Below are 237,150 nucleotides of genomic sequence, written 5' to 3' on the forward strand. Positions count from 1 at the left end.
AGCCACCAACATTTTGGAGCTGTTTGTCGTGGCAGTTAATCTACCCTCCTAATACATCCTGCAAACATTGGCTGCCTCCTGGCCTGTGTGTTGGTTCCCCTGGACGGCAGAGTCAATTATGCTGCTTGTTCGGCCAAACTCGACCAAGGTTACTCACAGGAAGGAGCATTCAATCACAAAACAGTTATGAGTGAGTAAAAAGCCTGTGATCAGCACCTATTCTACATACCACGGGAGCGCAGAAGCAAGAGCATCCAGCTCAGCCGAGATGGGAGGATGACAGGCAATGTGACATGAAAGGAGCAAAGATGGACCACTGACAGATGTGCAACCCACAGAGCACCAAACCGAACTTTGCCGGCCGCTGCCTAGCATGGTACTTGAGGAAGTATCAGGCTGGCATCCAAGAGCGACTCAGAAGCTGTTCAAATCTATATTGCAGGCAGTCCCTTAGATACCACATCACAATGCAAAGCAAAACTTCTTAACATTCTTTTTTCCCCATCTCTCCGTGATATAGTTCAAACACGCACAGCGGCTGCTTCCCAAGTCTATCTCTTTGCCTATGCCGAACTCATTTCCTTAAAATCTCTCTCTAAACCCATCCCAAGCTGTCCCTCGCATGTTCCCCGACTCCCTCTCTCTTTTCAGAGCTACTCCTTTGTTTCCAGAAGCAACTCCACTTCCCCCTCTCTAAATTGAGCCAGGTTTTCTGTCATTCTCGGCCTCAGCATTTCCTGTTACAGCTCATAGGCTCAATTGATGGGTTGATCATAGATGCAGAAAGGTCCATAAATGAAAACAGAATTCTTAGGGTCAGCCTTGGGTGTGTGGCTATGAATATTCATGAATAACAATTATTATTATTATTGTTACAAACAGATTGATTGTCAGCTCCACTGCTTATGAGTTAGGTGACCTTGAATAAATTCTTTACTATTCCGTAGCCTCAATTTCCTCCCCTGTAAAATGGGGTCTACAGAACCTCACAGGAAGCTTGTAGGGAGGGAATGAGACGCAGTATGTGAAAGCGGTTAGCGCACAGCTGGCGATAAGTAAGCAATGTTTTCCCCATCCTTTCTGAACTTGCCGCTCCTTTGCTCTATGTAAAGAGAATCAGAGGTGCAAATCCAACCCAAAGGCACAGAGGAGGGTAAACTGAGGCCCCAGAAATCCGCAGCACCTGGTCTTGATGCCCGCTGCTCTGGATCTCACTCCTAAGTTTCCTGGTCAACTTTCAAGTGACCTTGAAGGAAGAACTGCTTTCCCTGTGCCTCCAGCTGAGTGTCCCCACCACAGGGGGAAACGTGCCCACCCCGGGTCCCCCAGGGTGGGTTGTGAAGGTTAATGAATTGGTATTTGTGAAGTGCTTTGAGATCTGTGGATGAAAGGCCCTATGAAGTCAAAAGCGTCGGGATGATTATTAAATTGCCTTGCCTGAGGTCAGACAGCGCAGGACTAGGGAGCTGGGAAGGGAAGACACGTTCCCTTTCTTCCATTCCCCTGCTAGAACAGCGAAGACCGTAACCTGTTCTTGTTAAGATGGGCCTGTCCCTCTGTGGGTGGATGTCCTCAGGCCTTCGCATCCTGTCTCCTTTATTCCCAGCACCCTGGTTAGGACCAGACTTCGGCTCCTTGTCAGCCCTGCTCATCGAATGCCGAGCAGCTCCCTGCTCACGGGGAGAGCACTGGCTTGCAGGGTTTTTTAAAAGCTCAGGGTTGCTGTCGTGTGAGGGACAGAGAATCACACTTGACCTCAAAACCCTTCTTGCGAAGGAACGGATAGTCTCTCCTGTGCCGGCGGAACACCAAAACTCCAGAAGGACTCTGCCCTGGCTAAATCGGAGGCTTGTCTTTCACACCACCAGCCATTTCCTGTACGCCATTTTCTTCTCTCCTTTATTCTTCTGCCCCATTCAACCGGCCTAACAGTTGCAGTATTTGTTTCACAAACATCTCCTCCTCCACACCTTTGTCTTTCCCTCCCCCCACCTTGGTGGTTGGATAGACACCTCATTGCAATTCAGACACCTGTCACTTTTGGATGTCAGCGTGGCTGTTGCCACACTGATTAGTTAAGATGAAGAAAAAAAAATACAGTGCCGTATAAATAAAAAATTAGAGACTGTCACATTGTGTAAGAAGGGCCCACCTTCCAACGCCAGATCTCAGCAAAGCGGCGTTCCTTCGGTTCCACGATATCCCAGCTAAGGGGAATGCTTCTAATGTCTTGTTTTTAGTGATTAAGTGGTTAATGATTTAATGAACTAAAAAAAAAAAAAAATCTCATTTGTTGCTTCCCTTGGACTTGGAAAAAACCTCAAAGAGCTGCTTTTCTGTGTACCTCAGTCCAATATTGCTACCTGCTGGGATCCGAACACAGTCTCTAAATAAATTGCTAGTGGCCTTAGGCGGGTGGAAGAGTCTCCCTTTGATCCTGCTCGAGCGGATGAAGTCAAATGTTCAATCAATCAATCACATTCATAACTCGGAGCTACAATCGGGCTGACAACAGCTTATTATTTATTTTTAAAATCATATATTTCATTATTGCAAAACACACAGGCTCTCACGAGGGGGAAGAGACTAAATTATTGATAAGCCGTATAGATGACAGAGTTTGTTGTTTCTGACATGCTTGTCACTAACTATTGTCAGGAAGAATTTACTAAGATGTAGAGTCAGGGAAGTTGGCCAGGGATGTATGTCGTGCCAAAGCAGAGACGGGGGAGAGGAAACTCTAATGGCCTCTCTCTCGCTTATTGAATTCTTGTAGGTAAAAGGCAGCTGAAGGCAGAACAGGTTTCTATTGTAAAGCAGGACTTGAAAAGTCCCCAATTTGATTGCTACAGAGCAGGAGATTTGGTTCTCAAAATAGCCATGCGTCTGGGAAATGAATTTCTGCTGGTGTCTCTGCGTTCCTGGGAATAACAATCGTAACTCTCCAGAATTCCCACAAGGACCAGGGCCAGGCATATTTATTCGGCATTGTGTGTCGGGGACTGGGGGTGGGAGGTGATGTGCACATTCAGCCTGAAGAAGAAGGCATGAAGGAGGCTCTCTATGGGCTCCCCTAGTGAGAGAAGAGAGGCCGCTCTCTCCACTGCGTCCCTTGTCCTGCTCCCTGAGCTCCCACGGCATTAAAAATGGAGGTGCCCTCCCTAAGGACCTGCAATTGAGCTTCTCTGATGAGCTTAGGAGAAGGAAGGGCAGTCAGGAAAATGCCGACCACTCCTTTCTGTGTGCGTCTTTCATTTCTCTTTTCCGGGTCACTAGCCGGGGAGGCTGCGGCAAGATGTGAGCCCTGGTGATGTTTAAAGTCACCACCGACACCCTCATCGGAAGAGTGAGGGGTTGGACTGGAAGATCTCTCAGCATTGTCGTGTGGATATCACCTCCACCATAAAGAGGATGATGCTCCTGGATTCACTGGAAGAAAAAGCTCCCTGGACTGGGGGAAGGGAAGATGCCTTATTAAGGGAACATACAGATCAAATCCTACGAGCACAAATACCATTATATTTGAAGGAAAATAGCTGTGAGACTAAAACCTTCTCATACCCCCTATAAGTAAATGTAAGTTTAATTTACTTACACGATGTAAGTAAAGTGTAAGCTCCTTTGGAGGTCCAATTGAGATTTGTCTTGTACTTCACAAATATTTGCTAATTCAGAGATGATCTCCAAGTGGCAGGGTTGGGGAGAGATAGTCCAACGTGTGTACCTTAAAGTCACAGTATTCTCAAGGCCGAAGGGACCTTCCAGATCTATCCATCCAATCTCTTCCCTCCCCATTTCATACATGAGAAAACTGAGTGTCAGACAAATTGGTTTCAGATAGCCAGTTAGTGGCAGATGCGGGGACCAGACCCCAGGCCTCCCCTAAAGCAACCTGAGGAACTAGTAACAGAACTTGAGTCAGAAAAGAGGTGCTTTGATCCCAAGTCAAGTGCTGAATCTACTGCATTATGCTGCCGTCTAATGTAGCATCCTGATCTGTGATCATTTGGTTTTAAGGCTGTAAGTTCCACTTAGAACCCAAACGACCAGAAAGCCCATTTAATTACACTGGTTTTCACAATGCTTTCCCCTGACAAGGCATAGACAAGGTTTTATAAGAGCAGGATTTGGAAGGAACTTCTGGGTCCATCGGAAGGCATTAGATCAATCTTCTGGCTTTGGACTGTCACTTTCTTTGTGGGTCTCTCTTGGCTGGCATGGTCCCCTCTGGGGCACAAGTTCTGTCCATGACGTGAGAGGTGGGGTGCACGTGTGCTTCAAGTCAACTGCCAGCTCCAAAATTTTATATAAAATTCTAGTCAGTGGCATTTTCCTTTTAATTTATTTTTCAAACATTTTACAGCCTAGGTTGGTACATATGGAAACTAAGTTGACCAAAGCAATCAATGCACCATTCCTTATCTTCATGATGCAGTAGAAATAACACTTTTCTGGGAACAAGGAAACCTGGCTTTGCTGAACTTGGGTGAGTCTTGGAACCTCAGTGAGAGGAGAGAAAAAAGAAGCTTAAATAAAGTGCACCACAGATGGAGCTTAGTAGTAGTATTCGGTGATGGGAATTTACCGTAGATGAGAGAGAGCTTGCTGCAAATACATGATTACATTTTAATTACTTTCAGATGCTGACCTATGTAAATATGCCTATTTTGCTTCTTTGAGAGGGAGTAGGAGAAAAGGTTGGGGTAGAATTCATCCACTTCCTGGCGTTTTTGCAGCAGGTTCAAGTAAAACCCTTAGGAGGAGCAAAACAGCTGTTTCTCGGCACATTGCAATGGGAGAGCAATGAAGAGCTGGCACCTTTCCCTTTCTTCATCCTTTTTTTGTTTCCTGGGGTGCGAGGTACATTCGTCTACCAACAGCACACTGGCAACTTCCCTTTGACAACGTCCGTGAGCATTCCAGTCATCTCCTGTTTGTGGCTTTTTGCTTCAGAAGCCTGTTTGCCGCACGCTCTGGTGGGAGCCGTCACGGTAAGGAGTGCTACATGCTCAGCGTTGGGCTGTAGGCTACCAGACAGATGGCTGTTTTTCCCTGGCAAGATAAGACTATGTTAAGTACGACTTTGGGAATAGCCTCTCTCCCAGTCCTGGTCCCTGTGGGGCTCTCCCGTGATTGGTCAGTCCTATGATTACAAGGGGCATTAATTGTCCCTGGAAGCTAAGGAATAGCAGGCGTCACTTACAAAGCTCTTGGTGACAAAGGTTTGGGTAACCACAGTGACATAAAAACAACATCCTTCCAAAAGGACAAAGGAACTACTTCCTGAGAAATGAGTGGTTTAGGAAAACTGTTAAACAGAAGGACAGAAATAAAACAGAAATGCTTCCAGCTTTCACCAGTTAGGGGAGCACAGGCAAAAGTGGATTAACCCTGGATGGACTACAGTGGAGTCAGCAGAGGCCAGTCATCAACTGGTCCTGAAGGGGTGGTGGGAACAATTGGATTTTATGGAAACTCCCCCAGTGAAGGGAGTTCTCAAGCATGGAAGCCAAATGGGGTCCTCTTTCTAGACCCCAAATATGTACATTTAAGCCAAGAAACAGCTGGACAACCTATACCCTGATGCAAACACTCCTTAAAAGGCTTCCTTTTCTAATTCCAAATAATTCATCATCAGTGGTAGCCCAGACTGCAAACTCATCTTAAGCCTACGGCTCTTCCCATAGAATTTGTTAACCAGAGTGCTCAACGAAGTCAGAGAGCTGTGTAATGACAAGCATAAGAGGCAGCTTGGGCACAGAGAGGCAACACAAAGCTCAGGAGGAACTTTTGGAAGGAGGATAATAGAGTGCATAGGAAAGACACGCAGGTGAGGGAGGATCGCTTGCTTTGGGAGGATGGCTGGCTCCGGTGTCTGGCACATGAGACTAGACTTTTCATGTGTTTCCTCCCTAAAGACTGGCTCTTTTTCTTTAGGTCATGCGGCCACACTGAACAGCTCACACCCAGCCCAAGGTGTTTCAGTCCGGGGGGCTAATGGTTTTGCAGTAGATCAGCTCATTTAGTCTGATTGCTGAACCGGTGAGTCTGAGCCCAGTTCACTGTCCTTAGACTTTTCTACCAGGCCCTATATGGTTTGGCCCCTGCTGCTTCTCAGCCGTCTTCTCCTATTATCTACCACTTGTTCACTCTGATCCAGCCACATCACCTTCCTGCTGTTCTTCAAATAGGTCTAGTTCTTGCCCGAAGACCTTCCCACTCATTCTTCCCTCTGCCTGGAACAGTCCTTTCTCAGATGTCATCATAAGCCTCACTCACTTCCATCAGGTCTCTGCTCAGAGACACCTTCTCTGCTCCCTCTTCATGTAGTTACTGCCGCAAATTACATCTTTGTGCATCCTGCGCCCATCAAGGTAGATTTATAATTATTGTTGTATGCAGCTGTCTGTTTTTTAAATCATAGAGGAAAAAAGAGGACTTACAAACAGAAAATAGATTAACACTATATTTCATACTTGCCCATGTAAATATAACCTTTAACAATGACCTTCATTTCTTTGGACAAATCTAAGTTACTGTCTGAAAGATATTTCAGCCCGAAAGACTCCCTGTAGCATTTCTCACGAGAAACATCTACTACGTATTTTCATTTTTTATTTATCTGGGAATGTCTTGATTTCTCATTCCTATTTGAAGGATAGTTTTGGCATATATAGAATTCTTGATTGGACTTTTTTCTTTCGACATTTCCAAAACATTATCCCACTGCTTTATGTCTCTGTGGTTTCTGAAAAGATCAGCCGTTGACGATACTGAGGCTCACTTGTACATGACAAATCACTTCTCTCACAGCTTTCAAGACTCCCTCTTCGTCTTTGATTATGTACAGTTTGATTATACTTTATCTCTGTGTGGATCTGTTTGAATTTATTCTATTTGGAGTTTGTCAAGCTTCTTGGACGTGTAGATTAATGTTTCGGTCAAAACTGGGAAATTTTTAGCCATTATTTCTTTAACTATTCCTTCTTTCTCCCTTTCTTCCTCTTCTTTCCTGAAACTCCCATAATGCATGTATTGTATTCTCGATGGTTTCCTATAGGTTTCTTAGGTCATTCATTTTCCTTCTTTCTGTTTCTTCTCTGCACCTCGGACTGGATAATCTCAATTGATTTAATTTCAAATTTCCCAATTCTTTTTCCTGTCTGCTCAGATTTGCTATCGAGCCCAACTAGTAAATATTTCATTTGTTATTGTAATATTTCAACTCCAGACTTCCCATTTAGCTCGTTTTAATCATTTCTGTCTCTTTACTGATATCCTCTATTTGGTGATACATTATTTTCATAGTTTCCTTTAGCTTTTTGAGCATATTTAAAATAGTTGACGTGAAGTCTCGGGCTAATAAGTCCAACATCTAGGTTTTCTCAGAAACGGTTTCTATTGATTGTTTCTCTTCCTGTGCATGGACCATACTTTTTTTCTTTTCATGCTCCACAATGTTTTGTTGTTCTTGAAAACTAGACATTTCGAATATTACAATGTAGCCATTCTGAAAATTAAATTTTTCTCCTTACCAAAGTTTGTAGATGCTATGTGTTGTAGTAGTTGTTTGTTTAATAACTTTCTGAACTAATTTTGTAAAGCCTGTACTCTTTGACATTTGAGACTACTGAAGTCTCTCTTCCATTAGCTTAGTAATCAGCTAGAAGTTGGACAGAAATTTCTTTAAATGTCTGGAACAACAACAACAACAACAATAAGCTTCCCCAGTGCAGAGAGTTTTGAATTCAGCAAGATCAAGTTCATCTCTCGAACATCTTTCTTCCTTCCTTCTTTTCTTCCTTCTTCCCTTCCTTCTTTCCTTTCTTTTTTCCACAAATATAAGATGGGCCAGCACTACCTTCATGCTAAAAATAAAGCACTAACCCCTCCTCCCACACACACACACACACGCACTTTGTTTCTGTCCTCATGGAATCTACAACCTGGTGGTTAAGTCAGAAATTAAAAAGACAATCACAAATGATTAATTACCATTGAATCTAGGTAACGACAGAGGCTGCGGCCTAATCCCAGGGGTCATGAATTGCATCCCCAAAGAAAGGACATTGAATGTGGAATGATGAGGGGGAAATAAGTGTGATCCAAGAGAAGAAGTAAGGAAAGTATTCAAGAGAAAGGACCGGGAGGTGTGCAAAGGCCCTGAGGCAGGAGGAAATCTGAGAGTGGGGAATGTGAACGAGGACAGTGTGCTGGGCATGGGGAGAGAGAAGAGACGAAGGTACTGGATGAGACTGAAAAAGAGGGAGAGTAGGGGCCAGGTCATGCAGGGTCTTATGATACATATTTTGACCTTATCCTGAAAGCAATAGAAGCTATCATAATCATAAAGCTGGGGGATGGCGGGGAGAGGGTATCTGCACTTACACTTGAAAACACAACTGTGTCCCCAGAATGTAACGTTTCCTCAGTAACTAATGTCAACCTAATCTTGCACCCTTACCACAGAGAAATAACAAATCTCATACTTGACATTCTTAATATCTGTTGCTTCCAAATTAAAAAAAAAAAAATCTAAGGTGAACTCTTTGGAATAATTTGGTCTTTCCAGAATGTGATCTCAACCCTCCTTCAGCCCTTCTCCCTGAGGCACCCCACAATTCATCATTGTTGTTGTTTGTTTGTTTGTGGGAGTGGCAGGGTTAGTGATCTTCAGTTCCATCCTGGCATTATGGAAGAGATGTGTCCTGTGGGTTTCTACTTCTTGTGCCATGCCTGGGTCCTTACCAAGCTCTCTAGAACTGAGTCTCATTCCATGGTCCCTGGTGGTTGGTACTTGCTGGGATGAGGCTGGGCCTCCTGGTCCCTGCATGACCCATAGCATCTCTCTGCCAAAGTCCTCACCTCAGTAGCTTCCTTCCCCTCTTTTCCCCCAGTTGTGTGACCACACGGTACGTGCACCTCTTCAGAACTGAAGATGGCCCGTGTGCTATAATCCAGTACCTGAGATAGGATACTTTGAGACACCCCATTCTCTTACCATGCTAGAGTCACCACTTGGTCCCAGCTGGCCCAGGACTTTTCCAGTTTTAAAACTGAACGTTCCATGCCTGGGAAACACTTTAGTCTCAGACTAGGAGAGTCCATGGGCCACCCTACATCCATTCTTCCTCATGGCCAGTTGGCTAGAAGTCAGGAGACCAACACTAGGAGTACAGAGAAGAACCTACATTGATTCAGAGAAGTAAGTAAATTGTCCTGTCCCCTAGAAAGCCATCAGGCTTCAATACAGTTTCATTCCACCTTCGTGAGAATACTAAACAACCTCCTTACTAATGTATTTGTCAAGGAAGAGATTATTCACTGCAGAAGTGGATTTGATGAAATAAATAAATAGAACACATGCTTTAAAGTGTAGGAATTAAGTAGCTAAGCCTTATGCCGAAGTCAGAAGAGAAACAAGAATCTTAGGGTCATGTTTCTTAAGTTTATGCAAACATCATCGAATTCTTATTTATTTGGTTAACACTTTGGAGTGGGAGGGAAAAAAATGTTATAGTTTCAGCATCAAAAACATATGTAAAGCAGCTTGTACACGCCCACGCAGTCGATGGAAAGTGCCCCCTTCAGAAGGGATGCGGAAGAATGCCTTTGTGTTGCTGAGCTTTTACGTTCTTGACTTGCCAGATCAAGGACAGATGTGAAAGTATTTTTCGAGTTCATAACCAACGGGGAGCATTGCGACTTTTAAACAGGTGGGGGAGAAAGCTAGGCATAGCACAACTGTTCTTTCTAGGAACTGACTTCTGTTAATGGGCAAACTGGGAGGCATTGGGGTGGATCTTCCTATTCGCTGAGAGAAATATGATTTGAGGGTATAAGAGAGATCCCCATGTTTCTCCTCGTGTTATGGGGAGTCCTTTTTTCTCCCTCAGAGAAAATGTTCCTCTTCAAAACAATGTCCCAAACCTGGCAGGAATGCCATTTGAAGGTTTGTAGAGAATTGTTTACGGGGTGATAAATCTTATACTAAGTGTTTTACAGGTGTTATCTCATTCGATTTTCAGAATAATATTTTGAGGAAGGTATTGGAGGTCCTTGGTTCCTTATCCAAAGCCTGATGTGTTTCAAAATTAAGCAACTCCCCCTCCCCCCATCAGATTTTAGTAAAGGAATAACATGGGCTTAGACTCTATAATACAAAACTCTCCTGGAGGAGCTGTGGGAGCAGCCTTTGGTTAAACACACTAATATTTTCACATTTGGTGGAACAAGTAAAAGTTATAAATAACATCACATCGAATCAGGTCAGACCTCACCAGCAAATGAGTCTTAGCACCAAACAGTTGAGAGCAAAGGAGCCGCTTTCTGTTTTCAGGGGTTTTTGGATCTGTGTATGACAGGAAGGAAATTTGGGCCCGTGTTTTCACACCCAGGTAGCAGATCAGGAAACTGAGGCGAAACACATGTGTTCTCTGCATCTTGGTCTCTTCAGCTTTGAAACAATGGTTTCAAGATGAACTCCGTCTCGTTTGGGTCAATACCTGGTCTTTCTAGAATGTGAGTTTGGCCAGTGTGACTTTCTTCCCCACCGGCCCGCAAGTAGGCTGCTGTGACTGTCCCCTGGGCCACGCTGGGCTCCTCAAAGCATGGTCACTTGACACTCAGCCTCCCTTTATCTAAACCTGGGTCTCTCTCCTGGTCTGCTCAGGAAGGAAGATTGGTGGGCAAACAAAAAGCAGAAATATGGCTCATTGTTCCAGAAATGAAGCACCAAAAATAGACTCCCTTGTCTGAGACCCGCATGGCTTGGGAGCTGTGATTTGTGGCTCTAGGACATTCCATGTGTCCTGAACAGTAAGTGCGTGCAGGGCAGCAGGGAAAGGCCTCTGTCCGTCCACACGCAGGAACCTCAGCTCACGTGCAGGTGGTTCGATGAGAAAGTAACCAAAGGCGCCACAGAGGGGCGCAGGCGTCTTCCCGGCTTGGAGGTGCCCTCGGGTACACACAGGAGGGAAGGGCTTGTGGGCGAACCCCGGGTGAACCCTGCCAGCAAAGGGAAGGTGGTGAGGCTATGCGCTGAGTCCTCCACCCGTGGGAGTCAGTGTGCATTTGTTTCGAGCCCCTTTTCAAAAGCGGAAGTGTCCTTGATGGTTCCTGCCCTCTCCCAAGGTGTCCAGAGCAGGGAGGCCAAGCCGTGAAGGTGAATGTGTGCGGTGCACTGGGGGCGATGGCCCTCCCTGTCCCTGCCACACCATTCTGCCAGCTGATGGGTGACCACTGGCTCCTGGAGAAATCACAGTTACAGGGAGGCGGGCTCGCGGGCCCTGGCTTGTTGCTTTGCAGGGCTGCAGTGAGTTGGACAGCCACTGAGTTTGACTTCTGCCTCCTCAGGCAGATTACGAATGGTTTTCGAGAAGGTGAAAAAGCCTCCCTCTTCAGTGGTCCAGAGCTGGGGATGGAATCGATGAAATCTCAGCATAGAGAAAAGGTTTTTCCCAAGAGCAGAAGTTCTGTAGTGAGCGTGCCTGGCTCCCAACCAGTCTTCTCTCGCTTTCAAAGAGCCAGGTAGGAGTCTGATGAGCCGACTGGATAGAGAGAGAAAAAGAAACCTTCCCCGAGAACTTTTGAAGCCACTTTCTTCTCTCCATTTCTGAAGGGACTTGGCCCACGCTCTCGCCTGAGAGGGACTGCTCCTAAGAGCTGAGAGAGCCAGGAGAGAGGGGGTGACAAGAGGCGAGAAGATGGGCTGTCACTCTGGGGAACTTGAGAAGATGTACCCAAGGGCAGAGAGTCCTGGTGGGGACTCTGTAAACATGAGACGATATGAAAAATGTAGCCTCACGTGGCTCCCACTGACAGGGCGATGACTCTGGGGGATGTATGTGGGGCCACCGCCCTGTTGTCATCAATTCTAAAGCAGACAGACGCCCGTTACGTAGTTGAACACCACCACAATTTGCATGTGTCTGACTGTTCGTGGGATCCTAGCAAAAAGTCAGAGTTTAGTCGGCGGCATTTTTTAAAAATCATTTTTCAGTGGTACATAGAATAACAGTGCTGTCTATAACTGGTGGCATCTTAGGTATGTATAAGTCAGGTATTAGCCCATCTCACAGAAGAGGAGATGAGGCCCAGATTGGCTAGGAGACCTGCCTAAGGCTGCCTAAGGTCTGTCTGGCTCTTGGTCTCTGGCTTCCGGGGGAAGTCCCATCCTGGAAGGAGGGAGATCTCAGCTCCTCGGGCAGCCTGAGGAGGGAAAGGGGGCATTGCAGGACCTGACTTAGCCTGCTCAGCTCCAGGGTAGGGAGGGGAGGGAAGACGGGAAAGTGGGGCGCTGGCCTCCAGGTCTGTGGGGCACCTCCCCCAGGCCATTTCTCACTGAGGGTTCTATTTTTGTCACTGCTCATCCCTTAAGCATCAGCTGGTTTTTGAAACCTGCCTCCCAGTTAGATTCGTTTAAACTCACAGTAACCAGATTGTTGACGAAAATCGTAATGTGATCTTCGGCCCTGGGATCTGGAGGGACTAACCCTTTCGGAGAGGCAGTGGGGAAATGGAGAGGCCAAACTGTGACATTAGATGCGTCAGGATTTGAATCTCGGCTTTTGCTGCTTTTTAGCAAGTTGATAAGTCCTTTAGACTCTCGGAACCTCAGCATCTTCACCTATAAAACGGGAACAATAATGATGCCCGCCTGAAAGTACTGTCGTGAAGATTTTGTGAACAGAAAATGCCTGAAGTGTCATGGGCACTCGGTAAACTACAGTTAGTATTTTATGGTGACGACGATGATTATGATGACGATGATGATTATGATGACGATGACGATGTGATGAGCAGCTGTCGTGGTATCAGCTTTTACCCTCTCCCCAGGCTCTGTCGCTCTGTCCCCTTGGCTCCCCAGTTGCTGGGCTGATGCCCCCACTTTGGGCCACGCGTGCAGCCCTGACACTGATTGGCGTGATCCCTCCTCCCTACTTCCCCAGTCCTACCCGCTCTTGGGCTTCCTCTTGAGAATCAGCCGCTCTGCGGGGAGATGGCTGAGAGGGGGGTCACCACACCTTCTTCCCAGCACCCCCAAGGGTTGGCTCCCATGTCACACTCTCTCCTTCACTCATTTCAGCTTCCCTTAGCTCCCAGCTTCCCTGGGCTAAGGAACAGCGCTGGAAGAGACCCTAAGAATGACACCCCCTCCCCCAAATAGTTTCAAAGTGTCATTTTTTTCATTAGGGTTCCTCAGTCTGAGGAAGGGAGGGCACCCAACTTCCCCTTTTGGCTCCTGGGCCAGTTAAACTAAGGTCTTTGCCCAGGTCCTCCTGACACCCCGATACGATGGGCCACTGCCCCCCAGATGCTCAGGCATGTTGGGGTCCACAGCCCAGGCCTTCGCCTGGGACCCCAATTCTCAGACCGTTACTTCTGCTACTCCTCATCACAAGCTTGAGAGGAAGAGACTATGACGCCCATTTCCCACATGAGCAAGGGGAGGCCCGGGGAGGTCAGGAGTCAAATCCAAGCTCACACGGCCAAGACGCGGACATGGCCTAGGTTTGAGCTCAGGGTCGACCACAATGACCTGGTGACCTCCTGCCCCTACCTTACACCCCGAGGTTCAGAGCAACTGCCAGAGCAGCTGTTTGCCACAGAGTCGGAAAAGCCCTAAAGCAGGACAAAGGGGGGAAGGGCCGTGTGCAAAAAGAGCTCAGGGAGAAAGGGCAGGGCTGGAAACCCAGCCACTGGGAACTTCTGCTCGTTTTCCAGAGTTGAGAGCTGAGCCCTCAGCTTGCCTCCAGCCGGGCAGTGGAGGGGGGGGGGGTGCGCTTCCAGGGGTCCCCGCCTGGTATTGTCCATTCGTGTTTGTCCTGAAGGAAGATCCATGCTGCCCTTGCTGGGAACTCCCATGAAATCTGCTCAGGAAGAATATGATCACAAGAACTCTCTAGAAAAGATGGCTCCCACTTCTCTTTCTTATCCAGAGCTCTACTGCTATAGTTGGCCATAAACCTGTCCAAAACAGATGGAAGAATTTCAAGAATCTTCATGTGAAGATAGCCATCAAATTCCAGCCCCCGGCAAGCAGTAAAAAAGCTCACCTCCACTCCAGTGACCCCTGTGGTGGTCATTCCCCTGGGATGGCCTCTCCCCAGCCTTCTCTCTGTGGTGAACTCCCAGACCTTCTTTCTCCAAGGCCCAGCTCAAACGTCACCTCCTCTGAGATGCCATCCTGGACTTTCCCAAGAACATGGCTAGTGCCTCCTCTGAGGTTGCGGATACCTTTTAGAATCCTGTACTAGGTTGTCAGTTTACTCATTGGCCATCCTTAGCAGATAGTACAGTGCTCAGAATACAGTAGGTGCTCAATAAATGCCGATGGAACAAATACATTCATGAATAAAAGCCCGTTTAGCTTAGCTTATGCTGGAAATTGCAAGGAAGCCACGGATTAGGTCCTTGCATTAGGCTATTGTGGTACTTTTCATCTGAAGATTTATGATAGTGACCATAATAAAAGACATGACAATTGCTGCCAAGGTCTCCACTTGCTTCAGAGGCCTGGATGGAGTCTGATGGGATTAGGTCTTGGTAGCCTTGTCTTTACTGCCCTCTTGTGGCCAAATGTTGCTGCTGCAGCTGAAAAAGGAAGAGATTTCATTGAGGCCACTGAGAGGAAGATATTTTTGTCTCCTGGAGTGAGTATTTTAGGATCCCTGAGTCACTTTGAGCCCAGTCTCACATGCCCTGTATGTATCTGCAACTCTTCCAGTGCCTTGAAAATATGTTAAAAGAATATCAGATAGCTAACTAATAGGACCTGACCAGCCTCAAGATGTACATCAGACACTTTCGAGTGTCTGTCACCTCTGGCTTGGGACTGTGTCGGGTTCTTTGTGTGGAAGGAAAGAATATGACAAAGTCTGGCAGATTTCTGATCTCAAAGACTTAACAGTCTAATCGCAACACCTCACCAAGAGTGACTAGTTCAAGATGACTCTGAGTGACACTGTCTGCTAACAAAGAATCATAAAATACTTGTTGACCTAATGACCAAGGTTTGGAATTAGCTAGCCATGGATGTATATCCTGGTCCCCCCACTTACTGTCTATGCAGCTCAGAACAAATCACCTTTTTATTCTGAACGTTTTCTCATCTGCACAGTGGGTCTAGTAAGAATTCTTCCTTTGCAGAGTCATGGCGATTAAATGAGATGATGCACATCAAGACCTCAGCGTGGTGCCTAGCTCAGAGTAATTCCCATTATTAGCCATTATTGTTATAAGTAAGGTTTTTAATTGTCTGGTGCAGGTAGAGAACAGGGTGGGATGTACTAAAGAGCTGGGTGAATGTATTCCTAATCATGGCCTTCTCAAGGAGACCTCATTTAAAAAATTTTCAGAGCCCATTGCAATAAGGTGTTTATTAATGTAATAGTGAATCCTGGGCAGGAGGGCACGCAGTGTTACCTTGTCTCAAAGATCCATGGAAGAAGTCAGCTGTCACCTGTCTCTAGCCAGAGTCCACTTGCTTCAATGTCTCCCTCCTTTACCCACAGCAGACATCACTAATCAATCATGTCTCCCTCATAGACCCATGGCAGACATCACTAATCAATCATGGCTCTTTTTCCACAAAGATCGTACATGTAATCTCAGAGTTCTCATTATAGAGCTCTAGGCAGTTACGACAATTAAGCAGAGTGGGAAAATGACATACGATCTGATTTACCTTTCCAGCTCTTGACACACGGGCAGACGAAAGATGTACAGAGGAAAGGGGAGGGCATTTTAGCCAGAGGGAGTACAGTTAGCTGAGTTGTGAGTGACAAGACAGGTCTGATAGGAAGGGGAAGTTAGAGAGGGGCTACTTTGTGAAATCCCTGGACTCTTGGATGACTCATCGCCATAGACAAAGGGAACCACGGAAGATTGTTGAGCAGGTGAGTATACGATAGTAGTCCTTGGGAGCAAGATCTCTCTGGAGCCAGTGCCAGACAGATTGGAACCCTCCTGAGCCCTAGGAGAGGTGAGGACAGATGCTGAGGGAGACGAACGCCAGGGATGCTGGGAAGGAGGCTGTTGTGGGCCTGGCAGCTCGTGGCACATGAGGAAGGCAGGAAGCGGTGCCATCAAAGCTGCTTCTCTGAGCCTGAGCTCTGCAGGCTGGGAGAATAATGGCACCTCCAACAGGAAGGGGCTCTGGGGCACAGAAGAGAGGCTGTGCTCTGTCAGATGTGTAGATGGCCATAGTTTGGGGACATCCAGTGACGATTTCCTGTGGGCAGCTGGAAATGAGATTAGAATCAGAGCTAGAGCTACAGATATTAGAGACATGAAAAGGTTAGTGCTTTCCAGGTCCAGACTCACTTTTACTCAAAGCGGTTTGGGTGGGAGAAGAGAGAGTGCATTCAGAAAAAAAAAGATGAATTGGGTGAAGGTCATGGCTTAATTAAGAGGTAGTCACTACAATCCAGTTATTCCAAAATATACTGCATATCTGGGTCAAGTGTCCTTTTCACAATATCACCTAAAATGAGTAGGGAAAAATGTGGGTTTTTTTTTTTTTTGTAATAGGGAAGAGTAAGGCTCGTGCACAGGACCCCTAATGTCCCTAATGCTAAAAAAGAAAGTGTATATTTAACTGTAATACCCACACGACAAGAAAGGAGGTCAGAGGGATGATTCCTTTATTAGGATATTCCATTTCCTAATGCCTAACAAAGTCACTTGGGCTCGAAGCTCAAACAGACCTGGATTTGAACCTTAGCTCCACCACTTCCTAGCTATGTGACCTTGGACAAGATACTTAACCTCTCTGAACCTTGGGTCCCTCATCCGTAAATGGAAATAATAGAGTACCTAATTCATAGGGCTGTGGTAGTAATCAAATGAAAGAATGTATATAAAGGTTTAGTCCAGTACTTGACACATAATGAGGGTTGAATGTATGAGTTATCTTTTTATCCTATCACCTAACTTTTTTTTAGGAACAGATTTTAAACAACCAGTGGCCGACATGATTCCCGGGAAGCCATCGGAGGGAGACAGAGAAATCATACCTGGTACGAACCAGCAGTTCACATTTCTTTTGCCTAAGTCCGTTGTGAGGGACAAAGAAAGAGAGGCTTTAGGAATTCCCGGGGAGATTGACAGCCCACTGGCTGCCTTTAGCAGGCTCGTGCCCCAGGGAGGATCTGAAGGGCTCTGCTGTCTGCTCTCCAGTGTCCTTTCCCATTTCCACCAATGTTTACGTGACGCAGGATTTCCTGACGAGTCATAAGTACCTGTGCTGTGGCCCCCTTGATGAATGCAGTGGGATCCCCCCACCAACCCAAAGAAAATGTCTTTGAGTATTTTTTTTTTTTTAAACGCCTACAGCACCTGGTCTTCCTAGGTGGTCTCCCATCCAATTACTAACCAGTTCTGACCCTGCTTAGCTTTTGAGATCAGATGGGATCAGGCATGTTCAGGGTAGCCTATAAGAAGATATCTTTGAGCCAAGGAGAGTGAGCAGAAAAAGTTGTCTTTACTTGACCTTGAGCCTGTCCTTGAGGAAATCTTTGAAGAATGTCTACCCAATGGCCAGCAGCAGATTAAAAATCTAGAAGTTTCTAGAAGGTTCTGGTTCACAGGTTAGAGTGTAGGGTAGAAAGACAGTTTGTCGTAGACGGGTTACAGTAGCACTATAGTGAAAACGCTAACATTTGCTGAGCAATTACTGCGTGCCAGGAACTGTCTTAAGTACGTCCTCACCCACTCCATTCTCACCGTGACCCATGAGGGAATTATCCTCCCCATTTACAGGTGGGTCGCTGAGGCCCGGAGATGCTAACAAACTTCCCTAGGGTCTCACAGCTACTAAGTGGCAGAAGAAACATTTGAACCCAGGAGGTCTGACTATAGAGCCTGCACTCTTAACCACTGTGCTACAGCTGTGTCCCAAGGCTGGGGTCCACACTCGAGGGATGGGCTGGCCGCAGCGTAAGGCCCGACCTTCTGAGGAAAGGCTCTGCTGGCAAAGGAAACACTCGAAGGTGCTGTGTTTCCTGCCCCGAGCCCACCTTGGTGACATATCGTGCCTGGGACCAGGTGTCCAGATCAAAAGCCTGTCTCTCAGGTGTCCCCAATGATGAGTCACTCTTCTCAGGGCCTTTTATCTCCCTTTTCCTTTCCTGGGGATAAATAGGCCACTGAGAGAATTTCTCCAATTCCTATATTAACTCGTATGTTCTTCTCATCCCCAATTTTTGATAGGAAAAGAAGAACTTCCCTCTTATACCATCTTGCTCCCAACTAATGAGGGGACGGAGGAGATGGCCCAGGGGACTTAGCTGCATGGCTCTCCATGCTGAAAGCGTCACCCAGGGGCTTGCTGACCTTTCTCACCTCTGCGTCTGCTCTAACGAGGCTGTCGAGAAGGGGAGGGCAAGCATGGGGGAGAAGGGGGAGGGAATGGTGGCCTCATGCCCCCAGCTTCAGGAGAAGGGGCTAAAGGACTCCTTCCTGGCAAGGGGACCCCAAAAATTGTTTTTGTACAATATTCTCTTGCAGACCTTGGCTTAAAGTTATGAGGGCGAATCCTAAAGTCTTAGGACAAACCTAAGGTAGTTATGGCAGAGACAGGAATACAAGGAGATGTCTCAGGTCACAGGGGAGTTTGGAGAATAGGTCCACAGACCTCCTCATGCTGTCCTATCCCTGGGTCCATACGGAGCCCAAATCAGGCACAGGGATGCCGTGGAATGAAAGACCACAGTCCACTCATTCGAAGGGCCACTCATTTATTCTGCGGACATTCACAGGGCCCTTTCTACGTGCCGGGAATGCAGCTGCGCTCTGGGGATGCAAAGCCAGAATGGATGTATCCTCCAAGGAGCCTGCGTTCTGGAAGAGAGCAGGCCTCAGGCCCCCGGCTGCAGGCCCACGCCGCCCCAGATCGCTGTCAAAGCTCAGAGACCCCTAGGGCCCTTCACCGCTGACCCCACCGGGAAGGCGCATTGATAAGGAGAACCCAATGAGGGCTCGAGAGGAGGAGGGGGCAGCAGGCATCACTCAGGCTTCCCCACTGAGTGGGCGGCCCGCTGACTCTGAACCCCGAGCTCAGCCGGCACCCGCTTCTCATCCTCAGGAAGCTCTGGGGCAGGTGTCCTTGGTGGGACTTGCCCAGGTCGACAGGGTAGACTCATTCCTTCCTCTCTGCTCCTTTTCACCATCCCCCAACCTATTCAGGCAACAGCAGGGCGCAGGAAGGGAGGGGACACAGGGGGCCGTAGCGCTCCTGCTCTGAGGGGCAGACAGGATCTCGCCGAAGTCACACGCAAAGAGCAGGAGGCAGAGCCGCTTCAATGTGAATCCCAGCTTCGCCCCTGGGAGCAAGTGTGTTCATCTCTCTGGGTTTCGGCTCCCTCGGCTGCAAAGAGGAAGGGTGATAAGAAGATCCTCTCACAGGGCTGCGGTGACCATGAAATGTGACAGCGTCCGCAAAGCCCTTAGCATAGCGCCTGGCACACTGTAGCCTGCTACGATCACGGTAGCGTGGAGTGTGTTCTCGCCATACTCTGATTCCTTGAAAACTGGAGTGAATTTAGGGTCCACAGACCTGGGTCCGAGTCTGTGTCCTGCCGCTTCGTCAGTTTCGTCCCCTCGGTGCCTCTGAGCCTCTCTCTCCTCACCGAGGGGAAGCGCATCTGCTCTGCTGTGTTCTGAGGATCAAACGAGCCGACGGCGGGAAGGAGTTCTGTAAATCGAGTGCGGCGTAAAGGAGGTGGGTCTGGGCGAGGCGCACCCCCGGCTTCCATCCCACCTCCACGGTGAGCACCACCCGGTACCCGGAGCCTCGGCCTCTCCTCCGTGGCCGTCCAGCCCCGCTCGGCCATGGAGTATTTCCGCCTGGCTCCGCATTTGGCTTCTTCCCAGTCTCTAAGAAAACGGTGAGTCCCTTGAGGACCAGCCCCGTGTTTCTGTAGCACCAAGAGCAGCCATTCACCGCATTCAGGACGTGCCAAGCACTCTGGAAGCGTCGCCCCAACATCCAGGCCAGGAAGGGACTGCTGGCACCCCCATTGTCCAGATGAGGAAACTGAAGAGTCTAGAGGACTTAAGTAATTTTCCAAAGGTCCAATAGTCAGTGTGTGACTTTTTCACCAGGACCCTCAGCAGATGTTTGAACGTGGATCAGTCTGACCCCAAGCCAAGCTCTTAGCTCCATGCAGAGGTGGGCCCAGGCGGATATCGGTACATGCATTTTGCTTGGTTACTTCTGGTTTGTATTTTATTAGGAACTCACACCTGTAAGCAGGGATGTCATACAAGAATTCATTAATCATAACTGAACAGCCCTCTCTAACATTATGTGGCAACCGAGTTCACATTGGTGACTAACACAGGCAGAGTCTTGGTCCTAAATCAATCAAAAGGTTTCTGTGCACCGATGACGGCCACCGCCTGTAGGAGGAGCTACGGTTATAACTGACATGGCAGACAAGGCTGTGTGCTCAGGGCCATGAGTTCTGATGAGGAAGATGGGCAGTGGATACCGAATGTCCCTCAATGCATGGAGCTATCGGGGAGACAAGTCGGAATTAGGAAGGGCTTAGAGTGTGACAGGAGTGGGTACCCCTCAAGGAGAACGGTCAGGGCACGGCGTCTCTAGGTAAGTGATGTGTGAGCTGGGCCTGAATAAGTGAGGAAGTGGTGGATCCTGGGGAGGCGGGCAGTGCGAAGGGCCTTCCCAGCAGAGGTGACTACGCACACCCCAACGAGGGAGCATGCTGGGTGCGCGTGAGGAACAGCGAGCAGGCCAAGGCGGCTGGTGTGGGGTGAGCAAGGGGCAGAAAGCCTGGCTCGGTAGATGAAGAAGAAGCTGAAGGTTCTTGGCGGACTTTGAGTGAGACCAGAAGCCACTGGTTTCTAGTAGTCTAAAAGAGACACAGAATCTTTCTTTGTCTTCCCTGATATAGACCAGTGGCTCTGGACTGGGGGTAGTTTTGCCCCACCCTGGGGACATTGTCTAGAGATAATGGCTAGAGACGATTTTGGTCATCACGAAGAGGTGTTGCTGGCATCTAGCGGGTAGGGGCCAGGGATAGTGCTGAACATCTTAATGTGCACAGGAGAACCCTCTCCACTCCCAACGAAGACATATCTGGCCTAAAATGTCATAGTGCCGAGGCCGAAACCCCCAGGTGTAGACCCGAGGAGGGCAGTGTGCTCTTAGAAAGATGGTGGGGGCTCACGAAGGCAGCGTCCAAGTCCCTTGGGCCCCAATCCCCCAGCAGGAAATACCCTTTACGTTATTATTCTTATTTCTTTCTCTGCTCCAAGAACCACTTCATGGGGACACATTCCAGGCCACTTCCTGCTGCTTGGCGCCTGCTGTGTGTCTAACCTGAGGATGATGAATGTTCTGTGCCCGCAGCCATCCGTGTGTGTACGCAGGCCTGACGTCTTATGTGCATCTCGCATCTCGAAGTGTAATTTATTAGGCTTAATCCCCGTCTGGGGTAACGATAAGTCTCCCCTGTGGAAATTGTGGGGCGGGGAGGATATGCCCCATTATTATTTCATTAGGACACCACTGGGTTTTTCAGGAGTCCCTGAGGAGACATCATATGCTCCTTGGATGATTTAGACAAGGCAGCATCCCACCCCCCACCCCCACCCCCCCACTCTCCCCCCCGCCCAAGCCGGGAGCCTCGTTTCTTCCAGAACTCAGGAAAAGGGGAAAGCATCCACAAATCTCCATATGGGCCTCTGAGGTTTACTTCTTAGTACTAAATTCCCTTTTTCTCTGCTTAATGCCAGTTTTGTCCTTCCACATCAGGAGAATATACAAACGTTTAAAAAAAAAAAAAAAAAAAAAAAAAAAAAGCAACCAGGCGTTTTCCTCCTGTCTCAGCAACACGTGTAGTAGATTGAAAAACTGATGTCAGCAGCAGCTTTCCGTTTTCTTCTGAAATCAGCATTGGTGGAGGCTGCTGAGGCAAGTTAGCATTTCAAAAATTCTCTCCTCCTCCAGCTTGGCCTGTCTAAACATGCGGGGTAAGGGGAAAGGCGTGGAATTATCAAGGGACTCCCAGCCTCTGCTCCCTCTAGGAGGGTCAGCACCCCCTCAGTCATCCGGCTGTGCCTTGCGCCCTCCACCCACTTTCCCACATGCAGAAGCAGCTCTGACATCCCCTAGGGAGTGGGTTTTAAGGGCACTGGATTCTAATGCCCCAACTCACCGAGATAAATTATACTTCGCACGTTCATTTCAGCTCAGGGATACCTTAAGTCTGTGTCCTTCTTTCTCATCCTATTGCATGAAATTGCCACTTGATTTGACTTGCAAACGATTCGCAGACCCTTCTTTTCCTAATACCACAAAGGGTTCACACCTCGCGCAAGGTCACCGATCCGCACCCATCTTGCCAACCTCGCTCATCACTAGGGGAAGCAGCTGGACCAGGAATGGGCTACGGGAGGACTGTGGAGTCTGCACCTTGAATTCAGTCCTAGCACGAAGCCTTAGTCATCAAGATCCCTTGGGGAGGGCACTTTGCCCTCTCTGAGTCTCGGTCTCCTGATCTGGCAAACCAGGACCACTTTTAGTCATGTTCTGCTTAACAACATCCTTAGAACGCATCGTTAGGTGATCTCGTCATTATGCAAACATCACAGAGTGCACTTATACACACCTAGATGGCAATGCCCACTCCCCACCCAGGCTACAAGGTCTAGCTCATTGCTCCTAGGCTACCAAACCTGCACGGCATGTCACTGTGTTGCATACCGCAGGTAATTGTAACATGATTATAAGTATTTGTGTATCTCAACATAGAAAAAGTATAGTAAACACAGTATAAAAAGGTTTTTTTAAATGGTACACCTGCGCAGGGCACTTGCCATGAATGGAGCTTGCGGGACTGGAAGCTCCACTGGGCGAGTCAGCGAGTGAGCGGTGAGTGAATGCAAAGGCCTGGGACGTGACCGTACGCCCCCGCAGACTTTATAAACAGAGCACACTTAGGCGACGCTAAATTCATAAAACCACGTGAGATTAAATCGAGCTCAGGAGAAAATGAAGCAATCAAGAGACACAGCTAACACAAGACGTCCGAGGCTGCTGCGCGCGTGACAGGGCACACGGATTCACGGCAAACTTTTTTCACGAGTAGAAAGAGCATCCTATAAAATAATGGGAAAAAGATAGCATAGTAGATACATAAACCAATAACGTAGGCGTTTCTTATCCTTAGCAAGCAGTACGCACTGCACACAGTTGTATGTGCTGCACTTTTCACGACGGGCAGCACGGCAGGTCTGCTTACACCGGCATCGCCGCAAACACGTGAGTGACGCCTTACGCTACGACCTTCCTAAGGCTATGACGTCACTAGGCGATGGGAGCTAGTCAGCTCCATTGGAATCTTACGGGGCCACCGTTGTATCGGTGGCCTGTTGTTGACTAAAATGCGGCGAACGATCTACCTCATTGTGTCGCGGTGAGCAGCAAACGCGAGAATAATGCGCGTGAAAGCAGTTTTCGAACTGCGGCTTAAACGTTAAGATTCCTTTCTGTCGTTTTGCTGTTCGTCGACGGAATGAGAAACAGCAGGATGGTGTGACAAGGAACCCACTCGTCCCTCTTTATCGGCGGCTTCGCCTTTCGGAGTTTTAGTCCCCCGTGGCCAACCCCTGTCTGAAAATATTAAATGGAAAACTCCAGAAGTAAACGATTTGGAAATCTTCGCTTGCGCACCGTTCTGAGCAGGACGACGGCATCTCGCGCCGGCCTGCTGTCCCGCGCAGGACGCGAATCACCTCTTTGTCCAGCATCTCCACGCCGTATGTGCCCCCTGCTCGCGAGTCACTCAGTAGCCGTCTCAGTTACCAGATCGGCCGTTGTGGTATCGCAGTGCGTGTGTTCAAGTCGCCCTTACTTTACTTAATAACGCCACATTCGCGAAACTTCTATTACAGTATATTGTTACAATTGTTCTCTTTTATAGGTAGTAGCTGTTCATCTCTTACTGTGCCTCGGTTATCCATTAAACTTGACCGCTGGTAATGTATGCGTAGGGGAAAAAACCACAGCACATGCAGGGTTTGGTACTGTCTTCAGGTTCAGGCATCCACTGGGGGTCTGGGACCATATCCCCTCGAGCATAAGGAGGGACTCCTGTGTCTCTGCCTCTCAGGTGTGGTCAGAGGGGCCAGGGTTTGGTCCGCGCTGGGGCGAGGCTGTCATGCTGATTGATCGTCACCATCTTGTCAGATGAGCGAGTGAAGGAAGGCCGAGGGCTACTCTGCATCGCTGCCTCTCAGGCGGGTCTGAGTTCTCTTACTGGAACATCCTGATGGGCAGCCTTTCCCCGGGAAGGAAGCATCCAATGGTGAAAGACAGCAGGAGGACCCTCTTCGCTCGACGCCCGGCGATGCAGTCACGGAGGAAAGTTCACACACCGAGCTTCGAAGCCATTTCGTCGAGCTCATCGATAGTTGCCTTACAGGAATGATTCCATGCCTAAGAAGCATTTTAAGCCCTTTTAAGCTCCAAAGATTAGGGTGAGACAGGGAGGCGGGGTGGGAGGAGGACAGATAAACAACACACTGGAGCCTGTTGTCGAGAAGTAGATTCCGTACTTCGGTTAGATTAATCCTCAAATTGAAAACAGCCCTTTCTCCGGTCTAAGAAAGGAGAGCCGAGATAAGAGAAAGCCCTCAGCAAAGCCCCGGCATTGAGCTGTTTGTGGAAGTGCGTGCCACAGCCTTTCCCTACAGAGGAAGGACAGAAGAGGAGCCCGCAGAGGACGAATAGAGGGTGAGAGCTTTGTGGGACAGTCAGAGGAGGTGAGAGGAGGAAGAGGCGACGCACGCCCCGTTCTGTCAAACCGCCCAGGCGTCTTGCCCTCTCAGCCTGAGGACCGGTGACCTGCCTGTTTTCACACCATTAAAAGCTTGAGCATCAGGTTCTGCTAAGACTGAGGGACAGAACAGGCTGGCTTGGCTTCGGATCCAGACAGGACACTCACAGAGGACCTTAACACCTACCCGCGGAAGCCAGCCCCTCTCTGTGGCACGCCTGGCTTCCAGCCCCAAGACAAGGCCTGCTTGGATCCCAAAGGACTCCGAGGCTGAAGAGTGCCATTAGAGGAAAATAACAGTCTCACACGGGTTCATAGTCACACCTAGAAAGACGTAACTGCAACATCAGTGGGTAGGACTCTGTAAGCCTCAGCTGTCAGGAGCAGGGATGTGACAAAAATCTAGCATACAGCAAAAGCTTCTGCAGAGTGGGGCCGCCACGGGTGACCTGGGCCACTTTTGTTAAAAATCAAGGAAGAAATCTATAGCCAAGCTACCCTGAACAAGCCCTATCCTGTCTGATCTCAGAAGCTAAGCAGGGTTGATCCTTGTTAGTGCTTGGATGGGAGAACACCTAGGAAGGCCAGGTGCTGTAGGCTTAAAAAATAAAAAAAATAAGGGGTCGTAAACTGACAAGATCCTTGCAATCTGTGAGGTCAGCCAACGGTTGCCTTGCCTTAAAAAAAAAAATTAATTTAAATAAATAAATAAATAAATAAATAAAAATAAATTTAAAAAAATAAAGAGTCAAGGAAGATGAGGAGCAGAGTCATAGTCAGGAAGGAGGAAGATGGCTCCTTACTGAAAGGAGGCTTTTGGTTTCCCTTCCCTGTCTAAGGTTTGGGCAATGCCAGAAGAAGCCAGGCCAATCCAGGAGCCCAGCATGGATGCCAGGCAGGTCTTGGTGGATCTATAAGAAGATGGGACCAGGAGCCTACTTTAACGACTACACGGGAAAGTGCCCAAGAAGACTCTGAGCTCCCCATCCCTGCTCCTCCAGGCTCTGTGAGCATGAGGAAGGACACCTTGCTGATGAGGACTTGGGGACCTCAGGAACATTTCAGATTTCACGCGCTGCTTACTGACTCAGACTCAGCTCAGGGCCGTGCTCCTCGGTAATTAATTTCCTCCACCTGCAATTTTGGGGTGAGGAAGGACATTGGACATGATGCCTGTCCAGGATCTGAGATAGTCCCAGGAGCACAGGCTGGGGACAGGACAGGGGGAACATTCCAGAAAAAGGCAACAGTCCATGCAACTAGCCTGGGGAACCTGGGGAGAGGCACGCAGATGGATAGTTACTCAGTCTTAACTTGTTCTCTAGATTTTTAAGTTGCCTCCAGCACGTTCCTTCTAATCTATTCCCTTTTCCCTGCTGTATTTTTACCTGTCTTCATCTTTTGGGGAAAAAAAAAATCGATGTATGAATGTTTTAGAAAGTAGAAAATATTTTAAGCATTTATTAAAACCACTGAAATATACCTTTTTAAAATAATTTTAAGAAAATTGTGTCATAGTGATAAAAACATAGGATTAAAAAATAATAGCATGAAATGGCTTATAAGAAACAACTGTCCCCTCTCAAGGCTAGAAGCAACTACTTTTTAATTTTTTAAATTGTTTCCGTTTTTAGCTCGACCGATCACCTCCGTATCTCCACATATGGTGCTTCTGTTACCACTTCTTGCTTTATTGATGATTTACTTTATCGACGACCTTCGGTTTGGACGGATGAGAGTTTGGTCCACTCAGGCATGCTCGCCCACCTCTCCTTCTTTCTTCTTCCCAACAGAACTGTATCACGGTCTGTAACTTCTCTATTGGCCACCTTTGTTTAAATAATGCACACGCTTATTTTAAAATATGTACTATTTACATACACACACACCGGCATATGTATGTACCGCGGTGTCTCGCTTTCCTGTCTTTTGTCATTCCTCTTATCACCTCTTTATCTACATGGTTTCAAAATAGTTGAGAAAGTGCGGTGGGTTGGTTAGAATTACTCACAGCTTTGCTGCCCATGAATAAGCAAAATGAAGGGGAGAGTGAAATGCAAGAGAAGCTGGTGTCCACAGCCCTGGAAAGTGGCCCGGACAAAGCGAAGGGATCGAGGTCCACCACACTTTGGGCCACACACACGTCCACCAGTGGACAGTCGGAGGCGAAGAGAAAGGCCTGTGCGAACCCCCTTTCATAACCTTCCCTCTTTGCCAGCCACCTCCTCGGTGTTGACTCTGCACCGCCACCCCCTCCAGGAACAGTCACCCACGGGACAATCGTCAGTTCCCTTCCTCCAGCCTCGGTTCCAGCTCTGCTTCTCTGCTCCCCGCCCTCCTTCAGCCGGTCACGGAGTCAACAACAGTCACGGAGCAACCCCCCTGTGCTTACATGCTGAGAACACAGGCAAGAACACGACAAGACAAGGGAGAGGGGCTTGAGGCCCTTGAAAGAGACAACCGATGAGTAAATTCACTGGATGTTATGGAAGTGCCACAAAGGATGTTGAGATAGGAAATAATAAACCTTCCGTTCTCCGAAAAGAAGTGCAGCCGGGCGTTTAGGCTGAGACCAGAGAGTGCGAGGAAGCCAAGTTTACGCAGAGCAGCCCGAAGGAGGTTCGGGAAGAGAACAGTGAGCGTGCAAAGGGCCCGTGGCCGCGATGGGGAGCAGGGTGCGTTTGATGCACTGAGGGGAGGCCCTTCACCCAGAGTGTGGCACACAAAGGGAGAATGGTCCAAGGTGAGGTCACCAGAAGGCAAGCTCCAGGCCACACAGGGCCTGGCTAGCCAGGTGAGGAGTATGGATTTTATCCTAAGCACAGTAGGAAGGCATTGAAGGGATTCAACAGAAAAGAAACATGACCACATTTTTTTTTTTTTTTTTTTTTTTTTTTTTTTTTTGCCTTAAGGTGCCCTGTCTGGAGATGGAGGGGAGGCATCGATGGGTTTCCTCTTTCTTAATTAGACGCAAGGACACCTTATCTTTCTTGGAGGAAAGGATCTATTTCCTTTCCAGATGTTATCATCTGTGGCTACCCAGTGGTTCAAGGACCTGAGAGAGAGGAAGATGCTTAATAGATGCCTGTTTGGCTGAAATTAATATAGAGTCTCGCACATCACAAACCAACACAAAGGGCCCTGGCGCTGTGCATCGTCACCCAGGGTGAGCGGAGTCAGCCTGGGGCGGGAAGGCTGCCGCCTGACAGTATCCTCTTCCCAGGATTTCAAACCGGGCCTCGGAAGACTGGAGCCACAGTCGGGTGCATTGCAGACCCTATTAACATTTTTTTTTTTTTTTATCACCTGAACTCTCTCCTCAGTCTCCCTAGATCCACAGCAGGAGTTGCCACGTGATTCTGCTGGGATCCACCCCCACTTTCAGCGACGGAGTTTGAGGTGCTGTCCCTCCACTTTTCAAAGCCTTTCCCCTGGTCGTCGGAGAGTGCTGGCTGGGGCTGGGCTCTGTGAAATAGGGGACTTTCTCCTCCCACCTCCTCTACCTTCCTCATCCCTCCCTCCACCCCTCCACTTTTCCTGGCCTTTATATTATCTGTTCAGAGCAAAGCCATCTTCCGGAACTGCTTGGATGGGATCTTGCCTCCCATCAAAGCCACAGAAACTTTCTCAGGCCCAGTTAGCGATGTCTGTCAAAACTTTAACTGCTGCAGCTTTTGGAGGCAGCTCTTCCCTTCCTGGGGCTGTAGGGGGACGTGTCACTGGTGAAGGCCCAGCATGAGCTGGTGTCAGGATTGTGGATTTGCTGATTAAAGTGAGGCTTGAGCCAGTCCTCAGCTCTGCAAGGCACACACCTTGGTGGGCACAGTACCTTCGAGTCAGACCGCCTTAGGTCACGATCCGGCTACACCAGTGACTAACAGTGAGGAGGACAGCAGGCAAGTTTAACTTTTCTGAGACTCAGTTTTCTCATCTGTAAAATAGGGCTGATGATGGTAGCGCCCTCTTCATGAGGTCATTGAGAGAGTTAAATACCATGTAAAGCATTTAACACATGGCAATATTTGAAGAGTTCCCCTGTCATTTTAGCTAGTGAAATTCCACCCGGTTCTGTGGGTCATAGACAAAGGACAGAAGTTTCCAGAGACACTGCCGGAATCAAAGAAAGGGGAAGGATAGTCTGGCTTCTCCCTTCCTTGTCTGCTAGTCTTTCACCAGCGCCCAAGTGGCCAAACCCACCCAGAAGCCAGGGGTCTGGAGGGCCGGATAGAGGTAGTTTCTTCCTGTGCAGAAGAAGGCAAGGGAATGGATCTGAGAACAAACAGGCATCCCCATGCGGGGTACACACATGTCCATATTTCCATGCGTGGTCTAGGTTGCATGTTCATAAATATGACACATCAAGAAATAATGGCAAAGCAGTTTACATAACCTACCCCATTCACCCCCCCCCCCCCGCCACCACCCCCAGGCGGACTGTAAGGTAAGGAAACTGAGGCTCAGAGAGGACGATTTATCCAAGCTCATGGCAAGTCATAAGCAGTGATGCAAAATGCAGCCCAGCCAGCCTTCGCTAGAGCCTGTGTGCCCAGCCACCTCGCCACCCAGCCCACGGGTTGGCACGGGCCAGACTGATCAGGACGAGGGTCCTGGCTCCCTGTGAAGTGGCCAGAGGCACCGCCCTCCATCAGGAACGCGGAGCCTGCTTCTTCGGGAAATGTCCCCGGGGCACCCTCTTCTCCTGCTTCCAGTTTTTCATGTGTATGAGCTTTGCCACTTAAAATCGCTTCCTCAGCAACGCTCGCTCGGGTAGAATAGAAAAGTAACAAGGATTAATTACCCATCACCCCCCCACCCCCCAATAAATAAATAAATAGCAGCTTTGGGGAAGAAAAATATTGAATTCTGTTCACATGGATGCAGCATAAATTACATAGTTTCTGACAAGAAATCTAAATAATTTCCCTCCCTTCCACCCCTCCTTCCCCCACAAGGCTCCAGGTAAGTCTGATGGGTCCTGGAGAAAATGGGGGTGGGAGGGGGGCAGGAAGGAGTGCAGGCCGTGGCTGGTCATCGCCTATCTTCTTGTCTGCTCAACAAGCAAGAGCCCCAGTGGACCTGTTACCTCTCAAAATCCAAGACCAGCGGCTGATGTGAAGTCAGCAGGTATTTAGCAAGCAGGAAAGCAAGCCAGCAAAATTTGTTCTCTTGTTTTGTTTTGTTTTTTGGGGGAGAGTGGAAGGATGGGAAGAGGAGGCATGATCTCATGTCTTATTTTTATAATTAATCACTTGGGCTTGTGCTAGCAGGAAGGCCAGACTCTGCCCCCTTGAGACCTCCCACTACCAAATTGTGTAATCGCCCCTGAGGCTTGCTCAGTCCACAGGAGGAGTCAGCACAGAATCCAGGAGGAGAGAGAGCTGGGAGCAGAAAACAAAGGTTGAACTCTGGCCCGTGGGTGTACTTAATGTGACACAAACAAGGTGGCCCAACGTTTAGAAATGGAAAGAGTTCAAGATTTCCAGCTTCTCTTGGAAAAAGCCAATTCTCTGGCCACTGAAGGCCCACAATCCTGCAGGGCAAGAATGCTGGATACGGCCAGCCCACCTCAGTGCCCACCCTCCCCCCTTTGCTCCCCACCCTGAAGCTAAGTGTTAATTGCCATTCGTCACCATCCTCAGGCTGTTTTCCTTACATCTTTTCATTCCACTCATTTTAAATTACCTGGCTGGCTATGGTAGGCATCTCTACCTTGTAGCCCGAGTCTCAACAGCCTGTTATGGTCATTACTTCTGTCCTTGCCACTTGCCACCAGTTTCTCTGGGACCACACAGAGACCCATCCGCCTTCCCAAAGTTACTCTCCACTCTGCTTCCTGTTGAGATCTCCCTGCAGACAAGTAGTTACTCTCAGTTCCTTGAAAATGCCCCCTCCTGCCTCTGAGCCTTTGCTCTTGACATTCCCCCTGCAGTCATGCGTCCCCTATTTTTCTCTTAACAACTAAATTGTAGCCTATTTATTGGTTTTCTATTGCTGCCATAACAATTCGCCATACTTAGTGGCTTAAGCAACACAAACTTATTCTTTCATAGTTCTGTAGGTCAGACATCAGACATGGGTTTGGTGGGCTAAAAGCAAGGTGTTAGCTGAGCTGTATTTTTATGGATCCCATTTTTGTGCTGGCCGCCAGCCTAGGGCCATTTCTCAGCTTCTAGAGACCACCCACAATTCTGGCTCTCGGCCCTCTTTCCCCATCTTCAAAGTCTAGTCTTTCTGACATTTTGAATCTCTCCTTTTCCTCTGTCTCATTCCTCTGACCCACCCAGCAAAGATTATCTGCTGTTAAGGATTCATGTCTTTAAGAATTGGGTACACTTGGATAATCCAAGACGATCTTTCCATCTCAAGGTCCAAATCCTAAATGGCGTCTGCAAAGTCTCTTTTGCCATATAAAGTAACATATTAATACATTTGGGGTACTAGGACATTAGCACATTTGATGGCCATTATTCTATCTATCTGTCTGTCCGTCTGTCCGTCCATCCATCCATCCATCCATCTTGCTATTCTATCACACTCCTTTAGAAGACTAATTCAAGCCTTACATCTTCTAAAAAGTCCTGCTTAACTATTTCCCTTCCAAACTACTGTGCCATGTGACGTTGACAGAGTCACTTGCTCTCTGTTTTCATTTCTACTGGGTACAGTGGTATGCTGGCTCTCCATGGCAGGGGAGAAGCCCTGATGCACAGGGTTTGCCAATTTCCATGATATAAATATTCCCACATGGCCGATTTCAATCTACCAGTGTAGAGATGGGAAGAGGTGTGTACAGTTAGCTCTTTCAATCTGGTATGAGCCAGCTCTAACACTCTACTCCTGGCATGTAAAATGAGGAATTAACTAGTCGTTCCAAATGTCGTTGGAGAATCAATGATTTCTCAAAAACCAGAAACTTTGATTGCTGTCTGTGTAGGTGCGTCCCTCTCTGAGGCTGGTGCCATCTCCAGTGTAAATGTTTCAAAGATACCTCTGTGAAGAATCTATCAGAAGACTGGTTTCATGAGATAGGGCTGGAAGAAACTCTACCCAGAAAGAGACGTGGACACCTCTGGAGTATGTTGACCTTCGTGTGATCACAAAGTCCTAAATCCAACCACAAAATGAGCTTGGCTTTCTGAAAATACATGATTTTCCACGAGAAACTAATTTGGATATGTAATGGTTTTTTATTTAGATTTCCTTGGGTCCACGTAATCAAGTGGAGGAATCAAATGAAGAAAGCCAGCTCATAAAGGAAACATCAGGATGTCATATAAAGTACTTTAATAATTTTCTCCTGCAATATGTATTTTCATTTGTGGTTGTTGAATTTCTCACTTTCAGGCAGCCCAGGAAAATAACAGCTGTATTTATGGAGTGCTTATTACATACAAAGATTGACCCATCCTATCTAATTTAATTGGCTTTATTGGTACCAGTTAGTTGGATAACCAACTAGTTAGAAAATAGGGACACTTGGATCCAAACCTCGAACTCTCAGTCCCACTGTTCCTGCATTTGAACACCAGTCCTCCAGACGGGGTTCACGGCAAAGCTGTGTGTGGGAGCCAGTGGGAGGGGTCAGAACTGGTAGGAACATGAGTACTGATGGGGAAAGGCCGCCTGTTTCTGAAAGATCCGATTCCCATGGGCCCATTGACTAATGCTGCCTTTATATATTTGATGCTTATTTACTTAGCTCCAAAGATAACATCTCAATAGCCTCAGACCAGATTGAGAGACTTGTCGTCTCAAGAGGGCACCACTGTTTATTTCTATATCCTCCTTCCCAGATCCCTATTTTCGCATACCCTCCTAAGGTAACATTTACACACCCATTTTATTCAGCAAACAATTATTGAGCACCTGCTGTGTGCCACGTACAGGAGATACAAAGATGAGAGGATCACAATCTCAGCCCCAAATTATCCTCAGGTGGGACATGGTCTTTAGGTCATATCCACAAGATGCCACAGGAATCCTCAGTGTAGAGAGCAGACTCCAAGTTCCAGAAGAAGAAAGCTTCATCTGGAGGACACTCAAGCTGAGATTTCAAAGAGTGAAATTTTCTAAGCACCAGAGGTGGCGGATGACTTTACTAGCAGGGGAACCATGAGTGTAAATAAACGAAGGCATCGTAGGCCCTGTGACTGGAGCATAGCGTGGGAATAAAACCAGTAGGGAGAGGAGAAAGCAACGTCACCGGGGGCCAGCTTAGCAGGGCTTCCTAGAATCAGCCTGGACTTTGTCCTGTAGGCAATAAGGCACTGATGAGGAGTTTTAAGCGGAGGAGTAACGCAACCCAATTGGCATTTTACAGGTGTCTCATCTGGTATGGTGAAGTCTGGAGGCGAGGGCAGAGCAGAGACAAGAAACTGAAGGCAGGGACGTGAGGGCCTAAGCCACAGGCCTGGCAGCGAGGGTGGGGCTCGGAGGACAGATGTGAAGGATGGGCGCACGCACAGCCTGACACACTCACACGCATCCTTTGCAAGGACCACCACCCGAAGGCGAGCCATGCCTAGGAGCTAGAAGAGCACATTCCGCAGACCCCAGCAGGTCAGAGGAGCAAATGGACTCTGGTGAAGGGGCTATTCAGATAGAATCACTCGTTCCCAGGTCAAGTGATAAGCAGAGATTGTACAAACAATTGCACAAATGGCTGCTGGGTGCAAGGCACGGTGACAGCACACCAATCAATAGTCAACAGTCCAGGAAGAGTGAGATCAGCAAGGGCAAGAAAACAGTCAATCCTTCCATTTAGGTGAGGGGGCATTGTGTTCATGAAGCATTCTGTCCTTCAACAATGCATGGGCAAAGTTGGTAAAATGAACTACATTTTACGGTTGAAAAGGGAAGTTGTTGATATGCCCAGGGGTACCAAGCTGGTATGAGAAGGAGCTAGAAATAAACCTTGCTCTCCAGAGACCGAGTTTAGCTTCTGGACACACTGTCCTGACTTCCTCTTCTCAAATTCTGCAACTCAGGTCGCCTGTTCCACATGATCTAACACTTGACTAGTCTTTAATTATGTCATAGGGTAGTAATGGCTTAACATTTGAGGTCTACGCCACGTAGCAGGAGCTGTTCAAAACATTTTATATGCTGTGAACGGACCTAAGCCAATTTGTCCATTCAACAGCTGCCAGGCTCTTTGGGAAATAATAGGGCTTTCTGCTAATTAGAGGACGGGAGTACATGGCTTCACCTCTCAACCTGCTACCTGATGGCATTACAATAAAAGTAGTTCTGCCACATGTACAAAGAGGCATAAAATCACCCACGTGTTAGTCTCTGTAAGTCCCCACTCCCTGCCTTTTTAGCCATTCTGACACCACTTGCAGAGAAGGGTCATTTTGTAATCATAGCTCAATGGCGGAGTCAGCTGGCCTTCTGGTGGGACCATGAGCCAGAGGCAAGACCAAAAGGGAATCTAGACCTAGAATTCTTCTCTGAAGGTGTTAGGCAGGCAGCAACATCACGAGATTTTTAAATTTTATTTCTACCAGGGCGAAAGTGCCCGTGCAGTCAACCATCCATCTTGAATACTGCTCATTTCATCCACACAAAAAAATTACTTCTTCACATTGCTTATGCTAATTAACGGGGCCCCTGGTGCTACTTTACATTGTAATATTTGTAGCCCCCCTACCATGGACACTCTGGACGGTGGGTCGTTTAAAAAATGCTCTTGGAAAAGTCACTATGTGCTGGCATGGTTCCAAGTACTTAGAACTTTACACATGATAACCCGTCTAACTGTTGTAGCAACTCCATGAAGTACATACTAATACTGTCCTCTTGTCCCCAGTGAGGGAACTGAGTCATAGAGGAGTTAAGGGCCGCTTCTCCAGACGGGGTGTGGGAGCCTTGAAAGCAGAGACTGTGGATGTGGTCTCTTCTCCCATCTCCATGCACAGAGCCGAGCCCAGCGCTGGGCACATGATAAATAGGTGCTGGGAATAAATGATAATCAGAGAACTAGGGCAGTCGGTTTTACTGAATGGCCTGAGGCTGGGGAGTGTGGTTTACTATGAGCATTAGCTGAGAGCTATCCTATAGTCTCTGCTTAAACCCATTCTGCACCTGCCATTCTTCAAACGTGCCTTCCTCCGGGTCCCACGAATTCTGCGTGGCTCAGAGTTGGCCTTGGCAAGGACCCATTTTCATAGATTGTAGATTTGCTTACTTGGTCTTCCCTTGTCAGATACAGAGGTCCCTCGTGCATCTCGGGATGCCATATTACCCAACACTCAATGAGTGCTCCTAAAATGAGTGGAAGAATGCGTGATTCAGGGAAAGAAATTACACAGCTGTGTGTGGTGTCCTTTGTGCTCTTGTCTAACCCCTTTTATAAACACTGGCTCCATTGGTTATCATGCCGGTTTGGAGAGGATGTAGTTTCCATAATAAATTAAAAATAAATGAAGAAATGAAATGAAAAAAAAAAAGGAGAAAGATAACACAAATCAGGGACGTTCAGTGTGCCTAACACTTTTACGTATATCTTCTCATTTAATCAGCACGAAATTTATTTAAGACAGGCTCAGAGAGGCTAAGAAACTTGCCCGAGATCACACAGCAATTAAGTGGCTTTGCTACTCGCTCCATCCGATGCCAACCCAGGCTCTTGCCACCACACTCCGGAGATAGCATGCAAATGAGCTTAGGAGAGGTATCAATGTCAGGCAGTGTCTAGAAGAAGTACGTTTTGAAGGGATGCTCAGAGGTCTGCCTTCTCCAAAGAGAAAAGGCTTTGAAAATATCACAGCACACTCTATTCAGAAAGCTGACAAATCTAGACAGAGAGAGACACCCAAATCTCAAAATCCCTCCTCTCTTTCAGGTTTCCTATTACAGCGAAGGGAGGGGGAAAAACTTGCCAACATGCAAAGCGTATGCGGAATTTTACTCAAAAATGTTTAATAAATCAAAGATGCACTTAGAACAGGAAACATCACATAGCCCAGGTGATAGTTCTTTGTGAGGCTGAAGATCCAAGGAGGCGGCCTTGTATTTCTGCAGAACTGATTGATGGAATGGGAGAGATCAGGAGGAGAAAAATACACTCTCCGCCATAGACAGCCACCAAACAGAAGAAATTTGAAATGTAAGAGGGAAGGTTGAAGCTCACTGAAAGATTAAAGAAAGAAAAGAAGTACAAATGAATAGACGAATTATCGTATGAAGTTCCTGAGGTGTTCAATTCACATTGGGTTGTGTTGCATTTGGAGGTTATACAGTTGTACAGCCTTGGTGATTCTTATGTCTTTTTAAACCTCATAGATCACAAGAGCCAGAACCACCAACGACCAAAGACCAGGATTCACTTGGGCAAGAGGGAGGCACCTCTAAATTTTGAGTTTATGGTCTGGCTGTGAGCCCTTGCCAAGAGAGACTGTCATCTGATCAAAAGTGGTCCACTGTCGCTTCGTCCTCCCATCTATCCATCCGTCCACCCAATAAATACTTACTGGCATTTCATACGAGGCCCTGAGCTAGGACATGGTCATGAGCCTAACAGACAAGGTCCTTGGTCTTATGGAAATTACTGCACACAGTGAAGTTGAAAAAGTAAGCAGAGGCCAGAGCAGCAGGGTCTTGATAAGAATTTAGGATTTTATTCTAAATGCAAAAGGAAGATATCGGAGAGTTGTAAGTAGGGTGTGACATGATCTGATTAGGTTTTTATTCCATAGATGCTCCTGGGTGGTAGAAAATGGATTTAACAGGAGGCAGGGGTGAATACAGGCAGAGCAGCGAGGGAGCTATTGCAGGAGATGGTGTGGGCTTGAATTAGGGTGGAGGCGGCAGAGGTAGACGGTACTGGAAGGATGTGAGGTATATTCTGGAGGTAGAAAACATGGTGATGATTTAGGTTTGGGGAGGGAGAGGAAAGGGAGAGCTCAATGGTGATTTCCAGATTTCTAGCTCGAAGTTGTTCTCTAAGATGGTGCAATTATCTAAGATGGAAAGGGTCAGAAGAGACTATTCATCCCTCCCATCCTCCAGCTGGCATTTCTTAAGTACCTACTATGTGCTGGAGACTCTACAATAGCTTCTGAGAAAAAGGAGAGAAGCTGTATCATGGGTTCATCCTGACTTGGGGCTCAGCCTGATAGACGGGCATCTTCTTTCTGGCCACATGGAATTCAGGATTACCAGTGTATCATTGGGGTTCCCCATTCTGTTCACCCAACTCCAACCTGGGCTCATCAGATCATAAGGTTTTATAAAAATCAAATTTTACCTGGAACTGACCATAGGGGAAAAAAACTTTGATTTTCCCGTAAAATTGAGTTAAGTGTGATAAAAACTATGCCAAGTGATTAGGGTTTTCTTTCTCCCTTGGACAACAGGGAGCCGAGCTACAAATGAGCTGAGCTACACATTTGTAGCTCAGCTGATAACCACGTAGAGTTTATGGTTTCCATGATGGCATCCTGGCTTTCTCTTCGATATTGATTACCCCAAAGAAACATCTGTTGCCGTCTGCCCGTAGACCTGGATCCGCCTGGCCATGTTTGTCACTCAGCCGTCTCTGATTAGACCAAGGATAGACTGCGGATACTCATTGAAAACTTGGCTGAGCCATTCAGGTTTCCTGAATCGGATATTTCTACTAAGGGATGCAAAGTAAATTTCCAGTTAACGGTAGTGAATGCGATGGAGTGACGCCAGATACCCTCTTTCTCTCATCTGCCAGGTGTTGGCTGCTGAAGACTCTCAGCTGAGTTCCTCTCTGAAAATTAAGCCTTGACCAGAGTTGCCTTCCTCAAACTTACATCAATGGGGATAGCCCATATCCAAAGACAGGATGATCCTAGCACATAGGCCCCGCCCCTGTGGCTCATGGTGGGGCGGGGAGTGTAATTTTTTGGTAAACCCTATGAGGGGAGCAGCATCCCACCAGCCCGGGCCCCCTCCCATGGTTTTCGACGTGTCTCCATTGTTTGTCAGGCCCCCGTCAAATAGTGCAATGCCTTGGCTGCGTCTGTATCACCTTCTTCTAGAGCAGAGATGTGCAAACTATGTATTTCTTTTTGTAAATATAGTTTCATTGGAACATAGCCAATATGTAACAATATATATAAGGACATATTTTACAATACATTCAATAGCCCCTTGGCGTAAGTATTACCCGTGTCTCCTTTTGTGTTACAATGGCAAGACTGAGCAGTCACAACAGAGACTGGTTGGCCAGAAAATAACTAAAATTTTTATTATCTGGTCCTTTCAGCAAAAGTGTACCGACCCCTGTCCTAGAAAGAACAAACGATATAAGGGTTCCGCCCACTGCCACTAAGAAAGTGGTCATTCCTTCCCTGGGTTGGCGATCAGACTCACTGAGCATGAGGCCCTTTCCTTTCTGAGCCTCTGTGGAGCTCAGCAAGCGCCATCCCATAAGAAGGCTTTGCCGATGTCAAGGCCCAGGTGTTCGCAACGCATGTCCTCTGCCAGTGACTGCACTTAGTACCTTGCCTTTCCGCTCCTATATATGCCTCTAGGTAACATCACGAAGAGGGACCTATGTTGTCCTTATTTTGCAAATGAGGAAACTGAAGGAGAGGGAATGACTGGCCCATGCCACAAAGCAGGGATGTGGCAGAGCTGGCGCTCACCCCAGGTGTGTTTCGAGCCCAAGCTGTTATTTTGGGGTGTCCCTCTCTGCCGCCTCTCCGTCCTAAAGGCCTAGAAGGCAGAAGACTGTTATCTCTCAAGGAATACAAATGAAACAGGCAGTTGCTGCACAGAAACACTGGCTACCCCAATACAGCAGAGTGTGGGGCTCTGGCGGGGTACAGTGAGGAAGCCTTTACCTTAGGGCGGAAGAATCGGCCCCTGGAGGACCAGAGTCCCAGGGCCACCTGAGGCAGGACAGAGGCTCTATCCAGAGGCATGTAACCCAACACATGAGACAATGTCACCCAGACGGAGAGAATAGACTGACTTGATACCATCTGAAACCCCTATGGGGATGGAGGCTAAAGGTTCCGTGTTTGAATTTAAAAATCAGAAATCGCAGGTAGGTTTGTTCCAACTCCCCAGATAAAGACATAGTACATGATAAACTAGCCTCTTTGTCCTTCTAAATTGAAAGGATTAAGTATCTTTTAGAGAATTCGCTCCTTTAGGGCTACATGCAGAAATCTATTCAATTCACACTGTAGCGATAACAAAACTTTAGGGAAATAAGGGACAATATGTGGGAAGCCTGTGGTTATTATACAAAGAGCAAAATTGTTCACTTTTTGTTTGTAATAAAGGGAAGATTATATGTCAGGGAAAGTAATCCGGATTAAAAAGATGAACGACCAGCTCACCCGAGTCACTTCCTGTTGACACAGGAAGAAAAGCTTCAGGTTTGTTTCCTGGGAATCTCTTCACTAAGTCAGAGGGTCACTAGTTCACACAGGGCCATAGATGAGGAAAGAGATGTATAAGTCACATGAGTAATTCAGTGATTTGATTTGCCTGAAATTTCCATTTGTATTTTTTTACCATCTGCGCAGATGCTTCGAAGGCATCGGCTTTGAATCTGAAAAACAGCAAACTCCTCACGCACGTGACCGTTTTTGGCTCTTGCTCTGTGATCAGATAAGTATCAATAGTGTCAGCGATCACCAACGACCCGCTTAGCCACCCACCATAAGCGCGGTTGCACACCTATTAGTCTACGGAAACCTCCTCCCCGCAAGGACGCCTGTCCCATCTCCTTGCTTCATTCTTTTTCGCACTTGTCACTAACTAAAAAGTAATCTTTTTTACATTTTCATTGTCCACCTATCTCTCCCCAGCCAGAATGCGTGCTCTTTAAAGGCGAATTCCTGTCTGCTCCCTCTGACCCTGCATCGTCAACCCTTGGCTCACAGCACGTCCCTGGTGAATATTTGATGACTAGTAATGCAGTGTTCATAAATAAATGGAAGATGTTCAAAATTTCATGAATACTTTAATTTTTTACATCCAGTATCTCTTTCCACAGGAGCTGGCTATGCTATCTTAGGTTTCCTGGTTATAAAGTATCCAATTGCCACTTAAAAAAAAAAAAAGAGTTATTCATTTAAGACATATTTATTGAGCACTTACTATGGGCCAGGCAAGTGCCAAGCTTCCATACCAGGAATTCAACGGTGAGCAAAACAGAGTGCCTGCCCTCATGAGCTTTCAGTCTACTAGGGGTAGTGGGGGAACAAATATTAATGAAATAGCAGTACGAGTGTGCAATTATGACCTTGGAAAGTGCTCTGAAGGAAAGACACATGCGAGGCTTCTGAGGAAGTAATGTTTGGGCTGAGATTCGAAAGATGCTTTAACTAGGTGAATTAACTAGATGAACTTGCTAAAGAGTGATTAGGGTTAGAGTTAAGAACAGAGTTATGTTTAGAGTAAGGATTTAGGGGAAGGATAAGATAGGAGGTCAGAGAAGAACTTTCCAGAAAAAGAGACTGGCACGTATATATGCATATGCTATAGGAGTCAGGCAAATGTTGATCGGGAGTGAGTTGATGGCCGCCTAAAATAGGGTGGAGACAAAGATAAGTGGAGAAAAGAAGACGGATTGGGAGTTATTTAAGAGGTAAAATGTCCAGACTTCATGTGTCCTTCAGGGGCCATCTGGTGGCTGGAGCATTGACTTTGGCCTTCTCCTGGGGGGGTACTCGTGGGGCCCTCTATGACTATAAACTTGGCTTCCCAAGGTGGAAGCAGCCACTGAGCATCCAAGTGTGAGTGCCACACAGGGAGGGCAGATGGGCGAGCAGGAGGCCAACGTGAGCACCTGCCTCAGTCGGCAGCAGCGTTTTAGAACCTGGATTGAAGACTCAGGCAGGAGGATTTCTGGAGCCCTGACATAGATTACTGTGGGCAGTCAGGTGTTTACAGGAGCTCAAGTCTGTGTTTATTAAAGAGATCAATTGTGTCCATGAGAACCTATGCTTAATGGGTAACTGTTGTATTATATAGCCCTACCCACAACGTATAGCTAAATAAAGAACATAGAAAACAATAGGCCCCAAACATGAGAATCATGGGATTTTTTTTACCCTTCTTGATCAAAGAAAGACTCCAGTGAAAAGAAAAAAAAAATAATTAAAAAGTAAAAACCTTATGTAATGAAATGTAAAAGAAAACTTTTGAAGCCAACATGCAACCAAGGGCAACGCTTCAAAGGGCCCAGAATCAATGTTTGTCAATAGCAGTTTTGCAACCTTTAATTCATCTTTCATGAATATAAAGCGTGATGTTATTAGGAGCTCATCCATGCCTTAATTCTGTTTGAGATTTGATGAATCAGAACTCTATTAACATTCTGTCCAAATCAGCAATGTCTGAGGCCTGTGGCAGAAGCCTCACCTGGTCCGGAGCTTTTATCCTGCAGCTGGGATGCTAGTTAACCATTGGGCCTTCTGCACCAAGCACTCGGCCGCCCTCCAGCTTCAGCTGGGAGCCAAAGCTGGAGGCTTTTTATCTCTGTCACTTTCTTTAGAGACTTTCTCGCAGAAAAGAAACCACCCCATGACTCAGCCCGGCCCAAAGTTATCATTTGTTTAATCAAGATAGTTGGTTTGCAAAACATTAAACATTAAACAGTATTTGATGCCTAGTTAATAATTTGCATCCTCTTCATTTGTTCCTGAATCCTTGGAGACTGACATTCCCCACCCCCCCCCCCCGCCCCCAAAGGCACAGACAGCAAACGAAATTGCATCTAAAGCAAAACAAGAGTCCTTAAGCTGCAGAGATGTTCGCCAAAATGTCTGCTCCCCAGGTTCTGCTGCTAATGGTTCTAGCCGGAAAGACATCCTTCGGGGTAAGTGTTCTTTCCGAATACCTGTAGTTGAGAGACTTGGGTGGTCGGGAAGAACAAACCAACTGGGCCAGGAGCAAGGAAGAACTTTAGCTGTGAAAGGCTAGTGTTGTGTTGGATGCGTCGTGGTTACCAGAGCAAATGCGGGCCTGTAGTGGTGGTGGCCGCCGAGCTGCTAGTGCCATGAAGCCATGCAACTGGCTCGAGCTCTCTTGAAGCACAGTCTACATGAATGCCTTCCCACGAAGGGGATGGGGGTTAAGAAAATCTGCGAAGGCCATGGGTCCCAATCTGGCACGGATCTCAGAGACCCCTTTGAGAAGCCACTGAAAGCTACCAACTCTCTCCCTCTGCACATGCCGACACATGCACACAGGTTTCCAGCCATTTCGGGTGGCAGTAGAGTCAGAATGCTTGTGCTTCGGCCCTAGAGGAGAATCGTGCTGTCACTGGAGTGATCCTGGCAACAGCTTTCCTTGGTGGATTAGATTGGAGAGAAGCTCTGTGGGCAATGTTTCTGCTCCCCTTATCCTGTGACCATGACCGTGGCAGATGTTGCTGTGAGCGGGGGCCTGACGAAGTGACATCAGAGGGTCTCTCATAGGGAACGCAAGACGTTTGGGAGCAGCTGAGTTGTAGAGAGGCCAGCTCCAGCTGTGTGTCATCGTGGCCCAAGACTGTAGGCTGGGTCTCTGAGTGGGGAGCCTCCCGAATTTCCTCACTGGGTGTGGTGAGTGGCATGAGTGTGTGTTATGGAGCCAGGGTTTGAACTTCAGCTTTGATGCATTCCAGCTGTAGACTGTTGGGCAAGTGATAGACTCTCTCTGAGCCTCAGTTTCCCCTACCGCAAACAAACTGATAAATCTCTCACAGGTTTGGGGAGTGTCAGGATTGATTAAACAAGGCAATGCATGTAGCTATCACTAAGGGTCAGCTCTTTTCCCTTAGAATTTCCGAAAGGAACACAGATTGTCTATAAAAATCAGAAAATGTGCCCCTTTGTTGGGGGAGGGGTAGAGAACAAGAAGTAGGGGCTGAGAACTGAAATGATAGCTATATCCTTTTTATCTCATTAAATACCTTTGCATTTTATTTTCCATTTTACTCCATAGGGCTTTTCCTGCAGGAAGTAGATTAAATTCCAGGTTTTCTGATTAACATGCTTTAAAAACAATAGCGTCTCCTTCCCTTTAGGCAAACTGTACTCAGAAGCCTACCTTAGCCTATATTAAGCTTCCGAGCGACTCGCCTCTGAAAGAATTATATTTTCCAATGCTGATTTGTGTATGTGTGGTGTGGCTGCAATGACAAATTGTTATCAAGTCCCCTACATCATTTGACTGCTTGTTGGAAGTCTGGGGCCAAAACCCAGCAGAAATATCACAGGTCTAGAGAAAAGCAGTGGAAATTATCAGAGGCCCACAGGGGGTCTAGAGAAAGTACCAGTCAGAAAGAATTAGATCCTAAAGTTTGCAGGCAAGGAGAGTTGATGCAGTCTGTTTGAAGTTCACAAAAAGATAATGGTCCCAAAAAAATCCTTTTTTTTTTTTTTTTTTGCAAGCCCCAGTGAATTTTTAGGGTTAGCAATGAAATTATAAGTCAATAATGGATAAAAGAGAAAATATGAGAGATAGCCTTCAGGCAATGAGCTTAGTTAATTCCGAGGAGAGGATTCAGGGCTTTGGAATGTTCTTACCCCAGATGTGCGCCAGACAGGTGGTTGGGAAGGCGGCTTGCATTTCACAGGCCAGTACACAGACATCCGGGGGAAAGTGGCCAAGTCTCTCAGATGCTTTGGAGAATTCGGGGCATCACAGTGGGGAAGGAGCCACATAGCCAGATGGGCCAGGTGGCCTCTCCTGTCCCATGTAGCTAAAATATTATAACCAACTCTTACCACTTAGTGAGAAATCCTGTGTGCTGGGCTCTGTGCTCCAGATAAATCAGTTCATCTCTAGAAGGGCCCTAAGAATCAGCTACTGTTATTGCTCCCAATTTAAGGGTAACTTGGCCTCAAGTCATACAGCTGGGAAGTGGTAGAGCTGAGTTCTAGACTATGGCTGGTGTCCATCTGTCTGGACGAAATCTCTTGCCTAGACCCTGGCTAGAGATGAGATCTTCCATCCACAGAGCTGCAGGGCATGGTCTTTCCTGTAGGGGAAGGAGGCTCTTAGACCAAGAGACTGTCTGCTGGGTGGAGTGTCATGGACTCCATGTCCCTCTGAAATGTAAAGAAAAAAAGTCACAGGGTCTGTGATCACTACCCATTGGAAAGAGGCCTGGATGCCCTCCCATGAACTCAAATCAGGCAGCTAGCCTTATGATGACGTCTCCGTGGGCTCATCTTTAAATTAGGCTCTTATTCAGATATCCACCATCCAAGGAGGTATGGGTCGCATGGCATTGCAGTGGACAGCAGGGATTCATTTAGAGTACCTTCCTGGTCTGGTCTAGATTTGGTTGTCCTTACCTACCACTTTTCAGCACCTGTCTCCAGCACAGCCTTGAATTGTTATCCCCATTTTACGGGTGAGAAGCAAGCCCAGAGATGGCAAACTAACTTCCCAGCCAGGATCGGGAACCAGGTCTGTCTGACTCTCGACACACACAGGAGGTCATTCAGCTGTATGAAGGACGGGCATCTGCCTCCAGGGCTCAGGAACCTTTCTTGCTACGGTTCCTAGGGTGACTTAGGGGCACTACTGGGCTCAGCCGTGATGGGATTTGACCTCTTCCGGGGTCAAAAGCCAGAAGACAAAGCTTGTTAGGCCAGCCCTGCTTATCTCGGCCCATCTCCGGAGAGGAAAGAAGACAATGGGTCCCCCTCACCCCGGCGAGGGGCCTTACAATTAAAATGCATGTTTGCTCCCATTTCTGGACTTGCTCAACTCTGGAGTTTAAACCCAAGAACTTTAGAATTCTAGAATCCCCCTCTGAACAGAGCTGCAAAAATGTTTGCATAGACCAGAGGTCAAAGATTGGCAGCTTGGGTACATCCTGCTCACAGCGAGAGTTTTGTTTGGCAGGTAGAAGGTCAGTCCGAAGAGTGTTTTTATTTCCTTTCAATTGCTTGGCGACATTTAAATATCAGATTGTTTCGCATAAAATACAAATCTCTGGCTTTTCTTGAAAACCAGACATTTCACTAAGACAAAGTTCACATTCTTGCAAGGAGAGGAGGAGCATAAGCTTTTATTATTAGAGGAAACTTAAGCCTCCCTGATTCCACCATTCTCTACTGTTGACACCCTTTCTGCTTGATTGATGTACATTATATACCTTGTTCTACCTTATAGAGAGAAGGAGAGAGAGAGACAGAGACAGACAGAGACAGACAGAGAGAGAGAGCGAGCGAGTGAGCGATCTTGTCTGGTTGTATCGAGAAACACCGTGAAGTGTTAGGGCCAATTTTTGATGGTCCAGTAACTGGGCTCAGCATCTGATTAACTCAAGCATCCAAATCCTCACAGCCCCCAGGAGGACCAAACAAGGCCTTTGACGAGAAGATAATAAGAGCCACTCTTCAAAACCTCGATGCTCCATAATGTCAGAGTCTCTCTTAGGCCTAGGAGACAGCCCTCCCTCTTGTTGTAATCCACACAGAGTATTATGGAAAAAAGAGGGACTGAATTTCACAGAACCTTCTTATAGATTTAAAAAAGATATATGATCCTAAGCACAAGTCCAACTGGCTAGCTTTGGCGTTGTACACTGGTATTTAGGGAAATCAGGTCACAGGAAATTGCACATGTATCTAGGCACAGATATAGTTATGTTTTAAATTCATTAGGGTTCCCTAAATGCAAAAGCAATTCTGCTGTCATAGAGAAACAGCATGGCAGAATATTTGGCAGCCGGGATTTTAAATAAAACATGCTTTTTCTTTATAATTAATATAACAAGGTTTCCTGGCTTAGGACTTGGCAAAGATCCCAGGAAAAGGAGGAGAGGGGGAATGAGTGTGTGACGTGACTGTGACCCAACCAACGAGTTCCAGGAAGAGTTTGTGCTGAGTGAGCTCTTCTTAATGGCTCCATGATTTGCAACAACAACAACAATAATAAAAATGTTTTGAATCAAAATCACTGGCAACAGTAGCTAAGAGTCATAATCACAAATCATAACAGCAACTGTTGATCAGCCATTGTGTGCTTTATGCTTATTATATCATTCGAGCTTCCCAACAGCCCTCTGAGGTAAGGACTACTGTCATCCTTATTTTGTAGAACAGAAACTAAGCTGTAGAGAAGTTAAATAATCTGCCCACAGTGGCAGCCCTGGGCACAAACAGAGCAGAGATTCAAATCCTGGTTTTCCCGATGCCAAGCTCTGTGCTCATAACCACTAGTAGAGGCCGCCATGCCAGGTGCTACCCAGAAACAAACGAGTCTGTTCAAAGTGATATCAAAGGCATCAGAAGGGGCAGTGGCCTCAGACCCCAGCGATAGGCAGGAGGTGAAGTTACTTCTACCTGGAGGCTCCTCTGACCAGCCCTGAAGCTTTTCTTTTCAACACCAGAAGGAGCACGCCTTGCCAGACAGTTAACCGATTAGTTTAGTGCTTTCGACACCGCGATCGTGAATGAACCCGGCTTCAAAAATGTTGCCGAAGCCCAAACCAGTTCCTTAATACCTTTGTTAAATAGACTCACCTTTTCTCAACCTAAACAGATTTATTTTTTTAGAGGAAACTGTCACTACTATAACTAGAAAATTTTTCTGGGGCGGGGGTGGAGGGGGGGAGAGGGGAGGGGAGGATTAAAAAAAAAAATGATGTCTTTGAATTCTGACTGGCTGCAGCTGTCACACCAAAGCTCAGAGCCTGAAGCCTGCTTTGTCCTTGTTGGAAGGGGAGATTAGAGAGAGGTAGAGCGTTGAGACTTGCCAACACCACCCGAGTCTTTCTTTGTGACGGGATTGGACGGGTTGACAGTGAAACTGAGGAGAGAATGACTTTCTCACGTTGTGTTTTGATGTTACGTCACTCGCTGGTCAGATGCCACCCAAATCGGTTTGGGTGTCACCGGCCATTCACCTCCCACACCATGGGAAATGCAGAAGTGAGGACAGCCTCAGGGGTGGAGTTGGTTTCCATCAGTGCAAAGCTACTCTTCTGAGTCCCTGGGCTATTTGCTGAGGTCGTCTGGCCAAGGATAACGTGGAGGCTTGTGCCCAAGGAGCAGGTCCCAGACTCGCCCACTCTTCCATTTTGTTTCTTCATTTGCTTTTACAAAGAGCTTCCAGGTGCATGATCACGTCTGGAAATGAGTGTTTGTTTTTATGCAATTTCCTTATCCTGAATGGTCTCACCCCTACACTTCAACATTCCCTCCCTCCACCCCCAGTCTACTAGACCCAAGTCCTGAGGCTGACCCATTCATACTGATATTTCTCACCAAGTGCTTACCCATAGGGTAATTCTTTGTCAATGCTACACTCCCTCCTGGGCAGCCAAATCCCCTCAAATAAAACACTGAGCTGGGTGAAAGAATTCTTACTTTTACAATGGGGGAAACTGAGGCACAGAGAGACTCAACAAGAGCAAAGATAGGCCCAGGAGCCTCCTCAGCCAGGAGAGGCGTAATCGAAGAGTGACTGAAGGCAGACTCGCCTAGGTGCTGGTTGAAAAGGCATCTTCTGGGACGACTTCAGACCCAAGAAGTACCACCTTTACAGGTGTTCAGGGATCCGAATCTTTATCAAGCTCTCCAGACAAAAATGGAATTTTTCTGGGTCTTCTGATGGGTCTCTTCTCTTTACCACCTACCCCGTCTCTGCTTGCCACATGAAACTGCAGTCCAGCCGCCAGTTAACTGGAAAGGTGTCTGAGTGGCCTCAAAAGCTCTGAGCTTTAGAACAGGGAAGGTGCACAGGGTTCCCGTGAGCCAGGCACGGGGGACTGGCCTCAGCGAGGAGACCTGGTCTCTAGTCCCTGCCCTACCCCAATCTGCTCATGTTTTGCAGGGCATGTCACCCTGTAGAGACTCAACTTTGTTCTCTGTATACGAAGGGTCTAGGCCACTTCTCTTCATGATGCCTTCTGGCTCATCACTGAGGTTCCAAATTATACCAGGTCTCCCAGGAAGGGAACCACGCATGGGGATCACTACCTGGTGCCTTTTCCCTTGACCTTCAGATTTCCTCATCGGAGCCTTTCATCCTTGTCCCCCAGCTTCAGGTTAGAGCAAAGCCACAGTGAACCCACCAATCCTAGGACAGCGTTACGCACTTGTGAGCTCAAGCAAGAAGGGCGAGATTCTTTGTGAGGAAGAAGGACTGAGTGGCACCGCTTCACACTTATTAGGATGGCTAGAATTTTTTAAAAATGGAAAATAAGTGTTAGCAAGGATGTGGAGAAATTGGAATTCTTATGCGTTGTTGGTAGGAACGTAAAATAGTGCAGCCACTATGGAAAAGAGCGTGGTGGTTCCTCAAAAAGTTAAACCTAGAATGATCATATGACCCAGCAATTCCACTCCTAGGTGTCTACCTAAAAGAATGGAAAGCAGAGACACAAACAGGTTTTTGTACACTAATGTTCACAGCAGCATTACTCACAATAGCCAAAAGATATAAACAACCCAAGTGTCCATCAACAGATGAATGGATAAACAAAATGTAATATATAATGAAACACTAGTCAGCCATCAAAAAGAATGAAATTTTGATATATGCTACAACATAAATAGACCTTGAAAACATTATGCCTAGAGAAATAAGCCCATCACAGAAAGACAAATATTATGACTCCATTCATATGAGGTACTTAGAATAGCCAAATTCACAGAGACGGAAAGTAGACTAGAGGTTACTAGGAGCTTGAAGGTGGGAGGAAGGGGGAGTTATCTTTTAATAGGTATAGAGTGAATGAGAAAATGGGGAGCCTGAAAAAGTTTTGGTGTAGACGGTAGTGATGGTTACAACAGCATTATGAATGTCATTGATGCCACTGGGTACTTAAAAATGGTTAAAGTGAAAAATAGTATGTTATATGTATTTTACAACAATATTTTAAAGAAAGAACTAAGCGGTTTTGCGCAAATGGTCGTCTCATGACAGAGCTTATGTCTGCATCCTGAGCCAGAGTGGGAGGATGGTCTGAGACAGCTGTTGGGCTAATGACTAGAACGCTGGCAACACCTGGGTTCTGTCCCCTCCGCACTTCAGCGTGACCTTGAGCTCTTTGTTCAGTAGTGGGGACTGGTCCTGCTGAGCTGCACACTCTTGTCCTTGGCCTGCCTTCCAGCCCAGCAGCTGCAGCTTCATTTGGCCATGGTGCAGAGTTCTCTCCTACCCATCTGCCCTTAGGAGTAATACGATCCTCTCCTGGTGGTCAGACACATCTGGTCGACCATCAAGTCATCCTAGAAAGAACATATGAGGAGGAAGGGATGGTTAGAATTAGAGGCCCAATCTTATACCTACTAGGTGAAAGATCTTGTGCTTTTATTTCATTCTAAGCCAAGCTTCTGGCCTCAAAAGACAGGACTAACCTCACCTCTCTCCCCCACTGCTTCCCAGTCCTCTGGGAACATTTTCTATCAGCTCAGACTTTTAGCCCCTGCCTTTTTGTTTTGTGTTCCTTTAGAATTCTGAAAGGTAAAGGAAGAATCTGAGTTGAAACAATCACACTAGATTAAAGATAAGACAAAATAGGTTAAACCTCAATGGTCTTCCCACCTAAAAAGATTACACTGTAAATCAGAAAGTCTCAGAGACACAGGATCCTTCTCTCTCTGCCCCTCCCCGCCTTCCCCACTAACCAACTTTAGACTGACTGTAAGACACCAGAAACGTGCCCTCTGGTGACTGGAGGACTTTAATATTGCCGCAGGCCTGCTCCTCACTGGGGAAGGCTGGAGCCCTTAGCCATGGAGAAAGCCCAAGAGTGGGATAGAAGGACAGGCAGTTGGACCTAGAGGGGTCTCTGAATCTATTACGAAGCATCTACCCTCCCATGTGTGAGAAGCAGCTGTTTCCAGCTCTCGAAGAGAATCCAGGGCAGCTGTGACCACAGGCTATTTTAGCTGATACCCGGAATGAATGTGGTGGAAGAAGCAGGCAGGGCTTGCCTGCCTTTCGATGGGCGGAGATGTTTGTTGAGATGTGTTTGCCGCAGGGGACTGGCTAAGGCTCCTCAGTTATCACTGGGGCCTAATGATCCTCCCTGTGTCCTGCCAGGACGGGGCTAGTCTAGACAGGTCTTTCATAAAGCTTTCCAAGAACAGGGGTCAAATCTTTGAATCTAGCTCAACGCCCTGCCTCTCTGAGGGTTAGTGAGCTCTTCTGCTTTCTTCTCCTCCATCCTTTCGTCACAACCTGTGCGCAGTGTGGTTCCCTCCTCCCTCATAGCAATGGCGACTAAGAGTGAGGGCTCTGATGTAAAACTGGCTCCATGTGATCTCGGCTCCAGCATCTATCTGCGGAGCTATTTTGGGCAACTTAATCTTTGCCAAACCTGTTTTCTCACTTTTAAATGGACATAACTATAGTCCCTCAATTATCAAGTATCGTGTGCAATAAATGAGACAAAAAAAAAACCACGTCAAACATTTAGCACTGTTTTTGGCACACTGTCAGCTCTTCACACGTGTGAACTGAGACCATAGCTGTCCCCTCCTCCTCCTCCTCCTTCCTTTGCATCCTTCTTCCTCTTTGGATTTGCAAGTCCCAGGAACAGGACTTCTATCAGTCCCCTGGCTCTGTGGAAAGACTGAATGGAATAATGGGATGGAAGGAGGTAAATACTGTGTCTCTCCACCCTTCGGTCCCCACGATCACCCACGTTAGTTTCAGGATGCAGAGGTATGGCATAAATAACCGACTATTGGCCTGGCCTTTCTCGTACAGTCCACGAAACATCCAGCTTGGCGTTCGAGCTGCCAGTTTCCACGTTTCACCACAGCCTCTCTCTGTGGTGGACCCAGCGGTTCACAGAATGAGTGGGCCTGCTTCAGATCCCTGGGACCCCCTGACACGCAGCTCAGGCTGCACAGCTGGGCGGCAGCTGCTTCAGACTCCCCGAGAGCCAGTGGGATCTGAAGCCCTCTCCCCACAGCCCAGGAAGGCCTGGCTTGCTTTTTGTTCGGTTTCCCTCTCAGCAACAGCTTCCAATTCCAGCTCCTGGGAAGGGCACTACTGCCACCTGCTGGCTGTGGGCAACACAGCGCCTAGCTGTCCCTCAGGCTGCAGGTCAGGACTAAGATGCCGGGCTTGGGCCCAGGCACAGGTCTTGGAGGCCCTTTTCCATACTGGGCCTTGAGGAAAATGTGCCCTGACGTCCTCCCTCCTGTCCTGCCCACATCTCAGAGCTGAAGGCAGCCAGGCTTGGTCCATGCTATTCAGCTCAAATAGGAGAATTCAGGGGGTATCTCCATCTCCTCCGGGCTGGGTGGAGATAGGTCAAAAGGGGCAGGCTCTGCCCTCCAGACAAGCTCAATGGGGAGAAGATGAGGCAGGGCAAAGGACCAGGACCAAGGCAGAGCCGACTGGCTATGACGAGGGTGAGATTGAAGGAGAGGTAACGTGCGTCTGATCTCAGGGTCCTCTCATGCCCCTTTTTTGGTGACGCCTTCAGATGTTCCCCATTTAAGCACCCCAGGCTCAGGAAAACCCTTGAGACCCGAACCTGCCTTTTCTCTGCCAGCCCCCCGCCCCCATTGCCACCCCTTGTCTCATTGCCTGCAGTGGCGGGGATGGGGGGCTCTGAGGCAATTAAACAGGCACAGTCCAGACAACAAACGGTCTCACTTCCTTTTTGTGCCTTCCTCTTCCCTCCCCGACTTTTTATTTTGTAATTTTTCAAACCTATAAAAAGGTGGAAAGACTAATACAATGAATATCCTTTGCCCAGTTCGATGCAACAGCGAACATTCTGCCACATTGCTTTCTCTCTGGCTTTTTCGTGCGTGTGTGTGTGTGTGTGTGTGTGTGTGTGTGAGAGAGAGAGAGAGAGAGAGAGAGAGAGAGAGAGAGAGAGAGAGAGAAAGAGAGAGAGAGAGAGAGAGAACCCTTGATTTAAGTGAAGAAAATTATCCTAGCTATCAAATGAGTAAAACTTTCTTTTCCTAGTATACACGGCATTCTAAGAGGAACTGTCGATATCATTATTTATTCAGCAAAAACTTTTTGAGGAACGCCATGTGCCAAGCGCTAGGCTTGTTATGAGGTAATTGCATCGGTGACTAAACAGACAAGATCCTTGCCTTCCTGGAGGACATGTCTGATGTGGGGAGACAGATAACATGCAAATAACGCAAGTACAAAACTACATGTTGTAAGGAGGACCATGGAGAAAAGGAACGGGGACAGTGACAAAACCAGGGGGAGGGTGTCATACTGGGGGGAGTCGGGGAAGACCTGCGGAGACGACATTTAAGCCCAGACCTAGAGATAACCGTGCGGGAGAGCTTTCCAGGCAGAGGGAGGGAACAGCAGCTACGTCATCACACGCCGAGGTGGGAGGAGCTCGGCCAGGGCCATTTTGACCCCGGATGTGGCTGGAGCTCAGTAGGGGGAAATGGGAGGGAAGAGTATAGGGGGAGGTTTATCAGTTGTGGTAGGTGTTTGTATCTTATTCCAAGAAGAATGAGAAGTCACCGGAGAGTTTTAAGCATCTCTCCATCCCCAACCCCAAGGCAATCACCTGGACTTGAGTGTGAATCCAAATCCTATCACAGTCGTGTGACCTCTTAGCCTTAATTTTCTCACCTGTAAACAGGCTACTATAAGCCTCTTTATAAGGTTGTTATAAGAATTAAATGCGGCAGAGAGGAAATGCTCAATACATGCCCATCGCCATACCTGGCCGCATGGTGAATACCTGTGTGGCCAGGTTCCCAGGTGAGAAAGGCCACACCGAGGAGAGAGGGCAGCGCTTCAGATGGGGTTCAGCCAGCACAGGAAATGGGGGAGCGTCTTCCAATAGGCCCCGCCCCTCCCTCCAATCCCGTCCCAACTGCAGCCCTCAGAAATCACCCGCGCTCCTGTGTCCTGGGCGTGACCCCAGGAAAGGCTCCAGGAAGGCACCCACCTGACTCGGCACACTCAACCTTGCTCTGTTCTGTGTCATTTTGTTTTTCAGTTCTCCCTGCTCCCTTTTCTCCTAGACTCCGACCCAGGTGAGTGTGCGGATCGGATCGCCCTGGGGCTCCCCACCCAGCAGGGCGGGTTCTGGGATGGAGGAAGGGGGACCCACGCATGTGAGTGTTGGTGTACGACCTCAGAGTTCAAACGGTTCAGAAGTGTCCCAGACCCCTCTGAGAATCCACCCAGAAAAATGTAGTCCTGGGCATTTGTAGTTCCTTGCACACACCATGCTTTACACGATTTCAAGTTGCTTGCGGACACCCCTGATACTCAGCCTTAGCCCCCCCCCCCCCGAGAAAAATTGCTGATGCAGTTAAACCCCTTCATTTTACAGAGGAGAAAACTGAGGCCCAGAGATGAGAAGCAACTTGCCCCAGGTCACACAGCCCATTAGTGGGGACAGGGCAAAGGCAAAGTGAGAGTGTCCGTGAACAGTGACCGGCTTCCAGGCAGGCCAGCTCCGGGCCACCCCTCTCACTTCACCCCCTTTGGTGGGGAGCCAGCACCTCTACGCTGAGAGGACTGCCATTGCCATGCAGGCAGCCCCAGACCGGCCGCCCCTTGTGGTGGCTGCCACCCATACCGCTATATGGCTTGTTTCCTCGGTATGTCCTCTCCGCAGTGAGCCTGGCTCTTTCACACAGGCTCTGCCTCTCGCAGACTCACTCCTCACTTTCTCATCTTCTCTCTTTTCTGTCTCCTCTGCCTGGTGCCCTGAGCCGTGCCCAGGTGGAGCAGGGCTGCTTCCTCCTGCCACATCATCCACTCTTGGTCTCTGCCCCTGGGTCTGACTCTCCCTCTGCTGCTCTGAAACCCAAGGAAGAGAAGTCTACTCGCTTCTCTATTGAGGCAGAGGCCAGCAGCGCCCACTAGCAGTGCCCTGGGCTGGCCTCCCACAGTGGACAAGAGCCAGGCAGGTAGTATGTGGAGATTTCAGTCACATCTAAACTTCGGAGTAAGGGTCTATTTAGAGCAAAGATGCAATTACCGGGCCAAATTCAGCTTGACAGTTAATATTCTTTTGCCATAAAGCCCCAGATAGACAGACAGACTTGTGCCAGCTCAAGCAATCGATACTTGGCCTTTGTCCCGCCCCGTGTGCTCAATGAATGTTTGTAGAATTGGATAGAAATATATGGGAACATAGCGTGTGGGTTTTTGAAAGGATCTGTATCTTTCCCCAAAGCAAAAAAGAATATTCAATCCAACAACATATAATTCAGTTTCTTGGAGAATCCTGTTTCAGAAGGCTCTCCGGGCTGGCCACATCTGCACGTGGACTCCGGAGAGGGTCCAAAGTCAAGAGCTGCCCCTGCCCCAGCCATTAGCGCCAGCTGCTGAGGCACCATTGAAGGGGCTGCTTTGGTCAGAGTGTCAGAGAGACAAAGCTGCAGAGCTGTGGGGTCACCCAGGGGAAGAAACAGGCGCATAGAAGACTCAGGAGCCTCACTCTCTTTAAGTATTTGAAAAGCAGTCCCTACCCCTCATCCACGGGATGGACTTTGTGGTAATTAAGAAGTGTCTTTACCTCAGACACGTTACTGTCATCTGCTAGGAAGTTATAAAAAAGACGTTTACAATGACTGGGAGTTTATGACACCTTGGAATTGTGCAGTGAACCACATGAGCAACCATAAGTGATAGCCTCATGAATCAGAGGTCACAGGCAAGGGAGTAGATTCATTCTGTGAGTCCATCAGGTTTGTAGCTTTAATTAAATAGATTGGAAACTATAAGGTCAGATTTGATCTGCATCAGGAAGAACTTTCTAATCATCAGAGTTGTCCAAAAATCTGAATGGGCCGTTGGGCTTCTGTGAGGTGGTGAGCTTCCCATCACTGGTGGTATTTAAGCGCAGTCTGAAAAATAACTTAGTAGAGAGTGGAGACTGTTGGATTTGACATCCTGAGAGTCTGGGCTCTGTAAAAACTCTGCCAATAGCTTCTAACGGTTTGGTGGTGGAGCACACCACCTCAAGATGTTCCATTAGTCTCTGGCTGTGGTGCAGGATGACAAGCAGCGGCTGGGCCTTTCTGCAAGGAGCAGGTTAGGTTTTAAAAACACCCCTGTTCGTGTCTGATTTAATTTCGCATGGGGGTTGCGCTTTGATGAAATTTGTCAGATCCCAGCAGGCTTTTGACAGCAGTGTAGCCAACGAAATGCTCTGCTCATGTCTACGGGCAAGGCCACTTCTGGAGTTGGTCTTGCTGGAGACAGTGCATGGTGAGGGTCTTGCTGGAGCAGAAGGTGCCCAAGCCACAGAGAGGTGGCCATCAAACAGCACAGACTCTGCCCATCTCCCACGGCAGGTGACGTGAGAGCTAACAGGCCTGCAGAAATGCCTCTTCGAAGCTGATGTGGCTCTGCCCAGCGACACAGGCTGAGCCTGTCCATCAGCTGTCCTGCTACCTGCCAGGGAGGGTCTCCACTGGGCTTGCCCTGTCAGCAGGATTGGAAGCGTCAAATGTAGGCTGACAGGGCTGGGGTTTGGGGGAGGCCCTCAGCGGGACCGTCTGTGCCACAGTGATGAATGATGCCAGCAGGGACGGCATTCCACGGATTTCTGTTCCGTTCCACACATCTGGTGAGCTCTTTAACCAGAGCAGCTGCAAAGCCTCCATCACAGGAAGTCCTGAGTTTTTCCAAAAGACCCCGGGTATAGACCACAATAACCTTGGTAGAAAGACCTGGAGCATGTGCTGAAGAAGATTTACCAATGCATGTTGCTTCCTGGAAACTAAAACCCATGGAGTTTCATGAAACATAAACCCATAAGAGGCTCCAGGGCTCATAAAAAAGCAAACCAGACTTGGAGTTAAGTAGGCTTGATTTCCGATGCCATGTCCTCTGCCTTAATTTTTCCTTTTCTATAAAAGAGAAATAATAAGACCTAGGCCATGGTGTTATTTTAAGGTTAAATTAGATTGTGCATAACACATTTATTTAGTGTAGTGTCTGATATATATAAAATACTCAATACATAATAACCTATTATTAGGATTATTTGGGTTAACTCAGGATATTCTCTCTATTCTTCCTGATAAATTCTAGAAACAGATTCTGATAAGTAGACAAATCCACAAGTATTTTTTAACATATCTAATACAATATGCTCCTCATAGCTGTCTCATTCTTCCCTCAAAGCTCTCCCCTCTCTATAACCCAAAGAAAGACTCAAGTAATCTATATTTGAACCTGGAGTGTTTCTTCTGCAATCTACCAATGGAACCAAATTTCATGTTAGGCTGCAATCCTTCTCTATGCAGGAAAGTACTTGAAAAAGTTTCTAGACTCCTACAGAGCTCACAGGCATTTTTCTTAACAAACACCTCACCCGAATCTCACATAGTTTCTCTCCTAAATCCCCTGTTTACTCTGCTCCAAGCAGATACCATCTGTGCTGGCAGAGCTGTGCACCCACTGTGTGCAGGCCAATCAGAAGGAAGGGAGGCTTGGCCACAGAGGGAAAAATGATCTGTCAGACACACACATTAACTGCATCTAGGGCTCTGTGCTGGGCTCTGTGGGGTAGAGAGAAGAATAGACATGGCCCTTGCTCTTAAGAAACTCTCTAGTTAAATACCAAGTTAAATATCAACCTCAAGAGATAGGTGCCATCTAGATCTGGCCATGAAACCTAAAACTCTACAGCCACCTGAGCCACTGAGGAATGTTTAAGAATCTAAAATTCTTAGATCACTAGCAACCAATATGAATCAATCCCTATGTGTCCATTTTTTATTATTCCATAATATACTACCCCAAACTTAGTGACTTTAAACCATTAACCATGTAGATCTTGATTCTTTGAGTTGGCCGTTTCAGCTGGGTCTAGCTATGCAGAGTTCTGGGGTGGACCAGGCTCAGCTCGTGGGTCAGCTGGGCTTTCTCATATATCTGAGGCCTCAGTGGGACCACTGAGTCTGTTGTTGACCTCCTATAGAGTAGGTCAGCCTGGTTCAGATGGAAGAGAGAGAGAGAGAGAGAGGAAGTACACAAGGTTTCCTGAGGCCTAGGCACATTGTCACCTGGCACACGGTCCTTTTACCACACCCTGTTGGCCAAAGCAAGTCCCAAGGGCAACCCGGGGTGGGGGGGAGAGATGGACTTTACTGTTTGGTGGGAAGAGCTGCCAAGTCACATGACAAAAGGTGCGGATACAGGAAGGGGTGGGGAATCAGGGCCATTTTTTCCATCAGATTGGCGTGGACCACACCAGAGGGCCAATGTGGAACTCAAGGCTTCCAGGCCTAGACTTGGCCACATCTAGCTCCCCGACCCTTTCATCTCTTTGTTTGGCTAGCTTTCTTCCCTGACCCTACCCACACTAGAGGCTCCTTTATGGAGGCCACATCCCACTCTTATTTGTGTAACTCTCCACTGTTTTTGATGTCTTTCTGCATCTGGCATAATGCTCATTTAGGAGTACGATACACATTTGTTACATAGACAATGGGATTAAGAGCCAACAGAATAGAAAAGACAAAATAAGCTTTAAGAGCGAAGGTGGAGAAACACTCCCATGCTCCTATAGAGCCCAGCCCAAATGAAGAGGATCTTAGTGCCCTCCACTGCGCAACCCTCTAGCTGGATGGCCTCTGGTCATCTGGGACCTCTGAGCCTCTGCTGCTCCTATCAACCTCCACCAAGAGCCCTGGGCTCTGGAGAGTAGCAGGGACTTTGCTTGGCAGGAGTATGTTTCAAAGCCTACATTTTTTATTCCCTCCTTAGTTTCCGTGAGAGATGAGCAGCTCTTGTTTGTAGAGCTGGCTTCAAGTCAAAATCCTCCAACCACCTTTTATCCACCCCCTGCCACCTGGAAAAGTTGCACCATCCCATCTATGCAAAACTCTTATCTCTAAACATCTGCAAAGGAGTTGATTGCTAATGGCCTGGCCAAGATTAGCCAGTCTGACCCTATATCTGTGTGAATGATGGGAGAAATTACGGGAGGAATCTGAAGGGGCTTATCTATAAACACCTGTTAGAAAAACAAAAATACATTCTCCAAAGCAAAGAGAAATAAATAAATGATGCAATCTTCTCATTACCGAACCCCATTGTCTTCCCAAATGTCAGTTTGAAATTTTTTATGTTGAACTCAGAGAAACATTTTCTTTTGTCACTTTCTCACTCTCTTTCTATGCTTTATCAAACTAGATGGAAAGAAACTTTATTTGCTCCAGGAAGACAATGGCCTTATCTTCAACCGAGATCCTTGTCCCTGGAAAGGTGGCCTCCTCTGGGAGCATTTTCATAGTGGGAAAAAGCAGCTCGGGAGAAATAATGAGCAAGCAAAGGGAGTCTTGACTTGACACTGTGATAAATGAGGTGAAACTCTGGCAAGGAACCAGAGTTAGCGGATTCAAAAAGGAAATAAAAAGATAGTTCCATTTTAATGGGAAATATAAAACAGCCATTGTGCAAAAGTCGATTTTTCAAAAGCCAAAGAGATAAAGACTATAAGGGAATGACTGAGAGACGAATAAGATAATGTGGTTGATAATCAGGCTTAGGTAAAGTGCCATCCTCGGAGCCATCAGCTGGCTCTGTGGGAGCGCCTTTTCAAGTCGGCTATCTGCATTTGCTCCTGCCTTATTAGCATATGTATCTCCGGATGGCTTCTTTATGGCTTCTGCTTGCCATATTCCCACCAGCTGCAGACAGCAGAGTCAACCCAACTTTCTGCAAATTCCAAACTTCTCTCTGTGAGCCACAAAGCTTCTAGCATCTTTCAAGGTCCCAGATAACAACAAGCTTGAGTCCAGCCTTACACACACCTGCTCTAGTGTGAGGTTTATAACTGTGAGCAACATTATACATTGCACTGTCTTTCAGTGGGCAAGATCCATGAACCTTCTCAAAATTGTCCTTAGGTGATTGCTAATTAGCAGGCAGACTATTCAACGGAGATGGCAGGACCCCATTTTCAAGGGCAAGTATGGATGTACCTGAGGCAGTGTAAGAGGCCAGTTGAAGCAGCCGAACTAATGCAATTTAGGCATTATATGAAGATAAACGGTCTTAGTACTTATCCTGTTGTTTATTAGCTATGTGACCTTGGGCAAGTTACTTAACCTCTTTCAACCTCAAGTTTCTCAATTTAAAGTAGAGATAATAACACATCTAGATTTTCATAAAGATAAATGAAATGGATAGTTCATGTAAAATGCTTAGCACAGGGCCTAGCACATAGTAAAGTTTTAATAAATATTAGTTGTTGTGACTCCTCTAAAGATATAACTGACGAATTTGATGCTGTGACCAGAGGACAGTGATGAGTTTCTTTAACTTCATTAAGCTAAAGTGCCTAATGAAGTTCCGTGAGAAATTTCATTTCATTTCACAGAACCATCCAACAAGGCACTCAAGTGCCACTGGATACGACCCTGGGCAGATCTCATACAGGAGACCCTCTAAGCCCCCAATCATCTTCATGCTGTTTACAGATGAGAAAACTGGGGCCCCGAGAATACTATTGGCTTGTCCAAGGTCACGGTTAGTGGGAAGCCAGAACTTGACTTCTCTCATTTCCAATCAGGTGCTCTTAACCCTGCCAAGTGCCATTGCTGCTTTGCTGGGTCATAACCCCTACCTCCAAATGCAAATTCACAAAGCCTGATGCCTCTGTCCACCCCATCAGTGTGAGGAGCTGGAAAGACACATGATTCCTTCTTCAGGACTTTGAAACCTTTGGAAAGAAAGGTATTCGGTGAAATAAAATGCCAATTTATTTGGGTCTAATGTTTAGGGTTTCTTTGGTCCTGTTTCCACTTCTATAGATTGGACTCCTGACACCTATGAGTACAGCTATGAGAATTACAACCAGAAAGAGGACACCAATAGTGAACTTGGCCACCCTGAGAATCCTGACTGGTACTATGCAGATGACGGTAGGTACCTAAGCCCTCCTGAGATGAAAGCAGCATACCTGGAGGGGAGTTTCTGTTGTTCTATGCATGGGCCTCCTTCTCCTCCTGCTCTCTGACCAGCATCATAAAATAGGTATCAAATACATGATTCAGGCTAGCTTTTTTTTTCCAGTTAGACTCATGCACTGTGAGGACTGAAGAGGTTATTAGAGACCATCTTTCTCATCTTCAAATGACATATGAAGCAAATGAGGCCAAGAGAGGAGTTGGCTTAGCCAAGGTGATACAGTGAGTTAGTGCATCATCATCCAGGTCTCCTGACACTATGAATAGGTGTCATATTCAAAATCATTCCCATACCGTTGATTAAAGGTAGGTCCTAATTATGAAGAAGAGTCTGAGTTAGCATGTGGCATCAAATTGTGACATTCACAAATTTGGCATTGGGGCTTTCCTTCCTTTCTACCTGGGCTGTGTTTTTCTTTCTCTTCTCAACTTTTCAGAAGCTTTGCACAATTGTTAGGATGTATATGTGCGTGTGTGTGTGTGTGTGTGTGTGTGTGTGTGAGAGAGAGAGAGTTTGTACTCATACATGTGTGCCTGTACTACATTTGTTTTTGTGTTTGTGGCTTCATAAACCAAGAAATAGGACAGAAAGAAAAATAAGAAACTGAGCCCAAGCAAAGCCATGTGACTAAATCAAGAGAAGAAATGGAAAGCACTTATCAGTTGGAATAAAAGCTGTTTAACTGTGCGAAGTGGCCTGGAAGGCAGGGCTAAGATATGGGGCATCAGGGGAACATCAGAAGGGACCATCAAAACAAGAGCTGGGCCCAGGGATCCTAGTTCCTGAACCAAAGAACAATGTGTGTGAACAGAAGGATAAAGAATTCCCCGAGGGAAGATCCATTCAGACAACCATGAAAAGCCAAAGGCACAGATGAAATATGACAAAATCTAACTGAACAAGTAGTTGAAGAAAGATGAAGGCCACTGGGTCATTTCCTCCTCGCCGTCAATTTTTCTGTCACCCTCTTGCCTTTGGTCTTCTTGCCTGATGTTCAGAAAGCTTGTGTTTCATTAGGGGTGGGTGTTCTTTCCCCAGTCCTGACCTCCACCCCTGGGCACTGGGAGTAGGGGAGGTCTTCAGGCTTGTGAAATGCCTTCAGCATCAGAGACAGACCCCGTGGCACTCCCAGTGAGACTGGGAGGAGAAAAACACTGATGATGGAAAAGGGGAGTTTCTCAATGAGAAAGGCCGAGGGGAGACAGTCACGGTTCCTTCTTGCCTGTCCTCCATCTAACCTGCAGCCCTCGCTCTGGTTGTGCGACTGCAGTCTTCCTTGCTTTAGAAGGGCAATGCTGATTTGCCCCTCTCAGTCACTTGCTATGCAGTTACTTCCTCATTTGGGCAGGAGACCGACAGTTGATGAGCAAGCAGGGGGCTTCTTGCCTGCCGCTCATTGCAAACATTGACTTCTGCCATGTCTTAGATCCATGCCTGTCCAACCCCTGTGAACATGGTGGGAACTGCCTTGTCCAGGGGGACACTTTCACGTGCAGCTGTCCAGCCCCTTTCTCCGGAAGCAAGTGTCAGAATGGTGAGTGTGCCTTCACTGGATTAACTCTTCCCTCTGAGATGAACAAGAGGCAGTTTCTCCTCCAATTCTAGAGGGTAAAGAAAGGTTGAGTGACCCCATGGAAAGGATTATAACCACAGGCAACGTATCATACATAACAGCTCACTCAGCATGGTCACAGGCAGCATCTCACTGGATCTTCACTCCCGTGTGATAAATAGGACTAGTATGTCCATTCTACAGATGAGCGCATTAAGGCTAAGAAGAGATAAGACCTGACTTGTACTGACAAAGATGTGTTCCAAACTCAGGACTTTAATTTGTTCATTTGTTTGTTTAGAGTGTTTAGACTAACTGCAATAGAGAAATGGGAAAACAGGAAGAATCTGAGGGCACATAATGCCCGGCTCAGTTAGAGAAAGGAGCCCAGAGAGGACAGAGGACATGCTCATGGTCACACAGCGAGTTAGGAGAAGAGCTGAAATTAGAGCTCCAGTGGTTAACTCCTGGCTCCATGCTCTCTCTTCCTGCCATCCTCACTCAAGGAGACACTGATAAAAGCTGTGTCTGCCTTGAGTAAGTTCTTATGTGCATAATACAAGGCTATCTGATAAAGCATGAAGAATAAAACTTCTATAGACTATTGCACCTCTAGAGAGACCCTTGTTTCTGTTCTACCTGGTAACCATCTAACTGAGACAGGAGAGGCAGTAAGAGTCTTACATATATAGAGGGTTTTATCATAGACTTTTCTCCTCTTTGTCCTCCTCATTTATTGATTCTATTTTCAATCCCACAAGTCCTTCAATAAATGTTGGTTTGGGATGTCAGCATAAGCATGGTATCTGGGTTCATCCCTCAACTTCTCAGAAGAATGGGAAAAACAGTAAATGGAATATAAAATCAACTACAAAATGGAGAAATTCAAATTGCAGCTCTATTTGTTTGTTGAAGCTGTAAAAATTGTCAAGATTTTTATTTAGATAGAACGATAAAGGCTGTGAACACTGGAAGCAATCATCCATGACCCAAGAATTAGAGAAAAGCCTTGTCTAGTGAGGAACATGGTGTTTCAGGACCATGGACAGGGGCGCACCATCAGCCGCCAGGCCCCCAAACATTGCAATTTACAGGTATCCCGCTAAGAGAGACGTTCCCCCAATAATGTCTTGTACTTTGGATCTCCTTCTTTATGGATCGCCTACAGTGAAAAACAAGTGCAAGGATAACCCATGTGGCCGGGGCGAATGTCTCATTATTCAGAGTCCCCCCTTCTACCGCTGCGCCTGTAAACACCCTTACAAGGGTCCAGAATGCTCCACAGGTAAGTGTTGGCGTCCCCTGTGATGCTAGGTTTTCTCTGCTCTGGCTTGTACCTGGGGCCTCTGCACCCTACCGCGTGGCAGTCCAGATACATTCGAAGTTTTAATAATATCCAATATGGCTATTATAACTAGGACTTTTTAAGATTCATCGTACCCAGGGAGTTATTGAGACTTGACTCATCTCTGCCCTTTTTCGAAAAGAATTATCTTGAAATTCACTTCCTCCTGGAAGTCAGCCCTGGTCTATGCCTGGAATGGCCCAGGGAGGGGAATAAATCTGTATCGATTCACATGCCATAAGTCAGGCATTGTCTAATGAGATTCACATTCTCTCTCACATTCTCCCAAAAACAATGCAAAGAAGAGTTTTACAGATGAAGGAACTGAAGTTCAGAGAGGATGATGAACGTACTTACAGCCACACAGCTGTCAAGGGGCAGAGCCAGGTGTCAACCTAGCTTGGACCGATCCCCAAATTCCTTCCCAGTCCATGTCTCTTGCTACTTTTTTACTGAGTGACCCAGAACCATCTACTTATGTGCACTTTTGTGTACATGGCCCCCATCACAGTGCTCCGTTCATGTCTGTATATGTTCTTAAAGTTAATATGTACGTATACTAGAGTGTCAGTGGGTCTGTCTTTCCCCCTTGGTTGGCCCATGTTTTGTGAAAGGATGGACACCAGAAGAGTGCTACCAGTGTCTCCTCATCATCTCAGATGTAGCAGCAATTCCTTCTGAAGAGCCTTCCTGGCCCCACTTCCTGTGTTCGCAGTGGTTCCCGTGTGCCAGCCAAACCCCTGCCAAAACGGCGGCACCTGCTCCCGGCATCGGCGGAGATCCAAGTTTACCTGCACCTGTCCCAACCAGTTCAAGGGGAAATTCTGTGAAATAGGTATGAGTCTCTGCCCCCACTTTCGCAGAAACTCTGGGCCACAAGTGAGGCCTTTGGAATCCTTTTCTGATTTGATTTTGTTCCCAGAATGAGATTCAAGTTAAGATTCCCAAACTCTGCTATTGCCTTAGCCTTCTTACCTGAGGGCCTAGGGTGTGTCTGGCTCAAGGAAAGTTGTAGTGAAGGCAAATCAGATACACCTGGGCATCCCCTGGGCTTCAACCCACCTGCCACCAAGTCCTGTGTGAACCAAAATTAAGGAAGTAAGTTCCTACCTTACCTCCCACAACAACTATATTCTGTGTTTTTATTTTTTTATTTTTTATTTATTATTATTTATGCTACAGCACCTGGTCTTCCTAGGTGGTCTCCCATCTAAGTACTAACCAGGCCTGACCCTGCTTAGCTTCTGAGATCAGACATCAGGCTTATTCAAGGTGGCATGGCCGGAGTCCATGGACTGTGGCTCCACTGGGGTGCAAACCTAGGACTTTCTGTGTGTAAAGCAGAGGTGCTAACTGCTACACTATGGAACCACATCCTATCCTTTTTAAACTGGATTAAATTTGGGACATTCAAGACACCTTCTTACTAGGACTTTGTGGTAAAATCTCAGGGTGATCAATATTCAGGCCTAATCCTCTGATATTCTCATCAGATTCTTCTTGGGAGCAGCAGGCCAGTTGCTCTCAGTTCTTACATCCCTGCCTGCTCTCTCTGAGGTGCCGATGACTGTTATGTTGGTGATGGCTACTCTTACCGAGGGAAAGCAAGTAAGACAATCAACCAGCACTCATGCCTTTACTGGAACTCCAATCTCCTCTTGCAGCAGCATTACAACATGTTTATGGAGGATGCTGAGGCCCATGGGATTGGGGAGCACAACTTCTGTAGGTAAAAATTACCTTCTTCCCTATCCTCAGTCTTGGCTGCTTGTCAGTGTAAGGGTTGGTTTGTCCCTTTCCCCTGCTCCTAGTTTTCCTGGATCAGTTTATGAATTTGGGGTTGGAACACAGAAATTCATCAGCTTTCTCTCTGGGAAGACTTTCATACTCGGGACAGGTTACGTTATGCTGCTGTAACAAGCAATCCCCAAATCTCAGTGGTTTGAATACATCAAAATTCATTTCTTACTAATGTTATGTGTGTTCTGTGGTTTGGTAGTGGGGTAGGGGCGTAGCTCCACAAAGTGACTCAAATACCCAGGAATGGCAAGAGGACACTAGAAAATGGAGCATGAGTTTTGTTTTGCTTTTAGTACTTCAACCAAGAAATGACACATCATCTCTGCACACATAATTTATTGGCCAGAAGTAGTCAGAGGGTCCCAAAAAACTTCAAGGGAGAAATGTAAAGGAGAAAGTGAAATGTCTGGTGAGCATCACAGTCTCTGCCACAAGGGTGTTCAGGTTTTCCCAAATAAATATAATGCTGTTGCTCTCCCTGGTGATAACAAGTTACCTTCTTCCCCTTCTGCTGCCTCCAGACCATTCTGTTGGCTTCCTTTTACTGTTCATTGTCTAACCAAAGCCAGGGGCATTCATGAACTGCACATAAAGGGCAGGAGTTCTTTGTGTGGCTCTAAACTTGTTCCATTAAACAAGAGGGTATCTCTTGTGCAAAGTACAAGTGACTTTCCACTGTCACTCACCCTGAGCTGGTCCCTTCATGGAGCTGTCTTTGGGGCGACCCCCTTGGCAGCCTTTCTCAGAGAATTTCCATGCATGGAATTGAGAGGTTTGGGCAGAGAAGCCCTACTTACACCATGTTTCTGTGGTTAGTTCACTTTTCTGACAAAAAAAAAGAATCTTCAACAAGACCTCATTTCTTTTCCTGCAAAATATTTGATATGTTCCATGGATCTAGAACAAGGCTTGTGAAGTGCTTCCTAATCATTGGGATTTTCCTCTGGAAGTTAAGGTTTTGCCAAAAAACTGTAACTGCCCTAATAAGCTAGGGTCTATATGTGGTCCCAGGGGTACACAAGAACTTGGTACTCTCTTATTCAAAGGTCCTTTAATGAGATCCAGTGGATTTACCAAGCCTTGACCCTGGGTATTATTTATCCTTTTTTTATTTCAGAAACCCAGATGGAGACAAAAAGCCCTGGTGTTTCATTAAAGTAAACAATGAAAAGGTGAAATGGGAGTACTGCGATGTCTCAGTCTGCTCAGCCCTAGGTAAGACCATGGCTGTCCAGAGACCCTGGTCGTGGGGAGGATGCAGACCCATAGACATACATTCCTGGCATTCCATCTTTCCCATCCCAACTGCTTTACCAATCCCCATCCAGTGGTAACCTAACTGCCTGAACCTCTCCTTCTTGTTTGGGATGCTAAGCAGGTCTTGATGCCTTTGTAAACTTGGGCCAGTGGTCTAACTGTAAACTCATATTTCCTGACTCCGAGTCAGTGCACTCGGCAAAATATTTATCAATTGCTTGCCGTGTGCCAGGAGCTATGCCAGGCTTTGGGTGTTCAACGGTGATCTGACATTGGCTGGGCCCCATAGCCTCTCGGAATGCAACACGATCTGAATTCTGGCCCCACAGCCTTCCTCCCAGGCTGTCCCACCCACCTCCCCACCCACATCTAGAATGATGCTCCCTCTCACCCTGATGAATTGGATCACTTCCCTGAACAGTCTCACTTCTGTGTCTTTGCTCTTATGGTCACCTCTGTCTATAATACTCTGTCCATATCTGCCCATGTCCACACTCAACTGTTCTTTGAGAACCAACTCGAGTAGCCCCTCCTCCAGGAAAGTCCTTTGTAATTTCCCCAGGGCAATATTACCTCTCCCTCCTTATAAACCCCAATGGAATGGAACCAGTCACCACCTTTACAATGCTTAATCGCTCTCTCCCTTGTATGACAGTTATCTGTGCAAATATCTTGTTTACCCCACTCTACTTCATCTGGGTATCTTTCCCTTTACAACAACAAAAAAAAAGCTCCCAAATATATGTGTATATTAATGAATAGCTAAGTACATACCCAGAGATGGATTTATATTTACACACACGTATCTTTGCGTGTGTATATATGTCAAAATAAGAATGAAAAAGCAACATCTTCATTCTTAATTCTGTAGACTTGCATTACATTTATCACGTATTCAACAAATATTAATTGTGTACCTACTGCATGCTCACCCTACGTGCACCAGTCTCTTAGCTCTGGACACTTGCTAAGCTAATGGACTTGGTGTCATACCTCTGACAAGGTCCTTCCGAGGACCTGGAGGGAGGGCGAGTGGCATGATTTGTCTTTCTTGTGTCCCACAGATATTATTGACCCAGAGAGAAGCCCCGTAGAGCCCCTGACCGAGCCTCTGGGGTTTGACTCATGTGGGAAGACTGAGATATCAGAGAGGAAAATCAAGAGAATCTACGGAGGCTTTAAGAGCACGGCGGGCAAGCACCCGTGGCAGGCGTCCCTGCAGACCTCGCTGCCGCTGAGCGTCTCCATGCCCCAGGGCCACTTCTGTGGGGGGGCGCTGATCCACCCCTGCTGGGTGCTTACTGCTGCCCACTGCACTGAGTAGGTGCCTGCTGGGGGCAGCGGTCAGGGTGACCTGAGTCTCTGGAGCTGTTTCCCCCTTCCCATCCGATCAGCATCTTGGCAGGTCTGGCAGGATTAGTGGCTCTGATCCAGCTCCAAGAGTGAAAAGGTGGATCTTTAAAACCAGGCGGAAAAGACCTATGATGTCTAGAATGCTCGCTTACCTTTGAATTATATGTATTATGACATTTAATCCACAAAACGATCTATCAGAAGACAAGCTGAGGGAGGACAGAGGTTTTTATCTTTTATTAATTATAGTGCCCCTAGTGCCAAGAACAGGTTTTGGTACAGAGCAAGTGCTCTGTAAATATTTGTGCAATGAAAGAATTGATTGCTACTCTCATTTCATGAAGGAGGGACCCTGAGTCTCAGGAAGGTTTAGCACCTTGCCTTAAGTCATGTGGAAAGCGGGCAAGTAGGATGTGAACCCAGATCTACCTGCTTCCTTAGCCTCTTCGGTCCTCCTGTGGACAGAGAAATAATATGGTCTCATCTGATGCCATCACCAGTGAGCCTCCCGGGTCAAGTGTCTTCAGTCATAACTCCTGCGTGCCTCAGAGTAGCCTTAAATCCACTGGGGAGCCTGAAGAATCACCACCTTCCCTGAGTTCCCCAAGTTCAAGGTCAGGGCTGGTCCCACGTAGCCCAGGTTTTGGTGGTAGCCTTAAAGGTCTTCTAGTCCACCCTGTTATTAAACAATTTCTTCAGGGATTCTAAGAGACGTTCCTCAAGAGAGGTCATGTATGCAATATCAGCACCCACCAAGAATATTTGTTCAAGATGTGAATTGTCTGCTTTTTAGAAAAATCCATGGGGAATGAGAGGTCTCCCAGGAAGCATGGGATATAAGTTATAGCTTACATTTAGAGACTGTTCCATTAGTACAGCAGTTTCCCCACGTTACTTCATTTGGACCACATAGCAGGGTTCTGTGAACAAGACAATGATTACAGATGAGGAAGCCAAGGCTGTAGAAAGTCAGGTCATTTGTCAAAGGTCACACAGCTCACCAGGAGCAGAGCCAGGGTTTGGCTCCAGTCCCTTAAGTGGCAGGGCTAGTCCCTGACCATCTTACTTTCCCTTGCAGCACGAAAGCCAAGAATCTAAAAGTGGTGCTAGGGGCCCAGGACCTGAAGAAGACAGAATTCCATGAGCAGACCTTTGGAGTGGAGAAGATATTCAAGTACAGCCACTATAATGAAAGAGACGAAATTCCCTACAATGACATTGGCAAGTCTCTTCTAGCGTGGATCTCCTGTGGGTCTTTTCCTGGGTGGATTTCTCTGCCGATGGAAAGCTGAGGTTGGGTTCTGTGTGGTCCCTCAAAGACTCCATAAGGTAGAGATTTCCCCCCCCCCCACCAGAGCTTTTTAGTTCTTAAATCCCAGTGTTGTGGGTAAATATGCACCAGCTCTCAAACTGAGAGGGAGAGATGCTGGCTAGGAACGTGTGGAGAGAGCCCAGCCTTGTCGAACTCCAGCTCCGCCACTCACTAGCCAGCTTCACCTCGCTTAGCTTCAGGTTGCTCTTTTATCAAATGGGAGCACTGGCATGTAACGTTCAGCTTCCTGTGTGTCGAGCGACATGACGTCCATATGAACACGATGTGTGCATGTCCCCATGCACGTCTCACCCCTGGTAGGCAGTGACATACCTAAGCTGCTTTCTGCTCTGTTCTGCACCCTATTTCTCCATTCACAGTACCTCTCGCTCTCTCTCCTTCCTTAATATCTTCCCCCCCCCCTTGAGGCTTATTTTTTTTAAAATGGATTAGAAATGATTTCAAACTCAGCTATTATTTCTTGATATTACTCTCGACCCGAAGTGTTACTCCTCCCCAGGTGGAAGTTAAAAGAATAAAATGGCAGAGGAAGAAGTTTTCCAGGCATTGGGGGTGGGGCTTTGCTCTGATCACCTTCTGATCAAGCTGAAGCTGATGCTTCTTTGATAAAGAGGGTACCATCACCCATTTCTCCTTTCTCTCTCTACTTAGCTTTGCTCAAGCTAAAACCAGTGAATGGGCACTGTGCCCTGGAATCCAAATATGTGAAGACCATATGTTTACCTGATGATCTCTTTCCCTCTGGGACTGAATGTTACATCTCTGGCTGGGGTGTTACAGAAACAGGTGAGTCTGGCCATGCATTCTCCTGAGACTCAGGTGAGTTACTTCAATGAGGAAAAAAGGATCAAACTCAAGTGCTCTCCTGAACTTGAAATTAGTGTTATACTCAAAGTGTGTTCTCGAAAGAGAGAGATTGCCTTATCTCTCAAGATCTAGTTACATCTCATCACCTCCAAGGAGTGTTCCTTGCTCTCCATCTGTTCCTGGCTCCTACCCCTGAATCCTTGGCTTTTGTCAAGCGTTGATCCTTTATCCACGAAGACCTTTCTCCTTCCCTAGGTAGGTTAGAAAGAGGATAAATTGGAAAAAAGATACATTTTGGGGTCAGATATGTTAGTTTCTTGGCTTCGTCTCTTGGACAGTTGAGTTTTAGTTTTCCAATAACCATACTTATCTCCTAGGTTTGGAATCATATCAGGTGACAGAATTCTGTAGAGATGTTCCTTACGTCAACCCCTGGAGGGCAGGGGTCTGGCCTCATTTACCTTTGCTTCTCCCACGGAGCTTTGATCGGGTTGCTCCTATAAAGTTTTGTTAAATTGAGCTATTGATTTGTCTCTAGGATTTGGTCTTATCTTCAAAAATAACCAAAGGGTTACTTTCCTCATAGTACTGATTAGATTATATCCTTTAATATATGAAACTCAGAAGTGTATTTTAAATCTTTCTCAAATATTCGAAATGGATTTCTCTTCGCCACAAATCTTGTCTTTAAGAATGGAAAGCAAGAATCACTTTAAAGTAGGCCTGTATTCAAAAAGAAAGTGAAATGCATTATAAAAATTTGTCACAGGGCTCGGAGGAAAGAAGTGTTTGGATTTAGGGTTAACCAGAACCCTTTCTGTAGCTATGTTCATTAAAGTCCATCTAAACTTTTTAATATCAGCATACGGACCAGAACAGATTAAGCAGAAGAGAAGTTCTTTAAGAGAGGAAATGTCTCCTCTTGAAAGCAGGTGATCTAGATCAGGGGTCCCCAACCCTTGGCCTGCAGACTAGTACTAGTCCTTAGCCTGTTAGGCACTGGGCCACACAGCAGGAGATGAGTGGGGAGCAAGGGAGTGAAGCTCATCTGTATCTGCAGCTGCTCCCCAGCACTAGCATCATGGCCTCAGCCCCACCTCAGATCATCAGGCATTAGATTCTCAGAGGAGCACCAGTCCCTGGTGCCAAAAAAGGTTGGGGACCGTTGATCTAGACGATCAGGCAGGGATATTCAGCTATCATTAAAAATCTCCTGTGTACCAGTGTGAGAAATTTAAAAATGTTCTAAGGCACCCTTCCTGCCCTCCCAACCTCATGGTCTAGTTGAGGAGACAGAGAAGGGAATAAATGATTCTGCCCCTTTGTGACAGCACAGCGTCAAAAGTTCAGAAAGCCATGGGCAAAGTCATGGGGAAGGCTGCGGGCAAAGAGCCAACGGCCTTGGAAAATGAGGCTTCCCTGCCCATCTCCTGGAAAAGCTCTTCCTTCCTGAGCTCAGAGCTCGTGGCCCTCTTCTTCCCTCTGCTGACTTCTGGTGGGGTGGGTGCCATCCTGGTCCCCACTGTGGTGACCTCTTTTCTCTGTCCCACAGGGGAAGGGTCCCGCCAGCTCCTAGATGCCAAAGTCAAGTTGATCTCCAACACCGTGTGCAACTCCCGCCGGCTCTACGACCACACGATCGATGAGAGCATGATCTGTGCGGGAAACCTTCAGAAGCCTGGACAAGACTCCTGCCAGGTCAGAGATGCCACTGGCACTTGGGGAAGGAGGGGCTGGCGGGACCTTACACTGGGCACAGAAGCCCCTAAGAGTCCTGGGCTGGGCAGCAGATTCAGAGGCCCCCCTGCCTTAAAGCACAGGCACAGGCAGGCGTAACTGTCCCCCGCCAGAGCTGAACCCACATCAATCCAGGATCACTCAGCATAGTCACCACAGTGGTCACTTTCCCTGCATTGCCAAATTTCATTCTCATGACACTCTAGTCAAGGGGGTGTCGATGTCATCTTTTGACAGACACATGATCAAGACTTGACATTATTTGTGGGTGTGCCATATTGGCCGATGGCACATGGGTGGTAAGTGGAAGAGCAGGAATTTGGACAACGGTGGTCTGTGGGACACCCCAGACTTTGCTCCACTGTTTTAAAGGTGAAGATGGTGCTTGTGGCCTCAGTGCTGGGCGGCAGGGAACTATCCAGAAGACCAGTGGCTCTAAGGGAAAAGTGAGAGGCCCAGAGAATTTACAATGTTAACTAACTGATCATTGGGATTTAGCCCTAGCAGTCTAAGGCTCTCTGAGTGAGTCCTCTGTGGCCACAGCCAACACAGGGCCAGTGTGACATTGTCCACAGTCTTGGACTTTAGGGAACCCCAAGCAGCTGAGGTCTGTGATGACTCAGAGGCTGCTGGAGAGGGAGGCAGTAGTGGCTTTATCTGTTGGTGCTGAAGTGACCTCAGGCCCTTGCCCCATGTCAAAACCCATTCCCCATAGTCTCTCTCCTTGTAGAGGTCACATTACACAGGAAATGTCCTCCTCCAACTCCAAGAAACACCTCGATTTAGAATTTCTTGCTTATTGTCCTCATAAACCGCCCAACTGGGAACCCCGGCACAGCCACATTCAAATTCTAACTTCTCCCTGCAAAGGGACCCAACAATAATGTGCTGGCCGTGAGCCCCCTTTGGGATAGGAAATCGCGGCCACTTCCTCCATGTCGTGGCTCTACTCTGACCCTCTGTCCCTTCCCGAGGGGCCACTAATACCCACCTACTCAAAGGAGAGGCATGGGCAGATGGGCGCAATGTGTCAGATGCCCTGGAAGATGCGTAAGAGAGCAGCTTCCTCAATCCCCCAGGGATTCGAGGGCTTCCCTTGCAGGCTTCGGAACGCAGTTGTGGGTGTGGAACCTGGTTCTGTCCTTCACTTTATGACCTTTGGCTTAGCCATCTCAGGCTGCTGCAATGAATTCCTGTGGACTGGGGGCTTAAATAATGGGAACGGATTTCTCCGAGTCCTGGAGGCTGGAAGTCTGAGATCAGTTCTGGCGAGAACCCCCTTTGGGCTGCAGACTGTCGTCTTCCTGTTGTGTCCTCATGGGGTGGAGAGAGGTAACCCTGGAAGGTCCCTTCCGTAAGGGCACTAATCCCACGCAGGAGGGCTCCACCTCCGGGGCTCAATCACCTCCCGAAGGCTCCACCTCCAATTACCATCACATTGGGGGTTAGGCTCCAAAGTACAAATGTTGTAGGGACACAGACATTCAGTCCGTTGCACCTGAATAATTCTCCACTCTCAGGGGCCTAATCTATAAAACGGAAATAACATGTCCGTAAGCTCAGAGGGGCAATGGCTGAGGTTAAAGAGAGAGCTCGTTCAAAATCCTGTCACCCGTAGAGCGTATGCAGTCGTGTGTGGTTGAGAGCTGCCTTCCTCACTGCTCTCCTCACGCCATCGTCCTCGCCATTTTAATTGGGGGCTGAGTGTGAACCGGGTACTGCCCTATGTGCTCTACAAACATCATCCTCACAAGAGCCCCGGGAGGAGGACGGCAGCTCTACTGCTATTCACGGTTCGCGATGTGAGAAACTGAGGCCCAGCTGGCTCGCAGGGCGTAGACCCGATGCGGAACCCAAAAGAACTAACCTCATAGACCATGCCGAATGTCTGAGCCACGCTGCCTCCAAGCCTCGCCCTCCCCACCCTGTGTGTGTTGTGTGGGTCCCCGAAGGACTGCATCCAACTAGGGTACCCCCCACCCCTACCCCAGGTTCCTGCAGGAATGAGCGGCCGAGGGCCCCTGAGAACTCCCAGGAGTAATGCCTGTGTTAGCAAGCGTCACGACAGAGTCGGGAAGGAGCCGTGTGACCGTGACACTAAGCTCTGACTCAGGGACCTAGGTCGGCATTTGCTTCTCTCCCTTCTGAGCCTTGCATCACACGAGTCACAGGGAGAGATCTTTCCAGAGCAGCCCACCCCGTCACCCTCCGGCGTCCCCTCGTAGGAGGTGGGGGTACCTCCGAATGTATTTTGATTCATAAAGCTGAACTCACACGTCCTTTTCCCTTAGGGTGACTCTGGAGGCCCTCTGACCTGCGAGAAGAATGGCACCTCCTACGTCTACGGGATAGTGAGCTGGGGCCTGGAATGTGGGAAGAAGCCAGGGGTCTACACCCAAGTTACCAAATTCCTGAATTGGATCAAAACCACCATCCAAAGGGAGTCTAGCTTCTAAGGTGTATTCCAAACTCTAGAGCCCATCTGCCTTAGCACCTGGATGAGGAGAGGCTTCATGGGCAGCAGTGGACTCCATTGGAGCCTCCAGGAGACCATGCAGCGAAGTGTCCGTGCTCTAAGAGCAGACAGCGGCTGCCCAGCCTGGGGAATCCTGGACCAGCATCTCTGCCATTTCATCAGGCTCCCTCCGGAGTCACCCAAGAAATGATATTATGTTTGCTTCCCTTCAAACAATTGTATCTTCTAGAAAAATAAGTATTCATTGACTGCCTCCAGCTCAGACATTTGCAAACGTGGGATTTCAGAATGCCCAGCGTTAATGAATATCTTTATTCCTCATCCCGGACACCCAAGGTACGCCACAGAACCAGTCATCCACTTCGAGGTATTAGATAGAAAACCAAAAATACAACATTCTCCATCTGCTTTCATGGAGCTGTTATTTAATAAAGGCAGATCGAGGGACAAGCCGGAGCTGGTGTGCCGTTTGTACAGCTCACCCAAGCCAAAGCTGTCCGAGCACGTCTCTGGTGTGCAAATTTCCTGTCCAGCTTTTCCCCCGGGAATCCTGGGTGGACACCGCTTGCTCACAACAGCAGAGCCTTCCTCCTTTTGACGTGCAGAATCTCAGTGGCATCTGGGTTCACATCCTCCCTCTGATTATCTCCAGTCTTCAGAATCGCTGGACCCCCCTGCAGAAATCAAACATTCCTCCCTGAGCCAAAACGAAGCCCCACCCTGCTCCCCCAAAGACGAGCTGTCTAAGATGCCCAGGAGCATTTATAAAGTGTTCACTCTCCCCTTCCTTGCCCCTCCTCCCCACCCTCCCCACCTAGAAAAAGGATCCTCAAGGAAAGAATGAGAAGGAAGCAAAGCCAATCTCTCATTTAGATGTGGCATCTTTCTCCCGAACAAAGTAGGGTTCAAAACGCAGACTGCTGTAGCCAGCAAGTCCCTGACCCTTTCTGAGAGTGTAATGAGCAGGCAGACAGCCCCGGAATTGATGCAGCCCTGGCAGGTTCGTTTCTGCCGAACTAATGGCTGTGACTTCAGAAAAAAACCCTGCAGGAAGTTTAACCTGGGTGCCATCTGCCTGGTCATCTCAGACCCAGGAAATTAGGTACCTTGCTCGAGTTGCCTTTCACACTTCTTTAAAGCCACCTGATCTTTGGCCAAAAAATAAAGTTTGCAAAGAAACAATGAGTTTGCCTCTCCTCGTGTCCCTGCAAGCCGCGGCAGGTTTGCAGCTTGCTACTTACGCAAGCGCCCTGGAGACCCCGGCTCCTTGCGTTGGCCAGTTCTGCAGCCCGCCGAGCCATTTCCACTTTGTAAGAGCCAGGAGGGGTCCAGCCAATACCTCTGGTCAGGTTCAAGTCTGATTTGTACTTGACCTTGGGGGATGGGGAGAAGCAAGATGGATGTGTCAGCGGGGTCGGGGGTACTTTGGCCACAGGATGCACAGGCTCAAAGGGGGCTGTGATATGGAGACTGTTGTTACAAAAGCCAGGAATTCACTTTAGCTAAGAGCCCCCTGACACTGAAGACCCAGTGTGCTGTGAGCTGGGCCAGCATGTTACCAACATGCATCTTTCCCTTCAAGTGATGGCAGCAGCAATGGGGGTGGTGGGTGGGGAGACCTGGTTCCAGTCTGAGCTCCTACCTTAACTCGCTCTGTGGCCTTGGTCATCCCCCTTCTTTGGGCTTCAGTTTCCTCCCAGAGAGAAAAGTCTAGGGCTGGGTGAAGTAACTACTAAGAGCATGGGCTCAGATCGGATGGGGTTCATATCCCAAGTCTGCCACTCATTAGCTGTGTGACCTTGAGAAAGTTACTTAACCTCTCTAAGCCTCATGTTCCTCATCTGTAAAATGGGGGCAATAATGGGGTTGTTGTGAGGGCCACATGGCAGGCACAATGCCTGGAAAGCATTTGGCACAGAGCCTGGCCCACGGCAAGAACTTGATAAATAGCAGGCATTGTTATTATTTCCTCTAAAACTGAAGTATTAGGTGTCCTGGATTCTCTCTCAGCCTGGCTCCTCCCAGAGGTGACATGAATGTGAGATGATGACCATCTCTTTTGAAGAGGCACCGAAGGGCCTCAGCCAGGCGGGTGAGGGCAGCTTACATCACTCTGCAGCTGGTGGGCCTTCTGAGCATGCTTCAGGCCCAGCTGCTCCGGGTCGCAGGTGGGCTGGGGCAGGGGTTGCCTGTAGCACACGTCGCTGGCCAGCTGCTGGCTCCTCTTGGCCTGGAGAAAGCCAGGCTGGTCTACTCGGCTGTGGAACTGGGACCGACTCTTAGCAAAGTCCTTCCTGTACTCATTGTCACTCTGGAGTTTGCCAACGCTGAGGAAATGTCTCATCCTTGGGTCATCATCGATGCTGCGGAACCCGATCTGCAGGCCCCGGTCCCGCAGGAAGGCCTCTTTGTACCGGAACTGCAGGTCAGAAGAGCAGAGATGGGTCAGGGCGCCCACTTCTCCCCCTGGAGCCAGCCCACAGATGCTCAGCAGGAAGTTCAACAATGGGTTTAAGGGCACAGCTTTGGATTCAAGTAGACCTGGCATCCGTATCTCCCCCTGCTACCTTCTAACAGTGTGGTCTTGGGCCAGTTACCAAGTCTCTCTAAGTCTCAGTTTCCCCACCTGATAAAATGGGATCATGAACCCCCACTCCACTGAGAAGATTCGGTGAGATGGGGGGTTAGCTTCATGGCCGGCGCTGAGTGGTGGCTGCTGGTATTATTGCTGCTGTAACTCATAATCCAACAGGAAGAGAAGTGCGGCCATTCTTTCAGCAGCCACTGTTCCCTTGATTCTTTTCAGCTTTCAGGAACCCAGTCCAGTGCACCTCAAACCATTGATAGTGAAGAAATGGATTCACTTTGTTTTGCTTTTTAAACTTCCGATCCATTAAAATCCAATATGTGACCTTACTGCATGAAACTGGTACATAGTAGTACCACGTGCATTTGAAAACACCCAGCTGGCTTCCCCACCGCTCAATGAGATAAATGCACCGGTCACACACTTGGATGTCACAATGTCCAACTGCTAAAAATGTTTCCAAGTGCTTGCTCTTGATTTCTGTGCTCAATTCATTGTGGACCAGTAGCGAGCCATTTGTGAATGCTCACAGAGCTAGTCAAAGATGCCTTCCGCTTCCATAATAACAGCTGCCATGTGCTGAACATCTGCTATGTGCACGACACGGAAAACCATTTTGTTTTCATTCCTACCTCAATCCTGGGATATAAGTATTAGATCCTTATTTCGTAGATGTAGACATTTGAGTTCAGAGAATTTAAGCAACTTGCCCAAGACCACAGAGCCAATTCCTAAGTTGACTGAGCTACAATCTGAACTCAAGTCAATCTAGGGGAAAAACTCAAACTATTTCTACCCTTTCCCACTGCAGTTCAGCTAAAAGAGTCCATTATTGAAGATCAACAAATCAACATGTTAATTGATTTCTAGGTACACATATACCAGTTTTTAAGAGTGACTCTTTTAAAAGAAAGGGAGCAGGAAATAGCGACCTTCCCTAATTCCATACTTCTGGCTGAGAATCTAGAAAAGAAAACCTATTTTTTTCTTTCATTTGAGACACTTGTTCAGTTTTGGTTCCTGGTGCTTTGCCTTTCAGCAGAAGTGGGGAAACCAGAGTCAAACCTATCAGCGATAGGAGGAGAGAGGGTGCACGATCTCTTACGTCACTGGCGATCTCCCTGGACGCCCGTGCAGTCTGGAATGGGATGGCATCCAACCGGAAGTCATAGCCACCAGCCCGGGTCTGTTCCCAAGAGTTTTTGTAGACTTTCTAGGTAAGAAAAACAAAGGAACGAGTGAGCAGGGGTTCGCCCCATGTCTGCCATGTCGTTGGATCTCAGTGGGAGCAGTTCCTAAACCCTCTGCTTGGTTGGTACCCAGAATGGCAGGACTCACGGCCCCATGTCCATCCTGGGGACCTCCCCAGCTCCGGGATCGGTGGGGCTGGCCACCAAGGGCTTCAGCACTAAGCCCAATCTGAGCGTTACGCCCTGCCCTTGTGGGTTTTGGGGTCTGTGGGTCTGGCCCGATTGCCACATCCCGTTGGTACCTGAGGCCCCCGTCCCGCCCCTTCCTGTGTTTGCGTTTACTTCCAGTGCCTCAGGTTGGCAGCTTCTAGATGCCAGAACTCAAAGTTCATAAGCTCTATTTCTTCCTACACACTTAAAATACTGTTCCTTGGGTCCTGGTCCCCATGTGTTCGTTAGCTCCACTGACTTCCTGGGGGCCTCCTGGCTACCGTCGGTGCCGTGTTACCCCATCGCTAGGAACCACACCGCCTCCCATATGCACCCCGGGTGCCTGCGCCGAGTGAGGGAAGAGCCTTCATCTAAGTTAAATTGAACGTCAAGAACCTGACCGAGTTCCTGACCCACGTATTTCACATCTTCCGCTTTCACTTTTTCCCTTTTCAAGTTGTTCTCGCACACCCTCCGGGAGTCTGTAATCACATCCTCTTAGACCTCAGGCAGACCCACATACCGACAGAGGCATCAAAATCTCCCATGCCTTTATGTAGCTAATTTTTTTTTTTTTCAAGATAATGGAATGGCTCCATGAAAGGAGTCATCTGGAGGTCCCACTGGAGGATCTGTCCTTTATTCAGCCACAGAGAAGGGAGACAGCAGGAGAGGCACATCGCCAGCAGATGACAAAGTGACAGCCCCAGGTCACGTCGGTTGCTCACGCTTTCAGTGAGCCATAGCAGGTCAGGGCGCCCTTAAGAACCTTACTTTTGTCACTTAGAAAGGGAGGTCAAGGCTAGGGCTCTGCTCTACAGAGGACTGGGGCGGGGGGGGGGGAGGATTAAGCAAAGTAGCAGTGGCAGATAAAAAGATAAAAGCCTCACCTACCCTACAACTAACTGGGCCTGGAACTAGAAGGGATCACAAAGCGCTTGGGCCAAGCACGGTAGATCTTGTCACTTTTGTGTCCTGCTGCCCCCCTCACCTGTATCATCACCTGTAACTCCAACATCCAACACCACGAACCAGAAGCCAAATATCTACTATGTTCAAGGACCTTAAAATACGGAACCAATAATCGTTGGAGTAATGACCTAATTGAGGAATCTTAAACAGGGCCCAAATGATTAGCTTTACTAGTCACTATTGAGATTAGATTTACTGGTCACTATTGAGAGCCACGTAGAAGGGGAGGAACATTCAGAAAACGAGAGATCGACCATCCCCTTTAGCCCCGTGCGTCCTGTTTTGGGGATCCACATACGCTAGAGCAGCAAACAGAGTCAATCCCTTATCGTTCATTCCCTGGAGATCAGGGACCGTCGTTGCCTTCCTAACAAGAGCCTCCACACCAGAGCTGGACGAGACGATGTCGCCAAACTTTACCCAGCACCAAACTCCAACGTCACCCCACTTCGGCGTCCAGTGTACCCCAGCTTCCAAGTTTCTTTAGCTGAGGTCAACTAGAGAGCGTGGCCCAAATTGGGGTTCTCACCACGGCACTGGCTCCCTTTGTCTTGGTCACTTCTCCCTGTATACTATTTGCGTGATTGTCATCACTTCCTCCCTGAGTTTTTTATTCTGTGGAGGTTTTTGCCTTGCCACTGGGAGCCTTTAGATTCTGCAGGCTCTTTGATTTGGAACCCTGGGCATTCCTCTTCTTTATCACAGTGGGCACAGTTTTGTCCTCATCCTCACACATTAGAGTCATTTGATTTTTAGTTATTTCGGCTGCCTTACACATCTCAATGGCTTTCTTTGCCCAGGAAGGTCACTTTCCCTCCACATCCTTCTCACGCAGCACTTGATCCAATCATGCCTCTTCTCCACGCCCCTGAAGAAGTGCTCTTTCAAAAGGGGTTCATGAGTTCTCCACGTCCGCATGCCCTGGTGGCTAATTTCAGCTCCGGGACTCTACAGACTGGTGTCCCTCGTGAGAGGAAAGATGCTTCTGTCACCAGCCCGGAATGGCTGTCTTGCTTAAGGTGGGCCCCACACGGGCTGGCAGTTTTATCCCAGTTTCCAGGGCTGTGTGGGCATCCAATAGTTTCTCACATGGAGGCCTGGCCTTCCCCCATGCTCGAAGCATTAATGAGACGGATGTTTTGTCCGAGTTCTGCCAAGGGGGAGGTCCCGCTTCCCCCAGATGGAGGTCAGCCCACCAGAGCTACTGTTCTAAAATTATCCATCGCTCGTCTCTCAAAAGCCTCAAATGGTCATAATAACTCATATTTACAAAGCACCATCGCATTCACCGCGTGGGATCCCACAGGGCTTTACAAACGCAACAAACTAATACACACGCTAACTAGAAGGCGCCTCTCGCCAACCCCTGCGAGGCAGCCACCTCTGGGGTGAACGGTAGCAGCTGTTGATCTGCATGGAGCCCCAGGACACAATGGCCGGGCCAGGGAGGGAAGAATGGCAGGCTCTGGGAGGCCCCACGCAGCCCCAGGCTGACACACTCAGCCTGTGTTATTCTGATCTGACGGTGTTTTTTGATCCCGCCGCCCGTGCTACCTGTTATCCCGGGATCACAGCTTTGCTGGCCGAGCTGCCGCCTATTCTATTACAACCAGGGGCCTCCAACCCCTGCTAACAACAAGCCTGGGTTTAGGAAACTGCATCTTGGTTATGCATGCAAAGGGCACACACCCAAGGGACACCGAAGTGTTGGAGGCTACAGCCCAAAGCACAAAGGAGCAAACTGTATTCGGACCCAATGGGCCACGAATGCAGTGTCTTTCCAAACTATGGGTGAGAGAGAGACACTCTGAATGGCTAAGGAGGGGTGTCCCAGAAACAAACAGAGCAGGCGTCTACACCTGCCAGGGCCGGGGCCACCCCTGTGAGTGTGACCCGGCGCCCCACTGAGCTCTCTGCAGCTTTGTCCACAAGCAGAAGGAAAAACGGGCATCGGCAGCCCAGCTCCACCCCCACTTCACAGCTGAGGAAACTGAGGCCCAGCAAGGAAAGCGACTCAAAATCCTACATGCAGCTTGCCCCACTCTTTCTCTCCAGTGTTCCTTCTGTTCCAAGTTCTACTTCCCAAGACTTTTTTTTTTTTATTAACAAATAACATCCAGTTTGGGCACAGATAATCTGACAGGAACAGGCACACCCCCAGGAACTGCGGTTCACTTACATCGCTCAGGTGCAGAGCATTGAGGCGGGCTCTGGCGAAATCGGGGTGGTCGGGGATCAGGGTGTATCTGTGCAGGGATTCCGCGTCCCCCGACCTGTACAGGCGCTGCGGGTAAGACAGACTCACGGTCAGCGGAGAACTACGCTTGCCGAAAGCACAGGTGTGGAGCAGGCTGATCCCTCTCCTGCCCCTCCCGCTCTAGTGCCCACCTGGCCCACAGGGGCAGAGCCCAGCCTGCATGTGGAGAGCACCCCTCCAGAGCCCACCATCTGACGGAGGGCCCACGTGGCCAGAGCCAGGCTGGGTGGCTGCTTCTAAACAGACCCTGTTTAAAATAGTCATCAAGATCTGCTCCACAAACCAAGCTCCTGATTGGCCATATTTGTGTGCTTTACAAACAGTATAAGGAGTGTGGATACTTCAGAGAATCTTTGCAACTGAGCAGTGTTCAAGCTTTTTACCAATAACGAGATGCCTCAGTGCCTTTGTTATTTAACATTAAGAAGACACAACAGCTAATTAATCTTTTTAAATAAAATAGCTTAATATGCGTTCAGAAAATTAAAGTTTTCGAAGTCCACCTGGGTCCCAGGAAGACACGATTTTAAAACTCGAGCTTTAACTTAGTTGCTTATTTTCAGAGCAGTGATCTAAGAATTGCAGACACTTTCAGTAAGTTTTTGAGTCTTATCTATTTTTAGAGAGGAAAGTTTAATATTTAATATTGCGATCCTTTCTCAAATTCAGTTTGGGCTCTCGAAATGTGAGCTGGTCGGCACAGCATTTGGACTCTGCATGAGGATGGTCAGCTTTGTCATTGTGTGTGTGCAGAGATAAACCCTTTGACAATTCCAGAGAAAAAAATATTTCACTTCCTATTCTTTGAAATAAATACAGGAGAGAGGAAATGGGGCTAAGTCATACAGAGAGTAAAGCAGAAAGAAGCTTTTAATATAGCTGTTCTTTTTTTTTTTTTTTCCTCTAACTGGGTTATGTTAAGCTTAAAATTCCATTACCATCTATCAACAATTAAGATGTATTTGATCCAGTGTCTGGGAAAGAGTTGTCAGTAATACTTGCTATTGTTATTATTATGAATCGAGCCATAATAAGAGGCATTTATTGAGTACTTACTATGTCCCAGATACATGCTAAAAGCAAGTGCTTTTATTTATTTAATCCTCACTTAATTCACTTAATCTTTTGAAATGGTTGCGATCCTTACCCTCCTTTCCAACAAGAGGACAGAGATTAGAAGCGATTAAGTTACTGGCTCAAGACCGCCCAGGTAGTAGACACAAGGTTTGCACTCACATCTATCCTAATTAGAGCCCAGGTTCTTAAGCACTGGCCACTGAGTAGCTCTACCTGCCACCGCGTGCCTGGGACGAGTGACGAGAAAACACCCACCTCATTGCAGTGCACGTAGCTGTTCTTGGCATGAATTAGGTCCGGAGAGTCGACCACCGAGGTGAACTTGATACTGTCTGGTTTTTTACGGTATTTGGTCTGGAAGAGGAAGACAAAGGTTCCCACAAAACAGTCGAACACGGTGTATTTTTTTGGGATGCAGCTGCACCCCACCTACTTAATACTAAACATGACAATGACATTGTTGGAAAACAAGTCTCTCCTCTTGGTGGGCACGTAACAAGAATACGGAAGAGACCCAAGCTGCCTCTGGGATAAGGAACATTCTATGTGTATTTACTCTCCTGAAAAAAAAAAAAAAAAGCGGGGGGCGGGGGGTGGGGGCTGCAAAATACCAGATCTTGTCACAAGGAATTCAGTAGTGGGCAGGATTCAGCATCAATGTGGCCCGGCCGGGACCCTGTCCAAGCAAGTTCTGTTTTTAAGAAATTGAAGAAGACAGTGCCGCCCTCGAGAGAATCCCAGGGCGAGAACCCCCCAGCTGCGGGAGTTCAGTTAATGTAAGTATCACTGTGCACTGTTCAACCCCATCTGGAGTCAGAGAACCCCTGGATGCCGGACATTCTGAGTACATTCAGTAGGTGGGTAGCAAAGACTGTGCCTCGCCCCCATGAAAATCATGGGTTTAGATCATAAATGTACATAATGTATCTATTGAGGATCTTCTAAAGCATCTTCTTCCATCTTTCACTGCCCATCTGGAACCTGTCTTTCACGTCTCAGCAAGTGAATTCATTTGAAGAGAAATCTTGTTCCATTTTGGGATTTGGTTAATGACCCCCAAAACACTGGGAATCCAGTGGCCATTGGGGCCCTCTTGGGACCTCCGCCCCCGAAGCAGATTCCCTCTTCAGAAGGCAGGGAGTGCTAGGTTGCATTAGTGGTCGAGTCGGTTTGAGGGTACCTCACTGATGAGTTCTCCAGCTTTCTTGGCACTCTCTATCTGCGGGGAACTCAGCGCCAGCCATCCTGCCCCTTTCATGCCCATCAGGTCTGACCTGTAGCGCAACTGCAGGAAGAAAAGCATTGGCTTTTATCAGGAGAGCATCTAACCCATTGGGGCATTCGTAATAACATTCCATCATGACATTTCATCGTCTTCATCGGGAGCGCATTCTGCGTTACGTCGAATTGTTTGGATTTGTGCATTCTGCCAGGAATTAAATAATGGAGCATAGGTAAGATACGAGAAGGCCACACCAGTGAACTGGCAGGACCGGAAGCGGAGGGGACTGGCCACTTACTTATAGGAGGAGCTGAGATGTGCCACAGCCCAAGCACATCCGGGTGGTGAGGTGACCAACCAGCGGCCGAAATCGAAACATTTACATGCTCAGTTGATAAATGTGCTCTGAGCTCTGGATCAGACCTGCTGTGACTCAGAGCAAATCACTGTACCAAAATATGACTCAGTTCCTCTCTGTGATGCCCGAAGGTCACAGCCACTATGTTCTTAAGAAAACACCTGAGGAGCCCTCGGGCAGAAACCACTCTGTGAATTCGATTTTTTTTCCCCTCGTGGCAGTGAGTGGGGGTGGGGAGGACAATTCTAGCAGGACTCTAAAAACTGGAATAAACTTAAATACAATCAGCTAATAAATAGTGTAAGCCATTTTAATCTTTCTGTGCCTCAGTTTACTCCCTCCCACTGTTACTCGTGATTTGCTTACATCGCAAAAATGGGCTAAGCCTTATCCATTTTTCTCATTTTAAGGACTCAGAAGATGAAAAACTACAACATCATTCACGGGAGAAAATCATAAGTGCTGCTTAAAGACAATGGTCTGATTAGGTGTTCTCCTGAAACCTCAGACCTTATCACTGTTCCTCCCTCTGCCCACCCTTACCTACAACAAGGCAGTTGCAAGAATGTTTTCCTTCTACTTTATGGAAATTAGGCATTTTTAAAGGTGGAAAAAGACTCTCTAAGGAAATCTAAAATCTGGATGTAAACGAAGTTGATAGCATTTCTCTAATTTAGATATAAGCTCCGCTGTAACGCCAAATATCACTCCAGAAATCAGCCTCTCAGCCTTTTTAGTTGTCTTTCATTTCAGGATTCACAGCGTTCCTCACAGCTGGCCTCAAAGAGGGCCCGTTTCTGATCTACTGTCTGCTGGTTAATGCCCTGTGCAAATTCGACTCTGCTTTCCAACTGGTGCAGGGAGACATCAGTCGGGTTCAGGAGCAGGTTTCAAAACCCCATGTCAGTAAGATGGCTTTTTAGACCGCGATCTTTCAGTCTACACCGGCAAAGCTTTTGCCTTCCACTCTGATAAAGAACAGAGAAAATTGGATAAATTTCTAAGTTAGAGAGAATAATCCTACAGGGCCTCTTCACAGCCGGGCCTTGCTCCTTTCATAATCGAGATGAAGTGGGGAACGCTCTTTCAACTCGTCTTTTGTTGAGCTGAGCAGTACAATCGCAGGTAAGTCAGAAAGCAAGATACGGGTTCCCCAAAGATCTGACTGCGCCTCAGACTCTCTTATAAATGGATTGTCTATTGATATTTCAGCTCCCAGCCCAGCTTTGACTATTCACGCAGACCCTAAAAACAACACGCCTGCCCCAGACTTCACGATAAAAGAGGGGGAGGGAGGAAGGGAGTTGAGAAGGAGCAGCTGCTGGAAGATGGTCTCCAAGACGGATTCTAAGATAATAAGAGACCTTCTCAAGCTGCCCCGCTGAATCTGGCATCCCCAGGGGGCAGCCTTACTGACTTCCCTTGTACATATATGAAGGCCTGGAAGTCACCTGCAGATTCACATTTGGGGTTTCCTGGCACCCCCATTTTGGAGCACGGCGTTACAAATGCACAAGCTGTGGGTCTCAGTCGCTGAGACCCACATGCAAACAATTGCACCCAGGAGGTGGCCAGGGGGAGGGTATAGTTGTCATAGTAATAAGAATCATTGTAATCATCACCTTGCATCAGATATATGCTGCTTTAGACTCATTAACTCATTCTGTTCACACACTGTCCTGCGAGGGAGGGGTTCTTATTCCCATCCACAGGATGATTTTGGTGCTCACATGATTGTTCAGATCCTCAGAAGAGCCACCAGGAGCTGTCCTCTGGACATGACACTCTGGTCTTAAAGACAGCCCTCAGGAGTCAGGGCACCCGGGTTCCTAATCCAGCCGCCTGGGAGAGCTGAGGAGCCACGGCCAGAATCCAGAGGCAAGAGCTCGGCTTTGCCTCTTCTTACGCTCTCATTGTATGGTCTTGAGCGAGTCATTTCCCTGCCAGCTTGTGACGCTGGGTAAAAGTCACTCAAGACTACAGGTGCATCCATTGCTGCATCTGTAAAAATGGGCCTAATACTAGTACCTATCTAGATATTAGAGATAGTTGGTGCAAAATATTTAAACAAATGCCTGGCCCGGAATAAGTGTTCCCCATATCGTGGGGTCTACCATTCACAGCATCTTTGTCCGGATCCCCAAATGAATAAGCACGAAGTTTAAATAACAATGCATGAAATATAAAATGTATCCCGTTTTGTAAAATGTTAGCCTAACATTGCCAACTACCATTTCTTGGGAAGGATTCTTCTTTTTAGACTGTTTTTTCCTACCCTTTTCTTTTAATGTTAAAATTATCTTTCTTTTCAGAAGTAACAGAGCAATAAATGGTACCTTGGGGTAGTGTTTAGTTTTGTTTTGTTTTTTCTTTTTCCTTACTTGGTAAAATAAAAACCTGACATTATGTTGATGCCACCATTTTACAAACATTTACAAACAATGAAGCCTGAAATTGGAAATTACCAATCAAACTGAAACTCTGTCCTTTTTCCGTGGAGAGATGGAGGCCTAGAAAGTACAGAGACTGCTGAAGGACACACAGCCAGGGAGCGGCAAAGCTGGGCTTCCAAAGCACATCTTCGGGCTCCCAGCTAGGGCCCTCTCACCTCTCCCAAGTGGCCTCCGTATCTTCATTAGGGGCCTGTCCTGTCTCAGAAGGATGCTCTCCTGCCCAGAACGAGCCACTGACAAGAGCTCCCACGCCATCCTACGAGCTCTTCCTGGGGGCTGCAGGATGGCCTTCTCTCCAGTGGAAGGCCTTTCTAAGATGAAGTTAGATGGAGCTTCAGTCCTCACGTCCCCCGTGTGAGCCCAATGAACTCACCCTGCTCCACGCTGGACCTGATATTGAATAATGCAGTACTGCAGTTCCAGCAAATCGTAACAATAATTAGGTGACAATCAAATTCATTCGATCATTCTGTCATACTTCCTCATCGATTGTGTGTTTATAAGCTCTGTCTCTGCCATAACTAAACCAAGAGCAATCACGGCTTGAGGGAGACCAGACCAGAAGGCTTGGTGTAGAGACCATAAGCAAAATAGCCAACACTTACTGGCATGTTTCTATGGACAGGCTCTGTGCTGAGTGCTTCATAGAGACCAGTTATCAACTGAGATTCTCAATCAGGCACGGTTTTTGTCCCCCAGGTACATTTGGCAATATTTTAAGACATTTTTGACTGTCGCTCTGGGGGAGAAGAGGTGTTCTTGGTATCTCGTGGGTAGAGGCCAGGATGGTGCAAGACATAAAAAAGGCCCCAGGACAAGGAATTATCCAGCCTCAAATGTCAACAGTGCCAGAGCTGAGAAACCCCGATGTGGACGAGGAGGGTCAATGTGACAACCATCCCATGGGTTATGTTCTAGAATGAGAGCGCCTTCCTCCTGGGCACGCTGTGGGGGCCCAGAGAGGTGATGTGCGCGAAGCCAGTAAGAGCTGACCACAGCCACGTGATCATTATCACCATGTCCCAGCTGAGCAAAAAAAGCCTTGGCGGGGACATGGGACTGACTCTGAAAACGCTGACTCCAGAGCCTTCCACGGTGACATGGGCCAGGCTGGTGCTACCCACCACCCTGTTTGGTGCCTTTGCTCTGCAAGAGGGGCGGGGACCTCCTCTTTCTGGGCCTCGCTGTCTACATCTGAGCGGCAGGAAGCGTGGAGCGCCTGCAGTGAGCTCCCTGAGGAACAGCAGCTTGGTTAAAAGTGTGGGTTCTGGAGCCAGAGCTGCCCCGGCACCTCCGACAAGGCCTCATCTTCAAAACTGGAGTAACAACTGTCCCCACCTCGCAGCGCTGCAGCGGGGGTGACCGCGATGGCAAGCAGCCCGGAAGGATCCGCTACAGTTAAAATTGCTCTTCTCCTGTCATCGCCATCACCCCTTCCATCCGCGGCCGAGCCCCCCTTCTCTCTCGGGCCCCGTCCCCTGCAACGTCCTCCTCGCTCACCCCCGTGCTTCCCTCTGGCCCCGAACACGCTGAAGCTGCCTCTGCTCTGGGCCTTGGCCTGTGCATTTGCTATTCTGCTTGCTGGACTGCTCTGTCCCCTTCCAGCATCTTCTTCAGTCTTTGCTCAGATGGTACCTTTTCAATGGGAACCACCCCGACCGCCCCTTTTAAATCGCACGTGTGCAGGTACGTACACACTCGCAGCCTCCTACCCCACGGCCCTGCTTCGTTTGTCTCCATAGCAGGTATCACTGTCCAACGCACTAAATATTTTACTTATAGTGTTTTATCTCCCTTTTCTATAATGCAAACTCCACGAGCACAGGAGTTTTCTGACCGTCTTGTTGACCACTGTACCCTCAGCATCTAGACTGATGCATGGTACCTGGTAGGTGATCAATAAGCTTCTGCCAAATGATTGATTGAATAAGTCCAACCTAGATAACACAGACTGAGCAAGTCATCCCAGCGTGGTGGGAGGAGGAAGGCTGGGGGCTGGCATGTGACCCACACAAGGCTCCACTCACCTCACTCTGCAGGGCGTGAGCTTTCTTGGCCCAGGCCATTTTCAGGTCCTCAGGTAGCGCCGTGAACTCGTGGCACTGTGTCCTGTAGTCATGGTCACTGGCCAGGGCCTGGGCCTTCCTGGCGTGGACCAGGTGCACCATGTCCAAGGGCAGGTGGCACTGGGCTTGGCTGTCCACTGCCGCCCTCCTGTACTGACGCTCGCTCTGCAGCTGGCCCATCCGCCGGCAGTGCCGGAGCCGGGGGTCATCGTCCACACCCTGGACTCCAATCAGCCTCCCTCGCTCCTTCACAAAGTCATGTCTGTAGAGAAACTGAAAGGGGAGGATCAGCCAGTCAGGAGCCGACATCGGTCCTGCTAAATCCTATTTGAGCATTTCCATTGTAGACCCTAGAAAAATCACCTGTTCTTATACTAGGAGGTGATGATTATAACAAAAAACAGTGAGGTCGGCATGCTTCCTCCCTGAGGGATGAACAATTAAAACATCCCCCATTCCTCCTTTCTAATTATAACCAGATCCTCAGAACCAAAGTAAGGGCCCTACTCCCCTTACATGTCCAGTGGCCAAAAGGAATTTATCAAAAACACGTAAAAGAGAAACGTGGGCTTTATCCATTCGCACATGGCAAAACATTCAGCCCAAAAGACAGGATCCATTTATTGGAAAGCCACATTTTCTGTGATTCGTTTGTGAGAAAGAGAAAGTCACCTTCATGTCCCAAAGCTATGGACATTATTGACGGAGTGGCTGAAACGCAGCCGGCAAATCCTAACGCCAACATGCGACACTACAGAGAGCCAGGAGGGGGGTGTGTCAGGGCTGTATTACAATTTCTACCGCGAGGCCTCTTTCTAATTCTGGGCGAAGTTAGAAAACAGGCTGTTCACAGGTTACAGGGGGTGGTTGCCTAGACATCGCAATTAGACAGAAACCGTAATCTCCTTTCTGCTGGAGACCCTCGCCTGAATTTAGCTTCTCATTAACAAAAGCTTTCTTTCCCTCCCTCCATCAAAGAATCTCATTCATAACTAATATATTCTGCAGGTGACATCCTGTCTCACATGGTGATAGATTTGCTTTAATTCGGAAAATCAGCCGTAGACATCGTTTTACATGAAGTTAACAGAAATTAGGCAAGATGGAAGGTCATATCATTCCACTCACATCGCTGGCTATATCTCCAGAGACCCGAGCAGCTCGGAAGGGGAGAGCGTCTATTGTCAGCTTGTAGCCTTGAGCACGGAGATTACGCCCAGATTCCTTGTATTTTGCCTACAGTAGGAACACATGTAGACCTTCTTTTTAAAAAAAAAAAATACATGAATCAACGAACAAAGGCTACTCCTTTCACTTGTACTACAATGTTCCAGAATCAATTTCTGACAAGCAAAAGCTTTTTATTTTGTGGAGAAAATCTCATTAGCACACATGCCGTACTGGGCTCTGACACGTATGTACACAACACATTTGTGAAAAGGTATATTTAATGTGAGCATCTAAATGACACATTTTTTTTTTTTTAAGTTTCTGTGAACGCCAGAAGGGTTACTGTTAGATCACATCACAGACACAGACACACGTGGCTTTGGAGCATGCATGAACTTTCGCCACAAGAAAGGCTTACATCACTCAAATTGGCCGCGTTTGTTTTCGCTCGGACAAACTCCGGCAGACCCAGAGTCATTGTGTATTGGTGTCTTGCATCTTCCCCGGCTGCTCTGTAGAGGCGCTGGGACAAAGAAAAAAGGAAGGAAGGAAGGAAGGAAGGAAGGAAGGAAGGAAGGAAGGAAGGAAGGAAGGAAGGAAGGAAGGAAGGAAGGAAGGAAGGAAGGAAGGAAAAGAAAAAGAAGATAAGAGCTGTGCACTTCTGCAGAGCTAGAGGTCCCTCGTTTGCCATTGGGGAACGCGTCTGTAAAAGGCCATTTGTTGTGTCTCGGTCATACCTTCGGCCCTGGAGAAGATATTTCTTTCAAAGAAGACAGTCTTTCATGAGTCCAATCAAGTGATATAAAAAGAATACGTAAGAAGTTGCAAGTGGCTTTTGATAGGGTTCAGGACATGTTTCTCTAAAACGCGGCACCTTGGCATATTGAATATTTTAAGCTGAAGGAACGTGAGACATGCAGGTGCTAGAAGGACTCTCTCTGACCTTCTCCCCTGAAGCAAGTCGCGAGACCCTCCAGCGAGGGGTGCCCTCCCTGCACCCGAGGAGAAGAGCATCTTCACCTCTGAAGACGGAGGGGTGCAGAGAGGAATGTGAGCGAGCAGACCTTGCTAAGTGTCCCCCCGGTGCCTACACTCAGCTTACACCCTTCCGTCCTGTCACATTTTCCCAGAACTCCGCACTCTTCATCAAAACTAGTATAAACGCGCTCGGGTTTAACCGTTTCTTTGGGTCTTCATTTCCTTATGAAGACTCCCATAACACGTAAAGCTTATAGTAAATATCCTTTTTACTTGTTATACTTTTTTTTTCTTGTTAATCTGTCTTTTTTTTTTTTTTTTTTTTTTTTACATAGCCCCAGCCCCAGAACCTAAGATGGGTAAAGAAAAAGATATTTTTTCTTCCCCTACACTTTGCTCAATCATAGAATGAAGAAAGAAAAACATGCTCTCAAGGTTCCCTCCATTGCAGACCTGGGGAATTTAGGAGAAACTCTGCAATGCATAAGGGAGGTTGGCAGACCCCGGTCTGCATCCTTCACTAAAGTCTTGGATGCTTCTGTGGGTGAAATGACGTCCATGCTGCCCCAGGTGGCCGCATCCAATACAAAAATGTCTGCTCTCATGATTAAAAATAGGTCTGTGGTTGTTGAGTCCTCCAAGCCCAAAGGCCATCATAAGAGGCATTGTTACTCCACAGTACCCAGCTCGCAAAGCAGGCAGAAAAGGTGAAATAGCAATTTAAAATTGGTAACAGCACTATACAAGCCTGTCAGACGTTCTTACCCCAAGCTGTCATTTCTTCCTTTTTGACTTGAGGTGAGAGTGGGAACTAATAATATAAATAGCCAAAACTCAACTGATTTCTAAAAGTTAGAGTCAGAAGGAGAATCTTAAAAAGTAAAGATGATGTAAAATTTAATTCTCTGCCAAGTTCACTTTCTATTTCCAACTCGTAAGAGAGCCACTAAGAGGAAGTAGGACCGGAACGATGGTGTTATATAATGAGATTCCTTCCCCTTGGCCCCCCTCCCCATTAGAGATATTAAAGTGCGACTTGGGTAAACAGTGAATGAGAAGAAGATGAGGGAGGAATTTGAAAAGCCCGACAAACACCATACTGGAGAACTGTCCTTGACTAACCACAAATCCTCCTTATAATTATCATCAGAATGATGACGTATAAGTGCTTAGCCAATATTTGCCTTAATGGACAGACTGGTACTTCTCAAACTTTAATGCACAAAGGAAACAGGTGAGGACCTTGTTAAAGGGCCAGGTGGATTCAGCGGGTCGGGGATGGGGCCTGAGGCTCAGCATTTCTAATGAGCTCCCAGGACACGATGATGCTGCTGGTCTGTTACTGCCCTTGGGTAGCAAGACTACAGACTTAACCAGATTTCCAGCTGGGCCTTCTTTCCTGCTGGAAAACATTTAGGCTCTGTGAAATGGCGTTTCTTTTCTTCTAAACCTCCATACGAACACCCATGCTTTCTACCACTAACCTCCTCCGACCCACAAATATTCACACATATTTTTCACAATCTAGCAGTTTTGTAAAAGTCCATTCCCAAGGCATCAGGAGATGTTTACCTCATTCGCGAGCTGGTTGCTGAGTTTCGCATGAAGGAGGCTGGGAGTGTCTGTCACAGCTGTGTACTTGAACGACTGCGGATGCTGACGATATTTACTCTGGATTCACACATGAGAAGGAATAAGGAGATTCGGTAAGGTATAAAACCAGAACTTACTGAGATGAAGAAGCAGAAAGGACAGGATGGACTAACTCGGATACTTGACAGCAGGAAAGGGAGATCTAGTCTTTTGCCATGAATGTGAACATGACTATTGAAACTCGAGTTTTGCTCTCAACCTTTGCCTGCTAGAAATCCAGGGAGTGTACTAAAGATAACTGCAGCTTAAAATATACACAAGCCTGCACCCACCCCGGGAGACCAGGATTCAGTAACTTGTTGGAGGACCCAGGCCTCTGTATTTTTTTTTTTTAAGTTTCTTCAAGGGATTCTGATACACCACAAGGTTTAGAACCATTCGCTTTAGAGATTTCACTGGAAAAGCAAAACACAGAGTTATAGCTAAATTTCCACAGTGAAGACAATTCCGCTTGCCCAGAGTTCCTAGTCAATGTGTGAACAAACCGTAGCCCATCTGATGCCCCCAGGCTGGCCACTGACCACCTTTTACTTTCAGTGCCCACCTGTCCTTGCATCTACCATGAATGGCAGTCCCAAAGTTCCCTCAGGGGTGAGCAAGATTCCTCAGGATTCAAAGAGCTGAGAATTCTAGACTTCTGTATTTTTACCAAGAAATTATAGCCAAGCTTATAGCAACTATTTCATATCCAGCCACCAGAGAAAGCACAATGCTTAAATGAGCGCTAATCCTCACAAAAACTACACAGAGGAGGTGCGAGTGTCCCCATTTGACTGATTAAAAAGGTGAGGCTCAGAGAGGGCAGGTGGCTGGTTAGAGGTCACACAGCGAATGAGTGCTGGCCCAGAATCTTAATCTCCCTCTGTTGGTCTCCGCCGCCTGCCCACTTCACATCATACTACAGGGCCAGTCTCCAAGGGACACGAGGAAAGTGCCTCCTCGTGTTATTCACATATAAGAGTCAGTGAATCATTCTTATATGTTAATAGAGGAACCGACTCCATATCTGCAAAGCTGCCTTGAACGACACTCAGTCTGAATGAAGAATCCAGGAAGAAAGGCCGGGGAACAAGTTCCGCAGTGAGTCCTCAGGGCAAAGGGTGTAACATGTAACTCGTTTTCGCAGTCAGGAGGAAAGCGATTGCTCCTCTGCTAGGAAAACATACTTGACACCCGCCCCTCACCCACTCCGGTCCCCAGTTACCTCACTGATGAGCTCAGACGCTCTCTTTCTCCCTTCGATCTCTAACGTGCCTGGAATGACGCAGGCGACACCCCGCATAAAGTTCAGGTCCGACCGGTATGCGTTCTACAAGGAACAACACAGAAACGCCAAATTCTCAGAACTGGGACGCACGGAGAAACCAGAGGACCCGCGACCGGATGGAGTCCTAACTAGAACTCAGGGCCAAGCCGGTCTCTGCAGATAGCTCACACTCAGCAGATGCACAAATGCCTCTTAGTAATCACTCATTAGGAAAACAAAAATGTAGGTCAGAAGAAAATAACCCCGCTGTCACTCGTCTCAGTGGCTGTTAGAGGAACGGTCGGCTGATTGTTATTTTAATGTGGGCAATCAAAAATAAACGCTAGAGAGGACCGTGGTTAGAAAATCAGTTGTCTTGGGGCAAGTGTGGCAATGGTTTAATAGGTCTGCTACAACAAAACCCAGCGGCAGAGGGTGGCATTAATTAATCATGGGTTAAGAAAGGACTAATAAATGAATCCTGGATTATCTATCTGGCAAAGGCCTGTCTGAGCCTGTGTGAGTGGGGGCAAGCGTGGGTACCTGAGTGACTTGGCTGACAGTTTAAAGGGTCCCCGGATTCACTTCCCTTCAGCCACCGAGGCACCCCTGGGTGTGCTGCCTTCCAATCGCCATCACAACAAGAGGTGCTCAGGTGACATCAGGCCCCTGAGCTGAGCGTGGCAGCTCCCCATCCCTACAGCTGCTCTCAGGTTCCTGACAGTTTATGTCATTCCATAAACGCTGTACACACACACACAGAATTTGAACAGTTGACAGATACCCAGATCTGAGCGCCGCTCAGCGCGCAGGCACTGCCAAACCGGGAAGCGGGTTTGGTGCATTGTTTTCTTTTCTGACACAGGCCCCATTACTTGCAAAGCTCACAGCGTGAAAACCCAGCGAGCTGGGAAGTAAGGTGAGTACCAGACAGGATGCTGCTGCCAGTTAGGACGAGACATCCTGTATCTCTTTGGGAGTGGGGAACTCCTTGGTGCTCCTGACTCTCCTGGGCCTGCCAGCCCCACGAAACGGGTGGGGCGGGCCCAGAATGCGCATCCAGAATCAGCGCCCCTTTCTCATTTATGGCAAGAAAGGGCGAGCTACTGAACTTCTTCGAGTCTCACTATAATTCCTCTGTAAAATGGGGACAGAGACGTTGGATAGAGGGTAGCTTTGAGGTTTAAATGAGATAATGCATGAAAACGAGGCTTGGAACTCAGCAGAAATACTCAATTAATGGTTGTTATTGTTTTTAGACCTGTGCAATTGTGCTTATTAAGAGGTAGGCAGGAACGCCGGGGTGGGGTGGTATTTCAAAAGGAACCCCAGATTTAGGATTCCTCATCTCTGGAGCTTCCTGCAGAGCCTGCTAGAGCTGGTAGGTCACAGTCTCACAGTCGAATGGGACAAGAAAGAGCCCCCGAGAGAGAGGTCAGGTCTTCTCACCTCACTCTGCAACTTGTGAGCTTTCTTGGCACAGCTGAGCCTCAGGTCTTCCTCCAAAGACGTGTACTGCGGGAGCGGGTGTCTGTAGTCCTGGTCGCTGGCCAGGCTCTGAGCCTTCCTGGCATGCACCAGGGTTATCATGTCCAACGGCAGATGGAACTGCGCCTTTGAGTGTTCGAAGCCTTTCTTGTAATTCACCTAGAGGGGCAGACAGATCAACAGAGGCGATTTCAAAGCCACTATTTGCATCAGGACCATCAGGGAGAATAACTGCAATGCCACTGTCCCGGGTAGGCCCAGGAGATATTCTTGGCAGGGCCAGGGCTCCTTTCCTGTGGGGACTGGCTTGGTAAGCAGGACGCGTCTCCACGTCCTGATGCTCACCGGCCCCAGCTCCTGAAGATCATCGATTGGAATGACAAAGCCCATGGTTCCCCCAGTTGGCGAAAATACAGAAGTTCGAGGGACAGATAAAACGTCGATGCTTTCCTTGCTCCTGACTTCGGCTCATTCCATTTTCCAGAGGTAAGAAGACACATGCCCTGCCACCACTGTTTCTTCCTTTCACCTTCTCAGGTGACACCAGAGAGCTTCCTCTCAAGCCAGCTTACAAAGCATCAGATAACCCCCCACTAGGAAACCTGGGAGCAGTGGATGGATGCTTGAAAAGCCAGTTCTGAGGGGTGGGTATTCCCAAGAGCCCAGCATCATGGGAGAGGAAGGGAGAGGCCCATTTCCAGACCATGAGCTCCGCTACGGTCCTTGGAGGAGCTGTGTACAGGCGCGTGAAGCTCACTCAGTGCCGCTGAGGAGTCAGATGCGTAATGGCCAGCTCTTCCTTCTCCATCCTTCCCATTGCATTCCTGAAGCTCCGGCCACCGCTGCCTAACCTCTCGCTCCCACCTCTGCTAATCCTCCTCTCACCCCGGGATAATTCATGCCCAACCCTATACGCTAAGGTCGGCATCACAGAACAGAAAAGAAATAACGTGAGAAGAGGGGCCACTGAGGCGGAGAACGTGCGAAGCTGTGGAAAGGGAGCAATGCGGAGCCGGTTCTGCGGCCTGGCTCTGCCCGCTTCTAGCTGATCTTAGACCATGGGCTGAGTCTTCATCAGTAGACTCGGGACGAATAACAAGATGAAGTTCCTAGAGATTGTTTGGTGGTGAATGACACATGGCGTGTAAAAGCGTTAGGTCCTCTAGAACAGCGGTCCCCACCCTTTTTGGAACCAGGGACTGGTGCTCCCATGAGAACCTAATGCCTGATGATCTGAGGTGGCGCTGAGGTGGCGATGCTAGCGCTGGGGAGCGGCTGCAAATACAGGTGATGCTTCACTCGCTCACCTGCTGCTCGCCTTCTGTTATGCATGTGCCAGCATCCAGAGGGACAAAGTCGAGGGTTGCAAATGCAGAGGCCTCTGGGAGGCAGACAGGTGGCGTAAATGAGTGAAGGAGGAAGTGGGGGCTGCATAACCCCCACTTAGGAGCTCTTAGGAATGGACTTCAACTGCAGCCAGGAGGACTCTACGTCCGGCTTCTGGCCAGAAGTCCAAAACTTTTATACGAAACTTTCCATCTTTAAGGTTTGCAATTAAATTACTTTGCAGACCAAACAAAACAACTCCACAGTCTAACTCTAGCCCGCAGGCTCTCCATTTGTGGCCACTGGTCACAAAATCATAGAATGCCCAGCCCAGAGGGGAGCTAAGGCGTCAGCTAACCCAACTCTTCACTTGACCGAGGAAGAAGCTAAAACCCAGAGGAACCAACGGACCTGATCACCTGATCATACCACAGAGCTAGTTAGGACAGAGCCGGTACCCACAACCAGCACAAATGGCATCAGCTGGCTGTGCATTCTGGGGGGCGGCGAGCGCAGCTCTGTTGCATTCTCTCGCACTTACTTCACTCTGCAGCGAGCTCGCGTACACTGAATGTGCAAGGCTGATATCGTCTTCCAAGCTCCGGGAGCCAAGCATCTGCCCTTTCATTTTCTCAAATGCCTCTTTGTATTTGTACTAAAGGGAAAGAGAACAGGAGAGAGTAACAGCTCAGGGACAAGGGACACGGAATGGAAGAGGTGGGTATTGGACGAAAATGTTTTGTTCTTTTGACAGTAACTGGGTGAGTTAAAAGAAACGCGTGGGAGTCGTCAGAAGGCCTATTCTTTCATATGCAAGACTCCCAATGACTAAAGGGCTGGGATATGAAATGGCAGACGAGTTAGCACTTGGGCCGCCCACGCTGGAAGAAGGTGGGTGCATTGTTAACAGTCTCTTCACGTGGACTTGCTTTAGGAAAACGCTTGGCGGAGGGTGCATTTCATCTGCCCAGGGTCCATATTTACCATCCAGCATCTGGCTTTATACCCCAGCAAGGGAATTTTTTGTTATAGGGTATGTTCTTTCTCACTGGTCGTTATCTGACAGCCCTAACACAGTCAGTTGGGGGAGGAGAGGATATTATCCACAGGCAAAAGAAAGCAGGGGTTAGGGGCCAAAGGGAATAAAAATTGGTTAGGATTAAACATTATCACAGTAATGGAGGTGGATGCTCACATCACTTATGATTTCACCAGAAGCCTTTGCTGCCTGGAACGGAATGGCATCCAATCTCAGTTTATAACCACCGTCTCGAAGTTTGCTCCAGGATTCCTTATATCGTGTCTGTTGGGAAGATATGCACGAATAAAGACCGTCATGTGACCTGGTGGTTTACCAAACTCCCATTTCCAACGTGGGAATTGAATCTGTTGTGGGTTTTTTTTTTTTTTTTTTTTCCCCACTCGGGAGTCAGAGATGACTGGGGCTTAGCAAAAATCAACAAAGAGCTGGATCCTGCCTTGTGCCTACCTTTGGAGGGGACAGCCATGGGAGGGGGAAGGGGATTTAAAAAGTAAGAGCTTTAAAGACAGATAGACCCATATTTCCCTGAGCAGCAAGTTGATTGGAAGAAAGAGGCATGAGCTGTATGCGTGTGGCTCTTTATGTACGATGAAGAGAACTCAGCTGTCTCTGTCAGAGAACAGGAAGTCTCTCTTTGGCACACCCCATGGATACACTCACCTATATTCTGACGCCCCCAAATTCCAGCCCCTCAAAACAAATGCCCTTCGAAATAACGCAGTTTTCCCAGTCTCATTCTTGTAAATGAGCTTGACTTTTCTCCAGGAGCAACTACCACCTATATAGTTTGCAGGGCCCAGTACAAATGAGAACATGGGGCCTCTTGTTCAAAAATGTCACATATTCCAAATGGTGACAGCAGAACATCAAACCAAGCACAGGGCCCTTCTGAGCACAAGATGCTGTGCAACTGCACAGGGCCCCCAGATCTCCTGTAATTAAAACCGGTGCCTTTCCATCATCCTCACCTCACTGATATTCATGGCATTCAGCTTGGCCAGCAGGACTTCCGGGAGGTCAGCAGTTTGTGTGTAATGATGCTTTATGCTTTCTCCTTGTTCCTTGTATAACCTCTGTGGGTAGAAGGAGGTTTTACATTAAACCCAGAAGCCTTCCCCATGCAGCCACCAGCCAAATTAAACTCCAGGAGACAAGGGCGCTGCAGCTGCCACCTCCCCAAAGAGACAGGATCATGGGCACCCTGCCTCCACCTAGATCTCACAGCTAGCGGGGTGACATGCATTTCATTCTCTCCCAAGTTCTACTTCCCACCTCAGAACATGACAGGCTGAAACTTTCTCTCAGTTAACGCTCTACCTGTAGCACATTGCTGATGGTTGTCAAACGAGCAATGAGATCTCGTTAACATCCGGTAATTTTGTTATAATCTATAAGCTATGAGAGGGCATCAAAATTCAGGAGGCATGAGAGAGAGTGGCTCTTCCATAGGTCAGGTTTTCCCTGGCCTTATTTCAATCCTTATGCCCTCTCCCATCTCAAGGATTCTTGTGCTAATAAATGTCTCCTGGGTGGGTTGGGGGTGCTATTCTCCCAGAACTCTGATTTGGGCTTATGATATTCTAGTCCTTAGCAATGACACATGGAGTTGGCAGCAGCCACCAGAGAAAGTTTCTGAACTGGACTTTTTTCCATCCCACATCTTATTAGATGTGTCCAGGTTTCTACGTATCACAGCAGTGCCCCCTAGAGTTGGTTAGGGTAAGGAAGAGGCAGATATTGTTTTTCTGAATACAAAAGTTCTTGTTTCTCTGAACTCAATTTGATTCCGATGCGCCGACTATCAAGAAATGATAAATTCCTAAACCTTCAAGTTTATAAATCATCCCCAAATATATCTCGTCTGATAGGCGCTCAGGCCATTTCAGAATGCCTGTCGAATAAGGCACAATCAGCATAATTTGCTCAAATGGGAAACAAAGGAGAAAATGTTGAAACCCTTCCAAGGTTTGTAAATTTTCATCATGGCAAGTTGACTGGTTTGGAGATTTAAAGAGCATATCTGCCCTGCACAGAGGGCTGTGGGCCTTTCTCAGTATAATCAGCCACACAGGGCTGATTCATGTCCGAAAGTGAATTTTTATAGGACTTCATCATTCAAATTAGTCTCCAAAGAACCCTGCGCTGAGAGGACAAAATGCCAGATCTTGGTTTCGCATTGAAAACAGAATATGGGTGATGGCTTGTAAATTTAGTCTAATGTACATGCATCAGACCCAAATCATTTTCAAAGTCTCGGGGAAATTCAGAGAAGAATTCCTGCCCTTAACTCCCAAGGAGCTCTGAGCATTGCTTCAGTGTTCCTATTATCAAAAATTTCACCCAGAAATTCCAGTTCTGAAAACAACACTTTAAAACATGAGGAGAGGAGAAAAGGCCCCATCAGAGACAAATCTTCCAGACATGCAAACAGGAAGGAATGAGAGCATCAGGGCCATGGGGTGGCGGAGCCCCAGTTGGCATCCTAAGAGTGGTAACACGCCATTTGCATCCTAATAAGGAAGCACCCCACTAAGGTGCACCTCCACAAAGGACAAGGAGTTCCTTCATCCTTAGAACAACAGAAGGAGCAAGCCAAGAACCCCTCGGCTTCAATCGCAGTGTCGAAAGAAGAGCCCACTCTTGGAGTTGTAATGTATATACATTATCACTTACATCCACTGCTTGGGTATAACTAATTCTGGCCTGGACCATCTCCGGAGTGTCTTTAATACTGGTAAACTTCAAAGCATCTGGATGCTGACGGTACTTCTTCTGTTGAGCAGAAAAAGATCAAAGCTGTGAATTTTGTGCTGCTCTTTCATGCCATTTGAAAGAGAAAATCATAGGTTGCTTGAGATTAGAGTGAATTTGTGAACATAATTATTATTCGGCTTCCTCCATCTTTATATCCTAGGTGGCTTCCGGTTAATATTTGTTTCGATTTAAGAATAACCTCATGTCAATTAACATTAAAGTATTTCTACCTGGTGCAAAGAAAACATCTCAAAATTAAAGGTTATACCAGTAAAATACTGTAGGATATGCATTTTAGGAAAGAGTTTTTTTGTTTTTTATATAGGCTTCAAATACTGTCACACAGTTGTTGACGTATCTTAGTTCACATCTCCCAAGGAAGAAAGACCATTCATAGTTACATTTATCAATTGAAGCTTTCTATTTTCTTTTCACTAAAAGACTTGGCAGAGAATATCACAGTCAAAACTCTCATGTTTAACAATCAGTGATCGTACACTATCCAATCGCTTTAGAACCTCGTTCACTTAATATCCACAATAATTCTTTAAAATGTTATTATTACAGGAAAAAAGTTGATAATATTGAAAGGAGTCATTATACAATTTGAAAGACACTTATTAAAATAAAAACAAATACCAAGAACTTCAAATGCTGGCAAAGACCTAGAAACCCAATTTTGATTCTAAAAATTATGCTTAAGTTAATTTCTAGGGCTTTTATTTTTTTCTTCAATCAAACTATATTTCCAGGGGACTACCTTAATGGAATTCTTCATTGTATCTTTTCTCAAATCAAACAATTATTTATAAACACTTCCTAATACGTAGGGTTGGATTTTTGCATACTGGGTTGTCTCAAGAAGACACAGCTCAATATCCAGCCAGATGGAGCCTATCACCTATTCTTGTAAATAAAGTTTTATTGGAACACAGCCATGCTCATTCATTTATGTACTGTGTATGTCTACTTTCACGCTACAATGGCAGAATTGAATAGTTGTGACAGAAACCCGGTGGCCCACAGAACCAAAAATATTTACTATCTGACCCTTTACAAAAAACGTTTACTGTCTCCTGCTTTAAATGATAGGGGTGTGTGTGTGTGTGTGTGTGTGTGTGTGTGTCCGCGCGCATGCGCCTTTGTGCTTCTTTCTACAGTGCCTCGCATTCCCTCTCAAAATTAAAAGGTCAACCCAACTTGACCAGAAACTAGAAGCATAGCAAACTAATATGAGATGGTTGGGGAAAGTTGTTAAAAGATGTCTTGACTTTCCAAAGTTTGAGGACTTGTATGAAGCATGGAAGGTAAGCAAATCGGTTGATATGAGTTTGCAAAATGAGGTGGAAAATTAAGACCACTGTGGGATTAATGGTTCCAGAAAGATTCCTTGGCTGTCAAACTCAGATGCATGAAAGAATCATCTTTAAGTCTAAATTGTTTTTACAATGGTCTTTATTCTTTGTGTCCATTTAGGAGTGGGCTCAATATTGAGAACTTAGGATCATGAATCCTCAAACCTAAATGTTTGCTCCTGTAAGTTTCCCATGTTCATCTTCCTAAGTGGTCTCTCCTTAATTTGACTGAACTACCCAGGGAAATACACTGAGCTCCCAGGGTCCTCTGAGCCTTGAATGTTAACTAACACTCCTAAAAATTAGGCCAATCACGGTGAGCCCAGCTTTGATATCATCTCTGTGTAGTGACGGGTAACTAGAATGCTCTCCTATGGGAAAATATCAGTGCAAAGTAGGTGTGTTTGAAAAACTAAAATACGTGTCTTTCTTTTTTCAACTATACATCTAGTCTCTTCCTGGGGCCAAAACAAGGTCCCAGGCGGCTGGTCACCAAGGCTGAAGCCTTCTGGGGTATGACATTATGGTCTGCTCCCCACGCTGAAAAGCTCAGAAGGACCAGGCTACTCTGAAGGCAACTAAACAAATGCTTACTTGCCTCTGGGCAAGTCCCTTTATAAACAGACGTGAACAGAGGTGAATTGGGGTGGCCGGAGGGTGTGAAGCCTCTCTGAGCCTGAGCCTAGGATAGCTTGCTGGTGTGTCTAGGCCAGTGGCTCTCCACCTTTCAGTAATGTCTGGAATTATTTTTGGCTGTCACCTTGGACAGAGGATGCTACTGGCATCTAGTGGGTAAAGGCTAGGAGTGCTGCCAAACAGCCTCCAAGGCTTGGGACAGTCCCCACTATAGAAATTATCAAAATTAAATAGCGCCGAGATTGAGGAACCCTGATTTGCTCAATGAGATTGTCCTAAATTGTGAGGAAATGGCTCTTTTTTATAATGCCTTAGGGTCCAGTTAGGATGGCTATGAGGAGACATGGGTGAGATTTAAATAGAAGTGAGACCACTTCCCCCCCCCACCACACACACACACTCCCCAAGAGAGGACCATGTCCCGCGTTTCATACCACGTGAATGTTCAAACACTGTTTACACTGTGGCAGAAAGAAAGAAAGAGGGAGAAAATGTGCATAAAGTCACAAAAGGGCTTTCCGGGAGCCATAAATGTGTCTTTTCATCATCCCTCCTGTGTCGCTTCATTAAAAAGCTAAGTTAGTGGGTAGCGATTGAGCGCCCGTTTGATTGCCATTATTATTCATAATATCATTTGTCGCCCACTTTGTTTTTGCCGAGGCTCTATGGGCTCCCCCTGGTGTGTGTTTGGTATGTGGTTTCTCTCTAATTACCAGCCCTGGTGTGGGTTTCGAGGCCTTTCATGTAGCTTCGCCTTTTTCTTTGCCTTTCGAGTGGAAATTATTTTAATTTTATACGGGAATGCCACACGCCTAATGCAGCCAGGCCTGTTGCATGCTGTTGGGGAATCTCACCTCGCTAATGAGTTCTCCTGCCTTCTTCGCCTGCTCCACATTTAATGACCCGGTGGCGACCCAGGCTGTGCCTTTCATCCACTTCACGTCTGCCCTGTATTGGTTCTGACAAAGGAGAAAGGAAGAAAAAAAAAAAAAAAAAAAAAGAAGAAGAAGAAGAAGAAGAGGAAGAAGAAGCAGGCCATTGTTGGTGCGCAGACATTTAAAGGGCTATTAACAACTCCCAATGTAGCCCTGGTGCCTGCTGGGTCGAATGAGATGCCACTTTTGTCTTATCCATTTCTGCACCGTCACAGGTAGGGCTCCAAAATGTAGATTAATTTCCTCTTTAATTGGAGCCATCCCGCTGGTGGCGGGGACCGTAGGCCCCACCCAACGCTGCTGGGGGTGCGTCGGGAGGGGCCGAACCAACCCCGCCCCTCATCACAGGCTCACGTCTACCTCGCAAGAAAAGGGCGTCCTCATTGTCTGCTTTTCCCATTTTCTTGCTTAAAATGCCATGCAGGGGAGAAGAAAATGAGAATTCACAACAGAACCCAAGTGGGGAGCTATTTGAGGGAATTTCACAAGACATCCGAGGCTTCCCACCGTGTCCGCTCCTTCGCGTGCTCAGGGCCTCGGTGCTGGGTGGGTTGCGGGAAGGATAGTTCTCATTTCCGTTACTTGCCATTGAAGGCGCAGATTTAATGGAAAGCCATTTAAATGGACACTTCTTTAAAACCAGCGTATCCTCTCTGTCTGAAACAACTCTACCTGGAAGGGTGTGTCTACACGGCCCCCACCCCGCCCCCTGTGTAACGGTCTGGCTACAGCTGACCTGCCTTTCCAGTTCACCCACTTTCTTGTACAAAGGCCAACCAAAGACAAAAGAAAAAAGAACCAGGCGGAGAATATAAGAAAAAAGGGAAAAGGGTTGTTAAAGATCAGCGAGCCAAGCTGATCATTCTAAAAATGGGATGTGAAGATTGGACCAAGTATCAGAGATGCTCTCTCATAGGAGGCCACAGTTAAGAATGTCACAAATAAATCCTCCGCCCCACATCTGGCAACGAAAAGAATAAAAGAAACAAAAAAATATAGAAAGCGGAATTCCAAGAAGAAAAAAATAGCTTATGATTTTTTGTTTGGTCATATAGAATTTGTAATGGGCCTGGTTTGAATAAGAGTTAAACCACTAGGAAGTTAAAATGTTTCCATTTAGAGATCCAGAAATAGGTATCCCGTAAGTATAAACGATTGTCTAGGAGGGTCTGGGAAAACCCTTGCACCAACAGTAGCACACACACACGTGCACGCACACAGATCTTACATCACTCTGTAAATCATAAGCCTTCTTGGCCCATTCCACCTTCATATCTGTGGGCAAAGCTGTAAAGTGATGCGATGCTGTTTTGTAGCCTATATCTGTGGCTAAATGCTGAGCTTTGCGGGCGTGCACAAGGTGGACCATGTCCATGGACACGTGGCACTGGGATTTGGTGTCCTCGAATCCCTTCTTGTACTCCAGTTCACTCTGCAGCTTGGACATTTGCAGCGAGTGGCTCATTTGTGAATCCCCCTGGGCACCGTTGGCCCCAATGAGCTTCCCTCTGGACCTCTCATAATCCTCCTTGTACTTCACCTAAAGGGGAGGAAGAGAGCAGGGCCACATGAGACTCTCCTAAAGGAACTATGAAGCTTCAAAGACAGGCGTGAAAGGTAAAACAAAGCCATACAGCAGGATCCTAGTAGAATCAGCGTCATAAAATGTTTGCCTCCTTTGAACAACTGATATATTTCCTTTTATCCAACAGTGAAATAAAAGATGACTGCTCAGTATTCCCTTTTCACCTCAGCAGCCAGAAAGCTCAGCACTAATCTGAATCTATGGAACAATCTTCTCCCAATTTCCTGGTGAAATTCCATCTTTTGTCTATATTATTTGTGATCGGTCTTTCTGGATTTATTTTTAAGTGGCCTCTTGCTTTTCTAAAAGCCACTTTAAAATCCTTTTTTGGTAAAAACGAGAACATCAGAAATAAGAAGTTGTCATGAAATAAAAAAAGACACTGATTATTCAAAATACAATGGCTGTTTGAGAAAGGAGCTCAAATGAAAAAATAACTGGGGCACGAAAATATTTAGGAATATGGGGAACAAAAGGGAGCTTATTGGTCTGGAAAAAAAAAAGTGCTAGGCCCAGAGTAATGAGAAGCAAAAAGGAATATGGAAATGTTTCAGCAGTGCACGAGGATATCAGTGTGCGGTGTGATTTTCAGCATTGTGGTTACTGTGGCCATCTGGGGATCGGGCTCTACTCTCATCACTGCCAGCAGCGACAACAGTATCGATATCTGCCACCATTTGTTGAACACTTACTATGAGCCAGACCTGGTATAAACCCATGCCACTCCAAGCGCATCTGTGGTCCAGGGCTGGTCTGTAGAACGTTACTGAGCTGACAAGGAGCTTATGTCGGAATGTAAATCAGCCACATCACCAAGACCCTCCTGCTTAGTCCAGCTGATAGCTCTATATATGTATATATATATAATATGTATACAATATAAATACATAATATATATGTTACACAATATATATTGTGTATGTATTATATATGTGTGTGTGTGTTTGTGTGTGCATGCATGTATGTATGTGTGTGTGTGTGTGTATATATATATATACACATACAGGCTCATGTCTACATCACAAAAAAAGGGCATCTATGTGTGTGTATATATATATATATATATATATTTTTTTTTTTTTATGTAAAAGGCAGAATTCATGGCATCTCGTGCAAGTTGGAGACTGACTCACCTCGCTGGCCAGGTCCCTCTTGGCTTTGGCTGCCAGGAACGCCAAGGAGTCGAGACGCAGCTCAAACCCTTTTGCCTTCTGGTTTTCCCAGCTGCTCTTGTACAGTTTCTGAGGGGATTGGGAGAAGAGAGATCATCCTCATGTGAGAGGGCTCGCCTAGACTCTGGAACGACCTCTCTAGACGGCAAAACACGGATTACATCTTTCCCAGAAACACTGTATCCTGAATACGACCAGGCCTTCTTGCTCCTGCCTTAGGCCTCTTGATGCATATGGCTTCAATCCAAAGAAGCTGAAATTGAACTCCCGAAGCCTTGAAAAACATTAGGGGTCTTCATGGAAGTCTCAAAGACATGCCAAAATGGAAAAACATTGCAAAACGCATAGCGACATTTCTGACAAGCGTTCTCCATCTCTGTCCACACACCCACCTAGCCCAGCAGCTGCCCTCTTTTCTCTTCCTGCCCCCGCAACCCCTGGTTCCCCTGGGTCTTCTCCTTACTTCTACTATTTCCTGTCCTGCCCCCACCTCCAGATTACAAATTCTTTCTTCTGGAAAGCTCCCCTCCCTTTCTGTATATGAATCAGTTTCGCTTCCATTGCTCCTTCGCATTCTCCCTCTACCCATTAATCGGATCATGACCCAAAGACCGGGGAGCTGAGTGGAAGAGCTAAGGCCCCTCAGAAGACGGAGATGGGAACGTCGAGACTGTGCGCACTTTTGTGTCTAAGAGTAAAGCTACCTTGTGCACAGTCCTCCGAGTGCTTTCTGTATATTAGCTCTGAAGCCTCACGACAACCCAGTAAGGAAGTATTACCCTCATTTTACCAACTGGACAATGGAAAGCAAAGAATTTGCCCAAAGTGACACATCTGGAGTGGCAGAGGATGAAACCCAGGCAGTTTGGCACTAACATCTGAGCTCTTACTTGCTCCCCTATGACGCTACTCTTATGCTCTTTCGTCTCTGACTCTGCAATAACCACTGCCTCCTGCGTCGTCTCATAGTCAGTGGCTCAAGTCCCCACCAGCTCACCCCTGTGAAAGGCTGCCCTCCGCGTGAACGCTGGTCAGGAACAAGTTCTGTTAGACAAGCTGTTTACAACAGCCACATGTGTGTAACCTCAGCCGACACCAACATGGCTGGTGGGGTTTGCTGACCAGGCGTCCACACGGGGAAGCAGAGCCTGCGGCTGCCCACGCCCTCCCACTGTACCTCGCTGAGGTTGGCAGCATTGGCTCGGGCCCGCAGGAACAGAGGCTCGTCTTTGCTGATGCTGTACTGATGGACGGACTGCTCGTTTCCGGCCTTGTAAGCCACCTGTTGGGAGAGAGAACTGCGTCAAGAGCAGGTGGCAGGGCCGGGTGAGTGGTATGGCAGCACTCACAGGTCTTCGTGTCTGCTTGTCTCTTCTGCGACCTGCCCGGGAAATCCATTACACAAGGGACCAGACCGGACACTGGCCAGCAGGATACCGTGAATGAGGATTAAGGCAGGAGAGGTGATGGGAGAAGGGCCAGGAGCAGTAGGGAGCTGAGAGAAGAGGCCGGAACTTAGCACCCTCGCTCTTTCTCTCTCCCTTCCCTTCTTCACCCCAACTGGAGTTTCCAAGTTGACTCTGAGTTATGGTGGCAGCATCCTCTCTGGCAGGTGTAGCTGGACCTTTAGGATGGAAAGCTGGGAAGGTCCTGGCCAGATTGTAGCAACCACGGCACCTGCTGGGTGTAGGTACGCAGCAAGTGCTAAACACATGCATAAAACACTAATGGGGTTTCATTGCTCTGCCTCCCATATTTGAGTTCAAGTTAGGCATGAAATACACACAGCCCACAAGCAAATAAATGTTCTCCTCCTCCAAGACGATTCTCTACTGGCTCCAGAATTATGGAGTCTCTGATGAGAGATAGAAGAAGGAAGAAAGAAAGAAGAAGAAAGAAGGAACTAGGCAATGCTGAAAGCTGAAAAAGAATAAGAACCAGGAGAGGAGCGTGGTGGGGGAGGCAGGGAGGCCTGGATCCCAGTTCCCAGAGCCAGCCTGGAGGCCTGCGGAAAGCCGGGTCCGGCCTATTTAAAGGCACGGTTCTTTGGCTCCTGGAGTGTGTCTGGGCAGCACCTGCTGTTGTCCCCAGAGGTTCCTGGGCCCATGACACAGCAGCTTGGTGGAGAAAGGGCAGCCCGGGACTCACCCCGCTCTGCAGCTCCTGGCTCTTCTTGGCATGCTCCATCTGGGAGCTGTCGGCCACGCTGGTGAACTTCAGCTCATCTGCCCTCTGCCTGTAGTGTTTCTGTTTCCGAAGAAAAGGGACCCGATAGTACTAGGATTAGACTGTCCCCACCACCACACACATGTGCACGTATACACACGCATGCTTTCCGTGACCCACGCATTTCCTGGGGGAGAATGTTCTAGCTTTGACAGGACCATGCAGACGTGAGATTGCCTGCTCTGATGGCATTGCTTTAGCTGCTACTACTGAATGGGGGCTTGAATTTTTTCCCCTATATTTTTTCCTATATTTCCTGTATTTCCTATATTTCCTATATTTCACCCTGGGATGTATCCTTTTTATAAATCTACATCTGACACAGGATGGTGAGGTGTAGGGAACGTGGACTTTACGACCGTAAAGACGAAGGTCCAAATCCCGCCTCCACCTTTTTCTAGCTCATGACCTTGGGCACGTTCGTCGCTTAACCTGAGCTACCTGTGCTTTGACTGTTGAGTGGGGGGAACCAATGGAAGCCACCTCACGCTGGGCTGGAGCAGAGGCTTCGACGCCATGCCGTCCGTGAGTTGGGGGCAGGGTAAGCGCTCCTACGTCAGCCGTCGCCATTATTCAGGGTGCTGTCATGATTATCGAGAAAGCAGCTGCTCTAAGGAAGGAAAATGCCCGGGGCCACAGACAGAAGGCTGGGGCTCGGGTGGGCGCACCCTCGCAGTTTCTTAGTGTTGCAGATCACTGAGGTCTTGTCCTCATAATGTCCCCATCACATGGCCACAGAGTAATTGGCAAAATTTCAAACGTGCTAATTCTGTCTCCCACCACGGGGACTTCTTGTCCTCCTCGGAGGTTAGTTCCTCTGGCTTTTCCGTTGGAGCCGCCAAAGTGGACGGGGAAGGTGGCTGCTGAGGATGGCCCGTTGCAGCAGAAGCCTCACGGGGTGGAGCAATCAGGGAGGAGAAAACCTCCACTGTTGTCGGCAAAAGGTTTTAGACATCAACCGAACCCCGAATAGGGAGTGGAATATTGCAAACTCCAGATTTCCTCCCTTCAGGGGAAAAAAAAAAAAAATTCTAGAGCAACTCTTTCAAAATAACTTGTAATTTCCTTTCTAGTTCCAGGAAAACTTCGCCACATAATTGAAGGAAGTCGCATTACCCTTCTGTGGCTGGGAACTCACGGTATTGCCAGGCTCTGCACTGGTCAAAATATTTATTGAACAGCCAAGAACTCACCCCGTACAGGGAACACTGGAATATTAAAAGGGCGAAGGAGATGATATCTTCCTGGCCCTTGAGGAGCTTAACAATTAGTAGGCACAGGAAGTGAGACAGAAACTGGTATTCCTCAGGCTGAATTCATTCCCCAGGCTGGCTGGGGCCTCTCACTGCGCCTGTGCCCAAGACTAACAGGCCCTGGCTGCTCCACTTGGATTTCAGCTGGTCTCAGAGAAGCTGAGTAACAGGAACTCTAAACGGTTATTCTCTTCTGTCTACCTCCCTTATTTATACATTCTCGCCAGAGTGCATCTGTATCGGGATGAGTGTCGTAGGAGAACAAGAATAAATTACAATGCGGGGCTTTGGGGATGCAATATTGCTTAGGAGTCAAGAACTGGAGCGTTGGATACAGATGCCAACTCTGTTACTTCCTATGAGTGTCACTTTAAGTCTCACTTTCCTCACATGTAAAATGGGATATTAATAGGATGTCACTCACATAGGACAGTCGTGAGCAATAATAAGCAACATGCATGTAACACACTCAGCGTGGCCAACAAATGACAGTGATGAGTATCTAATTACTATCAGTCCACAACTGGCAGCTATGACTGTCACTATTATGACCATTTGCAAGAGAGATGCCAACTCAGCCTCCCTGGCCCCGAAACAAAAATCCCCTTTGAAGATCCCCAAACAGAGCTCCTGAAATGGTCACATTTCCAAACAAAATGCCCTTTAAAAGTCTTCTGCCTGCTGCCAAAGGCAGCTTTACACGGTGCAAAGAGAAGCGTCGGCTTAGAGCCACAGGGACTTGGAAGGGTAGCCTGTCCAGCGTTTTCATTTTTATACAAGAGAAAGTGAATCAGAGTGGCTGAGTAACTTGCTCACAGTCTACAGTGAGTTTCAGGCATGAGCACAGTAAGAATGCTGACCTCCGAAGGTCAGACTCTGATCGAGAAGGAATCACAGACTTCTACACAACAGACACGTGCTTCTCATGTGGTAACTGATTTTGTATTACGACCCTTGTAAACTAGTCTCTGGATGCAACTGCTACTTAAAGTAAATTGGTAGGCTTCGGACAAATACCTGCCCAGAAGCTTAAGGGTGTGGAAGGTTAGTTCAGGGTGTGCTACAGATGCAAAACGAAGTAGTCCTGAGTAACACCCAGAATAAGCCTAGGGATTGAGGCAGGGGGAATCAGAAAAGGTCACTACTAGAAGTCAGGGGCCTGGGCTCAGGTTACCTCGCTGACCAGCTGACCAGCCTTCTTGGCCTGTTCCAAATTGAGACTGCCCTCCATCAGCCACCCCACGCCTTTCATCCACGCCAGGTCAGCCTTGTACTGCAGCTGCAAGAGAAAAACCCAGCTCTAGTCAGACACATGGATGCAGACTGGGCATCCAAGTGTCTGATTAGAGAGCGAGGAAGATCCTTGCTCCTGCATTTATCTTCCCGGGAGAAGTGCTTCCGACTCTTTTACAGTCAGGCAGAACTCTACTTGGGGGCTGCGGGGAGCCACTCTGTAACCAGAAGAGAAGGTTCTACTTCAGGGCTGAAGCATCATAAACTAAATAAAACGAGGGCTTCTCAGACTTTTTGATCAGGGGCCTGATCTGACAACCTGCTAAATTTCCAAAACTGACGTAACTGTTTTCGACACTTGATTCATCCTTTGCTCATGCACATGCCCAGCACATCTTGACTTTCACCATGGCTCTGAGCCCCAATCCTCCGTCCTCTAGTCTGCACTGTCTCAACCACCTCTGCATTCCCACCTCCCCACCCACCCTCCCTGGGCCCAGCACATCTCCAGCAGTTCTTCCTCCGTGTGATGTAATAGACTCATGTACGGGTTCGAAATCGCTCTGAAAGTATAGCTGTGCCCAATTGCAAGAGATGCATGGGGGGAATTGGCAGTGAGTAGGGCTCACCTCACTCTGCAGCCCATAGGCTTTCTTGGCCCACTGAGTCTTCATGTCTTCGGGCAGCACAGTGTATTCATGCAGTTTTTTCCTGTAATCCAGATCGCTGGCCAGAGCTTGGGCCTTCTTGGCATGCTTGATGTTCACCATATCCATGGGGAGGTGAAAGTGGGTCTTACTCTCTTCGAAGCCTTTCTTGTATTCAACCTCAAATGTACCGAAACAAGGCCATTACTTGAAGCAAAAGTGATTTGAAAACACAGGAAAAGAAGCTCAGGCTTTTATAAGAAATTGGCACTCTGATCAATGACTCTCATCTGTCAGAAAGGTGGGACCCAACTCCTGGCTCTGTAAGGTGCGGTGCCAGGGAGCTGAGGTTCTATACTACTTTGTCCCTGGGTTGAATGCCTCCTACCAGTCCTAAATTTTACCTGGGTACCCCAAGAGGCAAACACTCTACCCATAGTTTCCACAGAAGCTTTAAGAGGCAGAATAACAAAGCTTGGGCGCCAGAGCCACGGTAGCCTGAGTTAAAAGCCAATCTGCCCTTTGCCAGCTGGATGACCTCTGGGAAGTTCCATTACCTCTCTAAAGGCTCATTTTCCTCAGGGGACTATTGTGATAAGCAAACAAAATAGTAGATGACACCTGCTTGGTGCAGGCACTGGCATATAGAAAGTGCTTGATGAATGCTAGCAATGAGGTTGGCAATGACAATGGTAGTAATGGTGATGATGGTGATGATGGTGATGGTGGTGACGGTGATGATGGTGGTGGTGGGGAAGATAATGCGCTACAGTAAAAGGAGCATGGTGCCGGTAAGTTAGAGTCGTAGGGTCTAATTCTCTACCGTTCCCCATCTTCCACTGACTACTATATGACTTTGGGCAAGACACAATCTTTTTGGCCCTAGATACTCCCACTGCAAATATGAAATACCATTTTGTTCTCTGTCTAAACCGAAGCCGAATTCTCAATGTCTCTCTATGCTTCGTGACTATGCTGTTCACAGGGCTTGTTCTGTAGGCATCTCCAAAATGGCAACTCAGATGCCAACTCTCTTATTTCGTTCAAGCCACAGCTCCTTGATGGCTCATCAGGTAATTATCGCTGACCACACCGTCGAAGCATTACAAGCTGGCCTCACAGCTCCAAGCAGACAATTGTAAAGTAGAATCCTGACACTCATGTGTCCTTTGTAACTGTTCAGCATTGGCAGGGAAGACTTGATTAGAAACCAAGTCTGTCCCTTCTAGCAGAAAGCTCCTTCCCCAGGACTTTGGTAAGTGATATTTACCAAGATTAACCTCCAGCCATTACAGTTGTTTACAAGGATCATCCTTTTGATTGGTTGGAGCCTGGATGCTAAATATTTCAGGCATCATGTGTGTTTGTGACCACAGGATTCATCCAGGATATCACCACAATAAACAGGGTGCTTACTGTCTAACTCTCCCAGTAGAATTAAGCTCCATTAGGGAGGAAACTGTTATGTGGTGGTCACTCTTAGAACCCCAGAGTCTCACACAGGATCTCACCCATGGTAGTTGCTTGGTAAACATCTGTAGAATGAATTAATGTGGTCAAACATCTTTATACCTTTATCGGGAGATACTGCACACCACTAGGGGGAGCACTACTCATCTATTTCAAAAGAACAGTATGCCGCGGCTCAATAAAGATATGAGACAACCTTCTCACCTGAGCCAGGAAAGAAATCATAGGTGGAAGTCAATAAAACTATAACAGTTCCAGGTGAAGGAAGCCCAGGGAAAAAAACTTTAAATAACACAACTCTAAGTAAAGGGGCGGAGAGGGGGAGTGGGGTGGGTAGAAAAGAATTTACCTCGCTGCTCATCTTGGCAACCTGCAGGGAGTGCAGAAGCCTAGAGTCTGTCGTTCCCATGACTTTGCCTTTGGACTTTTCATATTCTTCTTTGTATTTAATCTTGGGAGAAAGCAAAAAAGTCAACTGTGAGTGAGAGAGAAACTTTGCCACCTCAGGGGCGCCGGTTTTAACAAGTCAAGGGGAACAATTCTGAAAAAATCACCTCCCAGTCTTTTGCCCCCAGATGAACGTATTACGATGTTTACAGCGTTAACAGTTATTATTTTTTTCTGCAGGGCCACTGACATTTTATGGAAACCATTTCTTATGCACTTCTGAGTTAATAGGAGAAAACATACATTGCTAGCGAGCTCTCCGGAGGCTTTGGCGGCCAGCAGAGGCATGGCATCCAGCTTCATCTCAAATCCTTTCCCCTTGGTCTTTTCCCAGCCTTCTTTGTACTTAACCTGACAAACAGAAGCACAGGTGAGTAGGAATCGCTATCCATATTCCTGCCCAAAGTTGAAGAAAAATGTTTTTAAAAAAGAAAAAAAGCCAAGTTGGTTTGTTTCTTCATCTGTCTATAGACTAGAACCTTAGTGTTATTATCAAATGACCAAACCAATTATTAAGATTGATTGTTGTGTCCATAGCTGTTGGGCCATGCAGGGTAGTGGTAATGGGATAGGACAAAAAGGAGGCCTGTGTGTTCTTCCGAGCTCCACTACTTCCTGATCACATGACCTTGGGCAAGTTACTTTATCTCTTCATGCCTTAGTTTATGATTTGCAATAAGAATATCATTAGCTGCCTCGAGGATGATATGCGAATAAATTGGATATAGTGTACAGAAATAGATCTTAAGCTGATAAAGTGCAACACAGATATAAGGTATTGATATTGCTATTGCCATGGTAACAGCACCTACTGTTCACTGGCCCTTTCCTAAGTGCCTCTTACTCATCAATTTGGTATTAGGCTACGAGGCTCAGAAACATTAAGACCTTGTGTAAGGTCATGGGCTGAAAATGGCAGTCCCAACATCTGACCCAGGTCTATCTGATACCAAAGCCCATGCCACTATGTCCCTATGACCAATTCTTCCTGGGGGTTATGACAAATGAATAACCATATGTAAACTTCCCACCTCGATGCCCAGCATGAAACAAGCTTTCAACAAGCATTTTTTTCCCCCTTTTTTCCCCCTCTCCTGCCCCTAAAATCCCATCTAGAATGAGAAGCCTAACCACAAGCCATTTGTGACTCCTGTAAGAGTCTGGTGATTAAGACTGATCTTCGTAAAAACTTAAATTTTCTCCACACAGCAAAGCTCCCACTAGAAGTCGCCAGGATGAAAATGATGATGATGATGATGATGATGATGATGATGATGATGATGCCTGTGTGTGCGTTCAGGCACACACTGTATATGTGCTCATACAATAAGAATGACATTGTCATGATCATCAACTTATTGCCAGTGAACTCCCACGTGCCATGAAACAGCAAAATTCAAAATTATAACAGCGTGGGTGCCTCGGATAAAGCTCTCTCATGAGCAGAACAGTCCTGCCTCAGTGGAGCTGGTATCTTCATCTTCACCTCTGTACAGAGCCCCACCACGCCCTCCCCATGCTGCCTGCTTACCTCACTAAAGAGTTCGGCGTTGGTTTTGGCCTTTAACATCTGAGGTACATCCTGGGGCAATGTGTAATTCAGCTTATTTTTCTCATAGTCAGCGCGGTAATTCACCTGTTGGATTTAAAATAAGCCCACAGGGTAAATGCAAGGTTTTTACAGGCAGAAGGAGAATTTTGGAGAGAACACTCTCTTTTTCACTTTTCCCTTAGACTTATAGCGGAGGAGGAGTTTCTGGAAAAGGCATTTTACAAGGAAGTCTGTAATTTTACAAATATTTTAAATGAACGGATTGAAGATACCAAATGAAAAGTAAAACAACTCGAAGGTATTTAAAGTTGTGAGTTCGCAAAGGATGTCCCTGTGGCCACCTCAGCATGCTCCTCTGAAGTACACGAGGGGATGAGCGTTGGTTTTTTTACTTGCCGCAGTGCTGAACATCTTGTTATATGAAGGGTGGACACTCGAAGAGTAATTATTGATCGCCTGCCCACATTGAAAAAAAGCCATCTTAAATCACGAGAAAAGATTCCACCAGGCGTGACGTGATTCCCAATGGAATACGGCATCATCGGAGAAGCAGCCTTGTGCAAAAATTAAACCCAACCCCGATTAAGCCTATAGACCCAACTACTATTTTACAGGACATTGGAGGCCGAAGGAACACGCGATGTCCACCTGGAATGTAGTCAGTAACGCTCAGACCGCGGGAAACATTACAAGAGAAACAATCCAGTTGCTTTAACAAACAACTTGAAAGGAAAGAGATAAAGAAGGGAACTTAAAGATAAAGAGTCTCAAAGACATATCAACCAATCACAAAGTGAGGATCTTATTTGGATTCTGATTCAAACAAACTGTAAAAAAAAAAAAAAAAAAAAAAAAAATTATAACCTTATGAGACGACTGGAATGTTGAATCCTAATCGCAATTTGGTGATATATTAAAATTATAGAAATATGTTTTTTTATCTTTTTAGAGATTCATAATTTAAAGAGGTTAAATTATATAATACCTGGGACTTTCTTCAAAATAATATGGGAGGGGAATGGAGAGGATGGGCATATAAATGAGGCAAGGCTGGCCATGAATTGATAATCGGTGAGGCTGAGTGATAGATTCATGGGGATTCGTTATACCATTCCTTCTACTTTGGAATGTATTTGACATTTTCTAAAATAAAAAGTTTAAATCTAGAAGAGTCATTTCATGTTGTAATAAGACATACGTCACCATTAATGAAAGTCAAATCCTTGGAGAGCTGGGGAGCCAGATATTCAGAGGCGACTAATCCCCCATGTTTGGCTGGACAGTTCAGGTCACTTACATGACTCAGTTGCTGGGCATTGATCTTGGCTTGAACAATCTGAGGGGTGTTGGTCACAGAGCTGTACTTCAGTTTGTCAATACTTTGCCTGTAATTGACCTGGGTAAAAAGAGACACAAAACGATGTCACTTGCGCTTGTCTCTAAGGCTTGCTTAGCTCTCTCCCCCTAAGCCCCAGAGAGCTGCAATTCTCAAATTACTAGAAAAGTAATCAAAGATTCCAATTGGAGACCAACAGACACTGCAAGACCGCAGATAGAGAACAGTGCACTGAAGAGAGAGTGACTTGAAAAAGCGGCTCATGAAAGAGGTCAGCTTGATGGCTTGTCCACCTTATTAGTCAGAGAAATAAAGATGAAAACCACGAGACACCCCTCCATGTTCACTTCGAGAGTGAAAACTCAAACAGAGGACAATACCAAGTGTCGACAAGGGTGCAGAGCTGTGGGGACTCAGAATACTGCAGACAGATGTGTGGACCAGCACGACCACTTTGGGAGGCTGTGGCATTTTGGCACACACACAGATTCTAAGTCCCAACGATTCTGTTCCTAGGCACCTTCCCACCGAAAACGCACACACAAGGTCACTTTATAATAAGTCAAGCTGTGTATCAATACTTAGTGTGCTTTTCTATGTATGTCTCATACTTCGAAAGAAAAGTATGTTTCGGGTTTTTTTTTTTTTTAAGGAAAAGAAAAATGGAGGGACAAAAAGTCCAACTAAAGCTATACGCACATCTAAGTGGGAGGCAGTGGAGCATCAGAGGCTCTGGGAAAGGATACCCTTGCCATGTCTTCACCCTGAACACCCATCCCCAGCCGGGCCCTCACTTCCACCTTGCCAGAGTCTCCCAGGAAACTGCCCTAAGCTTGGTATTATCATAAAAGATGTGGGCTCAGAAGAGGAGGAGGGGGAATCTGCAGAGCGGCCTAGTGCACTGACTCCACAGTGTCCCACTACTTTAAGATATGGAGGGTAGTGAATTTTCTTTTTCGAAAGTACAATTTTTCCTTCAGAGAGTTAAGAATCGTTAGTCATTTGCGCATGAGGATACAGTCATCCAATGATCTTATTTTCCTCCATACGTACCTCAGACCTGTTGCAGAGATAAAGGGAATCTGAACAGAGAGGTAAAGGGACATATTTGAGGCTTGAGGGTAGGTAATAAGGGGTGAGAGCTGAGGTGGGTGAACTGGGAGCCAGTATACAGACAGGCGAATGGTAAATGGCCTGTTCCACAATTTAACCAAGGTTGGCCCTATATCCAAGCAAAGGAGGAAAATATTAACTCATTCCTAATCCTGAACTTCCCCTTTTATGCCTGCCTGATCCCCTTTCATTCATCCATTTATCCATTCATTCATACCTTCAGCAAACAGTCACAGTGTCTACTCTGCAGAGCAAACAAACTCAGACACAGTCCTGCCTGTGCAGACATCTCAGCTGAGTGCTTGCTCCATGGACCCCGAACTGACCCAGTCCCTCTGGACGCGCGAGATTCTCCACCTACAGGCTCCAGGTTAGGCCCTGCCTTTGTTCACAGCAATCAGATGACCACTGAAAACCCCACTCATAGTCTTCGTGCCTCTGCTTTATTGCCCGAAGCCCAGTACCACATACGGTATCACAGCTTCTATCGGCCGAGGTTCTGCCTAAGACCCCCACACGCTTTGGCTGCATCGCTGCTCTCTGGTGCCACCTCTACCCTGACCTCTGCTCAGGCTCCTCTGGCGTCGGCTCCGCCCTTCACAGGGGTTCACACTCGTGCCCGACACTGCACTTTCCTGCCTTTCCTTATCTGCCTAAACTGGAGTCTGCTGTCTCTGCCATTCTCTCCGCCTGCTGTTACTGCCCACTGCCACCTCCCCTGGTGGTGACACAAAGGTCACGAAGTCTGTGAGAGCCAAATGGACCACTAGCCGGGTACAAGTGAAATACTAGTGCAGGCTCAGTGTCTGGCTTCACTGCTGGGGAAGTAGTAAGGAGCGGCGGGGACTGTGGCAAAGGGCAGCAACTGCTCCTCAGCTCTCGGAGACAGTAATTGTGTATCCCTGTAGGGCACAGTGGCCAGATTTTCCTCTTATTCCAAAGAAACCCGAAATCCATGACTATACAAAATCTTGCAATTTTTAAATGCTGGAAAACAGCTCAATGTTTTCAAACCAGAGACCCAAATGAAATAGACCTGCGGGCCAGCTTGAAGTCATCTCTTCCTCGTAGGCACTCCATTCTCGCCTGTCTCAACATTGGCTGATACTAATCACAGCTAAAAAATAGCAGTTACTGTGAGCCCGGCATGATCTCAAGGGCTTTACACATACTGATGTATTTAATCTTCCCAACTACCCTGCGGAGAGACACTGTTATTGCCTTTACCTTACAGCGTTGACAACTGGGGCACAGAGACCCGAAGCGACTTGCTCAAGGTCACTCAGAGACTGTCAGAGCTAGGGTTCAAATCCCAGCACCCTGCCTCCCAAAGTGGATCTCACTCTATATTTTACAAGCCTAGTTTGCCAAAGCTGGTGTGCATGAAACTATCACTTGCTATTTTATAGATGGAAAAGGAGTTTTCCACAGCCTTAAACAAGGAAAGGTACTCCAGGTGCAAACAAATGACTTGTGAATTAACTTCTAGAACAGGATCGAGGAAAAACAGTGTCTCTGACACTGGGCCACTAGGTATTTTGTTGAGTTTAGTGATAAAGGACAGTATCACTTTGGGTTTTTTAGTTAATAATTCAAGGAGAAAGTTTTTGCTTACTCTGAGTTTTGGACAATGGGGGTATGTAGGGAAAACTAGGAAATATAAAGTCATTTCAATGTCAACTATTAATGAGATTAAAGAACAGTGGCTTCCTAATGCATTAATTTAGAGGGGGAAATTATCATCTCATAATAAAGAGACCATTAGAATTCAGAATTATGCATGATAAAATGTCTCAAAAACTGTATTTTTTTTTAAATGGCATATTCCTCCCCGATAATTCTGCATTAAGTGTGTGGCGGAGCACAATTACTTTCCTCTGCAGGACATAATTAACCATCACCGTGATTAATCGCACTTTTGCAACATCACAGATATGGCCATTGCTTCAATCTACTTTCTGAAGGGTCTCTTTGCTGAGGACAGAGTCTCATTTTAATGCTATTAGTGTTTATAAAATCCATGTGAAGAGAACACTCCCTAATCAAGGACTCTTGTTTGTTTAAATTCATAGCTCTTTTACCACTTTTTAAGATTCCCAAACAGAAAGAGAAACCACAAATGTCCTTGGAATGGATTCCCCAAAGCCCCTGCGTTAGGGGTGGAGAACTCAAAATCGCATGGGAGCCAGGAAAGCAGAAGAGAAAAGCATGACAGAAAGTAGCCGCCACTCGGTCCCAGCCTCGTTTCTGCACGAGAACTCGGGCCACAGTCCCCAGCGTTCTCCTTTTTTTTTTTTTTTGTTCAAGAAAAAGTGGAAGTTTAATTTTTTATGTGAACTCTCACAATTTCTATATATTGGTCTTTTTAAAAAAAAAGAAAAAAACCACCATGTGGCCAAACGAAATACCTCTGCAGTCTGGATCTGGCTCATGGGCAGCCAGTGAAGAACTTAGCCTGATATTTCTAATCTGGTCTATTTGAATTCATTTCTCGGACTTCCCAAGATGAGCTGGTTATATTTCAGGCGCACGGTTTGAGCCACAGTGTTATAGAGGCAACTCTATTAGTAAGTCATGTTATAATGGGAGTACACAGTTGCAGAAATCTACCTTGCTTCGTGCAATTGGCATGATTTCTAGAACTCTACTGCAAGAGCACATGCACAAATTTTAATGAAATGCTCTTGATCCTCAAGTTTCCCAGGTAATGTATGCAACCAAAAAAAAAAAAGACAATAACTTTGGTAGTCAAGTTTAACCTTGTATTTCATTGAGTTGACACGAGTAAGTCAACCCAACAAAACCTCCCAAGAAGAAGAGAAGCAAAGTCTAGGCCCTTGATATTCCCCTATTCCCGTCCCTTACTGTATTACATGTTTGAAAAGCCTCCTTCACCCTTTAAATTATCATTTGCCAATGACTCTCCTTCATTGTACTGTAAACTATATTAGACAGTTGGATGCTGGAGATATCCAACTATATCCAACACAGCACCTACTCTGAGCAGAAGAGAGATGGGAAGACCTATCTACCAATAGCAAAATGCACCTTAACTACTGAAGTTGTGCTGATCTCAAAGGAATGTGCAGGAAAGTAGCGTTGGGAATTTCTTAAACACATGTTGAATTATTTGTTGAATTACCGATTGATTTAAGCTAACCTTCACTGACAACCATGATGCCAATTCAGTTCTAAACCACCTTAAGTACTTATTAAAATAGGACATGACTTTTATCTTTTTCTTTGTATTATTTCTGTATTTTCTAAATGTTCTGGAATTAACATGCAGTAAAATTCTTATAACTAGAAAACAATAAATTTCATTAATTAAGTATATTTCATTTGGGACAAGCCAAAATAGAAATGAATAAAATCACTGATGTAATAATTAAGGGTTACATGCTATTCCATACATATTTCCCAAGTACTCCTGAGAAAAAATATTGAGTCATTGTTACCACGTCCTCTCAACTTGTAGTCATTTCATTTTACTTTCTTCGGTCCTTAAACATACCACACTCCAAAACTTAAAAAAAAAAAAAAAAGCTCGTCATTGCTAAAGAACGATTACTTAACTATGCCCAATAGTGGACATAGTCCACTGGATTCTAATAGGAGAAACTGAACCTTGGATCATTTTCAAGATGAAACCAGAGTTGTCCCCACCTTGCAATGATAGTCTGAGAGTTTCCAAACATACACAAATAGACTTCCTAGTGGAAAATAGTGCCCCTTTCTCAGTCCCTTTCATCTGCTATGAACTGTTGTATCTTGTTTCTTTCCATCTTGCTGCCTAAGAATCACACCACAGGAGAGAAGGGATGAGGAACAAGCTATTGGAAGAGAACTTACATCTTTCAGAGGAACCAGTTTCACTGTCGTTTGATAGGAAGGAGTAAGAGTAGCTGGGTAGTTATAATCAACGATATCGTGTTTATAATCGGCTTTGTAGGCAATCTGAAACACATACACGCGAAACAAGAAAAAAGAAATTAGCCCCCACTTTCTTTTGACCTTGTTTGAATATTGCAGGTAATGCTTAAAAAATAACCAGAAACAAAATTAATTCAGTTTCATCACCTTCAAGGTGATTTAAATTATGTTCACACTTTTGCTTTCAATTATTTTGAATTCTTCTTAATCCAAAATTAGTTAAGTTCCACCTGCAGCACATTTACTTTATCTTTCTTAGTATGTAGTTTTTTTTTTTTTTTAAGAAACATTTGCACATGAGTATACAATGGAAGAGCTTCTAGGTTAACCCCCTCCCCTCAAATAAATGAAAAGTCAAAGTCTTCAGATGTTTTAAATTTTTTTTCTAAAGTTCAAATTTGACATTCTCAAAAAAGGAATTTTGACATTTATATGTTTTAATAATGAAATTGGGTTTTTTAAAGGTGTCCTTTACCTCTAAGATTTACAACATGGCATTTGAAAAACTATAAATTGAATTGACGAAGCCAAAGATGAATGAAGAGATTACAGGCTATTTGGAAACCAAGGACCTTTCTCAGTCCCTGATCTATTTTGTTATCCCACTGCATTAACAAGTGCCTTGACCTCAGGTCTTTTGATGAACACTATGATCAAACAAGTGAATGAACCAATCAACCCATGAACCAACCAACAAATTCTAAATAAACCACAAATGTTGACAAATTTCAGATAGGAATTATGCTCATCAATTTATCATTCTCTCTCAGAAATTGAAACTTTTTAGTACACTGCATCAACTGTAACAGATCTGATTGCTCTTCAGACTAGAAAAAGAGAAGATAAATAAATTGAAGCTATGAAAAAATTCCAAGGACTTTTACCTAGCCTTGGTTGTATTGGTTAACATTCAGAAACTCTCATGGATTAGTCTTTACACAATAGAAAACTGATTTTTAAAAAGGAAAAAAGAATTGACTGAATTTCTTATGCCCCACCTCTCTCTACTCCAACAGATCCCTAGGACCTCTATGCCCTTCACAAAAGGACTCACATTGCTTGCCAGACTTCCAACTTTCATAGCGTGGAGAGTCCGTCTGTCCATACCAACTCCTTCATAGTGCCCTCTCATGCGGTTCTGGTAGTCTTCTTTATATTTATTCTACATGGGAACACAAAACTTTCAACAAAAGCATTCTCTTTCCAGCTTGTCAAAGACTAAATACTCATCTTAATGCACTAAATAGCACTGAATAAAAAATAAGACAGACTTAAAAAAAAAAAAACTTAAATTTAAAACAAGCAGAAGTGAGACAAGCACAGAAGAACACAGGGGAAAAAATGAATCTGATGAGCGTAGAAAGCAGAAAACAGACCTGATTAAAAAAAAAAAAAGTTTTCAATTCTAAACACACCAGATTTTTTCAAGGTGAAAACCTACCACGAGAGCGTGGAGCTCTCCAATGGACAAGCATTGATTGTGCTGGCGTCGCGTGCAGAGCCCCATGCTCGGGGCTGTTACAAATCACTGCATGCTATCACCTGCATTTCTAAATTGATGAAGAATAAAACCTGAGTTTTGCCAAATTCTTCAAATTTAACATCACAGATTGGTCACTACTGCAATCATGTGAAATAATAATGTTATGTCCCAGATGCGGCAACCGAATAAAGGGAAAACCAAAATGAGATGACAAAAAGTCATAAATAGGAAAAAACGGGTAGCTTTCAATGAAGCTACATTAAAATCACCTACCCTGGGAGGCCACTGAGGTTCCGAGCACTGAGAGTACTTAAACAGAATACCATTACTATTTATCAGACATGATTCTATATATCTCAGTTTGTCATCACAAGCACTCTATGAGGAGTAGAGAATTGTTATCATACCCATTTTACAGGTAGGCAAAGGAGCTCAGAGAGCTTTAACAACTTGCCCAAAGTTGACAGTCAGCCCACCTGGCTAACTGTGGAACCAGGTCTGTGAGCTCTTAACCTCCACAGTTATGTAAAATAAATTTCTCGCAGAGCCTTACAAAGTCCCACAAGACTTTAAATTCTACTATGATGTGCAGCCAAGCAGAAGTAAAACCACATACTCTAGTACAAGTCCTTGATGTTCTCAAGGATATACATTCCCAGACCTTCCCCAAGAATTTCCAAATGCCACTCCAGCATACATCTGCTTATCTGTAAAATGGGGAAATAACAACTGACTCTCCGGGTGCCTGTGTGGGTTAAATGGGAGCGTGGACTAAGCAGCATTGGGAAGAGATGCTACAATGCTCAGCCAGGCCCGCTCACCAGCATTTGTCACTAGGAGCCGGATACTGCTGGATACTGCGATTCACAAAGGATGCAAGAGGACAGGTGCCACCCTGAGGGTCAGGTGTGTGGTGGGGGACGCGACAGAATTGACCACTGCATAGACCGGTTCCGGCAGACAATCTTAATCAAAACTCTTAGGTATTTGTGTCTAAAAGGCCATGCTTCATCTAAAGCCATGCTACCCTGAACAAGCTGGATCCCATCTGATCTTGGAAGCTAAGCAGGGTTGGACCTGGTTAGTAATTGTATGGGAGATCACCTAGGAAGACAAGGTACTGTAGGCATAAAAAATAAAAAAAAAAAAAAATGGATTGTGAGGTGACAAGGTCCTTGCAATCTGTGAGGTCAACCAAGGATTGCCTTGCCTAAAGAAAAATAAAATAAATAAAAATAAAAAATAAAAGGCCATGCTTCTCTAAGACACACAGATAGATTAACAAAGACTGTCTCTCAGGAGACCTAGATATTAATGTCAGAAAAGCCCAAACAAATACTTAGGCATTAAAAACTCACATCACTGGTGAATTTTGAGATCTTGCTGACGTTTCTGAATTGAGGTGTCTCACAGTAATTGATACTGTGACCTTTACTACTTTCCAGATCTTTCTTATACTCCACCTTAGAAACCAAAACACCACAGTAGAACCAAATGTGAAGTCACTCTTGAAAATGTCAACAGGACTTTACTAGGCTATTTTTAGAAAACTTACAAGCCGAGATTTAAAAATACCAGGCATTGGATACTGTAAGTTGACAGTACATGTTTTCTTTCCAAATAATAAATAAGTGATAATTGATTTGGTTAAAACTATATAGTCCCTTTCAAGAATAAATACTATAAGTGTAAGATACCACTCAAAAATGGCAAAACTGGTTTAAGAAATCAGGACAGTGGTTACTCTTGGGGACAAGTGCCTGGGGGGGATGGTGAGGAGGGTTTCTGGACTTCTGGTCATGTTCTGTTTCTTCATCTGGGTGCTGGTTACACAGATGTGTCCACTTACAGAAATCCTTTCTGTTATACTTATGATAGCATGTATGTATACTTCAATAAAGTTTAACCAAAAATGTTACTTTACAAAGGAGTATAAATGAGATCACTCATAGATGCAGAGAGTCTCTTCTAATTTTAAATGTGTTAGCTAGTTGAGCTTCCCTGGGTATCTGGATATAAAATGTGAGGCTATAGTTATTAAATAGATGCCAGGTCTTCCCAGGTAATTGGAGAAGGTGCTGAAGGCTGATTACCACCCATTAACAGAGGCATGGCTGGTTTGTCTCCCTGGATAAACAGAAGGGCAAAAAGAAGCTGAAGGTTCCCTTGGAAACTCTTAGCAAAAGAAATACAATTTGCTATCCTAACTTATAAAGCGTATGGTAGGAATATGCCTTCCAAAGTACGCAAGATGCGTTACAATGCTCACAATATGACATAAAACAAAATAGCACACAAAATTGTCTATATAGTTGAAGTCTAATCCTATATGTTTTTATATTCATTTATTTGTTTATAGTATATTCACATTAAAAAAAAAAAAAGAAAGAAAGAAAGGCCAAACGGTAGCAGCATGAGCCTGGTGGTGGAACTGCACTATCAGTGGTCTGGTTCCAGCTTTGTCCCTAAAAGTCACTCTGAACCAGATTAAGACACTAGTATTCCAGGCTTATGACAAAGTGGCGGCCAAAGACCGCAAAAGACCATCTGATCTAACGTCCTGTGAGTCAAGAGAAAGGTTCGGCAAACTTTTTCTATAAATGACCGTGTTGCGGGCCATGTAGTCTTTACATCAACTACTGGACTCTGTGCTTGTAGTCTGAAAGCAGCTGTAAACAATATGTAAACAAACAAGCTGTGGCTATGTGCCAATAAAACTTTATTTACAAAAACAGGCTGCGGGCCAGACTTGGCACTCAGTAGTTTATTGACTTCTGGCCTATAGCATCGGAATCATCTGGAATATTTATTTAAAATGCAGATTCCAAGGCCTTGGCACCCATTTACTACTAGAAAGTAGGTGAGACTCCTCATAATACCACTCCTAGTAATTCTGAGCAGCCCATAACTGGAGGACGAGGGCTAAACAACAGTTTTGGGTAAAGAACTGACCTTTAGAGGTTAGAGAAGGAAAATATTTTAGGATAGTTGCGTATTTGTTTCTGAGTTGCAAATAACTTGTTTTGTGAATACTTTTAATAGCTGTAATCATTCTTCCTCTTGTGAGAGGCCACCAACTCAAAGGGCTTCAGGGTTCGGGTAGGTAATACAAGTGAAAGCCTAGGGCAGGAAAAGGATATGGGGGACCAGCGAGGATATGTCCTTGTGAAAGAGTTCTAATGATTCTAAAAATCTCGATTGCTGAGTAGGCCAAACACAACACACCCTGTGGCACAGCCAGTTCTGCCTCTAAAGTAAGGTGGATTCACAGTTTTCAAATGACTCTTTCTGTTCTTTGATTTCCACCTTATAAGAATGATGTATTGTTATGAACTTTGGCTCATGCAGTATTCTGGCAACTAGAACTTGATCGCCTGGAACTTTTGAGCATCTCAGCCCTGTGAGACTTCAGGAAGAAACTTTTGAACCATTAGAAAAATTTAATTTGTTTAAATTTAATTTGATTCTGGGCTCTCCTGTGAATCGCTTTTTACTGCATATTTATTCTTTGAGAACTGCCAACCCATGCGTAGTTTATGTGGCATTACATAGAATTTTTGGGGGGCTGCCCTGTTCACTGCCTATAGGAGATAAAGGAGGTGACGGCACACAGGTGTGACTGTCCCCCATACGCACCTCACTCACAAGCTTGTTCACACTCTGAGCCCGCTTCAAAACCAAGTTGTCTTGGGCTGGGAGTGAGTGATAATGTGCAGCGCCTTTCATGTTATTGAAGTCCTGTCTGTATTTTATCTGAAAGAAACACACAAAGAAGGTCCAGAGTTTTTGTCTTCATGCTCCACAAGAGAAATTACTCCAAATTACCTCACACTTAATGACAACACTCAATTCATAGCATTTTATGGAGGGAAAAAAAAAATCATAGGGACATTTTTCCACGAAATACATAAACCACTCGGTCCCTTTTGTAGTAAACTTTTACTGGCCCTTTGCACACTTTTCACACTTTGTACTTTAATTCCACATGAGAGAACGTCTTAAAACAATCATAGCAAATGGTGTAACCCCAGAGCCAGTCTGCCCTTGGTTTAACACCGTTTCTCGTCTGGCCTGCTGAGGAGGGGGCAGAGAGAGCAGTGTGTGTTTTATTTCTCCTCTCACGAAAGTGCACTATTCTGGTTAAATGGATATAACTGAATAATAAAAGAACAAAGGAAAAGGGCAAAGGGGGTGTGAAACGAATGCTTGGCTTCTGATTATAGACCAAGTTCAAGTTGGTGTGTTAGCACATACGCTGCCAAAGCGAACACTCAAGTTGGCGTGTTAGTTCTACTGTGTGTGTGTGTGTGTGTGTGTGTGTGTGTGTGTGTGTGTGTGATTTTACCAAGTTTAATTATAGCCACTCTTTCAAGGACTGCCAGCTGGCCAACATTCTGCAAATAAAAATCATTTTATCAACTGAGTTACATCTTGTTTGAAAATCATATGACTTGTTTTAGTCAGTTATCCCCCTAAAGTGCTGGATTTCTCGACGGGCTCTTTTGTGAAGACTCTCCTAACCCCAGTTTATCTGGCTGGACCAGAATTTGTACTTGCTTCAGCTGATCTAAAGTGAGTTATACCATTTGTCCATGTCAATCTCCTTTAAAGAAGACAAATGTGACCAAACAGTCTGAACAAAAGAAGTAGATATCAGAAATTTGGATAGAAATCAAAGGCTGACATTCTGCTTTGACTCGGTTCTAATAAATTAATCCGTGTGTAGGTTTCAATAAGCACAGCCTTCAAAGTCTCATTTCTCCTCTGCTTCTGTGGCTCTGTAGGCCATCCTGATGTGGTACTTACATCGCTAGCGAGTTCGTTGGCTTTCTTGGCATTCTGATAAGCCGGGGTGATCATGGCAGGGAAGCTGCCTTTCCCTCTGTGTCCATCATATTCTTCCAAGTAACCCTGCTGGATGGATCAAAAATCTCAATCAGCAATGCTCCCCTCCCTACATGGGTGAGGGATTAGCAATGGTCTCTCCTACAGCCTGTTCCCACGGAGGTCCATCCACACTGGACGGTCCAGTGATCACGCTGGGAGTGGTACCTCGTGGTGGTTAAGATGGTAGGCTCTGAGTCAGGCCTACTTACGAGTGCCCAACACATGGCCAGCACTAAATAAGTGGTAACTGTTATCATTAGCATCATCATTTCCACCAGACACATCGAGAGACTCTACCAGTCTCCCAGGCCCACGTATTATGGAGTGTGCACTTCTTAGCTGACACCAGAGAAGCCCCTCTGTCTTCCAGCAGTCTCGAGTGCTGCCTTTCTCAGGTGCATTGACAGATTTATACAGAGAAACTAATTGACATCCCAAATACTTTAAATGTAGGCCATTTACCGAGAAGGAGAGCATTATATAACTATTTGAATTTTTGTAACTGGAAGGGGGAGATTTTCAAATTGGCATAAGACGCTTTGAAATGAGACTAAATGTGTATTTCAGACTAAAAATTATAATCTGAGTCTTAATTTCTTTCTTCTTTCTCCCCACACCAGCCACCCACGTTCACAAAAACCTTCTCTCTCATGGACCTATCATCATATCACTACTATAAACCTTCCCTGGCAATCGGATGTACTTCAAGAGCCCATCAGATGCTACCTTCTGTCTAGGGCACTCCTCCCTTCCTCCTAGTCCTGTCCTGGGCAGAATCAGCAGCTTCCTCATCAGTGTTCCTATAAATATGGAAGAACCCTCAGCCTGCTCCCTCTGGCTCAAGACTCCATTGCCCCCAGGCTTTATCCGGGGCCAGGGTCTGCCCTGCTCTAGCTCCAGGTTTGAGATCTAGCACACACACTTTCTTAAATGAAACAGTGGGTCAATTTAAACTGTTTGGGTTCCCTTTTTATCTGATAATGACAACTCTTTAGCCTGAGTGCTCCTTTATGTTCGGCTGCCAGAATATTCTGGGCCAAAAGTAATAAGTAAAAAATATTAAATTAAAAAAAAAATAATAAAGTCACTCAGATTCTTTGATAATCCCCTTTGCTCTATGGCTTAAGGATGGTCTGTATCGTATGTTAACTTCCTTGCTTATATGTATTCATATTTTGTACATCAGTTTGCAAGCCACCTAATCCTATTGGGGAATTGACTACTTACAAATACTAAATTGATTACATGGCATAGTCCATTAATCTAAAAAAAAGAGTTACTCATAAAAAAAAAAAAAGAATGGGTCGTTTGGCATTTGAGGCGCGATGGATATTTATAGTTTATCCGACTGCCACTTCTCCCTCACTCCCTTCCACTCACGCCCTGGCAAGTCCCACCAAATCACAGAGAAATGCCGCACGAGACTGAGCCTCTGACAGCTGCTCGCTGTGCTATCAAACGACACCCGCTCCGACTCTCACATTTGTTATCGCCACAACTGGAAACCTCAACAAAAATGTCCAAATAATTAAGAATTAACTATGCGCCTAGGAAGTTACATTTCACCAATGTGTACAGACACACCTAAATACACATATGAAATTATACGTCCGTGTTTTAACTATGGGCAGATAGTACTGTCCACATTTAGAACAATATAAGTTTTTTTTTTTTTTTTAGGACGATATAGTTTCTGCCAAATACAGAAACCAAATATTTTTTAATAAAACTGATTTTTAAAAGTTGTTCTGAGCCTTCTAAACAACATATTTAGAACATGAAACCAATAAAAATATTTTTCACTGAGTTTAAAGCATTAAGAGACTAACTAACATCATAGAATTTAATAAAATGGCCTTTTTAATTCAAAACCAAATATTTTTGCTCAGACAGACATTTGCAAAGGGATCATGAACTATCTTTACATACATCCTAAGTTTCATGTGATGTATCCTCATACAGGCAACCTTCTTTCTGAAGAGAAATAAGTTATTTGTTTTCTTTTATACATTATGTAAGTTGAATAAGTCATTTATGTTGTAGAATCAATCTACTGACAAAAGATTCAAACGACTGTCCAATTAAGAAAAAACTATCAACTAAGCCCACTGAATGGATTTTCTTAGTACACACACTTGCTTTTCCGATATTCTTTACTTATGACAGTGAAAGAAGAGTGTTTCTTTTCTCCCCTACAATATCTCTCTAGTACTAGAAAATAGACAAGGATGTGCAAATAAAAATTAGCTTGTCATTTCAACCGTTTCACACCCTGACAAGATGTAGTTTATTTAAGAAGTGAAATTCGAAAAAGCTCTGCATTCTCTGGCATACTACTTTACCTAGCAAACTAGATAAGCAATTCTACTTTCTCAGAAAATGAGTTCTGCTACTCCATGAATTGCTCAATATTTCTCAAGACATTTATTTTGATCCCCTTTGAGCTCACACAGTTGGTGGGCTAAACATAGCCAGTTTCAGTCCATGGGACCGTTCTTCAATGAATAGATGAGAATGTTTTATTCTTAGCAAACCCGCTATCTTGATATAGGTCCTTTACTTAAAAAAAAAAGAAAAAAAAACATTCTTGGAATCTGTTTTCCTAAGTGAGTGAAGTTGAGCCCTGTTTAATTGTTTGCGCACTACTTTCTTGCTTGGAAAAGCCAACTTTCATAAATAGAGCAGAGATAAGCCACAGCCCAACCTCTGATTAAACGGCCATGGGTTATATCACAGGCTAGAGGGTTGCAAAACAGAACTGACCACTAAAAAGAGCAGTGTCCCAGGAAGTCATTTCATCACACACCTGGCCATACTGATCCACATATTCCTTCGTCACTGTGCCCTCAGCTCCAGTGGCTGGACCAGCCATGCCCTTCATTTCTCTTTGATATTGTTGATGGTATCTCACCTGTTTGAAGAGAAAGGACAAACTCAGGGAATTTAGCCTCCTATGCACATAAGCCAGAAGAGTACAGATGAATGTCTTGTGGAATATTCTTTTTTTGCTTGGGTCCAGGGAGTGTGTCTTATACATAAAAGTGCCAGATCACGGTAAAATTGATAGAAAACTAAGAAGCAAAGCTACTTTCTGGATCCACAGTGCATGCAAAAGTAGACAGGAAGTTGGACATGCCAGGCCCAAGTAACTTCCTGCTTCCTCCCCTAATATGACAACATTGCCAGGAACACTTACATCACTTGCCAGCTCATTGGCTCTTTTAGCTATCTGATAAGCAGGTGTGATCATAGCAGGAAAACTGCCTTTCCCTCTCTGCCGTTCATAGTCCTCTGTGTACCTAACCTGGAAAATGAAGACAAATTTTGGAAACCAGGTCACCATCTTACCATTTACCAGGCAATCTGAGTGAGAAGCCTTGCTAAGAGCTCCTATAACACCCTGCGCATCCGCTGTCACAGCTCTTATGGCAATGTAATTGGCTTATAGCTTGATGAACTTGTGCATTTTATTTACTTTTTATGCTCAGTACTCAGCACAGTGCCTGACACATGGAAAAATTCAATGTAGTATTCAGCATGTATGGGCGAGGCACCTGGTGTGGGCCACGTGTCAGGGCTGGGCAGAAGAATAAGGCTGCTTGCTGCCCTTGAGAAGCCGCTGGTCCATTTGGGAGACAAGAGGCTTCTGACCCAAGGCAAGTAGAAGGCACCTGTTAACTTGAACCTGAATTGGAATTTAAGCTTCCCCTGGCTCAGAACAACATTCAGTTCTTGGTCTTATTGTGCTATGGAGTAACTGGGCTATGACAAGGCAAAGTGGTACAAATTCTTTAGAAATTATGACAAGGTGAGAATTAACCTAAAATTAATTCTTTCAGATTAATCAGATACATGTGGTTTGTCACTAATACTATCTAAAGTTTTCTCCCTAAAGAGGAGTTTTCACGAGTTCTGTGATGCCTGATGTTTCTGATCTGACTATCTTTGACCTTAGAAAGTTCTTCCTGATCCCCACACAGGACCGAGATGCCTCCTACATTCTCCCTTACTTCCCCACCAAGTAAGAAAAGACTGGAGAATCTTAAACAAGAATCACTGAGGTGTGACCTTCATCATTTCTTACGTCACTTTGAAGCTGTCCCCCTGCCTTGGCCCGCAGCAGCTCAGGGGTATCAGCCACCGTGGTGAACCTGGAGACGCGCTCGTCATGGCCTCTCTTGTATTCCACCTGATGAGGAGACAGCAGAGTCATGGTCACACCCACCAGCCTTTGTGAAGGCCTCTCCACCCTGAAACTACACCACCGGGCTAGCCTCGCCACCTGCCCGTGGCAGGTCTTTATGGCTTGCGTTATGGGCACCACCTCAAAAAGCATCGAAGCTAATGTGTAAAGTCCAAGAGAGTAACAAGCACTGCTAAACATGAACAAATATGAACTCACTTCATCTCCATAACAATTTCATGAGGCAGGACTGTGACTTTCCCCTGTTTACATATGAGCAGCTGCGGAGTAGAGAGGTTAAGTAATTTGCTCACAGTCACACACCTAGAGCTGGGATTCAAATCCCAGTGTTTTGGCTCCAAAATCTGAGCTCTTAATCAACAAGCTACGCTACTACTCTTCAAGAGGACCTGCCACTTAGTTAGAAGCAGTGTCCATAACACTAAAGCAACCTCAAGAATTTATTTGGTCCAGTCTTAGAGTGAGCTGCATAGTCTTCTCCCCATTTGGTGGATGATGCCCAGTCAAGGTACAGAGGGTAATTGATAGGGAAAGATAAAAACATGGTTTTCTCCATAACACCACACTAATGGTACCTTGCCCCAGAACACTCTCTTATTAGTTTTTATCTGAATCTCAGAAGTTCGTTAATGACCAAAATTAACATAATGAGTGGTGAAAAAGCATTAAGACGCTCACCTGGCTGGCCAGCTGGTTGGCTCTCTTGGCCCTTTGATAAGCAGGTGTGATCATGGCTGGAAAGCTCCCTTTGCCCCTCTGTTGCTCATAGTCTTCCGTATACTCCTGCTGGTCAGAACCAACACCATCATGAGAACCAATATGATATCGGATGAAAACTAATAAAAGTGCAATCTCAGGCATCATCAGAACCAATGCAACTAGGTTTTATAAGATACGTAAACAATTCAGTCACCCAGAATAAATTGGAAAATGTTATCCAACTGGCGGTTTGAATAACACCTTCAAATCGTATTTCCCAGGTCAAAGGGTTGCCCCTTCAATGCTTACATCAAATGATGTGGAACCTGGTACAAGCTAAGGGATGCCTTTTTGACTCAAAGGTTGTATGATAATGCAGCCATTAGCATGCAGGAGACTTTTCTGTAACTCGCCCATTAGAGATAGTTCCAACTGCATTAGGGGTAAAATGTCTGCTCGTTTTCCTCCTTACTTTTTGAGCATCTCTGACGATTAGCTTTCCTAATGAGACTTAGTAGCTTAGCATGTGTGTTGCTACTGTCTCCTTTTCCATTTGCTCCAGGAAAAGTCACTGAAGACCAACAATATTTTCCAAAGTAATTTCTTCAAAGGGCAGGTGTCCTGGGCACGTGCATGGAGAGGACTAGAGAGAACCCTGCAAATTGTTAAGGATTTCCACAGTCTGGGTTAAAAGTGCCTTTTCTACATGAAAACCTACCCAGGTCTCTTGCTATGTTGGAGGTCAGAAGTCCACAAACGGGCCATCAGGGCTGGTTCCTTCTGAAGGCTCTGGAGGAGAATCTAGTTCTTTGTCTTCTCCAGTCTTTAGAGGTTGCCAGCATTCTTTGGCTTGTGGCCCCAAATTGCTTTGACTTCTGTTTCTGTTGTCACATCACCTTTCTCTGACCCTGACCCTCATGCCTCCCTCCTTATAAGGACCCCTGTGATTGAATTGCTTCCACTCTAATAATCCTGGATAATCTTCATATCTCAGGATCCTCAACTTAAATCTGCAAAGTCCCTTTGGCCATGTAAGTGACATTTGCACAGGTGCCAAGGATTAGAATCTGGGAATCTTTGAAGGAGGGGCCGGTATTCTGTCTACCACAATCTTACAATAAAGGAACATTCAAATTAATTGCTAAAATAATGTCTAGGGCCCTTACCTCACCGAGAGACTTCCGAGCCTCAACCATCCTCACAATTTCAGGGTCTGGCAGCGCTCCTGGGTACCAAGCATTCCCTTCCCCATATCCAGTCCAATAGGGTCTCTACAAAAAAAAACCACACAAATGTATACAGACACACACCCCGCACAACTGGTTGGTAAGATTCCCCCTATCGACCCCACCCCCAGAAATGTTTACCCACACTGTTGATATCAGACAGCAATTCTCTAAAACCCATAAACTCCTATCGGTATACAGCAGCTCTCAGTTACCAAAATGTTCAGCTAGATAATAACCTAATATCCTAAATAACTGAACTTTCTGAAATTCATTTATCTCATATAAGAGTTCTAAATGTAACCAAACATTTCTTTGCCTGTCATTGAGCAGCAGGAAGTTATTGTGGACAGGCAATCTGAAATCAGTCAGCATCATTCAACCAAGCTTCAAAAACCTAATACCTGCTACCTAATACCTGGATTAAGCAATTAACACTGGAAAAAGAAAAGCCAGACAAGATTTTTTTTTTGAAAGTTCCTCTTTTAAGATAATTATGACCTATCTACAGAAATAAAACTAACATATGAAACAATTAGTGATTAGAAATGTTTGTGTGTTTAAGCATACTGTACTGAAGGTAAATATGACGAGAGTTAAAAAAAAAATGATGTATATGTTATGGGCCCTGTTTTGGACAGGAAGATGGAATTCGAGCTAGACCGCTAGGGCTGAGGTCAGTTAGCAGACACAAAGGGAGAAAAAAGGCATCTACCTTAGAAGGTCCAGTTTTGTGAAGGCAGGGATTTTTGCCTGTTTTGTTTACTAATATATGACAACAGCCTGGCACAATGCTTGAATATAATAGAATCAATAAGTACTTGTTTAATAAAGTCCAGGATAGGGAACCACCATGAACAAAAGCATGAAGGTAGAGATGTACTCCATGTGCAAGCCCATGAGGAGGCGGGTTTGACTGGAATAGAGAAGAAGAGACGGAGAACCAAGTGGGCTGGAGTGGGGGCAAGAGGCACAGGTGGGGTGGAGGCAGCCTTTGGAGATCTGGAAAGGCAAATAATTCCTACGCGGGAATATGCTCAAGTACGCTAGCAATCGGGGAAGTTTAACTTAAAAGAAAAAGATTGTCCAAATTTTTATCTAGTAATACCAAGTGTTGGTGAGAGTGTAGGGAAACAGGTAGTCTCATATTCTACCAGCAGGAGTACAAAAGGTACAGCCATTTTAGAGAGCAATTTAACTGTATCCACTAAAATTAAAAAGACATGCATCTTTTGACCTAGCAACTTCATTTTTCACTATCTATTCTAGAGAAACACTCATTTGTGTCCAAAAAAAAGCCATGCACAAAGGTGCTCATTGCAATCTATTAATAGAAAAAAAAATGGAAATAAGCTTGCCCATCAATGGGAGAGCATGACCCCTCCATTCTTAATGGTTACACCAAGATATCCATCTATGATAGCTTAAAAGGATGCTAAAATAGAAATACTTCCAAAATATCTGTTGACTAAAAAATACCAGTTGCAAAGCAATGCATATTTTTTCATGAGAAACCAAACTTACACATTTCAATAGAAATACATATAAACAATTTTCAACAAAAAATAATAGCTGATATTTATTATGCCTACCAATGTCCTAAGATCTTTACATTTATATACTCTTTTAATCTTCACAATAGTTCTGTGAATCAGAAACTATTTTAAGTTCAGTTTTCTTTGAGGAATCCAAAGAAAAGAATGGTTAAATAATCCAAACATAAGTACTAAAAAAAAAAAAATCATATAGATTTTGATCTGTAAATGACTAGAGGGACGTCCAGAAGGAGATCCAGCAGATTGATAACTATGGGGACCTCTACAGAGGAACCTGAGGTTGGAAATGGTGGACAAGGACTTAGCTTTGTAGTGTTTGGATTTTTTTTTTACAGTAATAAAAATGTAAGTATTATGTGTATAATTGAAACTGAATGGCTGAGGAATTTTGAAACGCTGAGGCTATTCATAGAGAGTGACCATAAATTCTCAGGTAGTGAGAGGAGTAAGCCTGGGACATCCAGGGAGCTATGTGTGACCAATGTCACCTGACAGAGGCAAATCCACAGGAGGGTACAGCATCTCGGGAGGCCCTCCCAGAAGTCCAGGCAGGACATAATGTGGATCAGAGCTGAGTTAGTGCAGAAAGGGACGGGGGAAGCTGAGCAAAGTATCAAAGGAAGGAAGGGCAGCCTTGGGTTCCAGCTGGTGGCTGTTCTCAGTGACAAAAACACAGTAGTTAGGAGGGAGAAGTAAATGACTTCGGACTGGAGCAGATATGGTTGAGGTGATGCTGGGACATGTTGATGAAGGTCTTCCATAGGCGGTTGGAATTACGAATGGGATAAAAGAAACCGTAACTGATGTCGTCTAGAAGCAGTAATGAGAATACATTTCGTTTGCACAGTATGTCATTCTTTCCTCCGTTACCAAACCCATTTACAATCCTCCTCTCACCTCATTCACCAGGGGTTGTGTGGCTGCCACATCATTGGATTTCATGTCCCAGTGAAAACCCGATTTAAACTGTTCACCATCGTCTTGCTCATCAATCTGCACAATGAAGGTGTTGTCAGTAATAGTTCCATCAAAAAAACATAAAGAAAATAAATCAGACATAACTAAATTGGAAGATTTTCCTAAGTCTCAGCTGCAAAAGCATCTTAACTGCACTACAACACACACTGCTGCCAGCCTCATGGTGACTTTATCTGTTCCCCCACACGGGCGGCATGTACGGAGCACCTGCTGTGTGCACAGCTCCATTCAGCAGTGCAATTAAAAAGACTGAAAAGTCTCCACAACATCAAGAATTCGGGTTAAGGTAACCTCAGAAAACACTAGACATTAGAGTAGTGATTCTTAATTTTAGTCTGTGCAACAATCACCTAGGGAGCTTGTTAAAACGCTAGATCCCCAAATTCAAGCAGGTGTTCTCTTATGTTTTATAATTTTACCTTTAACATCTTCATTCATAATACACCTTCAGTTAATTTTTGTGTATAAATGAGAGGCAGGTATCAAGGTTCATTTTTTTCCGAGTGTGAATATCCAGTCCTTCCAGCATGATTTATTTAAAGGTCATTCTTGCTACATTGAGTTGCTTGGTGACTTAGTCGTAATTCAACTGACCATATATGAGCAGCTCTATTTCTGGACGTTGTATAGTATTTCACTCATGTATTTGTCTACTCTTGTGCCAATACTACACTGAGTAAATTACTACTATGTTTGTAATAAGTCTTGAAATCTGTTAATTCCTTTAATTTTTTTCTTCAAGATTTCCTGGTTATTCAAGAATCTTTGTATGTTCATATCGATTTTAGAATCGGTTTGTCAATTTCTACAAAAAAAATACCAAGATTTTGACTGGGAGTGCATGGAATGTGTAGATTGATTTTAAGAGAACTAACATCTCAACATCCTCATGACCCTAGGATAGGCAGATCTTAAAGACAACATAAAAAGGACAAACCATAAAAAAAATCAGGTCTTAGGTCCAAACCCAGATATCATAATTTATGAGGTCTAAAACGGGTCCCCCAAACCTGCAATTTAAACAAGCTGAAATTTAAATCATTAATTTTATACGTGATAAAAGAATCTCAGGGGAAAGATGTGAACTTACTAAAATCTCTCAATGGGTTATCAGAGCCAGGCTTAGAACCCAGGAACTCCAGCTCCCTATCAAGGCACTTTCTGTCATTGACTTCCTAGGCTGGTTAATGCTTAATGCAGCTCTAATATGTATATTTTTAAATATATAAATTGAGAGATCTTTACATGCTTTTTCCCTTGGATTTTGAGAAACTACCACAAATATTACACAGCTAATGCAGGGTTTCTTGTTGGCAACACTACTGATATTTAGGGCCAGTTAAATTCTTTCTTGTGGGGGCCTGTCACATACATTGCAGGATGTTTATCAGCGTAGCTGCTCTCTATACACCAGATGCCAATAGTGTTCCTACCTTCCTCTCTCCAAGTTGTGACAACCAAAAAAATCCTCAGACATTACCAAATGTCCCCTAAGGGGTAAAATTGCCCTCCTGGAGAGCCATTGACTTAAAGAATCAGAATCACATGACCGAAATAGAGAGGAGGCCGTATTTGCAGTCCTTCTCCCACGGCATAAATCCAACACTGAGGAGTGTCTGCCTCCCCAGAGACCTTTCACAAGATTCGTGGTTATTCTGAGAGAGTAGGAAGAGACAAAAAAGCCACAAATGCTACTAGTGGATAAGGAAGCTATAACAGTTAATGTTCATTCTCCGAATAGAAGAAGACCTAGATGTTTTCTTCTTCTAAAAACCCCATTCACATCTACCAAACAGAAAATGCTCCCGTAGTAAATGTTTATTTTTTAAAAGAGAGACGTTTATAAAACAGAAACACATCAATCTGCTTCAATCGCCAGCTCCAGATCTTTACCCTACTCTTTTCCTTCACCACCATCACCGAAGCACCTTTTTCTTCCTTTTTTTAATTTTTGCACATGCACAGTAAATTTAGATTTTATTCATTTGGCGGTCTCTCTAAGATGCAAAGGGGTAAATTAATCCAGTATTCTCCCTAGGGTGGTTATAAGATCTGGGGCCTAGAAGGACATGATTGTCCAATTGAATTTTTCCCTGGTGGCAAAGGAGGAGAAAGTGATCTCAGCCGTCAATTGTGTCTCACACACACACATATACGCACACACACACACATACCATACACACACAGACACACACATACACATACCATACACCTGTACACATACATGTATACACATGTGTATGTATGCACATGTGTACACTGCAAGTACACACATATGTATACACATGCACACATATTCACACCTATACACACACACACATATACCCCTCCTATGCACACACACATATTTATACACATATACACATATTCACAGACATGCAAACAAATACACACACGCGGGCCTCCTGGGAAGCTCACATCACTCTCCGCGGCTGGAAACAGAACCAGCGATAATCCCGCTCCAGGTCGGGCCTGTCATACACAGTGAAAAGAAAGTGAATGCCCTACCACCTCAAAGAAAGGTACTATTTATTGTGTGACCTGTTGTATGATTGATTGTAAGGTAGGGACATGCCAGTTGAGGCTGAGCACAAGATGGAAAAATACAGACATCATGAATCTTTTTTGTAGAGAGGACGATACACACAAACGGCAATTTGATGCGTAAGTACATCTCCTTGTGTTTAATCTGTCAAGCTCCGGCTACACAACTCTGAGACATCTGGATGTTTGTAAACACAGACAAGCACTTTTCCTTCTGGAGAGTTTGCCACCCCCTAGGTACATGGAAGCAGGCCAATGGAACCATTCAGGATCTGGATTTTAAAGTCTGATAAATCTGAATCCGTACTCATTCCACTAACTGGGTAAAACTGAGCGAGTTACTTAACCTCTCGGAGCCTCAGCCTCCTCAACTAATATAATACTGTCACAGGGAGTTCCCGTGAAGAGTAAATGAGATGACAGATAAAGAGCCTGGCAGAGTATTTGTCACTCTGTTTAAGCATGAGCTAAATCCAGTATTTATCGTAATTTCAGGTAGCGACCCTTAGACATCAAGACATCGAAACAAAATCCTAAAAGAATTTGTGTCCTCAGTAGCCTGGGATTGCTTGTGAATCCTCAGAAAGCAATGATACACAAACGACGATCTGAGCCTCCATGTCCTCACTGGTAAAATGGGATAATGATAGTATTTACTTTATTGAATTGCAATTCGTATTAAATGAAGCAAGCGATAAGTGTACAGTAAATGCTATATAAACTTGTTAAAAAAATAATAAACCACAATTAGTGCAAAGCACTTAGCAAAATAAGCTATGTTGGCAGTCTGTGTAAACTCGATCTAATATACATTTTCTTAAGGAGGAGTATGGCCTGAGCAGGCAGGACGGTCAGTATAAAACGAAGTAATATCAAGAAGGCAGATTACTAGAGAGCCTTCACCTCATGTGCAATTTTCTAATTTTAGAAAGTCACCAGCTCCATCCCACTGGAATTCTCGTAGGACATGGAGAAAAGAAGTTAAATGATTCATCATTTTAATAAATGCAAGTGTTCAATCAGTAGCTAATCATTTGACAGAACTCCACTGTTAGTTTTCCAGAAGAGTCTGGTTTATCAACATGGCGCCTTGTCTACCTAAATATTAATTCCAAATCAAAATATCTTTGCCCTCTCCCTACCCCATGGGGAAAGAGAGGCTGCAAATAATCTTAAACACTACTGAATTCAGAGATTTCAGGGTATGAAACTAGGGGTTGGGGGGAAAGGAAGAAAAAGCTCTAGTAATATTTTCTAGCTACTTTGCTTTTCTAGTGTATACAGGGCCTATTGTATAAACTGTTGTTAATATGTCCAAGACTGGCAGACACAGAGAAATTACTTTGGATACCAGGACCTCAGATATTCAAGCTAGATTATCCTGTGTATTGGCCTCTATACTGTGGTAAGGACCAATAGCAATATTTATTATTTAAATGCACTTTGATGTGTAGGTGGAGAAAATGGGCAGGCTCACACCTAGACACAGATGCTTAAAAACCTAAAAGGTGCCTGGGCTAAAAAATTTTCTTTAAGCCTATTTTTAAGTTCATAATTAAACTTACCCCATGGACGTGTCCTGGAGACTTCTCCACATTTAGGTTTAATGGAGTATGGTAAACACTTGTGAAAGTGTTATTCTTGGGGTTATGGCTACAAAAAAAATAGATATAAGCCAAAATTAGAAATGTACTTTATCTAAGATGACTGAATGACTTATCTTAAAGGAACAGTCATTTTTTAAGTCAAATATAAAACAGCAATTAAGTTCATGATTTTCCAATTAGTCTTAAAGAAAAAGAAACCAAATAAATTCAATATATGTAACTTTATATGTATGTAATAGCCAAATTTAACTGGAAATAATTTCCTTAAGCTTTCTGAAAAAAATATAAAGGATTCTGAAATTATTTAAAAGAAAAAATGTTAAAGCTCTACATGCATACATCCATGGCAATTACAATGTTCTGCACAATATTTAATAATTTGACATGGGGTTATAGTCAATAGTCTTCATTTTATTTATAAGAAATTTGAAACTTTCAACCTTCTGTCCATTATATAAAATCCCACTTCCAATCTCATCAATGATTGTATGGAAGTAAAAACTTTTGAGAAAACATTTTTTGGATTTTACCCTGGAGTGTGTGATTTGAATTTCTGTTTAGGTACTTGTTATAAAATAAAATTCAAGAGATAGTGGGGAGGTCCATCAAACACTTACGCATGACAATACGGCTTTTTCTGGTGACTCACAAAGTTATTAACCGATAGCATCATCTTGCAAACTTCACAGTGAAAACACGCTTTATGCCATATCTAGAAATTGTATAGAACAGATTTAGCAAAATTTCCCTTTTTTCAGACTCAGGATTTTTATATATCTCAGGGTAAAAAATTGAGCTTTAGGGACAAAATGGTGATTTGAAAACATGTGGCTACAATATGTTAAATAAATGAGTAACTTTTTTTTGAGACAATATAGAAGACATAGCTAAAAATGGGTAGAACTGAAAAAAGGTGCGAAACATTTTTTTTTTTTGGAGGTTCAAAATAACCCACATGGCCATATGTGAGAAGATAATTTTTCCATGTTTGTTATTATTCCCGAAGGCCAAGAAAGGTCTACTGACCTGATCTAGACAGCTGATCTTCTCAGCAGGATAGACTCCGTACCCACACCTAGAGCAAGCCTGGACATTCATCTTGACTTCCAAGGAGAGGAAACAAAGATAGGTAACAGGCAAGAAATCCAAGAAGCAGCCCCAATCTAGTTGTCCAAGTCTCCAAAATCCTGAACCTTATTAAATCCTGGGCGCACTTTGATCATTCGAAGTCCAACTTCCACTTTCCTTTGCTGACCTTCTAGTCTGAAGTCGGCAGCTGGATGGTTTTTAAAGCTGCCACTTACTCCAGGGGCTATTTTGGCGACTCGCTCAGCACGCATGCGTCTGGGAAATGAGGTGGAGGTATTTCTAGCCGACATGCTTCTCTAAATAGAAAAGTGAACTCACGACAACATCATATTTATGTGGGATGACCAAATCCTGGTGTATGACCAGGCAGCATGGAGATTCACACTAGCTGTAATCATAACCCAAGAAAAGAACCCAGCAGAAAACGGCAGCACACCCTCATCTGACAATCAGCTTAGAAAAGCTTGCTCTGTGAACGAGATGACTAAAGCAGGAAGGCCAGCCACCCAAAGCACAGGAAATAAGACAGGACTGATTCACTCCACGGGAAGGGTAAATGCTGCATCTGAATTTTAGCTTTATCTCTTAAAAATGTTGACAGCAGTGAGACTGAAAACTGACCACGATATTAGCTTGTGTTTAGCTTCTGCTAGAATGCACAAAGAAGAAGAAATGAGACCTCTTGGTGCTTTGGCCTCAGTATGTTACGTTGCACTGTTCTAAGAAGGCCTGTTTATTCCTTCGCCTCTCAGGCATGGAGTGGGGCAGCTTGAAGACAAACCCTCTTGTCCTGGCTTTGAGAAGGCTCTCATTGCCTTCCGTGTCTACCTAAATGTCACCTTAACACAGACCTTCCAGAAACTCCTTACAAAAAAGATGGCGCCTCACCCATCCCTACCCCTTGGCTAACTACCTGCTATAACTCTTATCCTGTTTTATGTTCTTCACAGCAGTCACCACTACCTGATATCTTAAATACTAGTGTCTATATTTTTAAAAATTATCTAGCTCCTCCATGAAAATATAAGTTCTATCAAAACAGGATCTTTGGTCCTTGTTGTCATTTCTATGCCCTCAGTGCCTAGAACAAGGACTGGCATGGAAAAGGTGCTCGGTAAGTAGTCATTGAATCAATGAAATAAATTTAATATTCTCACCAAAATGCCTTCAGGGGCTAGAGGTAAAGTCATAGGTTATGGCAGGGACCTTCCCAAATGGGAGGGCACATACCCAAGCCAACTTGTCAAGAGGAAAACAATACCCAGTATTTTTAAAGTTCCGATTTTTCCACAGAAAGCAGATATTGGCAGTTACACATGAAATTCCCTGCTTTGTAAAACACTGGGAACAAAAGAATAAAACAAAGCCATGGGCAGCACTTGGTTGGCAGTGTACCAATTAGTGACCTTTGACCTAACTGCTGAGAACATTATGAAAATGTTGGGGGATTTCCAGGTCGAATGAAATCAGTAGCACTTGTGTGTTATGTTAGGTGAGCCAGGGGAGGAGGAGGAGGCTATAAAGCAAGTGAAAGAGAGTATTAGTCACGTACACTCAGGAGAAGGTACAGCTGGAGGATCCCACAGACAGATATTGGGGCTCAAGTGTTCTATCATCACCTGGAGGGAAGGGGACTCCAGGTAGGGACTCCAGGCTCAGGAAGGTACCCATACTGAAATGACAGGGAAACCTGAATGAATGGGAAGTTAAAGGCAAAGAACAAAGACCCAAAGGCTCCCTGAATGCTCCACTCTGTCTAGATTTCTCAAGCCATACCTGGGAAGTGGGCTGGAAATCCCAATAACCACCAAGAAAAAACTTCTTCCCATTTCAGGGGGGATGATAAACCACCGTCAGAGTTCATCTAAAGAAAAATCTACTTCTCTGCCTAAGGCTATGATCGATGGCATTCAATAGTTGCTGTAAATCCTTGGTTACCCTTGTAAAAATAAGCATTGCCACAACAAAAGATATGCAATTTGACCTGTTTCACCACTTCTGCTTTTAAAAGGCGCTTATTAGGTATCAGAAATCATGAGAACTGGAAATGGGATAGTTTAAAGAACTAAGGCGAACATTCATTGCTGGGGGAAGATACACACAGCCCTCACCTGCTTGACAGACATTGCGCGCGGTCCCCGCTGTGTCCATCCCATCCTGTCACATCCGGTCGAGCATCCCCCTGACCCTGTCCCTGTCCCAGTGGCTACGTCAGGACATGCCAGCCCTAGCCAAGAGCACACAGACTTCTCTGGCCTTCGGGATTGTTCAGACATTTGTCTTAGCCTAGATTCCCCAGAAAATAGAACCCAAGGCAAAGGCTTACGTGCAAGGACTTTATTCAGAAGTGTCCCAGGGGGCAGAAGCATGGAGGCAGGAAATGGAGGGGAAAGGGGCGATAGGAGGGTTTGTTCTCTAAGCAGCCACCACCTGACACAAAGTACACTGGATCGCTTGACTTCCATCTTCCAAGAGGCCATACAAAAAACTGCTACTCAGGAACATCTGCTGGCTCCTCAGGATTAATCTGTTGGCTCCTGTCTCCCCATTTGAGTGTTAACTCAAATTTTTGCCCCATTTGAGTGTTAACTCCCTTACGCATCCACACTATGTGCTTTGGGAGTCCCATAGCATCTTGCACCTCAAAAGCGAAGACTCCAAGACTCGGCCTCAGTGGTGATGAGCCAGAGGCAGATCACGTAGAACCTTGCTGGTCCTTGATCTGGAGGCTTTGGCCAACACCATCACACATTGCTTTGCCTTTGTTTGTTTGTTTTTTTTTTAAGTCTTGACTCATGGGGAGCTTGTGGTCAATGAAAAATATTCCACAGTCTTTTGTTTCACATTAATGACTATCATATTCAGCATGTGGGCAATTGATTTCCTTTTTGAACTTCGACGTAACATTCATTCATCTCTTTTAAATTTCATCCTAGTGGCCTCATCGCTTCAGCCAGTCAACATTATTTTGTACCTTGGTTCTGTCATCCAGACTATGAGGTAATTCTTCCTGACACTGAATCATTCCTAGCACCCTCCCGTAGATGCGAAATGGTTTTGAAATAACAGAGAGATGACAAATGAGAAGTGAGGAGAAAGCTACCAGCTCTTCACTCTGTCACCGCCACTCTGGTTAGACTGGGGTTGTTCTTCTCATGTTGAGTGTGTGTGTGTCTACCTTAGTTTAGGTTCTCCCAAAGGCAAAGCCTGAGGCAAGGAACTGAGTGCAGAGAATTTTGGGGGGAGTTCATACCACAAAGTAACAGTGAGGGTTTTAGGTGAGTGAGCCAGAGAAGGGAGAAGTCAGTAAAGGCATATTCTGAACTCTTTACCACTGTGAACAAGTGGGGTTCAATCTTACTGGAGACACTCTGAGGAACCTTGTAGAATGTGCCCCAGAACTGTCCCACTGAAGAACGGGAGGCTGGGATGCTTATCCATCCAACTTTCATCTCCCTTTGGTTGCAAGTTACTGTCGGGGGCATTAACTTCCGTACACCACTAGGGGACACCTGTCTGCATGAGCTGAACGCATTCTGCAGCTTCAGAGAAAGCCTAAGGCCCGGCAAGTAGAGGGACGTTGCTTCAGAAACTTAAGGAGGCCTTGGTGTTATGCATCAGTGAGCCTAGGGAATATGGCATAGGGTACTCCAAGGGTCAGTCACTCAAGGAAACTGGCCGTGGGCAGGGCAAAGGAAAGTATTTATAGGAGATGCCATGAACTCCCACTGCCTGCTCTTCAGGCTGAGGCTGTCACGTCTGTTCCATCCTTGTACTCCTCTGCAGTGTGCAACGCTGTGTCCAGATACTGGGGATGGAAATTCACGAAGCAGGGCGTTGTCTCGAGCTCTCATGCTTTCCCAGGTTGGAAATGTCACTCCGTCCTCATCCCTATCTGTTGGAGCTTACGGGTACCAAGGGGAAGAGGCTGGTTGTTGAGGGTGTTTGAGAGGAAATTTCCATGAGCACCTGATAATGCGGAGTTGGTGGCTTCAGAGCAAAGTTCCTTTGTGCAGTCAAGGGCCATTAGATGGTGGGGCCAAGTTAGGTAAATATCTTTCCTTGCCCTAGGGAAGCCTGAAGGTTGGTGAAGTTGCCTAACTGGTTAGGCTTCACGTTGAGTTTCAGCAAGCCATCTGTTTATGTAAATTTGTTCCACAGGAAGGACTGTGCCTAGGAAAATCAGAGAAATATTTTGCCTCCCCTCAAACCTAAATCTGGTTTGAGACCACTCTTTTGTTGAAATTACCATTTGCTTTGGAGATGGGATTGTGTCTTTTGGTCTAAGACAGAGTCTAAAAAGTTCTTCTGTAAAGAGTCAGATTGTAAATATTTTATGCTTTGTGGGCTACATAATTATCTCTGTTGCATCTTCATTCTCTTCTTTTTCTTCCTTTAACGAGCCTTTTAGAATGTGAAAACAATTCTTAACTTGTATGCTGTACAAAAACACGGCTCACGGGCCACCGTGCGCGAACCCCTGACCTAAAAGGTTGCTCACAGGTCATCGGGAGCGACCAGACTGGCATTCTCTTGGTTCAGTCCCATGTGGCTTGGGCTTTACTGTCTGCAGATGGAGTCTTATCCAAGTGTGAACAATAATATCCAACTGCTGTGGTTGTCTCCTGGGTCAGGGGACCACGACACACCCTGTGGGCGGCATGGAGATTTTCCTCTGAGTCAAGACATGGATATTCCCACTGCTGAAGACCATGAAATCAGAAGAGAGGCAACCCTTGGATTGGGGGAAACTCTGGTCTATCCATCTGGGTCTAGTCAGGAGAGAGAAACCACACGGTAATCTGAACAGGGAAAGTTAATATAACAAATTACTACCTATAACAGGGGATTGGAATATCAAGAGATGGTTTAGTAAGAAGTAAAGAGAACTGTAAAAACTACAGCAATTGTAGATATAATATACTTGCAGCTAACATATGTATTAGTTGCCCTAGCAACTAATTAGGGCTGCCACAACAAAGTACCACAGACTAGAATGCTAGTATCCACAGTTCTGAATGCTAGACGTCCAAGATCAAGGTGTTATCAGGGTTGATGTCTTCTTAGGCCTTTCTCCATGGCCTCCAGATGGCCATTTTCTCCCTATGTATTTATGCGGCCTTCCCTCTGTGTGTATCTGTGTCCTAATCTCTTCTTACAAGGACATACTGGATTAGGGCCTACCTTCATGATCTCATTTTTACCTCTAAAAATTCCATCTCCAAGTACAGCCATATTATGAGGTAGTGGTGGTTAGGACTTCAACATATGTATTTGAGTATGTGTGGGGTACAATCTAGCCCATATCAGCATAATGTAACGTAACGTAAACTAACATAACATAATATAACATAACAACATAACATGTCATTATCCCTAGAGCTCAAATAAGGGGCCTAAGGAAGAGCCCTCTTCCTGCCCCAGGGCTGAGGTCCAAACCTTTTTGGAGAGAGCATGGCCTAGATGGCACAGAAGTCACTATGGTGCCGTGCCAGTGAAACTTACTAGAAATCTGTCCTTTAAAGAACTTTCTGGAAATCTGCTTTCTAGGTGCCAAAGAGAGCTTTCCATGGGAAGTATTTCAGTGGCGGCACTCTGCTACGGAAGCATCTGAAGAGAGTGCTGGGGAATTTGCTGGCTGCTGAGAGCTGCTGGCCACCAGGCACAACGGAAGCTGAGCACTGGGAAGCCAGGTGTGCTACAAAATCCTGAGCAGGAGCCCGATTATGCCACAGCATGCCAAACACACTGAGAAGCAAACCTTTTCTTTCTAAGTTCCTGCCAGCGTCTCCTACTGACAAAGCTTAACACCAGGCTACAGGCAAAAGAAAAATACTTAAACGGCCTGTTATATTTTCACAGAACAAACAAAAAAGGTGCATTTGGATCTTGCAGGAGATTTGTCGATAACGATTGCAACATGAATTTCTCCATTCAGGGAAGAAAAGGATTCTGCATGGACCCTGAGCTTTTTATTCTTTCTGCTTGAAGAAGCCCGCTGTTGCCTCGGTCAAGGTTTGGGTTTGGGCCTATGGGTGTTAAAAGTGACATTTCTTTTAATTTTGGGATATCTTCCCATGGAGTCCTTTATATCAGGGGTCCCTAACCTTTTTAGCACCAGAGACAGGTGCTCCTATGAGAACCTAAGGCCTGATGATCTGAGGTGGAGCTGAGGCAGTGATGCTAGCCCTGGGGAGCAGCTGCAGATATAGATGAAGCTTCACACACTGGCCACTCACCTCCTGCTGTGTGCCCAGTTCCTAACAGGCCAGGGACCAGTACCGGTCTGTGGCCTGGGGTTTGGGGACCCCTGAGACCACAACCTGGACTGAACTGTGTTGCGGAGAACTGGAGAAACAATTGCTGGAGGCACCCCCTTAGGGATGCTGTGTCCAGCAGAATAAAGGTGGTCACGGGGAGCTCATCAATATTAGCGGCCTGCTGACCAAAAGGAGGTCCAGAGGGATTAGCTCAGGAGCACCCATGAGTCCAACCCTTAGGAAATCACCCGAATCGTGAATTTAGGGGTTCTTCTGAGGCGTGGAGTAAGACTCAAGCTCTAATCATGTGTATATGGAAAGGAAGCATAAAACAATGTCATACACCAAGGCTAGAGAGACACAGGAAATACAACTAGAATAGAATGTCATTTAGATCCAAAGTGCCAGTACAATTATTAGAGAGGGAAAAATTCAAAATTATTTCTTTCCTTCCATATTTCCACGATTCTATCTGTTAATACTACGAGAATGCAGCCTCTCAGTGATACCTTAGAGGTTCCTCACACCAGCCCACAATAAAGAGCTAATAAACAAGAACATCTCCCTTCAAACCATCTATGTGAGCCAGCAATGAATGCCTGTGTGTAATCATTTTAACATTTGCACGCTATATTTTACGGTAAAGCCTCCCTGTGGATGGAAAATATTATTTTTCTAGGTTGACCTGATCCTGGTTATGTCACTAGCAAGCTTGTGATGTGAGCAACTTCTCTGAGCCTCAGATTATTTATATAAAATGAGAATAGAGATTAGTTGTTAAATCTCCTTCCAGATCTAGCTTTGTGTTTTACTATATTTCAGGAATGATCTGCAAAAACTTCAATTTATAAATTACATAGAGAGTAACTTATTTGCTTTACTAATGGTATTTTTCACTTCTTAAATGATTCATAATTGAATTCCTTTAAAAAGTAAATTATCTTAGTTTCTACAATGATTTAGTTTATCCCCAACGGGAACATGGGTGTTAAATAAAGAGTCTTACAACCTATCCGAGTCTGTTCTAACTACTATAACAAAATACCACAGGCTGTGCAGCTTGTAAACAACAGAAATTTCTCACCGTTCTAAAGACAGGAAGTCCAAGATCAGGGTGCTGGCATGGTTGAGCTCTGAAGACCCTCTTCCAGCTTGCAGAGGGCAATTTCTTGCTGTGTCCTTACACGGTGGGAGGGACTAGAAAGCTCTGTCAAGCCTCTTTTATAAGGGCACTAATTTCATTTGCCAGGGCTCCACCCTTACGTATATGCACCTTCAAAGGCCCTACCTCCTAATACCATCACATTGGGCATTAGGTATTAATGAATGAATTAGGTGGGTATGAATATTCAGCCTATAAAACAGTCCTATTGGGAATGGTGTAACTACTTGTTAAAAATATTCAGGAATTTGGGATTTTCACATAGTGAATAAATTATAATTATCCCCTTATACTTGCCTGCAGCCAGCCTTTCTTAAACCAACACAGCATCCTTACCTGCTCCGGAAGAGTCTGGGCAAGAAAGACATTAGAGGCCACGTTTGGAGGCCCAGAGCTGAAGAAAGATGAGAGGGAGAGAGGGAGAGAGGGAGAGAGGGAGAGAGGGAGAGAGGGAGGGAGGGAGGGAGGGAGGGAGGGAGGAAGTGTGTGTTAGAGGGTCACATACTCCGAGGCTGACGCCTGAGGGCGCTCAACACAGACAAATTAGCTGAGTTAGCTTCCTACCGCCTACATACGAGCACAGGCGCACTCGCAAGCGGCCGCAAGTTCTGGAAGGCCAGAAGACCACCGCGGATCCCACCGGGGCTGGAGGGGCTCCTCCTTTGAACACGGTAATGCCTGCAGACGCCGGCGCCGAGCACCCAGAGGACGCGAAACGCAGAGGCTGGGATCGAGGCTATGGCTATGGGAACTGAGTCCCGGAACTGGCGTGGAGGCCCGAGTCGAGATGTAGACTGGGGGCTGCATCGGGAGGGGGAAGGAGGCGCGGAATGGGGGCTCTGAGCAGCACCCCATCCTCGAGCACCGGGAGTGTGCGGGGCGCGCGCTTCCGTTCGTGTGGCTCGGGACGCCGCGTGCGGCAGTTTTGCCGAGCGCGCTCTCCGAGTCACTGAGCCCTGCCAGTGCTGCAGAACGTGCCCGCCAGGGGACTGCGAGCGTGGCGGCGGGACCCCCGGAATCCCTGCAGACTGTTCTCCGCACGCTCTTTGGCGCGCGCGGCAACTTTGCCGCGGGAGTTCTCCGAGGAGCATGCGCGCGGCCGAATTCGCCAGGGCGCGTTTGCTCAGGGCGGTGGAAGCGGCCGACCTGGCGGAACGCGCGCCCCACTTTGCAGAGGGCGCCCGCCAACCCCGACGGCGCGCGCGACATCGCGAGCAGTCACCTGCGGCGCGGCCCACTCAGCGGAGCGCGCCCTCCGGAGCTGGGGGCGGTGCACGGAGCCCCACCCGGCTCCGCGTCTCGGGCCACTGACTCCTCCTCCACTAGCTCTGGGGCATTTACTTTCGTTTTGGTGATAGTGGCCCGGGACCCTGGCTGCTGAGAGACAGAGACGGCCGCAAGTCCTGGCCACCAGGCCGCGTGGGAAAGGTAACTCCGGCCCCCGCCTCCGCTGACGTTTCTCCCGCCAGTCGGCGGCGCGCCTCCTCCTCCTCCAGCCCTGCCTCCCACCCCGCCCGCCCGCGCGCCCCGAGTGAAGTCTGGGGGCAGCTGGGTCCCGCGGGGCTTGGGGGCCCGAAGACCCGCGCTGAAACTGGGGGGAGCGCTCTCCGCGCCCCTGGTGTCGCTTGCTTCGATCTGCTTCTCCTCCCTTCCGTCCTAGCCAGCGGGCTTGCATCATCACCCGGTACTATTCGAAATTTAGAACAGGGGAGGTGGATTTAGAAAGAAGGAGCGGTTCGTTATCACGCAGGGCTCACGGCGAGGGCTGCTGTGTCAGACAGCCCTGGGTTCTAGTCCCAGCGTCCCCGCTTGCCAGCTGTGGGGCCTTGGCCCTCTCTGAGCCTGGGTGTTCAATGGGAATCATGGTGAGTCTGGGCTGACGGTTGCAGCGACAACGGAAGGGGTTGACTGGTTCATAGCAGTGCCTCTCTGTCTAGGCTTCCTACGCCACACGTAGCTATTGTCATTGTCGGGGAACCCTTGTGTCGGGCTCTTGAACATCTCTTGAAGTGAAAAAAGTCACGACTCTCAGGCTGCTGGTGACTTTGTAACCTGTGACCGTATTAAAGTTTATCGTTAATGGGACAGTCAAATTACGTGTGATTCTGTGTGAGTCACTCCCAGGCCCTATACTTTGAACTCCTGGACGGGCTGTCTATTTGGCCCTCACTTTTCCTACAAGTGGTTTCCTCCTTCAGAGTATGTACAGCCTGACTTGCATCTTGATAGGAAGTTAACAGTTCACCTTTGCTTCCCCTTTGCTGTGTGGCTTTGGGCAGGTTACTTCTCTGAAGAAACCAGTTTCTTCTGCAATACAAGATAAAGACTCCAGTCTCCTAGCAATAAATAGTGTGAGCATCAAGTGACAGTGGAGTACCTGAGTGCCCAGCAGAGCCCCCTCATCCTTCCAAGTGTGAGAGGTGGAGGTCCTCAGAGATGCTGCTTTTTGAGCCTTTTAGGAATGGGGTGAAGTCATATTGTCTTTTTTGGGAGGGAGTGGCTGCAATGAGTTCATTCCTTCCATGAAAAAAAAGTTCAGGAAGTATTTTCCTGCTTGATGTGTGTCAGTCACCTATAAACACGTGTAGAAATAATCACTAGAAGATTTTTGTTTTCAGTCGCTACAAAAACTGCTTAAAATATAGATGTAATTTAAAAGTACGGGTGAAGATTGACAGTTGAATGTTTTCTTAGCCTTGAGTTCTGCAGGGAATATTTACTAAGCATTTAAAATGTTCTCCACGTGCTTAGCATTTTGCATGCATCATTCCATTCAGCCTCACAGCCACCTGTGACTGAGGCATCACTGTTTCCCATTTTACAGATGAGGAGATTAAAACTGGGGAGAAATCGAGTACTTTGTTCAAGGTGCTGTGGCTAATAGATGGAGGAGCCAATTTAAGCCCTGATCTGCTCTTTGCCATGACTCAGCTCTCCACCACCCTCCTGCGGTCCCTTTGGTTCTGTTGCATGTCCCATATCAACAGTTCATTCAGGACACTGAAGGATTCAAAATTTTTAAGTACATAAGCTCTCAATCTGCAAATAATAATAGTAATAATAACTGAGTGTCTGGTATTGGTAATGCTTTGTGTATATCCTGTATATTAATTCATTTAAAGAGAAGGTAGACATATTTAACAGTTGAATATGCAATATCCCTTGCATGACTGCTCTTTGAGCTTGAGGCATGAGAAGGGGACAAACACAGGAAAAGTAATGCCAGGCATGCCCTTTCCAGGCACAGGAGAGCTGAGATAGGTCTGGACTTTCTTGGCAGGCTGTGAAGATGCGTGGAGTAAGGGATCAACACTAAGCCTTGGCCTGAGTGAAATGATATGACTGAGATAGGCACTCCACTCAGTCACCACCCTTGCCTTGGGTGAACTTGATTTCACCCAGAATTCAAGCCCAGCTTCACAGGCATAAGAAAGTCACTAAATGTTCAGCCTTAGAGACCCAGAGCCAAGTCCTGCCACGCTAACTTGTTTTAGACATACACTCCAGCAGGCCGTTAGAAGGGATGCTTGCTGCCTCCCTAGACAAGCATTCAGCATCAACCCAGGAGACCCTTCTGGCCTAGTGTTTGATGGGAAAGCTCTGGAAAACCTCCCACCATTGAACCGTAGAAATCAGCCTGAACCTCACATCTCTGTAGCTAAGCCCAAAGCCCCCTCCAAATGGCTGGGAAGGAGTATAAGCTGCACCCTCTTTTGATGGAACATGTCAGATGTTTAATGAGTGTGCAATTCCTCCCTCTGCCTGCCTCGCCTCACCCCGCTCGCTCTACCTCCCCTTCTCAAATCCTCAGGTCAGACATTTCCTCTCCTGAGAACCCTGCCTAATTCCTCTGAGGCCCAGCTGGGCCCCCTGGTACTTGTGTCGCTCGCCACAGCAGCAGCCTGACATTTGTGGGGTCCTTTTATGGGGAACAATTTCGGTTCCCCGACAAGGCAAGACCAGATCAGTTTGCTCCAAAGTATATCCCCACCTCCTGGCACTCGGCCTAGTGCATTAGACTTTGATGATGAATGAATGAAGAAGAGTCTCCAGATATCTTCTCAGCAGTCCCAACAATATTAAAACAAATGTTTGCCTTTCTTAGGTGCCATCTCGCTCGGGGTCTTCCTTTACACACACACACACACACACACACACACACACACACACACAATGGTCACATTGTTTTATAATCACAAGTCCCAGATTCAGCTTCCAAGATTAGTGTTTCCAAAAGGCTCAAGGCTTACATACCACATGTTGAAGTTAGTGTCTTTTTCTGGTGGGTTTTGTATTAACTTTAACTTCTTAATTTTTAAAATACTTCAGTGCTTTGTGAAGTACCAGTCCACATTGAAAGGTAATGAAGTCTATATAAAGGAGATAAAATAAAAACTGTTGAGCGTTTCTGCATGGCTGGACTTACCCTTATCTCCTCTGGGGGTGGGGTTATCTCTGCTTTTGAGAAACATTTTGAATCCTAACCTGAAAAATCTTAACTTCCTCCCACCTGGAAACACCTGGGTGGCAATGGTGGGGGTGGGTGACGTGTGGAGAAACGAGGTGGCCACCTGACTTCTCACAAACATTGTAGAGATCCAGTATGGAAGTCTCCCTCTCAGTCCTCCTCTCACCACGCAGCTCAAGCCTAAGGTCAGCTGGAAGGTGACATGGTAATGCCACTGGGAACTCATCTTGGTTTGTCATCTTGGACACCTCCCTCCAAGCAGGCTTCCTTCTCTTCCCCATCTCCAAAAGTCATTACTTGCGCTCCAGGGCACAATATGTTCTGTCAAATAAAGGCTCTTTTGTTTTCCCATCAAGTGAAAAAGTCCCTGGGTGAGCCTAACAGGAAGGCGGATCTGCATCTGCCGACTGTGGGGTGCTCTATGCAGTGGCTTGGAGATTGAAACCAGTAGAAATGAGTCTGGAGGGTTTTCTCTTCCTTCTGGAGAGCCAGTTCCTTCAAGGGGAAGGAAAAGGGACTTGATTTAGGGGAAATGACTCTAGAACAGGGTCCCCATCTCCCAGGCTGCGGACCAGTACCGGGCCGATGGCCTGTTGGAACCGGGCCACACAGCAGGAGGTGAGCAACAGGCGAGCGAGCGAAGCTTCATCTGTACTTGAAGCTGCTCCCCAGTGCCAGCATCACCGCGTCAGCTCCGCCTCAGATCATCAGGCGTTAGATTCTCACAGGAGCACCGGCCCCTGGCGCCAAAGAGGTTGGGGACCTCTGATCTAGAATAGATTCTGCTTTTGACCAGCTGCATCACTTTTAGCTAATTTCCCAGTTTTCCGTTCAATTAATATTTAATAAGCAACGCTGTGTGCCAGGTGCCTGTGCCATGATGACCTCACACTGTTATGTTTGAGCCAAGAAATAAGCAAAGTGCAAATAAGACAAATACAGGGGCTAGGAAGGGAATGGGAGTTGACAGGGAGGGGGCATCGGTAAGACAGGAGTAATCAAGGAAGACCTCTCTGCGGAGGTGCTATTTAAGCTGAATTCTGAACATTGAGAATTAGCCAGCTGGGCAAAGATGGAATGTCCAGCAAATGTGTGGGTAGTGACTCCCGGACAGAGAGAACTATGAGCCCAGACAGAACCTGAAATGGGCGTAGCGTGCCCAAGTGAGCTAGGGAGCTGGGAGCTAAATGGCGTGGTGAGGAGGAGCAGCCTCTGGAGTGCTTGTTCCTGGTTCAGACCTGAGTCCTACTATTTACTAGTTTTGTGGCCTGGGACAAGTCATTAACCTTATTCAGCCTCAGCTTTCCTCATTTGTCAAAAGGGAGTGATCAAAGGGCTGATATAACAGTGTTATTGGTCACAGGGATAATCTAACAGCATTATTGGAAGTATTTAAATAAGATAATGCTATCAAAACAGTAACAAATAAGAGTTTCTGTTTTCATATTGTTATTTTTACTTTTTAAAGTAGAGGGAGAAATAGGCGTGCAGGGGTTCCTGTTGGCTGATACCCTAAATCAGGGGTCAGCACATGTTTTTTGTAAAGGGCCAAGTGGTAAATATTTTCAGCTTTGTGGGCCATGTTGTCCCTTGTCACAGTTACTCAACTCCAATTGTACTGGGAAAGCAGCCACAGACAGTTCATAAATGAATGGTTATGGCTGTGTTCCAGTAAAACTTTATTTACAGATTTACAAGAAATGGGTCATAGTTTGAAGGGCCTTAAAATCCAGTGAAACGGGGTTAGACTTGACCTTTTAGGTCATAGGGATTTCTTGAAGATTATCGAACATCAGATAGATTTGAGAAACTCTAAATGGTAGAACCGTGAGACAGAAACAGAGCTTTCCACTGCAGGTTGCTCTGTTTTTGAGCTGGGTTTGAGTGATGCTAGGCGAAGGATGAGCACCTTAGAACCTGTCAGGACTTTAGGGGAGCCCATCGTTGTTAAAAACCTCGATGGACCTTCCACAACTTCTTGTATACAGAGAGCAGTTAACAAAATCGTGCATGCTGGATTAGAAGCTCCCCGAGGGCAAGGACTTGGTTTTGTTCCCCACCCTACACCTGTCTCTGGAACTATGCCCGAAATAGATTTAGCCCTCAGGCATTTGAACGAATCGATGGGGCGGAACCCCTGGAGCCTCAGTGTGCAATGATGGCTGTTCATCTCTAGGCTTAAGTAAAGCCTGTGTTACCTAATGAGTGTTATTTAAAAATATCACACTGGATACCAATTTTCTGCTTTTTTTTTTTCTCTCTTCCCAGATGGCAGACAATGGAAGCTATGTTGGGGAACAGGGAGCTGGGGATTCAGCAAGCCAAGATGCAATTGATGCTAAGCCAGACCGGTCCTCTTTTGTCTCATCATTGGTCAAGTAGGTTTCCTTCCTGGCTGGGTTATTCAGGGGCCCTGGGCCACTTCGCCCGGCCACACCTCTGCTATCCCCACCCACCCATGGAGAGGGAGACCCTTCAGGGGAAGGGGTTTATGCTATGCACGAAAGGTTTGCACAGGATTCTGCTGTCTCTGTGTGACAACATTAGAGTCCCCTGTGTTTCTGGGACAACCCCGGATGTGAGAGAAGCCCACGCCATGGGGGTCCTCTGCTCAGTGGCTGTGCATCTGGATGGCAGCTAGCTGCCCAAGAATGAGGGGCTGTCCTTGTCAGAGGTGATTGGCAGCCACCCTCCTTTGAAGCAGAGCCTGGGCTCACACCCACCCTGTGCTATCAAAGGTGCTCCATTGAAGAGGGGAGCATCCGCTCTCCCAAGTTTCACTTTTTCCTTTCTTGAGTTCACTTTTAAAACTCTAAATTTTACATTTAATAGTAATAATAATCACTTCATTTATTAAACTCTCGTATGCCATCCCAATGTTCCATGTAGCCCTCATAGCACCAGGAGTTGGTTCTATTGTTACCACCATTTAATAGGTAGAGAAACTGAGGTGCTTAAAGGTTTCATAGCTTGCCTTCCTGATGACAGTTAATAAATGGTAGAGCTGAGATTGGAACCCAGATAGCACCGGATCCTCTCACTTAATGGTCCTGCTGTGCTTTCCATTTAGAAGTAGGGCTGCAGGGATGTGAGAAAGCCCCATAGCTCCCCTTAACCTTGGTCATGAGGAGCAGTGGGTGGGGGGCTTGCTGATAAGAGGCAGAAGTGGTCTGTGAGTTAGAAGCATCAGACTTCTTGATATCTCCTAAGCCAGGTCCCACCTGGGAGGGGGATTACAGTTGAGGTTAGAGAGTGCACCCAAGCAATGCCCAGGAGGTGAGGGCCAGCCTAGTCATCCCAGAGAGAGCCTCTGGTCATTCCAGGCTAGACTGAACTCAGAAAAGTAGAGAGACCCCAGCATCCTGGATCCAAATTCCATTGGCATTGTCTGCCATTTAGGGCCAAGAACACTGAACAAACTGACCAGAAAATACAGTTCCGATGCCTGAAAACTTTTGAAAGCCATGAGGTCAGTTGGTCTAGGCTAAACCACTCCCCACTGCAACCCTTCAGAGCAGTGGCCTTCAAATGTTTTTCCAAAATAATGTAAAACTGTACACCCCCTCGTACATTTTATGGTGATGTATAAATTTCTTGTTAAAATAGTTACAAAGGATGTAATATTTCAGTTCCCAATTTTTTGAGTATTTGGGATGAGCAAGTTGCCTCTAAGCGAAAGAGAAACAGGAATCATGTGATAATCATTTCGTAAGGCTTAGTAAAAACTTTTGATGTACTTCCCAGAAATTATGAAAATGAATGGTATATCACATATTGACATATAAAAATTATTTTTTAAATATATCTGGCAGATACAGTATAAATAAATCCATAATAATTTTATCACTACCTCTGTTCATTAAAAATGCATGTGAACAAGCTCTAACAGCTAGAATTTTTATGATGTTTATTTTTTCCCCTGAATTCATTTCTTTTATATTCTATTTCACACAACATTTTATTGCAAGGTAATAGATTGAGTTGCTTAAAAGTCTTTTCTTGATCACCTCACCATACAGCTGTGACATATGTATATATGCATATGTACATATGTGTAAATCGTAAGGCATTTCTCCAAGTATCATGAATATTAATAGAAGTTTTTCCTATACTGAGTTGCCGTTAATTTATTCTAGATTAAGTCATTGTTTAAGCTGTTCATCCCAGTTGATCTAAAGAAATAGATGTTGATAAGTCATTGGTATCATTGTCAATGTAAGAAACGTTCAAAACTGTTGAAAATTTTTTTAAGAGTTCATTTGAGCCAAACTGACAACATATGCCAGGGAGCAAGATCTCAGATGCGCTAGAGAGTAACAGTTTTGCACTTTCTTTTACGAATTTGAAATTAAGGAGGGAATATATATGGAGGTGGGAGAAAATGAGGAGATTGGATTACAGGATAGTTAACGAGCTCATGTAATGTCTTGAGGGTGAATGCTCTTTTTGAGGGGTATTACTCCTGGCATTTCAAAGGTACATTAACCTGAATGCACAAGGACAGTGGACAAGGCTGGCTTAAAACCTTTCACTGAAGAAGTTATCAGTTTGGAGACTTGTGGTCAAGATGACAGAATAGGTAAATGCTGTGCTCACCTCCTCCCATGACCACATCAAAGTTAAAACTAAACTATAGAACAACCATCTTTGAAAATCACCTGAAGTCTAGCTGAACAAAAGTCCTACAACTAAGGACATATGGAAGAAGCCACACTGAGACTGATAAGAGAGGTGGAGACAAAGACTGGGATGGTCCCACAACCACATATGGCAGTTAAAAATCAGGAGGTCTCTTTCTGTTGTGAAGGTTTCCCCTGAGGAGCGAGGGGTTCCAGCCCCACACCAGGCTTCCTAACCCAGAATACCAGTGCCAAGACGAAGAGTCTCCACAGCATCTGGCTGTAAAAATCAGTGTGGACTCTGGGTGCAACATAGGACAGCTGGAGTCCCAGGTGTTTCTCTTAAAGGGACCACACATGGACTTACTCACAAATACTTGCCCTAAGTTCCAGCAAATTTCCAGTTATAAAAACAGTTGTGGGGATGTAAAATACAACATAAGGAATATACTCAATAATAATATCGTAGCTGTCTGATGGCAGATGGGTACTAGACTTACTGGGATGATCATGTCATAAGTTATATAAAAAGTTATATAAATGTCTAATCACTATGTCATATACTTGAAATTAAAATAATGTTGTATATCAACTGTAATTAAAAAATTAAAAACTATTTTTTAAAAATAAAACAAGTTATAGGCCTGGGGCATGACTACTGACCATGACCTACCCAGTTAGGAAGTTATGATCAGATCACCGTGTGAGGTTACTTCCCATAGAACCCCTTTTCTTTATCCACATTATTAAATCGTTATTCTTCAAAGTAATTATTAAATGGAAATTGCATTGAAATGGCAACGTATAATGGAATGGATTGGCTTTTAAAGTTAGCTTATGAATAGGAGGACAAATAATACTAATTGCTAGAAAGAAAGTTTGGTATCACCTCTATTTCCTATTTTTCATGTTTAGAGATACAGGCTCAGAAACCATGATTATAAATACATGGAGTGGCAAGAGTTTTGTTATAATAATGTCAGTTAATTCTTTGAATTCCTTCCAAGTTATGTGCCAAAAATACAACTCCATTAGGTCCTTCTTCAATTGTATTGAAAACTAGGAACTGGAAATTATCTGACTTCCAAAGAATTGTTATTCCACCCTTAGAGACGTTTATTTTTTTCTGTTTCTGGGAAGTATACCAAAGAGTCTTTACCAAAACTTTTCAAACAACTGTTCATTAAACCTGTTCTTCTTTTACTTAGAAACAACTTGTTTAACCCAAAATATTCCAACAGAGATAAGATAATTAAACTAGCATTAACAAACATTAGTCAGTATCTTTTGTTTGTTTGTTTGTTTGGAAAATACTTTAGACTGTATGCTTTTAAAAATATTTTTTGTTGTTGTTAAAACCTTTGAGCCGCAAATATAGTTCATTCATTTATGGGAAATGTCTGCTGTGTAATCTAGTTGACAAAGCCAGTTCTTGTCAAACCAGTCAGCCACACTAGACTTTAAATCAGTAAAGGTCTGATACCATTTTTTTTTTTTTCTGTTCAGTAAACGGTATTAGGCATCCCTATGACAACCACCTTGTTTCTGAATTCTAATTCTTGGATAGATGGGACAGATGGATGGAAGAGGGGAGGGAAAGAATTCTGATTCTTGGATGAATGGACAACGGGAAGGAGAGAGGGAAGGAAAGACGGACGAGGGGGCATAAAGCCTGTGTTTACATCCTTGAATTATTGTTTGCTTTGCTCTCAGGGCTTTAGCTCAACAGTGATGTTGTCTTTGGGCATAATAATAAGGGGTCGAAAGAGACAGAGTTAGACAAGAGCCATATCACTCCCATTCCATTGAACTATATATATATATATTTTTTCCCAGTATATAATTGAATTTACAACAGCCCTATTTCTAATGCCATCTTTCACCCTTATCAGATATAAGTAGAAGTAGGAAGCCTCACCACACTGCCTGATTCAAGGAGACCGATGGACACTAATATTTGAGTTGTCCCTTTGTCAGATGACATGGAGGTTTCACCATCATCCAAGGTTCAGGGTGGGTGACGTCTGCCCTTTTTATACAGTGGGAGACTGGGGAAGGGGAGGTGGTGTCTCTCACCCAGACCAGTTTTAGGAAAAAATACAAGTGGAAGGTGAGGATCTGGTCATTCACCCCCTTAAAACAGCATTAGAGGTTGATTGTTTCCTGCAAATCAGGGAGGCATAACAGCCGCTCCCATTTTCCCCTCTTCGGTATGCGGGGCACTTTGTATTCCACATTGTCACATGTGTGGGTGCAACATGTGGGAGCCTCACTGGCTCCTCCGTGCTCCCTGCAGCTGGCGACAGGCACCTTCTCCCTCCCATCCCGTCCCCAGCTCCCTTCTCCAGGGTGTCAGAGTTACTGTCAGGTAGGGCAGAGAAGGAGGCAGTAGCACCCCTGACGTGTCTCTAAGGGAGGACAGCTGGCCACCCACCCTACCCTGGACACCTCAAGGATTCTGGGAAACGAGAAGCAGCCTCCTTTCCCCGCCAAAGCCTGGGCAGCACTCGCTGGCCTTGTCCTGTCTTTTTAATCTCTTGGCCACTAGATGGCATCACCGCATCGTTTTATTTCCATTCCATCAGGCCTTGAATAATCCAGACTGTTCTTCCCTTAAAAAACAAAAGCATATTGAAATGTTTTCTAATTTTCTGATTATTGAAGAACGTTTGGAAAATACAGAAAACCACAAAGGAAAACTATACAATATATTAATTTAAAATGAGCGAAGTTTTTGGGCTTTTAGAAAAATAACAGGAGAAACGAGTGTGTGCATAGTACGCATTCCTTATGAGCGCTAGTTTACGGAGCAAGGCCTGGTGTCACTGGTGAACTTGCCGAGGGACCCATCTTCATGTAAAAATACCCCTAGCCCAGGTGACCTACTATCCAGGTTAACGATGCGGTTCCTGCCTTGAATGTAAACTTGGGTTCTCATTGAATGTCTAGGCACAGGTATAGAAAAGAGCTAAAACAAAAAATAACTAATTGCCGAATTGTAGGGTGCAGACTTGGAGCTGTGGGAGGCTGGAGAGAGGAAGGAGGGAGGGCGGAGGAGGAGTTGAGACTTGAGTTGTCAGAAAAAAAGGCACTGGGATTATCGGGGAACTACAAGAGCTCATCTCCAAGTGTTGGGGCCCCCATGGGAACACACGGCCCCACTTCTAGGAAAGTGGGTGGAGGCCCTTGGACGGGGTGAGTTTTGTCCTGGTACTATCACTGGGAGCTGCTGTAGGTCCAAGCCCAAGCCCTGGTCTTGTATTTCAGCATCCCGGATGATGGCCTCGCCCAAGAACAGGTCAGCTGTGAAGTCAGTCTCATTTCTGAGTTCTGCTCGAGGACAATATTAAAGGAAATTAAAAAAACAAAGCAGCCGACAGATTTCCCATACTCTCAGATTTCCCCAGGGCCTATTTGGAGTCTGTTTGTCCCTGCCCAGGCGTTTGTTTATCCTTCCAGTTCCTGAATGCAGAGGGCAGGAGAAAGGCTGGTTTTCAGGACTCGATAAACTCCCGATTTTGAGGCAGTGGCTCAGACGATGTAGGCTTTCTCCTCTAAATCACCTTTGCGTTCCAACCTTCATCCTTTTGGAGTGGGTTTAATAAATGCTACTTGGTTGTGATTCCTCTTTCCCCTGGCAACTTGGGTTTCTCCACCAGTAAGTGTTATATGTAAACAGATCCCTATTAAAAAAATGGGCTATGTGTGTAATTATAAGAAAGATCCAGGTGGCTTGCCTTTTCCTTTGGAGAAGGAGGAAAAAAGTGTTTCATAAGAAGCAATGCTTTCGAATTGGAGGGGGAAAAAAAAGAAAGCGACCTTAACTCGCTCCAAAAAATATGTTCCAAATTAAGCGAAAGTCGTCCAGTCACACCTGCGATTGAAAGAGGCCAGGTCTGGGACCCCTGAAAGGAAAGGAACATTAAAAGTTATGGAAGGCGTTTACTTTTTAATAAAGGAAGCCTTTAAATCCAGACTCTAGAACACTGGATGCCTGTCTCCCAAATTTACGTATAGTGATAAGATTTAGCGCTACATTTAAGGCAGCGATGATACCACTTAAAAGGACAACAGTGGTGGAATGGAGTTGGACCGCCCAGGTTCAGATCCTGGTCCTGCCACCCATTCACCAGTTGGGGGACTATCGCAAGTCTTTTGACCTTTATGAGCCTCAGTTTCCCCATCCACATAATAGGGATATGAATACCCATCCAGTGGATGGATCACCCTGAGAATCAAAGTAATTGTCATTTTGCCGAACTATCCAATGAGAAAGAAATCATAGAATCAATCATAAGTTAAAATTGGAAGACCCTTTAAAAGGTAATTCATTCAGCCCCTTCTATAATGATCAAGGGAAGTTAAGACCAGAGAGGTAAAGTGTTTTACCCAGAGTCACCCAGCAGGACCAAGGACCAACACTCGGGCATCTAGTGCTCACCCCACTTATGTCAAGTGCCACCCACAACTGCAGAGGCATGAAACTGTTCAACTACATTAATCCTCCAGTAGAGCGGTTTTTCTTCTCCCCAAGTGGGTCGGCAAATTTACTTTTTTATTGAAAGTATTCCCTTTCTGCCTTACCTCATCTGAGAAATGGTATATGGACAGCCGTTCCAGCAGGGCTGGCTGTGGACGTTCTGATAAAGAAGGCCAAGCGCACATTTCGAGAACAGTGAGGCCCATCTCCAGGACATGGCCGCAAGATCGAGAAACTTTGACGCCGTATAAATGTTTAGCATACCTCCGTTTGTTATAGGTTCTAGCTCTTCCGGAGGGGAAAAAATAAGCTCTAAGGTTAAAAGAAAAAAGTGAGGAAGGGAAGTAGATGATAAGGTTTTTATAGTAACAAATTTTAAAACACTGTTAGTATAAACTTAAGTCGAGTAATAGAAAAGTACTGTGAAAATAAGACCTGTGGCTTCTCAAGGGAACACGTGGTCGCAAGTCATAAATATGCATATGGTCTTGCATGTCACAGCCTCGAGCTTGCTGACGCTTATGGCTTTCCGTGTGGCAGGCATCTGGTCTAGTGAGTGTGAGTGCTCCTCAGATGAAAGTGACAAAGGTAGACGAGGTAGTTTTGTAAGGATGAAGGCTGACGTACGTTAACTGCTCTAAATCCTGGAGCCTGCAGCCATCGTACAGACCTCACTGTACCTTTCACTGAGTTTTAGGCTATTTAAATAGAATTCGGCCCTTTATTTCTCCTGGAGGATTTTTTGTTAAATCCTTTGTCATTGTTATTGTCAGAGGTCTCTCTGCTCCTTCTTTCAGGAGCAGGAGGGCAATGTGAAGGGGGATACAAGTTCGAGGGAGTCTTGTCTTTTTCTCCTTAGCCTATTTTAAACTGTTTCCCAATATAAATGTATTTATGCAAACTGAGTTTCAGAGGAAAATGCACAGAGCCACTTTTCTCTCTCATTCACAGACGTAAGGGTGGGAAATGCTTAGATTTGCCCAGGGGAGCAGGTGTCGTAACCTCATTTCATCAGCTTCATACCTCTCGCTGACTGTGACCTTGAACCAGGAAAATGAGAAAAGCCCAGCTGAGTTGTTTGCTTAGATAAATGTTTGGTTTTCATGTGTTCACATTTTCCCCTTTGCATTTGGAGGTGTGAGATGGGAAACTGGAGTAACTCCTGGATCATTCACTTTACTCAAGACCTTTGAAAAACATTTATATTCCTCATGTGAAAATTAAGGTACCTGGGATGCCTTTCTGATCTTCTATTGTATTATTTACATTACTACTTTGAGTACCTCTATAAGGAAGTAACCTAATGAATCTGAACTATTTGATTCATCACAAACTCACTTCCTGTTTTTGTCCACATACTTATATATCATTTGACATGTATTACAATTTCTGCGTGTGGTGTGTGCCGCCTTTTGTAGAACAGGCCCTTTGGTGGGTCGCCCGCCTCTGCATGCTCATCACTTTCAACAGCTATGTAGGATTTCATTCTACTCATTTCTCCGTCTCCTGCTTAGCCATTCCCCTATGGTCTCCAGCTTTTTGTTCTTAAAGATGGTGCTATTGGGTGCATCTTGGTGGAGATCCGGGTCCTTTTGCCCTTGGACCTCATGCTCACAGAAAGTCTCTTTGTCTCTGGGAGCTGTCCTGGGGTGGGGAGGATGCTGCAGTGTGGAGCCTGGGCATTTCTGCCGGTCAGCAGAGAAGGGGGAGGCCAGTGTGACTTTCCCAGCCCCAGTGTGAATGGTCCTATGGAAAACTCCAGCGGGCAGCTCACTGCTGATTCAGTCACGGGCCTTCAGGGCCAGGCGGGCTGTGCCAGTCTCCTCTCTCCTGCTGAGCTCTGAGCATGTTGAGTTTTTATTATTACAGAGAAGAAGGAAACTCGCTGCCCGTCATCACAGGGCGAAGCCTCGTTCTGATGCAAAGGGGGGTGCTTGTGGATGGAGACACGAGGTACTGCCTTCTCTCTTTCCTTTCCTCTCAGCCTTGCTCTGTCCCTTGGCATGTGAAAACTGTTGGGGATGCCCTCTGTTGAAATGTTAAACCATGAATGAATCATCCCAAAAATATTTAGACAAAGCAACTAAGAAAACCAGAGCTCTGGTTCCGAATGTAACAGCCCTGGGGAAGTGTGTGCCTGGGGGTGTGTTTACTTTCATGCTGACGAATGTCTGCACACGGAGGGACCTACTGGGAACCCTATTCATGGAGACGCTTTAGAAGTAAATCAGGAGTGGGTTTGCAAGCTTATCGTCCTTCCAAATTTAGGAGGGCGTAATTCATGTTTTGAGCAGCCTCGGGGATCTGTAAGAGGATGAAACCTGTATTTATTCACTCCAGTGATGGGAGAAATTACACTTGCACCCAGAGTGGATTATACAAGTTCATTGTGCACTTTCTGAGATTTTTCACTTCTTTGTGAAGTGGGCAGGATACTTTTATTCTGTAATGCTTTCTGGTACGAGTTGCTGTAGACTATTCAAGGAAGTCTCTGCATAATAAATAAACCATCAGACCTTGGTTGTGATTTTTTGCCACTTGACGTTGTTGAAAGGACTGAGTTGTCCTCACAGTGTGAAATTTGAGACTCCAAAAGATGGCACTCTACCTAAGAAGTCAGGATAATCTAGTTCCTTCTTGATAATCGATGCCGGCATTATCTGTGTTCCTAGCAGAGATTTGAGCTTATTTGAACGCATCTGGAAAATGAAGACAATGGTACTCACCCAAATCGATGAAGAAATACAACACGCCAGAAAGAGTCAGGATGGTTAGGAAGCGTCACAATGAACCGACCTCCTTCTGTAAATTAACCGCCTGCTGTATTTTCTTTCATGCACTTAAATGCACTTACTAAGTCATTCTACCAGGCCATCGTAGTCGTTGTAATCTTGCTTATCTGGCCCTAAACAGTATTTGTGGTGAGATTTATTTTTTAAAATCTGTAGCCAATTGTGGAACACATGAGCCTTTAAGAGGATTTAGAACTTTTGATTCACTAGTCTGGTTTACCATGAGCCTTGCACTGAGCAGCAGGTTCCAAAACAAGAATCCTATATTTCCTCTCAGCACAGTATTCTTGGCCCAAGTCTTCCGCAGTGTGAAAAAGGTCAAGGTAAAGGCTAAGTTATCAGCAGAGAGTTAGCAAGAGAAGGAGGAAAAAAAGGGAGGGGACGTAGAACAGGAAGCGATAGAATCTGGCTTAAAAAATATCCAGGCCAGCTTTTATCTTATTTGCTATGTTTTTCCATGTTGCTCGTCTGGACTTTGTGGAATGAGGTAATGATTATTAACATTGATAATTAACAATGATCCTTATTCCTGGTGACTTAGGGAATATCTGAAGTCGTTCCTCTACCGTTTGTACCATTTATCTGATTTAGGGAGAAAAAATGGTCCTCACTGATCTCGATTTGAAAGGCTCTCAGCATGCCCACCTGTCGGGGTCTGTGTCACAGAAGTTCTCCTTTGTCCCAGCATCTTCTGCAGAAAGGCCCTGTGAAACTGGAACAAGAATAGCCACTTTTAGACCTGGGGATGATTGCCAGCTGAAGAAGCTTCTAATCTGGATCTTTGAAATCTTCTTATTACGCTCCCGGCCCCGCCCCTGGGAGAGCCTGCCCTCCTAAGCTGTGGACACTTGCCACCTTCCTGCCATTGGCTAATTAATTAGCACAATCTCTCTGGAGCCCTTGAGGCGCTTGCTCCTTCCCAAGAGCAGTTGTTTATCTGATGATCTGCTGAGCACTGGCACTTGGTTTCCAAACAGACAGTAACTCTTTATGAGCTGCTGGCACTGGGATCATGCAGCCTACCCCCTCCCCCTCCCCGCCTCCACCCCTCCCCCCCCCCACACCCACACACACACACAGGGAGAATAAGGCTGGCATTGCAGGCAGAGCGGCATTTCCTGGAAGCATTTTGGTTGTGTCGACAAAGGAATTTCAGTTTAATGTTCAACTCGACTGCCATCCCTGGGAGACCTTGCAGGTTTCATGGAGAGTCGTAGATCTCAGATGCATGGCCCTAAATGCACCCAGCTGCTGCCCAGGAGCACCTTCCACAAGGTCACACCTCCCAAGGCACATCGTATGTGTCCTTCTGGCCAAGAGCCAAGGGGCCCAGAGGCTGCGCCCGTTTGGACAGTGGCATTTGATAGGATTGGGTGAGCTGATGCTCTCCACCCTGCCCAGTAGTGGGAATAGCCAAGCAAGACTTCTGCTTCCATTGGCTTCAGCAATAGATGTGGGACTTAAAACAAGAGTAGAGATAGTAATGCAAGGTTAGAGCCAAGATGGCCCATGGCTAGTGCTGTTTCCCTCAAACTAGAGGACGTGAGCATCTGCAGGCAAATGCCCAGGCCTGGCCCAAGACACCAATTCTGTCTAAGGAGAGACCTGGGACTCTGAATTTTAACATGGGCAGGAAATGCTGGACTAAGGAGCTTGGTGTTAAGCATCAGAATAAACCTGAGCTCTACCTATGTCTAGCCTTGTGATCTTGGACAAGATTTAATATTTTTCTAGGAAACGGGGTTAGTGCCTCACAGAGTTGTAAAGATTCTATGAGGTATGAAAAGTGGTAAGTGATCAAAGATGGTACTTATCAAAACTATTTATTATTATCGTTATTATTGACACTATTAAGAAGTTTAAAAAGCTCGGGTGAGGAGTAAAACCACAGCGGAAAACAGAAAAACGGAATGTCTAGGGAGCCTTTTCAACAATTAATACAAAAGGCTGTGACTCTAGTAAGCTTTAAACTAGGCCAGATCTTGAAATCCATTTGCAGCAAATGAGTTTTAACCAATATTAATAATTTTAATTCAGTCTTCAGAATAATTATCTCAGTCACGTATACAAACAAAGGTGTGCAGTCAAAATTCTTTCTCTGACTCCTTCCTGCCGTCCTGCTCCCGGCCCCCCATAATAATACAGGTAGCCGTTTTTAAAGATATACAATAATAACATCGGTAATAACAATGACATTTACCTGCCGCTTACTACATGTCACACAGTGTTCTGTGTATATTAACTTGTTTGCAAGCTCTGAAGCAGATACTGTAATGTTGTCCTTTTTATGAACGGGGAAACTGAAGTACAGAGGGGTTAAGTACCTTGCCCATGATCATTCAGCTGTGTGGTGGAGCAGGGTTTTACACCCAGATGGTCCAGCCCTGGAATCTTTGGGTTTATCCATTCTATTCCTTCAAGAGTTTCCTTATGCAAATACAAGCAAATATAAAGATATTATATTTTCCCCTCATTTTTTTCCCAAAAGGTGAGTATATCGCTCTCATTGTTCTGACCTTTCGTTACATACTTAACACCTCCTACTTAACATATACACATGGGCAGAAAGAGCTTCCTCATTCTTTTTGACAGTACTGTGTGGTTTTGATTAAAGACCTTGCCCTTTATGGTCCAACCAGAAAGTGGAAGTGAAGCTGGATCTTCATACCTGTCCTGCTGGTCATTATGGGAGTGAGGATCTAATCTTGTTGCCAGCCGGGTCTTTTGATTGAAGGATGCTAGGCTCTTAAGGTTCAGAATTGGAAATAAGAAAGGCAGTGGGGGAAAAAAGGAAGAAAACTTGTGGGTCCAGAAGCATTTCCAAATGGTATTAGATGTCACACACAAAAGAAATACCTAAGCAAAGCAATTGTCCCCTGTTCCTGCAGAATCAGTAGCTGGAGGCTACCCTAGCATGGTCGCCTCTCAGAAGCCAGTTCCCTTCCTAAATAAGAGGTCGTACTTAATGCCTCTGCAGCAGCCTCGCAGCAAGAACTGGCAAAACGGCAGTAATGGCACTGCTCTCACGCGAGTCTCAAAGGGAGAAGGAAGTGAAAGACATAATCCCCAGAAGGAGCCCCAAAGCCTCACTGTTGGGCGGCAGGCTGATCCCTTGGACTCTGAATCACCTGCGTGAATGGACTTCAGTCCACTCGTTTTCTTCCCCGGGGTTTTTTTGTCCGATGCCTTCTTGATGGTCATTTCCTCCTTTCTTTTGTCTCTCCAGGTTCATGCTTTAAGTAATCATCGGGTTTGTTCCCCCAAAGTTAAGCCACAGGTGGGATTTTCCCAAGGCCAGTGCCTCTTACGAGGATGAATTCAATGGGAGCAAATTGATAATCCCTTTCTTGTAGACTTATGTGGTCTAGGAATACCAGATTTTAATGAAAAGCTATTTTGCTTAGAAATAAAAATATTGACTCACTCAAATCCAGAAAGAGGAAGCAATTCTTAAGTTCATTTTGAAAATTAAGAGTTCAAGTTAGGGGCACGATAAGTAAGGGAAATTTTTCTTACCTCCTTTTTGAGAGATATTTTCCAAGCACATTTAATATTCAATTTTAAGGTACTTTGATAACCATGGAAAGTATTTTCTTTAAGTGTATATATCTTTATTCCCCTATGATGTTCCTTTAAAAAAAAAAAAAGTTAATTTTCCAAATTCTTTTCTGATAGCAGAGTCCTTTTTTTTTTTTTTTTTTCATGTGACTTATATCCAATCCTGTTTTTCATATAAAGGATGCTTGCTCACTGGCTTCGTTTTGCTCATCATTGAGGATGGGCTAACAGCAGCTTGAAAACATCACAGTTTGTTTATTGCTCAGATATCGTTGTACAGGTTGTTATAAAATGGTCTTTACTGCAGAAGCTAGAGGTAGAATTTTATCTCTGAAGGGGCTGTAGTGCATGAACTGCCCTCATTAGGATCCCTAAATGGCGGCTTTAAATGACTTGAAGACCTGTCCAGAGTCAATGAGAGAATGCAGGTGAGAGTTTAACAAGATCCCAGCACACAGTAAGCACTAACAAATGTTAATTGCTGTTGTTATGATCTATAAAATGGGGACGATTATGCCCCCTCCGCCTACCTTAGAGGCGTCAATTGAAGACCAAAGATTCTGCATTTATCCGAAAGTCTGTGCACAGATATTTTAAAGTGAGCCAAGGACAATGTCAGTAGGCATCACCAACAGAGAAGCAATAAGGAAGTAAGTAAATCCTACTCCTTCCCACATGGCATGTCCCTGAACAGTGCAGAAACTCTCTCTGGTGGCATTCAACTCCTTGGAGCGTTAGCAGAGGCCTGGGAGGGGAGAAGGCTCCACGGGGGTACCTGCTCCTACCGAGTCCCCTCATCTAATTTTGTGACATTTACAGAGGCTCTATCTCCTAGGAGAGGAAGTCGATGCTCTGTGAAAGGCAGATACTCACTGACCTAGGTCACACAAGTGGATGAATACAGACCTCTGACCCCAAGTCCAGTGTTCTTTGTGCTGCGTCTCTGGAGGAAGTGGCACGAAGAGGAACTGGCATCGCCCCTGTCAACAGACAGCAAACAAAGAGGGAGAACTTAGGAGGCCAGATTCAGGGTATTTTTATTTTAAAAATATCGTGGAAGAAATCTGGCCGTATAAAAGTGGAGGCTAGAGTCCTGTCTGAAGTTGAAAAATAGCAATAAGGAATCTGAAATTTCATGATTCAGAGAAAATCTATAACCTGGACCAGGGTAGGAGGGGGGCAAAAGGAAGGCCATGTCCTTTCAGAGATTCTGAGAAACCCTAACAGATAAGGTTCAATGAAAACTCAGAGTGAAATACCTTTGGATCCACAGTTGTCAAGTAGCAAGCTGAGTTTTCGCTTTAACTTCACTTCCAACTTCTGATGAGAGCTTGGAGAGAATGGCGGATGAATCATTTTAACAACTCTTCAAGGGCATAGGGCTCTGGAACTCTGGCTCACGTGGAAGTCTGGGGTCTAGGTGATGGTCTCACTTTGCCAGTCACTAGCTAGGTGATCTTGGACAACCTTCTGCCTCTCTGTGGACCTCAATTTTCATATCTGAAAAATGAGGAAATAAGACTGCATTTACTCATTCATTCATTCATTCATCCAACGCATTTTTTAACCTAACTCCCCTGACTAGAACTCTTGTACAGCATTTAATAGAAGTGGCCAGAGTGGAAATATTTGGCTTATTCTTGATCTTAGAGGAAAAGCATTCATTCAGTCTTTCATCATCATATTAGCTGTGGGTTTTTCATAAATGCCCTTTACAGGTTGAGTTAGTTCCATTGTAATCCTAGTTTATGTAGCATATTTATTTCAACAGGGTATTGGATTTTGTCAAATGCTTTTTCCACATATATCAGGTTGTTCATATGGTTTTTTCCTTTATTAGTATGATGGATTACACTAATTGATTTTTGGCTATTAAACCAACCTTGTATTCTTTGGATCAGTCACACTTGGCCATGGTTTTTAATTTCGTTTTTAGATTGCTGAATTCGACTGCTGATATTCTCTTAAGGATTTCTGCATCTGTTTTCATGAGGAATATTGGTCTGTGCTTTACAGCAAATACTTACTGAGCAACTTCTGTGGCAGACATTGTTCTAGGTGCTGGGGATTCAACGATTTTTCAAAACAGCTTTTAGAAATCTCTTCTTCCACGGAATTTACATTCAAGTGCGTGACTAGCAAGGCTTCTCTGCACTCACGTTTGACATTTTTTTCCTCCGTTTTCTCAGTAATACCTCAGTGCTTACGTGCTAGACTTTTGGTAACCTGGACGTCAGTGTCTGGAGGTTGGAAGGGACCTGCTTTTCTTTTTTAAATTACTGTTCCTTTTTTCCCCTCTAAATGTTAATTCAATTATAACATCCACTGAGAAGAGGAGACACACTAATGACTCTTCATTAACTGACATACCCTCGTAACCAGCATCTGAGAAAGTCCCTAATGTCCCTCCCAGTCGCTCACCCTCCCACCATCAGGAAAGCCGCCGCCCAACTTCTAACACCAGGTATTTGTTTTCTTGATGTTTGTATATAATAAGTCAGTCTGACTATAGTTCCCTCTGTGCGAATTGGTTGTTTCACTCAGTACTGCACTTGTGAGAGATTCATTCGTGGGGCTTTGTGTTGTCATGGCTTGTTTATTCTCATGGTTACCTAGTGTTGCCTTATATAAATATTTAAAAATGTATCTTTTCTACTGCAACTGGCATTTGGACTTCTTTTTCCGGTTTGGGGCCACGCACGTGTGTGGAGCTGCCTTTCGGTAAAACACATTTGCTCACTTCGGGGTATATCCCCAAGCGTGGAATTGCTCTGTCATAAGATATGTGTAAGTTCAGTTTTAGTCGATTCTGCAGTTTTCCGCAATGGATGTACAAAGTAGGCTCTCACCAGCAATATGTGACAATTCCAGGTGCTGTGCATGGTCACCAACACATTGTAGCCATTCCGGTATCACATTAGGATTCTGATTTGCAGCCTTCCTGGGCACCCCTTTTATGCTAGTAGTAAATTCAAGAGGCCATTACTGTCCAAACGTCTTCCGCAGCCACTGACTGGCTTTATATCTCCCCAGCAAGATGAAGAAAAATGCCTCTGAGAAGCCAGTCAAGACCCCCCGAGACCAAGTGTCTACATATCAGTATAACATGAATTTTGAGAAGGTGGGCAAATGCATCATAATAAACAACAAGAACTTCGACAGATCAACAGGTAGGTATTTGGGACATTACCTGTTCCCTTCCAGTTTCTTCAGCTTGTGTTAAGACAGAGAGTGCTGTGCCCATTCACTGTGGCAGACGGCCTCTCCGTAGAGGGTATTCTCATGTCCAGGAGAAAAGGATGCAGAGAAATCGGGAGCTTTCAGTCTGAGGTCGCCCCGTGTGCATTAGCTGATATGGGACCTGGAGCAAAGGGCTGAGAATCGAGGGGAGCCGTTTGGCCTTGACTGGAGCTGAGAGGTAGCTCTTAGCTGCACTCGGGACCTGACCGGATGATACCAGCGCACGGTGCTCAGCCAGGAATTGCTCATCGTGGATGGTGCTTGATGCCCACAGGTATGGGCGTCCGGAACGGAACAGACAAAGATGCCGAGGCCCTTTTCAAGTGCTTCCAAAATCTGGGTTTCGACGTGGTCGTCCATAATGACTGTTCTTGTGCCAAGATGCAGAGTCTGCTGAAACAAGGTGGGTGCCCACCCTCTCTCTTTTTCCTGCACCCAAGAGGTGCAGGGTCCCAGCTGGTCTTGGGAGGACACTTTCTCAGGACACAGGGATTTCAGCATGGAAGCCTTTTCTTTGTCCAGCCCACTCCATACCTGTCTTTGGGGTAGGGGTTCTAGTTCAGGAAACTTAGATCTCTCTGTTGAAATAAGCTCACATGACAGCAAGAAAAATAGGTTCTATATCTACGGAATGGTCTCAATTTCAAAAAGCTAATTCCGAGGGAGGTTAAAAAAAAAAGAAAAATCTATGTTATTCTTCCCAGAATGGAGTTTAAGGGTAAACTTTTCCCTAGTGGCAGGTAGAGAAGAATAATCCCCATAAACCTCAGAATTGCTTCACTACCTCCCCCAGACCCTGGTGGCCACCACCCTGCTTTCCGCCTCTGTGAACTTGGCTCCTCTAGGTTCGTCATTGAGTAGCCATAGTCAAGTGTTTGTCTTTCAGTGACTGGCTCATTCCACTTAGCATGGTGTTTTATTTTCTTTAACAAGCACTTGCATGACACTTGCTACGTGGCCTGCCTTACAAATATTAACTCATTTAATAAGTATATGGTTTCCATTTTGCAGACAAGGAAATGACACCAAATGACAAAGGAATTTGCCCAGTGTCACAGACCCAACAAACAGCAGGGCCGCCCCCTCAGCACCCTAAAGGGCTGTTTCCCAGCAGCTTCTCGAACCGCTCCCACACGTGGAGCTCACTTCCTCATGAGGCAGCCCCATTCTGGCTTCAGACTTGAGTGAGAATTCTAGAATTCCTTTTCTCTAATCGCTCTCCACTGATCCTTCTCTCCAGAAGGGTCTGTCCTCTTTTAAGGACTCCTGAGGTTCCATGGGACTTACGTTTTAACTTTTCAGTGTTCAAACCCCTTACTTGCAGCCTCTGAAGAAGACCACAAAAATGCAGCCTGCTTCGCCTGCATCTTATTAAGCCACGGAGAAGAAAACTTAATTTATGGAACAGACGGTGTGACAGCAATAAAGGACTTGACGGTCCATTTTAGGGGGGACAGATGCAAGACGCTTTTAGAGAAACCCAAACTCTTCTTCATTCAGGTAATCCCCTTTCAAAGCCAGTACACGTGGAAAAGATCACAGAGTGACTTGGATTGCATCATTTTTACAAATCCATGTGCCGTTTCAGCTGGGCTGTGCAAATTTGGGTTTTGTTTTCTACCTCTAAATGCCCGGCGTCTGTATTTGCTTCGGATCGCAGATCATGAAGGTGTTTTTTTTTTTTTTTTAAGACATTACTGGCTTAGCTGACGAATTCAATTCAGCATTCATTCGTTTGGTCTATTCATCAGATTACCGTCAAGCCCCTAACATATGCCAAGCACAGTTCCAGGCACTGGGACACAGCAGTGAACAGCACATACATTTCTGTTCCCAACTCCATGGAGTGACGTCTGCTTTGACATTTAGGCATGCCGGGGGACAGAGCTTGATGACGGGATCCAGGCCGACTCAGGTCCTATCAATGACACAGATGCCAATCCCCGATACAAGATCCCAGTGGAGGCCGACTTTCTCTTCGCCTATTCCACAGTTCCAGGTATCAAATCTGTCATCTGCTAACTGGATCACGCCATTTCTACCATCAGAATGCAGCAGTGAGTGATAAATTACCGCAAACATAGTGGCTGACTGAACACACACAAGTGTGTGATTGTACGGGTCTGGGGGCCAGAATTCCAAATTGGGCTGGCAGGGCGGCATTCTTCCTGGACGCTCTAAGCATGAAAATCCACGTCCTTGCTTTTTCTGGCATGTTAGAGCCTCCTGCATTTCTTTGCTCATGGCCCCCTTCCTCCAGCTTCAGAGCCAGCAACCTCACGTCTCTCTGACCCTTCTCCATCTGCACATCTCACTCTCTGCTGGAAAAGGGTCTCCTCTTTTAAGGACTCCTGTGATTAGATCGGGCCCACCTAGGTAATTCAGGCTGGTCTCCTTATCTCTTTTCCGTAACCTCAATCACATCTGCAAAGTCCCTTTTGCCATGTCAGGTGACACAGTTTTCTAGGTTAGAGCATGGTCATCTCTGGGGGCCATCCAGGGATCTATTTACTTTTCTCTCCAAGAAGGTAGAATTCTCTCATTTATTATTACCAGTATCATTGGTAATTATAAGAACAAGCCTTTTTATATTTAAATTTACAGAATGTCTTTTACCTCTATATCATCCCTATAATAACTGTAGATAGTTAGGAAAAGGTGTTATTGCTGTCCTGATTTTACAGATGAAGGAAAAAAAAAAAAGAAAAAGCTTGGGTGAGCTTAGGTGTTGTGTTCAGGGTCATGTAGAGATTTTGGTATATAATAGAGCAATAGCTAAGACCAGATTCTTTTCCGCTGCAGGCTATAAACAGGTACCAGGAAGCGCCAGTAATGAGCGGGCCTGATCATTATTCATCAAGCTCTGTGCTTGCCTGAGTCAGTTCAATGAAAGGCCTTCCTTCGGGATAAAAACCATCACTCAAGTAGAATTCTCCCAGCTGTAGTAGCAGCCTGTCAAGTACTTGATACAAAGGTGTTGGTTGTAGTAAATAGGTTAGCATATTTGGAAAATCATCTCTGGCAGGATCTACAGATGGGATTTTGTGAGAGTGATTACTTCACAAGTTTTAAGGTGTAAGGAAATAATTTGGTCTTCCTGGTCTTCAGAGGGAGGTGGTATCATGGGGGGATCTATTTGAACAGACCCAGTGGTAGGGTATAGGGGCCCTGAGCAGGGTCTGGGGTAGGTAAGGAAGAAGGGTGGACTCTCAGGAGGCGGTCGAGAGAGGCTTTTCTAAAAATGAGCTGCTGTAACTCCAACAACAGTGGGAAGGGAGATGGCTTACCAGGCAGCATACCAAGAGGTCAGCTGCCCAGGGCACAGGCACAACTCACCAGGCTGGACTTGAGTTGGTGTGCTAGTCGGCTCCGGCTGCTATAAGAAAAGAAACACAGACTGGGGCGGGGCTTAAACACCAGAAAATTATTTCTCACAGTTCTGGAGGCTGAGAGGTTCCAGATCAAGGCACTGGCCAGCTTGGTTTCTGATGAGGGGCTTCTTCATGGTTTGTAGACGGCCGTGACCTCACTGTGTCCTCACATGGCAGAGAGAGAGGGATTACAGCGCAAGGTCGGACACAGCACTGGCACGGTTTAAACCTGGACGAGTAGGCAGGGAGCCCCATCGTGGTGGGCCCTGTGCGCTGTGCTAAGCAGCCTGAACTTCCCCTGGTGCAGAGCGCAAGGCAACTATTTTAGGGACGAGAGCCACAGGATGAGATTTGCCTGTTAGAATAGTTACCTCAGAGACCACATAGGACAGGGATTAGAGAACACAAACCCAGGGGAACTGATTGTTGTAAATGATAATATGATGCCCCAAATCTCATCAAACCATGTGACCAATTGGCAGTGGGAGGAAGAAGGATGCCTCATCGTGTAAACCAAATACAACTTTACGTTTCGCGTTGTCCTTTTAAACTGGGGCATGGGGACAGTAGGATCTTCCTTCCCCCTAGCTGAAAACACCAGCGGATCCTTAGCCATGCTGCTCGTGCTAAGATGTTAGACGATATCGTGGTCACTTTTAACGTCACGAACAGTCCCCATACTATAACCAGGTTGTCCAGTCTGAGATAGATACTAAAACCCCAAACCTGACTTGCTGTATGTTTCTCCCAGTTCCAGATCAGCCCTGCTGCCCGGCCAGGGCGCTGAGGGGCCAGGACTTGACCCTGCAGTTTCCTCACAGCCTCCCTCACTTGCCAGATCTCTTTTTAAATCCTCCCGAGGTCAAAGAGGAGAGGGAAGCAGAGAGGGAAGGAGGCAAATTAAGTGCCGTGGTCACCTAGGTCCCTGTGCGCTGGAATTGAGTTGGTTAAAACTGGTACTTTCCTCTTGGGCATTTTTATGAGTTCCCAGGTGACCAGGGTCCCACTCCTCCTTGGCCCTTGTTGTGCACTGTGATTTCTTCCTCCAGGGCTGGCCACCCTCCAGGGTGCTTGTCCAGCCTCTTCTTTGCTGAGGTCTCGTTGCCCCTTTAAGAAACCCTGTTGGCCAGGACCCAGGGCAAACCGAGAGCCAGCTTCCTCCACCGTGGACGATGTGTGGTCCGTGAGAAACACATCCCTCATGCCAGGGTGCTGGCCCTCCCAGGGCAGCGGGCTCTCCTGGCTCCGCCCCTAAGGCCAGTTTGTCAGCCAGCTCTTGCTTCTGTATTTTTCTCCAGCGGGAACCAGCCTCCAGTTCTTCCTTACCAGCAGCAATGCATCTCAAACTTCTTTGTGGTCCCCTGCAAACTTCCCTCTCAAAGCTTGGATTAGAAAGTAGCAGTCACCCCAAAGGGTGATGAGTCCCATAGTTATGGAGAGATTCCCCAGCGTTGCCTTTGGAAAGCTCCATGCGCCACCTTGTCTCACACTCACTTAGGTATCTGACATATATCCATGCTGAAACCCCAAAACATTTATTGAGCTCATTTTCATGCAACCCTGTGTAAATCTAAGATGTTTTCTCTCCGAGCACACCAGCATAATCCTCATTAGGGACTTGTGTGCTGAAGAGAGTGAAATAATTTCAGAAAAGCATGGGCGAAAGCCCCAAAAAGTTCATTCTTAGTATTGAGTGGAGCTGTGGCCGAGTCAGCTGATTTGATCTTCTCTTTCCTCCCCTGTTGAAGGCTATTACTCATGGAGGAACCCAGGAAGTGGCTCCTGGTTTGTGCAAGCCCTCTGCTCCATCCTGAACGAACACGGGAAGAGCCTGGAGATCTTGCAGATCCTCACCAGAGTGAACGGCAGGGTGGCCAGGCACTTCGAGTCTCAGTCCGATGACCCGCATTTCCACGAGAAGAAGCAGATCCCGTGTGTGGTCACCATGCTCACCAAGGAACTCTACTTCCGCAAATAACCGTTCCAGGGGGTGCATGGTAGCCGAAAAGCACTGGATTGTTTATCGATGAATCAGATTTTTTTTTTTTTTTTTTTAACGCTCTTGACATATCCAGAAATTCTAAAGGATTTTAATTTCAGGAAAATTTATCGATTCAAGGGGAAAGAAATTCCTGGTGCTGTCTTATGTTCTCTGAATCTTCAGAGACTTTTTTTTTTTTTTTTTTACAATGTTATCTCTTTGATGACTTCGTCATTTTCTCTTATGATTGTATTTTTTCCTCCTTGTCACAGTACATACAACAAAAATGACCTCTGCAGATGACTTGTGGCTGTGTCCACTGTGATTGGTGCTGATGCTGGTAGACAGAGTCACATTCGCACCTGGCAAAGAGAGTCCTAATGCTTGACAAAACACAAGCAAGGGGGCAGTCATTCTCCTCTATTGCAGAAAATGGGTATGAAGTGTGGTTTGAGGGATTTTTCAGTGGCTTAGGGCCGATTCTCAGGCCGTAATTCCCAGATAAGTTAGAGGGGAAAATAATTTAACAATGCTCATACGTATCAGTCAGGATCCAGTCAGGAAAACGGAAACTATTCTAAAGTGTTTCAATAGAGGGAATCTAATAGAGGAAATTGACTCACATAGGTAATAAGAGAGAAGCCAAAGCCAAATAAACGAAAACTTTAACACCTAGGGCTGTGAGGAGGGTGGTTCCCTGAGGTCCTCCACAGTCGTTGGGACCATGGTGGGGGCTAGGACCACGGAGGAGTTAGAAAAAATGGAGCCGTGGCAGGGACAAAGCCGCTGCCTGAGATGGGGTAACACCAGCCGACTCTGACATGGAGAAATACTCTGTCTTCACTTCTTCTTCCAGTGCCTTACTCTTCCAGCCCTACCTGGAAGCCCGCTGACAAGGACCCTGGGAATTACAAGAGTAAAGCGAGAGAGTGAGTTAGGGAGGAACAAGAAGATGATGTAAGCCTGCCCATAATGTGAATAGAAGTCATCATTCCCTGATGTTCAGCATTCCCTCCATTCAATCCCTTCTTCATTTAGTTGTCAGATAATCTACGTATTGCCCACTATGTGCAAAATAATCTGTTTTAGCTTTGAGGTATACCTGGAACGTTTTCAGATTCTAAGCCTTATTCCAAGCAAATTTTTTGTTAACTCTAATTCTCTAAGTGAGGGAAAGTTTATGGCAAAATTTTTTGCAATAAAAATGTTTTGTTATTTTTTGAATTCTTGATAAATGACTATTTTAGGCTGCCCGAAAACTGGTTAACAAACAACTGTTCATATTCGTTGATTAAAATTGGTTGCCTAATTCCTAATCTGTTTAATTTGCTTTCCTTTTGAAGTGTTTTATGGCAGTGGAAAATGAAAAAACAGGATAAGACTCGACCTCAACACAAAATGTAATTAACATTTCTTTTGAAGCTAGAACACTAGGGAAACAAAATGTAATCACATAGGAAGCTGAAACTTCACACAAAGGGTTAATCAACTTATAAAACTGTGATGGGCTGCCATTTGTCAGTTTGGCAACAAAACCGGATGGTATAAAAGTATCTTTCGAAAGGAAAACGAATTTAAGGCCAGTTTATTAGACTTGTCCTTGGTTTCTTGCCATCTAAAATATTCCAAATGTTCATAATTTAAGTGGCGATTACGAATCAAGAATCAACAAGCATCTCTAAGCAAGTTTCTGTAAACCATCAAGCCTATTAGGTTTATAAGTTGCCCAAAATAGGCCTCAAAATAAAATGCTAGGGTTCAGTGTGTTTGAGTGGTTTACAACGTTAAGGGAACCAGAGCCTCTCTGTGAGAAACAAAATGATGCCCACTAACAGGTCCCAGACACTGATTGGCAAGTCCTTTATTTTGTCCAGACTTGCAGTGTGTCCCCTGAAATCTTTTGTCCAGCTACTCTAGTCACGAAAGATTGCCTTTTGAGCTCCCAGGAGCACACCCTTCCATCTCACTTTGACCTTTCAGGCCCTTTGCAGCAGATATCTGGCCAGCAATTCACCTACATCACGAGGCAAGGGGAGACCCATAGCATTAGCCCGGGTATCACTAATTTCTGAAGGAATGTGATTCTTAATATTCGGATCGAAGATATGCAGATCGGAGGGCTCTTTCATGCTGTTTGCCTTGTAAACATTATCTTGCAACCCCAGGTGTGCACAGTGATAATGGCATCCCCTGGGAGCTAGGCAGAAATGCAGACTCTCAGGTTACCCCCCCCCCCCACCTTGCCAGGACCTACTCACGAATCTGCATGTTAACCAGATCCCCAGAGCGTCCATGTCCACATTACACTTCTCAGTCTGGAGGGTAAGAATCACTTGTTTATACATTTTTCTCTCCCTTCCACCCTGGACATAGAGCTGATCAAGTTGATGCCTAGAAAGAATTAGCGAAAGAACATACATAGTTTGGAGCTTTCACAGGAGACATATCTTGAAGCATCTCTTAACCTTGAGCAAATCCTCTTGTAAAACCAAGTGATGTCCTTCGTTTACATGGTATACTTACCATATCCTCCATTTTAAATGAGCCTTCTGCTGAGCGATATAATAGGATTGTTTTTATGTTCTCAAAGCGTCTGAGAATGTGAATTGCAGCCTTTAAAATGTCTTCATAAACAGAACAGGATTAAGCGAGCCATTCTTTTCATGTTTTCATTGGCGGCAGGAGTGGTTATGCATTGAAGCCACAAAGTTTGTCTCTTTTCACCTATCCCTTGAGCCCAGTGGACACACGATTATTTTCTCTCCCTGCCCGTGGGCCTTCAGTCTATAGATCACCCTTTTGATAGACCTCAGGACTTTGTTTTGGATCAAATGGCAAGTAACTCTTTTTGATTCATAAATCATTAACACAAACACACCAAGAACGCACTTGGAAGGCTCCAGCCACCACCACAGTACTGACGTGGCCAAGGAAACTCATTAGCTTGCGGCTTCAAGCATGAATAACCCACTAAAAGTACATGATCAACATTTGAAAACAAAAACCAAATATGATGAGTTGGCTTTGATGTCACTTTTGATTTTACATGGCACTATAAATATTTATGGTACTACAATTTTCTAATACATTTGTTTTAAGCATACGAAGCCAAACTATGCCAAAGGGTTTAAATTTGGAAGGCGCACGGGATTATGGTTTCAGATATACAAGCCTAGGCATTTCTTAAGCTTTGATGGTCTGAATCAAGTTGATGGCATGAGTTTGAGGAAAGATTTGGGAAAGAGAGGGAAGTATAAACAGTCTGATAGGTTTGGTCTAAACTGCTAGTTCCAGTTTAAGTTGTTTAAGGCATACCTCAGTCAGCAGAGCCTCAAACTTTTATTTCAGGATCTAGAGATAGCAGAGGTGTTTTAACCATTAGTACTTAGAACTTTGGGTCTGCCTTCCACTTGACCATTTAATACCATGTAAACCTTAGTTGATTCTTCAGTTTCCCCGTCAACATATGAGGTTAGCAACATTGTGAAGTTTAAGGAGATAACGTATGTGAAGTGCAGAGCACAATACCCAGCGTAAAATACTCAAGATGTAGGCATCAAAGATGATGATGATAATGACGATGATATTGATGATGATGATGATGATAACATGAAGCTTATGGAAAAGGCAAGAATAGAAGAAGCTTCACTGAACCCCTCCACTCACTTTTTCTGCTTCAAGGATGGTTTATAGTCTATGCCTTTCAAAGCAAGGCCTCTCAGAAATGCAGGGATAACACCAAGGGTGGATTTATGTACCTACTAAGTGCCAGGTGTTGTGTTGGGGTGGGGCTTTAAAGAGGGCCAAGAAATGTTGCTGTTCCCAGAGGAGGTAAACATATTACTCTAGTACAACAGTGGCTGTCATGCAGTTATGTGTACATTACTCTGGAACACAGATGAGTGGGGATCCCTCTGCCTGGAGTTTCAGAAAAGGGTTCCCAGAGAAAATATTGAGTCCTCTTTGATTTCAGCCTCCCAAGAGGAGGCAGCAAAGAAAAGGAAAGGAAGGTCAGTAGATAGAAGATGGTTCTTTTACTCTGGTAAAACTCAGGCTTGAGAGTGCCTGAGAATCCTGGAGGATCTATTGAAGCAGATTCCCGTGCCCCGCCTCACCCCGTTGTAATTCAGTATTTCTGGGGCAAAGGCCAGTAATCTACACATTTAACAAACCTACCTGAAGATTCCGATGTAGGTGGTCCTAGAACAACATGCTTTATACTGATATCATGGGGCTCCCTTGCACATCAGCATGAGTGTGAGCTAAGTGCGAATTAATTAAACAGCTGTAAAAGACTACCAAAGGGCCAGCAATGCATTGGCTACTCACAGACCCCAAGTCTTAATCAGTCTGGGCTGCTATAACAAATTACCACGGACTAGATGGCTTAAACAACAAATGTTTATTTCTCACAGTCCTGGAGGCTGAGAAGTCCAAGATCAAGGTGTTGGTAGATTTGGTGTCTGGCAAGAGTCTGTATCCTGAATCTTAGACTTCATCTTTTTGTTGTGTCCTCTCATGGCAGAAAGGATGAGGGAGCTCTCTGGGGTCCCTTTTATAAGGGCACTAATCCTATTCAGGAGGGTTCCACCCTCATGAACTAGTCATCTCCCAAAGGCCTCACTCCCTAATACCATTCCATTGGGGATTAGAATTTCAACATGAATTGTGTGGGGAACACAAACACTCGGTCCATAAGACTTGATTAGCCATCTTACCCCCAGTTTTAATGATGAAGGATGCAAGGCACAAATGTGCTCAGCACTAGAGAAATTTTGCTCAGAAACTTCCAGAGTCTGAATAGGAGTGTCAAGCCCAGGGCAACTTTCGAGGAAGTCTGTGAAGTATAAGGATGGAAAGGACCAGCAGGCAGCTTGCCACGAATGGGTCCAGATGCACTGGCTTCTTCAGATGCACCGGCTTCTTCAGATGCACCGGTTTCTTCAGATGCACGGGTTTCTTCAGCTGATGTCAGCAGGCACAGTACTTTCCTTTTCCTCTCTAATCACTAAGGCACTTGTTTCTAGACAAGAAGAGCCACTCATATTTCTCTTCTCCTCTAGTACCTTGTTGATAAAACAATGCAAAATGCTCCCTTTAACAACGTTGCCGACATTTTTAAAGGAACCTTTCTTTCTCTACAAACACCTTTCATAATTAATATTCACTAGATCGCTGTTATGTAGGGAAGGAAAAAAACATAATTCTCAAGTGAATGTTTTTTATACTCAAGTATAGGACCAACTCAAAAGCTTAGGAAAATCGGCTTTCACAAATTATCTTTCCTGAAGCTTCCAGCTGTACTAAGCGCTGACAGTTTTTTAAGCACTGAGATGAAAGAGACAAAGTCTTTTTCTTTTGTGTTACTAATTGCAGTTTTGCTTGGTATTAGAAGTCTGCTTTCCTCTTGAGACATTTGCCAGCACATATTAATTGCACAAATATTTACAGACTGCTAAAGCACAAGGGCAGCTTATACCAAAAAAGATATGGAACACTTGAAAAAAAACCTTCTTTGACACATTATATGTGTGACCGGTTCTCCAGAATCAACATAAACTATTTGCCCCTTAGCCTCAGCAAATGTATTTAAAGAACATTGTCCCTGGGTCGATTTGGTGTTTACTTGACTGGCAATGGCTGCTGAAGTCGTTCTTCAAGAGCCTTGTGGGTGGCACTTCTTTTTTTTTTTTTTTTCAGGGTTAAAAATAATGTTTCCAAAAATGCATATGCATCTTATGGATTGTTATATTGTCAACACTTTCAATCTTCCAGGCCACCTACAATGGCCATTCCAAATCCCAGGAGCTTCAGAAAGCTAACTCGAACAAGCTGGAGAACTTGAATAGCAAAGCCCCAAGGCTCTTAGCGCCATCTTGTTTCCCAGCATGCTAGTTAAGAGCAAAGGCTCTGTAGTCAGACAGCCCCATTCGAATCCCAGCTTTGGGGCTTCCAACTTGTAGGATCTCAGGAAATCTCTCAAGCTGTCTAAACCTCTGCTTCTCCATCTCACAATGGAAAGAATCCTATGTAGGTTCCTAGGATATGGTACCTACGCCCAAGGGGTCTTGTGAAAAATAAATGACATAATGAGTGCTGGCACACCGAAGGTACCGAACAAGTGTTTGACTGTGTTTTTCAACCAGCCTGATCTAATAAATAATCCATGCCACCAAGGAAGGGAGGAAAAAGGAAGTGCAAGAAGATTCTAATATACAGAAGAGGCTCTTTCTGAGGATAATGGCTACTCAGGTAATGGAGGGGAAGTACGTGGGCAGGAGCTGAAGCTGTCCCGTTACTGGGAGATCTTAGGACGGCAAGAGAATGACAGACACAAGTCTAAGTTTCGAAAGAGGCGTGGGCACCGAGTGTAGAGCTGTCGCATACAATACGTGGTGCCCAGTTAAATAGAAACTTCAGAAAGAACAATTTTCTTAATATAAGAAGGCCCCAAATATTGCTCAGTTTAAAGAGCATTCTGTTTTGGCAGAGTTATTTTCAGCTTTGATTGTTTTGTTTTGCTTTGCTTTGCTTTGTTTTTATCATTGTTTTGTTTCTGTTTGTTAGTTTGTTTTGCTCAATTTGGTCACTCCAGCCCTATCTGCAGACCACTGCTTCAGCTGTCACTGCCTCCTCTTGACCCTGAATGTCCACCCCAAAGGGATGTTGAGAAGCACCAGAAATAATGTGTGAAAAAAGGCTTTGCAAATTCTAAAGAGCTAGAAAACCAAGTCAAGAGACATTTCCTTGGGTAGGTGTTATTATAAAAACTCTTGAGTCATCAAGCAAAAGCCAGGCCTTTGTGAATTTAAGGAGATGTATAGAAAATTCCAAGGAGTCAGGGGAGTTTATCCAAAAGGGGGGTGGTACTAGAGACCCTAACGAGAGGAACTAGATGATTCCCAACTGCAGCTAAACCTTAGAATCACCTGGAGAGTTATTCCAGGCCCAGTGCCTAGGCATCACCCCAAACAGGCCAAGTCAGGATCTCTGAAGGCGAGACCAGGAGTCAGTGTTGTTAAACCTTTCCATCCAATTCCAGTGGTAGAATACAACCCAAAAGGAGTTGGTTGAACAGTTTAGGAGCTTTGGAGAGTCCTAAGCGATAGATTGATTCTGCAGTGAAACTGGGTGTAAGAAGAGGAGGAAGGGAGAAAAAAGAAAAGCAAGAGAGGAAGGAATTGTAAAGCTAGATATATTCCATCTGCTTAAAAAAAGAAAAAACGAACTTCTTAAATTTTATTGCATTTAAAAATAATATATTCGCCCAGGACAGATGAGTATGGCTATTTTTAAAACCAGGAGATTTGGATGTGTGCTAGCACTGGGCTAGATAAGAATGCCAAAAGAGAAAGTTCTACAATTAATCAACCAGCACCTAACAGCCGCATAGCCGGTGGAACAGCGCTCCCTCTCATTTGGGGGCAAAAGATCTGTTTGTGATTGAAAAGGGCTATGTTGGAGGATTTGTACTTTCAGTGAAATCACAGTTGGTTCACAATCTCTTTTCTAAGTTTTGACAGCACTTGTGGGAGCTGAAGACCAATTTCTCTTTCAGGCATGAAGATATAGGAGGTGTGGGTGGTTATGTAAAAATGCACTAATTAGTGTTCTGAGTAAACCACACCTACATGAGAAGCCATCACTTGTCTTTGACTAACCATAGTAGACGCCTAAAAGAAAATAACTAGATAGATAGATAGATGATAGATAGATAGATAGATAGATAGATAGAGAGAGAGAGAGATAGAGAGATAGATAGATAGATGATTGATGGATAGTACATGACAGATCGATAGATACGATAGATAGATATAGATATAGATGTAGATATGTAGATGTATAGAAATATAGAGATATAGAAAGCAGTCTTAGTCCTCATATTTTAGTGGAGGAGACAACTAATATAATTTTATATAGAAAGAAGTGTTATGAAGAACAACAAAGCAGGATAAGTAGCTCAGGAATGATGGGATGGGAGAGGGGCAAGTTAAGGTAAAACGGCTGGGAAGGGAAAGGCCTCTCCAAGGCCCGCATCTGAGTAGAGTGAGGGAGTGGGCCATGTGGATGTGTGAAGAAGGCGCAAGCAGTGAGTGCAAAGGCCCTGAGGCCGCTACCAGCTGGGCCTGTTTGAGAAACATCATGAAAGCCAGTGCTATATTTCAGGATACAAGGGTAAAAGGCAGGTGGAGGATCCGATCAAGTAGGGCTCCCAGCCATGGTGAAAACCCCCTTGGATTTCACTCAAATACGGTGGGAAGACATTAGAGGGATTTGAGCAGGGACGTGATAGGATCCAATGAATTACTGTAAAAAAAAAAAATACTCTGACAGATTAAAGCGAGGAAGAGTAGAAGCCAGAGCCCAGCTAGGAGACTGTGGCAGGAGTGGCCAGGAGCGGTGATGGCAAGTTGGAGTCATAGGAAGTGGTCAGATGTCGGCTTTATGTTGAAGGTAGAGCCAGCAGGATTTGCTGACGGGTTCGAAGTGGGATTGTGAGAAAGGGCTGGAAATCGAGATGACTCTTAGGTGTATGGCTAAGCAGGCAGATGAAATGGTGCTGTTTCCTGAGACAGTGAAGAGATTTGAGCGGGGAGAGGAGAAAATGGTAAAATGTAAGATTTCCGTCTCGTACAAGTTGTTTGACATCTATGGCAACCCCTTTACTTTAACCCATCCATCAGCCATTCTCTCTGTATTAGTTTCCACTCGCTGCTGTAACAGTTGCCACAAATTTCGTTGCTTAGCACTAATTTATTCTCTTAGAGTTCTGGAGGTCAGACATATAAAATCGAGGCACGGCTCGGCTATGTTCCTTTTGGAGGCTTCAGCCTCCAAATCTATTTCCTCGCTTTTTCCAACTCCTAGAGGCTCCCCGCATTTCTTCGGTCCTTCCTCCATCTTCACAGCTAGTAGCATATCATCTTCTCTCTCCTCTGACCTCCTGCCTTCTTCCTCTTATAAGGATCCCTGTGATTACATCAGGCCCACTCAGATGAGCCAGGATAATCTCCTCATTTTAATATCCTTAGTTTACTCACACCTGCAAAGTCCCTTTTGCTATGCAAGGTGACATATTCACAGGTTCCAAGGATTAGGACGTGGACATCTTTGGGGGGACCATTATTTAGCCTACATCCTTATGTCTCTACTTCCTGAATTCAAACACTGATCGAGGTGAAAATAACCATGTGCCCAACTAAAAAAATTACGTTTCACAGACCTATTTGCAGGTAAATATGACAAGAGCATCTGCCCAAAGGAAACTGTAGCAGATGCTGGTGGCGGCCACCCTTTCTCCCTGAAGCTAAGCACTTCAGTGCCCTGGCCTACTCACGAGTGCCAGTGCCCACAGGTACCTCTAGGTCCTTCTAGCCTCCTGAGTCCACTTTGCTGCATGCACAACAGGCCAGAAGTACCAGAATAGAATGTCCCTCTGATGATTGGCAGGAGCTGGTCTATGAACACCCCAGCTCCCTCGCCCCTGGTTGGAATAACAGGTTGGTGTTGTCCACTAGCTTCCAGAGCTTTCCAGTGAGCTTCAGCTCCCATTACCCTCAGTAATAACTTACCTCGTAACTTACCTAGGAACTTCGATCAGCTGACTTCTCTTCTTGGTTATAAAACAGGGGAAATAGTATCTGCTCTGCCTCCCTCACAAGGTTTCTGTGCAAGCGGAAAGAGATACTGTGCAAATACTTTGTAAAAGGGTAACTGCCAAATCGATTAAGATGGTCTTATTATGAGACTATTAAGCCAGGTGGGTACATGGAGGTCATCCAGTCACCCCCACCCCCTCAGAGGGAGAAAGAGGACAAATGTAAGGTCTGCCAGCAAGTTGAAGCAGACCACAAGCATGAACTTGGTGCCTGGCTCTAGATCTGGTGGGTTTCAACTCCATCATGATGTTTATTACAAGTTCTCCCTTAAATGATTTCTGAGCCTCTTGTGGCCTCTATTCCGGTATAACTTAGAAGGAATAAATAGACACCCACATTGTCATTATGTAAAGTACTTTGGAGAGTCTTCAGAGTCTTCTAATAAAATTAGAAGTGGACTTGTCACAAACACATTTGTAAATTACTGATAGAATGCCCTTGATTTATTTAACACTTATAAAGTGCTTACTATGTGCCAAGGCACTGTTCTAAGTTCTTTATAAATATCTACTCTTTCGATCCTCTTAATAATTCTGTCAAGTAGGTACTATTATCATTCCCATTTTAAAGCTGAGGAAACTGAGACATAGAGAGTTTCAGTGAGTTCAGTGAGTTCTCCAAGATCACAGAGCACAATAACAAACCCAGCAAGAATGATTCCATGCTTGAAAATACTATGCTGTGCTGAGTTCTATCCTTTCTTCCTTTTTTTTTTTTTTTTATTAATCTTTTCTCCTTTCTCTCCTTCCAAACTCCCCTTCCCTCCCTCTGCCCCCATCTCTATCGCTGGGCCAATTCCTAATGTTTAAATCACAGCATCTTTCAGTCAAAAGGATTCCCATCTGAACAAAACGAACAATTTAAATGGCCAAGATCATTTTGTTTCTCATAATGGGAAACTCCAGAAGAAGGATGGAACTCGAGCTTTCTCCTGGCTTTTCTCGGATTCCTTGTTCCAGAGAAGAGGTACCAAGGATGCCCCGCAGTGATGTAGTTGATGTCACTCCTTCCCTAATGACAATGGCAAAGGCTTATTCACTCTCCACATAAAATGAACCTACAACATGCAGTGAGACGGCCTGCATGTTGATAAGTCACTGGCTTTGCTTCAAGGGGATAATCATAATCAGAGTTGAATGGGTACTTTGAACTCTTTGACGAAGGGACAGCAATGAAATTAAAAGGCCCAGGGAGTTGGCAACCTATACTGTGTCACACAGGCCAAGAGTCCAAGCCAATGGGTCCCAGCCCGGGACTCAACACAGCATAGTGTATAGAAGAGCACAGGCAGGCTTTGGAGTCGAGACAAGCCAGAGTTTGATTTCTGTTGGTCACACACTAGCTGCGTGACTTTGAGCAAGTTATTTTTCTCTTTCTAAATTTCAGCTTCCTCTTTTTAAAATTAAGGAATCATAATTCTTATCCTGCAAAACCGTTGGAGTTAAATGAGATGTTCTATGTAAAAGAAAAAAATCCCAATAAATGTCAAGCATTGGCATGTGATATAAACAGTTCAGTCGTGTTTGGGTTAAGAGGCAGCAGAGCCAAAGAGCACTTTCATGATAGAAAACCACGATTAGCGGAGTCATGGAATAACTCACATGATATTTCAAATGAACAGCAGATTGATTGTTTACAACAGGTATTGTACTGGTATGTTGTTTATAGGCCTCTAGAGACAATAATGGAAACTTTGCTTGCATTTCATAGGTATGTTTACCTTTCACAAGCCTAATATTTGATGTCTATACCAATTTTGATTGCTTGCAAGTTTTTCTATTATAAATGGCATCTACAGCACAAATAGCTTTCCTAGGCACCTGTGGAATGTACTAATATTCTTTCTCAAAGAACTTTGTAATACTATTAGGAAAATATGACCAAAAAAATCCTAAAACAGGTGGGGTAAGAGGGTGGTTGGGTGAATGGACACATGGATGGATGGATGGATGGATGAAAAGATGGGAAGTCCATTTCTCTGTATTATTGATTTATAGAAATCCTTTCCAAAGAAACACAATTTTGAAGCAATTTTTCCTCTCTCCTTTTTTGGTTAGGTCATTGGATTATGACGATGGGCTCTCGGTAGCATTATAGTTCCCAGGTAAGGGGAGATTAGCACAATCATGTTATGAACTACTTAGAGCAATAACTAGTAATACCTGGTTAAAGACCAAATATAAAACTACTAAAGATTATTTCCAGAGTAGTCAAATGCTGACCCCCAAGAAACATCCAAGGAAATACATTCCAAGAAATTATTTTTCCCAAATCAGGCAAAACCTGTCCTGTTCAGGAAATGAATTATAAATTAATCATTTCTGCATGTCTAAAGTTCAGCTAGGCTTTTTAGGTAAAGGAATCAATAATATCTATACCCTCCATAGAGTGCAAAAGGGAAAAACAGAGAAATAACCTTTGTCGAATGTTTACCATATATCAAGCACTGTGCTACACGCTTTTTATATATAAAATCTTACTCAATTTTAAAAAGATCCTGTGAGGTCAACATTATCTATTCTATTTGGCAGATGAGGAAACACACTCAGAAAACTTAAGTAACTAGCCAAAACCTCTCAATGAATACCTGGCAGAGTAGGTTCAAACTCAATTATACTAATGAAAACAAAGATTAAAGTTATGTATTTTCACTTCTAAAGATGATCTAAGAAAATAAAATGCATTAGCCATTTCCTCTTTCCCTCTAAAAAAAATTTTTTTAATATAAATGAAAATATATCTAAAGTCCTTTGGTGGCCAGATAGCACTCAGCAAGCAGGTCTAAGAATGGCCATTCATAGCAGCCTACTTATTTTTAGGTGTTTTTGGGTGGCTGTGAAGAAGAGCCTACCTAACGCAATTTCATTATGGGTAAATAAGCATATCTTCCCGCAGCCCCTTGCCATGTACAAATGTGTTGGAGAAGCCCGGCTTTTGTTTCCTTATCTGGCATAAAGGAATCCTTCCTACTATCCTCAGGAGGGCATGGCGGGATGGATATGGATGGGAGGGAAGCGAGGGAATTGTTTCAATGGCAGTCACAGCAAGAGGTCAGGGAAGAGCTGGCACTGTTCTCAATAGGAGTCATTGTGACTATGGTCTAAAGTCTGAAGTTTTTTTAAAATTTATTTCCTTTTATTTTTTTTGTTGTTGTTGTTGCTACACAGCTAGAATGCCAAGAGAGGTTCTGTGCCAAGCCACAGGAAGAATAAAACCCAGGGACTTCCCCTGAGAGATCAGCTTTCTTTTCAACTTGGGGCAAGAATAAAATCTGTCCTAAGATAGAAGTCTAGGGACTTCCTGTTTGTTCACATTTCAAACAAAGCTTATGCATAAATCCTCACCTTGGCACTCAGAGCTCAGAGTGAGCAGGGGCGCACTCAGGAGACCCAGAGGCAGGGCACTTTGCTGAGAACTGAACCAGTAACCACCTGGCTTTCAGTAAGTACCATTTGGTGTGACTAGTTTGGGTTCTCAAAGCTGTGGCGATCTGGCAGCTTAACCAAGCAAAATTGCTGGTATGGGCTCTTTATTCATAATCTTCGTGGGCTATACGGTCAATGAGAAACAGGACCTCTTGGTATCACAATCATCAAATCTCAAATGACATTACAACGATCAGGTTAGGCAACAAGGATAGTGAGTAGATTCTCCTGAATGAGCACAAAGGGCTAAATCGGAAAGGCTTTTTTTTTTTTTTTGCTGTTGTTTGGGGACAATGACAAGAAATGCAAGCAAAACTATGGAAAGATTTAATTCTTCCTTCTTAGATAGGAGGAAGAGCAAAGTAGTTCAGACACCAGCTCTCAAGATAGGATTCTGACTCTGCTTCTTTTTAATTATATAATCAAAGACAAATTGCTTGATATCTCTGGTAAGTTTCCTCATCTGTAAAATGGATCATTATAAAAAGAGTGTAAGCTTTATAATATTGTTAGGTGATATATATATATTTAAATAAGAATAAGAATCTATATATATATAATATGTAAGTTTTCTTACATGATATAAGCAAACTTTATGTAATAGATTTCATACATGTGTATGTATATATTGGATTTCATATGTAATATAAAATTTATGTAGATGATATAAATATATATTATACATGAAATCTAGTTATGTACATATATACATGAAATCCATTATATACATATATGTGAAATCTATTTTACATGCTTTTAGAAGCGCCTGAAATGTAATAAGTACTCTAAATAAATGCTAGTTACTATTAAACGATTATAGAATCATGGAATAGCTGAGCTAGAAATGACCTAACAAACCATATTTATTAAGCACCTAATAGATACTAAATGCTCTCTACTAGATTATCCAAAGCAATGCTGACAGCAATCCTGTGAAGGTGGTAATTTTATCACTTGCATCTGTACTCAGGATCACATCTCGCACAACTGATGGAGGTGACACTTAAATCCAGATTCCAGAGTTAGCACTTCAAACCAGGTATCCCCAGCCTCTGGGCTGCGGCTGTTAGGAACCGGGCCATGCAGGAGGTGAGCGGCAGGCCAGCGAGCACAGCTTCATCGGTATCTGCAGCCGCTCCCCAGCACTAGCATCACCGCCTCAGCTCCACCTCAGATCATCAGGCAGCACCTTTTTGCTGCCAAAAAGGTTGGGGACCGCTGCTCCGAACTACCGCACCCTACTGCCACATCTGTCATCTCATTTTGTGGTGAGTGAGGAAAAGAGGAAAGAGTGGTCCCTACATGTGACTTCGGAGCCTTTCACAGACATTGGAAATGTCCTTTAAAGATCTTTGCCATCCACGATGTGCAGGTAGTGCAGATGTAGCTGGGAGTGTCCCGTGATCATCAGTGTGGTGCCGTGTGGGGCTCTGCCAGGGGACCTAGCACGTCACCTCACTGCACCTCTACCCAATGCAGCTTTTCACTTGTAAAACGACCTGCCTCATAGGACAGCTCGGAGATACCAAAGCAATAATCATTGCAGACATATTTGATAATCTGTAAAGGCTTTACAAAGAATTGTTTTATCTAGGGAAAAAAAAAAGAAGTTTGGCTTTTTAAACATAGAGCTTACTGTACACACACAGCTTTAAAATATCTCGCCCTCAGCTGATCTCTCCTGCACCCTTCTGAACTCCTCTGACCTTTGAGCACCATCACTCACCAGCCTAAATGCCCTTTGGGAAGGGGTGGCCACTTCCCACGTGGATGGATGGAGGGAAGGGCAATGGGCTGAAAACCACTGGTCCCAATTCTATTTCAGTCCGTGAAATCCTACAACTGGAAAGAACCTAATGGATTTGACACAAGACTTCAGGGGTAAATTGTTTTAAAAATGTCCATGTCATTTTGAGGGTGAATAAGTCTTAGGTAGGTTCTATTCCTCTTTCTTGTACAGAATTGCTCTTCCAGGGAAGAGGAGGTTTGACCCTGGTGGCCTGACACCTTTCCCACGCATTCCAGCTCACCTCACAGAACTAAGTGTGCCCCTTACACCAAGCAAGGGCTAAGGACACAAGTTCTTCAAGGTATGCCTTAAGACACCCCAGCAAGGTCTGATTTGCTATTTCATTTTTTATTGTTGTTATTCGTTCAAATAATCAGTATCATTAGTATATAGGGATATCTGAATAGAGAAAACCTTTCTCTGGTCAGGAAAGGTGTGAGTGAGTCAGGGTCCAGGAAAACCCCACTGGCCTTTAAATAGTTTCCACATGCTTCTGACAAATCACCAAAAGTAGAACCTGTGGTCTTAACCTTAAGATTTTCATCTGTTTTTAAAAAATAGATATATAAATATGTATGATTTAAAAATTGCTGTGAGTCATTTATGCCTTAAAAGGAGGGAATGAGTTTATCAGGAAGAAAAAGAGAAATCATACTAAGCCGATGAATGGCAAAAGTCCCTTGGTCTCCATCCATTTTCCGGGAACTGTCCTGGGGACTGCCCTGTTCAGTGCTTCCTTCTATTGTGAGAGTCTTATTAATTCAAGGTAAATATTGGTCACCAACACATGCCTATTCTAAAGACCTCACCTGCCCCAAGGCCCTTCACCCTGTGGGATTCCCCTTCTCTCAGCGCCCCGTAATGGGCATGGGTCACTGGCAGAGCTGCCCAGGAAAGGACTCTCCTTTCAGAGTTAGTTTCACTATGTCAGCCTCAGCCCCAGAGTCAGGCAGCCTTGGGGACGAGCCGCCCAGGTAGCTGAGGCCATTTAAATACAGGGTATGCCCTGGTCCTCGCTCTTAGATTTCCCTCTGGAGAAAGTGAGTTCCTGGCATGAAGATGGACTTATGTGGCTCTTCCTTTTGGCCAGAAATACTTTCTCAGTTACATTCGCTCCGTAGCCGACCTGCCCTCTGCCCTGTTCTTAACTCCTCCTTCTTGGTGTTGCTCCCCTAGGTGTTCTCTTATCAGAGTCAGTTCTGGACCAGACGCAGACAAAGTCCAGGGAAGACAGCTTCTTCTGTCATCCTGGCAACACCTCTAAAGAACTGCCGCTCGGTAAGCACTGCTTGGAAGAGTCCCTGTTGCTGAGTGGCGACCATCAGCCTGGGGCAGGGGGCGGGAGGAGGTAGATGACCCATCTCATCGACATGCATGATTTTCCTCCTGATACTTGATGATCAGCTGGCTAATCAGTGAAGCATGCTGTTGTTTGGGGACTAACGACACTTATTATTCTTTTTGACAGGTAAGGAAAGATAGCCACTATGGAACCGAAACCTCAGAAAATTCCAGGTATTCAAGGGGCATACTCTCAGAAGGAAAAAGCTTTTTTGTTGAAAATAATGGAAAATTCTCATCCAGCTAACCAGGATACATGTAGAAGATGGTTTTCGTGGGGATAACAGGTGGCATTCTGGGACAATGATTCTTGCTTTGAAGAATGTAGCAGAGGCTATTGGATTCAGCTAATGATTTCGTAAGAGCTCACCTATCTAGAAACTTGGCATTTTCTGATTTTCACGGTCCAAATGTTCCATTTTTTGCTTGGAGATGATACTCACAACAAACTATAGCCCAGAAAGGACAGTGGAGGGTTTCCTTAATTTCGTATGAAATTTCTCACTTGGAAAACCTTTCTAAATTGTCTTCAAAGCTTATTATGGGGGTAGCTCCAGGTGTAGTATTCAGATGTTCTTGCTCATGCTTACGTAGGCATTGCAAGTGAGTAGATAGAAGAGCTGAGTTTAAGATGAAGTAATTTAGAAATGAAATACTTCAATCCAATTCAATATTTGTTTAAATATTTATTTAAAGCATCCGTCACTAGTAAGTCACTGTGCTTCATACTACAGAAGACACAGATGAACTTATAAGAGCCACTGTTCTCCTAGAGTTAATAATTCATGGGGAAGTTAAGATAAGCACATGCAATCAGGCTGTGCTAGGAATCGTGACCTAGGTGCGCAGGGCTATGGGGATCTGAAGAAGAGAAAGCATATAAGTAGCTGTCATTGAGATTTCGAAAGGAGTTGTATTGAATCTGTAGATGTGGACCTAAGTTCATTATTTTTTGCATATGGATATCCAGTTGTTTCAATGTCATTTATTGAAATGGTTAACCTTTCTCTATCGCATTGCCTTTGCATCTTTGTCAAAAATCAGTTTTTCATACATGCATGGATTTATTTCTAGACTATCTATTTTGTTCCCATTGCTACATTTGCCCATCTTTTTCCATGTTGTTTTAGTTACTACGGCTTTATAGTAGTTCTTAAAATCAGGTACCGTTAGTGTTCTAATTTTTTTTTTCAGTTATTTTGACTATTCCAGGCACTTGGCATTTTCATACGAATTTTAGAATCTCCTTGTCAATTTTAAGATTCTGTTAATTGCATAGAATGTCATTAAAGTCTTCTAAGACCAAATTTTCACAAAATAGCGACATTTACTGACCCCTCTAAATTGAACGCCACCAAAGAGGGTCTCTATTACAGGCAGATTGAAGACTGGTTTATTCTGTAGATGACTAAGTCTAAAGTTTCCTCTATTTTTAAATCATTCTACCCTTCGGCGAGTCCCACTGTGTGCCGGGCCCAGTCCTGAGAGTGTCCCGTGCATTAACCCTTTCAGTCCTCACCACAAGTCTGCGAGGTCCGTGCCGCTGCCTCCATTTTAAGACGAAGATGCTGAGGCAAATTTAGTGATTCAAGGCGCTCTATACAGATTCGTTCAGTAAACAAATCTGTGAATTTGTCCAAGGCCACACCAACTACTAAAGGAGTTGAAACGTATTGCTATAAGGTTTCCTTCTGTTTTTCTTTTCTTTTTCTTTCTTTTTTTTTTTTTAGAGGGGTGGGGGCGGAGGGCCGAGGAGCAGGCAGAGATGCTGCAGGATGGGAGGAAGAGGAGGTGAGGACCTCTGCCTCGGAATTGTTGGGTACCAGCATAATGGCCCCATCAGCTGCCTTACCTAATCCTAATTCTGTTTTCACCGAATAAAAAAGTTCTAAATCTTTAGTAAACGCTGCCTTTTCCCAAATCAAGAACAAACTACAAGCATAGCCCGGATGTGAAAGCAAAACCAACCAAGCTCTTTAAAAAAAAAAAAAAAAAAAAAAAATTTTAAATAACATTAGTTGTGTTTTCTAAATAATGGATGTAGTTTATATTTCTTCTAGACATTTTGGAAAATGTAGGAAAAATATCAAAACTGCATATAATCGCAGCACTTGCAAGGAAGCATTTAACATTTCCGTAACCATTTCTGCTGCCTCATTTTCAACAGCAGGTGGTTTCGCTTTAGTTTGCTAAGCCAAAGGGCAAGACAGAATTATCATGCTCCTTGGCTGGCTCATCAACAGGAATGGAGACAAGCCTTAGCTCTCATCTAGAGAGCCAGCAAAGTGCTCCAGAAACAGAGAACCAAAAAGGTGTGCCCTGCATTAAGGTGCAGACAGATGTGAGCTGAATTAAGGTACTTCTAAATGTCGTCTGAATAAAGGTTCCTGCTGTGGATGAATAAGAATCACACACTTGGTCTTTGGGTCCTTTGTTTTCCTGGACTATTATAGATGTTCTTTTCCATAACTGAATAATCTGAAGACTTTTCCAGAGGTAAACAATGTTTTCCAATTGAAGCAGTTCTTTTCAGAAATTTACAGGGAACAAACTGAGTCCTGTTCACTTTCTTTTATTAGGCAAACAATTTACATATTATTATGAAAATGAAGTCTGCAAACAAGATTACTTTATTAAATCACCACCTCCTCAGCTTTTCACTTCTGTGGTAAGTATTCACTATGATTTAACAAGCCTCCCACCAGCCTTTCTCTTCCTCTGAGATTTAACTGAGATGCCGAATGTTTTAATTTTTCAGACCTCCTGGAAAAAGCGGTTTTTTATTTTGTCAAGGCATGGGGAAAAGGGATTTAGTCTTTCCTATTACAAAGACCATCATCGCCGAGGTTCCATTGAAATCGATCGGTGTGTATCCAATCAAGAAAAAGTTTATGACAATAAATATTAATAGGTTGCATGCAAATTGAAATTAATGTCATAGAAAGAAGCAAGGGCTTCACATTTATATTTGTTGCTAAAAAGAAGGTAAAATGGGGAACATTTAAGTAACAGATAGCTAAATAATTATTTCATATTGTATATTTTAGTTGATAAATCATTAATTAATAAGTGTTTCATTACAAAAGACTTTGATTTACTTAATGCATGGATAAGGGAAAGCAAACGAAGTTATCATTTCATAAAGCCAAATAGATTGTTAAAAAAAGATTTAGGTTGGCTATTTTTGTCTTCTCTTTAAGAAATTATGTACCAAAAAATTAGAAAACAGGATAATCGTGGAATTAAAAATCCAACTGAAATAGAAATTTTCAAATTAAGTTTCATGCTGGTCAAAGTATCTTCAATGATGAATGAGATTTAAACTTATTTTCTAAAATGATGAGCTAGTTTTCAAAACGTTGATCAAGCAGATCTAAAGTTTTATTCAATTTGAATCCTAACATAAAATGTTAGTCAGTTTTCTTCCTAAGTTTGTATTTGCATCTGTTTAATACTCTATGTTTGTAACTCACAGAACTTCCAGCGTAGAAGTTGGCATAAGCAGCCATGAAAAACTGCAGACTGTACAGAAGATGTTTAAATGCCACATGGATGAGGTGATGTCCATCAAAACGACTACCAGGGAATACTTCCTCATTGGCCATGACAGGCGAGTAGTAATATAACACAGTGTCTCCTGTGTGCAGAACAAAAAGCAAACAGGAACATTTTAAACCAATGAATAATAAACATGTTTGGAACAGAAAACCCTGGTTACAACCTTAAACACCATCTTGGCAGCCTTCGTTATTTGTCAAAATACCTTGAAAAGTCACAAGATTCATTCCCTAGGGCTTCCATAACAAGGTACCACTAAATGGGTGGCTTAAAACAATGGAAAGTTGTATTCTTACTGTTTCGGAGGCTGAGTCCAAAGTCAAGGTGCCAGGGCCATGCTCATGCTGAACCCGTAGGGAAGATCTGCTCCTGGCCTCCCTTCTAACTTCTGGAAGTCCTTGCCTCTCAGCAGCATAACTACAGTCTTCATATGGCCTTCTCCCTGTGTGCATGTCTCTGTGTGCAAATTTCCCCTTTTTATAAGGACACGAGTCCTATTGGATTAGGATTTCGCCCTCGTTCAGTATGACCCTGCCTTAACAAATCACGTCTGTAACCTGACCCAGTTTCCAAATTAGATCACATTCTGAGGTCCTGGGGATTGAGACTTCAATATATAAATTTTTGGTGGCACTCAATTCAGCCCACAACAGCCAACATCACCCCAGATGCATACACCATGCATACCAATACACGAACATCTGTAGGAACTACATGTATTGGTGGTGGTGGTGGGGGGGGGGGGTTATGCTCATCCTTGAAAAGGTCCTCAGTTTTAAAAAAGGGGCTCCTGGTGCTAACAAAGGTGCCTAGCGGATTCTGCCTAGGTGATTACCTGCTTGACAGAGAGGCTCCAGTGGAGGGGAAGCTGTGTGGAGGAGTGAGCGAGTACAGAAGCCAAAGTATGAAGAAACTCCATGTTTCCCATCGATCCAGAGCGGAAAAGCTTTCTTTTTAAATTGTCATAAGGGTCAACAGAAAAGAAGATGTGATTAATGCACATTTTCTAACACATTCTTCATAAACACATCCACTCCCTCAATTGAGGGAGGCACACCTGGATAGCTACTCAACACTGGCGCTGACAGGTTACCCGGCTCGCTTAAGCACACAAAAGAAATTGGTGTCAAAGCCAGAAGCTCCGAACTCTGCAATTACTACTGTTATTTTCTACTTTTCTTCCCATTTCTCTGAGCTTTCCTCACAGAGGTGTCATGAGGGTTAATTCTAGTGTGCAAGTGTGGAGGTGGCGAGGAGCCAGTGGGTCATTTAAGCGACTTAGAAAAAAATCTTTAATTTCCCAATACCTGTTCCCACTGCTTGTTCTAACCTTTATAAAAAGAATTCTTTTCTAGTTCAAAAGGAGCGCAGGCACTATTGTTGCCACATGCCAGCCAAACATTTATTCCTATCAACAGGGAGAAGATTAAAGACTGGGTCTCCTTCATGTCATCATTTTGCTCGGATATAAAAGCAGCACACCAGAATACAGAGGTGACTCTCCATCACTAATAAAATAACAGGGCACCTGAACACAGCCCTCTTTCATGAGGAAAACAATCATAGCTTTTTTTTTTTTTTTTTACCTCCTTAGCAACTGGCATTAATACAAGGAATAAATAAGTGAGAAATGTACATCCTTGTTATTTTTATGACTAACAACGGAGGAAAAAAATACTTTTGTGCTTTGTAGGAGAGCTAACCTACAGACACTTCAGATTTTCATTATTGGGGCAGGAGGAGTGAAAATTAACTATGGCATTTTTTTTGAAACAACAGCTGAAACTATAGTATTTTCCATCATTGTTATCCAAGGTACATAACAGCTACCTTTCAAATGACTAAGTCTAGGGTGGTCTCTATAAAAATGCTTTTCGTTTATCTTGCATTTTCAAAATAATATCTCTTTAATGTAAGAGCTAATAACTTTGTTTTTCATTTATTTCCTAAGAACCTTTGCTAATTTACGCAAGTCCTTTCTTAGGGCAGACCTTTATACATGAAATTTTGGTCTCCAGATATCGTTTTGACATGTTTTCTAGGTCGTTCTATGCATCCAGCGAAAGCAGAGGCCAGGGAGGAGGGGAAAGCAAGGCATGTCTACCAGTTGACTCGAATGATTAGAACAAAGGAGTGGGTGCAGAGGGCTACGGGGTTTAAAAGATAGGTTGAGGGAAGTTTGGGGCATCTCCGAAGGCCACAATGATAGTCCTCGAGGGTTTAGAAACAGAAGAGGGACACGGTACCTCATGTTACAGTGAGAGAATGCTGGCCGTCAGTATAAACGTTAGCGGTGAAAGGCAGGAGGCAGGGAGCTCAGTGACGAGGCTGTTGCTTCATTCCAGACATGAAATCAACTGTGCCTGATTCCAATATTCTTTTTTTTTTTTTATAAGCGGAAGATACTCTCATTGGTTGGTAAAAGACCCTCTTCAGACCCCAACCCTCTCCTTGGTCATTCCAGCATATCAGAGGCTGACTGCTTCCCAGCATCAAGAAATCATCCTCCAGACCTGGTAATCAGACTCTCCTCATTTTCTCTTAGGATGCCATGTCTAGGAGTCAGCTGATGGCTCAAAAGTCTTTCTAATGTATTTGACATCTTCCTCAAAATTAAACCCGCCATAAGAATGATTCTTAGCCCTAAGTGTTTATCCTGTATTGAGTCTGTTTACCATACCACAGATGAGCCTTACTGCTTGCCCTGCTCATTTCTAGATAGATTCATTCCTTTTGAATGCTCCTCAACATACATCTGGGCATGTTGGGAGGATTCCCCCCAGCTAAACAAAAGCCTGAGTGGCAACCTTTTTCTTCTTCTCACACACAAGGCACAGATCGCCCCTGTAAAAATGTTCCCCAAATACCGCTTGATTTCCTGCCATATCATCTCTACTCCTCAGGCAAAATCAGAGTTTTTATTCATTTCTTTCATTTTCCCAGATCAGTCTTGCTTCTCCTCACATGCATACATGTGTGTGGCTTCATCTTCATTCTAATGAACTCTATTTGAGGAAAAAAATACAACTGCCCTCTTGAAAGTGATGTGTAATTATATTCTCAGCACTCTCGGATTTGCGATCTTCCCAACTTGGGATATTATCAATAAATGGGTTGAGTCTTTTTTTCTTCTGCTATAAATACTTGTCTGTCCCTAGAGAGGTAACCACTGGTTCTCCCTTCTCTCTGGGGACCAGGCACGTCTTAATATGGCATAGCCACCTGTTTTATCTAGTTGGGAGCTCTCCAACTATTTTAAAAGCATTTTGTAGCTTATCGAAATCACCAGGCCAAACACCTCATTTGATATTTGTAAGAAAGGTGGCAGGAAACAGGGTTGGGAAAACTAACCCTTTTCAGTAAATGCCTCTTGCTTTTCACTCATGATACCCCTTCTTCCCAAAGATAATGTTACTGGTTGTCTTATTTTTTCAAACTATGTATTCCAATCCAGCAGTTTTTTAATCAGTTCCAGCTAAGAGTACCATCTGCCTTGTTTGGATCTGTTGTTGTTGTTATTGTTGAAATTAAGTTAGAATCCTTCTTTATTCCCAACTCAGCATGATCTGGATCCATGAGCCTGGAGCTAAAAAATGAATGCAACTCAAATGCATCTTTTTTTTTTTTTTAATCACTTTTTTTCAAGGACTTCCTAGAGAACATTCAGGGTTTTTTCAAACCCCCCTGCTCTCAGGCATTGTTCTTAGAAGAATTAAATTATACTATAACAATTTTCCTGCCACGTAAAGCCACTACTTTAGTAGAATATATTGGGAGGACGAGCAGTAATTGGTTGAACTTAGATCACCCTGAATTCTATAATTTATTCTATCACATGATCAGCACTACCAAAGTGCATAGCTATGAAAACAATAGAAGCAAGTGAGCAGAACACAAAAGAGAAATATTGAGCAAGAAGAGGAAAGTTGCAGTTCCTTAACTCTGGACTAATTACCTTCTCAGATGGCACTGGGTGAAAACTAGAAAAATATGGAGGTGGAGGACTCTGGCGGAGCTTAGTAACTTAGAGTACCACCCACCGGGCAGAAACATTTGTTCTGAGTTACAAATCCCAATCATAGAGAAAAGCCTGAAAGATGAGCTCATAGTTTGACATCATCAGTGGTGACCCAAATTCAAGAGGCAAATTCAAGTCCAATGGGCTTCTAGATAGAACCTTGGAAGATCCTCTGATCATCTCAACCCAATTAATCTATTATGGCTTTCCCAGAAAGCATATGGTTTAATTCTGTCTCTTGCAAAGAAAATCAGTCATTCTGTCTTCATCTCTTTATTCAGCATTTAATGGAAAAAAGTTCTCCAGGACTCAGACGAGCTCATCTATCACATGACTTCTCACTGGAGACCACTCAAGATACAGAAGAGGAGAGTCATTATATTAGTCCTCGAAGTCTGCTTTTAGAGGTAACGCCTTCATTCATCAATCATTCATTCCTTCTGCAAATATCTGCTGCACCTCTGCTAGGCACTGTTCTTGGGGCTGTGGGTTGGTTCAGTGGAACACAGATCAGCGAGTCAGACACAGGTGATGTGTTAAGGAGCCAATCATGATATAAGGCAGAACAGACTCTATGCTGAAGAAAGATGCTTATAAAATTCCTGGAGTGCATGAAGGGTTTGAAGCTAGGGGAACTGACTTCCAGACTGAAGACCAGGGAAGGTTCCATGGAGGCGACATTCAACTTCACTTGATAGTTAAAATTTGGACTTGGAGGGGTTGACTTGGGGAGTCTTTCTGCATTCTGGGCAGAAACAATAATGTGAGCACAAGTCCTTAGTTGGTAAATGGTGTAGCATGTATCAACCAGACTATTGAGCAGTTGGAAGCCCCCACTGAGTGCCTTCTGTGCACTAGATGCGGTAGTGTGCTAGGCGTGATGCTACAATCCAGGACCTTACATCACTCTGCCCTCAGAGCTCACAGTCCTCTCAGTTACCACATGGTGATGCTACACAAGAAGTATGGGCAAAGAGTTGTGGAAGAAATAGAAAAAGAACAGATTTTCTCTCTTCACTGGAGTCAGGGAAGGCTTCAGAGACAAAATACCATTTGATATACATATGGTGAATGATTCAGTTGGACCATAACCTAGAGCGAGTGAATGGCATGGTGGAGAAAATGACAGAAAAAGGAGTCAGACCGTGATAGGGCTTGAATGCCAAGCTGACTTCATCCTTCAGTCAGCACAGGGACAATAATGGCTTCTGAGATGGGAAATGGCAAAACCCAAATTATCTTCCAGTACTATTAACCCAGCAGATATTTTAGGTGGACGATAGAGAGAAGAGAATGGAAATGGAAGGTAAGAAGACAAAATTAGGGGGAGGGAGGCTGCAGCATTTTCCAAAGTGGGAGTTTTCTATAAGATAGTGACTTGTGTTCATATAAAGGAGACATTCTGGGATCAAATAAGTTCCAGAAACACCAAATTAAAGTAAGTTAAACAAGCTTTGTAACTGCCGAATTTTCAGAGTCTTTGGCATGCAATGAAGCATTATAAATTGCCAAGTAGGATATAACACACAGCATTTCCCAAGCTCATTGACCACAGGACCTTTCTTTCACCAAAATATTTTCATGCCAGTGTTCCCTGGAACGTAATAATGGCAACCAGCCTTTTATGACAGTTCAAACAACCAGTTGGTTGTACTGAGCAGTAGTTATATAACTGGGATTTGTTAGGTATTTCATGGGATGAAAAATGTAGTCAGGCAGATAAAACTAAGATAAAAGACCATTAAAAAAAAAAAAGACCCCCAAATTTTTGAGTACAAAACGGTGCCATAGAAGTTCAGAGAAGGAAGAGATTGGCAGTGGCTAAAGTGGTCAGAGGAGGCTGTGGGACCTTGGCCAGGACTGAACACAACTTCATTAGGCAGAAGAGAAATAGGGCGTTCCTGGTGAAGGAGACAGCCTGATGGTGGGCATTAGAAGAGTGCCGTTTGCGGGTCTGTAGTGGGGAGACTGGCTTCACTGGAATGAAGTGTTCCAATTATGGATTAATTTGTTAGGTAGGTAATAGAAAGCCCTGGGGTTTTTGAGCAATCATTGCCTCAAATGACTGTCTCAATTCTGAGGCGCTAATTGAGAGCTTCTCCAGGGAGGACCCCTCCAGCCACCAGAAATAACCTGGGCCACCTGTGATCATAGTGGCCTGAGGCCAGTTTTGCACTGTGTCAGGGTCTTTGACCCAGACAAGGTGGCATGATTCTACAGTAGCACTGTTTGGGAAAAAGAGTTCTTGTCATTAAGTGGCTAGTGATGAAACAGAGAAATAAAATCAATGTGGTCCAAAAGAACACTTGTATCAGAGTCATGGAGAATGCAAGAGAAGAAAAGGGACTTTGAATCTGCCAAAGCTTTACTGGGTCAGTCCCTCAGAATGAGCACAACTGTTCATCTAATGGCAAATGTGTTTCCTATTTCAGGACCCAGAACCATCATGTAGGGTATAAAAAGGTGCTTGGCTTATTGGTAGACTTTCATCCTTACGTCTACTTCTCTTGTCTATAGTTGGATAACATTATTGCTTCTGGTGATTCTGGTGAACCCACTACACCTGATAGTCCAGACCAGGTCTCCGAGAGAGCTGAGGGTCATTACATGTCAATGGAATCCTGGTAAGTAAAACTGCCATATTTTTAAAACTGATTTCAGCTAATATACAATTACAGAAAATTACTGTTGATGTATTTATACAAAAGCATTACCATAGACCAAGTGCTACACATTATTCAGCAATCTCAAAACAAGAAAAAGTGAGAATTGGTTTCTCCATCCACAGAAAGCCATCAGCGACATCCTCAGGACATTTTTCTATCTCCTGGGGAAGTTATTTTCTATTTTTCATTTATGTCCCTCATACTCTCACTTGTCTCCCAACCTGCCCAATGGTAGGGGGTTATTTTGACTCCATATTCACTTTTAGATGGAAAGTTTGTTGGATTTGATTCTAACTGTGGCTGCGATTCTGATGGGTGGATGTACTTCAAAACCTTGTTAGTTTTCATGTGGCTGTTAGCTGCTTAAATCTGATTTGCACACTTCAGAAAGTTGTAAATAGACGTGCTAAAAATGGGTTTGTTTCATTTCTTATAATCTAGCTTTTTTGAAGAGACAACCAATGACTCTGCTGATAGCAAAGAGGAATCCCAGACGCTTTCTGAGAGACAGAATGAGGGGCTTCACCTGCAAGAACAAGGCTCAGGAAGTGACTCACGTCTTTCACCTGCCAAAACAGAAGCACAGACCACGAATGACAAAACTGGGTCGGCCTCACTAACACTCGTGCAATTGTCTATATTAATCAAGTAAAGTTTTAATTTCTAAAGCTTTCTGGGTCCTTAGAGCAAGGCAGTCTTACTTTCTAACTCAGAATTCGAACTTTAAAGCAGTTCCTAAAAATCTCCAAGTCAATCAAGAATCTGACCAGCTCCCCCTCCTCACTGATGTGGTGACGATGCATAGTGAGTAATAGAGTTGGAAGCAAAGTGGTCCACCCCCCCCCCGCCCCCCGCCTCCAACACACACACACACCCGCCCCCAGGGCTGTGGGTAAAATTCTCAAATACTTTTGAAAATTCCTCCTCGACTAGTCTTTAATGTCCTGGAACTTCGGATTACACTGATATGGGGAGAATGTCACCCAGCTTTACTGTTAAAATTATGGGCATGCGAGTCATATGAGGTTTGATGCTAGACTAGGAGGAGAAGGAGTCTTAGGTTTTTAAGTGATGCCAAGAGTGTTCGATGAGATTATTCTCAATTTTAACTCTTTCCAGTGTCTTTTATGGAATCATTTCCAGTGGATAAATATGCAAAGTGATATGACCTGATATGGATAGTTATATAATCAATTTAGTCCATTTTTTCTTCCTTCCCAATGTCTACCACATACTACCACTTACTGTGAGGGGTGGAGGAAGGCATTAATGGGCATTTTCAACAATTTAAATTCATATTTTTCTCCAAATGTTTTGGACAATCTTTAACTGGAAAATACATCTTATCTATAGGAGGCCAAAGTCTATTCAAAAAGTACAGTTCGGAGCCAGAGACTTTTGTGATTTTTGAGAGCCTGATGTGATTTTTATAAATGTCTTATCTCGTAGTAACAACATCCCTGATGAAAGCCAAGTGGAGAAACTGAACTTGTTCCTTTCTCCTGCTGACATCATAAATTATTTGGGTCTCGTAGAAGCTGCAGGACAGATCTGGTAAGTTGGAGATCTGAGGGTTATTGATTATCAGTTGGGACTGGAAGATATGAAGACAACAACTATACCTTTGAAACACTGTCTTGGACTGTCTTGTCATATTGCTCTTGTCACAAAAGGTCTTTGATGGAGGTAGAAATGGGGTATTTTATGGGAAAGTCAGCAGGGAGGTGGGTGAATACAGGAAGACCCGAAAGTCCAAGAAGGAGCAAATTTCTGATTTTTTAATGATGAGGAAAAGTGGGATGGATTATGTATGGTCTAAGGAAATTATCCCAATCAATGAACAATGAATATATGTGAATAAATGAAGTTAGCGAAGTCAACAAGAATCTAAGACCTAAAAGAAAAAGGACTACCGGGGTTTAAACTTCCAGACATCAGCTAAAATCCTGCTGGTCAGACACCAAAGACTGGGTAGGAGAGAATTTTCTTAAAACGATTGCTGTTTATTTGACTCTACATTCTTTTAAAGATATAATTCCTTTTGATGGAAGGTTACATTTTTACAAGAGAAGAAAGCCTTTTAATGTAAAGTAAGTGTCACACACCATTTGTCTTCTAAGTTCTGTAAGAGGGCAAGAAACATAAAGTCATTTTTCCACATTTCCCACAATCTAAGGCTCAATAAATACTTGATTAAAATTGTGGACCTCTCTGTGCCCGAGCTTGCTCATTTATTAACTCATTTATTTGTTCATTAGCTGTAATCATTATGTGCTCACTTTCAGTAAATACTTATTAGGCACTTTTTGTTTACTTGGAGCTGTAGTGTTATAAAAAATATTTTTTTAAGGTGGTACCAAATTTCTGGTGTCTCATAACTTGGTGCAAAAGACAACCACATAAATAGGTAAACATAAAATGCATTTTATTTGAATATACAGTAAGTGAGGTGTTCGCAGATTGCAATAGAAGCTTGGGGGCACGAAAGATTAATTAAAATGAAGGAAGTGGGCCCGCGGAGGGTTTTGTAGAGGCGGGGCGCTGGGAGGCTTTGCAGGAAGGTTCCTGCTCCCACAGCAGTGATAGAGGAAAGAATATCCCAGACAGAAAAAGGTGTCTGACTACTTCAGATCTGGTGCAATGTAGCTAAAGAAAGCAGTGTCAGGAACAATGGGGTAGATTAGAGTGAAGGGCCCCCCCTGCGTCCCCACCAGGGTCCTGCACGGCCAGTGAGCACGGTCTCACACAGGTGCTGTTTGCCGTGTCTCCCTTGCAGTGTGGCTCAGTGGAAAGGCCCCCCACGCCTGGGATGCTTGTTTTGTCACGGAGATCACCTTTTGGCCGTGAATGATTTGAAGCCCCATAACCTGGAGGAGGTCTCCTTGTTCCTCAGCCGGTGCATCCAGAGAGAAGTAAGTCCTGCTAACTGGCGCTGGATCACACTGATTTGGGGAGCGTGTCACCCTCGTCGGGGCTCTGTCCAGAGCAAGTCAGTGCCAGAGGGAACGAGACCAAGGTCTTTGATGGAGTCCGAACAGCACTCTGAACACAAATGGGACTCTTTGGTCCTCCGCCACCAAGTGTCAATAAGAGAATAAGAAGTGTAAGCAACACTTTGTAAAATACGTGTAAATAGCAAGAATGTTATTTTAGAGGACCTCTCAAAATTCTTTCATGTAAAGTAATTTTGGAGAGAGCACTAGGCTAGGAGACCGAACAGCTGGGTTCAGAAACTCAGATGCAGCTCGATGTGGCAAAAAGAGCTCGCACTGTAATCAGACTAACTCAGGGTTTGATGCACGTCCTTTAACCAATTTGCGTCTCAATTTTCTCTAATGTAAAATCGGGGATAGTAATAACACTAGATATTGGTGGGTTAAATGCGATCTTATACAGAATGAGCTTCCAGCAGTGACTGGCACATCTAAGGGCTCGGTTTGGTTATTATTATTTTGCTTCTTTTGCCGTTGGCTGAGGAGTGTTGGACAAGTTCACCTTTTTAAGCCTCGGTTTCCTCCTCTCAGAAATCGGCACAGCCATACCTTCCTCACAAAGTTATGGCGAGAGTTAAAATATGCACGTGTGTACTGAGGATGTGTGTTTTTAAAGGGCTAGCCACGGTTCTGCCCATTCCTACAATCTCCGCATTGTTCATTCCTTCCCTTGTCTATTTTTATTTCTGACGAGCCACATGACCTGGAAAAAATCCCTTCCATTTCTGGGCATCGGTTTCTTCTCTCTAAAGTGAGAAATTTGTTTTTCAAACCGTGCTGCTTGGCCCCTGAAAATGGGACAGGAGGAGAGGAGAGGAAGGGGACAGTGTGTGAGGCTTTGACCGAAACACTCTACGTTTATCATTTATCTCTTTCAAATGTTGGACAGTTAGGTCTACTTGAGACACAACTTGTTGCTTTAAAATTTCTGAAAACCACTGTGTAAGGTGATCTCTTAAATTTCTTCCAGCACTGAGCTTTTATGATTATATATGTCTTATCTCTTCTGTATCACAGAATAACCTTGTTGGTTAGACAAATTGTACAAATCTAATTATCTAAATGGGGAAACCCAGTAAGGATGAATGAATTGTCTCGGATACATAACTCATTAGTGACGGAGCAAGGGCTCATGCGTTTATTCATTCACTTGCTCACTTACCACTTATCGACCACCTACTGTATGCTGGATACTGTGCTAGCTCATAGAGCTATAAACATGGATGGCCTCAGCCCAAGCTTAAAGAGCTCCTAGGTTAGTGGATGAAACAGGCATGTCATACGCCAGTTATAACGTAGTGTGTGCCTTGAGGTACGAAGAGAGGGCCATGGGCATAGGGGAGGAATGGAGTAAATCTATTTGAGAGGGGCCAGAAAGTTGTCTCGGAGAGGGGACCTTTGGTTTGTGTTTTGAAGACTAGGTTAGGAGTTGTGGGGTGGAAAAGAGGTAGCTTTTAGGGTCCCAGTTCAACAATCTGGTAGCTATAGTTCATCTTTCAAAGACCCCCACGGGGGCCAAGTGTTCAATGTAACCCTCTGAACCCTTTGGAAAGTTACAAACAATGCCCTGACCCACAGATCCAAGTGTCACCTCTGAAGCCAAGAGGAGGATTTGGTTCTGGGAAGAGATCCAAGAAAAGGATTTTTGCCTGGGCGTCGCTGACTGCAGTAATCAAGACTGCCTTTTTAAATTGTCCCCTGCTTGGGAGGGGACAACAGCATTTCTCCTGTGCTCATTCCGCCTGCACCTTTTCTTCTGAATAACAACCGGAAGCTACTGAGAAACATGGGGTGTTCGACAACATGATTACCTGGAAGATCAAAAATATCCTCTACTTTCCCAGCCTCACCATTCCTAACTTATTTCTTGATGTTAAAATGGATACCCAGTCCTTTTTGAAAATTCAAAGAGCTGGTCCCTGGGAGGGAAAAGTATTGGAAGAGGGAAGATATAGAATAGGTTCACTTCCCTTCGTTGAGAATGACATTGAGTGGAGAGGAGTAGGAGTTCGGGGAGGGGGTGGGTAGGCGCAGTGAGAGGAAAAAATGTGAGATTTGCAAAGGAGGGCCAGGAGATGCTAGATTGCAGGAGAAACACCTCGAACTTCAATTTCCTCCCCTATTTTATTAGCGACTGGTCCTGTCTTGGAGCTTATTTCAGTTCTCTAGTTTTAAGAGGCTTTTTAATTCTTGATACAAATGGGACCATTGGGCACCAAGGATGATGTTTGGATCCAGCCGGTGGATGCCACAGCCAGGGGATGCCGGAGAATAAAAATCCACCTTCCACCCGAATGCGCAAGTCATCCCAGCGTCTTTTGTCCAGAGATTATAGTTCGTCACAGGATTTTCTTCAAAACCGTTTTCAAAGGATATGAATGAGGACAGACTGAGAACAAACGACCCTAAGGATAATTTTTAGTGTTATAATTTTCTTCTTTCTTCTGTTTCAGAAAATAAAACTCACCATCGGCCGGATCCCAAATTCAGAGAAATTCCACGCGATAGCCTGTACATGCCCCTTAAAATACCAAAGTGTTGTACCTTTTCAACCGGATGAGTCTGAACCAGAGAGAGCACTGAAGAGGAGTCCAGCCATAAAAAAGGGTCATCAGAAAAAGAACTGAAAAGTAACATGCTAGAATCCACACCCCGTACTGGGCTCTGCCACTTATTTGCTGTGTGACGTGAGGCCAGTCAGCACCCTCTCTGAATTTTCACATCTTCATCTCGACAATGCGGATAATTGTGCCCTCTCTGGCTATTGCGTCAGGAATGTGGAGAGGGCCAAGTGGGATAATGACAATGGGACACAGTGAAAACAGAAGGCCTTATCTGAGACTTTGTCCCAAACACCACAAACAGAGACTGGGTAAGTTTCTCATCAAACACATGTTGTGTGTTCTGTGAGGTCGTGGTCCACACAATCCCTTCTTTGTCAGAGAACATACATTTGGAAATATTCATTCTGGGAAGGCAAGATTCCCAAGAGAGATGTGATACTGTATCAGCCTTCCCAAACACCTCCTGCTGCTTGTCATGCCCGTAGTCCAGAATGCTGGGACAGAACGGCCTGTTGGATTCAATAATTGTCTTGCTTTCTTAAAGACCCAGGAACTATTTTGGAAGTCATAGCATTTTTAGGTCACATCCAACAAAGATCTGCTTGCTCTACAAATAACAAGAGAACTACTTAGCACTTTTAAGTTTGGAAGATCTTAACTAATTGATGCATTAACTGATTGATTCTGGAAGACCCCCCAAAATAAATAAATAATTAAATATTTTTTTATAAATAGGAAAACAAAAGCAGAGTTCAAGGATTAATCAAATCCAGGAATGTCAGTGCAAAAGGGGGCTTCGGAACATTGTCATTTTGCATGGGAAGAAATTAAGGCCTCGAATGTTTGATGATATACTTTCTTCATGGCTCCTAGTTTCATAGATGTTTAGTGGCAGAACCAAGAGTCTCAAACCAGCCCTGAGAAACTGGTGTCCTGATCCTTATTTCGTACTTGCATTTAGGATTGTAAAGACCCTCAGCACATATAAGAGACATCCAAATACAGTTCATTTTCTTTTATCCAGATTGTACAGAAAGTGTTAAAATGTTTCATTTACGTGCCCTATTAAACCTACTGTTTTATTTTTAAAGGTGAATTGGAGTTATGACTCTGCTTTTTTTCCAGTTTTATTGTGATGTAATTGACGTATAACATTATATGAGTGTAAGGTTCACAACAAAATGATTTGATATATGTATATTGACTTACTCTTCCTATTTCTGGAAATTTATCCTACAGAAATACTCAAATAAGTATACAGATATATTTGAAAAAAAAAGTTCAGGGTAGCATTGTTTGTAATAAAAAAAATTGGGGGGAAGGAGGAATTGCTTAATTATGATGACTTCACATAATTGAACACTCCAAAGATGTTAAAAGTTTTGCATGTACGGTTATGGACAGATGTTTACTCTATATTAAGAATGAAAGAAGCAAGTTGCAGTCCAGTAGGTATAACATTGTCCCATTTTGCAAAAATAAATTATTGGTGTTTTTGTATATAAAATTTCCCCAACCCTAATTAAGAGGAGGAATCCCCACCTCACAGTTTCATTGGGAGGTTTAAGTGGATGATATATGTACAGCACGTAACATTGCCTGATGCCTGTGAGCACTCATTAAATGTTAGTTATGCTGCTGCTGCTCTGACAATACTTCAAGTCTAGAAGAATATACAGCAAATCATTAATAAGAGTCTTCTCTGGGAAGTAGGATAGGGCTTGGCCAATATAAGGAGGCATTTCTATAGTGTTAAAATTTTTTCTTTTCTTTTCTTTTGCAATGAGCATGTATCACTTTTATCGCTATTTATAAAAATAAATAGAAGTTGGAATATATATATCAATATATATCGATATCTATTGTAAGAAACCAAGCCACTTCAGAAGTAAGAAACTAAGCCATTTCACTGAAGGAAATAAAATACCACTAAGATAACACTATCTAGCAAGCAAGTGTGTGGGTGGATACACACTGCTTTGGAGCCCAAAGGTCCTGCCCTGGTTTCATTCAAAAGTGTCCACGGCAATGCCAGCAGAAGCTAAAATGAGATAGATGGGCAAAACTTAGCCACCAAGTTCTTCAGCCTCCTTCCTGAGTCAAAGAAGAGCCTGAAGACTAAGGAGTTAAATCGCTTACAGGCTCAGGGCAGTGCTGTGAGAACACAGAACTGCTGGCTCCCAGCGCCTGCTCTTCCCTGTCCCCCACAATGAGGGCAGCGAGCCTGCTCCTGGGCCTCTCCTAAGCTCATTACAGCCTGCCCAAATCAGCTGGGTGCTCATTATGAGAATTCTGCTCCAACATGAGGGGTTTGTTCCCGCAAGGACGTCTCGAGGCAGATTCCACGGTCCACCTAACCCAAAGGTTTGGATTCAGCAGGTGTGGGGCCCTGGATTCTCCATTCTAATGACCACTCCCAGGTGATTTGACTACAGGTGGACCAGGGAGTAAGGGATGGAGAGCATCACCCCTGGGGTCACGTGGAGGGGGGTGTGCATCTTCTGAGAGGCTACAGAACATCTATTATGCACATGGGAGTTTTTGAGGGGAGAGGGTCCATAGTTTTCAATAATTCTGGAAGAGGCTAATGAATATCCTCCCTTCCTTGCCTTCCAAAAGAGAACCCTGTTGCTAAAAGAAGCCTTGTTTTCACTCCTTGCTCTCCACCAGTGGGGGTATCATGACCAGGGCCTGAAAGAAGCCATGTTTTCCTGCTCTGTGCCATTTGGCAGCTGAGGTGTGGAAAGCATTAGGGGGAGAGAGACAACGTGAAGCTTTGGCTGCAGGCAAAGTCATTTCTTCATTGTCTCGTTTCATTCCTTTGTGCTCCTCTTTCCCAGAGCCGGAGGCTGGCCATTCTTACCCAGGATTTAATCTATGTCCCAGCCCAACAACGGGTCTTCCCTCCTCCTAACAATGGCAGTGACCCCAAGGAAAGCTGGTGACTGAACTGACCCACAAGTCTGGAAATCAAGGCATTTGTCCCAGACCCCAGCTTTTGGCATCCTCTTCAGCGACTCTGGCTGAGAGATGGGGACAGGTTTTCAGGCCAAGTCTAAACAGACTTGTTCCTCATATCAACATAATGGCACTAGCCAGAGAGTGTAGGACAGACCCTCTTCACACTGCCCTCCCCAGCCCATCCACACCTGTCCTTGGTACTTAATGGCATCTGTGACCCTTCCCCTTACACAGCTGCCCTCGGTGTTCATTCCAACCCAGTTCCAGGGGTGTGAACATGAGTGAAGGTGGCCCCAGGACCACAGAGTGCCTGACCCAGCTGCCCCTGAAAGCAAGTCCCTGTTCTAGGCATATATCTGGAGGAAAGGCAGTAATGAGAATGGATTATATGTCGTTCTTGGCTATCACACCCTAAGTCTGAATCGGGTGCAGCTTCAGTCTTGCTGGGGAAGAAACGAGAGCCCAGAAATGCGAAGAGGCTTGCCTGGGCCCCTCGAGCTCCGTGCAACACCCCCGACCTCCAGGTCAATACGTTTTCTTCACTTGCACAAGTTTTCGCCAGAGCATTTGGAGGTGCCGCCTCTTCGGCCTCTCCCTCTCCCTTGTGGTTGCCTCGTGCCTCTAGATCAGGCCTCAGAGGGAATCTGTATCTTTCTAGGTTGTTCTCTCTGCTAAGGATGCAAACTAAATAGCAGCTGGTAAAATATGCAATGAATGTACAGGGCCAAATACATCCAGCCTCACTTAAGCTGCTGACGTGTGAGCATGGATTTCAGAAAGGTATATTCGTTTTTACATAGAAAGCAAAGCCCTGTACACTTACATATATGTACATATGTGTGTATGTATATGTAGCGGGAAAGGGAGAGAGGCAGAGAGGGAGGGAGGGAGAAGAGGAGGAAGGGAGGGAGGAAGGAAGCAAGGGAGCAAGGCAGAGAGAGGGAGAACTCTTCTCCTTTTTCTTCAGGGCTTATGCCAAGGGCCTTTCTCTTGAGATGATAAGGAGAATTTAAAGTATAAACAGGCCCAAAGGGAGGATTCAGAACCTGGATCAACTCAGCCTCCTTTGGTGAAGTTTGGCTTTCAGATATGCAAGGAATGTGTTTTATTGAACAGCTCTTTTAACCTCTGAGTTAATGAAACCTTTGTCTAAGGATCAAGGATCTGGCAGGATCTTGGGAGCCGTTCTCAGTTCTCAGTATCGACTCTGGCTGGATGGTTATGGAAGACGAAGGGGTTCGGGGAAGCTTGTACTCGTAGTGATGGACTCTGCAGCTGCACTGCCTGATTTGGGGGCTACTGGCCACAGGAGACTTTAAATTTAAGCTAATTAAAATTAAATAAAATTTAAAACTGAGGTTCTTGGTTGCACATCTGAAGTACTCAGTAGCCCTATGTGGCAAGTAGCTCCACAATTGCACGGCATAGAAATAGAATATTTCCATCATCACAGAAAATTCTAGCGAACAACACTGCTCTAGACTATAAACCCCCAAAAAGGAACAATTCATATCTGCGTCATTCATAAGCATTATTCTATTTTGATAATGTCTTCAAATAAAATATTTACATCAATGGTTCTGGTAACATTTTTTTTTTTTTTTTTTTTTTGATATGGGGACAGATACAATTTGCTTAAAAACTAAGCTATGGGCCTTTGAAATGTAAGCTGTTTTCCCAGCAATGAATGGGTTTCTAAGGAGAGTCAGTAATGACTCATGAGCTGTTATGAGGATGCAAAAGAAATACGAGGTCTAAAGCTTTCACAAGAGAAATGAGCATACCATGACCTCTTGGTTACATGCTATTGCTTGAGAAGGCACTATTCTATAAATTTAATTTTTAAATTATATTAATCATAATCCTTCTAAAATTCACTTCCTTGCCTCCTTTCTCAGCATCGTGGGAGGGGACATTATTTCACCGCACGGTAAGTATTTCTTAAGGAGTACTGAGATGTGGCGGACTATTTCCAACTCTACCAAATGATCCGGGACTGCTTTCATTTATGCCGTGGGCTGGGAAAGCAGATGATGCAGCTTGTTCTAACTATACATACACTCAGAATTAACAGGCTTTAAGTGTGGGCTTAAGAGGTTTTACGAGAAAAGCTCGTTTGTTTTTAGTACAGGGCTTCTGTGACATTGATTTGGGTGTTCGGCTATTTTGATGGCGGTGTCGGTAGTATCGTCATTTGCACGCCTCTTGGTTTTTGAATATGTTCCGGATAGCTGAGACCACCAGAAAAATAATTGGAGCTAAGTGGCATTATGCTATAAGAAAAATTAGAGAAAATTAACTATTAAATGGTGTGATGATAGAGGAGTTTAGAGAAGAAAGAGATCGTGGTGGAAGGGAGTGCCAATCATAACTAATATTTAGTGAGTACACACCACCAAATCCTACTACAGCCCTATAAAACCAGGACTATCATTATACCCATGTCTTGGCGGGGGAACTAAGGGACGGAGAAATTCAGTAACTTGCTCGAGGCGATAGCTAGTACATGACATAGCTAGAACTCAAACCAGACAGGTGGGCTTTGGGGCCATGCTAAAAGCTTCCTGGAAGAGGAGATGACTTGAAGATAATCCACAAGGCACAGTGATGCAGACAGGAGCAAGCGTGAACATATTTTCTAAGTGAAAACAAGGAATGCGTGGAAGGACTTAGCTTTTTCACATCTCTAATTTCAATAATCTCCATTCATTTTCTGGGCCTCTAGCCCAGGAGAACCATAGAAGTCCACACCTTATGTTTCAGGAACCAAGGGAATTCTGTGGAGGCTCCTGCTGTGACTAGCAAGCATGATTTACACCCCTTTTTTAGATGGCCATCTGGCTCCATAGAGCATTCAAGTTAACAAGCAGTTAATGCACAGCTCCAATGACAAAGGCCTCAGGTTGATCCTCTGGATGGGAGATGAGTGATAAAGAATCCTTGACTTTGCAAACCTTTGCAAATCATACTAGAGTCAAGTCCAGTTATTCTAAATCTTTTGTTAAAGTACAAATTCAGTGTTCAATGAGTAAAAGACTTAAAGACTAATCCTATCTAGTTGGTGAAGGAAAGCTTCAAAGGAAAAGTGATTTTTTTGTTTTCCACAGAGTGTTGGGGGTAGAATTTTACATCTGGAAGAATATAATGATCTTCTAAAACAGGCTAAACCCCCCAGTGCACAGCCATCAGAATGTAATTGGCAGGGCCAAAGAAGTTCTCAAGCATCCTATTGAACTTTCTAATCCTTATTCAATTCAAACCCCTTGAATTGTCACCATCAGCAATTTTGAGCACCTCTTTGTTCAAAACAATGTGCCAAGTGCTAGTAATATTGATAGAAAAAAAATCCCTCAGGGAGGTGATAGCCTAATTAAGGATATGGGCATAAAAGATGCTTGTGGGTAAAAATTTCCCTTATAGAATTGAAATACATCTTCATACAAAAACATGAGTATTCATAGCAGCATTATTCATATTTATTGAAAATTAGAAATGCCTATCGATGTAATATTATTTAGCCATAAAAAGAAATGAAGTACTGATACATACAATGACATGGATGAACCTTGAAAATATTAGGCTAAAGAAAGGAACCAGGCTACATATTCTATGATTCTGTTTATATAAAATGTCCAGAATAGACAAACCCATAGGAACGGAAGGTAAAATTAATGGCTACCAAGAGATGGAGAGAAGGGAAAATGGAGAGTGACCACTAATGGATACCGGGCTTCTTCTTGGGGTGATGAAAATGTTTTAAATGGACATACTGAAAACCACTGAATTATACACTTTAAAAAGGTGAATTTTATGGTATGTAAATTATGTCTAAATAAAAGAGAAGTTTTCCTCATAGGTTCTAAACTGGGGTAGGGTAATTTAATATCAAGGTGTCTCCCTAACCTTGATGATTGGCTTCATTTATGGTTAATGATAAATAAGGGCAGAAGCAGTCTTCCCCATGGACTGATTAAGCAGCCTTTTCTAAAATATTCCTTTATATGAAGACGCTAAGATTATCCCTATGTAATAAACAGTTGACTACCTTATTATCACTGAGCTTTAATTCATTCATAGGCGATAATTTTTATTACCATCAAATCTTAAAATTAAAGTACCTCAAGGACTTTGAATCCTACTTAAAACTAATTTATACTAAGGTATAAATGGCTATATGAGTAAACTTAGAGCAAAAGTACAGCAAGAGAGGGCAAGAGGGCATTCAGTGCCTAGTAGAGCAGGATGTTCAAAGATAGACTACAGAGAAAGAGGAAAGATACCAATAAATGATCAAAGACAAATAGCATATTTCTCAACTTACCAATAGCCAAATAGCTACTAATACTGGCCAAAATAGCCAGAAATTACTTTCCCTCCTATAAAGCCTTTTTCTAGGAACTGCTGAGAAAACATAATTGCTCAAACATAATTGTTCAAAGTCATATTTAGGACTTACAAGATTTTCTTATGCTCTAAAGAAAGGTGACTCCTTAATCAAATGTTTCTTTTGCCTTATATGCTAATTCAACCCTAATTTCTCATAAACGTCTTGCAATTCCATTATGTTGCCACCAAAAAAAAAAAAAAAAAATCACACAAAATTTAACACCGTAATGAAAAGGTCTGGCAAAGCCTTAACAGTGACCAAACTCTTAGACCCTGGTCAGGAGATCAGAAACTCTGATAAATGAGCTAAGCAGAAGTGGAGGAGAGCTTGAACTCAAGAAGAGGGAGATTTAGGAAGAAATTGGTCGTAACCAACCACAGATGGCTAACAAGATGCTGCCAGCTCAAATCAGCCTGGATGCTGCAATGCAGCTTTTCTTTAATTAATATCTCACACTTCTAAACAAAGTGGGTGAAATTGCAAAGGACTCTGCCAGGATTCCTCTCAGCTTACACTAGCCAAACTTGAGTAGGGTTATGGATTTATTAGGCCACGCTGTGCACATTTTTAATGTGGTATTTATTTACTGAGCTATATAAATAGACTCGATGTTAGTGTCACCATCCATTTAGGAAAGATACTTCTTTTTATATGGTCTCATTTTGGCCGTTAGACATTTGCACATTATTCATTATCCTCAAAGCATTTTCATATCCACAACTGCCCTCCCCTCTGCAATCCTTCTCTCCCAATCTGCTGGATTTGAGAGTGTAGATGACAATCCAGATCATTGAAACCATAGCATAATGGCCTAATTAACTCTCTATGATATAGAAATTAAAAGAAAAATAAGAGGAAAGCAAATCACGGTACTGTGAGAACTTTTAATATAGTATTCACTTCCTTGGCAGAAAGTCGACCCTCACAGTCCATCTCAGATGTCACCCATCCATCTCGATCTCTTTGTTTCTCCTCGGAATCGATTGCCCCATCCATGTTTCCACATCACTTTGTATCCCTTTCCTCTGTAGCACGTAAATTTATTAAGGCAATTTGTCAATATACCTGTTATTCCATGCAAGTCTGTGGATTCTTTGCAAGCGAGGTCGTATCTCAATCACTTTACATTGTTAAGGTCTTCAGGAGTACTCAGAATAAGAAGAAATGCCTGTCAATTAAAGGGAAATATGAGTTACATACAATCTCACAATGCAGAGCCCTCTCTAAAATGTAGCTACAATGCCAATAGCATAACAAGTCTCCATTTGGTTTTGGTTACAAAGATGGGTCCTCAGGGTTGTATAGTTCAGATTCTCTAGGGATAATAGAGCTCTAACATTTATCATTAGCAAAAGTCCTCCATTTTGGGTTAATAAACAAGTGCTCAATACAGGCTTGGAGCCTAGAAGCTGTAGAAGCTATTTTCTTTATTCTTAAAGGTATAGAAAGGAACAGAAAGCGGTCTGATATTTTTGAACATCTATCTATTTGACAATGCTAGGCCCTGTACTAGGGACTTTATGTACACTATTCCATTTACTCTTCTCAACAACTCTTCAAGGTAAGTAGTATCATCTCATTTTACGAATGAGGAACATGAAGTTCAGAGGCAATAAGTAATTGTCGTAAGGTCACAGATTCAAACTCGGGTCGGCCTGGTTCCGAAGCCCATGTACCAATCACCATATGAGGCATGGTCTTTAGAGTTCCACTGGCTTTTCGCTTAGCATCTGTTTGACCTTGGACCTGGAACATTCACTTCACCTCTTCGGTCCTCAATTACTGCACCTGGAAAATGGGAATAACATGACTGTTTTTGATAGATGACTATCTAATTTTTTAAGGAACTTTTGTAACCCTTAGATGTATCATTCTAAATCCACTCAGGTAAATATGACCAATTATCACAAAACAAGTATCGTGCAATAATAAGGATGTATTTATGTGCTAAAATCTACCATATAAACAACATGCAATGTAGAAATTTAGAGGAAGAGATCGTGCAATATTCTTGTAAGCTAATGTTCTCAGAGAAGCCCCCTTGGAACCAAGAGGGCTTAAATTGAGACTGAAATGATGAATGACATTTGGAAAGGCAAAGGAGAGATTAGGTTGAGCAAAGGAGAAAACTGAGTTTGAAATGAGCATGGTAGTAAAAAGACCACTACACACAATAATAATGAAAACCACCATTTACCGTGTATTTACTATTCAGCAGGAGTATGCCGAGCACATTGTAAAAAGATTATTTCATTTATTTATTTTTAATTAAGTTTATTGGGGTAACATTGGTTAATACAATTATATAATTTTCAGGTGTACATTATCATTTGACATCTGTATATTTTATTGTGTGTTTACCACCCAAAGTCCAGTTTCCTTCAGTTACCATACATTTGATTCCCTTTACCCACTTCATCCTCCCCCTATCCCCTCAATATTTGACCCCCTTCTACCTTCCCCCTCCTCCCCTACCCCACTAATAACCACTACTCTATAGTCCTCTGGTAACCACTAGTCTATAGTCCATGTCCACGAGTCTCTGTTTGTTTGTCCTTCTCATTTGTTGCTTTTAGGTTTATATCCCACATATAAGTGATATCATGTGATTTTCAACTTTTTCTGTCTGGCTTATTTCGGTTAATATGATTATCTTGAGGTCCATCCATGTTGTCGTAAATGGCAGTATTTCATCTCTTCATATGGCTGAGTGATATTCCATTGTATAGATGTACCACAGCTTCTTTATCTAATCATCTATTGCAGGACACTTTGGTTGTGTCCATGTCCTGGCCATTGTAAATAATGCTGCTATGAACATTGGTGTGCAAATATCTTTTTGGATATGAGTTTTCAAGTCTTTGGGGTAAATAACCAGTAAAGAGATTGCTGGATCATGTGGTAGATCAATTTTTAGTTTTTTTAAGAAGCTCTATACTGTTTTCTATAGTGGCCATACTAATTTGCAGTCCCACCAGCAATGTATGAGGGTTCCTTTTTCTCTGCATCCTATCCAACATTTGTTATTACTTGTCCTGTTGATTATAGCTATTCTAACAGGCGTGAGATGATATCTAATTGTGGTTTTGATTTGCATTTTCCCTAATAGCTAGCGATGTTGAGCAAAAATATTATTTCGTTTAATCTTTGAGTCAATCTGATGAGGTTAGCTGTTTGATTATCCTCACTTTACTGATGGGAAAACTAAGGATCAGAGAGGTAAAGTGATTTGCCCAAGGTCACAGTTATTAAATTATAGAATCATGAGTCTGACTCCATGCTCTTGGCTCATCAGAAAAGATGGTACATGTTGGAGAGAGCTTATGGAGAGGAATATGGAAAGCCAGGTGACCTCTACAGTCCTGAGATAAATCATTCTATGTGAAGCAATTTCCCCAGAAAATGTTAAGAAAAGCGATACCTTAAAGATATCTTCCTAAAACTTGTTCTACCCTTTGATAGACCAACAAACTCGACTCATTTTATTTGACCTTTTCTGGGTATTTAGAGTATCATTTCATTTTTGCCAATGAGAGTAGATTTCACTTTTTGTTTATTATATCCTGATGTCAACATAAAATCAAAGTGGTTTCCAGTATTTACTTTTCTCTCCTTTTGAAAATTTTATTTCTTTTTCTTTCTAGTTAATATCTAATAACTTTCTTTTACTGAATGATTTGTTGATCAATTCCATATTGAAAGAGCCATGAGAGGTTGGCCGGTCAATGTATAAGCAGATTTATTTCCTTAATTCCATGTGGTAGATGGCAGCCACATGAAGTACTTTCTAGAGATGCATTTTCCAAGGATTTTTTGGGGGAAGATAGTCTTCAAGATCTTGGTTTTGTAGTCTAGTCTAAATTTATTTTAATTTCAATATGTTTAACAAAGAGTTCCAAGTTTTACCATTATTGTTCTAATTTCTAGACTCATTTCTCATGTGCCTATTGATTTTTTCTCTCTCTTTCTCCCAGGTTTTTAGCTCTGCACAATATATTGACTCTTTAACTAATATGACTTTCTATACATTATCATATCAGAGAATTTCCAAGCTAGAGGCTTTTGTTCTATCATATATTTAGTTATTGTGCTTCTAACAATTTAAGAATTTAAAGCTAGACCTCTAATATGCAAATAACATGATATAAAAAGTCACTTTCTTGCTGCCTTCAACAAAAAGGAATAATCAAATACATGACTATAGGATTTCGGGGGTCTAGCAGTGACTCTGTTTCAAATTGAGCTACCTTTAATCACTGGTCCTTTTAGGTTTAGAAAGCACTGCTCTTTAGATGACCACCACGGTTTGAAGCATCCACAATGGCAAAGACTCAGTGAACCTGTCACCCAATTTCACGGCATGAATGCTGTGCCTTCAAGGGTGGGGCCCCCAGCACTTGGTGGCAATTTGTGCCCAGAATTTGTGGTAGGAGGCAATCGCTCAGCTTCTTGGTGACCATCAGGTGAAGATGCTATGTAAACTTTCCCAGAAGCCAATTATTAAAGATCAAAGTGAATACCTAGCAAAAGCATAAGTCTTTTCAGATGGGGAAAATTCTAGATCCCATGGCTCTAGATCACCATTTGCAAAGGAAGTACATTGTGTTGAGAGTCAGTATTTAATAATAATTGCTGAACTCACTCTGAAGAATACGTACTGATAGAAGAAGGTGTGGCGAGGAGGTGGGGAGGTGCACCCCCATACTTCCTCTTTAAGTTTCTAGTTCCCTTGGGCCCTCCTGTGAAAATTCAGCCATGCAGTCTTCCTAGCTATGTGAGGCAAATCCCCCCTAGGTAGCAGAAGCACAGAACAAGCTTAGTCAATTATATCAGCCTACCCAGCCCTTGAGGGGGCTTCATATAGAAATGCTTAAGCAAAGTGTCTTGGTACAACCATTGTAAAATCTCATGGAAAATTATGTGGTAGCACCTTCTTTGAAAATGACTGGCAGGTGGAAAGGAATTATGCAGCATTTTCCCATATGTTAACTACTTTTCATTTCAGGTCTGAAAATAAAACCAAACTTAATCATCACGGCAGGGCTAAATAACAATATGCCTGTTGTTCAGTCCTTATGTCGATTCTTGCCCAGATTAATATTCGTCATGAAAATGGAAACCTACACTTAAAACGTAAGTTGTGTAGTCCAGTGCAAATCTATCAATATGTACTGAATACCTACTGTGTGCAAGACACTCTGAGGAAATAAAGACGAATGAAATATAAACCTTCTTTCTGCTGCCATCGCTGACACTATAAAATGTCAAGGTGTGCATGTGGCTGCAAACACATGGGCTAAAGATTTGGAAAATTAATGTCAAAGCCAAAATCCCTTCTTAGCCCCAAATTGATGACCAACCTGAAACTTAAAATGGGAATAACAAACGAGTATTAAATCTATTTAACCTTGGTAAATCCCCCAAATTTAAGTCCCGCCTATCAGTTAGCCAACTTATATTTGTTTGAGAAAAGCCATTGGTTCAACAAATATGTTAGCATCTATTATGTTCCAAGTGTTATTCAGTGTTCAGAGCTACATAGCAATAGACAAAAGAAGCAAAAATTGTGGCTCTCATGGAGCTTACATTTTGGTAAAATTATAGCAATTATAATAATAGATGTGTTTTCCACTCAAAGTTGATAGAGACTATGTATTTTCTGCCAATTTTTTAGAAAGAATTTGTATTGACATCTGAATTGAAAATAAACTTTCTAAATAATAGGCATACTGGTTAATATTTAATTATACCCTTATTTTAAAAATTAATAGTGTACTTACCCTAAAATTAATTATAACTATGTTATTGATTAAATATACAGATTTTAAATAAATCATTAAAAATTTTAAAATATACTTAACATGCTAATAATAACAAAACACTTTCGTGCATTTGCAGTTGTTCCTAAGATCTTGGGTCTTGCTGGATTGTGGTTTTTGCTGCCAGCATGATCTTGGCTTGCTCCTTCCAACAAATGTAACCTCTTGAATAACTTGTTTTTGTCCTGAGACATAGTCCACATGTGTGCCCTTGTAAAGGCCTCAAACATTTTTTACTTCATAATTTTGCCGCATTTCTGCAGGTAGTTGGAGTGGATCAGACATTTTTTAGCAACATTTTTTGGATATGAATTTAAAATTCAGATGATATAGTGCACCATTTGGAAAAAGCAAGAAAGTGGTTAAAAACTTGCAGAGGTTTGCATTTATAAAAAACATTGAAAAGAGGGTAATGCCACCAATGCATTCAACAGTAGGATTCCCAAGGCAGTGAGTAGGTTGTTGGTGAGAAGCAAAACATATGGATTTTGTCTGACCTTCACCACTGACTCACTGTGCAACCTTAGATAAGTGACAAATTGTCTGGCTCCCCACCCTCCTCTCCATTTCAAACCTACATCTGGCTTCCATAATGAGCCTTCCCTCCCAAACAATTTGATAATGTTTAAATGAAGTAGATTGGATCCTGTGAGTAATTCCATTTAGTTTTAAATAAAAACAGGTGGAACAATTCATCTTTGTGATAGCACTTTGGTTGCTATTGACACTAATCTCAGGAATTTAGAACTGACCGTCTACTTTCAGTACCAGAGAGAGTACTGAAATTACCTCTTTCCATGTGCAAAATGATTTTAACAGAAATTTTAAAATCCATTACTTTTCCTAGCTCAGTTCTGAATGATCAGAATTGGAATCTTGGCTAAATTCAAAAACATAATATTGGGAAATTCACAGGACTATAATCTAATCCACTTAGTAACAGAAGAGTGAGAGACTGGACTGCTGGGTTGTTTTCAAATTATTTCAAGATCACATCTCCCTAGTTTTGTAACTTGTTTCTTCAGCCATGAAAATAAATAATTGCAAAATATTTTCAGAACTTAAATCAGGTTGAAATCAGGCGATCAGGCTAAAAACAACTACATTTACTGTTTCTCTTTCACATTTCCTAACAGCTGTATTTACTGGAAATATTTTAAGTTCAGTGAAAATTGCAGATTCATCTTGTTAAGGAACAGGGTATAGTCCATCATATAAAAGTTTTTTTCTAATAAAAATTGCCATTGAGGTTAATATTGATCATTCTTCCCTATAAGATTAAGAAAACACTTCTTAACAAGGCTGTGATTTTTGTGTGTATGTGTGTGTGTGTTCTAAAAATTTTAAAGCTAAGAAAAGGCCTAAAAACCAAAACATATCAGGTGGGGTGTTTGTTTGTTGGTTTGGTTTTGGTTTCATTTTAATTTTTCCAGAAAGTTCATGCAGTGAATGGAAAAGTGCCACAGCTGTTATTTCCCTACTACCAGGAAGTCCAGCAAGTCACAAGATCAAGGCCTCATAGGTACAGGTGATGATAAAAGATTCTCACATTCTGTCCCGGCAGAATTTAAAGCAACCCAACAATAATGAGGATCTATAGAACAAATATGCCACGCTTTCCTCTGAGCTGTGTGAGACTGGGGTTGACTGCAAGCCTACAAAATACCCAGTGGGAGCATAAGATAAACATTTATTTATTCTAATAGATGTTTTTTAGATCATTGGTACAATTTACTTCTAAGAAACTCCAACTCTTTTTCTCACTCATTTGTAATTTGTAAAAATATACAGAATCTATGTATGGTATGTGTGTGCATGTGTGTGTGTGTGTGTGTGTGTGTGTGTGTGTGTGTGTGTGTAAAGCTTATTTTAATTTCTCCTGCAAACTTTCAGTTTTCCTCGTGACTGGACAGAAATTCAATCACAAATAAATTGCCTTTTCAATCTGCCTGCTTAAAATAGCAGGCGAGTCTCTGATTTCTTAGTCTAACACAGACTCATGTGGTAAAGAAATGCTGAGTTACGGGAACATTAACATGAAATGCAAGTTTACCTCTTTCTGAATTTTTCACAACTCATTAATTTTGACTTCATTTATATCATAGCTTATAATATGAAATGTGATAAAATAATAAAAGCTAATGTGATAAAATAACAAAAGCCAGCTTATTTTAAGCTAGATTCTTGTTTGGTTATGAGAAAAATCCTGAAAGTTTGCAGAGAAAATAATTGATTTCAACTTCTCTTTACTCATAAGAATCACAGAGTTGAAATGAATTGTATTAAGAATATGAAATAAATTGGACTACCTGGTAGAGATACTATAAATATCTATATTGAATGCATATTTTTCATGGTCACATTAACTTTCTTATGAACTGTGTTACTGAGATTTGATTGATTAGGTCAGTGGTTCTCAGCCTTGGCTACATAGAATTCTCTAGTGAGCTTTTCATTGAATACCAGTGCACAGCCCCTCCCCAGACCAAATCGAATCAGAATCCCTAGGAGTGGGGCTTGGGCATCGATACTTTTGAAATCATCCCATGTGATTCTAATAGTCAGAGTTGAAAATCACGAACTCCTTACGGAGTCTGGCCCTAGAAATGTGAATGGTGGTTTATGTTCTGTACTACCAGCAGGTAGCAGTAGAGGGAAATAATAATAAAAAAAAACAGGCCTGATGCCAGCTCTGGTTAAGAAGCCTGGCCAATGCACACTGGGCACCAAAAGGAACCTTAAAAGATTGGCAGACTTCTTAAAAATTATGTTTAAGGTTGTGTTTCGCAGCTTTTTCCAAAATGTATACTTGAGTCTAACATCTGGAAAGCTCAACACACGTGACCAAGGCATATGGAAGCTCGGACAAGGAGGAGGACAAAAATCACAGAAGAAAAGACTTTTCTTTTTCAAGGACTTCTTTGCCTCCAGGAAATGCAAAGTTATTGGGAGAGAAATCTCTATGTGTCTACACCGATGTCTGTTTTTGTCTTTGTTCCGAACCTCAGGACCTCGGAAAGACCCGCGTCATTTAAAATCCAAGGTAGGAGAATCGACCCCACAACAAAGTGATCTTGAGCAAGTTGATCTCTCTGACCCTCAACTTCCTCGCTGGTAAAACGGGGTTCAGATAGAAAAGTAACGGAAATACAAACCACTTGTGAAATTTTCCAGTGTATGAAGGTAAATTATTTTCTTTAAAGTTGGGTTTGGGTATGATGGGATTTCAAGGTCAGTCCCTCAGCCATCATTCTGTGATGGTCTCTCGTGGACACAGCCCTATGCTTTACAGCCCTATGAAATCCCTGGCTCCTTATCAAGTATGGTTAGAAATATCCACCCAAAATGCAGTCATTGTTCTAAATAGCGGTACACTACTTGACTTTTTCTTGGTGTCTCAAGGACTAGCTAATAAGGAGTTATGGTTCAATTAAAACTACTGCAATGTGACTAAAATAGGACATTATCTTCTCAGCATTGGGAAGGAGAACCACTGAATTTTAGTGTGCCGGCTTCTGGAGAGTAGCCAAGTTTTAAAATGTTTATATCCCTATGTACTTCTGCCTCAAGAGGCTTAATAGAGATTCTGGTCAGAATTAAATTTACGATACAGTGACTGGACATTTCATTTGTACTGAGATGCAGTCTAATCCCTTTAGAGTACTGTATTTCATCGATGTAAATATCTACAATTTGCAGATGTCTGTCTCTGCTCCAACAAATTGCAAAAGACTGTGGATGATATTTGGCCTCTCATGAGCTCACAGATTTGTTTACAAACTATATTGAGTATTATTTTCAAGCTTTGCAATCAAAATTGTGAGCCTCAGCAGTCGGCTGCTTGGGCATTTCATAACACATAGCCTTCGACTGATAAACTCCTGTTTGTTTGACTTCCCACCCAAACTGCACTATAGTTACCGAGCAGCAGGCACCAGGAATACTGTTTCATGTCCCTCCTCAGCCTCCCATACGTCCCATTCACAGCAGACAATCGAAACTTCTCCATAAGACAGAGTGCTGGAGTTGGGAGGAGTGTGGAAAGCCATCTGATCTGACATTCTCATCTACAGAGAGAGGTTGAAAGATCCCAGAGAGCTGAAAGACATGCCCAAGGTAATTCAGTTAATGGCAAAACGAGAACTTGAACCTAGGATTCCTAACTCCCAGATTCATTGGGTGAATTGGTAAGAAGCAGAAACAGCTTATAGAAAACCCAATGGTTTGAAAGGCGGCCATCGAGAAGGGGAAAAAAGTGTGGAGTCATTCTACCCCACCCCCACCCAGCTCCCTGAAAGTTCCCCACGATATAAGAACACCATGTAACAAGCCTGAATTGAAATCACAACAGCAGAGGTAGTAGCCTTTCGGAGGATTTAAGGATATAAGGGGGAAAAAAGTACAAGAGTTCTATCCCTGCCTCCAGGAACGTCACAGCTTGTCCACACCTGGTTCTTGAAAGAGAGTAAACTGATTTGCCAAAGCTCTGAGTACGGGTTTCCAGGACATCTGCACACGCTGGTCTGCGTTTGGGTTAGTGAGATGAGTGGGACAGGGATTTGTAAATAACAAAGCATCAGGGAAGCAAGAGGGAGATTACTGCCCATCATTTATGTTAATCCAAGAAAGGTTTGGCTTTCGTTTGTACTGTTGGAATTTGGAGTCAGAACAAAACAGCACCGAGAATGCTGCAGAATCCAATCTTAGCTTTTAAAACGCAGAACTGCTACACCTGTTCCCTTCGTGACAACTTGCTGTAAGTGAAGTTCCCTCACTGTTTCCTCATTCCAAGGTACCTAGGAGGCACATGTCTTTTATTGGACTCGAATCCACACATGGTTAACGTTTCAAAGGCTGACAAAACACGAGAACAGCAGGACAGCTTTGCGAGTAATCCTCGTGTAATGCAGTGACTTCAGGCATTCTGGCATGTGCCGTTTACAAAGTTAAATAACAATTTCAGCCTCATTACTTGAGTCATGACAAGAAATCTCTGGAGGTAGTAAAAACAGTAAAACAATTAGAATCGTAATTCATGTCCCCTAGCGAAGACCCAGCACGTGTGTGTTGGCCCAGTGCCCAGCTGAGGATCGTTAGCAGAACTGCTAACATGGGCGAGCTCTTGAGGGTCAGAGGAGACATGCTTTCTTCAGTCCGGGGACTGTGCACACCCCCAATAATGGGTCTCAGGAACCGAAAGCAAATTGTGCAAAAAGCCAAATCTCAGATACAGATGGAATGACTATTTAAAGTTAACACACAAATTAACTTGGGCGCATAGAATGAGTCCTAAAATAAAAGAAATCCAGCCGGAAGAACTAGAAACTCTAGCAAAGATTAGGGATAGATGGATGAGTCTTTTCTGAATACGATACACAAATATAAATTGTATTTTAAATTGTATTTGAAAATACAAGCCTGCATTTCAAAAGCCACGATTGAATTCTCTAGCATTCTTGGTGCTGTGTTGTTCTGGCTCCAAACTCTGACAGTGTAAAAGAAAGCCATATTAATGATCGCCCCAGGCATCTGTGCCAGAGTTAGTCCTAAATTTTTATAAATGATCCAAAATTGAAACCTCTGAATGTCCATCATGCTACATCTTTCCAGAAGCAGAATGCCAAAGCTAATAGGGATCATGCCTAATGATCTGCGCTCCTTTGCCATTGAGTCTGGGTTGTGTCCCTTGTCCTGTGTCTCCTCCTCCTCGGCCCTCTTCTAGGAGAATAGAAGAGTGTTGTTCTCCCTCTCCTAGCATGGTCCCCCTGCAAGAGAGGGCTCTAAGCCACCAAGCTTGAGAGTAGCGCACTAGTGACATTTTGAAAGTGGAATTTGAAAGAAGCGAATCTAAGATAAACAAATCTCTGACACTTATAAGATCAAGGAATTCCTCACCCCTTCAGGAAGTACAGGTTGAAAACATAAATAAGCTAAAAAAAAAAAAAAAAAGCTTTAAATAAGTTATTGGATGATAAGCCTAAGTGGATTATTATAGGACATTGAGAGTGTGTGAGAGACATCTCTAATCCTTTGGTAATGACCTTGCATTGAAGTCACATCCTTTAGTATTATTCTCCAAGGTCATTTTTATGCTGAATGAATTAGGGTCTAACCTACTTGGAAAATTTTTACTTAGCTTTCTTTAGGTTCCCGAGTGTCGACAATTTTACTTGGGAGAGAATGGGGACAAAAAGGATGGGCTTGTTAAAAATTGGTAAACTGACTGATTTTCAAAGCGAAGACAAATGTAGCAATGACAAGAAGAGGGGAAGGGAAGTGATGATATTTGGAAATACAGTAATTTTTTTTCAAAATAGAAAAGTTATGAATGATCAGTAACTTTAGCAGAGCATAGCAACATAGGAAAATAATAAACAGTGAAGACCATTGCAAATCGTAAGCAACGACTTCATGTTGTAGTTAACAACTGATACTCAGGAACTATTTTATAATGAAATTTTCTCTTGTTTCTATTCATCGCAGTCATAATCCCCTTTTGTATCCCTTTTGATAATGCTTCACGGAGATTAACTATCTATATTCATTGTCTGTATATGTCCTTCCCAGACTGAAGTAAGAATGATCAGCATCATCAATAAGACATCAGCAAGCATCTATTATGACTTGGGGTCCTGTGTTAGTTGCTGGCTACGTGTTTAGATATCCTCAAAGTGCAATCATTGTTTCAAGTACTTATTTATTTTAAAATAATATAAAGTCTAATTAATTAATTATCGGCAACACAGTTGACCAACCACAAAATCAAGATGACAAAATATGGACTGTTATATTTTCCTCTTGTTCCACATCTATTACGAATTTTGAGAAACAAATTCTTATCTTGACTATGTGAATCAAGTCACTCACAGAGCCCTGTCATCTCAGCATAAAACCCGATATTCTTGCTGTAGTCAGCCTGGCCCATGGGGACCCTGCACTCCAAGCACACTGGTGTTCATCGAGCACCTCAAATAATCTAAGTTCTTTCCCACGGCAAGAAGCTTACACGTGCTGTTCCCTCTTCCTGACCTGCTTTTTCTTCCTCTTCGTTTGCTGGCTGGATCCTTCTCATCTGTCACTGCTTTAGAAAAAACAAAAATTGTTTTCTATCCGATTTATTCTTCCACAAAAAATGTTCATTTAATCCACTCCAAGTGGATTATTGACCACCAAAAAAACCTTAATTCTGGATACCAAAAATAAATTATTAACTGTTTTCTTATTGGAATGTTCAGTTCTTCAATCTCATTGTTTATTTAAAACAATCTCTTTTTTTGATAGATCTAGTTTGGTTTAAGTTTAAATATATATGAGAATTTCTTCCTTCTACTCTTATCCATGGGGAAAAAAAATTTAGCAGATGGATTATTACATAATATAAAATGGAAAGCATAGGGGCTTTTTTGGTTGTTCGTTTGCTTGTTTGGGCCTTGGGTTATTTTATTCTCAGACATCAGGTTTGGGGTTAGCTGGATCGTCCTCTCCCGTGATCTTTACTCCCCTCCCCTGTGTGAGTCATTAGTGATCATCTTCTGGAAGCTCCTGCACGTTGAGCCCACAGCAGACAAAACTCAGCAGCGTGGGTTTGCTTTATGGGGATAAGCCAGCCACCTGGCTAAGCATGAGATCCCAATGTTTTTCCGCTTCAGACTGCAGAACTATTAAAAGTCAGCTGCATTTCCTGGCCCCACAGCATGCGAGCTCTGGGGAATGAGCCTGCACCCTCCACCAGGCAGTGAAGAGTGCTTCCAGTGGGGAGAGGAGGCAGCTGGGGCTCGAAATCCACTGCAGTGCCGTCTAAGAGACACCTGACCAAGCCACTTCCTGATTCAAACTTTGCTTTCAGGTGTGTCATCTTTGTCCTTATACATACTTATATTCTAAAGCTACCAGCGGATGAGCTTCCTGATTCTTATTTTTGTTTTATGACCTATTATGCTTGTATCTTTCGTGGTATCCGACTGCTGTCAGGGCAATGAAGCAACTGTCTTCTCTTTCAATATTTGTACACATATATTTCTCTAACGTTGCAGGATGCTTGGAGCTAAGCAACACCCACATTTCTTGGCTGATGAGTCAAGTGCTAAAAAACAGTTAAATTTTATCTTTCACAGAAAGAAAAACAGAACTTTGGGTCTCATGGATTAAAGTAGTGATGCACGAATTTTTGTTGGCATTAAAAATCATCTGGGATCTTCCTCCTTAAACACAAAAGCAAAAAATCCTGCAGATTGCTAATTTCCAGATCCCACCCCTGGAGATACTAATGTAGGTCCAGGAATCTGTCTTTTTTTTGTTGTTGTTGTTTTTTTTAATACTAGGGCCCTTGGTGATTCTGAGAAAGCCCCATAGATCATGCTCTGAGAAACCCTAGAATGAAGAAGAGCTGTTTTAACAACAATTCTTACCCACTCATTAAGCTGTCATCTGGAGTAATTTCTTGTCTAAGCTCAGAAAGATACCTATGAAGAGTTAAAAAGTCCTTCCGTGAGTAAATTGAACATTCTGCAGTGGAAAGTTTCTGGATGCCTCCAGAAGAGATAAAAGTGAATGCTTTATTTCAAAAAATGGCCTCATTTCATCATCTGGTTACCTTCCTCTTCTCCTTCTCCTTCTTCTTCTCCATGTCTTCCTCCTCCTCCTTTTTCTTTTCTTTTTTTGGTTCATTTAGGCAATCTATACTTTTCTATTACCCATCCTCCTTTTCCAGAAGCTGTTGTAAAGTTGTCAGGTGACTATTTTTAAGAAGATGGAGTAGATAATAAGTATCAACTGTTAGTGGAACTTTGAGTTCCAACTTTAGAAAAGTTGGGAATAAACGACCTTTGTTATTTTGAAGATGACTGTGATAGGTGTGACAAAGTGGTAGAAAAATTCAGTAGCACACTGTCCTGCTCAGATCCCAGCAAGGGAGGATTCCTCCCCGACTCCACCCCACTCTAACCCCCGCCTAAGAATAGGCAAACAGTTCAGAGTCACCTTGTCCTGGCAAATTCAAAGCCAAGGGCCACAGTGGAAACCTCCAGGAACTGATTATCAAGATTAGTCACCAGGGTAACTCCCAGCCTAGGGATGGAGCAGAGCTTTTAAAGTAGCAGTTGGGGAATGTGAGGGACCCGCACTAACTTAAGAGTTCGCTAACACAGACAAAGCTATTTACAAGCAAGGTCTTTCGTTCTTTTATCGGTGAAGCAAACCAGCTGCCCTGTTAGTCTTGACACTGTAATCTGACCAGTAAAATGGCAGTTGGTTAATAACATCCTCTCCCCAAGCCAGGAAATGATGAAAAAATGTCTCCATGGACTCCATTAGGGATAAACAGAGGGACATGCTTAGTATCTTTTGCACATTTAGCTATTGCATTGGAAGGAAAGGAGTTGCAAAAATGGGTAAATGATTTACAGTGGAGTTTGTCTCCTGGCAGTTTGTATCCATCCCCCTTGTAGCTGAAAAGCTGTCTTCAAAGAACAATCCAGAAAGAGAAAAGAGAATGGAATTTTGAAAAGCTGTTCTTTTTTTCCAAAGGCAGGACAGCTCTGTCTTTTTGCATTCCCATTAGGGGCCAGACCTCTGTCTTGCCCTGCCTAATAGGGAAGTAACCCATCTTCCATCTGGGAACACGCCTGTCACAAGCCTGTAGAGGGAATCCTGAGGACAGGGCAGGGGATGGGATGCAAAAGTCCTCTGCAATGAGAGAAAATGACCAGTTCTTACTCAGGGTCGTTCGACATATGTTTTAACTCCCAACTCTCCCCAAGGCCACCTCAGACTTTGAACTATATCCTTTTTGTTGATGTCTCATAAACTATCAAATCTATTTTAAGTACAGGGGAGGAACAAATACTTCAGTATATTATCAACTAATCGAATCACCAGAGAGGTGCTATAGATCTGCCAAAGCCTGTTACATATTATGTAATTAGGTTGACTCTGGGAACTGCAATGCTGAGCTATATAAGTCATTACTTGGCAACTGATGTAACATACAGGTCTTACCAATTATTTGTATCAACGTCTTGTTTATCAAAAGGAATCATCTACATTGGTAGATTTGTTCTGCTCCTAGGTGTTCACTATACCCTAAGAATGCCAAAGAATGAATGTGTTTGCTCACTCACTCTCATTACTTACTGACAAGCTGTTCTGTCACTGTTGGCTCCTGGCCCCATTTTACATTAACCATTTTAGTAAATACCACTATAGGGGGCTGATTCTTCCATTGCTGTACCTCCAAGGCCCTAAACCTAAGTGGAGGGAGCTCTGCTGTCCATATCCAAGAAAAAAAATTAAATAATGAATAAACAAAATAAACTGGCTCAGAACATTTTCTCATCTGACATATTTTAACATTATAGAACATATCCACTGTGATAAGTAGCTTGACCAAAACCATTCTGTCCAAGTCCCGCAAAAGCATAAGACACTGGGAAAAAAAAAACAAAAAGCAACTGAGCTAACAGACTCATAGAATTATAGAGGCATGACCTAGAGCTCAATCAGCTCTCTCATTCTAGTGGAAAAAAACAGACCTATTTTAGGAATTCAGGGAAGTGAATTAATTCACCCAAGGTCACAAAATTAGTGGCAGAACCAGGCCTAAATTATAATCTCTGGAAACTAAGCCAAAAGTTTTCATTACTAGACCCGCTGCATCAGCAATATCTCTCCTCAAAGTTTTATGAGTTGCACAATGACGATCCCAATGGCCTTGGTGCAGAGCTAACTCCCGACCCCTCTGATGATCACAAAATTGTGTTGATATTCCCAGCTCACTGGGCTCATTTCACCATGTTTAACCGGAGCTGGAAAAAATCTCCTCTTTCTTTAGTTGGTGGCCATTCCCAACAAAAGGTTCTCACCATCAAGGAGCCATGCTACAGAGTGAAAGCCCTTGACTCATTCATGTTCATCTCTGAAATCTACTCAAGACCTGCCATCCATCACTTAATCTGCTTCTGTCTGGGCTGCTGTGGCGGGGACCACTACTCCCCTATGGAATGCTGTCATGGCTTTATCTCCGGGGTTTTCCAAGTGTGACATCTGATCTCATCTCATACGCTCCCCGAAAACTCCTGTCAGTATCAGTGGCTGCCTGAGTTTCCTCATTTATTCACAGACTTACTGAATAGCTACTAAGGCCTGGATTTGTTATTGAAATCTACAGCACACGTGCGGTGCCCACCACGCAGACGGCACTCAGCAGAGTATGTTTTGAATGAATGTGTTCATGACAAAACAGGTGGTATACAATTAGAAATATTTTGTTTGAACACAGTACACTGTGCTACAAAACAATCGTGACCTTAATATTCCTATGCAATTTGCCAAACCACGATTGCTTCCAAAAGTTATTATAGAGAGAAAAATCATGAAATACAAGGCGGTAAAGATATCAGAGAGAGATTTCATGTTCTTTAAGTAGAAACAAGAAACAGGGCTGGTTAATTATAAAGCCAAAGTAATAATATTATGGAGCTGTGATAAAAAGAGAAATAATGGCTTCAGGGAAGAAAGAACGAGAGGCAGAAGCTATATATTCAGAACATAACCATGTGCTGAGAATATTCTTAGCCAAGAAAATTTGGAAAAGTATATAATCCAAATGTCAATAATCAACAATATAATGGCAGCAAAATTCGTAGTTATAAAATCTATTATTCTTTTCTAGACGTGTGTGTGTGTGTGTGTGTGTGTGTGTGTGAACATGCACACATGGCTTTACTCTAGGAAAGATGAACAAGACACACAGAAACTGCAGATGTAATCATAAAGCAGGAAAAGCCGAGTATTTGAAGGGCTGGTTTTGTGAGAGCCACATTCTGAACCGGCACAAACAAGTCCCTGTCAGCTCCCTGACAGTGCACCGATCACCGACGTGACCAAGTGGAAAAACCTTCCGGGTGCCAAGCTAGTCATTGCAACTTTGATAAGAAGGTGACAGTTCAGCAGTGGCCACTTCCTCACTCTCGCGGATCCTGCCAACACCACCCTATTTCTCTTCAGAAGCCCCCTTCCTAACTGCTATTTTCCTCCTTTATGTGTCCTCATTTCTTGCTGATTTGCTTTAATTGCTTCCCAACTCATTTCTCTGATTTTAGGAACTTCGTTAATAGTTCATTCAACATCGTTAATCAGGCAAAACTGATTCTATTAATAAAAACTGCATACCCATTTATATCCAAAATAAGGAATTTGCCATATGCATCGACTACAACATAGCACTTTTATGCCCATGTACTTTATACTTATACAAAATTAGATCCTGATCCACGTAGAGACATGTCGTTAACCTACTCTTCTTTGTTTTCGTGTTGTGGATGTCTTTCCATGCTGTTAAACATTCTTTTACCACATCACTCTGATGTACAGAATAATATTTAATTGATTAATTTTTAAATTTAATCTTTTCCAAAGTAATATATGCATAAGGTAAAAAAAAAAAAATCAAATAGTATTAAAGGATTTATAATAAAAAAACAACAGTATCCATGCCAGCTGTTCCCCACTTCAGCCCTTGTCCCCATAAACAGACATTTAAGAATATTTAGTTGTCGTTCCTCCTAATTTATCTCTCTATTTTTGAATAATATGAGTATGCTACTTTTTAAATTGGTTTACCCGTTCTATCTACTGACTTGCAGTGTGATGCAGTCAATCGTTCAACAAATATATATTATTCCTCTACTATGTGCCAGGCAATGAGAAAAACAGACGACCTCATTGCATTCATGAAACTTAAATTCTAGGAGAAAGGCAATTAAAATGCAAATAATAATAATAATAAAAATGAACTGCTAACGTGCTATAAAGAAGATAAAACAGAGTGATAGAGATTAAAAAGACAGACTTCAGGTAGGGTGGTCAAGCAATGTTTCTTTGAGGTGACCTCTGAGTTGAGCCTCACTCTCTTCACTATTGTGAAGATCCAAGGCAAGATCTATATTAATTAGGATGTGGGTTGGGTGTATGTAACAGAGCCTATAACAATGGCTTAAAGAAGTCATTTATTTTTGCCTTATATAATAGTTTGAGAGTAGGCCATCCAGGAGCCTGGGCTCCTTCTGTTTCTTGCTCCTAATCTGTAAGGTCCAAGATGGCGTCACCATATCTATGTTCCAAACAGCAAGATGGTAGAAGGAGAAGGCCACATCCTTTCTCTGTAAGGGTACGACTCAGCAATTTCCCTTCTCTTCTGCTCACATATTTTTTTGCCAGAACACAGATACACCTATTTTCAAGAGAGACTTGAAATATAGTTTCTATTCTGAGCAGCCATGCATTGAGCTAAAATTCTATTACTCAGGGACCAACTTACGCTCTGTCAAAGAAATAATTTATGCAGAGGAAAGATCAAGGGCTAAGGCTCTGAAGAGGAAACGACCTTGACTTGTTTAAAGAAAGAAGGCCAGTGTCATTGAAAGGTGGTTAGAGAAGGGGAGAATGGAAAAATATGAGATCAGAAGGGCAGACAGGGACCAGACAGTGTGGGGCTTTCAAATCATGGTAATTTCACTTTTTTTTTCTAATGAGTATGCAAATATGGTTCATTGCAGAATCAAGTAATGTACTAAGGTTACATTTCTTTTCTTGTACATCTTTTGGTTTGCCACAAGTTAACAATATTTTTTACTTGCATAATTATATATTCATATGCACTCAAATACACAGCCTCAATTCATTCCAGATTCTCCAGCATATCATCTATTGTCATTCTGTCTAGTTCACTGTTTTCTGTCTTCCAGAAACTTTTTGTTGAAATCTCTTTCGCTGATGCTATTATTCTTGTAAATCTATTCCTTTTTATATCTTTACTACCATGTTAATGAATCTTGGGATAGGGAGGAGAAAAAATAAGCATGCTCTATCCACCAATTTAACTGAAATTCTATTAACATTTTAGCTTAAAAATTCTGTCTTTTTGGCTGTGATCAAAAAAAGAAAAACAAAAATGAAAACAAAAAAACAAGTGCTGGCAAAATGTGGAGAAAAGAGAATTCACATATACTGTTGGTGAGATTGTGAATTGGTATAGCCCTATGGAAAACAGTACGGAGTTTCTTCAAAAAAAATTTAAAAAGAGCTTCCATGTGATCCAGAAATTCTACTTCTGGTTATTTATCTGAAGAAAACAAAACACTAATTCAAAAAGATACATGCACCATTATGTCATTGCAGCATTACTTGCAATAGCCAAGATATAGAAGCAACCTAACTGTCCACCGAAAGAATAAGGATCTCTCTCTCTCTCTCTCTCTCTCTCTCTCTCTCTCTCACACACACACACACACACACACACACACACGCACGCACACATGCACACACACAATGGAATACCTCTCAGCAATAAAAAGAATAAAATCGTGTCATTTGCAACAACATGGATAGACTTAGAGGGTATTGTGCTAAGGGAAATAAGTCAGGCAAAGACAAATATTGTATGACTTCAATTATATGTGAAACCTAAAAAAAAAAAAACAAAATAAAACAAATAATAAACTAGCTGATGGTTGGCATAGGGGTGGGAGGTGGTAGGGAAGGGTGAGAACAAAAGGCTACGCCAAATAGGGAAATAACACTCTTCCCCCTGAGTTCGGGAACAAAAAGAGATGTTCACTGTTATCTCTAGTCAACATTGCTTGAGGTTCTACTCAGTTTAATAATACAAGAGGGATACAGATTGAAAAAGAGGAACAAAACTGTCATTTGCATTTAACATATCTATACATGGAGAAAAACTTTAAAGAATCTATGGCAAACTATTAGAATTAACAGCAATTAACAAGAAAGTTGGCTGCAAGGCCAAAAAAATAATTCTCTACTTTTACAATAACTTTTAATTTGGTAAGATGTACTGAAAGTGCGACTCCTCTTTTGATGATTTTGTGAGACCAAAGAAAAGACTCAAAAGGCTTCTGATGTATCTTTGTCAAGTTGTTCCTTCAAATGTGACTGAATGCTAGGCGGGGACCTTGAGCTGGTTTGGCTTCAGTTGGGACACACTCCTTGTCTTTCATCTCCCAGCTTAGACACCATCCCGTCCCCCCTGTAATGTATCGTGACCTCTCATTGACCTTGTATATTCCACTAGCCCGGTAGAGGCGGACATCACTGTCCTTTTGTTGTTTTTGAACTGCTTGGCTTATTGCCTGAACTCTTTCTGTGGACACTTAACTATTTCTTGGATGTAGAGTTACCATCGACCTCTTCCTTGAGAGGATGATTGTGTTCACAACCATCTTTGATTTTTTTTTTTTTTGAAGATATAACTACCACTCTTAGCTTTTATCTATGCTATGAGTTCCCCAACTGTACTCATATTTAAAATCCCACTTCAAATGCTACCTGGGCCCTAAGACTTCCCTAAGGAACCCAAGCCCCTTCCTCTGTCTAGCAGAGGAGTTCTTTCACATAATTAGCATCCAGTAAATGTCCCCTGAATGAATGAGTCATCCAGTGAAGATTCAAATAAACTTTTTCATACGAAGTATTAAAATAATTTTAAGCTTCTATCATTAAATACTG

General features: G+C 44.4%; 4 protein-coding genes and 1 pseudogene across 19 annotated transcripts; 3 read left to right on the top strand and 2 right to left on the bottom strand.

Moving 5' to 3' along the window:
* Positions 1-41,481: 41,481 nt before the first annotated feature.
* On the top strand, positions 41,482-74,484 carry HABP2 (hyaluronan binding protein 2). Its single transcript, XM_016146352.2, has 13 exons — positions 41,482-41,619; positions 52,699-52,735; positions 59,486-59,596; positions 61,069-61,176; positions 62,363-62,479; positions 63,255-63,374; positions 64,097-64,268; positions 65,457-65,554; positions 66,661-66,916; positions 68,028-68,170; positions 68,934-69,068; positions 70,642-70,787; positions 73,118-74,484. The coding sequence occupies exons 1-13, from the start codon at positions 41,551-41,553 to the stop codon at positions 73,280-73,282; spliced, it is 1,677 nt and encodes a 558-aa protein (XP_016001838.2). The 5' UTR covers positions 41,482-41,550; the 3' UTR covers positions 73,283-74,484.
* On the bottom strand, positions 63,713-63,828 carry LOC118604268 (annotated as a pseudogene).
* Positions 73,600-140,779, bottom strand: LOC107511706 (nebulin related anchoring protein). 6 transcript variants are annotated; one of them, XM_016146348.2, is made up of 42 exons: positions 140,455-140,778; positions 140,046-140,140; positions 139,387-139,474; positions 135,197-135,292; positions 132,684-132,788; positions 131,497-131,601; positions 130,699-130,803; positions 129,811-129,918; positions 129,421-129,525; positions 126,534-126,638; positions 125,364-125,480; positions 123,086-123,190; positions 121,299-121,406; positions 120,164-120,268; positions 115,160-115,258; positions 113,842-113,946; positions 112,554-112,661; positions 112,213-112,314; positions 110,376-110,573; positions 109,688-109,792; positions 107,183-107,281; positions 106,212-106,316; positions 104,996-105,103; positions 103,506-103,817; positions 102,197-102,301; positions 99,271-99,369; positions 97,566-97,670; positions 96,751-96,858; positions 96,097-96,210; positions 94,191-94,388; positions 92,700-92,804; positions 91,415-91,513; positions 89,283-89,387; positions 88,823-88,930; positions 87,656-87,967; positions 82,776-82,880; positions 81,851-81,949; positions 80,441-80,545; positions 76,995-77,102; positions 75,410-75,721; positions 74,544-74,675; positions 73,600-73,976 (listed from the first exon to the last, which is right to left on the bottom strand). In XM_016146348.2, the coding sequence occupies exons 1-42, from the start codon at positions 140,524-140,526 to the stop codon at positions 73,872-73,874; spliced, it is 5,184 nt and encodes a 1,727-aa protein (XP_016001834.2). In that variant the 5' UTR covers positions 140,527-140,778; the 3' UTR covers positions 73,600-73,871. The 6 variants fall into 6 exon arrangements, with proteins under 6 accessions (XP_016001834.2, XP_016001832.2, XP_016001833.2 ...); XM_016146346.2 differs by having other exon boundaries at positions 126,534-126,641; XM_016146347.2 differs by having other exon boundaries at positions 131,497-131,604.
* Positions 140,780-148,474: 7,695 nt separating this feature from the next.
* Positions 148,475-177,764, top strand: CASP7 (caspase 7). Of its 5 annotated transcripts, XM_036222763.1 has the most exons (8): positions 149,639-149,804; positions 154,676-154,785; positions 163,376-163,459; positions 170,890-171,026; positions 171,371-171,499; positions 172,421-172,596; positions 172,966-173,095; positions 176,216-177,764. In XM_036222763.1, the coding sequence occupies exons 1-8, from the start codon at positions 149,793-149,795 to the stop codon at positions 176,443-176,445; spliced, it is 1,008 nt and encodes a 335-aa protein (XP_036078656.1). In that variant the 5' UTR covers positions 149,639-149,792; the 3' UTR covers positions 176,446-177,764. The 5 variants fall into 5 exon arrangements, with proteins under 5 accessions (XP_016001841.2, XP_016001840.2, XP_016001842.2 ...); XM_016146355.2 differs by lacking the exons at positions 149,639-149,804; positions 163,376-163,459 and adding an exon at positions 148,475-148,610; XM_016146354.2 differs by lacking the exons at positions 149,639-149,804; positions 163,376-163,459 and adding an exon at positions 149,227-149,367.
* An 11,702-nt stretch (positions 177,765-189,466) lies between these two features.
* On the top strand, positions 189,467-209,804 carry PLEKHS1 (pleckstrin homology domain containing S1). Of its 7 annotated transcripts, none has more exons than XM_016146357.2 (16): positions 189,467-189,548; positions 190,503-190,800; positions 191,493-191,622; positions 192,498-192,599; positions 192,790-192,836; positions 195,242-195,330; positions 195,421-195,527; positions 196,138-196,272; positions 197,639-197,714; positions 198,617-198,736; positions 200,520-200,645; positions 202,756-202,862; positions 203,346-203,552; positions 204,354-204,458; positions 205,681-205,816; positions 208,351-209,804. In XM_016146357.2, the coding sequence occupies exons 5-16, from the start codon at positions 192,809-192,811 to the stop codon at positions 208,522-208,524; spliced, it is 1,410 nt and encodes a 469-aa protein (XP_016001843.2). In that variant the 5' UTR covers positions 189,467-189,548; positions 190,503-190,800; positions 191,493-191,622; positions 192,498-192,599; positions 192,790-192,808; the 3' UTR covers positions 208,525-209,804. The 7 variants fall into 7 exon arrangements, with proteins under 7 accessions (XP_016001843.2, XP_016001848.2, XP_016001846.2 ...); XM_016146362.2 differs by having other exon boundaries at positions 203,346-203,510; XM_016146358.2 differs by having other exon boundaries at positions 189,493-189,548; positions 190,435-190,800.
* The last annotated feature ends 27,346 nt before the right edge of the window (positions 209,805-237,150 follow it).

Source organism: Rousettus aegyptiacus, unplaced genomic scaffold (assembly GCF_014176215.1).
Source record: "Rousettus aegyptiacus isolate mRouAeg1 unplaced genomic scaffold, mRouAeg1.p scaffold_m13_p_6, whole genome shotgun sequence".
Lineage (NCBI taxonomy): Eukaryota > Metazoa > Chordata > Mammalia > Chiroptera > Pteropodidae > Rousettus > Rousettus aegyptiacus.

Bases quoted from the DNA above. Each gene is read 5' to 3' on its own strand.
- HABP2 (XM_016146352.2), top strand. From the start codon at position 41,551: ATGTTCGCCAAAATGTCTGCTCCCCAGGTTCTGCTGCTAATGGTTCTA. The intron at 52,736-59,485 runs GTGAGTGTGCGG...CCACTTCTATAG, and splicing joins TCTCCTAGACTCCGACCCAG to ATTGGACTCCTGACACCTAT. The intron at 62,480-63,254 runs GTAAGTGTTGGC...CTGTGTTCGCAG, and splicing joins GGGTCCAGAATGCTCCACAG to TGGTTCCCGTGTGCCAGCCA.
- PLEKHS1 (XM_016146357.2), top strand. From the start codon at position 192,809: ATGGAACCGAAACCTCAGAAAATTCCAG. The intron at 195,331-195,420 runs GTAAGTATTCAC...TTAATTTTTCAG, and splicing joins CTCAGCTTTTCACTTCTGTG to ACCTCCTGGAAAAAGCGGTT. The intron at 205,817-208,350 runs GTAAGTCCTGCT...CTTCTGTTTCAG, and splicing joins GCCGGTGCATCCAGAGAGAA to AAAATAAAACTCACCATCGG.
- LOC107511706 (XM_016146345.2), bottom strand. From the start codon at position 140,526: ATGAATGTCCAGGCTTGCTCTAGGTGTGGGTACGGAGTCTATCCTGCT. The intron at 123,191-125,363 runs GTGCGTATGGGG...TTGGTTTCTAAG, and splicing joins TGAACAAGCTTGTGAGTGAG to GTGGAGTATAAGAAAGATCT. The intron at 94,389-96,096 runs GTAAGTGCGAGA...CTGCCCCTCTAG, and splicing joins CGAGCTCGCTGCAGAGTGAA to GTGAATTACAAGAAAGGCTT.
- CASP7 (XM_036222763.1), top strand. The intron at 154,786-163,375 runs GTAGGTTTCCTT...TTATTATTACAG, and splicing joins TTTGTCTCATCATTGGTCAA to AGAAGAAGGAAACTCGCTGC. The intron at 172,597-172,965 runs GTAATCCCCTTT...TTTGACATTTAG, and splicing joins CCAAACTCTTCTTCATTCAG to GCATGCCGGGGGACAGAGCT.